Genomic DNA, 259348 nt, shown 5'->3' on the forward strand with positions numbered 1-259348 from the left:
CCGGGTAGCACACTTAGTTTGGAGTCAACGATTTCCATTTCACCTTTCTAAAATATGACTATGCATCTGTTTGGCAAATATGAATATTTCATACACATATGTATTTATTGTTAACCCTCTTTTGTTCATTTATATTACACAAATTCTGTGACGTAGCGAATAAATTCATCAAATAAAAGAGGTTGTGTTTGGTATTGACGATTACTTCCATCAAGCAGATTTATTAACACCTGATTGTTCATATGCTTAGATTGGCCTATAATTGGCATAAATGCACATAATTTTAGAAAGCACTTCTGGAACTTGTTATAAGATTATTTATACAATCCACTCTATACCAAACTTTAATAAATGAGTTTTGCATGAATCTAACAAAGCTAAAAAAAAAGACACATGAACAAATATTTAAAAGCACAAAACATGATGGTTGAGAATTAAACATTTCATCATACTATTACATCATGCTATGTTTATTTTATTACAATATCTAGCAGTGATTTAATATTTTCAAAAGGATGCATATTGTAGCCTGTATAAAATAATCTCGCAGGAAAACACAGGGCATAGTGTCTAGGTGTTTTCGGAATAGCTCCTACTCAGAATATAAGAGCTTCATCACAACAAAGCCACACTGGCAGAATCTGTCTCTGTGTTGTGTTGTCTATTTGCCATTAGAGGTTGTGTGCAGCAGTGTCATTGTTTGTTCAGACTTCGTAAATTCTCCTTCATACCTTTTCTTTGTGTCATGATGTTTTCCATCAAGGTGAAGGAAAAGTGCTCTGGGAGAGACAAACAACATTAATCTCGTCTCTTGTTTTGTAGTACTATACTTTCATGTATTCTAGTCTGATTTGCTTTCAATTTGTCTTCCCCTTCCCACCAACATTACCTCATGAGTAGTCAGTTTTAGTTATATTCATATATTCCGGATACACTATATAGATTCTGCTGTCTATTTGTTCACATTCTCACTCTATCCAAACTCTGACTCTTCTTTACTATCTATAAACTTTGATGTTGTTTGTGAACTTTTAATATTAAAAAAAAAATAAATATTGAATTGCATATAAACACTCATATAAGCCTTCTTCTACTTATTTTCATATCCAGTGTCGACTATTGGCACACTGTATATTACAAGAAAATTCCCCCTACAGGAATTGTGGCAAAAAAAATTGTTTCATAAAACTTTCAAAAGTTTTGTGTTCTTTCTGATTAACAAGATTTGAATCGACATCAGGGCAAGTTAAGCTTTCGCTTAAGATGTAGAGGTTAAGGTAGAGCCAATTTCCAGCTGGAAAAAGGCAATTATCATCCATCCATCCATCCATCCATCCATCCATCCATCCATCCATCCATCCATCCATCCATCCATCCATCCATCCATCCATCCATCCATCCATCCATCCATCCATCCATCTTCCGATTAATCCAGGGTGGCTTCAGAAGGTATTTGAACCAGATGCCCGAATCACCTCAACAGGCTCCTCTCGATGTGGAAAAACAGTGACTCTACTCTCACTCCCTAAACTTTTCATCCTGTCTCTAAGGGAGAGCCTAGACAACCGCCAGAGGTAACTCATTTCGTCTGCTTTTATCCGCGATCTCATTATTTTGGTCACTATCTAAAAGATGGCTGTCCAAAATCTGACAACTCTAACCCAAAATGAGTCCAATTTACTTAAGCTTCTTGCCCAAGGTATAGTACAAGTATAGGGACCTGGTAGCCCTTTTTCTGGTCTGCCATTTGAGTTCTCAAGAGGTGGAAAGGTTCACCACCAACACTATTTATTTTGGGGTTGGTTGACTTCTTCAATTCTACCACCATGTCTTCCAGGGAGGAAGTCTGGGGACTTTGGGTAAGGCTCTCCAATCTCTGGCACTTATGAAGTAAAATATCATTAATTGAAGAATACACTTCATAAGTACTAACTTTTATTTATTTATATTTTTGGGAAATCTTAACCCTCCTGTTATGTTGCGGGTCAAATTGGGCCGTTTTAAAGTTTTTTTTTTTTTTTTTAATAGTTCAATTATAAAAATCACCCATTGGGAAAAAAAATCAAAATGTAATATACAATTTTTTACAAAACATCAATTTCAAGGAAATTATTGTTTTTTGTGTCTTTTTTCAGTGGACATAAAACATATTAATTCCATGTTGTCTGTCCAAATGAGTAAACAAGCTATTTGTCATTGATCCTTTGTGAGAAATAAAAAAAACATCATTGCACAAATATTGATTGAAATGGTTAGTATTGGAGTTAATAATCAGATACAAAAATGTTTTGGTTTCTGATACTATTGGATAATTAAACACTCTGTGGGTCAAATTGACCCACAAACATTATCACTATACCTCAGAAACGGGAGGGTTAAATATTATTTGCAAAAGCAGAATATCTTGTATCCACATCCGAAAACTGTAATTTTATTCTAATTTAAATGTAGAAGTAAAATGAAAACAGGAAAATGTATAGTACATTGGAAAAAGGGTGAAGCAAGCACTAATATTTTAAATAAAAAGTAATCCCTAACATACAAAAATAAAAATTCTTTTTGATTATTTAGAATAATCTAAATTAATTTCTAGTAGGTTTCTTGCAACTGTAGATGAAATTACTGTAAACAATACTATTAAATTGTTACGGTAAGTTTAAGTAGTTTCAGTACGTCTCTACATGGAGTTTTGGTTGCGCTCTTTACATTTCAAACCCACGTTGCACAATTTTTTCTTGTATCAGTGATGTTTTCACTTTAAAATCCTTATAGAGATATACTTAGGAAACTAGTCTGTGTTACTTCATCACAATGCTATGTAAAGCTATCAGTCATATTTCCAACAATTTACCAACGCAGGGACTAAATCATATTCAATAAAAAGAAATAATGTGGCATTTATCTACGTAATATTTTGAAGTTTATACTTATTTTTCTCTCACAGTTTGTCAAAAACATTTAAATGCGAAAAAGTGAAACAATCTCAATAACACATTAAGGTTTAGTGCCCGCTCACACCTGGAAGCATATCTGCATGCTTTCTATTTTGAATTTTGATCCCATTGTAAAATGTGAGAACACTGTAAAAAATGATCCACTTTTTTCAGTGAATGAGAAGTTATTTAATAAAGTAATGACAAAAGGACATGTATTGGAACATTTTGTTTGTAAAAGTTACCTATGAATTTCTTTTTTTTTTTTTTTTGTAGTCGACTGTAAGTATTTTAAGACTTGATGCAGATAATTACGTGATTGATTACACCCATGCTGAGTGGTTATTCAAATTCAGTAGAGACGTGGAGTCGTGGCATTTTATTCTCCCAAATCAGAGAAACTGCTTTTCATTTATCTATTTTATTGTGTACTCAAAATCTTATATTTTTATTTTTTTGTTTTTTGTTTTAACTTTTTTTTTGTTTGCAAAGTGATATCTTTTACAGCTTCTGAATTGAGCCGCTCCTCCATTTCCACCTACCCTTCACCAACTCCTGCCTAATCCCCATCACCATTGGTTTATTTTTCACGTCAGTCAAAGGAGTGTGGGCGGAACTCAAACAATCCACTCGTGCTCCAAGCACTGTGGACCGTGCGCCACGGCAGACCAAGACCAGTGCAGACAGATGTACGGGAACGGGAACGTTTATCCTGCTACCAGTGGAGCATTCTTATCAGCGCGTGCTGTCTAACGCTGATTTAAATATATATAGATTCCAGAGTTCCTCTTACTGAGCGCACTCATCTGTAGTGCATCCCCGACAACATCCACATTAGTGCTTTTTTTTATTTTCTTTTAGAGGAGCGAGAATTTACACCACAAGCCAAACAGCCTAGGGATTGTATACTGGGCTGTGTTAACCCCGTTTCCCAGACACACACAAAAGCCACGCTCCTGCAGGTCCACCTGGATAAGCTGAGGAAGCCGTCCGGTCTCGGTTTGAGGTCCAGGAGGGAGACGGAGTGGAGAAATTAGCGCGGAAGACAGGAACAACAAAGAAGCAGGCAGGATGAACCTCAAGAGTCATTTGATTTTCACTCTCTACACTATTTATGGGATTCTGCTGAAAGGTGAGTCTGGGACGCGTGGTGAGTGCGTGGAGTGTGTGTGCGCATCAGGTTTTCGTGTGTGCGTGTGTATGTTTCGGGCCAACTGTGATAGGAAGATAAGGAGGGGGCAAAACGCGCTGCCACACGCGGGTCCTGGCAGACCGGTGATGAGCTGAGCCTTCTCTCTTTCTCTTACACGCGCGTGCACGGGCGCGTGCACACCAACACACGGTGTTTTCTGCTTTTTCTTTTTCTCATTGAAAACACACACGTGTGTTTGTGCGTGCTGTCTGTAGACGTTAGAGATGCAACACAGCCAGAGGGCAGCTTATGTCCCGTCACGTTTTGAAGTCCGTTCATATTGATGCATATCCGTTCGTTTTGATGCGTGAATAATTGAATAAACAGAAACCCTGGAAACTGACGTGCCGGACAGGGCGTTTTGTGCGCCTACGGTATCCTGTTCTGTGTGTGCAAGCTGGTAATGAAAACAGACACACCTCACAATGAAATCTCCAACCCCGCGGGTGTTTTTGACTTGCTGCTCCGAGATGAGCCCCGGAGTCACTGGAAGCCTTTTTACGCGCTCTTATCTGCTTGGATTCCTGGATTAAGGAAGAAGCAACCTTTGAAATATACTCTTATTCATGAGTGAGATTTATGTCACTTCCTTCTCGGGAAGCTCTGACAGCAAACTAACACACACACTAAACTCCAACAGTTCCATGAGACTGCTCCCTTTTCAATCTATTCAATAGAAATGATAATATAAATATGCCTCAGACTGAGCATCACTTAGCTCTTATTAAACATGCTGTGCTACTGTTTACTGTGTCTGAGACTTAAAGATCGAAAGGGATTTTAAAAGGATTTGCTGATATTGTGAGTGACATTCTGAACTCCTATATCCTGGTTTCAATAAATCTTCCTATAAACAGCTCCCAGCTTTTAGAACAGCAGGTGATCCAACTGTAAACAGGAGGGGTGAGGGAAGGGCTAGGGCATGAAATCAGGGGGGACAAGGTCACTGTTACTGATCCGCACAATTAACTTATTAACTTTGCATAGCTGTTCGTGAAATGGCTCAATGCCTTTTATTGTCACACTGAAGCAGTGATTGATTGAATAGACACAGAAGGACGTGAATGAAAAAGTGTGCATGTTATTGTTAGGTATTAGGTATATATATGTGGTTTCTCTATAAACAGTTGATAGGATAACAAATTACAAGTTTGTGAACACAAACTTACATTTTTGCACTGCTATGCCTTAAAATAGTCAATATTTTATTCTTAAGTTAGTGCTGGGAGGCCTGAAAGTGTTGAAGAGGGAGCAGAGAGTTCCAGAATATGGTGTACCAAACAACAGTGTTAGTTAGAATTTTATTTTTTATTTAAAGGATTCTAGCCACACAAAGGTATCCAAATATGAAGATATAGATGCATAGAGAGGTGTGGTTTCAAATTATCCACCAAACAATTAAAGCTCTTTCCATGAGATGCCAGAGAAACTGCTGGCATAATCAAAGTTTTCTTTAGTCATGTGGAGCATAGAGTAAGACAAGGCTCCTCTTCCCCACAAAATATTATGTGGACTGTTGGTCAGCTGGCTAAAAAAGTCTGATACTGTTTTCTTGTTTACAAGACATCTACATTTTGCTAATGTGAATTATTTCCATTTGCTATAAACAGAGATGGCTCCTTCACTAGTCTTATTAAGGTACCCATGATTTAAAACTGTAGTTGGCACGCAACAAGTAATCGAAACGTAATACTTTTTAGAGCTTTATAGCAGTCTATAGCAAAATGAGCTGGAGAACATGGATGGGGAGAAAGATGTTTGATTTTTGATCTTGGACTTGTTAACTTCACAACTTGACTTCTGACAAGTAGATGGATCCTAGTAGCATGTCAGGTTATAATATCCTAAGTTTATGTCCTGCTTACTCTAAAATCATATCAACATGCTGAGTATTTAAATCATTGTATCATGAATTTAGTAACATGAAAGACTAATTATCATCGTCTTGACTTCAACCACTGTTCTGCAAGGGAGAAATGGGAAGCGCCATATGAGAGTTCATCTGTGCTTGATTCTCTTGATCATTTGTTGTAGCCACTTTGAAGTGTATGTGTGTGTTTGTGTGTAAATGAGACAAAAGATCAGCCCTTTCTTTAGTAACCCGACATGATTGAGGCCATTCTTCATTTAAAGAATTGGTGTGTAATTAGCTATCTTAGGGTGTATCTAACAGCTTCCACTGCAGTATTTATTGATGTTCACAACCCTGTCTTCTCATTTCCACTCTCTTCACACACTTGTTAGAAGTGTGTGGGTGTGTATAATGCATGTACGAATGTATGCGAACATTCCTTCAGATGTGCACTCTGTTTGTATAGCTTATGTTTGAAGAGGCCACGTTGAAGGCATAACACACAAAATCACGCTGGTTTCTCTGCCTCCCTTGTCTTTACCCTGAAGAGGATAATACCAGGCTGCCTGATTTGAACAGTCATCTCTTGGTGCAAGACCTATTATTGCACAGGTTCAACTCAGCAGGTAGGTCAGCCTCTTTCCGAATAAGGTCTATCAAGGAAAAGACATGGCCTATCCTCACACTCTGTAAATGACAGCTGTTTCAGCCTGTTTGGCCTTGAGCCAGCTGGCATTGAGAGATCCAAAGGCAAATCTCTGTCGTAGAGCAGACCTGCACTGCTATATAGCGCCAGTGTGAGCTGTTGTGATGGAGGTCGTTGTTTACCAACAGCTCGAGTTGTTAACATATTATCCAGTGTGTCTCGTGTGCCCATGCCGTAGCCAGAGAAAACAGCCTGTTATGCAAATGGACTTCTTACGTAAGCGCTCAGGGCTGAGCAGCGAGCAAGGGGAAGTGGAGGCAGAGAGACACAAAGAAAGAAGTAGGGAAATGTTCAAGAATGGAGGAGTTGATGGAAACGTAATGTGGGAGCAGAGGTGTGGAGGAGGAATGTACAGTCTTCTCAACTAGAGTGTTTGGTGTGTGTGTGTGAGAGAGAGCAAAGGATGTGCACTGCTTGTTTGCTCTATGGATGCTTGTTTATCACCGCTGCTCTGTCTGTTTTCTGTCGCTTTGCCTGCTTGGCAGTCGGTTGCTCTGAACTCTGATCTTGCTAGCCTAAATACAAACTCCCGCTGAGGGATGTGTTTATTCCTGCAGTGAGACTAAGCTGGTGAAGGCTGACCCTCCATCTCTCTGTACTTCCGTCCATTCCTCCCTTGCTTCATCCTCCCATCCTGGTGTGGAGCTTTGTAGCACAGCAGCGTGGGAAAGCTACTGATAACAAGCAGCCTTGTGTGTGTGTGTGTGTGCATGTTTGCAGAGCTACTGATTACACAGGAGAAACAAGATGTTCCCTTTTTCTTGCTTACTTGCAATTTCCCTCTCCCTTTTTGTCTCTCTCTCTTTGCATCTGTCCATTTTCATAGACACCACATGTGTCCTGCACCTTATACATATACCACAAAGCTTTGCTGTATTGGGAATCATCTGGCTCAGTTTGCATCACACAGACATACACAGGTGAAGTTCCACCGTGGGTTCACTGCAACTCTGCCAAGGGATTTCCCATGATCAAAGCCAGTCTTTTGTTAGTCCAGGTGTTAAAAAAGTTAAAACAGAAAGAAGGCGGAGGAGGGTTGAGGGAAATGTGGTCGGATCCAAAGCTTACATACTTTATGTGTTAAACCAGAATGGCTCTAAAAAGAAAAAAATGATAGCAGCATTTTTGCTTTATGCACAAGGTAGCTGGTCCAGCTGGGCAAATTTGCTACCAAATGCACAGTTATGATAGGTTAAGACTCTTCTTCTGTGTAGACTTTTTGGTTTCGAAGGTAGAATTTCAATAATAAAACAAGGCTGTGGGAATGTTTTAAGCATTTCTGTATCTGAAAAATTGAAATGAAGCATTATGGACTAAAAGTAGTTAGTTTTATGTTAGTCAGAGGTGGTTTCTCATATGGGTAAATGTCCATGGCAGAATCTTATTATAGCTATCCATAATAACCCAATCTGCTTTTATTTAAATAAGAAAAGCACTAATTAATACATTGCTGCTGCTAAAATAATGTGTTAAATTGATTATTAGAATTATAAAAATGTTGTCACACCTGTATTTCATATTTTGATAAGTACTTAACGGTTGTAAATGTCAACAGAATTAACTTTCTGCAAAAAATGGAATTTGAATAGAAAAGAATGATCCCTTTATCTATCCTCAAAGACAAGTAATTACTTTTGATATTAAAATTTTAATTAATCATAGAGTTGACATTTTAAGTCATCCTTAGCATTTCATATTTACTATCAACAATGTTATAGAGGCTTGCATTGCTAAAATATCTGTTGCATTAACCCTGAAATTACCTACAATCCGCAACACAGATTATAGCTTTCAACATTGGCCGAAGGATAGCCAATGTTTATATATAGAGGCTGTAAGGGTTGGACCAATGGAAAACAAATGGGCTCCAGAGGGGATTTTCTATTTTTTACACAATACCTCATTGTAATTTTGTATAAATATTTGATTCAGGCAAATTATTGGTTAAAGGGTGATCCTTAATGCATCTAGATGTATCATAATTTTAACTGATATTCTCAATATTTACAATAAATACCAATATTGGGTTCCAGTTTTTCTAAGTACAGGTTGCTTTATGTTAACCAAAGCAGTGAAATACAAAAAGCTAACAGTGAAACCCATCAAGTACAGATCCAGCCTGAGCAAAATCCATATGGCGTCAGTGACAAGTGTTGCCTGAAATACTCCCTGATAGAATTTAAAAGCAAACAGCAGCCTAAAGCAAGCTCACTGTAAAACGTTCAGTCTTCCTGTCGTTTGCTTAAAGTCGTTTGCAAACTGAATGGAACGGCAAACATTTCGATGGGCCTTGGCATGTAGCTTTTGAGGATTCCATGTTTGAACACAAATGCATCAGCATTAAATAAATTATTCTTTTGAACTGAAAGGAGCACTGCTAACTTTTACTGATCCACAGCCACATGTCTCCTCAAAGAAATACATGGTCAAGAATGAATTATGTTTTTGTTTTTTGTTTTTTTTTTTTCTTGCAGATGTCAAGTGTACAAGTCACTAAAATGACTGTCTTGTCAGGTATAAATTCAAGAAGAGCGTTATTTTATCCGAAACGGCAAACTATTGTGGAATAATACACTGTTAGTGCCTTGAGCTAATGGCTTCCTACTGGTTACGATCACGCAACATGTCAAGCATATGTCTTTTTGCAGAAGATTCAGGTTGAATAAATGTCAATTTTTTTTTTATTATTTTGGCACCAAGTGTTTGTGTTATATTTTTTAAGGCACAGTGTTATTTAGTCAGCCCAGAGCAAGAGGCAGAGATCAAATGGGCCTCCCACAGAGAATGGTGAGAACGTAAGCCCACAGGTGGATTCTACTGCGCCAGCATCATCAACAGACTGCATGTTTACACCCTTAGTAGACACCCAGCAGGTGAAAGAAACGCACAAGCTCAACTAACATAACAGCACTTTTTACATGTACCTATGTGTACAAGGCAAAATGTAGAGCAATGTTCAATATTTTAGGTGATGTGTTCTTCACTGACAAGCATGGAAGTTCATTGCAGTTCATTTGATGTCCATCCATCCAACACGCTATCCTTGCAGGGTGCCTATAGAGAACCCACGCATATACATGCAAAACATTCAAACTTCATGTAGAAAGACCACAGGCCGGGACTTGACCTTGCTGCAAGGCAACCAACTGTGCCATTGTGTAGTAAATAGTTTTATGTGTGGCTAATAATTACTGCCACTTCTTGTAAAACATATTTGTATCCCATAAGGTGTGTTTACACTTCAGGAACCTTTTTATGAATTTAGGTAGTTTTCTTAAGTAGTGTTCCTCCCTCCTAGCAGCTTAACTACAGGAACTGGAGACACATTTCACAAAAACAAAGATCAATTCTGACACAGGTCCTTCTAGGAGGTTACGACTTTTTGATGGAGTCTGAACTAAAAGAAAAGAGGATGCTGAACATTTCTCATTGGTTAAATATTCCCAGCTTGTTATTCCAAGAACAACAGCGACAGATGAGTTTTCCACAAAAACAGACAGCAACAAACCTTTGTGTTGCACCGCTAACCGGTATGTGCACATCTACGCATAAACGCTGTAAATTTCACAGGCACAAATTACACTTTGCTTGGCTGGATGAGGTCAAGTGACGGTTGCCTCATCGCACAAGTTCCATCAGAAAATAATGGAGACGGGAATTTCTAAATTAAATTTTTAAAACAAAATAATTTCCTTTCATCCTTCCTGAATAAAAACCTGGAAAACTGAAGACCTTCACATATGTTTTATCAACTAATTAGCTTCTTTTAGTTAAAACAATATAGACAACTATTAGGCCTACATAATAAAGTATAGTTCACTGCTTGGTATATCTTGACACACGTAACTGGATTGTGCCTAATCCAAATTAGTAGATAAAGCAAAAAGGCCTGTATAAAAGTTATCTGGAAGATTAATTATTGCATGGCATAGTCAAAGATTGACTTAGCAATATTTTATACTTTTTACCTAAAGGTTGTGCAGAACGACTTGCATTCAACTGAGGACGATTCTTGAGACATAATAGTTTGGGATTTCACTGTTTACATCCTGGGATCCTTTTATACTTGCATTCAACCTAGGGTGCCAAAACATTTGGTTATGTCCCTATGTGTGGTGTGAGTGAGCCTGTGTGCACAGATGCATGCATATGTGATGTCTGCATTAGTATTGAATTCCAAAAGGATTAGACTGGCTAATCTTAAACTCCAGTCTTTGACAAGCCATGTGTCACTAATCTCAAACACTCTTTGAGAAAAAGACACAAACACAATCAAGGTTTGGATTAAAGCTCTCTGTAAACACAAGGCTGTATTCCTTTCACATTGAGAGGGAAAATTGTTTGAATTTAAAATAGAGGAGACAAAGAAACTGAAAAAGATATAATTCCATACTTATAGAAACACTGTACTCTATGCTTAGAAATAGTTCATAATCAGAAGTAGGTTGATTTGATGTCCTATTAAGTGGAGCTAATTTATTTTCCAGGTTCCTTGTCTTAACAGCCTCTTGCCCAGACAAAGTTCTTTTTATGGCCTGCGCTTTTTCATCCCAAGGCTTCTTTTCATACAGTTCCCTGAGGCTGGACTTTGGAGACTTGGCCGTACATGTTCAATCATTTTTTTTCCCAGCAGAAATAAAGATATGGACAGCAGTGACTTTACCTGCTCTGGTCCTTAGCCCCGGCTCTGTTATTGTTTGGGGACTTTGCGTCTCTGCTTGATAGAAATGAATTAATTCAAAATTATGTGTATCTGTATAATGTACATCAATGTTCCTGTACACAGAACCATTTTGTGTTTGTTGCTACAGGAAAAAGGAGAAGAAATATACTGACCGTTGAACAAACTAGCCAAAAACCGCAGAGAAAAACAGTTTTGTTTTTGTTGGTGTTTTGTTGATCCAGATCAATTGTATCTTTTTTCAATAGTTCACAGAAAAACATTCTATATATAACACATATAAATTACTGTTTATTAATGCTCAGTTTAGTTTGTTGACTTTAAGCTAAGTAACAAATACCATGCTGCTCAAGAAAAACAACAAAAAAGTTGATTTGCAAATTGATGCATACACAGAGAAAATCTTGTACATACAGAGTAGTCTTCTTTAGTTGTCTTATTTTGTTGTCAGTGTTTGTCACACTTAATTGATAAGTCAAATTCCACGCAAATTAGATTAGGTGTGCCATGAAAGATCTATCTCGATAAATAGAATTTCCAAAAATTAGACTTTTGGTAAATTTGTTATTCGGAAGTCTATTTGTTATTCAATATAAAAGTAAAGCTTATATACATTCATTACACACAACAGTATTATAATTTAAGAGTGTTTTTATTCATTTTGATTAATAATAGGACACTTATAAAATTAATCTTTGATCTCAAGGAGTTTTATCCTGGTTAAATAAATTTTGAAGAAGAAGAAAATTACATTGATCTTATATTTATTAAATCACCAAATTGAGTTTCACAGAAAAAAAACTACTTCATAAATGTCTTATGACCTACACACTCATGCAAAAGACTGGAGACTTGACAGCTGTCCAGCAGTCATCCACACCCTCCACAAAAGGTCATTATAAAAGAAGCTGGCGGTTGACACTGTGCACTGTACAAGCATAATAATGAAAAGTTGAACTGGAAAACTGTGTAAGAAAAACATACACAAGCAACATGGATAAATATAGTTTTAAGAAGAAACAAAACCCATTCAATAATTTGGGCCAGATTCAGAGACTGAAACCCCGTAGAGAATCTATGGAATATGATTAAAAGAAATGTAATAGTCTAATTTAGTCTTAAACAACATCTACAACAATGTAGATAAGGTAAAGGTATCTATTGAAACAGATTGTTTAAGATTTATCTTATTTATTTATTTCACCACTATATTGTAGCTTTAATCTCTTCTTCAAGAGTACATCTGCATGTACTAAGGTTGAATAACATATTTAAGTTTTGCTTCATTGCAGTGTTATAGGTCTTTATATCATCCAAACTATTGATTTGGTTCATAACTGCTTAACTTGCAGTTGTATAGTAACAAATACAGAATTATAGCACTACACTAATTGAAAAATAGGATTTATTGCATTCACAAATGCACAAGTATTCACGTTTTAGCTTTCAAAGGAAAGCTAAAGCTAATTGAAATATAATTCCCCAAAGACACATGCTTGTGTTAATTGGCTGTGTGTGGTTGTATTTGTGTGCACATAAGGGTGTATGTGCGTTTTCTGCTCATATTTGCCTGAAGTCAGTTTCTTGTCCCTTGTCTAATCATCAGCTTGAGGGTACAACCCTCTGCACAACTTAATTTGATCTTTGTAAGCTATTATACTCTTTTGCATGAGCACCATTTCTAAATATGTCTTATTTTGTAAAATTATTTAACTCAAATCCATTGATGTGGACTTGAATTCAAAGTCAAATGGTTTATTTACTTTAGGTATATCAAACTGTTTATTGTTGTATACCTTGAGACTGAGGTATATGCGGGAGTGCAGTAACTCATTAAATGTTTGTGTGGTCCATTAATTTCTGCCTGTGGGAAACTTAAGATATTACATTGTTTCTAGGCACTGAGCCTTAATTCTGGAAAGCCCAGGTGTGAAATTTCATCCATTTGGAACTCTGTAAGCCCATATTAACGCACACAAAACAAGCATTCTTTGTTTTGAAAATTGTAGAAACTGAGTGTCCAGAGGACAAAACAAATTGGCCTTGCTGCTTCACTACCTGCCCCTTCTTTTTAATTGTTGTAAATGCAGACATTCTGTATTTTTTTTTGTTTGTTTGTTTGTTTTCTTTTACTGGGTGAATGTAGTTTTCCTCCTTGCCTTGCCAAACCTTCTTAGGCATATATCTGTTTTCCACCAGCACAATACGGGATATGCTGCTCTATTCTTTTGTGATGTTGGGTAAAGGCAATGTGTGTTTGCTGATACAGACAGATCTTTTGAATAAAACACTTCAGTGTTGCATGACTACTAATAACAACGCTCTGTCACCTGTAAATATTACATTGAGCTTTTCCAATACTTAATTGCAAGTTATTTTTTTTATAATGGTAAAATCAAAAATGTGTCCCCACTAATGTGGTTCAACTGAAGGGGAGATTGTTTAATGGTTACAACAGTACATAAAAAAACTCTAGTAACTTGTGTGCTCTAGAATTTTCTGGAAAACTATAATTAGGATTCCACCCCTGCCCCCAACGTCCAGGTTGTGTGTTACATCCCTGCATTTGGTGTCAAACACTCCTCCTGCCACTCCACAACTCAGATGCGACTTTAGAAAATAACAAGCCCAAAGCCACTTATAATAATCAGACTTGGCGAGCGAAACTCAAAATAGTTCCTGTTTCTCCAGCAACAAAATGCGAATCTCCTCCTTCCCGCCATTGTTTATGTTTGCTGCATAGAAACAACATCGCATAGAAAAAAAAGAAAATTGTAACGCAAGTGATTTTGATAAGTAACTGTAATCTCACTACTGAACTTGAAATAGCAACACGTTAGATTACTCATTACTGAAAAAAGTAGTCCGATGTCAGTAACGCGTTACTGACATCATTGGGATTAAATCTTTGAAAATTAAGTTAGAAAAAACATTGAAATTAAAAAAAACATATTTAAACCAATTTGCATTTTCTTGACAAGCTGTCTGGTGATTGTTTGAGGCTGCAGAAGAGGGCAAGAAAACAGGAAGGCTGAAGAGACTATAGCCAGATTGCTCTGTTTTGTCCTTTTGAGTTTTCAGCCTCTATTTTGTAAAATATAGAGTCTGAAAATGTTAGAAGCCTTTAAGAAGTCTTTGACTTTAGGCAACAATCTGCAGTTTTGGGGAACACACAAGGACATTCTGTGTTAGTAATTCTAGCTGGTGCAGCCTTGCTATCCACTTACATAGATAAAGAAAGTTTAAAATGTCAGCCCTGTAACCATCTTGCCTTTGTCAGTCAGTAATATAAAAGTTCTGTTTCAGAAGGACTACTCTGTCACACATATGGTGTGCAGTCTACTCTGTTCCAAATCTGAATAGTTAATGACCCCCTCAAGGTCTAGAAAAACATATTCCAAATGCTCAATTGGTACCCTTATAATGTTTGCATTTATTCAATAAAGATTGTTATAAAACCAGTTGAATCTTTGGAGCATATCTATTTGGCAGTATCAGTATTTACATGGGCAAAATTCCTTGATCAAATTAGTGTATTGCAATGTAATATATGTAATTGAAAAAAATCTGAGTTCAACCTTTACATGGTACACAATTCAGATGATTAAGACATATGTTTACATTCACCAGGCTTTATTCAGAATAGAAGCACTGACATGTGCAGAGTTGTAAAATTTGTACAGTTGTACTTTTGTCTGTGCTGAACATAAATCTAAACACAATAATGTGTTTGTTCTGTCTTCTGAGCAGCCGGAATGAACCCACAGCAGGTTCTAATAATGGTTGAGATGTTACTGAACTCCCATATTAAGCTACATCCAAACAACACATGCTGTTGGGTCTTCCTGCATTACAGGATGAGAGAGGTGGAGGAAATAAATGTGTTTCCTACAACTACAACACTGCTGCACAATGCGGAGTCTGGTCAGTTTGTGACGATCAAAATGACATGATTAAAACAAGTGCTCAAAAGCACTCAGTTCGAATTAACAATTGGCATGAACTTCCTTTCCTGTTTGGATTACAATTTCATTTGGTGAGAGCATAATCCTAACAGAATATTCCAATTGGGTTGCTTATATGACACTTTCTTTTTTCCCATTCAACCATCTATTGTGATTACTTATGTTTATGTAAATGTGTCTAATGTCCTATGATAATGCCTGGTTTAAGCTTGATAATGTGACTTGACTTATTTGATTTTTGGCAAAAATACATCTGAAAATGTCAAATAAATCCATGATAATTAATAAGATTACAGCTTTTGAACAGCTGTAATCTGTTACTCAGGCATACTGAGTATTTTACCAGTATGCCTTCTCAATTTAGCTGGAGAACCCAAGACTCTATTGATAAGTATGTGACATTTAAAATCAGGCATAGAAATGCATAACAATGGTTTTACTATTGAAATCCCTTAATTTTCTTTTAATTTAATTTATTATATTAGCTTTTTTTATCTTAGCACTCATAGTACAGTATCGCCCTTTATTCCAACCCCCAGATGAGGTCTATTGTAGAAAGAAAAACGGAATTGCTTCGAAGTTTCTAGTCTGGACTTACTGGATGTCGAGATTGCTCCAGGCCTGTTGTAGAAGGAAGGGAAGATGGAGTCAAGTGAGACAATTTATAACAGTTAAAAACTAAATGAACTGAGACCCTTGGCTTGGGTGAATGAGCGGTGGTATACATAATGTGCCTAAAGGATTTCTTCTCTACACAAATTGTTCATAGTGTCTGTGTTGAGGTGTGTGTATGGGTTGTGCATGTACAAACTCTTAGCACACACAAACACATATCTCTCTTCACCATCTGTCTCTGTTTGCCACATTGCAAATCCATTATATGCTACACCACATTATTCCCCCAATCCTAAGTAGAACACACCCCTAAGCTTACTTCCACTATTGCTACTCAGTGGAACGGTGACAATTTGCCACTGCATGCACATCTTTGTTACAAATGCCGTGGCATGTTTCCAGCTGGATTTTAATACATATTTTCATGCTCCATTTAATTTTTTTTTTTTTAGTTGGTGTTTAGCATTGACTCTCTGAAATTTTACAAGCCTGTTTGCTTGTTCCTGGTGTTTTACGAGGAAATTAGTGTGATAAGATATTTTCATCTGGTCCCCACTGAATTGACAATGGGCCTTAATAATCCTGCCTCGTCCAGAATTATTAATTTTTTCCAATCTGGCAGAGAGATTTAACACAAGTAGATGCATACACACACACACGCGCGCTCACACACACACACACACACACACACACACACACACACACACACACACACACACTCACACACACACCTACACAAACACTGTGTGAATCTGGCGAGGGCTTGGCTCACTAGTTTTATAGCTAACTCATCTTCAGTTCTAATCAAAAAGATTCCCCAGTTCCTAATCTCCTGCTGTGGAAACAGAGTTATTATGTTTTTAAATGGTCTCCAATTACTGGTAATTTCAGTTCCTATCTTAAAGCTATTTGCTTTTCTCTAACTTTGCTCTGCATGGGTACAGCGGGCATTGCCTTTTGTAAAAACAACTAGAAGATAAGTTAGAAATAGAGCAGATGCATTTTGGAAATGCATCTGCATTGGTGCTCCATTGGTTAGAGCACTTTTATCCTTTCCCTCCATGCCTCTTATCATTACAAATTTGAAAGTTAATCTTTGGTCGACCTGGAAAGTAAATTCAGTTGGATTAGTTTTGATGAATTGGATTTCAGTTGTAACCTTGGCTGTACGTGCTGGCATTTGGCAGCAGTTATTTATTTTTTTGTGTTTGACATTTCAATGTAGTGTAGGATTTTATACTCTTCAGCTTTTAAAACTTTTATACTTTTTGTTTTACTAAATAATAATTCATCAATATACACTTGGTTCTCCATAATGATTGGTATTTCTTGTGTATAGATAATCATTTGGGGGGAAATAACACTAAAATGTTTGATTTCTACAAGTATTCAGACTCTTTGACGTGACTCTCACAGTTGAGCTGAGGTGCATTGTACTTCCATGAGACGTCCTTGAGATGCCTGAGTCCATAACTAAAGTACACAAAAGGGTAATGAAATTCTTCAGACTTCAAAAAAAGAGAGAAAATCTTAAAGTGGAAAGATGAAAGAAATCTTCTTATGCATTGACAATGCCAATAAGCACAGTAACCTCTATCATTCTCGTGTATAAAAGATTTAGAAATCTCTCCAAGCTGATCTGACTTTATAATTTTAACACAGAGGACACTGGTCATTCATGTGGCTTACTAGCTAATACTTAGAAATTTATTTTAGGTAATTAGAACAACCATGACATTAACATCAAGCCATCGATTGGCCTAGGATAGGGGTCGGCAACCCACAGCTCTAGAGACTCATGCGGCTCTTTAGCGCTGCCTTAGTGGCTCTCTGGAGCTTTTTCAAACATGTTTGAAAATTGAAAAAGATGGGAGTGGGAAATATGTTTTTGTTTTAATATGGTTTCTGTAGGAGGACAAATATTACACAAACATTCTTAACTTTTTCTAATGTTCTAAAAATGTATAGAATAAATATAAAATTTCAGCATTTTCATCAACAAAGATTTACGTCATAGCCTGTGACGCATGTTTCTTTCAGCTGGGCGGGGTGCGAGGCAGGTGGCTGTTGTAAACAAACCCACGGGTGTGTAGTGTTCCATGGACAGCAAAGGGGAAAACAGCAAAATAGCTGAGGAGAGATTCTACAATTCTCAAACCTAATCATTGGCATTCATTGCCGATGCGGAAGGATTACCTGAATGTTTGCTCAGTAGCGAGAAGTTGTCAAATAACAAAAGGCCATACTTTACAGACTCTAGCGCACCTTACTATAAGCAGCACCTATAAATTTTTTAGAAAAAATAAAATAAATAAAAATGGAAAAACTCTTAAAGACACCGCACCGGGCTATAAGCCGCTTCGTTCAAAGCGTGGGGAAAAAAGTAGCGGCTTATAGTCCGAAAAATATTGTAATGTGGAAAGACATTTCCAGGGAAGGCAGGCTAAATTAACTGTCGTGTCAAGATTAAAGTTACATCTTACATGCCTCTATGTTGAGAAGCTGTCCTGTGATGAACGTAAACAGAAATCGCGTTAAATGGATAAGAGGGTAAGAGCACAATCCCATCTTAGGCATATATATTTAGTAAGAGAGTCGTTGTTTTTATAAATTGATTAGTAATTTTTGTCAGTAAATATTTAGAATGACACTTAGCGATATTATTGTGTTTCACATCTTCAGGTCCAAGGATGGCTGTTGGTTGTGTCTCAAAAGAGAAGGATGCTGCGATGTTTTACCCTTGCACTGACTTGCTTGGCATTTGCAAAGAAATCAAACTTAAACTGTATTGATTTCATTTTATAAACATTACCTTTTCAAAAGGCTGCTGTTTTATTTTATAACTGCAGTTTGTGTTTATTGCACTCTGTTTGTTGCCCAGAAAAGGGGCACATTAAGGACATTTTGTTGTTTTTTTCAATCACCCACTTAACATGATTATTTACAAGGAGCGACTGTTGTTATGCAAACTGCATTTGGGAGCAGATTTTTCGAGTTCCAAAAGGAAAAAAAAAATCTTTCCCTGTCGAATCTTCATAATAAAAATGACATCAAAAATTTGATTTCTTCATTGCATTTATTTAATTTTATCAATGCAACAAAATATAATACATTCACATTGTAACGGGAGGTAAACTTAAAGCATCATCATACAACAGCACAGTCACATGGTGTGTCATTCCTTCCTGGACGCACTGCAGGAAAAATAAACATTTAATGGCAAATGCTCAGAATGTAGGTGTAACCCAGGGTAAACTGCCCTTAATCCCGCCTTTGCCGCTCCATTGGTTAGAGTGATAGTCAATCACACAGAGTAGTCAGCCAATCATTGCACCTGGAGTGGGTTTTTTAGGCCTGCTCCAGCTTTTCCCAATCAGGTGTGAGGGGGAGAGCTGGAGACAAAGGAGCTGCAGGTTTGTGCTTTCAAACAATTAGTTAATCTCTTTGTTTGTTATGTACTTTTAAACCTCATAATATAAAAATCATGTAGATCTGGGTATCCAGTGAGCTTGGAGCCAGGAAGTTCTCATACAGTGATCTATAAATGGAATTGGTGAGTAATGAACACAATGTTTTGTTGTTTGACATGTTGGTGGTGGTATCCAATGCTAAAATATATAAATATATCATCTGACTTTTTAAATTCAATACATGTATTTAAGATAATGAAATGAATGCTGATATTCTTATTTTTGTTTTAAAGATTTGATTGTGGATATGATTGTATTTATTTCTGGATATAACTGAAAACAGTCTAGTTAACTAGCAGGATGGTAATTTACTGGACCTGTTTATTTCAATACAGGCCAGGTGACCCTTTTTGGGTTAAGGGATGGTGAGCTTCTGATAACTGGCTGGAGCCAGGAGAACCTGAAATTGACTCCCTACTGGTCTGGTAGGAGGCTGATGGTCCACAATATTTCCCCCTCCATCTCACTACATAGACACACATCTCATTATTCAACTTTTCATCGGACATGTATTGCGCTTGGACATCTCCTTCTTAATTATCTGGACAAACACATCATGGACTTTTAAATGTGTGTCGGTCAGACATTGTGCTGACCAGGCGGGGAAAAGTGAAGGACTCTTTGTGCACAATTACATAGAAGATCTACTGCAGTACTGTGTATATATTGTATTTTTATTTTTTTGTATGTTTTGTCTTGTAATGTTTACTTATTTTTCTCTTTAAAATACATAGTATTGAAAGCAGTTATTCTTTTGTGTTGTTTTATTGATTACTGACAACAGCTCCAGTAGATGAATTTAGTCTTCTGATCTCAGATGCTACCTAGTCTTTTTGCTATATTAAACACTGCTACATAGGCTCTTAGTCGTTTTGATAATAGGCTAAAATAGCTAATATAAATGTCCTCAGGTCCTGTGTTTCCTTCATTATAAGCCTTACATAAGGCTTTTAATTTTTTGTGGCTCCAGACAGATTTATTTTTTGGTCCAGTATGGCTCTTTCATCATTTACTGACTCCTAGCCTTGAAGACCAGACAGATCAGAGGTGACTCTTAAGTCTGAAAATATGAATTGAACAAAATTTTAGGTATACCTAGTGGCTGGTGAACATAGATTGTTTTGTTTTTTTTCATTTGGAAATGTTAGATTTTATATCAAAGGTTACAAGGTTACATTTTAAATCAAAGTAAATGTTTTAGTTGCAGAAACTGAGGACCCCCAGTTAAGACTTAGTTATTACTATGCTTTCTAAATGCAAGGTTTCTCCTTTATTATGTACATTAATAGCTGGATGCCTCCAAAGACCTTGTTTAAGCTTGTATTTAAAATTTAGCCTCTGCCTACATTTCCGCAAAGGCTTTGCCAAAATTCAAATGTGTATGTAGTTGAAATGGGCCAGCTAATGCTAATCTCTGCTAATCCTCTGAGGAGCACCGTCAGAGCTACATTATCTTGGTACTCAGTTGCTAAGATGGAGCGTTCAGGAGAAGGGACAAAAATTATGTCTGCCAACATATGTGCTATAAGTATTGAATAACATGGGAATGACACAAAACTGTCTAACCCCTGATCACTCCCACAGTGTCCACTTCAGATGAACACCAAATCTTCGAAGAACTGCTGGAACAGACGGTGTGAACCAAGGTTCAGTTGTAATGGTACAGGGTACTCCTGTTTTTCAGAAGCAAGCACTGATCCCAAGATTTGCTAATGCAATGATCACCTTAATCTTCACCTTATTATAAAGTGAGTCCAAGAGCAAAGGACCTTTATGAGATGTATGGAGTCTGTTTATGCATCTAATCACAGAATTACATAGGAAATTCTGATCACAGAATTATAGAATTTTACTTGGACTTGCCCTTACATATGAAGGTAGACCGTCACAAGAGAAACAGAATCTGGGTTCATTGCATATTAAGATGCATATGAGTAACTACTAATGACTTATTACTTATCAGTTTCTGAAACATTGTATTATTAGTTTTAAAGCATCTTTGATTTCCTTAATATTGACTTATATCTGACTGAAGTAATGCTGAAGTAATTTTGGGTTTGTAAATGATTGAACTTATTTAAATCTTTTCCCATCATTTTGATCACTCAAAGCACTTTACACTAGAGTCAAATTCAACCATTTTCTCTCACAAACGCACTCCTTTTTATACACCAATATGCTGATCGGAAGGCAGCTGAGGGTTAAGTGCCTTGGCCAGGGGCACGTCGACCTACAAGCCTCCAGTCACAAGATGACTACTCTACCCAAAAATCACAGTTGCCCTGTTTTGATAAGCGAAACATAACCGTGTCTTACTCTTGAAACAAAAAGAGAAGCTTTTTAAAAATCATGTTTTGAATCAAAATATGAAACACTAGTGCTGTGTTAGCTTGAACCAGTTAGAACTGGTTCAAGCCTACAAATTAGGCTTTTTAAAAGCCGATTAGGCTTTTTAAAATGGCATATATTCAAACAGAAGTATTCCTTGGGTTGTGGTGCTTTTATCCCTTTGTACCTTGATTTGCAAAAACTGAGGACATAATCTTTGAAGTAGCAGTTCTTTTGATATCGAGTGGGTACTGTCATTCGGACAAGATTACTTATATTGCAATGATTGTAGAAATGCAAAATGGTAGGAGGAAGTTGTTAACAGTGAAAGAAAGCAGACATGCACCAGGGAAAGGTGATGAGTTCTTTATGAGATGTGCACAAGTGCATGTTATTCCTGTGGCTTACTTAGTATCCAGAATGGCATGTTACTGGCCACCGCTGTGTCACTTCTCTCTTAAAGTCTTGCAGCCATAAGATGAGATGAGTCAGGGATGATGGTAACAGCAAAACAATCTGTAAGTCTGTGTGTCATAAATGGGTTGAAGGTGAGGGAATAAGAGAATTAGATGGATATGGAGGGGGGGTACCAGGATGAATGGCATTTCATTGAAGTGGTCCCCAGTGCAAACAAAGAAAAAAAGAAAACAGACAAAAAAAGAACAGCAGCCATGCATGACATATCCAGGAAATGAGCTTTGACACAGCTTCACTCTGATTCTCAAACACAAACTCACGCACACAATCTAACAATTGCAATTATCCTGAAGCGTGATAAACCATTTAAGTATTTAGGCTATATGGGTGCAATCGCAGAGATAGGAGACAGTGTTTTATAAGGTCTATTCTTGTTTCTTCAAACACATGAACATGGATGCGATAAAATGGTGCATAAATGCTGATAAAGTGTTTTCACTCTTTTTTTTCCCCCAGAATTTTCAGAAAATAGCATGGAATAAAGGGCTGCACAGTGGTGCAATTGGTAGCACTGTTGCCTTGGAGCATGAACGTCCTGGATCCTGGGTCGATTGTACCTGCCCAGGGTGTACCTGCCCAGGTACACCCTGCTACAGAATTCATGTACATCCCACTTTATCTCAAAAGAAAGAGAGCAGAAGCTTCTGTTTTTGTTGTTGTTTGTGTGTGTGTGTGGTGGGGGGGGGGAGTGTGTGTGTGTGTGTGTGTGTGTGTGTGTGTGTGTGTGTGTGTGTGTGTGTGTGTGTGGTGTGTGGTGTGTGTGTGTGTGTGTGTGTGTGTGTGTGTGTGTGTGTGTGTGTGTGCTGCACTTTGTAGCTGGTCCCAGGGCATCTGTTTCACAGCTGAATGCACATGGAGGCCATGATGAAAATCAGGTTGTAGTTTGTTTTCCATTTTCTGTGGTTGAAATAATGCTCTGTTTTAGTTTTACCATTGTGCTGGATGTGATTTGTCTTCTGAAATTCAGATTTGCAGAACAGGTGCAATATGTTTCTTGTTCCAGGGGAGAAGTTGATCTTTTTTGAGTATAATAATGTATCAATGCATGACAAAACGTAAAGCTGTGACACATTACAAGCTTTCTGTCATCTTCAGCTTAGATGGAATAGCTCAGATGAAAATAATCTAAGCTTATCATCAACAATAAGCACAGCACATATTTTTTTTATGTCGACATCAGGTGGAATGAGAGGTGCCTCTCATTCCACCTTCCTGCACTTTTTGAAAGTGCAGGAAGATAAATATTTCTTCAATTTCTCATTGCATTTGACTACCTTTGTCTTTATCATGCCTTTCCAGTCCACTGTTCTCTTTCCCTTCTACTTGGATGCTTCATTTCTTTCTTACCTCCAACACCTCCATCTCCAGTGTCACCCTGAGCTTTCATCTCGCCAGGGTGCTTCCTTCGTTAAAAAAAACAATTGGCAGACAAGCACCCTTGTCAGACACCATTCATTGCACTTGCACAGATATGACAAGTGTTTTAACAAGCACCACTGAGTTTTGCGGTGCAATGGAAACTACATGCCAATGGCAAAACAGATTCGGTGACCACATAAAGAAGCAGTGAAGTTTGGATGCTGTTATGTTGATGTCCTTGTCAGATTTTAAAATACCTTTGCAGCCTTAAGGTACTGAGTAAAACAGTTTTGTTTAGCTTTACTACAGTTTGTCAAGAATGTGACTTCAGAAAGGGGCGATCTTTAGAACGGCAGAGTATGCTGTAAGATTGTACGACTACTACAGGGACAACCACACACGAGGCAAATAACCGTGTAGATGGAGAGTCTTCAATTCAATTAAAAGTCACTGATTAACCTTGCATACATGTGTTTGGCCCCAGGGAAGAAGACAGTACACCTGGAGAAATGCTCATGTGCCTATGTAAACTCAAAATGGAAAACCTTAAATTTTTTATATAGCCTTATATAAAAATATATATATAAGTCTATCCATCCATCCATCCATTATCTGTTCACCCTTGTCCTTATTGGGGTCGGGAGTTGCTGGTGCCTATCTCCAGCTGCGTTCCGGGCGATAGACGGGAACAGGGGAACATAGAAACAAGCAGGACATTACACAAGTTATTTGATAGTTGTGCACCAGTACAGCACACTTAAAAATACCAGCAGCCACAAAAGCTTGGTCAAACATTTAAAAACAACACAACTTCATTTTGTCAGTGTGATTAGGAGTATAACATCCAAAATAACATAAATAATAAAGAATCTGAAACTGACAAAAACAACACGTAGATTACGTTGGTCAAAAAATAAACTGCAACAAGCTTTCTTTCAAATAGTTCAGAGTAATAAAGCATGACATCTCTCAGAGAATTAGACTCAATAGATATGTAACCGATACCCTTGAGTTTTATTTTTATTATTGGGATCGATACAGATATTCATATTGGATTGGTGCATCTCTACTTGAAGCATGTGATGCCTTCATAACAAGTGTTCCACATTCACTGAACAATGATCTAAGCCAAAAAGGATACCGTCTCGGATACTGAAAATATATGAAGGGCATGCTTTATAGACCATGACATATAATTTCCTCTCTTCAGAGAACTACATACTGCCCCTCTATTTCCATCAAAATGCAGCCAGGCTCCAGTGATGAAACTGTTACACTTGCAGGTTTGTTCTTTTTGTTTCATTCCCTATGTCCTTTATATTCTCCTCCCCTGTCTGTGTCACCAAATTAAATGAGACTTCAGCTTCATATCAGTGCAGTTCAGCTGCATAAAGGTTATGTGCATCTAAATGACAGTTAATATGCAACATCTGCCAGAGGGTCTCAGATAATGTCCTAGCTAAGCATTTCTGTATCAGCTTCTGTACATTTTGCATATACTAGAGTGATTATAAATTTCCATAATGGAATCAACAAGCCAATACAGGGGAAAGGAAAGTGGATCTAATGTTTAAATTCAATATCTGTCTGGAATTAACCTGGATTTTGACAGTAAAATGATAAACTATAAACTAGTTTGAAAATAATCTGTCATACATGTAAGACGGGTAGTTTTTTAAGACTGTATGTAGTGCTTCTTGATTAATACCATTAATAAGTGTCTTGAAGCACACTAACATGGCAAATAACAAGGTAAGGCTAGTGTTGGGTTCAGTTGAAATTTAGTAACTAAAACTCAACTCTAATGTTCAATTTAATCCATCCTATTCTTAATTAAAATTAATAATTTACATTAAGAGTTTTTAACATAGCTACAACATATTATATCTGAAGTTCAACTAACTTGGTAAATAACATACAAAGCAATGACATTTTTAAAACAACTTCTCTCTCATACATGCCACAATGTTGCATCTACTCATTGTGTAAATATTTAGTGACTATTTAAGGAAGAAATCTTTAACTTTGATCACCATTAGCAAATGTTGACAAGTTTTGGAAGCATCTCTCCCCCAATACACCTTAGTCAAATATAGGGTTCATTACCAGAAGAACAGTACATGCTGAGAAGTTAATCCAGCCATTGAATTCATGTACGTATGAGCAGTGATGCATCTAAACATTGCAGAAGAGTTGTTTCTTGTCATGAGGACAAGAAATTCAAAATCTTAATATTGTTCTTTTACCTTATTACATCATAATTCCTTAAAATAAATGAATTTATTTCAGCCACACATTTTAAAAGTGCATCTCAATTAGAAATGTGTTTAATGCAAAGCATATTTGAAACGTTTTCTTAAATCTATTTTTTTTTTATCATATCCAAGTAGCTTTAAAACATTTTTGCGAGTATACTTTCATTTGTGAACCTACTGGCTCGGCATGCAGCCACTTAGGCTAATTTAATTTGGGAATGTGGTGTTGCTGAAACTGTCATGATCAAAACACTGATATTGAAAATAAGTTAATGAGCTCAGTGCCTTAACTGGCAGAGGCAAAGTACTTGTCTAACATTGCTGAATCAATATTGTTGAATCATATAAGTAAATTAGCTCTCTGCAGGATTTCTGTGTATGAAAATGTCCTGTTTAATAAAAATATAATTTTAAGAAAAAATACTGTAGTCTTAAATTGAATGAATTCTACTTGAGTAAAATAATAAATGGCTGGGATCCAAAATTAAACACTTCTACTCTGATTAAAATTACAGACATTGTTGGAAATATTTAGTGTTACTCTCTGTATATGAGTGAACAAAGTAGTCTGGGTAGTTTGGTCAGAGAAGTGACATCTATTGACTGCAGACATTGCTTTTACTCTTCTATATATTGTAATAATCTCCTGAGAAACAACCAAGGGGGCACTGCTAAAATCATCAAGTATTGATCTGGCCTTTGAGCTTTCCAAACTCCCAAACCAATCAAGCATGTGCAGGATGCGGCAGAACAAGCACGGTCTATGTCCCAGAGGAACAACAGCCAAAATGCTGATGCCAGATACCACAGGCCCCCTTTAATTTTCTGTGCTCGGGCCTTTAGAGTTCAGAGGTGGCTTGGCACCAAGCAGAGCACACATTCAACATTAGACAGGACATATTTATGTTCTGCATCATGGGAGCAATTGCTGATATTGTTAGACAAACTGATGCTCATATATGCATATATATGAGCTCATCATATTGAAAGCATATGATGCAAAAACTGACATACTGGTACCTTTTTGCTGTGGTTGGAAGAAATGCTGTATTGTGTGGTAACAGTTGAACGTGTAACCCAGTATTAAAAACACAAGTGAAAGTTAATGATGTTAATTTGATGTCTTTTTTTTTTGTTTGACAAGATTGGAAAGTATAAATATATTTTGTGTTTTATTTTACTTAGAAAAATATATCAAAAAGTTCTAAAAATCTTTAAAAAGTTGTGAGGTAGGCCTTTAATGATTGTTTTGCTGATGGATTGGGCAACCAATGGCTGGTGTGGTCTGATATTGCGTCAGCCAATGGGGTTGATTGTCCCGCCCCTTTCACTATTGCGCTGTGATTCTGCTCAGAACGCGTCAGACGCGGTTGAGAACTCACAGCTGACCGTTGTTTTCGTTAAGAGCCTGAAAGAGCTTATAAAATCTGGACAAACGGTAATAAAAACAATATTGGTATAGTTTCTCAAAATATATAATTGAAAATAGTAAATTCATTTTTTTTGTTTTTTTGTTTTTTATCTCTGAAAGTCTCTTTGAGAGCATCTGAGACTGGGGAAAAAAAATCCCCGTTAGCGTCAGACACTGTCAGAGCGTTGGTGAGTGACCGCATGAATTATAACAATTTATTGATACATAGGTTTGATTGATATTGGCATCTTGTATTCTGAGATGTTTTGCTTTGGCCTTGTTCCAGATCAAGTTTTTTTTAAATTTTTTTATTTTATTTTATTTTATTTTTTACTTTACGGTGCACTTTTGGCTTGGAATACCCAGAGACTTCAAGACCCACTTCTGAATTTGGATGGCGAGCCCCAGCCGAGAGAACCCAGTGAGACGGTAGATAGTGACCCAACTGGTCACTATCCTTGAAATACTGAGAGATTGGAAGAGACTGGACAAAAACTGAATCCACTGACACATTGAAACGACTGTTATTTATTTTATTTTCTGTTTTAAAAAAAACGTGCGCTATTTTGTCGCAATTGTATATGTGGATCCACAATTGTTTTTATTATTAAATTTTACTCTTTCTTGTACACTTTGTGCACTCCTGTGTTGTCATTCACATCTAGGCTCCCGAGAATTTAGTCTTTTGATCCGGCCCAACTTCTTTTTAGATATACTTTCATAGCATCGGTGCTAGTCAGAGAAGTAAATTAAATGACCTGCCTTTTTATTAGGTGTATTTAAAGTAACTTTTGGGTTACAAACATCCTCCTTTAGGTCTGCTGACCAGCAGTGCACATCAACAGGTTATGGAGGGGAACAGTCTGGCACTTTCTCTGGCATTTTTTAAAAATTATTCTAAATTGTTGTAGAAATATGACCGAAGTTTTAAAATCTTTATATGACTTGACACAGGATCCTTAGCTTCGGAAGTAACAAGTGACAATGATGAATTAACCTCAAAATAAGTACATTAAATGTACCAAGCTTACAGAGTTTATTGAGCAACCACAAGGATCTCCCTCATTGTCTCACCACACTTTTGTTTCCCTAAGCTCTGTCTTGTAGAGGGGAAACATGACTTGTTTACAGTCTTTGTAGCGACAACTAAATGAAATCACATTTTCCATCAGTCAGTGAGCTAATTGAGGCTAGCTCTTCCATTAGCTGTCTGCTCACATCTGCTTTATTGGGAGCCAGACCGATCAATGCTTACTCAAGGGCTGGGATACTTGCATACACATACACATCCTATCCACACATGCATTTTCTATAAGTTTATAGCTTACAGGTGCAATAATTTATCATCATTTTTAATTTAATTTAAAACTGTTAGCCATTTACAGTGATCTCTATTGCTCTTTTGTTGTTGTGCCAATACTTAACATTCAATTGTAAATTCGATGAACATTACAGGATAACACTTCCACCTGTGTGGACATCAGTATCGGAAAGTAGGAAAGTTGAGTAGCTCTTCTTCTATCCTTTGTGTAGGAAGGGCTCTAACTGTTCCCGCAGTCTTGGCAAATTCTCCCTCCCCAAATCCTTTTTTGAGTAATTCTGTTGTCCTGCCAACGGTGAGTGAAAGCACACAAGTGTATTATGGACTGCTCATGCATGAGTAATGAGGGGCCCCTATGATGTGTGTGTGTGTGTGTTTGGTGAGTTTAAGTTTATTCTTCTACCCACAGAGAAAACTAGTTATTATGCAGTTGCTTAGGTGGCCCTTTGCTCTTGAGCTATAACACATGCTTGCTTACACCTACATCGCATAGGTGCCACAAAAACCCAAACCACAACAACCCCCTCCAAAAAAAAGTCACACCTCAACATTGATTAGTAACTTTCTTCTGCAGTTTACTGTAATGAATACACCCACATCATCCTTCAGCGCTGTGCCTCTCATTCCACCTCCCACTCCCACCACCTAGTGCAATTTCCACACATAATCCATCTGTAGAAGGTTGGGAACAGGTTGCTGTGAGCTTCTCTCTCTGTGTACAAATCAAGCCAAGACAAATGTGACTGTGTTAGTGGAAATCAAAGTGTGACAAGTTTTCACACACCGGCAAGTGATTACTTTGGTGCAGTTTGAGTTTCAGTGTTGTGAGGATTATGGTGATACATTAGTCCAATCTGTGTTGATCTAGCAAAGCGGGAGATGAGCAGCCCGTATGTCAGATTGTCATTTGGATTGGTTTGGGTTTTATATCATGTCTGCTGTCGTCCAGCGTGTCTTGGCAAAAGCGTTTGAAAGCTGTACAATGTTTGATTTTCAATACATTGGTGATGTCAGTGCAGATTACTGACATCAGTAGAAACATTCATCTATATATAGATATAGAAATGTATGCATATGTGAATATAAAGGCATATAGATATACATACATATATATAGGGTATCCACATGTAACCAAGTATGGAATAGAATGCTCTTTCACGCAGCATTAAAGAGCAACACCAAAACTAAATGGAGAGGACTTCCAGCTATCACTAATCTCTACTTGGGAACATTAAGGTTTCCCATGCAGATACACTGAGTGAAGAGCGGTGGACCAAGCCAAAAGTTGATTTATGCATATGCATTTTTTAACAGCAATAAGGTGTGCAGCTCACTCTAAATTTAATTGAATTGCTTACCCAAAACAATGTCAATGTTAATAAAAATACAATTACATTTATTCGATCTGTGAAAGTATATTTATATTTTATAGGTGCAATTGTAAATGAAGTTGCACCACTCAATCAGGGATGGATAAGAAAAGACGGTTCACACTTATCTGTTCTGATCGCTTATAAGAAAGTCAATGATAGGAAACTAGGTATGACACATTTTATGTCTATGAGTTCATCAAAAGGATAATATCATTTTTGATTTGAATATAAATCTACCAAAATTAAAATAGAAAATCAAACCTAGGAAAATCCTCAAAGAAACAGGAATTCAGTATGATAAGCCTCATCAGTACATGCTTGCATTTTAGGCTTTTATATTGGTTAATTAGTTTAAAAAACATGCCAAGTTTTATAACTCTTTCTTTGATAGATGGATTTAATAACTTTCTTTTGGGTTTTATTTATTTTTTTGGAGTTATGTGTTTTACTTTGAAGAAAAGACAGGATGCAAAAAGCCAATGAATTGAATGCCAGCTCCTACATGTTGTCTGGAATGTTGTGTCAGTTCACCCTTAACAAGAACTGGTTCTAAAAATGAATAAATCCATAATTATAGTCCATTGTTTTTTATTTTTTTTTTATTTATTTATTTTTTATTTTAACACACATTAACTACATGATCAATTCCCGCATACACTCTCAGCTTGTGATGTTTTTCTGATCTCCCTCCATATCAGTGACTCAGTATCATCAGGTCAAATTTAATCATGCTCAAAAAACACTGACATGTTCTGACCTTTGTCCAAGGTCACACATAACTCATTTGGCATGCAGAGGCTTGTTTGCTGGTGTTGCATTGCTCTCTGAACTCCCCTCTTATCCCTGTTAATTTGGTTTCTTCTGTGCTGGCTAATACACACGTGTTCACATACATACGTGTGTGTAGCGTGTGTGTGTGTGTGTGTGTGTGTGTGTGTGTGTGTGTGGGTGGGTGGGTGGGGGTGTGTGTGTGTGTGTGTGTGTGTGTGTGTGTGTGTGTGTGTGTGTGTGTGTGTGTGTGTGGTGTGTGTGTGTGTGTGTGTGTGTGTGCATGCATATAGGGTGCTCAAACATGCCATGTTTTTTCATCCTACAGGCTTGGCTGTGGTTTCCAGTCTTAGATTGTTTTGCTTTCCTGAAGTCACAGAACATTACTCCTGAGCTATGGCAGAATATGGTGCAAAGAGGAGAAACGGGTGCACAAGGCTTGTGTTATGTCTTTGTTTACTTTTGTATATGCTCTCTTTTCACCTAATGAAAGACACTGTCAAGATGTCCAAGCTTAATGTGCAGCAAAATCCAAACTCTAATTAAATTGACTAGATGTCACCTTTAAGGGTCGGTAGAGGATCTTATGATATAGTATGTTTAGGTTGGAATCATGTGGAGCTGAAATTAAGTGGTCAAAAAAAGATAGGGAGAGGCTGGGGATTTATTGTTCTTCTCGGATTCTCAGCATGCAGTCAGACTGAATTAAAATGGCTCTACGAGGTCAGTGTTGGCCCCAGGACAGGCTGACGAAGCGAGTGCTGTCTGTCAGTGCCCAGGCCCTATTAAATGATCAGAGACTACCTTCCCCCTGACACCAATTTGGCTGAGATGCCTTAACTGTCTTCTGAAGCCTAGCCCAAAGGTGTCTATGTGTGTGCACATGAAATATGCATTTTTGACCTAATTTTAATCTGCTATGTAAAGTGTTTGTATTACATAAATCTCCTTGTTTTGTTTTTTTTCCTCATATGTCAATAGGTTTACTGATGCAAACCATGGTCTTCTATGCATACTGAGCCTCAGTGCAAGTTAGATGAAAGTGGGTTGAACAAACACACCACAGTGTGTCTGAGCTTTGCCTACAGCATGTTTTCCTGTAACTGGTGCAGAGACCTGGGAGCAGAATATATCCCTACAGAGCCATTTCAAGAAGCCATTGTAGTGTTAAATTGTTTTGATACCCATAGGTCTGAGAGGCCTGAAGATACTCGAATCTACCACTTTCAGTTACTACTCAACTGTTTGGTAAGTTAAGTAATAATTTTCACACATACGAATATGCTGGCGACTATTTTTAGTTTTCCCTCATAGAAAGAGAGACGTGAAGATTTAGGTGATGTCATGTACTTTCTCTGAGATAATTAAGAGCTACAACAACAAAGAAGCTCCACTATTTAGCTTAAATTGTGTGCAGTGTTTCCACCAAGAGCAGACGATCTATACATTAGTTTTTAAAACCAAAGAAATAAATGTGATTGTTTTTGACAAAAATGGGAATGTCCATAATTGGATGCACCACTCAATGTTTGTGAAAATTCCTTTTTGATGGGAGAGGTATTTAGGAAAAAAAGTAAACAATATGGAAGTGTGGATCCATCTTGACTTGCGTCAGAGGTTCAGCCTGGTGGTGGTAGTGTAATAGTATATAATAATTTCTTGCCACATTTTCTGGGGACAGTTGCAGGTTACGAGTTGGAATCAAGGTTAATATATGTAATAAAGTGGCTTTTGAGTATGTTTTGGAATTCAGTCTTTAGCCTTGTGAGAAGCAATTGCCTAAATTAAAGAAACTGTGTTTGAGTAAAGATGAAAATTAGGCATAATTTTTCAACTGTAAAAAACTGGCATAATTTTTTTCATCATACTTTAATCAGCAACATAGCGACTGTCCCCTTTCTTGCAAACAAGCGCATTTTTGAAATTGCATAAAGAGAGACAAACAATCCTGCCAGGAAACAATATAAGAATTTTCCTAGCTCACAAACGGCTAGGGGTTAACGTTTCCTTTCTTTAATGTTTGCAAAACCAACAGTCGTGTCTCTGAAAGTTTTCAACACAGACAAAAATAAATATTCAGCCTGCTACTCTTAGTTACTCTTGCTGAAATAAGACAGAACATGAAAGATTTATTTGATCTTATTGTGGCATAAAGGATGACGTGCAAAAAAACCAAAAGGAGGCTAGACGTCTGGAATTTTCATGTTTTATTTAAAAATCCCTCCCAACTTATATTGGCCGTTCTATTTCTGTCCGTATCTTACATTCACCCACTCTCAATCTTTGTGGTTGGAAAGCATGAGTTACAAATGACAGGGGAGGCGGGTATGGGTTTCATTAAAAAATCATCCACAATAACACTGCAGAAAGCCATTTTCAAGCCAGTTTTAGTTTTGAGTCCTTTGTAAGTTTTTTTTTTTCATCTGTTGAGCTCTTTGTTGATTTTTTTTGTTAGATAATACATTCAAAAAGATGTCTAAAGAATATTGACTTAATAAATTGACTGATACTCTTTATGTAAGATTTTAACATTCCTAATTTTCTCTTTGTGTTAGAAGGTGTAATAACGGTTAAATTATTATCGTTTGCAATAATTAAAAGTTTTCAGTACTTTGTTGTCTGTCTAACTCTGCTTAATTATAGGTATTGGAAAAAGTCTTGAAGCATGCAGTTTGGTTACATTCAGTTGACTGAAATTGTCTAAAAACTGACCCTGAAAAAAGTGAAATCTGTCAGCAAACTTTGAATATATGAAAAACTGGCAGTGTTAAGAAAAACTGGCAGTGCTAGAAGAACTAAAATTCAATTTAAAAACTTTTTCATACATGTGAAATAAATGTAGTGCGTATTTGTGTGCTTAGAGAATCGTTAATCAAATTGAGTATTCTTGTTTTCAGCATCTCGCCCAAGTCTACACATTACCATTTTAATGACATTACTCTCCTATTAATCTGCTTACCACACAGCTAGTGGTGTAACTTATAAAACTCTCAAAGAAGTACTTTGATTAAAAAAATAAAGAGAAGAAAAAAACAAGGCCATAAAAAGAGGGGGAGCAGTAATTAAAAAGCCACACTAATGAAAGAAAACTCATAAACTGGTAATAGCTGTAAAAGAATGGAAAAAGTGCATATGCTGCAGTCTTGAATTAGAAATGTGACATATAAGTGGATGTTCTTTGCAGCCCACATAGTCTGGGTATGTGGCAATACAAAGTCATATTAACTTTTAAAAAACAACAAAAAAACCTCTGCCATTCCCACTTTAATTGTAAAATGTTGCATTCACTCAAGCTTAATCAAATAACTAGATGAAAGATGATTTCAACATCTTAAGTGTGAATTTAGTTGTAAACAGTTCATATTAACCTACATATACATATTGTCATATTCTGTGTTTTTGTCCTCCCTTGTGCTTTGTCTACCATTTCATCCCCTTCCCCAGCTGCTAGTCATTTAACTCATTTACCTCATTAGAATTGTATTTGAAATGTAATATATAACAATGTATTGTTTATTCTATGTTGCATGAGTTTGTTTTTTTGTGTTTATGATGTAAAGCACTTTGAAATGCCTTGCTGCTGAAATGTGCAACACAAATAACATTTGATTGATTGATTTAAGCTTCACGCACTACTAAAGTGGGAATCTTACCTTTAATTTTTAACATACAATAGTTGTTTTAGTTATTTGTTTTCATAATACTCTGAACATTAACCATTTACAAACCAAGCATGCAAAAGCTCATTTCAGCTTGGATATTTGTTCATGGGTTTTCAAATTTAAAAAAGTTTCCTAGTCCAATGAGCCTTGATTTCACCTGCAATATTCAAATATTGGAGTCAAAATTTAGTTTGCACAACATGGAAGGATGTATCAATTCAATTTTAGCCAAGGTTCACACCATGAATGGTGTAATAGCATGAATGATACTTTCTTGGCACATTTTGAGCCATTTAGCACCATTTGAGGATCATTTAAACAGCACAGCCCAGTTATACTGTTCTTGCTAATCCTGCACATCCCCTTTTGACAAAGTGTCCCTGTCTGCTGATAGCTATTTAAATTAGAATAATGCACCATGTCAAATTGCAATCACCTGATCTTGATGCTAAAGAAGAGCCCTTTGGGCAGTGGTGGAACAGGTGTTTTCACCTCATGGATTTGCACTCAACAATTCTTCATTATTCTATCATATCAATAAAGACAAAAATGTCTCAGAAGCATTTTCAACACATTGTTCACTATATTTTTCAAAAAATTAAGCTAGTTTTGAGGGCAAAAAGGGGCAAAAGCCTACATTAAACCCAACATGCATATGCATTATTGACACAGCATCATCATCTGAATAAAACATTCATGTTGTTTTGGCTCCAGAAAGAGATGTTTCATTCATAGACCATCTTGAGAAGATCAGTTTCAAATGAACTTGTGCTAGGTCTCTTCAGGTGCACATTTTGCAGTGTGTTTGGGTGCATGTTCTTGGTTGTATCCTTTGATTGTGCTTCTATCAAAGAGGTACACAACCAAAGAACAAATACTTAATTCAACAACACACATATTTGACCGACACTGTGTTACAGTGATATGATTTTTTTTTATTTCCCTCTAGTAATTTACTATCAAGTATGTATCTAATTTACATCTACTTTTTGGAGAGAACACATGAAAAGTTAAGATGGTAGACAAAGCAATCCTTTTCACGTTGTTTCCCACAATAAATTTCAGTAAGTTTGCACATCGGTTATGTGAAGTGAACTTACTATCCTAGTCAGTTATACATATGCATTTATTTCTACAGCAACTAAGTCCACACTAATTAGCATATATTTCAAGGATTTAGGTTTATTAAACAATACCTCATTTTCTTAAAATCCTTTTTCTATTTTAGGGGAATATTAAAACGGCTCCATAAAGTTTCATATTTTTGTCAGTTGCTTCTTTAAGACCCTAAAAAGAAAGATCTCTCTGTTTCCAATAATTTGCAGACTTTTTTGAATATAAAATGAGCTTAATAACAAGAGATTGACACTGAGACTATATACTCTGACAGATCTTGTTGAAGTGGAACAGCACAGTGTATGCTCTGCTTGACAGGACAAGGCAACGAAAACTTTGTGGAGGAGTGTCAGGCACTTCTTATTGACTCTTGTCAGAATAACCAGTTGTGGAAGTTTGTGTCAAACATTTTGAAAAAGAGTGGACATTTACCTGCCAGTTACATGTGATGAATTTAGATTCAGGCTTAAATACTTTCCATGTAGGAAAAGAAAATTTTAAAAAGATCTATATGTATAATCAGGTCAAGCTCGGTATTGATTGGTGTCAAGCGAGGTCAAACAGGTATTGATATAGACATCATTTTTAATGGATGCACCCCTTTGGCTAGTAATGAAATTTTTTTGTGTGTATTTACATTTCTTGTGAAAATACACCCCAATGCAAACTAGGGTTTAGAGAAAATGTATGTTCAGTCCTCATTTGGGTTAATGCTCCAAATTACCACCCATACTTTTGTTACTGTTCTGGTGTAACAAGTGAATTTCCCCACTGTGGGGTTGGTAGAAGACTTTTCTATTCTAAGTCAGAGTGGAAATGTTAGTAACAATTTAAAGCTTTTCTGCAGATAACACCTGCGAAACACCTACTACTTCTAGAATAGAGTTGTCCAATAGTAAGAAGGCAGTAAGTAGTCCTCGAGAACTACTGCCCTGCAACTTTTAGGGCAGTAGTTCCAAGACTGCTCCAGTACTCATGAATCTACGGATGGCTCATGCAGAATTGTTAATTCTGTCTCTGCAGTTAATAAAACAACTTTTGGAGTTTTGACATCAGAAATATATACTAGAAATGTAGTACAAATTTAAGGAATATAGAAATAAAAGATACCTAACATATGAGTAATCTTAAGTTTTTTAAAAGTTCTGATCTACAGATGATGTGTTCCTATACAATTCTGCTCAAATCTCACCTCTCCTCAGAGTGCTGTCTGGGATTTCATCTATTGACATCAATTTCTCAGTTTGAATTTCAAATGGACTAATCAGCAAACAGAAGGAGTTGTGAATGTGGATGTTGATTTTCTGAACTGTTTTAGAATTGTAATCTGTTTATGGTCATAGTTCGGCAGTGTTGGAAGTAAACGAAGCCATTCAGTCCATGTTGGCCATGCTTCCAAATATTGAATAAACATCAACCGCCATCTCTTGATTAAGCACTTTTCTGGTGGCTGTTTACAGTACCTAAAATTTCCAGTAAGCTTTATAGCGTTGAACATGGTCAAACATTAGCAATTGGATCAAATTTAACATTTCAACAGAGTCCATGCCTCCAATAAGCAATCGTTTCTCAGTAGCTGAGTGTCCAGATCTTCTCTATGAAACAAAGCACAAAACAAGGGACTGTTTTTTTTTTTTTTTTTTTTTTTTTTTTTATTGTTTCACTCTTTCTTAATGAGCTACTTTTTCCTTTTCTCTTTTGACTTTTCCATTCAGGGATTGCCAAAGTGAAACATTTCCAACGTTTCATCTGCATCTTGCAGGCCAACACAGCCTACTCTAAAATATAGCATTTCCTAAGGTACATCTATAAAATACTTTCGTTTTTTTCTGCGCTTTCTTCAACTTCAGTTTTAAACACCACTGTGATACCAAAAACAGCTAACTTGAGTGTTTGTCATACAGTAACAGATTGCACTACAATGAGTGTTGTGGTTACCACAACCTGGTAGCACTTATGTAATGTGCATTCACTGATCAGAAAACATCAGAACATTTTGAGTCAAGGCCAGCCAAGCTGAAAATCATTAAATTACTTTTACCGAGTGGTTTCTCTATGTATTTGTACAAAAATATCAAATTTTTTCAACTTGCGTGGTCACATAATTTGTTCTCATTTGGTGAAATTGGTCAACAAAATTTGATGGTAAACATAATCACATTAAAAGACATACATAATAGGCAAAGAGGCTGGGAGCTGCCAACTCAACTTTGTGACTATATGAATCAACAAAGGACAAACAGGCCATACCTTGTAGTGTTGTTTACTTTCAGAATAAATGCCTCATTCTTGTTTACAAAAAGCTATTTATAACTCTTGTTAGTAATCCAGGTCTGGATTCTGATTGTGAGCACAAGGGAGACCAACCTCTCAGGTAATCCCATCCCCTCAATTGACTTCTACCTTCCTGTCTCTCATCTTGCTTTACCGTCAGTTTTTTTTATCTTCTTTTTGAGCAAGTATTTGGAAGTTTTGCTGTTAACATACTCACCAAAATCTCTGAATAAAAAAGAAATCCTGAGATTCAACTTCTAGCAGCTGAAATTTGCTGTCCAAGAAAAAGTCTTATTGGCTTATCACATGCAGAGAAGAGCCATTCACATAATCCGTAAGCGGCTTGAATCCAACACATCCATCCCTGTCAGCTATTGTTCTGTTCAGGAAAACGGATAGCATTCTTCACATTGTGCTGAAAGCAAGGCACATACATTTAAACAGTGCTGCCTGGTGAGCCATGCTTTCATGTGCCATTGTTTGCTGCATGCTGCTCTGCTCGTTTGTGTTGCAAATTGGTTGACTGTGTGTGTTTGTGTGCTGCTTAGAAAATGAAAATGAGTTTTAACACATGGAAAAATGTCTTTCTTTAGGTTGTCATAAAAATTAAAGAAACTTAAAATAGTTCTCTACCATTCTGTTGTGAAATTGACAAAAAAATTTCACAACAGAATTATTGTTGTCAGTAATCCAACAATTTCTACTATGAAAGTAGAGTGGAGTGGTTATGAGACACTAAAGCAGTCCATTACCAGTGTTAAACTGTGCCTCAAGTAGCACAAGACCATGTATGTGAACTTGTATAGGCAAAAGACAAACTTCACATGGTATATCAGACAAATTAGTGCAGCATGTCAAACTCCAGAATAAAGCAAATGCAGTTGCAGTTCACAGATCTTTTTTTTTTTTTACTTTGTGTCCGTTAGTGGGGTGTGAGGGGTTGTTCCCTAGGCAACCTGAGCAGGGTCAGCATGTTGTGCTCTTTGACTTGCTGAGTGAGTTGCAAATAAGGCTGGTGCATTCAATCATTAGCATTAGAGCGCATTTGCATAATATGCACTTTTGCTTGTAATATAAAGTAGGCCATGAGTGAGGCAGAAAAAATAAAGAGTTTAAGTAGTGTGTTTTCTTTTCCAACAAAACAAAGCTCTTTGACAAACAAATGATTAGATAAAGCCACACTTCTACCAAACAAATAAGGTTCTGTCAGACAGGTCTGTGTGTGCGCTGTTTTAATGAGGTTGATGCCTGGTAACTATGCCCTGGTTGACATAATGTGAAGAAACGATGGAATATGTTTTCAATGTGTGACACAGACTGACTGTTGTATACCTTTCATATGTGCTGTATGTGTATGTCAGTGTTGAAATCATGGATTTGTCTCTAGTTAGTTTCTCTCAATTTATTCTCAACAGATAAACAATGACCACAGCAATTGTGTTCAGGTGTTGACAGTTCTTTTTTTGTGTTTCTATCTGTTGTACCTGACTATCTCGGTTTGTATTAATCCTGGTGTTGGTTTTCTTTTCTTTTTTTTTTTTTTAAAGAAGTCAAAAAATGTCTTTGCTAAATAGTATCCTCATATTTTATATCTATGTATGATGTGAAGAGTATTGTGAGTAATGTTTTTTTTTTTTTTTAGTGAAGTAATTTCACGTTAAATCTAGCTAGATTACAGTTTTGGTCCCAAAAAGAGGACTAATATCGTCATGGGTAATCTATTTTCTTCCTCTTTCATGAAAGCAATGCATGGTTCTGTCTTTTGCACTTGAATGTAACAAATGGCCATTTATACAATTTTCTTCATGTCATTTTGAGATTTTCGACCGTCCATTTCTTAAAAAGACACACACTACTAAGAAACTTGATGCTGCGCCACATGATTGTTTCTCAGGGACATCCAAGGAGGCCGGTTAAGTATAGATGCATGATAATCCCTGGAGTTTGCTTTTAACCTACCAAATGTAGGTTTTCAGTGTGACTATATATCTACATCATCATGATTGGGGTTATCAGTAAATAGTGCACACTTTCACATTGAACCAAGCACACAAGAACTAGATCAATGATACTAGACATAAATATGTTTCTCAAGTACGTCTTGAAAACCTTAACATGCAGTTTTTGTCATTTTTTGTTTTAAATACCTCACTTTGCCTGTGCTTTTTTTTGCCACCTCTTTCCTCTCCTTTTTTACTCATTTATTAGTCATAGCTGTGCAGAGCAGTTGATTGTCCATACATATGCAACAATTTTCATTTTTTAGCTTTTTTGTTTCCTTCTGCTGATAGCTTGTTCCACTGAAAGCTCAAGAAGGAAAAGCATCAAGCAGCTGGTACTTATTCCAATCTGCATTCTTATGATCTAGTCCCTTTCCTCCTTATAGATTTAATTTATTTTGCCATTAGTCCTGTAAGGTGTGAATCTTTTATTCTTTTTTTTATCTCTTTACCAAGAATGCACAGAGTTTATACACATCCAGTAAATCACTTATGAAGATCATAATTTTGTTTCAACGTTGCTCAAGTAGAATGTGTAGCAATTAAGTTTTTGTGTCTTATAGTTCGACAGTTTGTTTACATAAATTTCTGATCTTACTTTTCCACATTATCTTTTATGGCCTTATTCTAAGATATGTTAAATAATTTCTTTTATCAAAGTTCTACATGTAAATACTTTATTATTTGAATGTAGAAAAAGATTTAGACTTTTATCCAAATATCCCCATAGCATTATTCTGCCACCACCATCCTTCACTCTAGGTATGGTATTGATCTGTTGGTGAGCCAGGCCAGGTTTCCTAAGAAACTTTTACTTCACAATTATGTACTACTTTGTTGTGATCAAGCACATGAAGTTCTATTAAAATACATTGAGTATTATGGTTTTAACATGAAATTGTAAAAATGCTTTTACAATACTTTTGCAAGGGTCTACGTGTGTTACAAGGAATCTTTTTAATCCCATATGGCATGCCACATATTGTCCTAGAGTCTAACCCTGCCCATGGCTTTGATTTGGTGAGTGAAAAGATAATTATTTCACCTTTCACTTGAAATTTATTATCAGCACGAGAGAGACAGGTAAATGACAGGTAATTGCTTTTCAGAGTCAACACCATTCTTCCTCCAATACACGAGAGCAAGTGGGGAGAGGTGAGGAATAGAAAAAGAGCCGGTGAGAACAGTGAGGCAGAAACAGAGTGGGATGAATGAGAAGGAAGGGCTAATTTCCATAATGAAAAGGTAATAATTTGTGGTGTTAGTGTTAGTTTCAGCCGAGTGTCTATGGCATGTCAGTTCCTTGCCCGAGGTCATTGTGTGGTACCAGCCATGCATACTAATTTGTTAACAAAACCTGCACGGCCTGCCCCTTCTCAAGAATATCAGTTTCACCTTTCTCCCCTTTTCTCACTTCTTTCCGATTCAATCAACACCCACTCACTTTTCACTCATCATCCAGCTTCATCACTTCCTTTTCTTTCCCCACATTTCCTTATCTTTTCATATGCTCTATGTGGCAATAACAAACAAAGCAATGAATTATATGAGTGTGTGATCTCAAAGGCAAAGGGATATGATTTTATAGTTCCTCTGTCTTGTCCTTTTTTTATTTTTTTTCTGCAACATCGATAAAAGACGCTTCTTTCTTTTTGCACTTAACACACAGCCACACACAATCCCTTCAACTCAGCAACATGAATGATTTAGGACAGTGCACATTGACTATCTGCCACCTGCCTTGGGCTCCGCTCAGGCCCACCTAGCTGCTGGCCCTGCATGTTAATGCCCTATGGATAGGGACTTGCATGTTAACATGCAGCAGGACATGAGGCAGGTTGACAGATTGACGGAGTAGACACTGTACACCTCTACAGCTGGTTCAAAATGAAACATTGTGATGTCAAGGGAGCTCTACCTTCAATTTGCTTCTCTTTTTTTTGCACGTGTTTAGCACAAGTTGCTTCCTATGAATGACTAAAATGCTGTAAAAATTCAAAGGCATTTAATCATGGTTGTTTCAGAATGGTATGGAAATGTCAAATGAAAGCATAACATGAGTATTCTAGTCAAATGGTAAGAGATTTTGTCATTTCTCACAACAGAAACCTGTTTTGACAAATGCTTTTGGAAGGACTGATAATGATTGCTGCTGTTGCTATGTGACTAATGGAAACTGGTTTAAAGTGCACTTCCCCTTTGCAAGCTAGAAGTTTGACTGTTTCTCTGCTTCCGGGACTACGAGCCCTCATGACATGCTAAGCCCTCATTGCTGCAGAAATTGAAGAGCAGCATTGCTCTGCTTATGTTATAAATGGAAAGGAAAAGGTCTTTGTGTTTGGTCACAACACAAACAGACTGAATCATAGAGAAAAAGAACACACAGGGGCTGAAGCGTTTTGACTATAACTGCTGTTGCATATTTACGTAAGGAAATGGCCTTAGTAAAACATTTTACACTGTTGACGATTACACTACGTTTTGCACTGATTTATATTTGACATGGACTAAAAATATAAGTACTGTATTCTATTTCAATTGTATGATTGAAATTGAGTAACTGAAGCATTTATACAAGGTATATGTATATATCTATAAAAAAAATATACATATTTACATGGTATGTTTGTTTTCCCTATAAAACAAACAAAAAGTGATGAATCTGTCAAAGCTATTGCTCATATACCACAATCTCTGTTGTTTAGTAGACTATCAACATTTATAATTATTCATGATCTAACGCAGTCAAATCGCCCACTCCCACCTAAGGTAACAAAAGTAATTTAACATAAGATGTATTAGATTAACATGATGCCCTTGAAACTGAGTGCATTTACGTTGTTTTTTACTGTTGTTTTTTGTTGTTAACTATAAGTTGTGCATGCTTTTATCTTAGGTAAGCATGAAAATTGTGTGGACAATTAGCATTTCATTTAATTAAAACATTCACCATGCCATCACTTTCATACATGTTTTACTTATGTATGTATTGTTTTGCAAGCTGGTGTGTCTAAGGCTAATGTCTTGTCCTAGACAGCAATAGGAGGTAATTCAAATTCATTGTATGTATCTGGTCACTTTTTACCCATTAATTTTTGTTTCCAACTCACTTGCTTTTCTAAATAGGCGAGTTTACATGGAGAATACTAATGTGTAACTTGCAGTCAATTTTATGAGGTTGAGTACATTGCAGGCTTAGAGAAGACTGTTCATGAATTTCAACTGAGATTTTCAATAATCAAGTTGGCATAATTTTAAAAAGTTTGTTCATTTGACTTAGCATATGCATTTGTTTTAAGTGACGAATGCATTTTTGGCAAATTCTATGAGCATAATGTAGCAAAGAAAAAAATTGTTTATTTAAAATAAAACAAATACAGCAGCTAATCGCATTGTTTAGAGAAAATCAAAATATAATATTTGTAGAGAAGGAAATTTTTAACCCAGAGTGGAAATTTAGAAGGTTGGAAGGCATTGTTACTTTTTGGTTTATGTTTGTGTTTGTTCTCTAGATGAGATTGTGTTTTCAGCATAATTGGGTTCTTGAATTCGACAACTTTTTACTCCATGTCTCAGAGGCAATGCAGCACAAGTAATCTCCGTCAGTCCACATTCTTTACCATGTTGGTGTGTCACTACTAGAAAATCAACAAAGACCGACTGTTAAGGGATTTGATTGTTCTTATTTATGGGAGAATTTCGTCAATTGCATGACACTATAATTTCCAACAGATTGCAGTGATATTTCTCACTCCCATTCTCGTAGAGGAAGCTAGCTGAATCATCAAAATGTCACCTACCCCTCACATCAGTTGATCAATGTTTAAATTTCCAGTTAATGTGTGTAAGTTGTCTCAGTCAGTGATGCCATGTCCCCTGTAAGTTGAGGCAGACATGCATGAATTCTAATTTGGACACATCTCATTGAAATGAACACTATGGAGTTTGACAAGACAGTTAGGGTGCAGTGGACAAGGCTGTGACATTGTGTGATAGATTGTACATGCCATTTTAACGAAGAGTCTATAAATGAAAAGATGACTGCAGTAAACTGTAAATAACTATTTCAATAAATAAATAAATAAAAATTTAAATAAAAATAAAAATCCAAACATTTGTGATTAACATTTTGCTTGTGAGCAACATTTTGAACACACGATCAGAATCAGAGAAAATTATATTATTTTGTGGTATTTCTGCAGATAAAAATGTCATTAGGTGTAAAGATTTACAGAATACATCAATTTCTTGGCTACACAATTGTCAATAGATAGTCATAGTCCCAAATAAGCAAATGATTCTTGAAAGTTATTAACAAAAAGAGTTAATAACTTTCAAGTTTTAATACCTTGAAAGATTTAGATTTTCAGTTATTCATTCAACCAGGAGGGCCAAGAAGAATCAAATAAAAATTTGCATTTTTGCATATTTTCATTTAAAAATTGCTGTGTTGAAATGATGCACAATATAACAATATAAGAATTAGTATTGTATGTTAGCTTTTGTGTTGCATAACAAGGGATTCAGTAGGTACAATAGATGGAACATATTATTTTACTCAGATTAATGATATTTTTATTTTTTTATTTTAAGACTACTTTTTAAATAAACTGTTTTGAATATTGTACGCCCTTCATATATGGATCCACAATTCAATTAAAAAAGAATTTAATTTGTAAACCAAAGCTCATTTGTGATAAAAAAATAAAATAAAATATCAGCACAATGTTTGGTTTCTGAGGCTGCAGTGTAGAGTTTCTTAATGAAAAAATAAAGCAAGTCTCTAAAACATTGAGTTGCCACTTATATGTCCATATTCCCTTGTGAAAGCACTGACACAGGAGTTCGTAGGATATTGACTCCCTGATAGAAGTCATGTCGTTACAGCTGTTATGTGTAGCAGCTTATGTTTTCTTAATTAAACTATATGATTGCTTTGGGATGATACATCTAGTCATTTTGGACAGATTTCCCAAATGTCCTAGGATTCAGGGGCAGGAATAAAAATTGTTTACTGTTTTAGATTGGGCAGATGTCTACTTTTTATTTATTTATTTGCATTACATTCTCCCTACTATGCAGACATCAAATGGACTGAGTGCATTAAAGGAAAAAAAAGATCAAAAGAGAGGGAGAAAGTTGAATGTAGAAATACTTCCAGTGTTTTCTTGTTGGTCGCTGAGGCATGGATAAATATTCTCTCAACAATAAGTGGAGGCGACAGAGATTGTCGGAGAGCGTCAATCCTTCTCCGTCCTCTCCACCACTCAGCTCTCCTTTCGTCTTCTCTTGATAAGGGTCAATAGTATTGTTAGAAAACAGTGGGCTCTTTGCTTTAAATAATTTAATAAATTGCACCAATGAAGGAAAGGTGGTAGAAATTATTCATTTGACTCTTTTTTGTTGGTGTCCTTTTAAGGTAAAAGTAAATAGTTAAAATGGTTGACTCTTGACTATAGACTATTCCCCTTTGTTTGTAGATATGGTCATTATAATGTGTGATGTTTCTGTGAGCTCATTAGCCCAGAGCCTTGCCCACACACAACAACCAAACCCACCCTATCCCCATTTGAGAATATTCATTTGGAGCAAATGGGTGGCTCTTTTTTTATTCTTGATTGCACTCGTTGGGAGCCAAGGCATGAACATCGAAAATTCCCTTTTGACAGTTTGAAAGTCAGTGTATATAGCCATGCTGAAGTCACTGTAGCGTGTTAAGCTGTGGTTACAAATTATTAGCTGCAAGCAGTGTGGAAACAGAGCAAGTGGCTCTTGTTAGACATGGGGATTTGAAAACCTGCATCTTGTCGACAGTGTTGAATGTGTTCAAAGCTCAGTGGCTTCAGACCCTACTCCCCAAAGGGATATTTATGAAAAATACATTGAACAGCATACTGATTCCTTCTAGGACGAAAATGTTTCATTGAGCAGGCCGCACAGTGGTAGCACTGTTAACATACAACAAGAAAGACCTGAGTTTAAATCCCTGCCAGCAATTTTTCTGCATGGACTTTGCATGTTGTCTTTATGTATTCTCAGAGTACTCAGATTTCCTACCACAGTTCAAAAATATGAATATTAGATTAATTGATCTCTAAAACTGCACTTAAGTGTGACTGGTGACTGTGTATGGATATTGTGTCTAGTTGTCTGTCCTGTCTCTTTCTGTGTTGCCCTTCGATGGACAAGCAACCTGTCCATAATGTAACTTGCCTCTTGCCTGATTACAAATAGAGATAGGCATCGGCCCTCCTTGTGACCCTGCAAGGATAAGCATGTTTAGATAATGGATGAATGGATATTGCATAGTATGCATAGTGCTTGTTCTGGTAAATCAAACAATGTCATTGAAATGATTACAGGTTGTTATATGGATCCATCATTGCTCTGGGTAATCACTTTTGTCAGTTGGTGGATAGACAGACGGCCATGCGGGCACTCTGAGGGCAGCAGACGTTTCTGCCTCCCCTGGGTCAGTGATGAGGCACAGCCAACACAACAGGAGGCCAGCTGACACCTGGGTCACCCTAAGAGAGTCTGCTGTTCATCTAGCCTCTTTGTCTCGCTTCACTGAGGCCACTATCTCTCTTGCACACACACACACACACACACACCCCCCCACACACACACACACACACACACACACACACACACACACACACACACACACACATATATATATATATATATATATTTTTATATATATATATATATATATAGACTATTCTGTGTATTTGTGGTTTCCCCCAAAACTGGAAGGCAGCAGCAAGCTTGGGAGAGCAAATAATTGCAAATGTCAAAGCAATGGAGTATAAACTGTTAGCTTGCAGTGAGTGTGCATTATTTGTCATATTGGTATCTGAAGCATGCTTGTGCAGAATCTGTAGATGACATTTAATATAGTCAGGATTCGACAACATTAAAAAGAAATGATTAGATAACATTTTCAGAACATAATGGTCTAATCAACTCCATAGGTGATAGTCCTGGGTATTGTTTGTCATATGCCGCAATAAAGGTTGATTACAACTTTCAGTTTGAAAAAAACGCCCACAAACTGGAATTTAGACACTCTTATACTCTTACAAGACCTTATGGCACAATGTACTGAAACACTACAATATTTTTCATCAAAGTATATCTGCCTCCCAAATTGTGTACTACTTACTATCCGTATATGACTTCCACCAGGCACACAAGTCTAATCTATTTCTCACTGTTGTGAGTGTAAATATGGGCAGAAAAGTGAGCAGGTCGCAAGCGAGTAGGAACTGTGGACTCTGATCATTGTATGAGAAACTCTCGGTAATGGAGAACCTAAAGCATGTGGTTCTGATTGACTCGAATAAACCCAGATATCTCATTTTGTCTTATAGAAATTTATTGTTAGCCCAAACCTAATGAAAACAATTCACATCAGCTCATTCTGCTATACATACAAACCACTTGGACCTTGGTAATGCCATCAAAAAAATGGAACATGCAATATTTAGCAAGAACTTTATTAAAAAAAAATTCAAGCAAAGAACAAAATGCACATCATGACAAACTTATGTAGTTCCAATGGCAAAAGCTATAACTCCAACAGAACAGAACACTAACCCATAATAGCAACTTCCAGTTTTTAAAGCATAGTCTTAATGCTGCATGTCATCATTACAATGGGAATTATTTACTTGTATATGATTGAAACCTAAGTAATTCTAAAAAAGAGATTAAAATGGCTAACTTATGCTCGATAGCCATTAGCAATATTATGAGACCTCATTTCACAATTTTTCAATCACAAAAATGCACTCTACTTGTCAAATTGAACTTTTTCGTACAAGGAGTTCTTGTCTTCTTGTAACTTCATCTGGTGAATCCTTATTTTGAATTAGGAAAGGAAGTAGCTCAGGAATTGCACTGTTGTGTAACAAAGTTGGCTGAAATAGAGTACTCAGTGGGTTGGCTGGCAGTGGTTGTGAAAATATTTCTACAGTGACTACAGATTCGTTAAGGCACAATTAGCAAACTGTGAAGCCTTTGCGGTCTCAAATTAAAAAAGGTAGTATAAATGCTTAGTTTTCCATAATTGCTAAGTATGTGTCCTCATTCTCATGGACAGAATATTGTGAATTGTCTTGTCTCATGAACCTTGGAGAAAGGCTCTGTTTATAATAATAGAATTCAGTGAGGAGCCAATTACCAGCAGTTGTCATTATTTTAGGCGTGGTTCCACCTCTTGCTGTTTCTGACTTAGAAGCTGTCTTCAGCAGAGAGGGTAAAAAGAGGTGCAGCCTTGATTGGAGCAGATGTGACATGGTTGTCGGGTGACCTACTTCTGTCCATATTATGAATTAAAATTGTATGACGGAGACTAGGGCAACTAATGAATGTTACATGTGAAGGTGGGGCCAAGTAAGTTTGTGAAGAAGGAAAGCAAAGGTTACAGGGATGTACTAAATGTGTCTTTAGTTCTGTGTGCTTATGCATGGTGCTGTTTGGATGAATGTGTGGATTATGTTTCTACATATCATTAAAAAGATACTGGTATTCTAGAGAATAAGCACATGCAAGAAAGCTGACCTGCATACAGCCCACCAAGCCTGAACTGCTAATGGTCCTTTAATTGGCTGAGTGTTTTCTGGGAGGTAGCTGTAGACAGATGTTATCTGGTCCTTTTCTCTGTAGGAGGTGAGAGTAGAACTCTAATGGTTGGTGCATATGGAACTAAGACCCAAGGTGGAGACATGGCCTGCTGATCTGGCCCCTTTTAGCTGTTGAATTAGTTAGCGTGGGAAGAAGCATGACTGAAACTAGATAAATTTTCACATTTTGTACCACACACAATTTTTGCCTGCATCAGCAAACCTCTTGTCCACTGATGTGGACATAAAGTAACAGTGACGGTTACAGTATTTTGCTCTTCTGGTCAACTCTGGCTTTCAATTGGATGTTGTGTTTGATAAATACACAGTGACTTCACTCATAAAAAGTTGTTTGTCTGTCTTGGCCCATATCCTTGTTTCTCTGTCTTTGTGGCTCCTTCTTCCTAATATTTCCTCTCATTTTTTCCGTGCACTTGCTTCGTCTCTCCTACTCCCTCTGGCTCAGTGAGGCACAACTGCGTGTTGTGAAAGATCATATCCTCTTGACCTTGCTCCAGGAGCGCTGATATATTTCATCTACCATCGATTTTCTATCTTCTGTCATTTTTTTATCACCAACTCCCTCTCTATATTGCCATTTTTCTTCCTCTCCACAAAATCATTTTCATCTCATCCCATACAAACATACTGACGGAATTTGTATTAGTTGAAAAAAATTAAGGTAGGGTTGTAAAGGCAAAGGACAATATGTCATTCTAAATAACTAAATCCTGAGGAATATTTCAGACAGAAAAAGAGACGAAGAGGAAAACCAAATACCACCAAATGGTGCTAAGTTTTAGAGGTAAAGTTCAGATAAATTGAACATTTTTAGAAAAATAGAGTTGTTAGTGGTGGAAGGATAACAGCTAATCCCCCCAATTTAGTTCATTTTAGCAATCAAAACTGTATTTGTAGATAGTCATCTGAACTTTTACAACAGACTGTTAAGTCTTGATTGTATTACAGCTGAATAAATTTGTAATGTAAAAAAGTATATCAGTGGGATACAGTGCTTTCTGAGCAGATATTAACAGTGCCAATTTATGTAAGGGACCATCTTTTAGGTTTTTTGCAGTCTTCTTAACTGAACAACCTCCATGTTACTGTGCTAAAGACTCAACATACTGTTGTATGTCTATTGAGACTTAGGACAATCAACCACGCCGTTGACTGGGTGTTTTGAGCTTCAATTAATGTAGCTTTCTTATAGTAACATGCATGCTCTTTTTCTGAGCAAACTTAACCGTGCTTTGTGAAAAATGTGATTATTGATATCTTTAAATATAACATTGTATCCTTTTCTGTTTCAGTTGTGTTAGAATCGGCTTAACTAGCTGTTAGCCTCCAGGCTTTTGAGGATTCAATTTACCACAAATTCAGTGCATTACCACACTTTTCTGCTATAGTTAAATTAAGTGTTACCATTAGCAATTTTATACAGCCCCCACTTAATTGAAAAAATTAACTATCCTTTAAAGAACCAGCATATGAAGCAACCATTTACTTTAACCTTCTGCAGTGATAGCAGCACTTTGCTTTGAGGTATTTTTAAACTCTTAGATGTCACCACCTGTGAGATTAAAGAAGATACACAAAGTTGGTGAATATTTTTGACCCTGATGCCCCTCATAATGCGTTCTGACTAACACAGTCTGTCCCATTAGCATCCATGCTGTCGGGGGGCAGGAGGTCAGCTTCAGTATTGGTGTAACGGTCAGGGTTCAGGGTTATTGATACGCAGACTGCGTAGGCATCATGTTTACTGTCCATAGAGGTGACTTAGCTTGTGACCCGCTGCCCTCTTGCATCTGGGTTCTTAGTGCAGAATTAATTTTATTTGTTTTTAAATGTTTTTCCTCAGCTGTCACTCAATTTCTTTAATCAGCTCTTATTGATGTGGCTCTGCCTCATTAAGGAGGAGGAGAGGGTATGAACATAGTAGAAAGATGGCCAAACAAGAGCCGTCTCACAAAGGAATACAAAGAGCAGGGTATTTAATGTCTGTTCATTTGATCATTTTCCCTTATTTCTCCATTCTCCAACACACTATAAGAGCTGACATTCCTGCAGTGAATGGCACCCAGAGAGTCATACCTTTCCTTACTCAAAAAAATGACTACTGAAGAAGAAAGCACAAACTAGCGATAGCAATAACAGGCTCCCTATTGATTTGGCGGCTTCATTGAAAACAGAGTTATGCAATTTCTTCCTTCAGCTTTCTCGCCATTAAAAGTAATTATTGTCTTAATTTACCATGATCAAAATTCAGGATGTGTGAGTACACATGCATGTGGTTATGTAATCAGATGAATTCATGCTCTGATAGATATGTCTATTGCTCGGAGATTTTGACTGTTAATTGTATTAGGATTGTTTCCAGCTATAAAAATAGACACTTACATAATTTTGGCTGTAACTTATTTGTCTCTATCTTACCCTTTGTTTTCAATCTTAAGTTAAAAGGTTGAACTGGGTATGAAAAATAGATGCATGAATGGATAGAAGCATCTCATCTTTTTTCTGTTTTGACATTTTGTTAAAATTTGTAATTGTTCTCTTCCTCTCTCTGTGCTTGACTACTCCAGAGACAATCATACAATGTTTGGATGTGACAGGGGAACATGAACACATTCATGAGCAATGGTGACACAGAAATACGTCTAATTGTATGTAAAATGCACATCGTGGTGTAATCTTTAAAGCCTGTTCTAGGAACCAAAGGGGGAACAGAGCCAATGCTAGCTTGCTTCCTCTCAGCGATGAGGCTCTGGTTGATCATTCATATCAGAATATTTTCTTTTTGCAGACCCAAATAACTGTTTGAACAGAATCTACTGTGGGAGCCTATTTTTCTGCTTGATAAACAAAGTTTGTTGCTTTGTAGTTGTAGTTATTAATGAACAATGCTGCAGTCAGGCCTTTATCAAACGGCTGTCTCTCTCAGGGAGCACAGAGCTTCAGCTGAGTGGTTCACAAAATACAAGCAGAGAGATTGCAGCCAACATGACGTGCTTTCTGTTACAGCTCCTTCAGAGTGAGAAGTTCACTTATTGAACATTTTCACTTTTGGAGATTTGTCACAGTAAATGCACATATCAAATGCTATCATATTACATGATTTTTATGTATTGTATTAAACGATTTAAACCACATGCTTTGCACCATTACCGTGGTCTGGATTGATGTGCTGTTTGATCTGAATGCCAACCTGAGTTTGGACTTGATGAAAAGCTGTCATTTACTGTGGTGTGAACAGTGAATTAAAACCCATCAAAGTTTAGCACAGAGGCTTGTTTCACCATGAAGATAGACAGCAGTCCACTCTCCTCTGATGTTTAACTATATTTGGCCAGTGGGAGTCCAAGTCAAGTGTAGACCAACTGCTTTTCATTAAAAATGCAAACCAGTTGATGTATTATATCTTTGAAGAAAATGTTGCTTTCAGAGAGTAGAAAACCTTCACCAAACTATTGTAACTGTGACTCATCACTCAATATGAAATGCTGCAATGTCTTAAACATTTTCTTAACCCACCTCTAAAAAGAAATCGATTTAACTCTGACCAAGAAAGTATCTTTCTTATGACCACATGAATCTTTAATTAACTTTTTTTTTCTTTTTTTAAACATCTGAAGTGCAATAAATATTTTGAGTGGTGATGTAAATTCACTATAGATCCAGCTGTTCTCCAGTGTTTTTGACATTTAGTGACCAAATGGATGTACAATGCTGTGGGTGTCGATAGTGTCGACTTCTTCCACTGATGTTTGATTTTTGACATAGATACTCATCACAACATCAGGATATAGAGTTTGCAACTGTTGGTAGTAACAGGAGGAATGTTTGCTACTAATTTCTGTCAGTCTTACAATGTGCTTGTAAGACTGTGCAATTCGGTAAATGTTGCTCTATGTAGTGTTAAACACTTTTAATGTTCAACATAACTTAAAAAACATGGTTAAAATTTGGTCAAATCACTATTAATTCAGCAGTATGAATATTTTTTTGTATTACAAGTACCTCTAACTTCATAAAAATATTCATAAAAGTGCTGAAAGTGATGAGCTTGAAATATTCAAGTTTTTTGCTTAAATATCTGCTTAGATATGAGAAAATGTTATTAAATTGTTAAAAAGTGATGTTTTTAACAATTGATCTGCACTGAACTAAATGTTTAAATATATATGGTTTTATATTTTTTTTTTTAAATAAAACTATAACAAAGTTTTAGATTGAGACATGAACTGTTTTAAGTTTGTGCTGAAATTTCCTTTTTAAAATTCTCTGAAAATCTCTGTTGAGGATCAAATTCAATGTATCTGGCCCTACCTGACCCTGTCTATTTGATGAGAGTGAGCAGAGGATATGGTGGGAATGTTGACCTCATGTATTTTCATGGTTGACTTAAGCTTACCTGTCCCTGTGGAGGGGGAAAGGATTGTAAATTGCAGGCCATGACATTCTATTCCCTGTGTGTCCATGGTTGGCTATGCTCATGGTTGGCATCTGGTGGACAACTCGTCCCACAGCTAGCGCTGTCCACAACTCACTCAACACTGAGACCAATTAAACCTTGATGTAAGCATTTGCATGTACAAGAACATAAGTCTGACAACAGATTTTAGATGATGTACAAGAATACAAAAAATAAGTTGTACATGTATGTTTTTAAGAAGATTCTACTTCTTGATACATAATAAATAAACCCCCGACATCAGCTGTAACAATATTTGATCTGATCCCGAGAACACGTGTGAGGAAAAGCCATTTTAACTAGAAAATCTTTTTATTTACTCAAATGTTGACCAAATAAGGTATATGACCAGAATGTTAGTTTGATTTAAAAAAACAGTCTTAAACTGAAGTCTCTTACTTGATTGCACACTGAAATGTGCATCCTTAAAACACAAGGTAAAGATTTATACAATGTACTATGCAGGAAAAATATATTCAGAAAATGTAAGGGTTTTTTGTCTGTTCTAACTCTTTTTTAGAATTGTATGTGAAATGCACATTGTGGTGTAATCTTTAAAGCCAAGATACATGTTATATTTAATGTTATTTTACTTCTCATGTTTGTAAAAACAAATATTTGAGTTAATTAAAAAAAAACCCTCAAAATTTGATAAGCCCTCCCTCAAATTTAAGCATCAAATGTTTTTTGGAAGTCTTTGTTTTTAGACCTTTACGTTAACTGTGCTTCTGGTCCCAATTTAGGTCAGTGAGCGTTTAAAAAATATTTAAGTGTCACAGAAACACAAAATATTTCTTAATTGTAAATTCTGAATTTAGAAAAGTAATTAAAATATTCTGATAACATACCAGGAACAAAATGTATGCAAAGGTGATACAAACTTATGCAAAGGCTGTATAAAGGTCCTCTAGCAGACTCACCTTTTGGTGACCAATTGTTTTGGATGCAAAAGGAAAAATAAATTACTTGTAAAAAAAATACTTCATTTAAAGTTGATGGTACAAATAAAAATTAAGTCACAATGCAGACAAAATATGTTTGTTCACCTGGTAAAAACTTATGGTATGAAGGACTTCAAAAGAGAAAGGGAGGTTTCTTTTAATATATATATATATGCACTTATATCTGTATGTAAAATTAATTCCTGATATGAGTTAGGTCCGATTAAGAGCTGGATCTAACTGCAGCCTAGTTGTCTACTGAAGTGCTTTAAAATGACATTGTTTGCTAATAAAAAAATTACAGCTTAATGAACTCCACAAGAGTTGAAGAGAAGTAAATTGAACTGAATTGAATTGAACTGATTTTAACTGTTCTTGGTCAACTGCTTGACCCTAATCCACTTCTCTTTCTCTTCCTCTTTTTCTTGTAGGTGAGTACTGGGAGCCTGGCTGTAGGCACCATGGTCATAAGAAGCACTCACAGTATGCACTCATTCTTTTGTGTCTACTTCCACTTTGGAAATTGATTGTGATATTTGAGGGCATCTACACTTAACTTCCTTGAGTAATGGCTGATTATAGTTGCAGGCGGCACCATAGATAATCATTAGCCATATGCACTGTGTACTGGCATCGCTCAAGATTTAGAGTGCTGTCCACGGTGCTGAAAACAAATCTATTGCTGCCAATACGTTTGCGCTCGGTTGTGTAATAGGTCTATTCTGTGTGCAAGAATCTGTGGGAGCATGTGATGGCGTCTGCCTGTCCATCTTTACAGTGTGCTAGTGTGTGTGAAGCGGTGTGTGTATGCGCATGTAGCTCCATTATCTTTGCGTCTGAGCAGTTTTCCCATCCCATGCATCATCCACCCCCGTCTGTCTCCATGTCAGGCCTGATAACAGCTCCTATTGCCCACAGAGATGACTAATCAATAACACACAACCATGAGAACAACAGCTTGCTGTCCGTGCACACACACTCAGAGCGGAAATATTGGCACACTGTCCGCAAACATTGCATTGACTGCTGTAGGCTAACAAAGAACCTGTTGTTCAAGATACCAAGAAGACTTCCATGACAACCCAGCCCTCCAATCCCCCACCATCACTATCACCGCAACTCCCACGGCTGCTACGTACCTGTACATGAAAAGATGTGGAAATGCATGTGTTCAACAAACGTACCAATCTGCCAACAGGCAGGTTTTATCAGCCTGACAGTATCACTGTGTGGTCCTAAAGATATTTCTGCTTACGAAGAGCCTTTTTCTCCTTGCATCATGCACATGATTTGTTGTGTTACCTCCTTATCTACTCATGTTCGGCACTTTAATTCTTTTCTGCTACGACTCCTGTCAGCTTTCACAGAAGCTAAATCAGAAAAGCTAAATCTACTTGCTGATTTCATTTGATTTGATGTCCCTTACCTTCAATCAGTATCCCTGTCAGCCTCAGCAGAATAGCTAAAGCCAGATGACAATAAATGCATAAAACCCTTGGAGAGAGTGATAACACACTCACTCCTCTTTTTCTCTTCTAGTCTATTTTCTCCCACCTTTCAAGGAGGTGTGATTCCCTTAGACAGACTAGCCTGTAGACAAAGCTTGTCTGGTGCCCTGACTCTCCCTGAGGTGCCATTGTGACCCAATAACTCCTTCGCTCCTTTCTTATGTTTCATTCACTCCCCTTTTCTGTTTCCTTCTTTCCCCTCTCATCCTCCACTCATTCTCTGTCACTCGCTTTCGCTCCCTCCGGTGGCCAGAATGCTGTAATTGAGTTTTTTATTCAAGTCAATTAAAAGTGCAGTCCCAGTCGAAGACAAAACAAGTCAACGGAGCTGCTTTTTTTCTCTTCTTTTTCCTCGGGCTTCCTCATTTTTTATTCAGTCCACTCTTTATATCACTCAGTAGCTAAGAAAGCACTGGGTGTGTACTTTCATTTCATATGTGTCATTAAACTGTTTTGACATTGTTTACAATGTAATTTATCTTTCTGTATGACACCCCCCTCACCCCCCCTCCACCAAAAGAAATCCTATTTAAATGGTAATTCAAACTTCCATTAAGTTGGGGTCTTTGTGAATGCCATACAGAAGTTAGTCTATTCCTCCATTCTGCCTCAGCAAACATCTGAGGCATGATTGTTTACTCCCAAAAAGCCAAATATTCATCAAACAGATAGATCAGCAATGCTGTCTGCAGTCCATTATGCTTTCCTATCCTCATTTACTGTTGTATAGTGTTACTCACTGAAGTGATGAATCATATTCCTGAGTTCACAGGGATCATCTGTGATGCTAAAGCACTTATGGTCAGAAGCTATTTGCCATTGCTAATAGCTTTGTAATCAGCAGAAAGTTTCTCAGACATTTGAAAAGGCTGGTCCATCTCAGACACCAAGTGCGGTTTTGCTTACAAATTCACATGCAGATGTTGACACAAACTAAGCTACACATCATGTCAACTCAAAAGATTTTAATTTGGTTTGTGCAAAATGAAAATATGGCAAAAGTGAAGGTGATGTTTTCATATGCAAATGAGGAATGGAAAGCGAGACTTTCTCTATTAAGCCAGAAGATTTATAGTGACTGCTGGGCTAATTTTCTATAAATACTTTCATCAGCAAACCATTCACAGTATATTTACAAAAATGCAGCTGCTCCTCCACTTGGTCTCAAACATTCATTTTTGTTGCCCAGGTGAACCATGCTGACTTTTGTAGCAACGTTTTAACTGACAAACTGACAATTTTAAATAGGTAGCAGTTTTACTTATTTTTTAAGTCATTTGATCAGGTGGATAGGTCAGTTTAGTTAATGTATGATGATAATTTGCTAATGGAGACATGCCTAATTAAAGACTATGTTTCTTAGTAGTGCCCTGCATTCACTGGAAAATTATGACTGAGATGGCAGCTGCACAGTATGCAGTGTGAGAAGTGGGTCATGTCTGATGCATTTTCGATTAAGTTTCTTGGAATACGTTTACTTTGCTTTATATTAGCAACATTGTTGTAAGTATATGCATGGTCCATTAAAGGACACTGGTAATTTTTTTCTCTTCACCATTTCACAGTTTAGTAGATTTGATGGTTTTGTACCTTGGTTTTCAAGGCCCAAATGAGTTAACTGCTACATTTTTTTATGATTTCCCAATAGTTCAAGAAATAAAAGCAGAGATCAAAGTCACAATGAATACAAATGGGGTGTTTTAAAATAATCAGCTTTAAAAAAGAAACTAAGAATCTTCATAGCAGATGTCCCAAATTTGTGTCTTTTTATTTAAGCCAAAAATACTATATCAGGGTACATACATTTGATTATGTCTTTAAAAGAAAATGTTTATTTATTGGCTCTGATTGGCTCTAATACAAAAAAATCCCCATTATTTTCTATTACTTAAATGAGGCAAAACTATGTGAAAAAGCCAGTTTTAATATGTGGTGAAGTTATTTGTGCATTTAAAATTTAATTATACTTGAAATTTGAAACTTCTTCTCTTTATTTATCACCATGCTTTATCAAAATATTTACAAAGAGAATTAGCCTGATGTGGAATACCTAACTATAGATCTGCAAAAGATTTTACAGGTACAAAATGGAAGTTAATTGTAGTGGTAAAGGGAAGCTTTCTTTTCTCCAGGGCACAATTAGATTTACAGTACAGCTACAATCACAGGCACTTATTATAGGATACCTAAAAATATATAAAATAAATGATAGTTAAAAAAATAGATGACACAGACAGTAGACAGACAGCAAGAGATAACTTATATGTTATATTCTTTCTGCCCATACTACTGGCGCTGGGAAAAAATGTCAGTGTTTGGGTTTGATTTAGGTTCCAATCTGCAAACAGGGAATTGACCCAGAGTCTTGCTTAACCAGGAACATTTGTATTGTAAGATACTGACATGGAATACTCCCCTGGCAAAACAAACACCAATTACTATTTGAATATTCCAGTCCATCAGTGAAACCATTAGTGGACCATTCACAGACACAAAACCGGTTAACCATGAGGTGGGAAGAGTTCATTCTAGTGTTTACCAGCTGGTTCTGTACTTTTGTATCAGTATTTGGTGGCTGCTTCAGTATAACTGTAAATAAAGGTTATTTATCTGAACATTGGCATTTTAAAGACCATTCCAAACCCCGCTGATGTCAAATTAAAGTTTTTTTTAAATGTGTTTTATTCCATAAGCTGTTTATCTTGAATTAGCATGGACATGAAGCACAATCAGTAGTTGACATTTTAAAAGCTGTACTGTATAGCATTCTTTTATAGATTCAAACTCTTATTTTTGACATTTGAGAGTGAATATTTTAAGATCTCTAAAATGTGTTAGTGGTGTTGGATAAAAAGAGTTCTTTGTATAATGTGCTTTCTTATAGTTGATGCAGCTTTAAGTCCATGCATTTGTGCTGAATCATTTTAGGTTTTTTTTCCAGTTCACCCACCTTCATTCTCTTAAATATCAACTGAAGTATAAAAAAAATAAACTATCATCACTGGAAAAACATATTACATCAGTAGAAAAATATTGTGGTTTTACACGACAGGACCAAATGTTGTCTACTTCCAAAGTAATTTACGTTTTAATAAAAATAAAGGAGAAAGTGCAGACATGACTGGAATTGCTTGTAAAAAGTTAACTGTGGGGTGTGGCAGTGGTGCAGGGGTAAAGTGAGTGACCCCTAAGGTCTCACTCCTCCTCGCAGCTGTTACGGATTTGAGTCATTTTGGCACATGTTTCTCTCTCACAACCACTTTTTTTCTTTATTGTGTTATATGGTCATTTATTTTCTAATATATGTACTAACATTTAGATGAAAACATTATCATAAAGGGAGAACATTGAAAGCATTGATACAAAGCATTGATAATTTTACCTAGAAGAGTTTTCTCCTATAAAGGATACATATTAATCTGCTAAAGTAATGAAACCAAAATAAATTGCATAGGTGTATATCACTGTATCAGTAGCATTACCTCTGCATTTATGTAATGCTTATTTGCATTATTTGTATTAAATGGGCCATAAGAGCAGGTTGTGACTGTTGTCTTTTCTCATTGATCTGGAAGAACTGATTGCTTAGTTTTGAAAAAGTGATTTTTTATTTTTTTAGCTATTTGCTTTAGTTCTCTTTCAGACTTTTGATTGGCTGGTCAGTAGGATTTGTTCTTTTTTGTACCTACAAATATTATATATTAATTTAATTTACATAGAAATTGTAATTCATATACTGTTGTTGTCAGCATATGACAACAGCAACAACACAATTATGAATTACTGTGGAATTAAACATTGTGTCCAAGTACTGAAGATTAACTTTAAAAAGAAAATTTTTAAAAGTTAATCTTTTTTTTTAATTTTAAGAACGTTTGTCTTGTTTAACATTTAGTCATGTACACATAATGATGCATTTATTTTTATAAAATAATAAATTTTTGATACTGATAGAAAGTCAAAAGCAACAAACCATGTGGATAAGAGTGGAATGTAAAAGAAGAAAAGATGAATTCAACAAAAGAAAAAAAAATCTGATTTATTTGGAGAAACTCTGAAGAATTACATGGTAGCCCATTTTAGGTTATGTATCTAACCTCTTCCTGGCCAGTCCTCCTATTGGTATAGTTAAGAAAGCAGGGTTTTATGGTGGGTATTCACACAGAACTGGGTTTATGTAATTAATGTTACAGTAATGCTAAGAAAGCAGGGGGTTAAAAAAAGAGCTTCACAATATATAAAATCACATTTATTATTGTAATATCAGTGTTGGCAATTTTAAGGTGGCAAAGCATTTGAATCTGAAATTTAATAGGATACTACATTTAAATGTCATACATTCACACTTTGCATATTGATAACATGTCCTTTAGCAAACCCAGTGGGCTTAATAATTAGCTCAGCCGTGAGGTGGTGTGACTCATGGTCTGTACTACTAACTTACTAACTACTAAATGTCTCAAGAATATCTCTGTTATATCTGTGAATGACACCAACAGTCAATATCATATTGGGTAACTGTAGTACATACCATAAGCCAGGTTTATGTGCAAACTCAAGTAAAACACCAGGAAAAGTAAAGACAAAAAGAATGGTTTCTGAAGTTAATATGATTTTTTTTACACTTATAGAAGAGGCAATGTAAAACACAAAATCCTTTCGCTAGTTTTTATACCAACATGTTTTTTTAATCATCGGCTTTCTAAGTGGTTGAAACAGAATGATTTATTTAGCATGTCTGCTCTTTTTTTAGGGGAAAAAAACCCACTTTCAGACAGAAGTATTTCAAGTTTTTCTCATGAAATTCTAAGAGATACTTAAGACAGATGACACCTCCTCCAACACTCAACGATGCACTAAGATCTATCTTAAAAAAAAACAAAACATTGAATGTTAGCTCCACTTATGCTTTTGTTAATTTTGTACCTTATTATCTCACCACTTTTGGAGCAAGTTAGGTTTCTACGATGAGTTTTCATGATGATACCCATAATAAGGACTGAACCAGTTCTGCTGCACTGAAATTCCAGGGTTAAACTAGCAGCTACATCACTAAGCCAGTAATACCACTTTATATTATATATCCCAGGACACCTTAACTTTTAGCAAAATACTATCTCTCCTTTACACACGTTTGCTGCTGAAGATCCTCAGTAGTCTTTATTCTTCTACTGTGATTGATTTTTCCTTTGATATATATAGATTTTAGTTTGATTCATCAGTTTCCAGCTGAAACCATCTTTCTCCTGACAAGTATTCTGTGACTTGACAAGACTGTGGGGTTGTTTTGGAGGAGCTGTCCTTCAGTCGACCACAAAAACATAATTTGCTTCCCCATAGAGCAACTGCTGACACTCTTGACAATTGTTAGGGGGATAATTCAAGAGAGGCTTAATTTGAAAGCCAGCTGAGGAGCTTTGCCTTTCCTTTCAAAGGTGTCTTGACTTTATATTGTTTTGGTCGATTTAGTGTTTGCAATACCAGTCCAACCACAAGTGTACATATTTATTATATGAGGAGAATTTTAGCTGTCAAATTAATATTCAATATCATCTTAAGCAAACTCTTCTTGTAATTCAAACATAACTTTAGTAGAATGAATATGAATGGCAGTTCTGTAATTTTTAAACCATTAAAGTATGCTTCTCACAAAATTCTAATGAGCACATTTTCTTTCTCAAATCCAAATGCTCTAAGATGGTAGAGTAAGCAGAGGACAGATACACTCAGATACCTTTGTCAGCTCAACTCAGCAGGATGTAATGATATTGATGACAGAAAGTCATCACGGAGGACATGTACCACAGCAGGAAACGTCTTAGTTGAAGCATGCTCATTCTGTACTCATCAATTCTTTAGCAACCTGCAGTCTCCTTCCACCTCCCCTCCTCCACCTGGGTACAGCAACATGCCTTACACCTTTGCTCTTTTTGTGTTTACTTTCCTTGTCTCTGTCGTAGATGCAGACAATAACTCTTGCACCTTGTGAGACTGATTGTACTTAAAATATTTCACTCACAACTGTGAGTGCAGATGAGTCCAAAATATGTAGTTCTATGATATGGAGGCGGAAACAAAAGCAGCATGTTTGTTTTGTTTTTGGTAAATGCAATATTATTTTATGGTGAATTATTCAAACAGTGTCAGCTGTGTGGAAATTGAACTTGGTTAGGTTACAGTATCCATTTCAAGAAGGATAGCAGGGTGACACGAAAGGTTTTTTTGACGTTATATGATCTGCTTTTGAATATTTTACCTCAGCAAGAAACACAAGTCCAAGGCAAAGTATAGATTCTTGTCTTAAATCCGTAAATAGAGTTCACTCTAAATGTTCAACGAATGACTTTACATTAAGTTTCCAATTTCAGATTTTTAGAAACACAAATTACTTGCCAATACAATCTATGGAAGATACAGATTTCTCTTTGAGAGCTATAATTAATATTTAAGTATTAGTTACCTGTTAAATCAAACATTTAACTTGATTCAGGGTTTCCCCCAGAAAATGTGCCAAGCGCGGTGGTAGTGGCCCTAACATCTTTCTTACACAGTAAAAAAATAATCTGACGATCAATGTTTAGACAAGTCAACCTGAAGATTCTTGAATTCCAATCACCATCTGAGCAACTGGTGCCTCCTAAACACGGCTTGGATGGTTTAAGACAAAATGGCCCTTCTTTGTTATATTTTGCCATCTGCTCTATGTCACCACTATCACAGTAAAGTGGACTCTACAGTTTCTTACATGAAATTGCTGAAATGTGCCATCAGATGCATTCTAAGTAAACAGTCCTCTAAAACATGACTGCAGAACAGCCATACCAAACACTTGCATGTTTTACTTACTCTTCACTGGTATGCATATTTCACGTAAAAAGTGACATTGCATCATAAAAAGAGCTGTGCAGTATATGCAAAGAGCATCTGGGTGGAATATTTGCATGCACATTGGATTTTATTGTCAGATGGAATTCTGTCTCACTTGTCACAGGTCTTCACTGAAATATTTCAGGCATTGTAGAAATTTTCCAGTTTTTTTCTAGACTCCTATAATGTATCTTCTTTTTAAAAAGTGGTGAAATTATTCATTATTATCTATTGGATGTGCTTGCCAAGAAAATTTCTCAAATATATTTTTGAAAAATAAAACCAGAGCAGTAGTGATCAGCTTATTCCTTTGGGTTATTTATGTATTAAAATATTAAGGTTGACAAAAAGTTTTTCAGAAACCGACTGTTTAGTTCATTTTTAACCACAATCTTAATGTATTCTGATTAAGGAAAATGTCATCACCAAAAATGTACAAAATGTAAAAATATGAAGCTTGAAAGGAATTGGAAACAAAAAGCCATCCAGTCTATCTTGTAATTGGTGTCTTGGGTGTAAATGAGACAACAATTAAAGAATAAATAAAATAAAAAATAAAAAATCCTACACTAAAGACTTTTTGACCTATGTGACCTATGAAAGGAGTGTTACGACAAATCTATTTTGTCTGATATTTTCCAGTGGACAATTTCATTGATAAAACATGAGTTGTACATTAAGCTACATTTTTAAAACAAAAATAATCTTAGAGGTAACATAAATAAACAGGCACATTTTTTAAAAGATTTTTGTTAGCTTAGAAAAAATATTAAAATGAAACAAAATGTTAACCTTGACTGTGCATTCATTTGATCTTACAGCAGTATATTTGACTCTTTCCTGTCTGACCTAAATGTAGGTATTTGTGTAGTTTTTTTTTTTTTTTACATATTTGCTGAATCTGTTACTATGAGTGACAGTAGGGTATGAGAAAAGATCAATCTCCTCCACCTAATCGTTGTTTGAAGAAACGTACTCCTCCGAAGTTGACCCGAATAAAAACAACCAATCAGAGCTTGGGGGAGAGTCTTAGTACTGTCAATCATTCTCATATACTCGCTGCTAAATGTACTAATGGTGGAGAAACAACTTACCGTTAAACGAAAACTGTTTATTTGTTGTCATTGGTTGAAATGCTAATTAGCTTGAGTAATCATAACAGGTTGTGCTAACTGCAGTGTAGCAGAGGGCTAGGAAGGTAGTGGCTCTGATTGGTTATTTCTAGACAGTACTGCTTTGGGAGAAGGCAGAGGAGTTAGATTTTTTTTTCACAGCTTATCTGTCTCATACCATACAGTCACAATATAGTAACAGTTTCAACAACTATGTAAATGAATTTTTTTTTTTTCATTTGGCCTAATTGTTTTTTTTTTTTTTTATCTCTATTCCAATCTGACAGGTAAAAATTCCATAAATTTCCTCTAACTTTCCCTACTCTCTGTAGGTGTCCATGTCCCCTGCTGAGCAGAAGAGAGTCAAGCTGTTCAACTGAATATACAAGTGAATTAACAACTCTACAGCCTGGCAGGTGTCTCATTAGAAATATATTAGGGCTGTTATCAGTAACCCAGCACTCCCTAAATGTCTATAGCTGTGTACACGCGTGTTTGAGACAGAGCCTTTCAAGAGGGATAGAGAGTGTTTCTGTGTTTGTGTACGCACAACGTTGGTAATTGGAGCTGTGTTAATTCAGTGCAGCAGTGATGCAATCCAGAGACTGAATGTATTCATTTTCAGACCTCGCATTTATTTTTGGCATGGAGTGTCTCTTATGCAGCTGCATCTGAAAAGTGAAACGATTGAAAGTGTCCTAAAACTTTCCTGAGTCGGCAAGTGACACATACTGATTAATGTAGCACCAAATCAAAGGTCTGAGCTGTGACAAATATTTGAGAAAAAGGAACTCAATCTGAAGACCAAATAATACTTCCTCCATGAATAAGCCTATGAGTATCTTATTCCTATGTAAATGTATCCATTAAAATGACAAAAAACAGCTTTAAATTCTTTCTATCATAGAAGCCAAAAATGAGTGCAGAATTTAGTGAAAGTTTGTAATTCATGACATACATTATGCTCAACAGGTACACAAAGTTAACAACAAAACTGTTATGACTGATTGTTACTTTTTGGATTATATAGCTCTTACCATCTGAAAGTAAAATCAGTTAAACTAGACTAAATACAGTGAATGGAACATTGGATTGTATTTGTCAAAACTGTCGCTATATTGTGACAATAAAGTAAGAAACAGTGAATCTGTTAATTAAAAAAAATCAAGTTCCTCTGCCTTCTCCTTTTGTGACTATCAATACAGTTCAACACTAACAAAAACTCTATGGATGTCCAGTGGATAGGTTAAAAATATCCAAATGTTTTATGAGAATAAAATCATTTTAAAACATAGGTACAAATTATTTGACAGGAATGGTTGTAGTGATATATAAGCTGGCATGATAAGAATTTAGAAAAAAGGAATGCTATTTCAGTAATTTTTTTCTCCCCTCATTCATCACTTATACAAGCACTTTTTTCCTCTCCGTCTGTAGCTTTATTCTGTAATCACCTTGGGGACTAGAAGCAGTCACAAGGCTACTTTGAGGTTAACATCCCACAAAAACACTGTGGCTATTTCGGTCTCTTTTTTTTTTTTTTTTTTTTGCCCTGTCTGGACAGTTTCATAAAGTTTTCATGACAACATTAATAGTGCAACATGCTACCATTTAACACAGTTATAAATTAATGGCTTGAGAGGATTAATGTTTTTAATTTGGGCAAACATGAGCAAAATCCATCCTGTGTGAAGTACATGCAGAATAAGGATCACAGACTTAAAAGGTACCAGTCTTACTTTTAACCATAGATGTTTCAGCTGCCTCAGATCAGACTGCATCTCTACACACATGGTTCATGTTGACCTGCTTACACAGATGCATCACATGGAGAGCGTGTGTACCGCTCACATATGCACAGATGCATGGTTGCTTTCACCTTGTCAGCACTTGCTCCAGATGTGTCTTGATTGGGAAAACATCCATTAAACACACTAGAGTGTCTTTGTACATAACGGTGCAGCTGCACGCCACGTGATGTGCTTTTTCAGACACACTCAGATGGAGCTGAGTTGTTGCACAGCGGCGTTGCCAGCAGGGTGAGCTGTGACCAGGGTGTTTGCTCGTGGTTACGTGAAGACAGTCCAGAGAGGGATTAATGTGTTTACTGGGGGGAAGAGTAAGTATTTCCCAATGACCAAAGATTGCTTTGTTCTCTGAGATGAGTTCGAGTGGCTAATGTTAGGTTATGTGTCAATGACCCAAGTTAATGTGAATGCTGCTGTTTGGAACAAAAGTCTAAGCAAGGTTTTGTAGGTTCTTCTTTGTGGCTCATTAACTTTGCAATCATCAGACTGGAGGAGATCAAGAAGCTCCACTTTGCTTTTTTGACTTGAGACCACTGCTCATTACCCACACATTTTAATTCTCTATTCAGTCTGTTCTCATTTCAACACAAATTCACAGCTGCTATTTTACGTAAGCTAAAATAGTCTTCCTAAAAATGTAATTAACATTTTTTTCTTATTTCATTTACACGGTGCATAATCAGTGATCAACAGAGGGTAAATGCTGTCAGAAAACAATGAACTTTTTCTTTCAAAGGAAAAAAGAAAACAACCTTTTTTATATATATAATTTGAAGCTGTTGGCAGCTGACACTGAACCACAATTCATTTCATAAAATGCCAGATTTCCATCCACCCACTTGCGGTAGTTCTTTGAAACTCATCTACACAAAGACACAGATGTGTATCTCATCTTTTAGAATAAACACACTCTTATCCCCCTCCAAAATCTTGATCAGTATAATCAGTATGGAAACACATCATGAAGCTCGACTGGTGTTTCAATCCAGTAATATATTTCTGCTATATGTGAACGAACATATACTGGGCTATATTGTGTACTTCTATGAGACTTAAAGGCATACTTTGGCATATTGAAATTGATGTTCTGCAAAGTTATCTGAGTAAATGAGTCTAATTAATGTCCACATTATGGGGAAAAATCAAGAGGAAGTCATAGACAGAGCCCCTTTTTTTGTTTATTTCAATGTTTTAATAATTATAATGTGTGGGATGCAAGTGTATGTTACTGCATATGAAGAATTTACCCTCTGACAAGAAACCATTCTTAAAGTTGGAAGTTGTTTTTTTGTTTGTTCGTTTGTTTTTTCACTGTAACAACTTCATTATAGTAGTTGATGCATAGGGTTCCATCAATCTGTGTGATCAACCAAGACCCTTACGTCTGTTCCAAGTCAACCAAGAAGAGAGTAAATTTTGCAATATTGAAATATCAAAAACATGGGTTAATGGATGGCTAGTATATTTTTTGTAATCTTATCCTGCCATCTGATTTCATTTATTTATTGGACATTAAGGATCAATCCCTTTATCATGTGGATATTTCAGTGTGACATTAATACCGCATTTTTCAGACTATAAGCCACTTTGAACTATGCAGCTTATAGCCTGTTGAAGCTCTTCTGTGAATTTTTCTTCAGTTGCCACGGGGCTCTTTTGCAGGAAGTGAATCATTGGTGGTCAAAATTGGAAATCAAAGAAAAAAGCACAAATTTTCATTTAGAACAAACACATGCTAGCAGTAGGCATGACGGAGAAATTTCTTCTAACTCATAAAGGGGAAACCACACTAAGAAGTTCAAATGATGCAGCTTTTAAGTTGAGGGCTATCAATCTGGCAGTCCAGGAGGGAAATGGAGCTGCTAAACGAATCCATGGTTTGGCGCTAGAGATGGAGGTTTGTGTCCGTTGCTGTGGAGATGCATCCTTAACAGCAGATTTAGCTCTCGGTTTTTCATAAGGAAGAAGCAGAGGGCTGCGTCCTTGTTCTACGGCTGTGTTTTCAGCGGCTTTTAGCCCAGTGTGGCTTGTATATGTACATTTCCAGCTTTTTTTTCCCAAAAAACTTTGTAGGTGCAGCTTATAGTAAGGTGTGTGCTATAGTTTGGAAAATACAGTACTCTTAAGACAATTAACCATTTGCAAATTTAATCATAAAGGAGATGGTGTCTAAAGTTTTTGTTTGTTAAATTACATCTCTGAGTGAACAGTGTGCAGTAGGAGATGAAGTGATTTTTATTTTTTTAGTCACTGGAACAATATTTTAATTGCAACACAGTAAAATCTTGATGATGATGATGAGAAAGTCCCACCAACATCCCCCTTTTCTCAAAACTTTGTTCCCTCTTTATATCTGAGTTACATAGAAAGGGAACCAGCATTTAGTTCTACCACAATCTCAATGCTCCCTTCAAAGCATCAGAGACATTTCTGGATCCTTCCATTGCAGTTGTAATGTGGTGAAAGCTATAAGCAATTTTGTACTGCACCCTAGACATAAATTAAACCTAATAAGTCTCAAAAATGTTATTTTTTTTCCCATCAGAGAACATGGAGAAAGAGCTTTTACGAGCACAAAAAAGCTGACAACAAATGCTAAACTGACAGTTTAAGTATCAGATTCACAGATTTATGTCACCTGCTGTTTTGTCACGGAAAGTTGGTGTAAATCTTCTTTTTAGATGCCTTCTCAACACGAGTACAGCACGTTCGAATTACCCCATTTTATAGTGAAATAAAAGCCAGCCTCAGTGATGGACAGTCAAAATCCTGTAATAATCCCTTCCTATCTGTCGTATGTAATATGTTAAAGGTGGTTATACATTTTAATATTTACAAATGTTTTATTTATATTTCATCTCTGGAAGTTAATTTTCTGTGACTAGGAAAAAAGTGAATTTTTTTGCAAGTTTTGTTTTACTTTAAAGTTGTTAGTTGGCTGTTACTTGTAGAATTGAGTGACTAACTAACCAGAGAGTGTTTCTTAATAACTAATTAGGATTGAATAGTAACCTTTCACTTGGCTGATAGTTAATAGTTAATTTGTGTTCTCCAGATAATATGCTACCTAATTACTTTATGAGGTAGTGTTAGGGAAGAAAATGAAAAACGAATTCATTGTACAGGTAAGAATAAAACGGAATAAGAACTTAAAAGATTGTAAGTCAGTTTTATGATGTATTGTGCAGATGGCTTTTAACTTTAAGGGAAATAGAAGTGAAACTGATGAGCCTATAATTGTTCAATTTGTTTTGAATGTGCTGTTAATCTCTTATGTTCACAATGTACCTTTTACCTCTGTTGCAGGTGAGTCTGATGTGTGGTGAATCCTCTTCTGTGAAGTACTATGGATTTGTGAGTTGTTTTTACATCAGTTACTTGTGCATTAAACACAGATTCTCACTTAGGCTTGACTACAACCCCCCACAGGCTTCATGTTCCACAGAACCTTTAAGGGTTTTATTTGAAACTAAAATGAAAACCTAAGCACTATTTCATCTCTCATTGCCGACAAAAAACATAAAATCAGCTCTGTTCATTATGGTCAGAATGATTTCGAAGGTCTACCACCATGGGCAGGTCTATTCTGGAGCCTTTGAAACTGGATTCTTACCAAATAATAGGAGAGCCTATTTTGATTCTGTGAACATGGTTTCACAGGCAGAAACCTTTAAATCATATTTTAAAACACAAACTTGACATCACAGCAGCAAATAAACCTGTGTACGTCCTCAGAGACTCTTCTTGCATTTCTCTTACAGCCAATTTTATCATCCCAATAGCAAAAAATAAGCAATACGCTGCTCCATTCATTACTCCAGTGGTTTTTCACCGAACCAATGGCTTTCCCCAGGAGCTACACCTCTGTAGTACAAGCTCTTTCAGGGGACGTTATGGTGTTAATTAAAGTTGGTGCACATGTGAAAATGCCCAAGAGTTTGACCTTAAAATATTTTTCAATTTCAATGTCATGAAAGGTGCTTTTCAAGCATGGAATAGCAATTTACATAAAAAATAAAACCTAACATAATGTACATTTTATGTTAAAAGTGAAGTTTAACCTTTAGAAACTATTGTGCAAAGACAGTAATGTTTGCTCTTTTATGCTTTTTATGCTTTTCTGGACTAGTGATAATAATGTAATGGCTAATTTTAATCAAGTACTGTTGAAGGAATCCAACAGCTTTTTGGTTTATATAGATATAATGGAAATATTCTTTACTGTCTCATATTGGAAATTTAGGAACAGCAAAAATGTCTTGACATTTCACGGAGGAGTATTTCCTTTCAAATGTCTTGCCACATTTCTGATCGCCTTTGACTTCATGTTGCACCTCACTGGTGCTAAAAGCATAAACTTTAAGTTCGTGGAGTATTGTCCTGGAGTTCGTAGTGGTTAAAAATTGAGCATTTATCGGTCAGAAAAAGATTACATTAATAATAAAGGTCATTTTACTTTTTACATGCAAATTTTTAATGCTTTTTCTTTCTATAACACATAGGTTCAAAGTGCAATGTAAAGGAGTAAGAAATCACAACAGTAAATATGGTTAAATTATCAACATGTCAAATGACTGTCAAAATGGCAGTGATTCTGTTTCATGTAAAAAATCAATGAAAACACAAAATCCTGTGTATCCTTCAGTCCTGCATTTTTATTCTTTAACTGGATAACATCTCTGTAAATGGACTTAAATTTTTTTAAAAAATAAATCTTGGCCATCAAAACTTCACATGTTTAGTTTTTCACATTCTTGTGTACTTTGTTTTGTATTTCATTTTAATTTGTATTTGCTGTCTTCGCTTATATTTTTAATGGAATAACATTTTGACTTAGTGATGCTGTCGGCTTAAAAACATCAAACTTCCATCCACTACTATTTTTTTTTCTTATAGAAATGACTGTTTAGACTGTGCAGGGAATATTTCATTTCTTTTCACAACCATGCTATTGCGTGAACACTGTTCCTGCTGTTCCGGTAAAATATAAGGGAACCCAGTGATTTGCTATTACACTACAGATATACACTACAGAAAAAGTAACAAGTGAACCTTCAGCAAGAGTCAAACTTTTATCCTGCCATAAGGTGCTTTTGTTGGATCACAAGACTGGCGGTTCCACTATCCGTAACAAGGTTGGAGTGCACAGAGCCCAAAATGCACCAGTATTCATGCATCTGGTTTGCATTAGCAGAGTGATACTCATCTGGGTTACATGTCTGCTGCTGCAGCGTAGACCACCCTTCTGTTTTCTTCTCTCTCTTTAAGTGGTTTCTGGAGATATTAACTACTGGTTTGGCTCATCATAAAACAGAACAGACAAAAGGCTCAAAAGCTATTAAAAATTACTGCCAAATTGTGAATAAACAAGCTAAAAATAGGGGTTATTTTCAAGATGTTGCCATGCTGGATAGTGGGTTTTTTGTTTTTGGAATGCTTGTGATTCATTTGTTCAATATTTTACTTGTTCAGTAATTTTACTTGTACTCAAACTGTTTCACATTTAGAGTCCACCTTTTACTGCAATTTCAGCTTTTTTTCTCTACCACAATTTATATGTTAAGATTATAATTTCTGCCAGTTGTTATTTCAAAATGATTCACATAGATTGTATGGAGAATGTCTAGAACATCAATATTTAGACTTGGTCATTTAAGCACATGCACACGAATACATTGGTTGTACTTGCTAACCGAGTGACGTCTGATGGGATTTGCACTAAGGTGATGAATAAATATGAATGCCACACTTTTCACATTGTTTTTGTGACAAACATTAAAAAGCATGTATTATTTATCATTAGTTTATTACATTAAATCCTGAAAAAATACAATAAAATTTATGTTTGTAGTGTGATAAGACAATTGTTGGATGCATTCAGTTCTTCCTACTCAGCCCATATTTTGCAGTCTAATAGCAGAGAAACATTTGTCCTAACTTTGGGATTAGGACAGTTTACAAAGACTGGTCGATACAAGGTAAACACTTGCTCTTTAAAAACAAAAACAAAAAAACAAAAAAATGTGGTTAGATTGCATTGCTGTGTGTGGCACTTCCTCTTTTTTTTAATATTGTCGCATTTTGGGGTGTTAACAATCTTTAGGTCAGAACAAGCCTAATTTCTTTTTACAAGAGCTGTCACATCACTTTTGATGCTGGTTCAGATTGGAAGAACACACACTCTTACAGACAAAACCTACAGTTACTGCCCAAACCCACAGAACCCTCAGGGTTTTGCAAAGACCCACGCCCATGGAGCAGTTGGCTCATCTACGCCCCACAATATTAAAAAGGAAAAAAAAAAAGTGAACAGCACATTTCCAAGGCCAAAATAAAGCCAAAATTTAAAGATGCAACTTGCTTAAAAAAATGTTTTGCATAACCTTATCAAAATTTGGCCTGTACTGTTTTAGAGCTGTTGAAAAATAATTTCAGCTTGTACTCAGTCAAGCCAAAAGTGACAAACATACTCAAACTCACTCAGCTTTAATGAAATGGAAATTTTACTTAAGAGTAATCTTGTATGTCAGTGTGCAAATTGAAACAAGCTCATTAAGTGTAGTGGGCCACTCTTCAATCAGTATGTAAATCAAAAGGGGCTGTGATGGTTCCACACATTTCACAAATACACACTTAATGGTCCTATTCTTCTTCTTTTCACACGCTTCTTTTGATTCCCTGAGATTGAATCCTTAGGTTCACAGATGAAGTTACATCAGTTTTAGAAAAGCAAATTACGAGTATAAAGATACCATACTGTATATGTGGTTGAAGAGAAAGCAAGCAGAGAGGTGAAGAAAAGTGTGTTTATTGCTCTTGAATGTGTCTGTCACTGTATGCCTTGGGTTGACCTCAAACTATGAGAAACAACAAGCAATTGTAGATTGCAGAAACCCACATTGCAGTACTTGTTGCTGAAACAGCCAATGCAAACTTGGCCATCATCAGTTTATGTGTGCACTTCTGAATCATGACACATCTCACGATGGTGCAGCAGTTTGAGCTATTATCTTTTAAAAATGCCACAGAAGTGATTCCTTCTCTCCCAACATTGACTCATCCATCCACATACCATAGACAGACTATTCAGCAAGCCATGTATCTTGTAGCTATTTTGGCTTAAGTGCTTTTCCTAAGCCCTATTGTAAGGGGTGACAAGCCAGTAACGCAAATTGACAGGGAGGAATGATTGGTAACCATGTGCTTTTTTATTTTATTGCAAAGTGCATGACTTTAGAGCATTAGGTTGGAATACAGTGCCTTGCTAAAGTGTACTCCTTGATTTGTTTTCTTTTTTCTTTTTCAAGCTTTGTCACATTGCTCTTCAGTTGAATTTATTAAAACTGACCAGCACAGAGTACTTCATATTTTTGAAGTGGAAGAAAATTGAAATATGTTTTTCTTTGAAAGTTTTATTATTTTTTTACACTTAAATCACAGACAATTGGCTTATAAATGTTAACAATCCCCTTGTTTATTCTTAAAGATTGTTGTAATTGCAGTGAAAGTTTGTTTTAAGTTGCAGCTTAGGAATTCACACTTCTGCCCCTGCAACCATACAAGTTTCCATTTTGTAAAGGTGGGTCTGAATAGTCTGACAAATCATTTCAATATGTACATGCAAACATTTAAATTATCGTTATAAATATGAATTAAAATAAAAAGCATTGCTGTAAAAATATATCTATATATATTTTTTAAAAAGCTTACAGTGTCAATCATCATTAATCTTAACCTGAAAACCAAAGGAACTATAGTTGAGTGTTATCAGCTTCATGTTTTATTCTGTCAGTTGGTCATTTTAAAAATGTTTTTCTGGCTTTACTTTTTTGAATATCCTGCCCCTTCGACTGTGTGCCTGTAGATAAAAATGTTGTGTCACGGGAAAACATTGTCCACAGCCTGTTCCCCTTCTCACTTTTCCCAGAATGGTCCCATATGTGTCCCAGATGAATAGCTGGAGATAAAAGTAGGATTTTCTGGTAGATGTGAAAAAAAAGAAAAAAGATGGAGTGGGTGGAAACTGTGGTCTGGGGTCTTCGCTCTGTTGCTGTTAAATATAGGGTTGAGAAACGCCACAAATTCAGCGTCCAACTTCTATATTAGATCATTCTGGAGGCTGACTGGCACGCAGTCACAGAGGCAAGAAACACGGTTATTACTTGCAGAAATAATTCCTTGACATTGTTTTGCGTTATCTGTTTTAAAACGCACATGTTCAGCAGACATTTCAGCACCACTGGAAAGCAGGATAAGATCTCAAATTACACTGAACAAAAGAATTGGATTGCTGCTTTGCAGTATGAGATATATAACATCAACAGGCCCTATATCTGTTTTTGCTTCACTGTATAATGTCTTTATGACATGTTATCCTATGAGCCCCTGGCTTTATGCAAGCCAAATTTTTACTTTTAGTTTGGTCTAATGATTTTTCAGAGACTCTTTAAAGCTGCTAGTATTTTATTTTATTTTTATCAAAATGTTTAGATATTTGTTGACACTGTCATGATGCCCTAACAATATAATACGAAATAAAATAGAAAAAAAATCTATCTCCTCTGCCTCTTCCATATGGGTCTACTGCCTTCTGCAGAAATACTCCGCTCCTGGTCACACACATCCAATTAGTTCTAGTGTCTTAGTGCTGTTAATCATTCTTGTGTATGCACTGCTCACATCTCATGTTGCTCTCTACTATGCTACAGTTTCTTCTCCAGAGCAGAGAAGCCAGTGAACATTGCAACCAATGGTGGCGGATAAACAGTTTTCCTCTAATATTAACTTGTTTTTCTGCCATTAGCACAGTTGCAGCAAACCGGTAATCTTGAGGCTGTGCTGTGTGCATAAAAGCTCAAACATTGATTTTGTTCTTCTGCTGTGTCCTGAATCACTGGGTGAGTCCGAGCGATTCTTGCTGTCCTCTGCCCCACCTGAGTCTAAATTGCCCTACATGAAGAATGTAGAGTTTAGATTGAGGTGAAAAGGTTGATTATATTAGAGATTTCTATCAGGAGTCATTTGAAGTCTCGTTTAGAAACAAAGTGATGGTTTTTGAACTTTGAGGGTGACTCTCACATTGTGACATCCATTCATTGTCTCTCAGTGTGTATTTCATAGTTCTACAAGAAAACAGAGGAAAGAGCAATACTCACACAGAAGTGCTAACTTAAAAATTCCCAAAGGCAAGTTCCATTACCAGATCACAATTTGGGATTTTTTTTCCCAAGACATTATGTTCTTCTAAACAGATTGCAAACATATGTATGAGTTAGTGGAAAAGAGTTGATTCAGAAGTAAACAGCATATTACAAAAGCCTTGCAAAATGTATCTATTGTTTTTTTTTTTATGATGTCATGTTAAAACAAGATGTTTCAATGTGACACTTTAAAAGCATTAAGTCTTTGTTCATGTACAGACTGACATTTTTTCCAATATAAATGCTTCCTCTCAAAAAGCGGTGGCTGTTTCCACAAAGCTTCTTCCTGGATCTGGAGTCTCCAGGTAAATGACCACCTTACAGAGCCCTCCTCCGCTGCACCTTCCCCACTCAGCCAGTCTAGTAAACTTCAAATGGGACTTCTTATGACTTTTCTCAGATATAACTTTCCTCTTGTCACTCTTTTATAAAGCTCATATTTCTGAGAAACTATGACTCACTGCATCTCTTCCAGAGTTCCCATGAGCCTTTGGGTGCCTTTTTGATTATTGTCATCCTTGCCTAGCTTGTCAGTTTTGGTGGACAGTCATGTAATGATAGGTTTGCATTTATTACTATTTTCATTGACATGTGATGGATTGAACACTGTGCTAATATATTCTGTATCAAAAACTCTGAGGCCTTCACAGAATGGTCACAGTTTTTTTCTGAGGTTAAATTACACACAGTTGGACTCTGTTTATTATAGGTAATTGACTACTGAAGGAAATTGGTTTATTGGTCTTTATTTTGGGGTGTTGGACAAAAGGAGGCTGAATATAAATGCTTACCATATTTTTCAAATTCTATTTGTGAAATTAATAGAAAGATAACTGTTGTTACACTTCACAATTATTCACCACTTTTGTAGAACATTTTGCGAGACACTATTAATATTCAAAGTAAATACAAATAGATTGAAGGTGAACTGGGTGTAGACAGAGACTTAAATATGTTGCAAGGGGATAAAATAGAAGAGACAATAAACAAACCAAATAAAAACAATCACATGACAAAAAAAAGGGGGCTCTAAGGCTTTCAAATTTCAAATAAACATGTCTTTTAACCTTTTTAATTTATAACCTTGTGAAAATTAAGACATTTTCAATTAATTATTTTGGATCAGCATGAGCAAGAACAGCATGAGTAGACACAGGTCATAAGAAAATACGACCTTCTGATGTAAGAAGACGGAGTGCTCAAAATAGTTTGTATTTACCACTGATGGGAAACACTGATAGATTGCCTAACACTGATAGAATTAGGCCAACAGAGGTAGACTGTTCTGTTTACATTCAGCCTCTTCTGGTCTCAGTTGTTTGACCCTTTTCAGGGCCTTTGTTACTTGTACAGAGGGACATTACATTATTATGTGATGTTTACAAAAGCAGAAGCCAGAGCCCATCCAATTAAGCCTAACCATTTATTAAGCCTTCATTGCCTCACATAGAAAGGAAATGCTGGCTTTCATTACTGTTCATTTGTCCCTGGTTAGTATTAAGTAGAAATTTCTCTACTGAAGAATCTGAAGAAATATTTTTGTTTTTAGTTAGAATTGTATGAGGAAGTGATATGACTCCCAGAATAGCAGAAACTTGTCTTTGTAGAACTATATATTGCAAACAGGATGCTTAGGAGGGGGAAAATTATATTTGTAGCACAACTTGGCAAAATTTCTACATGTCCTAGTCCTTTAAAGGTCATCTGGGAAAGCTTTGCGACATGTGGTTTGACATTTGGTTGCCAGAGTTTTGAAAAGAGCAAGTATATACCCCTGTTTATTTTGATAAAAAAAAAAAAAAAACATTTTTTGTACTCCAACTCTGTAATGTGTGGGATCTCTGTCTCTCTCTCTCTCTCTTCTCTCTCTTTCTCTCTCTCTCTCTTATCTTAAACATATATAGACTTTTCTCAGCTTCCACAAGACTCCATAGGAAGACTTGGCTCCCCTTCGAAAATCTCTGTTATATCCATTTCATAATGCAAGAATAATTTAAGCTGGTAAATGTGCACTCACTGCATATTTACCAGCTTTTCTGCAGAGTCGTCGCTAAACTACTTAACAATGACCAGACTTCAAATACTTAATGTAGCTTATATTCAGATTTAGTCAAGCCAAATAAATATAAGAGAAATGCTCTTCAGAACAAAGACATTCGGGGAATTTAAGTTTCCTTTTTTTGCATTTCCTTTTTAAGAAATATCTACTGTAATGTAGCCCCTACAGTTTTGTTTACACGAGACCACCGTCTGGGAACTTGTAACGCTTGGGTTGTGTTTAAGAGTAAAGACACTCACAACCACACTGGTACTGGGAATTCCACAGTGTTGTCCTTTAATAAACTCTCTTCACCAACCTTACAAAGCCCGGTTGAACAGCTGCTATGTTATCAAACATGAAAAGGAGCAGGGTTCACACAACCAGTAGCGTCACTAAGAGTTAGGAAGCTAACATGTCTCGCTGCTGTAGCATGTCCTTCCCTCGTTCTCTACAGAGAAACTGAGTCGCATACTTGTGACATCATCAGCAATACTATAGTATCTTAAAGAGACACTACACAATTACGGCTGTTACAAACTGCTAGTATTTTCAGATGTAGATTGGGGAAAAGTTCCACATTTTGTCAGTACTGTTTGGATAAGATGACCAAGACACCTTCATTCCACTGTAATTGTCATGCTAGGGCAGTGTATACTCCTTGCATGACAGAGACATATAATGCATGTCATTGAAATTCAGTGACATACACGTGCTTGAAAACTGTTTGTGTTATATTACAACTGCAGAGTACTTCAAAACTCCTCAGGGTGTGTTCTCAAAATATTCCACTTTGAAACCTCATTATAAAAGTAACAAGCACATTAAAAACTTAATACATATCGTCCACTATCGAATGCAACCTGGCCATACAGACACTGGTTACATTTAAAAACATCAGATGCATAACTGATTTAGGACCACACATCCAAGTAAAAACCCGATCTGTGTTGTTCAGACTGTCATAAAACGATCAGATACATCAAGGCAAAACAATCTGATTTCAGTTACTTCAGGCTGCAATGTGCCACTATCTAAGTGGCTAGATTTCAAAAAAAAATTTGCAATTTCACTAAAACCAGTAAAGGGTACCCAAGTTAAGGCCGAAGAAGTAAGCTATTTATTAAGAACAAAAATACAGAATGAAAGAAATCTGCCTAGTATACTCTAGCTTTAATATTTGATACTGGTTGCCTTATATAGGTTCTGATCAGCAGATCTTAAAAATACAGCTTGTGATTGTTTGTGGCTTACCAACATAAGGAAAAGAGGCTTGATTGAACTATATCTGGACTGTTATGCACAAGGATTTTGTGGAGCTCACGTGCCATGGTCCTTGAGATGGTCTTGCCATTTGCCTTTTGTTAAGAAAAGAGGTTGTGTGTTTGATGTTAAAGAGGACAGCTTTGATCTTGATAAGTTCTGGTTCTGGGGAAAAAAAAAAAAAAACACTTAGATTTGTCTCGAGCATCAAGGACCTCTCCCCCGCTGTTAGATGACACTGTAGAGGTCTATGTGATAGCAGCTGACCTATCTTTTAAAACCATTCAGATAATCTAAAACAAAAGAGCAGTGAGGAGCATATAACATTTTCCATTAAAATCATCCTATTTATTTAGTAATTTACTGTATGAATGCTAGTGATGTATGAAAGAGAAATAATTAAACTACAACCACAAATTTTGGTGCACTTTATAAGGATGTTTATAATATAGATCAACACAAAGCATTACTTTGTTGTACTGTGAAGTGTAATTAAAATGAAATTATGTTTTCAAAATGTTTTACTAACAATTACCTAAAAAATATATTGACCAAATAAACAATATGGACACCTGTTGCTCTTATAGCCCTAAATAAAATTCTGTGCAACCAAATGCCTTCTGAAATCACCTTGTAAAATCCCATCTGTGTTTAATTTAGTTTTAAAATAATTGTTCTGTAATGGTCTTGTATCATCAAGCCTTCCCCAGGGATGCAGGAATTAAAAAGATGTTGGCTTGTATATACAAAAACACTACATTTTTGAGTGAGTGTATATAAATTCAGCTTTTAACTGTCTTTAGATGGCATTTCCATAGCTTGTCCTCACCTTTCTTCTTGTTTAACTCCCCCCTAACTCTCTACTCTCATATCTTCCCCTCTATTTTCTCTTGTATGTTCATGATGGATGGGCTGCTCTATCATATGAGTAATACTAATGCGGGCCTGTCTGCATGCACCGGCTTGAGCCCTTGCAAATTGAATTTGTCAAGGGCCCATTTTCCGCTAGGTCTTTTGTGTTCACTCTCTCACCTTTTCCATCATCCGTGTCAAAGGCTGTACACCTAAACCAGCAAGATTTTGTGTCATTCAGGCATTCAGATTTCATTCTGATGGCAAAATATATTTGTGTTCATTTCTGTACGGCTGTGAACACCTTGCAGGTTTAGTCCCTCCTTCTGGCATTTTTGTTTTATAGCATTTCTATTTGTTCATTGGATCTAGTTGCAAAAATGTGCAGCACATACTCCCACAAAGTGGCAATTTTAAAAATAGCCTCTCTTTCACTACCCTTTTTTCCTTGAATAGGTATGTGTGTGACTTTCATGCTAAATGATTTGCTGTTCACCCAGAGTTGTAAGATGGACAGGGACAAGTTGTACTTGCATTCACTTCTCCCTACCCTTTTTGTCTTGTCTCTTTTTGCTGTTCACACTCTCTTGCTGTCTGAGAATGACATTTAGTAAACAGCCATATTAACTGACCCAATTTATTCATGTGTGCACATGCACAGGATGAGGGTGCAGTCATATATGTACTTTGGCTGGAATGCAGAGTGAGTTTACGCACACAGCTAGTGTATTCAAATAATCAAACTGCTGCTGTGATATAAGCTGAGCACCATAAGCTTATAGTTGTAGGCCATCATACAAAATGCTTTAATATATTTTATTGGAAGTATGGTGACAGAACCACCCAAACAAAAATTCCCAAAATCTATTACACTCCAGTCCTTTGCAAAATAAATATTTATCGTACTGATATTGTAATGATGATATATTTGTAATAAATTGTGCAGCCCTAACAGACATACAGCAAATCACAGTGACACACTGTAACTGAATCAAAAGGCAATTCTACATCCACATCATTATTTTACATCATTTTTTGTGTGTCTATCACAAGATGTCCAAATTGAAATTTGCAGTTGTACTGTCTCATGACAAAATCATATCAAATTTTATTTGTATAGCACATTTGCGAAGCAGACCAGAACCAGAAGACCTGAAAGGTCTGGAAGGTTGATACAACAACAGCAGATCTTTGATGTATTGTGGTGCTAAACTGTTCAGTGATTTGTAAACTAACAACAGTATTTTATAATCTATTCTTTGATAATTGTGTGTGTTATTTTACAACTGCAGAGTCCAGTGGAGGGACTTTAATACTGGTGTTATGTGCTCTATCTTCCTGGTTTTAGTGAGAACGCGAGCAGCAGCGTTCTGGATCAGCTGCAGCTGTTTGATTGATTTGTTGGACAGACCTGTGAAGACGCTGTTACAATAATCAATGCGACTAAAGATAAACACATGGATGAGTTTCTCTAGATCTGGCTGAGACATTAGTCCTTTAATCCTGGAGATGTTCTTCAGGTGATAGAAGGCCAACTTTGTAATCATCTTTATGTGGCTAACAAGGTTGAAGTCCGATTCTATCACTACTCCCAGGTTTCGGGCTGATCGCTAGTTTTTAGTTGTAATAACTGAAGCTGTGCATTGACTCTAGATCGTTCCTCTTTTGGTCCAAAAATAATGACTTCAGTTTTGTTTCTGTTCAGCTGGAGAAAGTTTTGGCATATCCACACATTTATCTGTTCTAAACATTTATTCAGTGATTGGATGGGTTCAGAGTCACCTGGTGACATCGTGATGTAGAGCTGTGTGTCATCCGCATAGTTATGGTAGCTAATATTATTTCCTGTTTTAACCTGAGCTTGTGGGAGAATATAAATATTGAATAAGGGATCCTTGGGGTACCCCACATGTGACCTTTGACCTCTTTGATGAGAAGTTTCCAATTGAAACAAAGACATCCCTGTTCTTTATGTAAGATTCAAACCAGTCGAGCACCGAACCGGAGAGTCCGACCCAACTCTCCAGTCGATTCAGTAATATGTCATGGTCGACAGTGTCAAAAGCTGCACTGAGGTCCAACAGAACCAGCACTGTGGTTCTCCCACAGTCCGTATTTATATGAATATAAATATTAGGAATTTATATGGATATAAATACAGACTGAATACTTTTACGAGGGCAGTCTTCGTGCTTAGGTGAGCACGAAAATCAGATTGGAAAGAGTCAAAGCAATTCGTCATCATGAGGAAACGGTTTAATTGTTTACACACAGTTTTTTAATAACTTTGCAGATGAATGTCAGGTTGGAGATCGGCCTATAATTATGCAATGGTGATTTTTTTACCCTATCAATTTTCATTTGCCAAAAGTACCGGACAAACACATGGTTATCAATGTGTTAAGTGTAACTGGTTACTGTGTCTAAGGATGCACAAAGAGTAGAAGGAAAGAATCAAAAGTGATTCAAAAGTGGTAAGAACCAACATCTTTTTACCTATAGTTCATGGAGCTCCTTTTTTCGCTTACTTTTTTCAAATTGAAGAACATTTAGCTATAAACTTTACATTTAAACAATGCATCAAATGGGAAATATATGTCTCTTATCTAGTTGACCTTAATAATCAACAAAATCAACCTAACATTCGCATGTTGTGATTTTCATATTACAAAGCTACAGAGAGATCTGGGGGAGAGAAAATCTGACTTAAATTGTTTTTTTCATAAGTTGTTATCAAGTATGCCAACACCTGTGGTTCCTTATCTTGTTCCTGTCAAAAATAATTGAAGCCTAAAATGTTAGTAGCTTGTATAGACAAATATTAGGGATTACTACAACTTAACATTAAAGTTGCAGATTTGTTCAAAATATTATCCCATATTAATTTGTGCGATGAAAGATTTGACTAACTTTCTCTTACTCATGTCCCAGTGCAGTTGTTTTCTCTCGCCCCCTTTTCATTAACATCAAGAGACACCACAAAGTAATTAAAAATGTCTTTGCATTTGAGTTCTAGGCATCTTGGAGTGCCTACTTTAATTGGTAGTTTTATAGCAAAAGCTACCAATTACAGCAATATATCTAATTATTATGTGAATGTTATTGTTTTTAGGTGTGGCAAATAAAAAAAAAATGGTTGTGCATACCTAGTAATATAAATATTGATTGGACTGAATTAGACACCAAAAAAAGAGAGAGGGAGAGGAAAATGGATAATCTGACAGTGCAGTTGAAAAGCATTCTTCAAACAAGTAGAAATGGATTTTCAAGAATGACACTCAAAGCCTCTTGTACGTTGCCCAATAATATACCTGTCACGAAAATTTAATAAGTTCCTCATATGAATCTTTTTGGTGATCCTACAGCACACGAGCAATAGTGCAGCTGGGTCGTGTTACCTTAATTCAAACATGTTTTTAATTCATCTCCATTTCAAAACTAGACTAAAATCAAATTCCTAATATTCTACAATCAAAATAAGACATTTGCTTCTTTTTTTTTTTTTTTTACGTGAGTGGCTTGTTTGTTTTAAGTTCCTGCTATTAAGGTTTCCATAGAACAACACTTGTAGATGTAATTTAGGACAAACTCTGTTGAGGTTCAGTATTAAAAGGGGAAACCCCTGTGTGCCGTAACTGTTTGGTCTACATCTGTACCCTGTCTGGTAATAGGCCACTATGAATCAAGATTTGTGTGCAAATGTGCAAGAGATGGAAAGAGGTTGAAAGAGATCTATCAAAATGACACTTAAAGGGTTGTAGATCCATGAGCTGCTTGGCAAGAGTGAAGTGGAAGTCCCCAAGCACACGACCAGCACTCACACATCTGTTTTAATTTTGCTGCTTGGTGTCAGTCTTGCCTGACTAACATGTGATCAATATAGGCAGACATCCATGTAATTATGATAGATTGTATTTCTCTGAGCATGAAGCCAGTGACTTGGGGTGGGGAATTTGTGACATGTTTAGTGGGATGTCAGGTCTATTTTTATTAGACAACAAATTCTGTTTTATAAATATCTGTGATTCCCCATGTTCTCCAATGTTTGGAGTTTTGCTCAGTCTTCGTGGTCAAATTGGTTAGTCGCCAGTAATAATACAAATTAGAGAAAGTGTAAAAGAAGTATTATTGTCAGTCTTCAAGAATTTATAAGAGCCATTCCAAATTAATTTATGTTAATTGATTAATCATTGATTTAACTTAATAAATCAGTAACAGAAAAAATATTTAAGATAAAAAGGAATTTCAATTTCTTAAAGAGACACGTTCTTGGAGAACAATTGAATCAGTACTAAATATTTTAGGTTGATGTGACTTTTTTTTTAAAGAGGGGTTGGGGGCTAGCATAGCAAATGTCTTATAATTTTAATTTCCTAAACAATTTGCAGCTTCTTTTTGATGTACCTTTTCTAATTCTTTGTATTATTCATATATCATGATGAGAGAAAGAGATAAAAATTGTCAAGGCTTTAGCTTACACATAGACCTTTTATACAAGCTCTATCGATTTCTCTTAGAAAATATTGATTTCTCCAGTGGCATCTTTAACAGCAGCTATTTGAATAGGCTACAGCCATCATTTAGATGACTGTCTAATGTCATGCCGTCTAGGTGAGAGGAGATATTGGTACTAATAATTTTCTCCAGATCTTAGGGCAATAATGAACCCAATCAATCATCCACATGCCAAAAGCTCAGAAAATAAGATCCAAGTTGAATATGTATTTGTAACTGAGGCTTTGTCAAATTAAACACAAATGTGCTATTACTCTGAATCCATGTACTTCAATATAAAGCCAGTGAGATGTGGAAGCAATTATTCAACATTTTTCCTGTGGCTGTACACCTTCAGGGAACCATGTTTTTGTTTTTTTCCCCCCGTGATAAACCAGGAACAGAAAGAACATCTTTCAGTGCAAACAAACAATACAGAATAACTCAAGTAAAGCATTTGACAATCAACACTCAGCAGTGCAAGTAAAAACATGCAGATTATTTCTTCTGTTTGAGTGGACTCCAGCAGGGATTTTTGCTGCTGTGTTGGCACAGTGTGCATTAATCCAGTCCATAGCTACAGAGTCACACTTGTTCAATTTGTGAAAATCAAATTTTGTCGGTCACAAGCACCCCCAGAATCCCTCTGAATTCATAACCTTGCACAGGAGAAAACAAGTGAACTATCAACAATTGGATTTTGTAAAAAGAAAAAAAAGGTCTAATTTTTAACAGAACAAATTAGCTGAGCAATAAAACTATTAATGTTTAGGGGCTTTATTTAAAAATAGTCAACTACTGAAGAGTAGGTGTGCTTTGAGTTTAGATTCAATTTATGTTGTTGTTTTTTACAGATTTGTTTCTGACTGAGGTGAAATCATTCATATTTCACTTCACAGCATACTCCAAAAACAGGTTTCTCTTAGTAGCTTGTGTAGACAAAAAAGATTAGGAAAGAAAGCTCAATTTGAAAAAAATGACAGAAATAAATGTATCAGATTCCACAAAAGAGAAATACAGATTTTTTGTTTTGTTTTGTTGTTTAAATTGTGATCAGAACAAGTAAAGTAATGTGACACTATAATGTGTACAGAGCCTGTTCTGTTTTTCAGTCAGACTCAGACATGATTCCCAGTCAGTTTTAGGTATTTTGACCATATCTTCCTTGCACAAATATTTACCTTCTTTAAAATGTTTATTAAGATGACTTATTGTAGTCATCTTAATTCCTTTAAAATTTAAAATTCCTTTTTAAATGTTTTAAGTATAAAAAAGTCCAAAGTTCACAAGGGTAAAATCAAAGGAGAAGAGGTTATTAAGCGTTTAAGAAAGTCATGTAGCCATCCTGCGAGTGGGAGGTTGAAAAGGGTGAAGCTGAGGTGATGCATCAGCCATGCTGTCATGTATGGGTTCACCTCTGCACCCCACTAAGAGGATGCTGGGCTTGGCTAGAAGCGCTTGCTGTTCCCTTCTCTAACTCTGAGAAACTCCCTGTGGGAGTCTGCTGTGTGTCAGCAACGTTAATTACTACACCTCATCTCCTCAAAGATTAATGAAGCCTCTGTTCTCACTGTATTTATCATCCTATCTAGTCATTTGTTTTCTGCTGTTCGTACAGTACATATGGGCAAGTGCAAATATTTGCCCATATGTGTGGCTTTCTTGCCATACTTTTATGCTTCTTCTGTCTGTAACTGTGTCCTTATCCTATTTCAGACAGATTTTAACTTATTTCTTTTTTGTACATTTTCTGTGACTCTAGTGGTCTTTATCCATTAGTAGCGGGACAGGAAGGAGGGCAGGAGAGAAGGGGAAGACATGCAGTAAATGAGCTGGGTATCGAACCACAGACAGCTGCATTGAGGACTGTAACCTCTACCTATGGAGCTCCTGCTCTACCACCAAGCAAAGTATTGCCGCGATAACAACTTACTTCTTAAAGTGCTGTTAAAAGCATTAGAAATGCAGCATGCTGTTAAACTAATTTATTTTCTTAATTGCCTGCCATGCCTAAAGCTACTGTCTGCCTCAGTGTTTAATCCTTTCCTGGTGTGGCTTTGTTTTGGCTTTGTTAGCATAATTTTATGTTTGTCTTATTAATCTTACTGTTTGATTCAGGCTTTTAGGTGTGAATTTGACCCTTGGTAAATTTTGGGGTCTACTAACTGTTAGCAGTATTTGTCAAACTTAACAGACTAAAGCTGTTTAAATTTTTTGAGATGGACTGATATAAAACTTAGAACTGTCATTATTATTCACTGTCTCTCATAAGTCTGGTACTTAGTAAATTGGAATAAGCATTTTGATGAAGCTTGTTTGTCTAATTTAAAGTACCATTAGGGTAATATGTACAAAACATATTTTTCATTTATCCCTGATTCCCTTCATTATTTCTTACTGGAATGATCTGACATTTTAATGAAGAAAACTTTTTAATAATGTTCTAATTTGTTAAAATGCACCTGTAGTTTTGTTCAGAATTTCAAATCTCCTGGGTTGAAGGATTCTCCCCAAATCTGTACTTGTTCATGTCAAGTAAGTTAAAATGTGAAGTGTTCTGCCTTTGGCTACCTGGATAGGTCTGAATGAATGTACAATATGCCAATAAATTCAATCCCACGGATGGCAGTGCATTTAAATGATTAAAAATTAACTATGATTATTATGCAAAACGACAGTTTCATTCTTAAATTCCCTTTTCTTTTCAAACCAGCAAGTGTTCATTTTTCTGAATGACATCCCAAATATAAACAAAATGTGAAAATAGCTGAGGAAGATGCTGCCAGCCAAATCACAGTTATTAATATCAATTTATTCCCATGCCCTTGTCTTTCAAACTATTTCTGCATAATCAAGCTGTCATCAGGCAGAAATATTGAGATATGGGAGACTGGAGTAGAGGTTAGAAAAGTGTAGGGAAAAAGTGAGATAAATGCTGTTTAAGGCTCTTGGAAAAATGCTTTTTTATTCAAATTGGAACACAGCACTGGAGTCTGGAGTATCTGCTGAGTTTGATTGTTTTTGTCAGTCGGAAGGTACTAATTATTATGAGTTGAGTGTGATTTTATAGTGCATTAACAATGATAAACAAATAGTTGTGGGGATAAAACAATATTACTTTAATTGTAATATTAATCATTTTAAAAGTTGGAAATTACCAAGAGGAAATTAAAGTGTTGCTGCGTTCAAATATGACAGTTGTGGATTGTGCTTTTTAATAATCCTTATTATTCCTGATTATCTAAAGCACTAACTGAGAAGGATCAGAGTGTTAATTGATTGAAGAGTCATTAATTTACATACTAATGTCCTGAAAAAAAATCTGCCTGTGACAGATGATGGATGATGATAGGCAACATAATTGCGGAGTAATTAATGAAAGCAACAACATTTTTACTGAGTGCTGTAGTCAGATTTGTATCTGTTCTTTTATGAGTACACTAAAAAATATGCTTTGTGGTTGTTGAACTGTTTTGTAAAGTATTTTAGGCTCTTGATAACAACTGTGATTTCACTGTTGGTAATTTAATAAAAAAATAACTTTGCTTTCATCTCATACTTTTCTATCACACGACATGTCTTATATCAGAAGACTACTACCAAATATTTAATAAGATTTAACTGATGTGTGTTCACCTCCAAGTGATGTAAAAGCATATGGAACATTCTCATATCTTTATCTATTTATACATTATTTGTCAAATCAAACTGATACAACAGAGTAAACAACACAGAAAACAAAAAAAAAAAAAATGTGTACAACAATAGAAATTAGTGAAAGAAAACACTTTGGTTTGCCAAACTAAAACTTCACAGAACATTTACAGTTAGGACAGAATAAATTAGTAGATTTTTACACTACCTTGGTAAGTAGTTCTCGGTGGAACAAAGCAACAGAGCCATTACTGTCTTATTTTCAAGCGAAGGCAGAATTGATAATATAATACTTAAGTTGTCCTGGGAGACAGATTTTGAAGTTGTTGCAGTAATTATGAATGACAAAGCAACTGATGTGGACCAGTTGCAATAGGGTCCAACTAAATATCTTGCGGTATAATCAGAGATCTGTTTTTATCTCTGCTCCCCTTGAGTTTAACACTGACAAGAAAACTGAAGTAATTAGTTTTGACATGGTTGATTTGACTGTGGCTCAGTGGGTGGAATAGTTGTCTTGCAATATGAGGGTAGTGGGTTTGATTCCTGCTTCTCCTGATCTTAATCCCAACTTGCCCACTGATATATGTGATGGTGTATAAACTGCTACACATTTGTGAACGTGAATGTGGTATTAGTGTGTGTTCTTTGAGTGGTCAGTATGACTTATTACTGATTGACCCGCTGAGTCTTATTACTGACAAACGTATCAATTCTACCTTAAACTAATAGAGAAAATAATTAGATCGAAAGAGATTGTAAGATTTAACAACAATAAAAAAAAATACAATCCTTATTTAGCTATTTAAATGCATGTGAAGATTGGCAGTTTAATTTTTGGCAAGAGGGGTGAAGTTCTTCCCGAGGCTGACTACAATCACTTAACCTTTTATGACATTGCAAATCTAGTTTAAAGGTGCTTAAAAATGAAGTCTTGAGCTCATGGATTTTTTTCTTCTTCCACTACTGTGCCATTGTATATGCTGGCTCCAATATTCCTATGGAAACAGACAGTCATTTCTAACTAACCTTGGGCCAACACTATGCTGAGGAAGGAGAGACAGCAGCAAATAGGAGTATTAATCACAAGACAGCCTCATCAACACTTCCCAATCCTATCAACTTCCCCACTCCATACACACACACACACACACACACACACACACACACACACACACACACACACACGAAATGCAAACTGCACACACAATCTAACATGAGTCTGTAGTCACATATGTGGACCTCCCTGCCAGACAGAGCCAATCATTCTCAGGGAGGCAATGAGATCCCTGATGAGCAGTATCAATAGTAATCATAGAATTTGCTATGATGGTGATGGATTTATATGCCATTTTGCCCTCATTACAGGTCAGTGTGATTGCTTGGGTAAACTTGAATTTACCCCACCAAACTTTGGGAATCAGAGTTTCTAAATGTGATATTGATCAGGGTTTTTGCTATGGAATAATTAGTCTCAGTTAAAATAAACTGTCATCAAGTTTTATTCCTGTTATTTATTTTTATGTGCCAAAAGTTTAACTGTTTTGGCACATAAAAACAACAGCCATCAGCTAAGTTTTTTGCAGAGGTTTTCTACCCATTACATTTTGGCACTTTTAAATCACAGATACAAACAAGCACATAATTGCAAAGTGGAAGGAAAAGCATTCGTGGGTTTAAAAATTACTCTACATATATCTTAGTAGTGCAAGCAGTTGCCTTCATAACTCAATAATCGAGGGGTGGGCGAAATGAACTAAAAATTTTATCATGCTGTTTTGTGATATTTATTGTGATAACATAAATCTGGTGTTGAAAAATGTACTTGCAACTTCTTTTCAGTCTTTGTGGCTGTGACAGCATATCACCACTGTCAAAACCTGGCAGTTAGGAAAAAAACATTACATATTGAAATAGGCTTCTTAAGGACAGCGTTGGCATAAAATAGACTCATCATCCAATAAAGTTTAAACCACACAGCAGATCATTTTATCTATCATCAAAATGCCAATAAAATCCACAGAAATTTGTTGGATCATGGCATGTAGAAAAGCGAATGAAATGAATAAACATTTGTAATGTACTATAAGTAAATAATAATCTAAGTATTTTAAGATTTTGCCTTGATTAATTAAACAAAATATGCAGTACCTATGCTTCCTATGCTGTCTGAATTTTCCTTCCAAACTTGGCATTTTACTTCAGTTCCACACAAAAAGTTTAATAAATTTGGACTGAGTGGATTGCTTGCTATCAGCCGACTCGGTCTTCCAGTTTTTTTCTGACGCTCCATTGGTAGGAAAAAAATAAATAAAATCTATACATGCATATATGTCAGTGGCATGTGGTGAGGTTCATAGCTGGTGAGGCACTGACTCAATCATAATCAAAAACTGTTAAAGTACAACTCAAAACCACTTCTTTCACACTCTGTATCAGTGCAGCTACGCGTTGTAAGTTTGTGCAACTGACAACAGCAGCACAAAAAAACCCACTGAAATATTTCTCACACAAAGAGCAGAACATTCAGTCTGTTGCAGTAGTATGGTTTTAGGCTTAGTGCTTATTTTGCGATTATCAATAAGTAATTGCTGTGGTGCGAGGAGAAAACTATAAATATATCACTGCACTTGACTGGCTCATTGTTTCTGTCTCTTACTCTGCAGTTGTGGAGTCACAATGTCTGGGATCATGAGCGTCCCCTGCCATGAGGCGAATCTGGTCTCTGCCGTTTCCGATCGCTCCTCAGCACACAAAACACGTTACACACACAGTTTGTGTCAAAAAACATTGTACATTATATACATAAGCTAAATTATGTAACATCAGTTCATACATTAAATGTTTTAACCGTTTTATTGGCGACAAACAGACAGGAGGAACATGCTCCCATTAAATGGCAGTTAGCGAGAGGTTGCGCAATCCCAAGTGAGGCTCAACTCGCTGCTGCCTCACCGGCTTCACTTCTGAAGAATGGGAAAATGCAAAAATTCAGCGATTTTGAAGAAAAAATAATCAAAATTGGTTAAGCTAAATAGAAAAATAAATACTTTACAGTACAAACCACAAGGTGCATACTCAAATAGCAATATAAATTATTAATTTATATTTTTCCATTATGATAGGTGAGGCTCTGCCTCACTTGCCTCCACTGATCACACATATATAAGTAATATAATCTAATTTCATCATTTCTGCAGTAGCAATCCTGGATTGAAATTTGCAAAAAAAACTTGCCTAAAGGAAAAACTGCTATAATTTTTAAGAGCAGCTTCATTTGCCATTTATAAAGGTTCTGATAAATCAAGCAACCCTATTGGATGAGGGCTCACCAGCTTCTCTGTCATTAGACCAAAATAAACTATTTGGAAGAAATGTCTTATTTATTCTAAATTACAAGACGTAGTTGGTTTTATTTTGTGTATACATAATTTATACTATACTATATTTTCCTTTAAGTTGATTTTTTTAAGCCATCCTTCAAATTAGAGAAAACTGAGAGACCTTAAAATCATGCATGTCTTTATGAATAAATCCATTCATGCATTCAACTTTTTTTTTTCTTGCTTAATCCTGATCAGGGTTGCGGTGGACATGATCCAAATTTTCAAGCTTGTTTTAAAACCTTTTCTGTGTTCTAGTAGAAAATCACAGTTCAGTTAGTCAAGAAACAACCAAAAATGAAACCATGATTTGTTTATTTTTCAGAAGCAAGTCATTGTTTTGTTTCTGAAATATGATTAATTACAAGAACCATAAATGGTAAGTTGCTCCTCCGCCATTTAATAAGTTAGATATAGTAGCTTTAAGAAGAAATAGTTATATGGGGAACTGGCTAAAAAATAACATTTTACAACAAAATTAGTTGATAGCTCACCAAGGCTATTAACTAATTTACACTAACTCTTCAAATTATCTTGTAACCAATACACAATATCATATATGATGATATATGACATCTTACTTACTTGGCAGAAGCATGTTTTGCTTTGAAGCCTGAGGTCAGGGCTACACACTTGGAGTGCCAATTCATATTCAAGATGTGCTCATATTCATGTTATTCTCAGTTCAACGGGGAAAGTAGTTGTACAGAGAACTTATTCATGACTAATGGAGAGATTTCCCATATGTTTTTCTCCCTTCACTCCTGCAAAGTGTCAGCAACATAAAGCTAAAATAAAACATGTTTTGCCCTCTAACTTTTTCTCCAAACTAAATTAATGAAGCAATTATTATTTTTCCTGTAAAAAGTCAGGCAGAGATGACAAGTTTAGCAAGAGACACATTGAAATTGTGACTAATTATTTAATAGACAAAATGTTTAAATAATTTTTAAAAAAGCTTAAGAGGAGCAAAGAGAGAGTTTATTAGGCTAGTTGTTATGGACTGGCTGGCTGTTGTTTCCAAGGGAACAGCTTTGCTGTGTGTGGAGGTTGTTGTAACCTCTGAATTCCCAGGCATTAATTTTGGCTACGGGCTGAAATTGGCAGGGATATAAATGGATAATGTCTTATCTCTTCAATTAGATCCACCAAAGGGCTCCCTGTTGTGTGTGTCCTACGTTTTACCCGGCATCCATTTGTGAGTGGGGGTGTGCATGCATATATGCGTGTGTGTGTATGTGTGCATATACTGTATATGCTGAAGTGTGTTCTAATGCAATGGCCAAAAAGACTGATTTGTCACAGGGATAAGTTGTCTGTCACAGCCATATGTATCATTCACTAATTGCAATGCATTACAGAGCACAATGGCAGCTACAAATTCATTTTACGGGTGGTGGGAAAGGGGCTCTTAACATGAATGGCTCTCTCTGCGTCCAATATGTAAGCTTTTGATGTCCTTCTCTCACACTCTCCAATAGCTATCTAAGTGCATACTCAATATTTTTTCCTTTAGCATATATAATGTATAATTATCTATGCTCAGCACTCCTCAAAGTGCTGCACTTCAACCGATTTTCAGTTTTATTCTCCTGTATCCTCTTTCCCATCTATCCTCAGGGCAGAAAATGTGTTCCTCTCATCTTGCGTAAGGCATAATTCTCTCTTTCTCACTCTGTCTTTCTATCTCCTACTTTCTCTGAACCAAAACACTTTTTTGCAACACCTTCTACTTTTTGCATCAACTCAATGCTTTTATGAAAATTAACCTTCAGTGCAGTGAATGAAATGTTTATATTTATTTTTTTTTTTTTTGCACGCAAATCTCAATATACTTATGCAAATAGGGCTTCATATACTTAAACTCCAAATATGCAACACTAAATTGTCTGAACAAAAAAAATATATATATGTTCAATAAGTGGCTGTGTTTCAATTGATTGTACACGCAGAAGCACAGTTTGCACCTGCTTTTGAAACATGCTGAATACAGGTGCAAGAATAGAATAGAATAGAAATACCCTTTATTGCCCCACAGAGGAAAAAATCAGCTACCGTCATCTGCTTCTGTTTTAATAAATTGTATTGCGGATTATCACATTTGCTTATTCTGTATTGCACTTTCTGATGATCAGCATATGTTTTCCATATTCATAAAAACAGAGAGGCAAAATTTATTGCATCTGGTATTCTCCTAATTTCGTCAATGTAGTCCTATTTGTAGTTCTGCATAAGCTTTTTGTAGACCAGGCTTGCACATCTTCTCAAGGTTTGTACACGCAAACCTTTGCAAGATCATGTTCAAGTAAAGCTTTTTTTGCACTGCAGCGCCTGGCCCTGTTCAACCCAGTCCTGTTGTATTCCAGCTCTGGTGGTGTTTGCATTGAGCAGAGTGTCGCCTCGGATGTGGGCGTCATATCGAACAAATTCCTGTTGAATCTGCTGAGCCTGTCTCCCCAGAGACCACAAAACACTTTTGTTCCTCATTGTCCCATCCAGCTCCTTCTGTGCTTGAATATCAAAGGCCCTGGATGAGGACAAGAATTACCGCAGCTTTATCTTTAAATTAATATTTTATAAACATTTTTTCGTGATCTTATTGAATATTATTGTTTGTTTGATGATTTCAAACATGTTAGTGTGACAAAAGAGGTGTTCAGTAACACTATCGGCTTTGTGTTCTCTTTTTCAGTGTTTTCATCTACAAGCTGATCCAGTACAGCATCTGCTTACATTGCACCTTTTAAATAAAAAAAGAGGTGGAGATAAACCACCTCTATGCCACTATACTCCCAGCAATTGTTCACTGAGCATTAGATACAGCTGAAAGTATTTTTTTGCCCCACACACCATATGCCCATTGACCTTTCCATTTCTATAGAAGCTACATTGTATTATAGTGACCATAACTTTGAAATAGTTTTGCAGTGATGGGGTACAGAAAGTCTTCTGTCTCTAGGTGCAATTTAAATTCCTGTCGTTTTTTGCTGTGTTTCTCAGAAAAAAAAAATCTTTATTATAAAATTATTCAAAGAGATGTGAAATGCAATGATAGATAGGGACATAAGTTTGTGTGTGTACATATATATGTATATATATAGTTGTTTTTATGTACAAGCAGCACCATGTTTCACAGTAACACATACTTGGCATATTAAACTCAACAAATATGTAAACATACTGACTTCCAACACCTATGGCATTTTCCTTGACAGATAAAAGGAATTGTAAAGGACAGATCTCTACAGAGAGGACAAGACATTTGTTCCAACCAATATAGACACAATGGTCCCATTCATCATTTCAATGTGTTGTAAGAAAATGGCTCCTCAGTGACAGTGTGCCATTAAAGCAGCTATATGAAGCATGTTATCAGTGCCGAAACATTCCTGAACAATAGTGTTTGTGATACTCTCAACACATTAGATATTTCTCTCTTTGCTTCTGATCCTGATGAATGCATAATTTTTCAACCAAACTGAGTTAATATGAATAAAAAAGTTTTAGAGGCATGGGTTTCCCTTTCAGAAATGTTTGCCGTCTGTTTTTAAATGGATTTGCTTTACTTTGAAAACACACACACACACCCACAGCAGTTCTGCTTGCTGCTCAGGTCACACATTACTTCTGAATACTATCCACAAATATAGCTGCTTTAGAAAATGTACAAGTGAGTTTGTTGGAATTTAGATTTGTGCTTCAATAAGGTAGTTAAAAAATAAATAGTTGAAATTTGCCAACAAATATCAGGAATGGTTCAAGATGAAGCTTAAAAAAAGTCACACCAAAATAATTAGCAAACTGAAACCCCTGATCAGTAAGACATTTTAAAGACTTAAATGATTAACATTAAAGATGACACACCAGGATGTCAGTATCACCAACTCAAGCATTTTATCTAACAGATTGGCCATTAGTTCCTTGAGGAAGCAAGATCTTCTGTCTGCTCAAAGAGAAAGCTCATCTGCAATTTGATTGAGATGCATTTGCCTCTTTTTTTGCAATTACAGCATTCTGTTATCTGTTTAAAGATAGCCCAAGAAAGAGACATCAGTGTCTTGAACTAATTAAAGTATATGGTGAGGGAAAAGAAAAGGTAAAAAAAAAGAAAGAAACCTGTTATCAACCCAGAACAGGCTTTAGCCTTAAATTTGGAACATTTAAGACCTCTAACATGTTTTCATTATGATTTTTCATGATGCTTACAGTAAAAGAAAACTCCCCAGATTATTTTCCCTGTCTCATTTTCCCCTTTGTGGATTCTCCCCTCTGTTCCTGTAAAGCTGTTCGACCTTTAAGTGCAGGCTAATCTCAGTTTCGTCTGTCAGGCTGCTGGGTCTTAATCCACTGACTCTCTTTATTCATTCTTCACTTTCTTTATTCAACCCTCTAATCTTTAGCCAACGACTGTTACACACCATGTCTGCTTCCACATTCTCTTTTTTCCCTCGTCTCTGTGGAGATTAGGACATATAGCTATGCCGACATTTATCTCAATTTCATTCTTTTCGTTCTTTTTTTCTGAATTAACTTTATTTTCTGCTGGAATCTTTTCATATTTACTTACCAAACAATGACAATCACAGTGTCTCAAAAATATGATAGTATGGTGCAGAAATTTAATAAAAGAAAAAAAAAGTCTGGGCACACAGACACATAACAAAAACAGACACAATGACTGAGTTTGTGTAGCATTTTGCTTTTGTCACTAACCTGCTGGGTGAAGAAATAAACATAAATTGTGTTGTTAAATGATGGCAGCAACATTCAGTCTAGCTTCCTGATCAACACATTGTAACAGGCTGGATTATCACACACTGGCACAGTGGCTAGAAGGTCAGGAAGACTGTTGGATTACTGAGTCTGTTGCACTGTGGAACAAATAGCTGTTCTATGGCTCTTTGTGTGTTGTATATTTTTCCTATCCCAATGTGTCGGTGAGTTGGGAGATCAGGTGCGTGAGCAGTCTTGTGTGAGTGTTGGATTGTGAAACAGCTGTCTGGGAGAATGACTCTGACGAAGATGGATGAGATTGTTGCACAAAGCACCATCCACCAGTCAAGGTATGCTCCGCCTTTGAACAAGAAAATAGCAAACATACACATGCACATGCACGCACTCATGGAGTTATACAGTGCTGTGAAAATGTAATCGTCTGCTTATATCTTTAATATTTTTTTTGTCACACTAAAATATTTTCATGTCAGCAAGATGAACTTGAGTTCAAAAAAGTGACTTTTATATTATGGTTTCATTTATAACAGAAAATAAGGCAACATTTTTTGTCAGGATTATATGAGAGAGAGAGAGAACAGAACTTAAGGTCCTGTCTAATATTGGGAAGTCATTTTGGTCCTACAGTAACATGTAGCATCAAGCTATGACACCGCCACTGTACCGTTTGTTGTTTTTGACATACTCTTGAAATCCTTTAGCTTTCATCATGTTGTATGAAATGTTTCATTTACAAGATAGATTCATTCTAGAGGCCTGGCATTGTTAAGTACGTGCCTATCTTTTTTTCACAATTTCATTTATACTCATTTACCTTTTATCTGATATTCAAATTTATTTAATAATCTAAAATTTGTAGTTGTCGTAAAAGAAAACACAGAAATGCTTTGTAAGACGACAAATACTTTATCACCTCACTATGCGATGACTGTTAATTTTAGTTTCCCTTGTTGTGCACATTCTATAAATGCTTTTTGTCTCAGAAGGTAGCTCCAGAGCGCCGCTTTGCTGCTGTTTTGCTTTAGTGGTAACTAGAAAGAATGAAGTCCTGCTCTGAGATTAGCTAAATCTGAAAATCCTAATGCCATGGTTGTCTGTGCCAGCTGACACAGGACCAGACTCACGTTGACATAAACCCCGTTGTGTGTACACAAACATGCTCACACATACACTGAGCCAGCTTTGTGTGCTATATTCTTGACAGATAACATATTTATTGGATTTATTTTCTTTGTCAGCATGGTGTCACCCAGCAGTCATCCCTCAGACTGCTGCTTACAAACATGCACACATGGACACAACTTAGGCAGATTCCAATGACGTACAAGCTAGTGTCACAAAAGTCCTTTTTTGTATTGCATTTATTTTGAAGGATACAGTTTTTTGAGAGTGAAAGAATGAGGACTTGTGGGCGTTCCAGAAGTGTCTTCACCATTTCAGCTTAAGGGTTTTTTTTTCCTTCTTTTTGGAAAGGAAGTTGAAATCTTGGCAGACAGGTAGACAGATAAAAGGAGTCAGAAACCAAGACAGAGAGAGCAGAAGTGAAAATAAGGCCATGGCTACTCACAAACAGTCTTCTTCACCAGTCAAATGCAGGCAGGAAACCGTCACTTGTTGACACCAGTCACATAGTCACAGAGGCATGGACAGTCACCTTGTACAGAGCACGTCCCTTTATAGACAAAAAGCAAGGACAGAGAGGCACCTCAAGGTTGGGTGGAGGTGGGGAAACAAGAGGGGTAAGAGCAAAAACACAGGGAGTGATTTTAAAAATGTCAAAAATAAACTCTCATACATGAAAGCTTTTGGACTGTGCTTTGAAGAACCCAGGTAAAGAACAGACAGGGCTCCTGAAAGGATGGATCTTTCCTCCTGTTGTACCTTGCAATACTGTTTATTTGTTTACACACTGTTTTTTTTAACAATAATGCACTGTGCCAGCCAGTTATTTAGCATTAGAAAGTATGTGACTTGAATTAAATGATAATGAGATTCACTAAAATAAATCAAATACTGCTTTGAAAGCATATTTGCTTCTATCTGGCACCAAAAAACCTTATACAACTATTTCTACATTGAGTTATTTTCTCTAATTAATTTGGCATCTTTTTGACAAATTTCTGTGCTTGATTGTAGCTAAATTCACACAATCTGGGTTAGTAGTCTTAAACAATAGTACTGTGAAGTTTTTCGTAACAAATTACAAATGATACTGAGAATGCACATCGACAGAAAAACCACATATACTTCCAAATTAGACTGAAATAGAAGAGTTTTAGTGATACTAAATGAGGAGTCATTTAGAAGATAAGCTTAGCCAGATGGGGAGCAGGAAGATATTAAATGGAAGGGAGCTGATCAAAATTTGGGATATGGCATATGCAACATCTCTCTGCTCCGACACAAAGTTATATATTGACACAAGCACAAAAAAAGTGTCCCAGATCTTTAGGTAAAACTCTTACCAGTAAAGTACTCCACCAGAGAGCCCTACTACATGTGAAGGAAAGCAACAGTGGTGTGTGTTTTACATTTTACAATTAAGTCAAGGCATTTACCTTTTGATAGTATCTTTGGCTTTAGCAAAAGTTTGTCAATATCATCCAGTCATTGGACTTTTGAGATATGACTAAAGTGGTATGTTGACACTGTAATTCTATGACCAGAACTGAACTGGTGCCTCAGAGCTAATGGTGTCAGCACTGATATGACTGTTCTAATCGAAAAGACTACATCTGACCTCAGACGTTTGGAGCCTGACAAGTTGGCATACCTCACATTGAGAAAAAGCTTTGTGACTTCTAGACCAAAGCAGGGCCACTTGCTTGCTAGCCATTAGAGCAAGGTTGCTTCAATTTATTATATTCCTCTTGTCTGGTGACGATAACCCCTCAGCTCTCAGGATCATTAGTGTTGGTAATTACAGAGTTCACAGATGCATTTCATGTGATGGGGAGAGTTGGTCCTTCTGTGATTGACACATTATTGTTATTATTGTTCTGCAAACACAGTGTTTATTAAAGGTGCTAACACTAATGGTGTCTTGCTATTGCAAGTTGATGGTTTAGGAAATATCACTTGAGTGTTTGTGTCTTAGTCTCATGGAGGAATCAGGAGAGACAAATCAAAAACCTGAACTCTCTGTAGCAGTAAAGCTATCGTGTCTTCAATGTGCACTTCCCTACAAATGATAAGAGGGAGTTTTGCTGTTTATAAGTTCTATTTGTATGAAGATTGTGTCTTGAAACAAGGTCGCTTTATACATATAAACAGTCTGGCATTGCCCACAAAACATATGCAGAGCAGAAAGTAAAGCATAGTTCTCAGTCCACTCACTCTCTGATGGACTTTTTAATGATTCCTGTGCATTCTCTTCTCATGAAAGCATTTGCAGTTTTACAGTTAGCCATATTGTTTTTGAGTAAATCTCCACTGTCCATGAACCTGTTAGATCTCTTTTATTGTTACCATCCTTCTCTCTTACATTCACCAGCTGCTGTAAGGCAAGGCCACCTCTCTGTGCTTGCTGTCTATTTGCTTTCATTCAGGGGATTCACTTGAGAGGCCACAGCTCAAATAAATTCACTCAACAGCCACTGCTCAGTAGGGACCCCTCACTCGCTTCTCCACTTGCTTGCTCATTCTCTCTCTCCGTTACTCTGCTTCTTGGACTCCCTCCACGTCACTCTTTCTCAAACTCAGTCCTTTGCGATTTTTTTCTGTCTTCTTTCTTTTTTTTTTTTCTTCATTACCAGAATTTTGGTTCCTCCCTACTTAATGTAGGTTGTTAATTCTCTGTGTGACATTTCTACATCAAATTTATGAACAACACTTTTGTCTAAGTTTCTGTAAGTTTAAACAAATTAGAACCATGATGTCAAAATTTAATATGAATAATTCAATCACTTTTCATAATAGAATTTGTATTGGACTACTTGCAATGGGTAGTGAAGATTTGACATTTTGAAAAATATAGAGAATATAGAAAAGCCACATTTTTACTTTCTTTCAATTTTAACAGCTGATCAGGATGAAAACACTGGGATTCATGTCTTGATCTTTTGGCTTTTGAAATGACACTGTTTGAGTTAAAGTTTTGTTTTCTCCTCTTTTGTATTGATTCATTTTCAGATTATTGTATTTTCCTAATTGTCCTTACTGTTTGATTGTTTTTTCTGATTTGCTAGTTTGACTGATCTGGTATTTCACTCTGTATTTATTCCATGTAGCTCAATTATTTACTGCTATATGGAATCTGCACTTCTGGACAGCTGCAGCACATTCATTTGAACAGACTTACCTCTCCTTACCCATCCAGTAATTATTGTCTCATTATTTACATTCTCTTTTCTTCCACTCTTGGCTGAGCTTTCCCCGTCTGTTCCTGTTGGCTTTTCTTGCACTCTAAACTAAAAGGCTACTTGGCCGATTTTAAGGGATATGGCTCGTCTCTGCATCTAACAAACTCTAGATGAGTTAGATTTTGCACATCTACTTGAAAATCTAGCACTAATATTGAGAGTGATCAAGCACATATCTTCTCATTCTAGACTGTTGTTGGATTCTTCACTAGCAATGTTTTATATTTCATATTGCAAATACACAAAGGTGAATCGTTTTTAATCCTTTTTTAATATAAAGTTACATTAAGTACATGTTACAAATGCAACATGTACCAGTCAAATAAGAACTGAAATCTTCTACACCATCTAAATATTCTTCAAAAAACAGTTTGTAATCTGTGAAACCTTGTGAAAAGAAAATTATGTATTCTGTTTTCCAAAAATAGGTAAAATCTCATCTCTCATCATCTTGTGTCGTCTCATGAGATGAATTCATCAGCACACTCCTACAGTTTATTACTCATTACTTTTTAAGGCTGTCTTTTTAGCACTTAAGCCTGCACTGTAGTTCAAGGCACTTCAAATAAACTCACAGGGCACATAAGCTAATGGACAGATGCAAAGACCTCCACAAGACGCAGACAGTTGCCCCTAGTCATGTGTTTCTCCTCATGCAGGAGGAGCATAAATAAAACAGAAGGGCAAGGACTTAGTGTGTGGCAGCAAGAGGCGTGTTACGTTCCGGTGCATCTCGCTCCAGTAGCTGCAGCGTATTTGGGACACAATCTCTTTGTCTAGACATACATGATTTGCCCTCTATTGGACCCTGTCTGCCGTGAGAATTTGGTCTCATGTGCATTTCCTGTCTCTACAAACAAGTTCTCTTACAAATTTGTAAAAAGAAATTGGCTCATAAAATAGAATTAAACCGGTACCTTGTTATACAAATGACAATCAGGTGTTTAGGTCCTTTCTGTCAGTTAGAGGATGTGGAAAATGTGGGAGACTCTTATTCTTAATCTATTCTGTTGTCATTTTTTTTGTCCAACAGTGAAATAATTATATATTATTTTAGGATGGATTCATTGTTTATTTGAAATTCCCTTGATTATAAGCATTTTATATGATTTTTTGCAATGATATACACACACATCCATATATTAAAGCAGTGATGTCCATATTTCCTGTGTTCACATGGCTCAGAAACTCAATTTTGTGCCATAGCTCTATAAAATTATTGACAACAGAATAAGATTCAAAAGCATGCGTGCGCATGAGTGTGTGTATATGTGCTCGTGCTCTTTTAACTTGTTCCTGAATCAATACTTCAAAATCTCCAGGGTTTCTTTGGTCTGCTCATGAAGCAGTTATGAATTCTGAAAACTCAGCTGACTGAACCTGTGACCCTGAAAATGCCCCAATGAAAAGAAGGGAATCAAGCTACTATGTTATTTTAGTCTTTGTAAACAATTGAAAACTAAAATATAAAATAAAATAAAATGAAAATCTTCTCTTTCTGTGCTTTTTGTATTTTACTCCCCTGACTGACCTCAATTCACAGAATGTCTGGATGGGAAAAACAGTCTCAAAATTAAGTGTCCTGTACTTTGAAGAAATAATACAGGCATTTACTCTCAGAACTTTTTTTTTAGTTTTTTAGTATAACAGCAAAAATTGTTTCAGCTCATGACTTTTAAGTGTAGCTGAGGTTGTTTTAAGAGAGATTCTGGAGGCATATTGGTTATACACCGTTAATATTCTACCTGGAGTAAAAAATAATAATAAAAGAAAACTGTTGGCTTTTCTATTTAGCATCCATATTACTTGGCTCCAAAGGCTGAAGACTTAAGGTGAGTCAAAATGTGTTGAAGATCAATGTAGTTTTCTACCATTTTGAAACAAATCTAATCTCAAAAATATCATAGTAGTTTATTTGACCACTATTTAATGAACTTCTAAACTATCATCGCACTGGCATTGGACAGTTATAGAGATTTAATAATAAATTAGGACCTTTGAAATATTTTAGAATATTTTCTGTTATGTATATTTTCAATTTTATTTCAAATATTACAAATATCACTGTCTAATTTATAAATATTAATTAACTTTCTACTAGTTACAGAATGCCTTAGGGAACCATTTAAGATGATTCTGTCCTGGGTTTAGCCAAAGCTGTCCACTTACCTGACCCTGAATCATATCATTACTACCTTATCCTGCATTTTGAACAGTTGGACATAAATTGAAGACTGTAAAAACCTTGCTTTCATTATATTACGCAAATTTATTTCTGAAAAAAAAAACATGACATTTAGTTCTGAATGTGTCTAAGTACTGGTGTGCTCCTCTGTGCGTGTTGTTGGGCAGGCTAGTTTGCCTGAGAAGAAGAGCAGTAGGAATCCTATGAAACCTTAATGTGCAGCTTATTTAAAAGGAAGTGCATTAGGAGTTTTGTGCCCCCATCAGTCCTCTCCCAGACTCCCTCTTCCCACCCGCAGCTCTTTTGAAACTCCTCTTAAAGACCAGCAACCTCAACTCTGTCCACTTCTGTTTTTTGAAGTGGAATTCAGTCACAAACGAATAAGTGCATTTAGATCCCTCAGGAACTAGGTTCAAGTGAGAAAATGCCACAAATGCAGACCTGTACTTTGTGTTGTTAGTGGTGAACAGTGAAACATTTATACAGCTGAAACCAGATATTTATACACACTGTATAAAAGAAAGATAACCTGTCTTTCTTCACTATCTGACATTAAACTGGACTGCATTCTCTATTTTGGATGGGTTTGAATTAAGAAATATTTCTGTTTGCTTAATACAGGAATTTTGAAAGAAGTAATTTTTTTAACTTTTTTAAATTTAGCCATCAATGATGTATAAAATTGATTAACATCCCTTTATGTGATTTAAGAAAGTTCACATAATCACGTGAAGGGGTTTGCAAGAAGATTCTCAGATTGAGTCATAATTTGGATTAACTGGATTAATTTGGATTTTAAAAACTCACGTCAAACATATGACTTGGGTGACATTTTGAAACAAGACCGGACAATATACAAGGTGTGTAGCTGTGGACCTTAAGCCTCGTCCAGCTTTATGGTCCAATCTTTAGATCTCTGAAGATGCCACATTGTTTTCAAAGAATTACAACCCAGTATAAATATCACAAGAATTTCCAGTCATGTTCAGAAACAATATGGTTGCATTTTGCAAAGATGAACCTGTTTCCTCCAAAATATACAAATTTACGTCATAGCAAAAGCAACAGACTTCATGAAAATGCTGGCTGAAATGGGTAAGAATTTCACTAAAAAAAAAAAAAAAAAAAGCAACACAAGTTCTGAACCAACATTGTCTGAAAGCCTACTCAGTAAACATAAAAAGTCAGAATATTCAGTTCACTAATGTACTCAAGGACAAAGCATGTTATTTGTAGAGAGATCCATCCTGTGGTTTGCAGAAACTGAAATTAATGTTTTTGGCCTTAGTGACCATTATTACAAATGCAAGTGCAATCTAATAAACACTACTGCAACTGTAAAGTACAAGGGTGGCAGTATCATCTTATGCTGCAGGAAAGACAAGGAAAAGATGGCACCACGAGGCAAAAATATTTAAAAACCCAAATATCAACTTGAAAGTTAAATTATGAATACAGAGGTTTTTTCCAAATGAGCAATTACCTTAAGCAAGCAGACACATGAGTTACCAAGAGTTATAAAGACAGCAAAGTGGCGGCGTAAGGGATTAGCACAACCAACGTATGGAGGTCTTAGTCCTCGACGCAGCCATCGCGGGGTAGACTCCCTGCCCCTTCTTCTCAGAAGGTGATTTTAATGTGATTCTTTTAGAATGAATCTAAAACTCAATCCTTTTCTTCAGAATTATGGAAAAAAAATTCTGCCTTCTTAAGAGTAATAGCCAGGCTTTGTAGATTTTTTATATTTACCAGAATTTCTTTTGCCAATTTCCTTAAATTCTCTGGGGTTTTGTTGCATTTTGTGCAGTTGGGGAGAACAACAATCAAAGCAATTGTACAGGATAGCAGGAGATCACATGAATAAAGCGAAAGAACAGCAAGACATCTCATGTTATTATGACTTGTGCTTTCAATGTAGACATTTTCCTCTCTGCCACTTTGATTGCAAAATTATGCCTGTCCAAATGCTGGGCAGGTTTAAATGAAGCTTTTCTTCAAGAGACTGTGCGTGATTTTTCTTCTATTTTAAACCTGGACCAGAACTGAATTTTGCTGCTATTGCTTAGCTGGTTTGGAACAATAGTCTTTTGAAGGATGGGTTCAAAACCACAAAGGTTTGTAGCTGAAGTGAAATTTACAAGTTTTCATCCAAGATGTTAATGTGACCTCTAGTTCATTCTATTTAGAAAAAAAACCTTTTGAAATCTCTTGCGAAATGACTGCATCACCTTTGTTTCCATCCCAGTGGGTGCTAACCTGTGCTGTTCATTTTTGTCATGCATAAGTAGATATCGTATAACAAGGTCAGTTAAAAACATCCATATGGCTTTTGACTTTCACAGCTGTGGCAGTTGTTAGGAGCATGACAAGTTTCCAGGAAAATATTTCTGTTTTGTCTGTATCTTTTTTTTTATTTATTTTTCTTTTTTGCAGTGGTGCACTATGTATGGCAGAGGTCAGTTGTACACAGAATGAGAAGTAGCCGGGTATCAAGTTGTGAACCATGTTCTCTGTTGGTTTGCTGTCCATTTGAGCCTTCTTGTTTTGATAAAAACACAGTTAGTGGGGCAGCAGGTCTTTCAAAGCCTTTTCGATTGCACAGATTTCCCTGCCACCAGCAGGCTGACAGGGCCTGCTGGTGCAAGGTCTGCATTTCTCATGGTTTTATCTTCTTTTCTAAGAGAATGGTCTTAGTGTGTCACACCTTTCTTTTCTGTGTGCTATGAAAACAGAAGCATGTCATATTCATGTTGCTCTAGAAAATACAATATCGGTTGGCACTGTTTTTCTTGTAAATCCTTGTCAGTGTGTCACACATACTGACAATGGTTTACAATCAGTAAGGTGCATCTTTATAGAATAGAGTATCAACAGAAATGCATCTGGCTAAATAGATCTAAAAAGGTAAAACACATTTAACTGATAAAATTACATTTTAATGCAAATATATATTAATAATTATGAGGGAAAAAGTTAACTTGACAGTTGAACAGAGACAGTCATTGAAACTCTCCAGAAGCTGTGCAAGCTCAAAATATCATTGTGAAACGAGCAAGAATGGCCACCAATGACGGCAAGGAAACAGTTTTTCTGTAACAATTAATATTTTGTTTGCACTATTAGCAATCGCCATTATACAGCGAACTGGCAATATTGAGCAGCATTACACACTGCTCAAGATTGTTGGTGTTCAAACCTTCCACCTGGGTCGGATTGGTTGTTCTTGATTGGGAGTGGTGTATTTCTTCAGATGGCAGTAGATGACACCAAAGGAGACAGACTAACTGACTTTTCTTGTCAGTCAGAACATGTTGACAGTTTTAACAAGTATGCCAAAAATATAATTTAACAAAAAACCTACTTTAGCTTTAAGAAGCTCACACTCTTTCCAGTTCTCACCTTGATCATGTTATGAACAACATGATCATAACATGGCAAGAATGGCATTTAAAACCATTCTTACGAGCGTTGGACTACGAAGTACTGTAGTTCATCTATAAGGTTTGCTAATTACTGCTGCCACTAGTCTGGTTCAGCTGTGTTGGAGATGTGAAGAGGAGGGGTCCTCTGTGGGGTAGAAGCTCTGCTTGGGACTTCAGCTCCAAAGCAGCACTTTAGGTAAAGAGGCCTCACTTTGAATGAACAAGTGTAAAGGCACCCCCAAACGGCTGCCAAAGATTTCTCGAACATGCATGAAAGAATCAAAGTGTCTCTCGAGGTATGTTTTTGATCAGGGAATAACATCATAACATAATACAAAGCTTGAAAATAGATTTTATATAACACTTCCCTTATAAGTAATTAATATTTGCTTCACATTTCAAAATTTCTATGCAGCGTAGACTCAGACATTATTTTTTAAGCAGCAGTGCACCAAATCACTCTTCCCTCAATGTTTGTTCTTTGTTTTTGTCATGACTACTTTGTTCAATGCATCAGAGACTGAACACAAGTGGGAGAAAACACTAACAAAGGAAAGGCAGTACAGAGAACAACAATGCCGTTTAATTTCTGCAAGACATTCATATACCAGAAAATGTTGGTTGTTTTATCTTTACATTCAATGACACCTTCATTTTGGCTGATTTTTCCTAATCACAATCTAGGTTCTCTTGTGGTCGTGATATGTAAAAGGGGTTCACTCATTTAACTTGTCACACTCATTTAATTTGTCACACTCATTTAACTCTTTTCATCATAAATTGATTGTGAAACTGTTAAAAAATTGTGCTACTTTCTTAGGTGTGAGTAAAAAAAAAAAACAAAGCTATCTTTTTTTCTAATTATTTTAGCTTGTGCTTAACACTATTGTGCCTTCACAGGACTAAAGACGTCTTTGCCAAGTTGCTAAAATAATCTGAACTTCGTTTCGCTCGTTTTCTTCCACATTTAGTATGAGCCTCACACTCATCAGTTCGCTTGTCCTACATCATAGTCTCCCAATTACTCCAAGTCAATGTGGTTCAGTACAGAACAAAGGCTAATTTGAGGCATGTCACTAGCTAATTTGTGACATGTGGCTAGCTCTTTGAAATATCACACGTAGACGGTTGAAACAGCTCTCCGCTTTAATCTCATTAGCAGCCTAGTTGCACGTCGGATCTCGATTCACTGTTTATCTGCTCTGTAAAAGGGGGCATTTATGAGGGAGGCATGCTAAGCAACGAATCACCATCTGATTTTGTATGCTGATTATAACCATGCCCACAGGTGGCTATAAATATGGTCCAACTCCAATGACGAAAAGAAGACAATTATTGAAAGCTACAGTTAAGGCAAATCTTTTTTGCCACAATATTAATCCTTTTATCATGTTTTAGAAGAGTGCAAATTTTCATTTGAGTATTTGACATTACAGCTAATGTTTTTCAGCCCCATTAAGACCAAATCTTAGACTGTGAATGCTAAAACAGCAGTTTGAAATCTATTGTTAATGTTACAATTAAGAGTAGTGCACAAGATCAGGACATAGGTTAAACATATTTATACATGTTGAACACTGCATTTATTTTAAACTGATGTAGCTTATCCAGAATATGTCAGATGAATAAGCATTTACTTCTGAAAGGCTCGCTGTTGGCCCATGATGAACTTTATGAGTAATTGCAAAGCTAAACAGCTGAACCTGCTGGCTTGAAGTTGTCTGTTTTGAGTGTTGGTGGCTCATAAATGACTTCAGCCAGAAAAGGCAGGTTTTGTTCTTCACTTTCGTTCCGCTCAATAGGATCTGTAATTGGCAGACTGTGTCTGGAAAGAGGCCTCAATGCCCAAAGGTGACCATGAAAAACTTTTTTTCTAAACACAAAATGATATCTGTTCTCCTTGTTAGTGAAGCAACCAACCACACAAACACATCTTTGTAGGTTTGAGCCTTGATTGACACACTGAATTATGCAATTTTTTTATTTTTTTTTAAACATCATATTGCAAGGACATATTAAAGTCTTCACCAAAAATATGGAAGATCTGCTATTTGCAAATTATAACATAACTGTGTAGTGAACTATTATGAAGAGAAACTATTTGAAGGGCAACAATATGACCTAAAACTAGATTTGCAATCCACAATGGAGATATTAAATATCAACTTGTTTAGAAAATAAAATCACTTTATTTCCTAAATGCCACAACAATAAGAGGGGGGATCTATCAGAGGATTGTTTATTCATATCTACAAAATCAGAAGTTTTCATACTATTTATTTATGTGAAAAAGTATGAAAGAAAAGTATTTGGACTAATTCTTCTTATGTGTGGATTTTTCACAAATGTAGCCTGACGGAGTCAAAAACATTATGAGGTGCCTGAGAAAAAGGTCATTTGCATTGTAGATAATCCTGTGGAAGAAAGATTCTGTGCTTACTGTTATCTTTCATCCACCTTTTTCTCTTTAATGTAATTTGTTCAGAGCCTGTCTTATCTTTATGAAACTATCTCCACTTCATTTCACTCTTCATTTATGTAGAGATAACAAAATTATTATTTTGCCACTTGTAAAAATTTTGTAGTCCAAACTATGAACAGTTTCTGTCGGTGCTTATTTTTGTTGCCATTGATTGTGTTAACAAAATAAAAAACTTTATTTTCTTTTGTTAACTGCCAATTACTGGAAAATGGCCATGTCTATTTGACCAAAACTGCTTTTGTTAATAAGATAAAACTACGTGACAGTGTTTGTGGTTTCTATTTGCAGATTTTTGCAAAGTATCTAACCTTATCAAAAAATATGTTGAATGTATTCATGAAACTCAAAAAAACACAGTCTTTCCCATTTTTTAAACTTTGGAAATCCCAGCTGTAACCCCACAACCTCAGCTACTGTGTCAAGCCGTGCCTCACTATTCTGAGGGAGTCACTGCAGGTGTCCCGGTCACAGTAAATAAAACATCTTCCCACCAGTGGTGAAATATTGAACAGACGAGGCACTGAGCTGGTTGTCTTGTCTGACAGGGTGGGGTGAAGCCCCAGAGGAACCGTGGATGCAGCAAATAGAGAGGGAACAGCATTAATGTTACGCTGAGAAAGTGAGGATATGGGTGAAAGCACATTACCACAGAGAACTCAGTTGGAAGAATTGGCTCCAAAAGACAAGAAAGATGGGAAGAAAATGGGAACCGATAATGGAGTCCTGCCAGGGCTGTTTCATCTTCCTGCTTCCTTTACCCCTTTACCCAGTTTGTACATGAACTGTGCTCAGAGCTAAAGGGAAAGCGGGTCATGGTAACTTTTCAGCTTGAGATGTGAACTACACTGGTCTCCCCTTTGTTCTTTCATTAGGCTCCAGCTGACTCACCCTGTAGAAGCTGCACACAACTTCATGCTAACTCAGACACACTGTCACATCAACACTGCCACATGCCAGGGAAGCCGTGGTGACAACAGAGAGCAACACAGCTCTTTCTAGGTTTGTTTTTCTCACTTGCAAAGAGAAGAAAGGGTGCTTCTCAAAAACTGAATGTTTCTCAGTTGCTTGAGTATGCAGAAAGATTGTGCTTGACGTTGTCTAACACATAACACTGGATTTTTAATGTTTGCCCATCTCTTTCAATAACAGTATTTTAATATTTCTGTTTGATTAAAAATTATATTGAAATTTATTTCTAAATAAATATTCCTTATTAAAAGTGTGTAATAAAATAAACAGTGTATTTATGGTTTTGCAGTCATTTATAATTTCTTATAAATGCATTAATTATTTTGTATAGTTTTTTTTTATTTTGTATGCCTGCCATTTTGAACATAATTTTAAAGATGCACCTCGAACAAAAATGTCTCATAATTTAATAGTTTCAAGACTACATGGTCTATAAGAACAGATCCCAGAAGTATGTAGACACCAAACTAAAATGTCCAGCTTAATTGAAATTCAGTAAGACTTCTCTTGGCAAAAAAATAAAATAAATCCTAATATACTCACAATTCTCTTAATCTGAGTTTGATATTTTTAAATTACTGCACCGTTTTGTTTCTTATGCTGTACATTAGCTGTTATTGTACTATCTTTGATTTATCTTTCTTGTATATTTTCCACTAAAATTTAACTTCTTTCTTGTACACTTGAATTCCATCTCTGTGGGAAATTCAAGTTAATAATTATATTCTCTTAGAATAGAGGATAACTATATTCTGTTATTTTAGTTAGGCCATGTCACAGGTTTATTTTTTAAACAAACAGCCAAAATATTCAGACATGCGAATCTGCTACAATATCATTGCAAGGCTAAGATGAAAAAGTGACTTGACACTGACACTAATAGTCAAATTTGATTTTTTTAAGAATAGGAAGAAAAGAAAAGAAAAAAAAAACATGATGAGGACTCCTGGCGTGTGTAAACATGCAATTTTACTAACTGAATCCTGTATTCAGAGGCAGCACTACAGATATTAATTGGTACTCTAATGTTTGGAATCACAATGGAAAACTGTGACACCTATAGCAAATAATGGTTATGTGAGGGTTTAGAATAAAAGAGTACAATGATAATTTAGTTACGTTTGGTTTTGTACTTTTAAAATGTTAGTAACCAAATCAAATAAAAACTTAAAGACTTGTGATTATATTTCTGCACACTGCAAGTGCAGTTTTGCTGTCCTGTTCTTCCAGCATGTATGCAACAAGGAATATATGTAGCACTGTTGAGGCACTTGAGGCTAGATGTTATAGGAAACAATTACTGGAGGTGTTGTAAGTAATTAATAAATAGAGCACAGAAAATACTTGGTTGCATTTGAAATTTAAAGTGAACAACACACATAAAAAATACTTAGATTAATCCAGAAAATAAATAAAAATAAATTAAATACTGTTGTTATATTTGAAAAATAATGTGAACAAGGTTTGTTGGAATGCAAGAACAAGATCATTAATTTCTTCAGCGATAAACGGGACCAGTTGGCACAGCTATACCACCGACATATTAAGAGAGGTCCTGATTTTATCTGTCCATAACTGAGAAGAGATAGCACAGTGAGATGGAGGGGGGTGAAGAGCACAGACTGTAACAGCCTTCCAGACTAGTACGGAGGAATTTGCAGGACCTCTTTGCTCCCAGATGGATTCAGTAGCTCCTCATCCTTTTTTCTTTACTTTTTATTTTTAGGCCATATGGTGGAAAACAAACAAAGAAAAAAAAAATAATCTAAAACGGGTACACATCACATTCTTTCAGCATTGTCATTTTTCAGAATGTGTAAAACAATCCCATTTTTTCCAGCAGTTTCTCCCTTTGTACCGTTGTAGGTGGAGGGTGTAGGTCATAAGCTCTATTGCTGTTATTTGTTTGATATGGTGTATCAAGAGACCCACCCTGCGAGTGTCTACTCTGAAACAAATTTTTGTGGTGGCTTTTTTTTTTTGTGGCAAGAATAATTCAAAATAAGTATTTATCAGTTTGGTATAGTCTCCTTGAGAGCACAGCACATTAAATTGATCACCTCTGACCATGTGTGTTTGAGCTGCTTTCTAGATACACATTCTCTCAAGCAGGAAAACTGCAGATTCACAGTTGATCTTCTAGGCCTATGCAAGAAGAAATTATTCGATGTATTTACTGTAAATTAACATGTTCTGCATGCCTGAACTAAAATGGTTATGTAACATAGTTTTCTTTAACTAATTATGAATTTATGATTATGCAAACTCCTGATGGAACTAGATAGCTGCTGTATTACAGCTTCAAATGTTAACATTGATACTATTGAGCAATCTTGGCGATATGCTGCAGTTGATGTTGGCAAACATTAGGGCATGAATCATTGGATTAATTGGCTAATTCAAACAATAAACCATAATAATTACTTAAATAAGGGAAAATTTAAAGATTCAAGCAAGAGGAAAAATAAAGGTGAAGCCTTGTAAAATTTTTCAGTTAGTTTTGTCATCTTTAAGATTTCTAATATTGCCATCTGTGTTTGCCAGTTTGGGAGCCACACAACTGTGTATTGTGCACAGATTGCCTTTGTTGAAAACTGGAATATATACCATTCCATTTCACTTATCAGATTTTAATGCACAACAACAGATCTTCAATTAAATGGATTCTGTGTAGCTGAGCTTAGATACCGGTGCTTCTTAATCAGCGCAATTATGAATAAAGAAAATGTACAGAGCTGCCAGCTGTTCACCAAACTCAAGTCCAAGAGACAGAAAATACTCATGAAATCACTGTCTGTGCTCTTGTCCTGAAGAGATAACAGTCTGGAAAGAAATGCATTGCTCTTCCAGCATTTGACATAAAGTTGAAGGCATCGATAGTCACAGTCACTGTGGGTTCTATACATACAACAGTTCCAGTCATGATGGTTCACCTCCATTTGGACAAAATTTAAATATCCAATGGATATTTTCTTAGTCAAAATATTTTTCATTGTAGATTTTTAATTTCCTTGTCACAAAAAATTCTGGTTGTGATGAGGATATCCAGTTTCTCAATTAACCCAGACCAGCCTGGCTGGCAGGTACAACCATGCAACATTAAAAGTCACTTTACCATGCCATGTTGAGAAGTGTACTGAGTTATTACCATGTGATTGGCTGATTTGCTATTCCCTTTAACATACAATTGAATAGTCATATCTAATTAAGACATCTATATTAACCTACTCAATATTGAGGAAATCTGTCATTTATTACCATTTCAATTTGACCTGTTGGATAAATAAGATATAAGTTTGTAGCTTTTCAAGCGGTTTTTGGTCTGGATTAGGATTTTGATGCATGGGATTAAGTTCGAACAATTAGATGGAAGGAATCTAATCTAGTCAAGTAGACTTGTAGATCAAGTCTAGATCAAGTTCACCTTCGAAGCTGATGATCTTCTTAAATATTTTGTATTTTTGAGCACAGCTGTGGTTTAAGCATTGCTCTTCATTAATGCTTAATCCATTACTGTCACATAAACAAAGTAGGATAGGCAATATATTGGCATTCGGCAAGAGCTTTCTTCCCCTCTTTTAAAAGTCCAGCCAAAGCGATAATTTTCTGAGTCTGGGGCCTGCTTATATGCAGAGATTGGTTTTACCTCAGTCTTACAAGCTAACTAAATCATTTGCGAAAATCAAAGTAACACATGGACAAACAAAAGATAAAAGTTGGATGCAATATGTACATGCACTAAAAAAAAAACCCTCCCCAAAAATTCACGCACATTGACTGAAACATCTGGTGGCTATATTCCATTTTCCTTTTAAGTGACTAACAGCTGTCCCCCGGATGATTTCTAATTAGAAAGCTATTGATTACACTCAAAACTCAACTCCCACTTTCGGCTTGATTAGGAAACGCAACAGATGTTTTAAAACATCATTAAGGAAATTATTATTTAATGAATGGCATATTTCATTTAGTTTTATTGCACCATTCAGAGCATGAGTACAAATGTATTCCAAAGACACTGAACTGTCCGCTTCATCACAACGTGAGACCCGTCTAATTATGAAAACTTTTTCTAATAGATCAAAGCTGGAAAATGTTTAATCTGTCTAAATTCCATAATGTTTTTCATGTTAAAATATATTTGTAACATTTGAACATGTGACCTGACATCATCATGTTTTTGTAAAGTTGAATTGTCATCCAATGGGTCTGTTATCTGCTCTTTATTCTTGAATAAATGCATTTTAGCATTTTAACTTCTTGTTTTTTATAGGATCTATAGAGCAAAAAAAACTGGTGACAAAAGAAGACGGTAAACTTCTACTTAGCTAGAATAAAAGTTTTGCTTATAAGCAGTACTGATTAAATAAGTTCCTTTGCACACCGCTGTGATCAGCAAACTCTGAACTTTTCATTTCAGAATTATTAAGATATTTATTGGTCTGAAAATTTGAGATTGCAGTAATCACTGAAAGTCAGATTTTGTATTGAATTTGAATCTCTGCCTTGATATATATTAATTGTGTCAAGTGACTTAAACTGTTCCACTGTGCCAGTAAACATACCTTGAAGAGGCTGTGAAATAATACTAATCACAACTGTGTCAAATATTTCATAAACTGAAGTGTAAAGTTACAAGAAAACAAGTCAATTCATATTAGCTCATTTTGTTGCTGCTGTTTAAGCCCTTCTCAACAATTACAAAACATAATTGCGTTTTAAGCAAAATGCAAGCTAACTACTAAAGGTTGTACAAGTGTGCAAAAGGCCACTTTTTGATGTTGATGTTGATTTACAAGTTTTGACAGCTATTAAAATGCCTCAGGTTCAAAGTCGTGTTTCAGCAAAGAGTGCTACATTCATAGTTGTCCCCCTGCGGTTCAACCTAGCGAGGGTTCTTAATGAGGGCTGTTTTTCTTTTTTCTGCTTTGGGCAGGCTGTATGTCTTCTCCACCCTGTCTGATGAAACAAGAACAGACATATGACAGCATGAATACACATGAACAGAAAAGGTTCCACGTCAACAATTTTTTAGTTGTTGGTCTTTGTTTTGGTTTGTTTTCTTACAAGTGCAGTCCGTTTCAATTAGTAGAGTTTGGTAGCTAATTCCTCTTCTCCGTGACAGATTTAAGCAGTAACATCCACTGCCTGCACTCAAAAATTATCATGTTTTCTTGTACAAAATGAAGAAAAAAATGCATTTGGAATTATAGATGAACACATATTGGCTCCATTTCCTACTTAGATAATTCTAAAGGTATTTTTATTTAGGATTATTAGAGTAATGGGTACCGAAAACAAAGTCAGATGCTACATAATTTCTTTACTTTGTTTATCTAAACAAAATATGGCGATTCTGAACTTTTCCCCAAATCTTGTCTCATCTCATTTTTGTGACAGTGTCATATATCAACGTCTCTCATAAGCTGGATGTAGTTTTTACAACTCCATTGGTTTCTAGAGCTATTAGAATCAAGAGAGTTGAAAGCAATATGTAATAAAAAAAACATGTTTTTTAACATGACAAAATGCAAAATCAAGTGATGTGGACATATTTGCAGGGCATAGGAAAAAGCAAGTAAAAAGCATTGTAGGAAAAAAAGAAAACAGGGACAAGCTGAGATATACACTTAGGAAGGTGAAACCAGTCCATCTAAAATCTACAAAACATATTGTGCATTTCATTTAATTAAGTCACATTTCAGTACAAAAATAATTTTGCCTAACCCTTAATAGTACTCACTATTACACTTTTTGATGGATGGGCATGGAGGTATATGCGCATGCACATTCTATGTGTATAGGTTTGTGTATATGACATCAGACTCAGCAACCCTCCTCTAAACCCTCTTTATCCTTCCTTTGGGGGCACAGCTTAGTGTAAACAAAGGAAAAGAGTATGAAGAAAGGGAAAAGGCAGAGTGGATTATCACTCGGTCTCTTCTAGAATCCAGAGAAGATCAGTGAGTCATTTACGCAACATAATTCATTTAAGATGTTTTATATTTCATAAACTAATGGACTTAAACACAACAGTTGTTCCCAGTACATGACACTCTAGTCACTGAAAGCAACTCATCAAGACTGGGGTGTCAACACAGTTTGGAGTCCTAACATTGAGCCAACCCCACACACCCCCACTCACCCACACATACTTGGTATCCTAGGGGGATTGTTTTTCTCTTTCCTTTTTTTCTCTCTGGGCTCCATTGAGAATCCCTGAATGTGACCTGAATGAGAAAGTAGAGCTTTATATCATTTACAGCTCTTCGTCATGTCCCTTCAAACCCAGGCCCATCGCTGAGAGCAAACTTAGCTTTATCCATCGTTCCCCTGGTGATAAATTGGCTGCAGGGCCAAGAAACAAAGTGACCATTTTCAGTGAGGCACCGCAGACCTTAAATGTTCTATATTTTACCGTGGGAAGCTTCTGACTGGGTAAAAAAATGATGAATGATATCAAATTGATAACATTTCAAAACAGAGTAGGCAAACAAGTAAAATAGAACTTTTGGTAATGTTACAAGTTCATTTATTTTTATGCCATTCTACATACTTGATTGCATATACATTCCAATACACCCGACAAGAGAAATTAAAAAGCATCATAACTGTTAAGTCAGTAACCCCATGTTGATTAGCTTTTCCTACAATGTAATATTGTATGATTTCTTACCCCCAGATTGTTCAGCACATTAACTCCCTGAAGTGCTCTGAGTTGTTAATGCAATGAATTCACCCAGACAATTTCTGCCTGTTACATGAGTGAAGCCAAGTCATGGTTTACCTATCAAAGGAACAGTTCATAGCACATTTGGAAAGCAAAGATTTTGCATCTTTTTCCTATTTCAACAGGATAAGAAAACAATGATTGAACTAATAGGAATGTTTTTATGACTCAGTGGCCTGCGTGATGTGGTTCGGTTTGGTAAAATATGATGTTAAATTATTTCTGACATTTCTTAAGTTGCTACTTCTCTCACTAAATTCTTCCTTTCTTGTTGTGTCTCTCATTTCCACTCTCTGCTGGACTGTTTCCTGACTGCTGTTGTTTCATCAACAGGTAAGCTCACAATCTCCTGTCAACTAACAGATGTCTGCTAGTTTTTACTACACTGTTTTGCACCCAATTTTTTCACAACTTGAAGAAAGCATGTTCTAACCTCATGTCAGGGACTTTGGTCACAGAGGACATTTGGTTCCTAGGGATCAAAATATGACTTCTTTATATATGTAAGATAAGGAGATATTTAATTAGGAGATTTTTAACAATGCAATAGTTTTTCTTTATTCATGCGGCAAAGGTCGCCGGGACCGGGAGTCGAGCCCGCGGCGTCCGCGGCGAGGTCTGAGGCCTCCAAACGTGGGCGTGCTAAGCCCCTGCGCCACCACAGCACGCCCAGAATCAGATTTTTTAAATTTGTGTCATGTTGTCAGGGCTGATCAAAATCTTCCAGTTTCACTTCCTAATCAATAAAAAAAGAGAGAACCATGAAAATGTCTGCCGGGCTTTGGTCACACAAGGAGCAGCGGGTCCTCACAACCTTGCATGTGTTAGGAAAGATGTCCTCACAACGTATCAAATACAAGGCCACTCACACACATGCACACATATTTTTGAACTTATAATCGAGAATCTTCCTTTTCTCTTCTTTTATACCCAGTAGTCATAAATATAAATAAACACAAATATGGTTGCTTGGTGTACCTTAGCATTTTTTCCTACTTATCCTGTGTGCAAGTGCAAAAAGGTTTGGACCCACGGGCGTTTAAATGAACAAAGAAACAAATTAAAGTCGAAGGCTTCTGATACTGCTGAAAACGAACCCACGAGTGTTCTAAGATGGCAGAGCACAAGCAATTAAAACCACAAACCTAAAAGCAAAATATGTCACCCATTCCGATGCCTCAAAGGAAAAGCAGTAGCTCAGGCAGCAGTTATTGAGTAAAATAGAAGTATGGCACTGAGTTACAGCATTTAGTTAGTTAAGAGTTAGAGGTTAGTAAAAAGCTTTTACATGTCAGCCGATAGATGCTGGTTGTAGTAAATACATGTTATGGCCTATTCCAAACAGAGAGCATATAGCAACCCATTGTAAGCAGAAAGCTCAGTACTACATCATTCTAATAGCATCCCAAATGGACAATGTCTGTCACTGTCTCTAAGCACCCAAGGCAAGAACAACTACCTTCCTTTATCTCTTTCACTACCCAAGGTGTGAAGAAATACTCCTCACGGGTTCTCATAACATCTTCCAACATACCTCAATAACAGTTTGTTCAATGTCAGAAATGTAATTTTAGTCCTGTTGCTGCCAGCTTAAATAACTTGTTTTATTTTTGGATGGGACCAATGTTCCCTCTAATTTTTCATGTGTCTGGGCATACACACAAGCTTCCTGGGCACACTGCGGACCACTGTGAGCATCATCAGTGTACACGGCGTGGCCACACACAAGTATCATAAATCTGGGATCATAGAAAGTTGCATTGCTTATTAAAAAAATCAAATTACATCAGCAATTTTCATTCATTTGCTTTTAATTTAAGTGATTTGCTCAATTAAAATAAAAAAAAAAGAAAAGAAAACATTGCTGTTCATGAGATGCATGCTATAAGTAAGAGTCCTGCTTCAGCCAGGGTGAGAAATGAGACATTACACCTTTCAGACATAAATGTTTGTTCATATTAAAACATTCACATTTTGCACAATGAAATGTTTTCTGTAGCTTGTGATGCAGTATAAATTCTTGTAAAATATTTAATTACAGTTTTTTTCACGTCTGCCCTTCTCGCTTCTCACATCTTCTCGCTTCTCCAGTGGTTGTACACTTAGCCCAGGTTGATGGTCAGTCTGCTTCTTGCTTTATGTACTTGAATTCAGCATATTGACTGTTAATGGCCTCAAATGTCTGCTTATCCATAGTCAAAAGTCTGAACTCAACATTTCAATATCAAATGCAGACCATTCCTTTCATTTGATTTGATTCCATTTGATCTTAGAAGAAGTGCATTTCTTTTCTTTTTATTTTTTACTTTGGCTTGGTGAGTGGATGTCCCACGTAGACATGATAAGGTGATGGCTTTCACGTTTCTTAACTCTACCGCACTATTCTCACCTGCACGGCGCATATGACCAAGGCACGTAACCCACGTACACACAGCATGCGCTGATTGGCTGCGTAGCGAAAATGAACCGTATCGTATCATTGGCTGGATTCCTGTCACTCACTGAGTTCGATCGCAAAGTAGTACGGAAAAAAGTTTTTTATTGGTCAATAGTCAAAACTGATGTCTGAGCTCAATGTCCACTTTACGTTGGACTTTATTTATTACATAGCGCTACATAGATTTTCTTGTGCGCTGAGATGTGCGTTGCGCAGGCGCGCAGCTTAGAGGGAACATTGGATGGGACTAGATTGTAATAAAAGCTAAGCTGTAAACATAGAGCCACTTCTAAAGTGCATTTTTTCCAGCAGTATTGATCTAAATTTTAAAACGTGTAAAAGGGCTTGGACACTTTGCTGCATTTCTATGTATTTCATGCTTATGTAAAAGCCCAAATTTTTCTGAGCATCACCAACAACTTTCCATTGGCCTTAAAAATGACTTTTTTGCTTTTGCAAAATTCATTGACCAAAACTAAAAGCATACATTTACAAAGCTCTTCTGATGAATCCAATGGGTTTCTAATTTTCAGTTATTAACCTTTGTTTTTATATTGCTCAGTTCTCTGTGTTGAGATAATAATGCATTGCTATTGCATGAGTTGATGTTATATATTTAAAAAAAAGTAAGTGAACATTTAAAAACTAATTATAAACAAGCACAAAAGGACAGGTGGTGATGTAAAAAGCCTGGGGAAAATACTGTCACTGCTTTAAAAAAAACAGTCACAAGAAAAACAAATCTATTTTATGTAACAATTACATTTAGGCTTCTTGTCTAAAACAAATTGGTAAATAATGGCACATATTTTCAGATTAGGAAAAAGAGAAGGTTTTTGTTTTATTAAGGTTTTATCAACTCTATTGGCCTTTGAGAGTGGTCAGAAAGGAAAGCAAATGTGGTGCAGTGAAACACATTGAATGAATGAAGCACTGTTAAAACCAAGTCTGTTGAATGTTTGATAGAATAAACTACTGTGACACGTGGCAGATGAAGTAGTTTAATTACCCATATTTAAATATAGCATCATTGTCATCCTGAAAATAGCATATTGAACGTATATAGCATGTTTAGCACACAGTAGATGGTGTTTAATTCAGCGTCTAACTATCGGCTGCCAAAACCGGGTCCCTCATTACCCATCAGCCCATTTGCCAGCTGCCTCATCATTATCACTCTCCCCCGGCAGCCCCTGTCACTCAAAATGCTTGGAAAGAAGCTGGAAAGTCAATTAATGTGTTTCGTATTCCCGTGTGTATGTTCACAGAGAAGTTTTGGGCTTCTCTGCATTTCCTTGTGCGTCAGTGTGCACATACATGTTAATCTGGGAGGGGATTAAATGGCACAAGAGGGAGGTTACTCAATGTAAGGAGTAAATAATGCTTGTCTGAATGGTAGGTAGTCACAATAGTTGTAGGGGTGCACAATATTGGAAAAAATTGACTAACCCTGCGATACATGTTACAATGTGGGAAACTAACAGTAATTTTTAACACATGACTTAAATAGCATTGTAACTAATGCAGGAGTGCAGCATATGACACTCCTGCCATATTGAAATTAATCTGAGTTCTTTTTCTGAATGTTACAGGTATGTTTTTTTCTGTATTTGAGAATTATTCTTGCTAGGGCTGCAAAATATTAGAAAATTTTGCGATGGCAACAATGTTATTAAATATTGTGATAACAGTATTAGCTGCTCTTTATATCCATTTTCTTCATTACTTTCTTACATTTCTATGCTTCCATGACCCTGTGACCCTTAGCATTTTGAGTAATGTCACTAGTGTCCAGTGTGAGCATCTGGTGTCAGATTGTCCACCTGGCTAAATACAACATTAGCATAAAAATGGAAGTACCCACCTGAAATATATTAGCCAACAATTATTGCACTCTAAGCAGTCCTTTCCGATATGAATATTGCACACACTGACATTGTGATAACTATATTTTTGTGATATTCCCTACATATTGTTTCCTTTAAATCATCACTGAATATTAGGATGATGTTTTAATGGTGACTGCAAAGTGCAGGCTCATGTAGGCTGGATATTGTTCAAGTTTGATTTAAGGCAAGAAAAGCCATTGCAACATTGTCCATATTTTCTGCACAAGAATTAAATTTTTTTTGTAGTGTGGCTAGTTTTGGAACTTATAATCAGATGTGACTTATGTTTGGGTTTTTTTCTCCATGATGACATTTTTTGACTTATGCATTAAATGTAATGAGTTTGTTAAACAGTAACTGAACACAATGTGTCACGTGCTCCAGTGTATATATATATATATATATATATATATATATATATATATATATATATATATATATATATATATATATATATATATATATATATTAGAAGTGATATGCCACATGTGTTCTTAGTTTTATATCTAAGTTACTCTGTTCTATAACTTGGTTTATTTATTTCTTTTGTTGTCATTTATTCCCCTTAAATATAGGGGTGGATAAATATAGGTCAGTGATGTATGTGTTAAACAAAAAGTACTTAAAGAAATATAAACCAAATTAGCTGAAAGTTTATTTATTTGGTAGGTGTTTGGTTATATTTGCACAAGATTTTGACAAATGTGCTTTAATCCTAGTGGCATCTGCATCACAGCAATGCCTTTCTTCACGCAAGCCAACTTTCACTTGGCTTCAAAGATGCAGTTCTCTGAAAGCAAAATCCTCCATTCAACAAAAAAACATTTTTTATGTTGCCAAAAATCCTCATGGCTTGCGAAATTATTGATTTGTTGATTGATTCAAGATGTTAAATTAAGTTTTAATCTATTTACCTTAATATTTACATTGGCTGACAATATTTATTGCATGTATTAACCATATTTCTTAAAGAAATGCTGCTTCTTGTTAGGTTTGAAATGTCTCTAACAAATTTATGAATGAAGTCACAGGTAAAAGTTACTTATTAGCTTTTTATTCCTAGTTGAATTTTAAGTATCCCAGTGTACTTATCTCAAGATTAACTTACATTTTCCAGACCTTATTACCGTGGCATAATGTATGTGATTAACCCGGTGATAATATTTTTTTAACCATCAAAATGGATGATAGTAAAGCAAATGAACAGATGATAAGAAATGTCTGGGTGAGAAATGAAGGAAGGGGGAGGGATAAAGAAAGTTTTCTCAGTGCCAGATGGAAGAGCAGTTGGCACCTCTCTCATTACTGTGGGGATGGATTTTTCTCTATCACAGCAGCACGCATACATACAATCAGACAAACACACACACACAGAGCTGCCTCCTGTCATTTTACACCACCTGGCTAGCACCTGGTCATCAAAGCAAGACCAAGGAGGGCTCTCATCTTTAGTGGATGAAGAAGAAACAGTAGCATTAGAGGAGGGGAAGGGCATTAATCCCATATGCTTTCTGATTTGGTTGCTGTGTCCTAGCGTTGATGTCTGATTCTGCTCTCTGTAATGCATCAGTGTACCTGAATCAACTCTCTGTCATCCCATGCCATAAATCTCTCCCTACTTCTTCTCTGTGTGTGTGGGCAGACGTGTGTGTCACATCCTCACCATCCATGCAGGCAAGGCCTGTTGAGCATGTGAGAAATTAAAAGTGACGCAGATGGGTGGAGCAGCATCCTTCTTTGATCCACGCAGTGCAACAGAAGGGGAGCCCCTGACCAACACATGTCAGACAAAACTGTTGGACACCTTCAAAGATAGCTTTATGGTTCTGTTGGGTAGGAGCCAGTAGACAATGTCATAGAGGGTTTTAGATAGTCTAGGTTTTCTGAATGGGACATTGTCATTGAATAAAATGAACAATGAGAGTGTGTTACTCTTTTTAAGCACAAACTAACTGTGAAGACATACCTTTCAATAAAGACTTCTAGATTTTCTGGATCTTAGTGTTTTAAATTTGATTTGAACTCCTGTGTGACATTCACAGAGACATGGTGAATTAAACGAAGCAACGTCCTCCAGTCAAAAAGCATTCAGACTAATAGCCTGGAAGACATCTATGTCAAAGCAAGAAACCAGAACCAGCAGTATACAGTTGATCAGATTTACCTGATGTTCAAAAAATGTGGTACGTCAGTTTTGTTTCAATGGAAATTTGACCAATACCTGTATCAGTATTGAATATCCTGTGGTCATAGTTATTGGTGATTTAGATGACCTGATCATGTATTTTCTTGTACACTTTTGACAAAGTGAAAATGGTGTAAATCTTGATAATATCCATTAATTCAGTATATCTACATTCTGCTTCTTCACAGCAAAAGTCATCTCAAGACACTTTATAAGTCAAACAGTTTCAATACATGTTCAGAAATCTAGTCAGATTCAAATTCAATTGCATACTTTCCAATTTAATCGTAGGTACAATACATTTGAATCAGTTCAATTTAATTTATAAAATCAATGGGTAAAAAAGCATCATGTGAGGAAGCCTACCTAACTGCAATCCTTTGACTTAACAGCAATTCCTCACCAAGCCTGTGACGAGAGTAGGGAGTAGATTTTATCAAGTTATTATCACTACCACGATATCTCCTCCTAATCAAGTAATGTAAAATGACTCCCTCTTAACATAAAGAAATTCCAGCAGAATCAGACTTAATATGTTTATAAGGCAGAACAGTTACAAAGAGTTATTTTTGTTTGTTCATCCTAGATATTTTGTATGTCTTAGTACTGTTTTTTAACATGTTCTTTAGCTTTAATGTGTTATTTAACATTAAAGTTCATGTCCCTGTTTTCACAGGGACATCTCATATTTTACGCTTTGTTCCTCTGGTGATATTTCTGTTCTTCTATGTTTTCATAAATTTTGGTGAGTTTGGGTGGTAATATTTGCTTTCTGCTTCAATTAAATTTACTTTTGTGTGCATAATAAGTAAATGTTGGCTTGAAACCTTTGTCCCTGAAGTACTTTCTATAGGAAGGAAATATTGAGTACAGAGAGGTAATGGCAGCAGTAGGTCATTAACGACTTTGTGTAGAAAATACAGATGCAGCTAAGCACTTTAATATCTGGGCAATAAAAAGGAGAGTACAAATCGCTTTATCAACATTAAACACATAAAGATATATTAAGCTGAATCTTAAATAAAGGAGGACAAAATATTACTGGCAACATTTTGCCAGCTGATGGCACTATCCAGGAATGAGGTGATAACATAAGCATTTAAACACAAAAACCTTCTTCTCGTTTAAAAAAAGGAGAGACATTTCAAAGTTAATGGGAGCAATAATTATAAATGACGTATAAATTTAATGTAGTAGGAAAATTTGTGGAATTAGGAAGTGTGATCATCACGATTCCTCAGCAAAATCTAAGCCAAAATAAGCTTTGTTATGAAGTTTTGGAAGTAGACAGAATGTGTGTCTTATAATGATAACCTACTGAGTCATATGTGATACCAGTCTAATACAACATTCAAGAGGCACCTACAACAACAAACAAACTGAGTTTAGGTTCTATTTTTAGGTTGTTTTTTTTTCATTTCACCTTTATTTAACCAAGGAAGAACTCTCAATGAGATACCATTTATATACACTGTACAAAATGGCAAAGGTCTTCATAGTATTGTGTCTTGAGTCTTCAGAAACCACAAATAAAAGTTTATGAGCAGAAAAACGTCAGGGGGCCCCCAAGCAAAAGGTCTTTGGAGCAGGTGATATTTGACATACAGAACATACAGAAACCTTTATTAATGCCAAGGCTCCCAGTGTGGTACACCTGTGGTTATGTTAATACAGGATATGTATTGCCATTTAAACCTAGACTAATACCTAAGCTAATGTGATAAATTAATTTGCAGTTGAATTTATTAACACCTATTATGTAAACATGATTTCCCAGACAAAGAGAAAGCAGTTTGTTTATGAATTTGGCTAAATCAGTCATTTAGAATAGCTGTTAGAATTGAGGTGTGAATCTAAGAATGTGGTTGGCAACTTCTGTTTTTCATACATTATGTATTGTGAGCTTGATGATAACTGTCAAATATATTACTGCTTCTAAATTTGGTTGAAGAGGAAGATTTTTTTTTTCTTGCCGTGATGCCTTTGAATATTATATTCTATTAGATTCCTGCCATACATTATGGGCAGTACTTAAACCTAGCTGTTTCCAGCTTGCGTAGGCTTGGAAATCTAATGAGGAAAATGACCTTGTATTTCATTTGGATGGGTATAACGTCTGTGGATCTCCACTCCCAACAGCCACAAACAGTTTCCTCTGCCTTGCTTATACAGGCATCTATTTCCAAAGAAATGTTTCTCATCTACATTATATCACTTCATTTTTATTCCCCTGGCCATGTTTAGGAATCTTTTCAACTCCATTTCTATCAGTCTTTGACTCTCTCCCTCTCCTCGTCATGTACTCCACTGGGCTCTGCGCAAGCATCCTAAATACAATTACAGTCTGCAGCTGAATGGAGAGAAAGGGTCCTCGGGGATCGCGAGAAACAGGAAATGGTCAGGAGGGTTGGACAGAGGAGGGAACTGCAAATCCCTAATTCAATTGGCTGAACCTTGGCAACAAGTCCCTGGCGGCTCTTGCTGTGGAATCAGTGGAATCAAACAATGCGGCTTTAACCGCAAGAGAAGTTTTCATGCACACACACACGGACATGCGCTTTTACTGAGATTCATTTAATTTTCTTATCCCTTGCATCAAACTCCTCTCCAGTTTTTGGCTATTGCAATCCATTCTTCTCTAGGTTGCACTTTTTCTTTGCTGTTAAACCCCAATACATTATGATTTGGTCTAAGACCATTTCAAAGTCTCTGTGGTACAGCATGTTGTTCTAAACTTGATGTGATCAATATCTGCACGATGTGTCAGCATTGTTGACTTGCAGCAAGAGGTTTATGGGTTACACTTGATTGCTGTGGAGCTGCACACTGAACACACTCCTATACACACACAAACCATGCAGGCGGGACTGCGTGCAAGGAGAAAATCAATTGGTAACAACACTAAATCTTTTAATTCACACCGTGGGTGTCCATTGGCAACCCAGAGAAAAAAGCCAGTCAGCAAGTATACATGCTCAAAAGCATTAATGACTAATGTCTTGGGGCAGAAAAACAGAGGTGTTGAGTTGTTGTGAGCCATAAATCATTTTAGGATTACTGTTTGAGCTTAAATCTAGAGAGAGTACTGTAACCTCAAAACATCACATTTTAATTAAAAAGTCTGATGCCAAAATTATAAGTACCACCATTCATTAAGGTCATGTAAGGATAGTGGATCAACAAAGAAAAAGATTCTAAAGTCATCAGTGTACTCGGAAAACACTTGGAAATGTTTGAAAGCACATCCCTCTCATAAATAAAATGACTTACTTTGTCATGAACCTAACAAGGCATTGTCACTTAAAATGACAAATTTACCACAATGACAGGGATGCAGAGGGAAAATTTACATGAAATTCACACTATACCCATTACTTGGGCATCAACCAAAGTAATAAATACATACAAAGAAGTCAAAAACAAGTCCTTCAATTACCACATATGTAATGTGGAATAGCAGAAGAAATTAAATAATTGGCACTTTCTGAAATGCATTTCATTAGTTAAAAAATATCTTAGTTTTTAACAAGAATTTTGGAAAATCTTGTATGAAAATCAGCCAAATACATTGCTTATAATTGATATTGAACTGTTTTTCAACATAAATTGTCTTCAAATATTGGTAACTCTTTGGGGGTGAGGGAGAACTAACTTAGAAAGAAACATTGATGTATTAAGTACTTATTTTCACAACTGAATACAGAAAGAGTGAAGTTCACCATAATGACAGGTTATGTAATCCCTTACATACAAATAGTGTTTCTAATGTTTTACAGGACTAGACAAAAATGATGCAATGGGGAATCCACTGTATAGAAGCTATCCAGGGATGTGTCCTCAAACCAACAAAACAAATAAGACACCCTGATATTTTTTTATTGCATCATATTGTGTTTTGCTTTCTCAGAGCTCTTCTTTTTCACTCCTTTCTCCTCTCTGCACCATCTATTTTTCCAACCTTCCATTTTAAGATGAGCTTGCCTGTGTTGCTCTAATGCTTGCGTGAATAGCAGTATTAGGCTCTATAACCTTACTGATAATTGGAACAAAGTGGGGGATCGATGCTGAGGCTTCACACACCCCGCTTCCAAACACATACACACACACGCAATAGCATAAACAGACGCATTTCCACACAAGCACCCTGTGGTGCATTCGAATGAACAGTGGACTGGAACCCTCGAATCAATACAACTCAGAAGCAGGATTTTCCTTAGTAGTTACACTACATGCTGAAGACAAACTGGAATTGAGCATGTTGTTCCACAGATATAAAATGGACTGTTTGTAACAACCCACACTGTTGTTTGATCATTATTTTTTCTTGATTTACAATTGTGTTTCTTAGGGTGTTGTGTCAACCACACTTCTCAAAGACATTCAATCTTCTCCTCAACTATGTCTTGGCCAAAGTACAGGTTAAATGTATAAGCAGAAAACAAACTACGACATTTTTGTTGTATATGCAGTGTCAATAATTGGTAAAGTCCCCACATTAAATGAGATATGCAAATAGCATTTTCATTTTCTGTCCATGATGTTAGACATTTAAATGTTTGGATTCACTAGCAACCAAGAAAAACAACTCAGAAGGATTTTAGGTCGCTTGGGTTGGATGACATTCTGTTCAGTGAACAGGTTTGGCGGCAGTTTTAGCAAAACTCTCCAATCTCACAGTTGGCATATTTTCTCCACCTTTTTTCTTCTTAACCATTAATTTTAATAATGATTTCTTAATTTTAGCCTGGAAGTCATTTTGCTTCTCATATTAGCAGCGAAGACTCACTAGCAGTTACAAAAACCCTTTGATTTTTGTAACATTGCTCAACTCTTACGTTGTGGAGCATTGTAAGAGTTAAAGATAATACATTCTTACACCAAAAACATGAACGCAATCCTAGTAATCATAATAACATATTAAAAATAGGACTACGTAAAGCAAGTTAATTCAATCCAAATTAAGTTTTCTGTTCCAGGGAAATATTAATCTCTTATGCCCAACAGGTGCAGTATTCCCGTTGTTCTTGTCCCTTCCCAGAGATTTGTTCAAATATACCTCCTTCTTAAATTTAGCCAGAACCTAACAGCTTCCTGCTCCGAGTGCCTTCTCGGAGTGCTCAAAGTTGGAATGTTGTTTCTGTGCTCTTGAAACACCGCACAGAGTAAAGAAGTCATCTCAACTCTGACTGGTGTCTGGCATTTAGATCACCCTCTAAAATTATATTAAACACTTTTGTTCAAAAGAATCAATAATGACAACTATCATAATATAATTAATGCTGTATCTGTATTTCACAGTTAACATTTTATTGCAAAAGATTAATCAACACCATTGCTGGCCAACGCACTAACAAAGTATTTGAAAGTCAAACTATTTGAAAGTTTGACTTTGTCCAACATGTCTATTTGTTTCTACTGCTTTGTTCCGAACCAGTAACAATTACAAGTTCTGTAACAGGATTTTCTTGTACAGCTTGTTACATTTAGTACTCTGGATGTTTCAGTCTGTTTCCTAAACCATATTAAATGCAACCCCAAGGTTTATGAGAATGTTTTTATACAAACCAGTATATCCGTATAAGAAAACAGTGACTAATGTTACAAAATGTTTTTATTTTGCATTATTTAAATTGATGGTATTGAATAAAATCCTCACCTGAGTCAGCCTGCTGTTACTCAGACAAAAATAGTTTCGAGAGCCTTTCTCTCTTGATGTCTGTCTGTATTTGTGTGTGTGTTTAGCATGCATGGATACACATGCACGGTTGTATTGCCCCTAAAGGTTTCTCCTGTTTTATGGTGTTTTTCCTTTGGGAGGAAAGAGCAACCAACTGAGACTAACAGGCAGGTCTAAGTGGAAGTGTGCTGATGGATCTAAGTGTAGGTGTGCTGATGTAAGAGGTTACTACTACCTGTTAAAAGAGGAAAAGATATTTGATCATGGCCTCTGGGTGTCCTTCCTTGAGGACAACAGTATAGTAAATGTCAACACAGAGTCTAGATGTTTTTCCTTCAAAGGAAGTAGGCTAGTTGTTCAGTACTGGCAACTTTTTTTTTTTATAAGGGAAGTAACTTTGGCTTGATTTTATTCTTTTGTCTGCATGTATTTTTATTATAGGAGACAAAGATTGTGTTCTCTTTTCTCTTAAACGTAGCCAAGTCTTGTAGCTCATGTATCAAAAGAAGGTCAGGAGCAGGCGCTATGCTATAGCTAGCAATAACAATATGTTGTTTCTCCACCTTTAGCACATTTAGTAGTGAGTGAAAAATGTTGACTGACAGCACTAAGACCCTTCTACTGGTCCTGATTGGTTGTTTTTGGTCAGAATGTTGCATTTCTTTAACTAGTAGTAGTTCATGGAGGAGGTGGAGGAGATTGACCATTTCATAGATTATCTGTTGCATAACAAACTGTCACGACACGGTGACAGCTTTGACAAATATGGAGGAAACATATTTTTTTTAATTAAAGTTATGTACTGCAGCTTGAATAAAATGCAACAACATAGCATTTTTTTGAGAAGTCTGGATTGCTTCATCTATAATTTGCAATTTGAATTTTGTCATGGGGCCCAAGATTCCTGGGGGCACCCCTGGTCAGCAGTAATAACTTCTGGGGTGAAGGAGCACATTAATTGTGTTACACTCAAATAACATTGTTAAAGAAATGTTCGGAAAAAAAAAAAAGAGAGAGAAACTAAAGCTAAATAAAGAAGCTTTGCAACATGTGGCTAAAAGAATTGTCTGTGTCCATGCATCAAGTGGAATAGAAAAATATGTCATGGTGACATTCATTTCATTTTGCAATGAAAGACAAGAGATTGCCTTGAAGGCACTTTTGGGGATGGATGACTTACTCCAACATTCTACAGTGAAAGAAGCTCCTCTATTAAATTGAAGACAAATATAGCTTGAATATCAGTTAGGAACTTGGTGTATTTGAGTCAGGCAATGAAGAAGTGCAATAAGATAGTCATGTTTCAAACAGAGCTCTGTTATGTCCAATAAATGTCAGCCTGACAAGCTATAATCTAATTTTTAACAAATGGTGAACAGTGAGTTGTTGGAAATGTGGGAAAGCTTTTCAGAGATTGAATAACAAAGAAATGTCGTGACAGTGACCACGATAGATACAGTAAAAAAAAAAAAAGTTTCTGAAACTCACGTGATGATTCATAAATTATAAAAGGCAGAGCATACAGCAGTGTGGTAATAATTTCAAAACGGTATTGTCAGGTCGACCTTTCAAAGGAAGACAATCTTCTAGGATTTGTTCATTAAAATACTGGTAATCTTGCTACTGTATTACAGTATCTTATTTACTCCCACTCTGGCCAATTGTCTGAGTGGGAGACTGTTACTTTTGGCAAAATATAAACTACCATGAGATCCTTAAACATATAAAGTCCATTATATGATGAACAATGTAAAGCACTGCTGATTTATGCAGGTCAGTCTTTAACTAAGCAAACATCTTAGATGTCAAGCGGTGGAATAACTAAAGCACAACTATTTCCAGGAATATTCATATTAAATTGTTTACCACAATAACATTTCAAGAACTCTTAGTTATATCAAAAAACAACACAACACAAATTTAGGGGAGCACAGTTAATGAGTGAATTAAATGACCTGTGGAGAGATTATTGAAAGGTGAGCTGCTTTGCACAGAGACATTCTAGTTAATCACCTACTGCTGTTATCAGTCGACTAAATGCCCAACTTTGACTACAACATTTTTCAGGGGTCTTTTGAAGTCTATGGGGATTCCCTTTGTGTGAGTGATCTGTGGCAGGTGGTCAGATACTGCAACATGTTTTGCCAGACTTGTTAAAGTGATCTTTATCCAGTAGATACAGATCGACACAAGTCTCCCTTCTCATTAGTTATACATTTGTTACTTGCTTTTGGTATAGCTCTCTGGTTTTGTCACCTGGTTTGCGGACAAGAAGTTCCTTTGCGATTTATATCTGCTCAATTTAAACAATGTTGAAGAAGAGTATTCCATGATGAAAATGTTTTCCAAAAGCAATCCTAACCCGATGAATGTTATTCTTTAGCAGGTCTTATGTGAGGTTTATTTTTTCATCTCAGTGTACATTATACTATGTTCAGTATATCCACCATTCCATCTCTGGATGATCACCTAATTCAGCCTTGCCTGTCAAATGGTTGCAGATCACTCAATCCCAGTTTTTATGATCATTATGATGCCGATGCTAGCTTTTCTGACTTCTGAGATCTGTACCAGGTCTAAGCATAAATAAATATTATTTACAAGCATGGTTTAAGTGCATGGCATCTGAAACATTATAACCTACAAATTATTGCATCTAAGCAGTCTTTTGGAATTTATATGTTGCACACATTGATTGTTATATAATGTTTGCAGGCCAATGTATTGTACAGCTTAAATTTCTTGTATAATTCTAGCAGGATTTAGTTTACTATTCTATTTTCATGTTCTGTTTCCAAATAAGCCTTTGAGCAATTTTAATTTTGCATTTAACCACACATCTCAGTTTATAGGCCTATTCATTAGTTTTTATATATTTAGAGTTTCAGTTATTATAACCATATCTTACTATAATTTTACATTTTGGTCCAGGTTGTACTTCTTGGTGTATCCGTTATACCCAGACAGTTTATTTGATCCATTACTGGTATGAGTTGTGGATGGCAAAAGGAAGAAAAAGTCCTTCAATTTAAGCAGATCCGACTGATATATTAATCTTTGTCCTTGATGACAACCAAATACTCAGTAATATCTGCTTCTATTTGTGACCACTTGGAAAAAAGGCTTAGGATTTGTACAGTTGAGGCTTTCATATCCTCTCACCTTGACAGCTGTCCTTTTTAAGAATCAGTCAAGGAGCTCAATCTGTCTTGTAGCCACTTTGGATTGCAGTAGTGGGACTTCTTTCTGTAAAAGGGAGTACAAAGAGAGAATGGTTCTCTGTCTAGATGGCCAATCTTCACACGGTGCCAGTAAAATTGAATATATGTCATGATTCAGAAATTGTCTTTAAAACCAGAATATGGTTGAAATCAAATTGCTAATGACTTTCTATGCATCGTTTTAAAAACCAAACATAAATTCCAGATTCACATTTGATAAAGTTGTTTAGAATTAGAATTTGAGTAATGTTTTTCCATGTCTGGATTTGTATGGAACCCCAACTTTCTTTCTTCATTGTACCCTACTTTTTAGGGTTGTATTTGTAATGTCATTTCATAAGTCCAACTTTCTCTGATTTCCCTGCAATGCACCTTTGGAGTTTTGAAAATTCATTTTAAACATTCAGTAGGTTGGCATGAACAATTTTGATGACCTCTGATTTGCCACAGTTGACAGGTGTGATTGTACCAACTGAACACTCGCTTGAGCGGATAAAGAAAAACATATTCATTGAGTCTCAGTGGAGTGCTCCTCCTCCGCTTCATATATGCAGTGGCCTTTTTCTTGAGTTACCAACTGACAATCACCGGCTACCGCCCATCTACGAGAGCATGGGTGTGTGTCAGGTAACTGACATTTCAATGGTCTCTTCACTCACTGTGTGGTGTTGAGATGTCAACACCTTTGTCTGGCCCTGACAGAAAATCGGCTCTGATGGATATGACATTGCGGGTCCTTGGCAGTACTGCTTGCATTAAAAGGTCTGTGGGAGTCCACAGCCACAGGATAAGGAGTGCCTTTGCCTCCCTGTTTCACACATATTCATAAGCAAATGCTCATGCATTCACACACCCACACAAGTGAAGTGACCATAAAAGCACAACGCCAAATAACACATAATCCTTCAATGATCCATCAAGTGGTTGAGCAACAATTGTGTTCTGACCATTAGCCGGCCGAGGAGAGCATCTTTGAGATTGTAATGTTGCTTTGCTCATTTTGAACACGGCCAAGATGAAATGCCAACTGCTAATCAGCTATGTGTGTTGCAGAACAAATGAGGAGGAAAGAGGACACCATTAACACTTTTTAAAAATTTATGCAGGCATTTTGTCTCATTATATGTGTGGATCATAACAAGCTCCAGTCAATTACTCGGTTTTTGTTAGGAATCTCATGGAATGCGCTCATTGTGTTGTATTTATGTATGTATGATTCATCAGGGTTGAGGAGAAAAGATGCAAAAACCACATAAATGGATAACAGGTTGGCATAGACCTGCTTCAAATATCAAGATCCACAATCATTTTGAAATATGCCAGTTTATCATTTTGTCCAGTTTTTCATTTGTATAGTCCATGAGACTTTCAGCGAACACTAACAAGAAAAAGACCTGAAGGGAGCACAGAGTGTTTAAAGCATAGCCTTATAAAGCCCCCAACCCCACCTGTGCAGATTACCAGTTAGCTGAAAGCTAATGGCAAGGACAAATTTGTCAATGACAGTCATGGTGTGGAAAGTAAAGTCACACCACCAATCAGTCTTATTTAGGCAACACAGCTTTAAAGCTACAATTGGCATGCTTCAACCAGCATGACTGCTAAGCAGCTAACTTCACTAATTACTAGCTATTATTAGTTTGTTAGGCTATTAGTACTTTCTAAGAAAAATTCAACATGCAAAAGGGAAAAGCATTCCACATAATATGTACAATCATGTGAAAACTGCTACAAAATTAACGGGCTTGTTTTCTATGATTGTTCCTTTAACCACGTAAATAGATTTTCTATAAAACTTATATTAAAATTAATAACTTAAAGTGCTATGACTAAGACTTCATATAGCCTCATGTTTCTGGTGACTGAACTAGGATGTAATTCATAAATCTTTAAAATATCAAAAAACACATTGAGAACACCCTGTATACAGTACATATCAAAATAACATAAATGTTAAAAAGAACATTACCTGTGATAAATGTATCATTGAGCAGCAGTGTTAATAATTGTTATCTTGTGGTTCTGAATAAAATTGAATAAATGATGCTCACATTTCATTTTACAGTTGTGTGTAAAAACTGATCCCATCAAAACCAAGCATTTTCAGGTTATCGTACAGTAAGAGCCTCATAACAGGAAATAAAAATGACAGTTATGTGTCTAGCTCTGTAGAAAAAAACTGTTAATTTTTAACTGATAAAATTAAAATGCTTTTAAGTTTCAGTAGTGATGTATTTGGTAAACATTGCTTAAGTTTCTATGTAAATAAATACAAACTAAAAGTATTGATAAAGTGTAAAGAACTAAGTCCTCACTCAAAACTGCATGATGGTTCAGTCTGACGTTTGGATGCCTGTGCAATGCACTTGATGTTGGGGGCGGATGTTTACCAGATGGCACTTGCTCCCAGGATAGCAATGTTAAATTATCTGTGTCCAATTTACACCTTTGCAAAAGCTGAGAAAGACAGGAAGGGAGAATGGAGGGAAGAAAGGGTGAAAGCTGAGCTCAACAGGAAGCCTGGTGGGGAGTATAACAGTTAAAGAGAGTGATCTTTTTGAAACATATACAGTTTTTTTGTTTGTTTTTTTTTAGTTGTGATACGAGTGGTCTTTTCTCTTGTCCTCCAGAAAATAAATCACCAGTCTTTGCTCATCACACTCATGCTTACAGAGGCATACAGCGATAATAGGAGCCTGGTGAGGTCAATTTTAGTTTTAATTTGGGGCACAAAAAGCAAACAGCTCACCATTTCTATTTATTTGCTTCACTTGATGGTAACAATTGAATAGGAATTACTTTAATTTCAGTTTTTTCGGAATGAGCCTGATGAGCTCAGATTTGTCTTTGGATTCAACATTGTATTTCTTTTCTTTGACAGAAGAAATATTAAGAACTAATATTAAGAATTATTAATGTCTTACATGATTTTTACCCGACTGATTCACATGAAGAAGGCTACTCACAGATTAGTCCCTAAATAAATAGTAGTTAATTTTGTTAGTGAAACAAAAATGAAAGCTATATAATTGAATATTTTAAAGGTGAATGAAAGATTAAAGAATAAATATTAAATAAAAATATTTTAAAAAGCTCAACAAGTGCGCAGTGACTTTAGAATGCAGAAAAACAAGTTTGCTTATATGCTTAAGCTGGATTTTCAGCTCCAGCAGTCAAGAACTAGTTTTGATTAAATAGGCCATGATGTATAATTCTTTCCTGTCATATATTTGGGTTACCAGCATACTTGTACATCATCTCCTTTGAAATTATTCAACAAAATTTCTCTCCTAAACCCTATGTACACAAAAAAAAGGGGTCAGGAACATCCATATTTTTTTTCTCTAGTAAGAGGAGTTTTACTTTGGAATAGTATCACCCAAGTAAAAGTAAAATTATTTTCTAGTAAAATCAGACTTAAAACATCTTTTCTTTTTTTTTTCTTTTTTTTTTCCAAAAAGTTACTTAATTAATTGCATCTGCTCAGCTAAACTAAATTTCTTTAGAACCACAAAAGAAACATTTGAAGCAAATTGGCTTGTTTTAATAATGAGTATTATTCTCATACTTCAGTGGGTTGATTGGGCCTAAAAACAGATGTCAAATGTAAGATTTTTTTAACAAAGAAATAATTAAACCAAATTTACAGAAATATGGAGGACACTGGGAAAGGGAGAAAAACTAAACACAAACTGGTTGCAGGAAGATATTAGGGTATAACAGGAGAATTCAGTAGCCAGAGAGTGAGTGTAGATTTTAAAACAAAAGAGTTGATTACTGATGAGGAACAGGGGTCTCATGGAGGTGAGGGAAGAGGCAAGGCAAGTAGGCTGAGGGAGGGAGAGAGACAAATATCACACAGGAGTAAGGAGGAGTTGCAAATAAGCAAAACATAATTCTTATGAAATTAAGAATAACTAAGCACAAGGAAGAAAAAAAAAACCCTGAAATTACTAATAGACTCAACTAAAGAAAAACAAAAACAAGGTTGATTTTGTTTGTTCATTTGTTTTCTAGAACACATGAAAACAAATGAACAAAACTACAAACCCCAGAAAAACCAAAGACAACCCAAGACCTTGACAAATAAAGGACATTTGTTGAAATGTTTAAACTAAGGAACAAAAATTTTAATTTTGTTTTTTGGATTAATATATTCACAAAGAAAATGAGAAAAACACACACACAACGTTTGCAATGCATTGAGAATAAATGCTGTTCTTCAGGGGGGACAGGGAAAATGATTTGAGTTTATCAAAGATAGATTGAACGAAATAAAAGTTACATCTGGAAGAGAACCTGCAACAGCCTCCAAAAGAGCTGACTTTAATTGAGATTCTATGGAGAAGCCCTTAATCTAATTTGGCTGAGCTTGAGCTATTATGCAAAGAAGAGTGGGCAAAAATTTTTGTCTCTGGATAGATTACAGATCTATTCAAATATATTCCCCAAAATACATTTTGTTATAGTTGAAGTGAAGGAAGCTTTACAATGTACTGAATCAAAGGAGCTGAATAAAAATGCATGCAACACTTTTTCAGATTTATGAAAATTTATGAAAATTTCAGAAACATATCGCTTTTTTTCAGGTAAAACAATTATTCACTAAAATATCAATAAAATACTCTGCCTGCAGTGGTACTTTGAGGGAAAAAAATCAAATGGTGTAAATATTATTTCAAACATACAAGTTGTGTGTCCTTTGCAAAATGTATTTCACAAACATCATTCCAGGTTTGCTTTGTGCATTTCTACATCAAAGGCAGCATTTACTTTGAGGCAAAGTTCTGTTGTAAACCTGCATGTAACGTTGCCCACAAGCTCTTCTGCACATCCCGGCCTGGCTTTCTTGGCATTACGTTTGTGTACATATGGTGGTTGCATTTTTAATAAATATGAATCCACAACCCCCACACTCAAACACCTACTTGAGTTTTTCTTAAGAAACATGGCATGAATAATGGAAGCTGCTCAACTGTAATGAAGGCTGTTATGCATACAGTACAGAAGTTACACAAACCCTCAAGGTTAACAATTTTCTCCTACTTCTTCCCTGATATTTCTTTACTTTCCTCCTCTACTCTAGCTTGTTCTTATCCTCTCCACTGGCCTACTCACAAAGAAATCAGAACAAGTTTTAGCTGTTCCTAAGGGGATACATCAAATAATTACAATCGAGAATTCTTGATGAACAATGATGCAAGAAATATATGATGTTGGACTTGAATTCCTAAAGAATAATAATAATTGTAAATGCTTTCAAATTCATCATTCGGAAAGAAACCGAATGACGTCTTATTTGCTATTTGAGTCAATCTTTTGTTGAACCATTTTGCTACAAATTGTTGCTCCACATATTTGGAGAATTTCTAAACCATTTCTGCATGTGATTTTGCTCTTTCTTTTTTGCAAAAGCTCTCAAAGCCCAGTCAAACTGGATGAGAACTGATTGAACAGCAACTGTCAAGTTTTGCCAAAGACTTTGGATCAAATTTGGGCTGTAATGACACAGTCAAAATCTAAATAAATAAATATGTGTTGCTTTGAACAGCTGTGTTGTATTTTAACACTGATTATCTTGTTAGAAGGTGAATTTCTTGTCTCAAGTCTTTTACAGCCTGTGCCAGGTTGTCATTAAGGGTTGGTCTGCATTTTGTGCCATCCATATTTTCATCCAATCTGACAAGCTGCTGAACAAAGTCTCCACTGACCATAGTGCTGCCAACACAATGTTTCACTATGAAGGAGATGTCAGCGGGGTTATATGTAGTTTTACTTTTTTACTACATTTTTCACTTCATGTGTTGAGCACAGTTCAGTTTTTGTTTCATCAAACCGCAGCACTTTCTTCCATAGGTGAGCTGCAAGCCCAGTGGATTAACAGAATATCTTCTGTTAATTTAGGAAGCAGAGGTATTGGTACTGAGATTGAATTAAATACTGGTGGATTTCAGTTTCTGTTTGACCTCCAAAGACATTTGATTGCAATACATTTTGTTTTGGAGTTATCAGAAAATGGGGGTGGGTCACAGACTTTCAAGTTTTTATTCATGATTAAATTTGACATACTAACATTCTCCCACTTTACAACTTGTGGTTGCAAAGTGACATTTTCTTGGGGTATTAATATGTTTGAACATACATCCAGTGTCAGTTTGGGGAATAACCCAGCTACACCAGATATTTTCAATTAGTAGTCATCTCTTTATGTGCTTGAAAGCTGCAGCAACATAATGTTCTAAACAGAAAGGGTTACAAAGGTGATGGTTTGAAAGTAACAGGCTAGCCATGACTGAAGCAGCAACAATCACAGGGAGCTTGCACTGTTTGATGCCAAATGGTCCCTTGAGGGAGAGGCTCAGCGGTCAGCTCCCCACAGAGACACAGCGAACACTTTGCCAATTTACCATCATTCTAGCCTTTGTAAGGCAGCCCAGCACAAACACGGCTTTGTTCACTGACCTTTGAATAATTCAGCTCAAGCAAAATGCTATGACACATTTTTGATCAAAGTCTCACTATCAAGGGGAGGAGGCATTTTCTAGATGCTATGTGTTCCTCTTTACCAAGGATAAAAGCGTCCCTTCCTCAACATGCTCTGTAACAGGAAGAATAAACCCCCAAAATGGAAAATCCCCTGGAAATATTGGACAATCCGTATGTTTGAATTTGAGAAAGCACTTGATGCTGAGGGAAGCATTCCACCCACACACCTCTGCTTCTTATGGTGATTTGACCTCTGAAGTGTAAAAAAAAAAAAAAGTAATGTTTGGAATTTTGTCCTGGAAATCTCCTGTCGCCTCTAACTGAAAAAATTGTAGAGAGATTACAGGTTGGTGACAGGACCTGCGTATCCTCTTGAAAATTTGTCTGGGGAAAGGCATTTGTTACCCCCCAGGCATCGATCACACTATAACTTCTACTTCCTAAGTATTCATTTGAAGAAGCGAAGGAAACAAAAAGGCTTGTGCTGAGTTATAGGCTATACCTGGACTGTTTATCATCCAACAGCAGTACCTGCTTGACAGTATGTATTTTGTTTATGTGTGTCTGCTTCAAAGTATGTGTATATGTTCTAGTGTGTCCATCACCCAATAGCAATATTTATTTGAGTTTTCTTGTTGGGAAGATTCATGTTTTAGATACCCTTCTGGTGTTATGTGGAAATTGAAATGTGCTTCTTGTGGCCAGAGGGGATTTCTTTAATGTTTAAAATAGAAGAAGTTTGTGGACTGCCTTTCTGGGTGTACATGCCCCTGCACACACCTAACTTTATTTGTTTTTGCAGTCCAAGTACATTTTTTTTCAGATTACCTTCTCTGTGATCTGTTTTTCATTCTACTTTTTCTGTATTACCTCCCTTTCTGTATTATGATGCATAAAAATAAATCTTCCTATGCTCATCCAATGATGACACCTTAGCAAAATGCAAAAAGACCTTACCTTACTTTTCTGACTGCTCCTTGGCACTGATTTAGCAATGCTTTAGGAGACTTTGTCCTGGGGTTTTGGTATATTTTATCTCAAAAATAGTAAACCTTTGCAATCAGATTATGGAGTCAGAGCATCATAATTCATTTTTCACAGTCACACCACAGATGTATTTTGGTCACTGTGCAGGACATTTGAATCCAAGGAACTCACTGTAATATTTGAGACAACAATCTGAGATGATATGAGGTTTGTGAAATAGTGGATTATATAAGCAGATGGAGCCATTTAAAGATGGGTGAGTAGTGGTTGTAAAGTGGTCAACAAGATCAGCAGTTATTCACTGACAGGATGTGACATTTACATGATGGTTTTGGATTCTAATGCTTGCTGAGATCAGATAGTTTTTCCTGTGTTTTATTATCTGACCCTATTAAGCCCTTACCCTGTACAGCTTTAATGTATTGGGTGATAAAGTTAAACTGATGGCACAATTTATTAACATACAGGGTAGATTTCTTTTCTGCATCCAGCAATACACTGAAGCCTGGTTTTATCTAATTCACAACACTTTTGCCAAAGAATATTTGCTTCTTGAACTGCGGACTAACAAATGGTCTTTTTTCTGCACTGATGAATTACCAGTATTTAAATTAAGTACTTTTAGGGGCATGTAATGCAGAACAAAACAGGACAACCTTTTATGATTACGACAGTATGCCATAATGGACGAAAAAGCACAAATGATTTTTACTCCAAGATAGCTACAACTTAGTACTGTATTAATTTGACAGACTATAAGTGTGTGGATTACTTTGTGTACTCCTCCCAAAGTCCACAAACTTGCATGTTTGCAATCTCTAAATGGCCTCTTTTTGTAAGTGTGTGTGTGCATGTGTCACACAATTCTATGTGTGAATTGATGTCCAGCTAACAGGATTTAAAGACAGACAGTGTGTCAGAGGGTCCTTTGAGTGACGAATGTGGATGTTTATTCCAAATAGTGGAACCGTGTGTATTAGTTGTACATTTACAGAACAATGCTTTCTGTCCATAAAGGTGCATTCACAAAGCAGGCATGGCTCGAATGAAAGATTGCTGCTGTTGCACCGGGACCGTTAACGCACTCCTTCTTTATGTTTTGCTCAGAGCTCCAGGATGATCAGTCTGTGCAATTTAAACACTAATAAATCATCATCAATATTTTCCAGCAAATCAATATAATCTCTGAACAAACGCTCTCTGAATCCTTCCACTGGTGATGTTCTCCATCAGAGCCAAAGCCCTCTACTATTATGTGGCTCACCTTTATGTAGCTAATTATATACGTGTGATTGTCAACACACCTTAATCACCTTAAAATAATCAAACCTGACCTGTTTGGGTTGCATCAACAGATTAACTCCAATATTCTTTGTTTATTGAGAGTGAAATTACCCCATAGTCGCATTCCATGAGTTTCGGCGCACAGACCAATGTGTTTTGTCTTTTTGAGATAAAAACTAAGAAAATGAATTATTTACATTCTTGTGAGGTTTTCACATCCTTTTATTTTATTTATTTTGTGAGGATAAATGCAGTTCAGTTTTATCGTTTATGTTTAAAATATTATGCTTCTTGGTCTAAATAACTGAATGCAGTCAGATTTCAGTGTATTTAGATGAGTTTTGATGCTTTGTAGATATTCACAGAAAATAAATTGTGTGCCTGCCGCACATTTTCAACCAAGGTTTAGCCACCTAATCAACAACATACATTGTTGTATGCCTAGAGGTGAACCCGATCCCATTCCCTCAGCTAAATTCATGCAGAGAATATTAACCCCTGTTATATGTTGCAAACCATAGAATCCTTGGAATTTGGAGTCGTTCTGGAACATTGAAAGTCTTTAGATTGCAGCTGACTCCTGTACATTATTAAAATAATGGAGTGTTTTAATTATTCACAATAAATTGGTACAGTACTTGCTCATCTTTTGGTACAGCTAAAGAGCAATATTGTCTATATTGTGTAAATCCGCTCACATGTTTTAGACCTGTGGTTCCCAAAGATTTTCTGTCCCCCCTATGGGTTACAATAAAATTCCCCACAAAAAGAAAAAAAAATCCATTGGGCACCTGCATCATTCAACCATACATAAACCTACACACATATTTTGTTTCAAACTCCACTGAAGTTCATTTCAATCTGGAGACTCAGACGAAGAGAGAGAAAAACAATTAGAAGAATTTATTGGCATACAAAATTGAAGTCTTTGGCGCTGGGGCCCGGCTGAGGACATCGATTACCACAAAAAATGTTTTGCGATAAGATCAGATGTGCATTCCCGATGCTCATCCGATGCTAGGAACGTCATCCCCCAGGGACCCGGCACTGGTGGTGGACGTTAGTGAAGAATGCGGCCAAATGGCTGGGCGAGTGGAGGTGAAGGGGTGGTGGTAGGTTGAGCTCTGCTGGAAAGTGGAAGATGCCATGAATGAATGTCCTTATCAGCTGGGACTTGGATGGGATTAGACGTGACGTGTCTTGGACCAGCGTTGATCGGATGATGGTGATGAGCAGGATGCACCAGTTGGCTGGGGGCTAGGAAGAGTCTTCCAGTTTGAATTTGCACCTAGGCTTCTTTCACACTTCAGGTTGCAACAAAACACACTACAAACCATCTTCACAGTGAAACACTTTTGGGTAACTGTTTTTTTTTTTTTTTTTTTTTATCCATCTGTACCGCTTTCCCTGCAATTCCACTACGACCCCCAGGGAACGCGCCCCACTCTTTGGGAACCACTGTTTTAGACTGAAGGAATAATAGCATTTGTTTGGCTTTCCAGCCTGAGAAAAAGAGTGTTAAACTCTCCCTGTGGGTACCATTGCCTTGTGTTTGTTTTCTTGTGTCCACATGTTTGCATCTAGCTCAGTATATGGAAGCAGATGATTCTGCTACAGACAGGTTTTTCATGTGTAATCATGTTAAGGAGGTGAAATCAAATATGCTAGATTAAACGACAAAACAAACAGATGTGTGTCTTCCTGTAATGTGAGTAAACAAGGGTGTGTCAGACTGATCCAATAAAGCAGGCAATATGGTGGCAATAAGCCGAGTTAAGTAAGTTTGATTCCATCTATTAACACTGTTTACCACCTCCTTTATTATCCAGAGATTAATTTCAGCCCTTAGCAAAAGCTCGGCTAAACAAAATAAGAATGCATTTGTTGCTAAATCAAATCCAAATTTAATATATTACTTTTTTGATTAAATGACTCCGAGGAGTATATTGTTATTTTTCACGGTCATGATTGTCTGCAAATCGAAGGAGTCACAAATGCATAGATCCCGCTATCAACATGTCATGGGATGTATCTTTTAAATGTCTGTGTGTGAATTGATGTCCAGCTAAGTCAAGGTGACAGGAAGTATGCTGAGGTTTTATAGCAATCTGCTCACTGGTAGCATAGTGGTCTAATTCCAAGGGCCCACAGAACTTCAGACATACGGAAAAAACAGCTGCTGCTGTACTAAAGATAAGCTAAACTCTCCATCATGTCATGTGACAGCTCAGAGAGGCACGCTGCACACATCGATCTCCATAGGCTTTTCTCTGCCTGTCAGACTCTAAATATATCTGCCTCTGCAAGAAAAAGTAGCCTGAGGGCATTGAAAACGCAGAAGGGGAGAGTGAGATTTAGATAAGGAAACAGTTAATAAGGAGGTAGAGCGAATATGAAAAGGGAGGAGAGACAAACTCCTGAGTGAGCACAAGTTGAAGAGAAGGGGAGCAAGAACAGAACAGGGTGAAGAAGGACGAAAACAGGAAGGATGTTCCAATAGAACACATGTTCTCCCACGAGACTTCTACCTTTAGGGAGTGCTGTGATCACGGCTGTGTTTGTGTATCTGCGTGTGTGTGTGCGTGCGTGGGGGCCACAGTAGGTGGCTTCTGTATGAACTATCACACAGTTTATTTATGACGGCTCCCTGCTGATGGTTAGAGATAGGGAAGAACCTGCTTGCAACTCGGTGCTTCTCTGTTTCAGCACCATCTTTTCATCCTCTCAGGTAAAATGCGGCTGTTTACACATAGTTTGGATCAATAGCTCTGAGAAAGATTCCGGCAATTCTTCAAGAAGTGGTTAAGCACAACATTGTCATTGCAAATATTTATCTAACCAAAACATTTAAAATAGTTTAAAAAGGGTTCACATTTGTACTAAGGAAGCAGCAGAACACAAGTTCTTTCTTTCTATGAAACAATGATGAAAGTTAAATAATTGGAAATTCAAAATTAAAACCAGTGGATATCAGATAGCAGTAAAATCTGAATATTTGATAGAACTAGCTTTGAAGCATATTACATCGGTTACATTGGTGGCTAACACTTGGATGCTACCCACCAATGGGAAAATAGACAATGTCTTAACATGTGGCCTTTATTTCACTTCAGTTCGGTTCTTTATTGTAATTGTCTTAAATACATAATATTTCATTCAAGGCACTCATACACTGCAAAGATGTAATATTTTAAATCAGTTTTTCTTGTCTAGTTGAAAACACATGTGACAGTTCAGACTGTTCTATCCTTATAACTTAATTTGTATGAGACTAAACAGCTGGAAACATGTAGAATATACATGGCTAAACAGAAAACGGTGGACCAAGTATGATTTCAGTGTTTTCAGTAGCGTTAGCAACACTGAAGGGCTTACTTGTACCACAATGGCCAGCAACGGCCATTATAGTAATAGTCCTAACAGATGTACATTTCTTGTATTTAGTTCAGATCTAGGCCAGCCTGAATTAATACCAGAAGAATTAATTCATAAGCTGCCCGAGACTACCTTAAAAAGTGGGTCTTAGTCTGACTCGTGCCAGGATTCACTTCAGTCTATGGACACCTGCATAAAAGCTCCAGACCAACAATTTGAGAGCATTTCTCAAGAAAGACCTCACTTTTGACATTTTTATTTTATAGTGTTGCACAATAAACACACATACACCTGACATTTTAAAACTTCTCAGTAAAGACGTACATATCTCAATATCTGTTGGCTGTAGTAGAGAGGCGCTTCTCATCCTATTTGTGTTCTCTTTTGTATCTCCGAAGAACTGCACATTGTGTGATCAATCTGAAATTCTCTGCTTATTGCAATTTAAAATGTGGGAAGAAGAGAACTGAATAAAAAGTGTTTTATGTAATTTCAGCATGACTTTCAGAACTGTTGTGTTAGTTGCCTAGAAACTGTAATACTCCAAGATAGCTCACATGTGCAGACTCTAGAAGATAGGTTGGATACAATGACCAGTATATATTTCACTTTTCATTTCTGTTTGTCTTCTGCCTCCCTTCTTATAGTGTTTTATATATTTAGCTGCTGTTATGAGAAAACAGTGGTGAAAAAGAAAAAATCTATAAGTTTGTTCCATCTTTGTCTCAGTGGTTTAGAGATCATAGAGGCACTGTTGTGCCATGGAGCTCACACCTTGACAACTAGAATGAAAGGCAGCTATAGGCTGAGGTCAGATAGGCTGAGGGAATGTTTCACAAAGCCATCAGTCTTGTGTAGAAAGCATTACTGGCAGAAATGTGACATCCACTGCCCTTTTTCTCTGCTGGGCTCTCTCCTCCTGAACCAGTGACATAACAGCAAGCTGTGAAAATATCAGTGGAAATCTCTAAAGTATATTTGTTTTCTGTATGCGAAAGAAAACCAATACACCTTTCTTTTCCAGATAAATCTGATTGTCTTTGCTGTGATTCTCAATCTTCTGCCCCCCATTATGTATCACCAGAGATGCCATTGACCAACATTCATGCAAATTACATTTAATATTCACTACAAATTGGAAGAAAAAAAAGTCTTCATCTCATTCTCAATCTCATTCAAGAAGTGAAAGAGTACTAACAAAATATAATCATCCCCATCTGGCACTAGAGATTGGCTATTAGGACTTAATCGTACTCACATATAAACAGAGACATATCTACATATCAGGGAGTCAAAGTCGTCAGCCTCTGCTTCTAGCTGTCAACCGCTTGAATCTCTTGTATTTAGTATTAGTTTTTACTTACTTTCCTCATAACAAACTTCATATATTAAATTATTTGTTTACCAGGAGAACCGTTTATAAATTAATAATCAAAAGAAAGGAAGAAAGCAAGAAGTAATCGAAATAATCTGAAACATGTCACCTGCCATGAGATTCTTATTGTTCTTTCAGCTTTTTCTGTTCTTCAGCTGCTGTCTTTTAGAGCTGTACATGTTTTCAGGCTCACTGGAGGATTTCCAATAGATCCATCAATTTGGCAAAGCAGAGCGTGTGAAGCATAAGAGTCATTCTCCAGGGATGTACTTGCAAATGCAGAGGCACACATATGCACACCAGTGGACAATCTATGACTTTTATTTGGTTTACCCTCTCTGGTTTAACTGGCAGGGTGTCTCAGAAGTGATTCTTTTTGGGGGGTTTTAACATGGCCTTGTTGGCTCATATAATTTTTTTCATTAACTTGTTTATAAAATACTCTCACATTATTCTCTGTCTATATTCTTCATACTGATTACAGAGTTTTCTTTTCCACTATAATACCGGGCTGTTTAGATTTACGTGTAAACTATGGTGTCTATTTGTATCCAGACCCATTTATTCGAATACCCTTTATAAAATCTTATGTCACCAATTTCATTCAAAAGCTGTGTTGTCAGGGTTAGGGTTAGGGTTCATAAGTATCTGCAACTCAGTCTTGGTTAACGCTGTTTGGTGAAAACGTCAGATTTCTTTGGACAACACTAGAAAATGAGCAGCATCATGATGATCAAGAATCACATAAGATGGAGTTAAGAAAGCAAGAAGTAATCGAAATAAAGAATGGGTGTGAATGGTAATGGCTTCCATTTGTACTTTGCAGTACAATCTGTCATTCATCCATACAAGCACACATTCACACACTAATGGGGATAACCTACAATGTAGACACGGCTGCTCTGGGGCATACTGACATATGGAGGGCTGCCGTGGGATTTGCGCTGCTGGGCCCTCTCACCAGCAGCAGCAGCCAGGGGTGGTGAACAACTCATGGAGGAGTGGGGGATCAAACTGACAACCCACCTGTTACAAAATAAACTCCTACTTCATGAATTTCTGCCATCACACTCAATGTCCTGACCTTATTCCTGCAACAAATCGGTGGCAAGACTTGAAAAATCTTGTTTACAAATTCAATTATGTATATATACTGTATATACTTGAGACATTTCATAAGAAAGAATGGGTAAAATGTTTCTCTCTTTGAGTGGAATGGCGGTAGAGAAATGTATGTACATCTTAAGACTTCCAGCTGTGATTGGAGTGAGAGTTGGTATATTGCATATTGTCTCATGGGGTTGCACGCAAATACACTTGTTTATTGTTTTATTTCAAAGAAAACATTACAACTATTGTTATCTACTTTCTGTTGTTCTTTGCATATAATCCCCCTGAAAAATACTTTGAAAAAGAGGAATATATCCATCTTTTATCTGTAGCCTGTGATTTGAATAAGAAAAGAAACGCAGCCCTTTCTAATAAGCATGAAGGATTCTATTTGCATGTATCCTTATAGACTTTGAAACTTATCTGAAGGCAACATGGTTCCTTCCCCAATCCACATGATGCGACACCACTAATTAAAAGGTGTCACACTATAAAGTTTCAATTTGCAGATGAGCTAATTCAGGATGTTCTCTTTAAGGGTTGAGTAATCCAATGATTTTCACACTTTTAACTAGCGTTCAAGATCAACATAGAGTTGCTTCTAAATATGTGTAACAGATACCCACACTCTGCTCTCCCTACACTTATCTAATCTGTTGCTCTGTCTTCTGTCTTTTTCTTTTCCTTTTTTCTGACTTATGCCTCTCTTGCTGTTCATCCAACCCCTCGTCTCCTACTTGGGGAATGCAGTGATGGCTTCAAAAGGCAAAGTTCGAGGTGAGTCGTGACTGCTGCTCAAATCCTCTGCTGTTGATTTTTCTTCTTAAGAAAAATAAACTTATATCTTCTAAAGCAACTCTGGCAGAGTTTGGGGGTTTTAATTGTCATTTTGGGACTCACAAAATGATCATTAGTTTTAAGTTCACATTTGTTTTGCCTGGCAGAGGTTGAGTGTAAATTGTTTTTGGTTTTTTTTAACTGAATCTATGTTGAATCAGAATCTGTTTAATTAAAACACTGGTAATCATTTCTCAGAAATCCAACTCCAAGTTTCCCATTAAGCCATTGTTGATTTTCAGATATGTCTTTATAATCTCATGTAACTTCACCCTGAGACTACATGGAAAGACACAAATATCCACAATGTGAATCCTCTTAATCAGTGCTAATAGTGATTGAACTGTCATTGAACTGTTACAACTATATCACCCTTATATCAAATAGATACACTGTGATCTTTTTCCAGCAATGTTACCAGCATGTAGAATTGGCTTTTATTTTAATAAGTATTGTCAGATTTTTTGGTGCAAATATAGCTAAAAATATTTTTGAAGTAAGGTATTCAAACCTAGGAATATGCACTGCTGTAAAAAGATTGATGTTCTTTCAAACTGAAGATAGTGGCTTAACATAAATGTACCTCAGAGAGCAACACAAAAAAAAAAAAAACAAGATACCCAGCATCATATCATTCCCACAGAGTCCTGATCTCAAGATTGTAGAGCCAGACTGTGGTTATATTGTATTCATACATAGAGTGGACTGTCACCAAAGAGCAAAGAATTAAAAAATAAGTTTTGTCATTTTTTATGTAATCCAGTGAGAATAAATGTTGTAGAGTTTGAACCTCAATCAGGTTATATAATTTATTCTACTTTCTTTGATTAGGGACAAAATCCTTACCAGTTTTAATAATCGGCAATCCTTGGTATTATAGATTTAAAACAAAATTGCGCTTTGAGCCATTTTTAGTTTCTACACAAATAAAAAGTCCCCGTTTTTTGACGGCAGCGTCTTACATGCATTGAGAAGGTGGGCACTGTAAAGCAGTGTGAGTGGAGATGAGATGACTCCACATGGTTGTTCAGCAAAGATTGCCAAATGAAATATATTGCTATAGTTTGGCATTTATAACTTCACAAAATTGTTTGTTCACAGAATATTTAAGAAAACAGCACAATTAGCCCAGCAGACAGTGCTAAGAAAGTTAACCTATATGCACATGTTTGTTTTTTTTAATAGTACCAGCCTGTGCACCTTTCTTTTGTTGCAGTGGTGAGTTTCCTTAAACATCAGGCTTTACATCTGAAGCAGATGCCAAAATACTCTTCCTGAAGTGTGTTTACATTTTTATTTTTCATAAATTCAGGATTTTATGAAAAATAAAAATAAAAGTTTTGTCGTTTATGTTATAAGCGATTTATTTTTCCAATTGGTTCTGTATTTCAGGTTGCAATAACAACAATTTCAATTCAAAGTTTTCCTCTCAAAAATTTAGAAGTTGTGGTAAAATTTAGATTATTCATTATTCCCAAATGTAGACGCCTCCTTCCATTACAATTTTTCTTTATCCTACTTTTGTCCTCAAAACATGAACATCATTTAAATCATTTTCCTCTCACCACGTCACTACACCGTTTTCTCACTTTCCTGCTGTGTCTGAATGTTTAATTCATTCAAGCGCTCTCTCAAGCCATCAACATCCAGCTGAATGAGTTGACTGTAATATCTCATTCACTGTTGTGTCCCTTAACTCTTTTAAGGCAACCCTTACCAGATGAGATGACTCCACAGAGATTCTTCTAATCTTTTAATAGAATATCAGAGATTCAAAACAAAGGCCAAATCTGTTGTATCTATTTCTAGTATACAATGATTAAGTGCTCAACAACAGTTAGAACCAGATAACTTTCTGTTTCTAACTACCCCATGTTAGATTTCTTATGATCTTAGGCAGGAAGGGGGAAAAAACTGGCCTGTTAAACAGCTCCAGTAAAGTTGGCAAGGTAAATTAAGGCAAGAGGGGTGGAACAGGCAGAGGAAGAAGGGAGTGCATGATCATAAATGCACACAGGGGCTGATGAATCATGTTTGAAAACAATGGAGAAAATCAGAGGACTAGACAGAGCAGTAAAACCTGGTATGATATGCAGGGTGTGTGACTACCAAAATAAAACTGGGTAGGGTACAATATATGAAATGCAAAGCAGCTTCATTAATTTCATCCACCATTACAAAAGACAGCAAGGCAGCAATATCCTTGTGTATCACAAATAAACCCATATTCAACAGGTTGCTTCAAAATAAATGCTGTCCAGGCTAGTATTTATAATCCTGTTGGGGACTGCTTGTACTCTGTTTTACATATTTTAACATATTTGGATCAACTCCCTTGATATATGTTCCAGCCTGCTAATTCTGTGCATATTTGATTCAATTATTGTGAGGCAGGAAATGTCTAAACCATGCATTACTATTGGTACTATGGAGCAAGTTTGAGCAAAATCGATTCATATTAATGAGCCAATGAGTTCTGAACCTGCAATGATGGAGGAATTGAATTAAATTAGTATAGAGGGAAGTACTTTGAGTGAGCTGGTTTACTCTAAACATGCATTCTTCTTCTGTGAATACATTGAATGAGAGTGTTTGTGGTGCTTTTTCACTATTAGGATGACTTCATTGTTAGATAAACACAAAAAAACTGAATACATTGAAATAACCTTGACTGTATTATTCTACATGGAGTAACAAGTCTTGTGATTGTGAAACAGTACCTCATTTTTTAAAAATAAAACAAATTCACATTCTACTTTTTTTTAAAAAAAATCATATACCAAAATCATATACCGTTTCCTCTTATAAGATGGATTATTGTTATATCCCCACGTCTTACTATTTGTCAGGTTATGGATCTATTAGATACGAAATGTGCAGGGTGAGAACACATAGTCCCAACAAAGAGCCAGAAGAATGTACAAAGTGTCTGATTGATATCTATTTTGATAGTAAATATGTTGTTTTTGTTCACCAATTATTCACATCAACCAAGAAAGTGTAAATAATATATACCTTACATACAAAATTAACTGAACTGATGTTCAGAGTGGAGAGATGCATTTACCAGGATAAATGTTCCTATATCCTAGAATTTTTCTTATGTTGGTATGTTCTAGATATTTACTAGCTGCAACCTTTGATCTGTGGTGGAATAGACACCAGTCACTCACTGTGCACCTTTGTGAGAAATAGAAAATTGCAGCAATCATAAAATCACTGTCTTCTTCCTCTGCTTTTTGTCTGGCTAAGGTTAAGCCACACATGCAGTTTAGCTCATTTAGGAGAACAAGACTTTTTATAAAACAACCTGAAATGTGCAGAGATGGCTTTATTTGAGTTGTGGAATCTATATTATATGTGAAACAGTTTTTAATGGGTTTTTTAGTCCTGCATTGTATTTCTATTTGGAGGTAGATTAGATGTTTGCTGTGCTAGATTCACTAAAACACTGCTGAGAAAGTGCTGGAAGGTTTCTGGGAAGAAAGTAGTCTGATGCGCCTTTTATGAGATATTCTGTGAAAGAGCAAGACGTTTGATACATTGTATTGGTTCTTGCATATAGCAAATATCTCAGTCTTCATATCATAGATACAATGTAAAAATAGAGATTCATCCATCAAGAGAGTGTCCATCTTTGTGCTATCTAAATAAAAACAGATCAAAATACTGTAGATGGATTAGCTGAAGACTGTATCAGAAATGTTCTTGGAAGCTCATGCATTTTGACTTCTGTTTGGACCAAGATTATCTTCTTTTTGACCTGTCGTGATAGACTCTGCAGCATTTTCTTTTTCCTTTTCACCCTCTCACTCTTTTAAAATTTAATTTAATGCTTTATTAATCTGAGCATTAAAATCTGTAACATGCTCTTTGTTCTTTGCTGGATTTATATCCCCTCTTACAGTTTGTACCCTGGACTAGTGTGACAGAAGTTGGCAATGATGGCCTCAAAAGTGTATGAGACATCTGAATATAATTTTTAAGAAGAATAAGAAATATAAAAACTGGAATTAAAAAAAAATAAAGATTCTTCTGGTGTCATTAGTATTTTTTTATTCAGCAAATTGTGTGTAGTTATATTTCATTTAGAGAAATACAATTATTTCTCTAAATTAATTTATTAATTTGGGTAAATATTCTTATTTTTGGCATAAGAATAAAATATAGTACTTATTTAAATTCTAGAGTTTTTGTAGTTTGTCCATATCTTGGTTTTGAGGTGGAGTTTTTTTATTTTTATTTTTTTTACCTTTTCATTTACATATTTATGCACCTGTTGTTGTTGCCTTTATTTATTTATCTTTAGAGTACAAAAAACGTCTCTTTCTTTTGTCCCTCTATTGTCTTGGCATACTCCGTGCTGTCCTTTTTTTCTCCAAGCACTGGAGAAAGTTTTTGTTGCTACTACCTTTTGTGATAACAGACATCGTGCATATTTTGTTCCATACTCTTATATTGAAATCTGATCCATATTGCTAAGTGTCTTCAGGTGGAAGACACTTAGCTTAAACTACACTAGCTCCTTGCTATAAACTACACTAGCTCCATTAGCCTACTTTCTCAGATAACTTATAAATACCAGATGGAAATTTGGCATTTCCTGCCATTCTTTCAATGACGACAGGAAGGATTTTCTGGGCTAATGTGTCTTACAGTTGATCTGAGGACACTCTGTTGTCTTAATGTCATAATAACGTATGTTAACCATTATGTTCCTTATTTTATTAAACATTGTTCTTTGCCCTAATCAGGCTTAGAGGCTCCTGGACAGTGTCCAGTCTATTTTATTAGCATGTTCATCTTTCTTAAGTCTCCATCATCTCTACGTTTTCTTCTATAATGGTTACAATGTTAGGCATATTTCTGTTTTTAATAAAATCTACAACCATTCCATTTGCTTTGTCTACAAAGTGAGATGCCTCACCATGTGGCAAAGACATCCACCGGCTCTTTACACTCTCTTTTCTAACTCTGCTAACCTTGCAACTGCGTAATTATTTAAGTAATTCTGTAAATGAGGTGTGTCAATTGTACTGGTCTTGAAGTAGGAATCTACATAAAGATATCTGTCTATGTCTGAATATGGTTGAGCAATTCTTATGGATTTTTCCAACTATGTAAAACAAATCCTACCTTTCTTTGTTGAGGCCAACTAGGACTGATTTGAAGTTTTTTCTTCATCAAAGTTGAATTATATATGCAAAAATTACTTTAATTTAACATTTATCTCTTTATTAATTTCATTGATCTCCAGAAGATATAGTCTATAATAAAAGTGAGTGTATTTTAAATAACAAAGCACCAAAGTTTAACTACTTTTCATTTTCAAACTTCTGCAACAATCCAATGACTTTATTAACATTTGCAAGTTTATGAAAGCAGAATGGGTTTTTTGGGGTTTTTTTTTTAACAACATCCTCCAGACATATATTCCTGTATAATAAAGGAATATATTTCCATTTCAAATGACAATCTACACTCCTATCTCTTGAAGTCATCACCAAGTTACTTCTCAAATTATTTATTCCGACGTATTCATCTTTTATTAGACTGATCTAAGCTCAGCTTTGAAAGGATATCTACATTGTCAAGCCTTACGTCGTGAACCCTGTCTCTGAATCACCATAGAAAAGAACTGCAGTAAAGTCAGTTTGACATGAGCCAAATGATAAAAGCTGTTTTTAAAACTAGCATTTTCTGCCCACTGAATCTTGCGGCAGATTCACCCCTAGGGCAAAGAGCATTTCCCCAGATCCCTCTCAAATGAACAGTGTCTGTCAACACATCAGGACACATTAAAAAATCACAAAGTATCATGTTGATTAGTCTGATTTCCCTCATGAATGTAACCCTTGCCTGCGATCATCAAGCTCTCATTCCATATGAAAGCTTTAAAAATGAATCCTTTCATGTGACTTTTAAAAATATATCTACTGTACATAGAAATTGAGTCAAACACATTTCCCTCTAGATCAGTGAGAGAAAAATACATACAATAACCATAGATCCCTTTTCAATGATTTTGTGACATTTAATTTGTACTACTTATCAAACCAACAAGTATCTATGAGACATCTATTTATATAATTTTGAATGCATGTTTCAAAATGTTCGAGTTTCATTTTACCTACTCGCAAATGTCCAAAAACTAGAAATGCTTTTTTTTTTTTGTCCTGCTTTGGTTTCATTTCCTCTAAATGTACTTCTATTTTCACCTAACTTGCCTTTTCCTTCAACTTCTGCTCACTTTTTTCTCCAGAAAGGCCTGTATGAAGTATTTATGAAGGCCAGGTTTACCTCTGTAATAAAACTGAGATGTCTGACCTTGGCTTTGAAAAGATAGTGAGATCCCTAGCCATTTTGGACTGAGAAAGCTTGAACTCAGGCTGCAAACATGCAGAGAAGTGATAGAGCTCTGTATCGCTAGCCCTTATATAAATGTGGCTGAATCAAGGACAAGAATACTGGGCAAATTACATCTGTCAGGGAGTGTGACTGGTCACCAATTTGAAATTAGTTTGTGTGCTTTTATGAAACCTGGTATATAGAAATAGGTTAAGGAAAAATTCTTGGGGAAAGTTAGAAAAGGTAGAAAGAATTTAGTTTGTAATGGCAAAGAGAAACTGTTGTGTGGTTCTTGAAGTTGTCATACCTGGATCTCATCAAGTGTTTATTACATTAACACCTTCACAGGTTGCAAAACAAATAATTAAAAAAATATTTAAAAAAACATTGGCAAAATTTAAAAAAAAAAAGCCACTAACACTTCTCAACAAGAAGCCCTATTTTTTTCAAAAAAAAGTGCTAACACCATTGAAACTAGGTGATATTTTTCTTACCTGATTCCAAGGGCTGACTCGGATGTCAGGTTTGTGATGGTGGCACCAACAGCTGCCTGGCCTAATTACCGTATGTAAATGGCAACAGCGCTGCCATAGCCAGCCTCTCAGGTGATGGATAATTATTTTCATATCTCCAGATCAGATGCAACTGTCCTGAGGTGGTTGTTCGCCAACACTTCATACAAATCTGGCTCCGCCCTCAGCAGGGGTTGCATTCAATTTACTCACTGGGGGAATCTTATCACTGTCAAAAGAACAGGTTTGGCTTGAAAATGCATACTTACACACAAACAACTTCTTACACTAATACACAGAGAAATAATATGCAGCTCAAACAGAGGAGAGAGCAAAAAACTAGCAGATTGAATTTCTTCATATTTCTTTATGGTACAGATTAATGTACTATATTGCTGATTGCATGACAATTTTTGTATTATTTTCATTTTAATTTTTGGCACCTCTCCATTCCATATTTATATGTGGAAACCACAAACTTAAGAACTGTTTTTCTCTGCCGTTCTTGATGATGAATAATGACAGAGCAGATAAAAAGAATAACATTGGCACCTTTAAGCTTCAACACATTGCTTGAGACATTGCTCATATTTTTATTGTTCAGTTAAATTAAATTAAAGCAGATATGACTTTTCTGTACTCTATCTTTAGATTTGACATATTATGCTAGTCTGTAAACTAATTATAAAATAATATACTTTCTTGAGAAATTTCTTTTCACTCCATAAGTCAGAAAATAATATCAGAGTAAATGTTTTTACAAAGTTCTCTTAAACAGTTAATTAAAATGTTTTTTAATTTTACTTTTATTGAAATAGATCAGTAAAATAAAGAAACCATAAATGCTCTTTCTGAAGAGTACCTGTAACATGGATACTTAAAAAAAAATTACAGAAGCCTACCAGGAAAAATTATTGATCGCTATTTTCTTCGTTCTTCTGCACACCAGTTATTTTTTTCAGTGTCAGAATCGAACAGCCTCACACACTTCTTCAGTCTCTCTTTCATTGTGAGATCTGTGGTCTGAAGGTAAATTTACTCGTGAGCTTGTTATGTCCTCTTCACTTCCAGCAGTTCAGGTTTTTGGAACCTGTTGGTAAAACTCTTAGTCCAGGGTAACCAGGGAAATATTAGAGCTGCTGTCACAGTGTTCTCTATGTCACCATACTGGACAATATTTCGATAAATACCTAATGCTATTGATGTGAACAAAGGATGCACAGCAATTAAGAAATCATAATATCATTCTTATCAATCCAATATCATGATGCACAGATAACATGTTAAGTGGTGTAAGTGTTTAGTTTTTTGGTTTTTTTTTTTGTTTTGTCAGAAATTTGTCCCAAGTCTCACACACACAATACAAAAAAGTGATATTCATACTTTAAACACATACTGTAATGGTTCCAAACAACTATTCTATCTCGTCGTGTTTGTGCTAATTAAAATATGTTGTTATTGCCAACCCACTTGATAGCATAAGCTGTATGACAATCTAAAAATAAGGGTAACCTTAACTTTAGACTGACTTTTAAAAAGAATTAACTTAAAGTGCTCTTATTTGACTATAAATTAATTAATGGTGAGCTTCACTGCGAAATGAAGTAGATCTCTTCCAAAATGTGAAATGTTAAAATTTCATATCTGACATTACTTTATAATAAAAAAACAGTAAAAAGATTTTTCACACTGATGATTACGTTTTTCTCACTGAAACATGAGATATCATTTCCTAGTTGAAAAAGGTCATAGCAAAAGCAACGCTGTGCACACAACGTGTTCCTGAGAAAAAAAGAGGGCGTTTGTGTGAAAATTGTTACAGTGGGAGGAAGAGACCCAGAGTCACGGCAGGGAAAGATGATGCACTTGCCTGATGTGAACAATGTTTTTGTGTTCACGTGTTGAAAAGGAATAAAAAAAACATTATTGGAAATGACAGGTTTTGTATTTTTAAAAAATACATATTTCTAATTATTTTCAGTATTTGGTTGGTGTTTGTATGCAGAGATCTGTGAGGTCCTGAGGAGGGTTTTTTTTTTTTCAACTCTCAAGGACTAAATGACAGGATACATGCCTGGTTGATGAATTCCTACCAGCTCTTGAGATGATCAAACTCTTGACCTTGTACTGTCTCTCCAATCACGAGGCCAGCCTCGCTGGCTGACATGCTGCAAATCAGTCAGTCTGAGAACCTTGCAGTGCCCCAGCTGGGTAGCCACCTGTGTAACCTTATAGACACTAAGCGTTCATGGGAAAGCTGTCATGTTCTATGTAATTCTATGCATCTCATTCAAGATAAGATGCATTTTTAACAGAGAGCGACTTGAAGTCAGATTCTATATTCTGAGATGCTGCTCTAAGATGGTGCCTTAGGCATGGATTGTTTTGACCCATGACTCTTTTTTCTTCCCAAGTTAATAAAAAAGCAAATGTCTTGCTTTATTAAACCTTTGATCTTATATTAAATTCCATTCTCCACTTGCATCACCTTTTTATTTAATGCAGGAATAAATTTTTTAAATATTAAAAATATCTTAACTTGAAATGGCGCTTCTGCTGAGCTCATTACTTGAATTATTTCTTAGTCCAGTGCGCTGACAAACTTTTGTAAATACTTAACAGAGAAAAGTTGTTGAAAGTGGAGCCTCGGAAAAAGCAGGAACTTCATAAAGAAACACAGGTCCAATTTGAAGGGCTTAAATTATACAGACAAATTTCTTTCCTGTTTTGAATACAATATTTTCATAACTGAAGATGATAGTTATTTGATTGTACTATACACTACCACATGACTGGAACACACAAAATATTTTCCCTTTAAGACTTTGCTATGTATCTTTAAAGGTGCAGTATTAGATATGTTTTCAGGCACATAGTGGTGTTTTACAACCCAATCAAGTAACTGTTGTTAAAAGTTGATTTCACATAATACCCCCTATGTAATACTAGTCAAATTTGTCACAACTTGGGTTATGACACCAATTGGAAATTGAGCTTTGCTTTGCTATGATAAGCCTTAAATTTCAATTTGAAGTTTTGTTAGTCTACAATCATCAGTCATGCTTGGCCATCCTAAAAGGTGACTCAGCTAATCAAATCTTTGGTCTGCTTCTATCCATTCTTTAATCTGGTATTCCCAGCCATACATCACAGCTCTGCAGCTCAGTCGAGCTCCGGTCCTGGTATAAAGGTCACTAGCTGCAGGCTGTCCGTCTGTCTGCGTGCATCGCTCTCTGTTCTCTGCGTCTTGAATGCCTAAATAAGAAAGGTTAGTCGAAGCAGCTGCTCTTGCCTGAAAGGTCATGAGAGGAAGTTGACAAGATATATCCAGGATAAATATTGCATTCATATCACTATTATTTGCTTGGTTGTTTGCTCTGCCAAAATGTAGTTGGTGTCTAAATGTGCACAAATTCGCTCTTTGTATATCTCTACTGAACAACCTGTGGGTTGTGAACGCTTTGCACCTTTTAGAACTTCATTCAACTCAGCTAAATAAAGCAAAGCTAATTTTATGATATCATTCCTTTCTAATGGCATGCAGATGAGAGCGTTGTTGACCCGGCTTACCCTCGGTTTGTCAGTCAAGGTGGAGGGCAATTAAACTGACCCCACTCTTGGCGTGAGATAGAGTTCAATTCAGCAAAATAAAGGAGGTAGGATCAAGATAAACTTGAAAGACAGGGGAGCACCAAGAGAGAGCGAATATGAAAATGAGCGACACAGAAAGTGGAAATGCCACCCTTCAGGGATCAACCAGAGGAGGGAACGAGACAGCAGGAGAACAGAATAAGAGAGAAGGGAACTGACTGGAATGGATATGAACTGGAAAAGTCAAGGCAGAAAACTTAAAGTAGGAGAAAGAGTGGAGTTAAAGTGAGAGAAGAACCTAAATTTAGACATGGAAATCAGGAGAGAACAGCTGCCTTCTTCCCTCAGGAGATACATTTAAATCAGGTCTGGGTGGCCATGGGGGAGCCTGGAAGAACCTATTCTACTGGCCAATTAGGTGCACTGAACACTGTGAAGCTCTAATATAACCATCATTGTGGCCCCTTTGGCCCCTTAAGTCCCTCTGGATGTGTAGACAGAAACAGGCCTAAACTAAGGGATCGCTTTACTTTTTCACTACAGTAAAGGGACAAAAGAAAAAGAGGAAGATCAACCAGCAATAGAACGTGAAAGATTTTTCTGATTCCTGTTAAATCGAGAACTTATCTAATCATTACACTATTCAAATTTTGTGATTGACATTTGTTGTCTAGAGTTTGATATTTTCTGCTGAATGTTTTAAGAACAAATTAAAATTAATTAATAAATAATTTTTGTCCAGAGCCCAACAGGTGGGTAACAGGTAAGTAGAGGGGATTGAAAGATTTAGCAAAGCACTTTGTTCTTGATTCTTACTAATTCATTATGTGTGTAATGTAGTTAAACACTCTCAGGAATCTTTTAGCAGACCAAAAACTTCTCTTTAAATACTGACAGGTATACTGTAGCAACAATTGCTGACTTTACAGGTGAACCAGTGGAAAATGATTACAGAAAAACTAAACTATGTACACTTGAAGAAGATTAAAATATTGGTAGATTACTACCACTCGCATGCTGCTTCTGATTTTGACTCTATAGTTAATATTTTTATTCCAGTTTTCCTGCTAGTATTGGCTATTCTTATTCTTATTTATAATTAAGATGATGTCACAATATGTGTGTTAGAAAGCAGTCAGTGTATTGTGGGTTTTACCGATATATTTTTTTAAAAGATGAAACGATTAGTGTATTAACATTAACACAGTTAATATTAGTACTTGTAAACAATCCCTGTGTATATTTCCTTGTCAAGGAGGAAACTTTCCTTATCTGTGATATTTCCGAAACGTTGCCAGCTTTTTCATATCCAATGTATTCCATAAGCAGCATAAAAAAATACTATAAAATATTACATAGGATTAAAGTATAGTGTAGGATTAAATTTGATTTCAATTCTTAACAATGGTCACCTTAATTGGCTGCAAATTCAAAGTAGTCCATTTGGATAAGGCTGGGTATTAAAGGTTCTTCATTAACATTAAAAGCTAAAAAATGTTAAATTATTTGAATATTTGGACAGAATTTTAAAATATTTTTTAATGCAGCCAAAATAGTCAAAGCCATATAGTTCCAGCTTTGATGACGCTGAAAATTTAGTTTATCTGTACCTTTTAGCGTTGATACATTTCTAACTTCAATACCACTGGCGATGAAACAGCAGGAGGAAAAATGGGAACATTTGCAGCCTAATAGTCATATTGTGAGGGTGAGTTTGCTGGTGTGCTGTGGGGAGAACAAGACGAGTCATTCTTTCATTTCTTGTATTTCTTATATATTTGAAACTAAACATTTTTAGTAGAGAACCATTTATCTGAAATAATGCACTACATTTTTCCGGTGCCAATTGAATCCGTATAGGTTATATGTTAATAAAAAGCAGATCAAATCAGGTCACTGTCCTATGATTTTAGGTGTTTGATTTAAGATGCTTACATGTCCACGGGGCTTCAATGGGTTTTTGCAAGATGGTTTCTTTGCATTCAAAATCTCACTTAATGTAGTTGTCCAATACAGAGGTTAACTACTAACTTCATTCGAGGCCGGCAAAAAGACGCTAAAATGCATCATACCCATCACTATGTTATCCAAGTGCATGACTGATGAATTCTATCAGAATTAGTTAAGTGGAAAAAAAAAAAAAGTTAAGTGATTTAAAGATGAGTTTTGAAGAAAACATGCAGGCAGATGCAGAAGTATTTTAAATCGACAGATAATGCTTCATACAAAACTTCTATGAATAAAACATATTCCTCCTATAGCTGGGATCCATTTTCCCTCCATTTATCTCTTCTTCCCTCTCTATCTCTCTCATGCATGATTAACCTCGGGAGGCCTTAATCAACACTGGAAATGACCCATGCTCCTTGACTTACCTCTCCCTCTCTTTCCTTTCTTTCATCTCTTCATCTCTCCTCCTTGCTCGTCCTCCCCCACAGTGTCTATGATAGGGCTGGACTCACCTGCTAACCCAGAAGGCAAACACGGTTAGTTTATCTCACCTGTGCAATAAATTACCTTCTGTGAAGAAACCAGGAAAAAAATCGCAGATCATACTGATTCATACAGGGACATTCATTATCAGTGTAAAATTGCATTTTTTGGAAGTTTTTTTTTTTTCTTCCCAAAGTAAATTTTTCTGTCCATGTGCATTATTCAGTTTATCTCCCCTGAAAACCTTCATTCTCACATTTTTTAACATTGTACTTCTGTGGATGGCACAAGGGATAGATTTATGATTATTACTGTTCACTTGTTTCCCAGCCTGCCTCACGCTCACAAATGTATACTCGTACCAAAGTACACAGACTCTGACAACTCTGTGAGCTGTCCAGGGTCCTGACAACTAGAAGGTAACCGCTGACAGCCAGTCACAACAGCGCCTCGTCCGTGGTGCTGAAAACGAATTTGGTTCAGCTTTGAGGTCACGGATGAAATGTATAATTTGACTTGCCGGCAGCTTTTCGCTCACTGGATGCACGCATTAACACACATCAGCATCCGCTCAAGTCCACTGAGGACAGCTTTTAATTGGTCCTCTTCACTGTAGCTAAGGTTTCAATACTTCTGGCTAAACACCCCCTGTGTGTTCAACATTTGGGTCCAATTTAGCACACCATAATCACTGACCGGCCTCCCTGAGCGTTTGCTTTGTAATTAGGGTCTTAAGCCCTTAATTATTTATTTTTTTTATTGCCAAAGCCAAATAAGCCAGATGTATGCCAAATTTCCACCTTTTTTAAACTGTTCTAGAGATAAACTATAGTGTTCTTATGCCTTGAACTCTTCTTACATTTTGCGTCATCATCACCATTCCCCTCAAATGATACTCACACATTTTTACATAATTTTTCAAGCGGAAGAAAAGTGATATGCAGTGTCTATATTCAGCATTATTTATTTCTTTAGAGATAAAAAAATCCAGAGCTTTCTGATAAAAACGTAATTGGTAATGAGACTACCTGGTTGTATTTTTACCTCAGTATAAATGCATCTATTCTGCACAGGCTTCACGTATTAGGAAATTAGTGAAAAAAACATCATCACAGATATCAAGGAAAAGGGTAGATTGGTCAGAGACTTGGTGGACAATTTTTTGTTTAAAGCGATCCACTTCTAAACTCTGATTGCATGTAATGCATATTAAATGCTATGTGAAGTGGAAAACTTACCCTGCACATCACCATGATTACTCCAGGATGGTTACAACTGTATCCTGTTGAGATGCCTTTTATTCCTCAGAGACAGGAGAAGTGATCAGTGTAAATGGAAAGGTGGATTTAGCCAACTGCAGGGGGGTTCTCTTCTGGGCTGCAAAACCGTTTAAATTAGAATGAAGGCTCCCCTTTCAGTAGAACATTGACCCTAAATACACTGACAGTGCAACAAAGATTTGGTTCAGATCAAAGCATGTCCATATGTTGGAATGGGTCAGTCAAAGTCAAGACCCAAATCTACTTGATGATCTGGGGCAAGAGTTGATGGCTGATATTTACACGATCTCTATTCATTGTGAGTAAGCATGAGCTATTTTTGCAGGTAATAATGGGCAACAATTGCACTGTCTAATGTGCAAAGCCGGGAGAGACTAGCAGCTGTAATTGCAGCTAAACATGATTTCACAAATGATGAACTCAGGAGGTTGATTGCAATTTTTACATTACATTATTTTTACCGGTATGTAAAAATAATGTAAAAAATATGTATTCTTTCATATTGTACCTCACAATAACACACTATTTAACCTTTCACATAAAATCCTAATAGAGTACTTTGAAATTTCCGATTGTTATGGTGAAAAGTTTAAAAGGTTTTGGAGGAATAATTTCTCCTGCAAGGCACTGTAGATATTTCTAAGCTTTAAGATGCATACGTCATGCACATTTTTGAATTTTTTGACTCATCAGTCCTTAACTTCATTAAATGCATTTTACCAGCAAGGCAGCCCTTGCTGGTACTTCTGAAGCCCTACTTCTGTTTCTCTCTTTCGCAATTCATCTTCATCTCCTCTTTCTTGTTGTGTCATGTTGCAGGTATCAGTGGTCAGTATCCTCTGGTTCAAAATGTCACCGTGACACAGGGCGGAACGGTAAACCTGACCTGCCGCGTGGAGTATAATGACAACACCTCCCTCCAGTGGTCGAACCCAGCACAGCAGACCCTTTTTTTTGGGGACAAGAAAGGTGAGTTGAGGACTCACAACACACATTGACACCCACATGAGAGGCACAGAGTATTCCCTGTTTTAATGTAGGCTTGTGTTGGCAGATAAACTGACAAAATAATCCTTTCTTTTTCATGTGTGCTTGTCACTGGAACAAAGCATGAGATATAATGTTTGTGTTTTCTGGTGCGTTTTCTATTTTCACAACAGGGGTATCGCAGTCCAGACAAAAACACACATGCCTTTAAAAATCTGTAAAGCCTTTCATCTGGTGATGGGTGGTATGAGGCTATTATTATCCATAGCTTATCCTTAAATCTCACATGGAAAGAGAGAATAAAAGGAGAGCGACCAATGGAGATATAGAATGAGAGAGAGAGACATTGAAGCATGCAGAAATACCCAGATGAAGAGAGGTTGAGGGTGAGAACTGATATGACCATCTCTGTTTCGCACAGAGCAGAGAAACCAGTGGGGGGTTAACATGCCACGAGCAATGTAAGGAGTTCAGTGTTTTTTTTTTGTGCATGACCCATTTTATCTCAAAGTAGGAAATGTTTATTGGAGCACATCTGTGAAGATAGCAAGAGCAGCTTTAATGCCTTCCATCATTTTGTGTTTAATCCTTAATCAGTCTGAAGGTAGACTGTGTTTTAAAAGCTGAACTCACAAAACTGTTTTATTTTTATTTGAATAAAAGCATCCTAATCTGAAATTTATAGTGTCATTAGACAATGGATCAACAGGTCATCCCACACCCTAACAGTCATGTATTCTAGCTTAAATAATAAAATCCAAATCAGACAAGCAGTGCATTGAGCAGTTAAATATCTTGCTAAAATTATTAAATTACAGATTTTGTGTTTCACATTTAATTGTTTGGAACTGTTGGTCCTGCTATTTCCAAAATTTTTAATGAAGCTGAATTCCAAATATAAGAGGTAAACGCAACGTAAAAAATAAAATAAAGCAAAGGGACATTTTGTAGACTTCTTCCAAACGTAAAGAATTTTCATTTCTTCTCTGTTTTTTTATTCATCTTTTGGTTCCAAATTAAAGTATTTTTTTCTCATAAACATGCTATAATTTCTAGAAATGTATTCATCCCAAACAAAATCACAAAAAAGGACCAAAACAAATTCTGACCGAAGCATTTCCGACACAAATACTGGCTTAACAATACTTATGTTACCAGGTGTATTTGCAGATATTACACTGTGTATAATAATTGTCAGATAACATCCTAAAAACTCTACAATTCAGTAATAATCTTGCTCCATTACCTGACAAATACCCTTCAAAGTGACACACAAGCAAAGAGCAGATGTGACTGGAAGAAACCAGCAATTTAGTGGCTAATAGGTACAAAGGGTTTATTTTTGACCTTTCACACCATCTTAGTGAAGTCCTCATAAATGGAATTCATGGCACTTATTTTGTCAGGTCATAGCACCTGAAATAATTGTGCCCTCTGCGTCTCTCAGCTGTATTAGTTGAGTGTAATAGAGTATGAATCACACTCTCTTATAAGTGTCTGGATTAAGCACATATGGGATTTACACAGTCTTCTTCCATTATCTTGCAGCCTGCTGGGGTCCTCGTCCAGTTCCGTGTGTGTCCATTTCACATGTTTGTGATTGTGTCCAACTGTTTCATTGCTGGTGTGGATTTTTTGCATATTGGAAGCAAACGCATGCAGCTGGAAAGCATTTTGGTTCACATTTTCACTTACATGCCTCTTTTCTGAAAGAGCGGCACTAAAAAGCTCCATTGAACATCAAATTCAACAGTTGATGTTCTCTGCAGGTTATTCCATATCACACCAGGGGTCGAGCTTGGGGGTCTATTTCATGGCATTTCCAGTGCTGAGCTCTGAGATTGAAAATGAAAAACTTGCCAAGGACTCTTGTATTATCAGAATAGCAAAGGGGATAGTACTGAGATTCCTGAACTGTAATGCTCCTTTTTTTGGGTTGGTGATGTATTTATGTCTTTGTGCGTGCGCGCGTGTGTGTGCGCACGTGTGTGTGCGCACGTGTGTGTGTGTGTAAGTTCTTTGGGAGTTCTCTTTCTGATCATGGTGAGTTCAGATGCACATGGTGATGGGAGCATAGAGATTATGAATGTTTTCAAAAGTGCCACAGGCGATGTGAGAAGAGAACGCAGTCTCAGCTGCAAGCGCCTTTGAGCACATGAGATTTCAGATTAATTTTCTTTGCTGTCTGTTGGGAGGAAGAAGATGGGGGATTAGGCCAAGCTGCTCGAAAATACCATCCAAACTCACCAAGTTTCTGCATATTTTCTTCTGTAGCAAAAAGTTTCTTTGCTTTTGCAGTGTAGCAAACATGAACTATTTTTTGTCATAAAAATGAACATTTGATGTGTTATTGGCAGCTGTTAATAATTTCATGGGTGAAGTAGAAATTGTTGTTGCTGCATAAAAGTTCTACATTGCAATTGACTTTGTCAAAATGTAAGGATTTTTTCGAATAAAAACTGAAAATGCCTTAAAAAGCTGTTTCTGAACATGATACTGCACAAATGGATCCCCTTCAATATGCAGGAGGACAGAGGACACTTGTAAAAATAGACTCGGGTGTCTCACAATGACTTAGGGACTAAGACTAAGAACTAAAGACTTAAGACAAAAACTGTTCCAGCAAGCAATGTGTCATGAAATTAATTTTGAAATTATTGTTTGGGTCTTAGTGCTGAATTGATCTGCCACCCACCATGGAGTAGCATAAGACAGCTCACCTATATTTGATCAGTGCTTATTGAACATCGGTAAATTGAAAGAACTTGCTGTGGTTTTTCCCACATGCTCTCTGTTAAAGACCAAACTCACTCCTGCAAAAATAATAGGTCTTCCCAGGCCCAACCTCACTGTACTTAATAACAATGCCACAAGGCAAGGTCATTTCAATTGAACAGGAACTCCCACACCTACTTAATGAATCTCTAGCCACACTGCCCGCAGGATGTAGGTCCAGGACAATGGCTCATATGGAAGAAACCTGATTCATTACATAATTACATCCCTTGACAACAGACCACTTTAGAATAGGATCACAACTGTTTTATATATAACATTGGATGTATAGTGTCGTTTATTGCTGTTGTATTGTGCCTGTTGTGAATCGTTTATGTCAAGCATGCAGGAATGTGGAAAAAAAAAAAAAGATGTTCTTGGTGACAATTAATTTTAATTTACTGAGTTTACCATAAGATTCAGTCTTCTGTTGACTCTAAAGTACTGGGTGCATGTGTCATATTGTAAACTAAAAAAACATGCAACCCCTGTTAGTGCAGTATAGTGCCCCGTAAAGCATCAGTATAAGTATATTGTTTTTTCAAACACAAACTCACACAACTATCTACATTACAGCTCTTTGAGTGTGCCAGTTTTACGGCTGTTGTTGTTTAATGTCAGGGCTCAGACCCACCTCCAAGTCATTTCGTCGGATGAAAGAGATGCCTCTTGTCTCCCATCCTCTCAAAGGCACTGACTGTGGAGAGTTGTTTGAATTTCAAATAAGTCATTGTCCCAAAAGCAGCCAATTTTGTCCTTTCCATCACTCTCCACTGAGGAACTTAAGCTGGGCTTTGACAGACCGAGGGAGATGAGCACTGGGCAAAAGGGATTCTCTTTTTTATACGATTCAAAAGAGGCTAATATCTCGTTACAAATTGCTCTTTTGGTTTCATGTAATTCAGGACTTGATAATAGCTTTATTTCCTGGATGGAGAAATTTTCCAATGAGGCATAATTAGAATTTCTTTGATATTCTTATACTAGAAAGAGCCTATGTTTAATTACTTTTCAGGCTAAATTTACAGACTCATTTAGCAGACCCATCATGTTTGAGCACCAGCTGAGGTGTGACACTGAAATTACTTATTCAGCTTAGCTACAGTAATTTGCTGTCCATTTATTCACATGATTACTCTTTTAACACTGACATCTGTATTTTCATTTTCAGTCTGTCTTGTTCTTTTTTTCCCAGCCTTGGTTAGCTGTCCACCTCTCTATTCAAGAGACTGGCAGGGTTGTACCATCTTTGCTTGCTGTCTCCAGACACCAACCAAATATTTGTTGGAAATTAGTTCATATGTATTTACCATTTAAAGGGTTACATTTTGAAACAACTTATTTTGCCTTGACAAGTTGCAGATGTATGTACGTATGGATGGATGGATAAATGCACATACTTTCACACACTCGCATGTGTGATACACACAAAATGCTTAAAAAAGTGAAAAATGAAAATATTTCAAACATGCAATAATTATTGTGTGAAATAAAACAGCAGAAAGTGTCATACGAAACATTATTTTGAATAAAAATGACAAAAGTAGCACAAAAATACATTGATTTAAACACGGGCCCAAAAAGACTCACTCATGGAAGACTGTATAGTCAATATGTCATGCATCAGATTGTTAAGAAATATCAGTTACATTTACTATAGCACAATGACATGCTATGATTTATAATCACAAAGTGATTGTTTGTTATGACACAAACATAGCAAAACAGTGGAAAGAATAGTAATAAAAATATACCAGTAATTTGTGAAAATAGTTTATTCACACAATTTTACTTTCACTTTTTTTCTGAACATATTGAACTTTACTATGTGAGATATTGAAAATGAATGCATCCAAACAACTTTTTCAGTTTACTCACTCTGCAATGACAATGCAAGATCTGATCCAAAAGGTTTACTTTACAAAGGTTAATGTTACTTTAGGTTATTTATTTGAATCCTATGAAAATAATAGGTTCTCCTGTATAATAAAATTTATATTAAAAATAGCAATAATATGCTAATGATGTTGAAAGAAAATCTAAAATGCCCTCTGTGCTCCACTTACGGTCATCTCTGCCAGTTTGCAGTGCCATCTGCAGATTGATTGGATCTGTTTAAACATTAAGATTAGTGTTATGGGTGAACAGCTAAGGGCCAATTGCTTGATTTTTGGCCCCCTGAGCTGCTGAATATGAAACCATTCAAGTCCTTAGATGTCAAATATTCAGCTGTCTAAATCAATTTTCTGCCTGTTTATGGTTGTGTGAGCATGCGCATATATGTGTGTAGGTTTGTAAGTGCACATACATGTGTGCACATGGAATGTCAAGCATTCCAGCTTTCCACCATGAGTCCTTGAAAGCTTTGATGCATTCAGTGGATCCATGCCTGAGCAATTTAGAGGAAAGGCTTTAAAAGTTTTCCAAAGTAAATACCAAAATAAGGAAAAACTGGCAGACTTTTTTCTTATGAAGCAGATAACAGAAGTTTCTCCCGAAACATAATCTTAGCAGGGGCAATTTTTTTTACACCGCTGACTTTCTTTTCTCCTTCTTGGAATAGTGCCTTGGTGAAACATCCTTTCCTATCGGTTTGAGGATTGGTATGGGGTTCTCTCTGATAGAAAAACACTTGACTGTAAATCTCCTAAGATCCCCAACAAGACCCTTCTCTCCAAGACAAGGACCATAAAACATGAGTGGTGAAAAAAAAAAGAAAAATGAGACGAAATGTGGGCCTTAGTGGGATAAAGGAGAGGAATTAAAGATGCATTTTATGAGAGAGCTTGCAAAAGCTTTTATGACCTATAGAAGAAACTTTTTTTTGACCTTGAGATTGCTTCTGTGCCACTTCTCTTTGATCATTGTCTTTGGCTGAATGAAACATTCATTTTTTTTATAAAAAAATAAAATAAATTCCATTAGATCTTATTTGCGTTTTCATTTTGCTCATCCAAACAGACATTATAATTACTAAAAGAAAAGGTCTGTGAATGTGTCGCTTGTGTTTTACCTTGTAAATCAGAAAATCTGGTGTCAGAGCAGCTAAGAGTGAGAAAGAGGTTATGTTTTCAAATAAAGCAACAAATCCAGTTAGCACTGCGTGCATTAGTACAGCTACTTATCACTCACAGGAATCTTCCTTAGAGAAAAAGGAATACTTTCCTACTTTTAGACACTGTCTAAATCTGCCTCAATGGGAAGAGAGTACAGAGCTAAAAAGAAGCTTTTTGTGGAAGAATGTCTTCTGGTCAAAAATCAAACTTTTAGGAATATGTGCAAAAGCTTTGTGTGGCACGTCACCCCTTATATACTAACTCAACTGTGAAACATGCTGCTAACCACATCTTGGTGTGGTGTGATTTTTTTTCAGGAAACCTGTCAGATGGTTTGAACTAAATGCAGGGCAATCCTGATGAAAACAATTTTAGAGGCTACCGTCGTCTGTAAAGTGGTGCAGAGGTTTACCTTCCAGTTGAATAGTGATAAATATGCTTAATAGTGATAAATAGTGATAAATTGCAAGGCCCAATTGAAGTCCAGGCCTAAATTCGGTTTGGAATCTGGGCCAATTAGTGGAGATGATGGAAAATGCCCAAAATAATACAGTTGGTAGATGAAGTGGTAAACAGACTTACAGAGATAATTGCAACCCTGCTAATAAATCTAAACTATTTTCATTGGAAAAGATATGTGTAATTTTCCTTCCACTTAACATTTATCAAGCCCGAGCAGCAAAGCGCTGCGAAGGCCTATTGTAATCATTCTGTAAATTATTCTCATGCTTCCATTAAATGAATTGGCTTTTGGGAGGGGTTATCATATTCAAAAACTGACCAAACTTGACGGATGTGTCAAGACTGTGCAAAATGTATGTATTTTAAATTTGTTGCAAAAATTGCACAAGAATCATCTCAACAGCGCCATCTAGCAACTTTCAAAATACCCTCCGCATTGACCTTAGTTTATTGTAGAGACATGAAATTTGGTACACTTGTAGAGCTCCCCAAGACGCACAGTAAATTCAATGGGTGTCCTACAATACCCAATGGTCAAATGATGACGTCAGTTAGGCCACACACCCTGAGAACAGGAAGTGTCATGTTTTACTGTGAACAGTCGCAAACATGAAACTGTGTCCAGAGACAGAAGACAGTTTGGTGTGTTGTGGATTCCAATCCCAATTGGTTTTGATGGAGCTATTTAAGTTTAACACTGTATTGGGGCCAAATATGAGAAGTTAAAGGAGTATGAATTATTTTTGCAAGCCACCCATACCCACCCCCCTCCCAAATTTTCTTTATTTTATAGACATCTGGTCTCCTGCTGCAATCTTGAGCTGAAGAGAAAAAAAAATACTATTGAGTTGATGGGCAAAAGCTGTCACGTCAGTGACCTGCTTCTCACAAGGACTTAATGAAGTGGGGCTGGTGACGGTGTCCCACTGAACTCCACACGGCAGGGAGAGATTGATGAAAGAAAATCACCTCTGTCACAGGAAAAAAAATCTGTGCAAGCCAATTACCATATGGAGAATGGCACATTTTACATATCACACAGCTTGCTTTATCTCAGCAACTTACAACAGGTAATGGAGGTTGAGGAATGACTCAAGCTACAGAATGCATATGAAACTATTCAGTGAGGGTTGTTTCTGTTTGCTTTGGTCTCCTTCTATCTCTCCTACAAACACACACATACATACAGATGCAGACAAATTCAATGCTGAGATGGGTTGTTGACAAGGAAAAGAGAGTGTCTGCATCCAGACAGAGACAGCTGAATGTATATTTTGAAATTTGCACTTTTCTCATTATAAAACTGTGTCACTTGAATGAGCAAACACCTGCCAAGGTTCTGTCCTAATACACGCTGTCCCTAGATAGATGAAGGGACGGGGAGGAGAGACATGGGAGAAAGCTGGAAAGGAAAGGGCAGACGGGAAAAGAAAGAGAGATTATAAAAGAATGAAGGGAAGTGTGCAAATATGTTGGACAGAAAAGGAGTCCTGACTTCTTTTCTGTGGATTGTGGATGAATCCAAATCCACTTGCATTGTTGATGCATGTGTCATTCATGCCTGTACAAGCCAGATGTAGAAATGTAATTAACACCCAACACACACATGCTTAGAATAATTATCTAAATTTTAATTACTATGAAAAAAAAATATTTTGCACAATTGAAACCTATTACATGAAGATATGCTGTAAACTTGCTTCTTTATTTTACAGATCATCAAGAATTTTTAGACATTTTAAACCTGTCATGTTTTGTATTTGTTAAGATGATTTTATTGCTTACAGGCAGAGCAGATTGTAAGTCTCCACATACTACTTTGTGCTGGTGTATGCTCTCTCCATTGACCATGAGATTATTTAAAACAATGTGTGTCTACTTAAGTTGTAAAAAAAAACAATTACATTACAAAGTAATTGTTTTTATACATTTATTTAATTAAATCTCTTTTAAGATAAGAAATAATTCAATTAACAGATAAGCAAGTGCATAACATTTCTTTAAAATATTCTGAATTCCTGGATCTTCCTGAGTCAAAACCAACATTAGGGATATTACATGTACACAGAGAGAACAGACTGTTAATTACTATTCATGCTTTGTTTTAATTAACTTTTCAGCAATGATTGCGTCTTAATATCCTATACAACATGTTTGTATCATTACAGTTATCATCAGTCAGCCTGCCAGTTCACTGAACATGTTCCCTAGGAATAAAAATGTAGCTTCTAATTTAATGGGAACCAGCCATCTCTGACCTTCTCTCTTTGCAGCTTCCTTTAGTCTCAGTTTTTTCCCCTTTCAACATCGTGCCTCTGTTCTCACCCTCAGCAGATTTTTAAAAAGAGATAGCTGACACTTGCCCTCTCTGTTCTGTCCGATTCTGTTTGGGAAAAGAGCATCATGTGGCTTTGGTGTCGCGGTCGTTTACACGCTGCTATCTTGTCAGAGTTGGCTGCGTTCAGGGAAACTTTAACAGAGCCAGCAGTCATCAGCACTTGTAATTAGATGGAAAATCTTTTTGCATCCACAGGCTTTGGAAGAAAAGTGCAACCACTTTGGTAAACTTGTATCTGTCAGGTCTTGAGGTGCTTTGAGTTGGTACAGTTTATGCACTTAAATGTTTAATATCTCTTTCTTGTTCACACATACAAATACCAAGATCTATGTACTTTACAAGCAGCAGAATCTACAAAGGTGTATTGACCATTTTTTGGAGAGACAAATCAGACTTTGATGTTAACAAATGCATCTTTACTTTCTGTCCATCTTTGTAAGAGACAAAAGCTGAAGCTTATTGAGCAGAAAATATGGTTGTACATCCAGTAAATAATCTGTCAAATACAAATGTGCTGTTCTTTGATGTTGACAACAACACTATCCTTCATGAAAACACTGAAGACTGTTAGTGCTAATGGTTTGTAATGGATGGCAGACTGCTGCAGTTGCTGATGAATAGCAACCGATGCAATCTTCCTGGCTGCTCTGTCAATACCCAACCTTTCACTTTGCAGAGTGTGGAGCAGAGGTTATACTGCTAAGGCTCTGTTTGCTTTTACTTACAGTGTTCACATGAAAGCCCAATGTGCTAAAAGCATGTGAGTCTTCAGTTATTATTTTAATGTATATTTAAAGTCTTCAATCTTCACTGGCATATAGAAAACTGTCAACCCGCAAACCTAAGCAAACTATTAAAATAGCCAGCCTATCACCTATTTGTTAGTCTGACCCAATTTGGTTGAAATAACATCAGTTATAACAACAGAGTTTGTTGCCATTTGCCAATCTCTAACAAGGAAAATGGCATAAGGAATGTTTTACTGTGAGATGTTTGAGGGGTTTCTTGCATGTAAAGACTGTTTCAACTCATCCCACAGGATCTCACTTAGATCTGGATGTGGGGCTCGACTTGGCCCAGGCCTTCACATTTCTTATTCCTATTCAGCCAGTCCTTGGTGGATTTAATGGTATCGTTTTTCATTGTTATGATCCAAGGTCCACTTCTGCTCCAGCTTGATTTTTTTTATTACAGGTGGTCTATTTTGTTACTATTTTAATGTTGGACTCCTTAGTCTTTTTAACACTTTCAGTCTCATGGTCTTTGTCTACATTCAATTGGGAATTGAATGTTGTTTCACCCAGAAAGTAAATAATTTCTATTGTCACATCTTTTCTCTCAGAAAGATGTGGTTCTTCTTGAATTATTTCCTCATCCACTGTTGGTATTTTATGAACTTGAATCTTATTAAAAATTAAGTGGAAGAATTTAATGATATAGGAGGAGGAGGCCTTCTTGTCTTAAAGTCTTAGCTCATCATCCATTCATCAAAACAACACTAGAATAAGGCTAAAAGATGGTCAGTGATTATTAGAATGGTTTGATTGCTGTAATGCTAATAGTGTTTCCCACTGATTATTGAAGACATATTCTTCATTTTGTGTTAAATGGCAATGGTCCTCAAGTTCATAAGCCATTGTATTTTGAATTGGTCATGACATTTGGATGCTGGTGATGACTCATATAAGTTTATTGTATTATTCAATCATTACACTACATAGTGCAGTGTCACCCTAGCTTGTCAAGTCACAGAGTTTATGTTTGTATTTTCCAGTTTCAGTACACCAGCAGGACTGAATACTCTGTGTGTTACTCGGTTTCTGGATGTCTCATAAATTGCTTCTCTAAAAGAAGTGTTGAGGAGAGGCAAAGATGAAGGCAGGGTTGCATTGAGACAGCTAGTGAGCCAGTAAATGTATTTTCTGACATTTGGCTGCTCATAGTTCCTTGCCCAAAGCAAATAAGAAAACAGTTGAATTGAGGCATTGTTTAACTTACACAGGTTAGTGAAGCCGCTGGAGAAGACAGAATTAGGTCTTGGGGTGGGAGGAAGCAGAAAAAGTGCTACTCAAGCAGGATAGACAGAGCTTGTGACCAGAGTGAGCTTTAGAAGTCTTGTATTTTTGTACAGTATTTCGCAAGCATACAACATGGAACATATATACCACATATTTTCAAGATGGGCTTCTTCATTAAGAGAACTGACAGTGCATTTGACTAAAACTAACTCTGTGGTCTTGCTTTGATGACCGTGTGTATTCATTCGTGCACAGAAGCAGAAATGGACTGTCACAGGTGTAAAGCCTAAAGATACATCATGTGCTTACAGTATATCAACATGTCACGCCTGTTCAGAGTCGGTGTACGGCGTGTAGAGATAACCAGTGTTGCGAGGAACGAGAAGGGACAGAACAAATGCAGTAATAAATGAGAGTGAGCAGATGTCGTTTAGTCAGACTGATTCCAACTCTTTTGCCATTTACTGTAGGGGATAGGCCTGGATGCAACAAAGCAATTCTTAGCAACCCATGACTGACTGAGATGACATCAGCCTTTTTGCTATTTTTTCTCCATATTTGTTCACTTTGTGAATGCTGTTGTATGCATGTTACAAGAAAAATACCACTATAAAGCCTAATTCTTGCTCTTAACTGGGAGTGAATAAATAGAACAACTCTGTTTATGAGGGGATGGTCCAAGTTAGCTATGCCTCAAAATTAACTGTTCTCATTACAATGTTTTTTGGGGGGTTTTTGCACTTCCATTTGACGGCAGGGCCCCAAATTTAAAATAAAGTGTTCTTTTCTCATCTTTTCATAGTTGGCTTGTTTTGTCAAAAAGAATAACCTTTATGAACTTGTGAGCACAAGCAAATCTCTTTTGAAATAAGAGAGTGATTAGAGGAATATTGTGATGTGGTAAATGTGCAGAGGGCAGCAACAGTTCTCTGAGATTTCCATAATGAGACAGTCTATGTCTTCATCTTCAAGATGCCTTTTGCTTTTTATCCTGCTAATGACACATAAAAGCTTTAATTTAAACAGTAAACGTGCATCTACTTTTCAGAAATTGTCTGCAGATTATTGGTCTTGGACGAAAATTCACCCGCTTGTGCTATTGATGCTACTCAATATGGTATAATGCTGCAAATAAGAATCACTTCTGTTTTAAAACAAACCTTCTGGTTATATTGGGGATTTTATTCTCACACAAAATCAAAGTCAAAGTTTTTATTGCTTTTCTAACCATGCCACGTCTTATTGTGACAGCCATGTGTAATATGAAAATAAGATAAAAAGGGATTTGATAAATGAAATGAAGCAACTATATTCCAAAAAAACCCAAAAAATGATATTGTTATGTTTTCAAAATGGTCTTACGCATTGGTATTAACATTTTTGTGTTTTATCAGTTGGACCTCAGGAAGACTAATAACCAGTTTGGTGGAAACTAATGGAGATCCTAATAAATAAACAAATGTTGACTAATGAGATGTCTACTTAGGAATTTTCACACGTATGCATAGATTTGTTCTCAGCATATACTGTCAGTGTATCAGTCACACGCACGCACACACCTACACACACAGACTGACATGCAAATAAACTTCAAAATCAAACCTTCTGTGGTGCTTAAATTAAATTAATTCTGTGGAAATTCTTTGTTCATGTAAAAGCAATCCATGAATGGATCCTCTCTACAGCAAGGGTCATAGAAACAATGAACAGAAATTGTTCATGCAATTGACAAATTCAAGGGGTCTTTTTTGAATGCACTAACTTGTATTTTTGTGTTTTGGTTTTATAGCTTGGAATGTATCTTTTAGAGGAAAGTGACAAATCCTGCCAATTTTCAAGGTGTCACTACTTTCTGAAATTGTAGTGCCTGTTCCAACTGAATCACTATATACAAATTGAAAGGACAAGCTTGGAGACTGTTGAATGCTGATCAACCAGCAAATCTTTTTCAACTCTCATATCTTATCAAATTCTTGTTGCGCTTTTCTCTCCATTCCTCTTATTGCAGTATTGATTTTCATCACGTTATTTTTCTGTTTGGAAAGATTACATTTTCAAAACGTTACCTGTGGTTTTCAGCAGAGAAACTGGTTCCACCGTAGTTTACTGTGGAGGTTTTGAAATGCTTTTCTTTTCAGATTTAACAGAAAGGTGCTTTTAAGGTCTTATTGTTGTGTAAGAAAAATCATAAACACAATTCGAAATTTCTTTAGAACACATAAAGCACATTGCTCTCTTTCAGAAATCTTGATTTGTTTGATTGACACTTAAATGTTTCAAATAACTCTTTAACAATTAGAACCAATCAGACCAAAATCATCATATTCTCTTGTACATTTCTAGTCTTAAGTTTTAAACAAGTAGGGTTAAAATCAAGAGGTTCATTTGGTTGCAAGAAAACCACTTCACCATAAACAGCTTCTTTGTACAAGTGTGAATTAGTAACAGAGCTGTTAGAATGACAAACTTGCCATATAAGTGATATAAAAACAGGGTTTTTATGTACTCGAATAGCAAGGTTTGTTTTTCATCAAATATTATGAATGTACTAAATTCATAATGTTCTGTCAAGACATGTGTATTTTATGTCTGTCTTCCCAAGTGCATATTCATTCAGCTTCTACTATTTCCTCCCTGTTCGTGTCTATAAATGCAGCTTTAAGAGACAACCGGATTGAGCTTGTGCGCGCCACATCGTCAGAGTTGACCATCAGCATCAGCGACGTCACACTGGGTGACGAGGGCCTTTACACCTGCTCTCTCTTCACCATGCCAGTCAGAACAGCCAAAGCTTACCTCACCGTCTTAGGTAAGAGCATTTTATGCAAATTGCTGCATGATGTCTTTGTCTTTCTTTGTAGAAAATGTTTCCACTAATGCCTTTGTTTTGATTGAATATGATTAAAACTGCATGTTGCTTTTGCCTGCAGCTGGACACAAAAAACAAAACAAAACAAAAAAAAAAACAGACTGTTAATACCACTCCCCTCTTTCAGACATGTTTGTGTTGTGATCATCACTTTACACAAACATTGCTTCATTTCCTGCCTCTGGGCTTATTATCTTTCCAATTAGTTTTTTGCTAATGTTAATAGATGTGCTCATGCACTCCAGGACCATTAGCTAGCTCTCTGTGTTAACAAGCGTTCTCAAAATTAGAGACATTAAAGGCGACCGCTCAATAAGGATGTGGGGGAAATTATTTTTGCAAAGCTGAACAATACTTAATGTAGCACGCCAGGAAACAAAGACGCCGATTTAATAATTATACAAAATGATCTGGGAATGGCCTGGTTTTATCAGCTGCTACTTCAAGATACTCAGTGCTGGCAATGAACACAAGTAAAATGATTTGGAGGAAATACTCAAACGGCTTCATACTCAAATCTGTTGGACTACACATACAAATATGTGTTGTTGTTTTTTTGTTAGAAGAAGGAAACAATTACTTGTGTAACAATGACACAGCTGAGAGCAGTGGAATAATCAACCACTAAAACTGCTGTATCATCAGATTCATACTTAGAGGAAAATTTACATCTCACTCAACATCACAAACATGATTATGTGGTAGTTCATAAAGAAAATCTTGATATTTGAAGTATTTTGGATATATGCACAGAAATCCATTGGAAATAGTTCTTTCTCCACGTTTACAGCTATGTGTAGAATAAACTGTGGTTCACCCATTTTCAGGTTTGAATAATTCCTGTGATGGTTTGATGTAAAAAAAAAAAAAAAAACATCAACAAAAAAACTCCAAAAACATTGCTCCAAAATAATCAGGTACCAGATTGTGAATTACTGGGAAGAAAATGGACAGGAAAGTAGCTGATGCCTACTTCAAAACTTTCAAAGAGAACTATTTATCAAAAATCATGATTAGAAAATTACACTAAAGCCTGGCTCATTCAAAACACATTTATAAAAATGGAACCTGGCTGAAAAAAACAATTCACTTCTGATGTTATGAAAAAGACAAACCAACAGTTAGTTTCATATGACCTTATGATTAAATTGTATTTAATACAGTTGCAGACTTAAATTTTAGTCCGTGAAAACGAAATTTTTAAAAACTAGAGTGCCTTGGAAAAGTGCTTATGAATACATCTTCACATTTGAAGGCATAATGTCCAAATGTCTTATCTTCAATGGCTTTAACTTGTTTTACACAAAATGAACATCAGATGAATATTGTCTCTCATCTGCTCCTATTCAGTGAGAGAGAAAAAAAACTATCAGTCAAGCTACAGTAACGTATCCTCAAAAGTAGGCAACATAACTTACATAGAATACTGAACACTGCAGCTTTTGTTGACATGTATTCAGCTTTTACCCATTTGCAAACAGTAGCCATCAGGTTCATTTAGCTGTGCTAATAAATTAGCACAGTTAAATGTGGAGGTGGTTAGACAAACAAGGCAACAGTCAGTCAATGGCATTGACTGACAGACCTTGCAGTCACTCGGCCCAAGGCAAACCTATTGCTCACTGACAACAGAAGGGCAGACACAAGTCACTTAAAACACTCATTACAGGACAGGCCAGTAATTAGCATTTTCTGTACAAGCCTGTGGCCTCTTACCTGATCATGAGCTTTTGATTATCCACATGTACACACATGCAAACTACAACAAGCTTTTCAACTTAACTTCACATGGTGATAGCATGTCAATTAAAAAGTCTTACTGCTACAGTTAGTGTAAAGGAGTGTAGCTATGTGAATGTTTTCAAAACACTACTTAATTTTTAAAATAATTTATTTAATTGATTCTCTCTATCCAAACTTACTGTTTTTGAGCTATTTTGCAAAGATCAGGAAAACATTTTGATCTCTAAATGTGCAAAGCTCATGCAGACATACCCCGAAAGATATACTGCTGTCGTTTTTGGTTTTGTAAAATAAAAATTAAAATCATTTATAATTTTCCTTTCACTTACCAATTATGTGAAGGTTTGTGTTGGTTAATCACATATAAACTCAAAAAATACACAAATTTTTAGAGTGAAAAAGAGGTGTGTATATTTTTGTAAGTATACTTTTCTTCATTAAGTTAAAGCAGGATTACATCAAACAAAAAAATACAGTAAGCAATAAGCTATACAGAGAGATGTCAGTATTTTTTTGTAAACAAATAATAAGCAAAACCGCTTTACTGTATGCCAAATGTGCCTGATGTGTCCTGGAACTGTTTGGTGAAGCTCTGGAGTGTGCTCCTTAATCTCTCTGCATGTGGGTAAGCTACTGAAAAACATTCCATGCAGCCATAATAGAATTATTGCTGCATAATGACAGACTGTGGTGCCTGAACTATTTCTATTGCTGTGATTTCCATTTCATCATCCAGGTGTGCCAGAAAAGCCAGAGATCAACGGCCTGACAAAGCCAGCCATGGAGGGGGACCACATCACTCTGACCTGCATCACTCAGGGAAGCAAGCCCGCTGCCGACCTCCGCTGGTTCAGGAATGAGAAGGAAGTCAAAGGTACCTCATGTCTGCATTTGTATTTAAATGCATCACGTCTATTGCTGCACAGATGCTGAATGATAACAGCCCAACTGGATAATTGGTTGTATTTCTTCAGCAACAACACTAATAATAAATTAGTGTTTACTCATTTCAATATTTGTAGTATTACCAAGAGTAACCTAACTTTATGTAATTTATTGTTACACAGAGTGAAATACTCCAAGCAATTTCTTCTGATTATTTTGATTAAAATGTCTTACGGCTAGTGAAAAACACAAATGTAATTTCTCCAGAAGTTAAAGCATTATTGAAGACTTCTAAAAACAGAACTGAAATGTTGGTCTATTAAAAAGTATGTACGTCTTTGTGTTTGACCTTGGAGCACTGACTTAACCTTGGAATTCTTCAAAGGACATTGTTTCTCAGTTCTCTAGAGAGTTGCTCTCCGGGTTGCTTTCTTGTCTTTCCTTCCACTCAACCTTCCAAATTAAAATTCTCAGTCACTAGCTTCTTCAGCAACGACCTTCTGTATCTTTTCATTCTTGTGTGTCTTGCTGTATGTACTGGTCTACTGATCAACATTTTATTGGTCCCATAAAATATTGTTTATAGTTGTGCTTCTTGATTGACCTACTTAAATAAATTAGCTTTTCAGTAATATTTAATTTACTGAGATGTTCCAGTACGTTCATATGTAACTTCACAAGGAGAAATTTCTCCTATCAGTTTCTTTTTAATTTTTTCTATGGATTTTATAGTGATATGTGGTTTCACAAATCTGCTTAATATAAATTGTGGATAATTATTTAAAAACTTGCAAATAGCAGGCGTTCAAAAAAGTATTAAAAGTAGTGGGAGCTTGTGCTTGATGGAACATGTTTTGTATTGTATTTTTGGTTTGAATAATGCACACAGCAATAGTCTTTCCCAACCCCCCATCAAATCATTTTCTGAAACAAAATTGATGTACCAGTGGACCAAGAGAAGCAACTTTATTGTCCGTCAAATTTATGGGTTTACCAGGAACAAATAGAACATTGGCATATGAAAACGAAAAATACGATTAATTGTGTTAAAATCTTTTACACATTAAAATGTTTTTAATTAATTAATCAAAGTTAACGCATTAAAGTCCTGGCACCGGTTAAAAGTTATTATATTACTCTCTTAATAAACTCTTAAGTCCTTAGGAAGATTATTAAAATAAGAACCATTACTAGTTTAATTGGAAAGGAGACATGAGCAGCACAGAGAAAATCTTTGCCTACATAATCAGGATGAACTCTAATTCGGAATATATGAATCAAAGAGAATATGTACAAAAGTGAGAATATATGAAACCCCAACAGAATACATAAATTAAATTGCACTCTGACAGAAGAATACCATTCTGCAATAACATTATGCCTCTTTACTGTAGAAAATTCATGAATCTTGCAAACAAATGGAAGTTCACTACCTACTTGCAACAACTTCTGCTCTGGAAGTTTGAATGATGATGTGAGTTTTGCTTTCCACAAAAGGCCTGTTGGGTGCTGCCAAAATTATTCATCTCTGCTGCTCAACTGGAGAGTAGCTCAGCTCTGCACCAAGCTGAGTGCATAGCAGCCATGCAGTCTGGTAGAGTTAAAATTACTTTTATAGCACTATGTGATGACACCATGAAGATACCTTGATGCATCCGATCAGAGGAATCCAGCTCATGCAAACATTTTGTGGACTTGGATTATATGTGCACTCAAGTTCTGACGGTGGTTGTTTTTGTGAGTTTTGATGTCAGTCTCACTAACACGCCAGATAGACATCAGTTTGCTCTTTACTCAGTCAGTGGAAGTAAAAGTAGTCCTCTCATAAGCCTAAACTCTCCAAACTTTAAGAATATTATTAAACTCTACACTCTCAGCTACTACTCAACTCTTTTTCCTCCTCATCCTCTTCTGTGAAAGTTACTGAATTCTCCTCTGACAGATTGACAGTTGCATCCTGCATTCAAATTCTGCAAATGAAAATAAGAACAACTTTTTGGATATCTTTTTCGTCACCCAACAACCAGCACTAAGTTTGGAGATGAATTGTGTCTGTGAAGCTTTGTGAATTACCTTCCCTTTAGAGGCAACATAGACAACTCTATCCATTTATTGACCAGTTGCAAATACAGTGGATGATCTATTCAAGAATATACTTTGTGATTGATAAGCAATGCAGTCATATGTCAAATTACACTTTACATTATAATTTATTACTGCCATTATGTAACAGCTGGAACAGAATTTCTAATCTTGTTTTTCATTCATATTAGTTATTTATCTTGGAGCAGATTCAGCTTTACCTCTGACCTAAGATCACTGCACTAGCTTCATCCTTTGGTTCTCCTGCATTATTTAATGAGTTGATATCATCCTCATTTATATCTAGGAAACCAACAAGTCATGAAATTCTGACATTTATGTTAAACACAATCTGCTTTTCAAACTAAAGTGACATTTTAGGGTCAAGCAATATGTTGTGGGAAAAGTAACTGCAGACAGACTTTGCAACTGTCTTAGTGCTGTTATTATATTGTATTAAAACAATATAGTAACAATGCCTTATAAACATGCCTCTGGTCAAGTTTGTGTAATTATTCAGCACAATCCTGCTTTGGCTACTGCCAACTGTACTTTTGTGTTTGCTTTCTTCATTCTACTTTTTAAAATATTTCTCAACTTAATGTAAGAATGTTAAAATAGCTGTTGTTAGCGTCTATCCAAAATACGCCTGAAAAGAAAAAAAGTTGTTAAGGTAACAATGTGAGCTATGCCTTTTAACATGATCAGTCATTAGTCGTGCAACTTTTTGAATAAAACAGTAGAAAGGTGTCTGTGATATATTTGGTAGATCGGGGCATAAAATGATTAGATTAAGCTTTTCAGAAAAAATTAAACAGATGCTTCACTGAATCAGCTGAAACCTACAGATGGAAGAGACGTACAGATCATCAGCACAATTGCAGAATCTCTATAAATGTTATTTGGTTGTACAAGAAAGTATGTTTCATATTAAATTATAAAATGTAAATCTCTTTTATTTTTTGTAAATCAATACAAATTTGAAAATGTAAATTTAAACAACCCTTTAAATGACTTGATTGCATGAATAGATGTCAAAATCGTTGCTTAACCCACCGGATCACTGCCACTCAGTAATGAGAATAACAAGCAGCCAGGTGCTGCACAGCCTAAATCTCAATTAACTGTTGTACAATCTGCTTTATAAAAAGGATTTCAAATGCAGAGCTCAAACACTTCACAAATATGTTGTTTATTTTTACTTTTCTCATACAAGGGATTATTGAACCAGAAAACCTTCTTTTTCTTTTTCCCAAAGCGTGGATAATTTTCTTTTTGATAAATTAGCATGTTTATTTTTTCTGCTTTCATAGACAGTGTTAACACTTAGATCTGACACAAAATTGCCCCTCTAACCAATTCAATTTTGCTTTTATCTTAGTATTTTTGGAATCTTTCCCTTATTTGCATGACTTTGGCATATTATTTTACCTCGTGAGTGAAAAGAAAATGGGTTGCTAGTGCTTCATATTCTCCTTATCCTGTGCACTTATGTAAAAGACCATTAGATATTCCAGTAATTAAAGAGGACACAACAATATATCACCTAATTAAAGATATGATAAATGTGAGGTGTTTTATCCTTTTTCAGTTGAACTAATTACTATATATTTGCAACATATTGCAAGAGTTCATTCTCTACTTTGTTATACCTCGTGTTTCCCATCTGAAGAACAAGCATATACAAACAATACAAAGTACACTAATTAGCAGCGTGACCACTTTTCTTAACAGGCTTATTTAGTCTCCAAGGGTGAATAATGCTTCTCCCAGTAGCCCACTTCTGAGGAAAGAGCTCTCAGTACAGAAAAATATAAGCTAGTTGGGATTTGACTCATTTTTAAATGAATTAATTTACCATCAGAAGTTTACAATTTGTTCCAGATATTTGTAGTTAAGGTGATCTCTAGAGGATGTGCAATTTTATTGATACATTAGTAGTTACTCCTCAGGTGATTATATTGGAAGTGTTGTGTGTTGTTAGTCACAACAAAGCGGTTCTCCCTTTATTCAGAAAGGACAACATGTATATATACTGCACACTCCATGTTCCTTGTAGTCTCAAGAGTGATTAAAAATCAATTTCTAAGGCAGACTGTTTTTCTATAGAACTGGACATTATAACAAGTGAGCGGTCCCAGCCTGTGTATTTCCACCATTTTGAGGCCAGGAACTCTTCAAGTGGTACCACTAGCTTACCACCTCTTAATTATATTGCTGGGAATGCTTGCTATTTGCAAGTGATCGACTTGCCAGAAATCAGACAGGACAGACATGATGGGCAGCCTTGACCTCCAGGGTCTTAGAAAAGGACTTGTTGATGGAATTGACACAAAGAGATCAGCTCTATGACAGTCACTGAAGTCTCACTGAAGAGAGAGCAGGATGGCTTTTGTCTATGAAGAAATAATCAGCAACTGATTGAGTATCATGTACTTTATTTAAATACGTGGCATGATTGTAGCTGTAGAGTAGATGTTTGGCAATATCTTAACTGGTATTCTTGTCTTAATAATAATAATAATAATATTCACTCTCAATAAGCAACATACCCCTAATAATTAATTATTAGTATCCAAATCTAATTGATAAATAAACAGTTAATCATTTAGCTCAATCACTTGTTCCACACTTCTCTCTCACAAACAGTCTGCTGGTGTTTATGGCAACTAAATATGTCTTAAAAACATCAGAAGGAAAACTCCATATGAAAGTTTTCTAGCTGTTCTCTCTGTGTTAATTTCCATTATAACACTATATTTTGTTTCTCTTTCTACTGCTACAAAATAGTTCTTGAAAGTTGTAACGTGTCCTTTAAAAAATAGGGACTGAACCAGCATAATTTTTTTCACTTGTCATTAAAATAAAATACAATGCTGTCATATTCTAATTAAATAGCTTGTTAAAGAATTCAGTTCTAATAATAGCATACTGTACCCTTAAATTTAGCTGATTAAGTAATGTGAATCGGTTGCGTTAAAAAATTAAATTAGACAAATGTGTAGTTGGAGACTAAGCCATTGTAACATAGATGAAAAATATAAATTTAAATCTTTTCACATGTATAAAATCATGCAGGTTGCGATGTTGTTCTATTTTCAAAGAAGTTCCTGCTGCAGGTGCTTGCAAAACTGACCATTTACAATCTAATCTGAAACAAATGTCAGCGTAAGATGGTTGCTAGATCTGCTGTTGAAGTCATTGCTGTCAGTGTTTGGCCCTTCATTAATTCACTGAAAAGACATCTGCCGGTAGCTCCCATTACACCTTTTGTACTCTGGCCTCAGTCCAGACAGCTCAGTCTAGTATCAGGCATTAAGGGTTTCCCAGGATCCAGATAAGCAAGGAGATTAGATGAAATCGATACTGTTCTTCCACACACTTTTAAGTAGATATCAGTGTTATCGCTCATTTTAATTACATGGTAGATTATAATTGAATCTCTTATCAGTTATTCAGAGTCGTGTAGGGCAACCTATCTCTAAAAGGAAAAACAACATTCTGATTAAAAACAACATACATTTAATCAAGCATCTTACTTCATATTTTCTAAATATGAAGTAAGATGCTTAAATTTAACACAACAAAGACTTCCTTCAAAATCTAAATAATTATTTTGGAGACTAAAGAATTTACTTTTTGAAAAATTTATATTTAACCATTGAGGTTCATCTACCAGATGCTCATTCACTCCATGCTGATTTTTCAGCTCATTGACTCTCAAGATTCAATTTATTAATATTAAAACACTGTTTTCTATATATCAAACTGTGATGTTTGATATTTTTCTGATGAATTAAGCTTCATATATCAGAGTAAATTATGACCTTTGGTTAGACTCAAGTACATTGTCTAAATAGTCCATTTGAAATGAAATTTCTGTTTACAGTTAGTTTTAGAACAGATGGGCATTTTATGTCCCTGGGCCACATCTGGCCTTTTAGATGTCCATTAGTTCATGCATAAAGTGTTAATTCCACACTCAAACCTAAATTGGGTTTTAAAAAATAACCTTTCTTTTAAGGGTGAATGTTTGTGTTTCTCAGTTTGGGATGCTACATTACCATTCTTGAATGTACGCCTCTGCTACCTCAAGTTAAAAAAAGAGTTCTAATCACTAATTTTTCTGACTTACAGAAACATATTGAAGTGAGAATAGCATTTCTTCAAAATAACAAGTAGATGTACAAAGTACGGTGCAGCAAAATTAATCCTAGTTGTACATTGTTTTCAAAAAATCTAATTCAATAAATGTAACCAGTTTAAAAATATACCAGGGTGAATTGCTAATATCACTCAGCCCTACTTTTTAGCATTTATTGATGAAAGTCAAAGGTAAAATGTTTCTGTTTGTGGAGAACAGATTGGTGTTTCAAGGGATAAACATTGTTAGATTAACATAGAAAAAGACAGTTACTGTTTTTTACAGCAACATTAATAGAAAGTTCAGTTGGCAGTAGGGTATATCAGAGTTTATAGTTCAGTTGCAATAACTACTCTTACCAACAACTGATAAAAAAACAATATAAATATATATTTCAAATTTATTGTTGAATATATCTCAGCCAGTGACGCCCTCCAACAACAGCAACTTGCTCAGGCCGGCTTTTGGGAATTGCAATTGCTCACCTGTAGTATTGAGTATTGTTCAGATTACCATTCATCTAAAAATAGCAAAGGACTAAATATGAAAGTTAAACAATAAAAAGCAGTCAGAGCTCAAAGAAAATAATCTGAAAAGCTTGAAGAACTAATAACCAGCATCAGTTTAAAAGACACTTTAAAGCAAAGTATCAGTCTGGAGTAGTTCAAAAATACAGTTCTTGCAAATCTTTGTCATTGTTCTCTATTCATTCACCCCAAAAACTGAAGTGTGTACAAGACAAAAAAAAAAGGCTTTTCATTTCTGTGGTGAAAAATGCATTGATCTCATGAATAATACCATGTCTTTTCAGACAAGTTTTAAATTAGCATCTCATTGTTATGTGTGATACATTTATCAGACATGCTCAGGACCTGTTTACTTCAGCAAAACAAAACAAAAAATCTTTTCTCAGGACTATGATTGACAGACACATTTGCACATAATGTTCATCTTTGTCAAACCAAAATTACCTTCCTGTTACTATCTTACTCCTAGAAATGGGAAGGTGGGGATTATAGTGAGCTTGTTGCAAACCTCATATCACCCTCCTACTAAAAGAACAGAAACAAGTAAACCTGAATTTCTGCACATGTTGCTGTTCAATGTATGTATGCATACATGCTTGTGTGGGAATACATGGGTTGCCCTTGAAGTGTTCATCATCTTGACAGGATCAGTGTGTGTACAATGTGAAAACCCATCTGATTGTGGGGCAACCATGCCGGGAATAAATGACAATTGTGACATATTGGTGTGGGATCTGGGGGAATAGGGAAGATTATATTACCGGCAGAACCACTGAAGCAGTCCATCACCCATTCAGCATGCAGTTAGCAGACATCCTATGCTAAGTGCGTGTGTGTGTGTGTGTGTGCATGTTTGCTTGCCTTTTTCAGTGTCTGCGTGAGCAAAACAGACAGATGGAGCAGACAGCCTGGATGTAAGGACATAAGCTCGCATGTGTGTGTGTGAAACCGAATTCAATATTCCTATTTCTCATTCTCTTTGTCCCTCAGATCCCCTCAGTCCCCACCCAGTAATGATATATTTCTATCTCAGTTACACACCACAACCCAGAGAGACCTCCTCCAATATCACCACATGTAGGAGTTGTTTACACACCACTGAACTGGGGGAGCCACGTGGAGACCAAAAAAGACAGAGATGAAATGAATATTTATTTCAAATAAGGGAGAGGATCTAGCTATCTGACTAGTATTATCATACTCTCTGACCAAAACTGTAGAGGTTATTACTTCATCATGTTGCCCTGTAAATCTATTCCAAAGAGACTTGGAGGGAAAAACATGGATTTGATTCAAATTCACTTGCGGTCACATCTTTACACTGTCAAACTTTTTAGTCAAGGACAGGGAACTATTACCGCTGACATACCTCGCTCTATTTTAGGTCGTTGTCTGCTGGCTTTTCAATCTGCTATCACTCAAGTCTGCCTGAAGAAGTCACACGGTGGCTGAGCAAGCTTTTGAAATAGTGCTGCGTATTTCTTCATTTATGGGTAATTGCCCTGGACAGCTATGGCTAAGAGCAGTATAAAGAGGCCATCATTATTCTAAAACTCACCACAGAACGACCAAATGAGGAAAGTGTAAAGGAGAAAGCTCAAGCTCCTGGAGTGTCTGTAGAAAAAAGTGGTTGATAATATGAGTGACATTGTGAAAACTAAAAATAAGAATCAGGTTTGGGAATTTAAAGAAGTTTTCTAGTTAAAAGTGAAATACAGCCAGTTTGGCAGTATTTGACAACCTTGCTTGAACACTATTTAAAAAAGTCTGCGTTGGGATTACATTTATACTACCCGGCTCCCTGGGTCGTAACAGATCAATGACCATTAAAGATGTAATTTCAAGATGCCTCCTGCAAGTCACAGTGGCATGAATAAAACATACCGTCACAAAAATACATGTTCACCCTTTCTATCCTGTTACATGTGTACCACAAATAACCATGCACAGCTGATCAATATGAGAGTTAGTGAAATTTGTTGGGCCTATTTTGATGTTAAGTGGATTCAGCTGTTTGTGAGAGTATTTTCACCCAAGAAACTTTTTCACATTTTGCATGTTACAACCATAAACTTGGATGTGTGAAGTTTGTTTGCGAGATTACATGAGAGAATAAAGCAAAATAGTGCATTCTGACATAAGAAAGAATAAGATATGTGAGTTTGAAAATATTTCACCAAAAAACACCAGGAGTGTGATAAATTTGCATTCTACAGTGGGATGATTTAGATCAAAAATTCAGTCCTCGAGATTTTCTATTCTGCAACTTTTAGGTGCATCTCTGTTTTCACACATCTGAATCAAACAAATCACTCACTACAAGGCCTCTGCAGAGATTAAAGATTCTGATGAGCCATTTGATTCCACTGTGTTAGAGAAGAGAGCAATCTACAAGTTGTAGAATAGTTGATCTGGAGGACTTGAGCACCCCTGATTTAGATCAAAGCATATTCATGTCTAAGAATGGCCTGGTCAAAGCTAAAAGCCCAATTCAGTTGATATTCTGTGGTAAAACTTGAAAATTGATATTCTAAAACATTTTCCATCTTATCTGTAAAAGCCTGTGCCATTTTGCAAAAATCAATAAGCAAACATTTAATCTCTTGATAAATAAGTCATACAGACATATCCCAAAAGATGTTTCTGTTTGAGAAAAGTCATCCTAGCATTATGCTGCTATCATGATACACAGTGACTAGAGGTTTTATATATGGATTGTGCAAAACTAAGAATACTTCTTAAGGCTCTATTTCAACGGTGGCTTTCTTGACCAAGTTTTGTAGGATGTTGATTGCATTTTTATTTAGGAGTTTTAGACTAAATGGGGCTGAATACAAATGCATAGCACTCTTTTGAGTAAATTATGCAGATTTCTTTCAACTTAGAAGTCCTTAATTACTTTCTGTTCTACTGTTAGATAATATCCCAATTAAATTCTTCAAAGTCATAAAGATTAATGTGAAAAATATATTATAGTCAGATCTAAAAATAATAAACAAGAACATCAAAGGCATCCTAAGTTTTTTTTATTGTGTTAATTGCATGTAACTTTGAGTAAATAGGACCTCTTAAAAGTATTTCTGATTCATCTCTTTTTCTGTCACCATAAAGTGTGAACAGGTTAACTGACATAGCCTTGACTACAGAAGTAGATGGAGGTAAGACTCCAACAGCCCACTGTCTATGCGCATTACGGGAAACATTGTGGAGGTGGGCCACCTGTCTCCATTTTAAATGCCAACGCGCCAAGACCGACCTGCCCTCTCCTTTTGGAGTGGAAAGTCATCCTCATGAATCCACAGCCGATACGTCTTAGCTGTGAATGCTTGGGGAGTGTCATGTCAGCGAGGACATTATGACACAGGGCTGGTAGGCACTGATAAAGACTCTCCTAACATCCAACAGCACTCACTGCTCTTAGTCATCTCTTAGAAAAGCACACTCTCTGAACTGCTATAAAACGGTGATGGATTTACAACAGTATTCATTTACTTTCACTCCGAATAATCTCAAATTACATGCACATCTACCACAAACTCCAGTTTAGCTAAATAGTGCAATAGCACAGTAAAAATCCATGATAGGGCCCTTTCATTAGAAAATGAATGTAATGGTTTCAAAAACAATTATTGTCAAATTAAAAAGAATTATGCTCCATATCTTCTTGACTGCCATGGAGGTGTAATCCCAGCAGTCACAATCTGGACAGATTAATGGTTCATTCCAGTCCAAAACTTCCTTAAACTAGCATAGTCAGTTTATTAAAATCCATGCATACAGTACATACAATGTCTCATTGAAATAAATGTAATTAAAGAAATTTTAACACTTATATAATTCCTACTATTTCCAAGTTAAGTAAGCAATAAAATCCCCCTGAATTTTAGCTAAATTCAAACCTAATCCAGGAATACGATTTGGTGCAGAATTCAGAAACATTTTCAATCCAAATAGACATTTTTGCTCTCACACTAATTATTTGATTCATAATTCTATTAAAGAGAGATTTTTTTTTAAACGGCTGAGCATTTGTTTTTTTTATCAAAACAACCTATTTCTGTTATTCTTATGTTTCCTGCTTTTCAGATGATTCATGACTTGTGAGACATGAGAGTTTAAAGTTTATCTCTGAGAATCTGAATTTATTGTCATCACAATATCAGTATGTCAAATATATTAAAATAGCAAAATAGGAAGAATTGCTTAAACTGCAACATAAATGTTACTTATAAATTATCAATATGGCTTTAAGTTCTGCATATAAATAATACATTTGGATGCTTAGATTCTCTCTACCCTAAATGCCAATTACTTATTTAAGGTTAAATATTTCTTATTTAAACTTTTGAGTCAGCCATGATTATGACTGTTTGCTGCCTTAAAGTGACTTATGAAAAATATGAGGTGGCAAGGAGGGTAAATGTTACTATACTGATGTTATACATGAGTTGGCAAGTAGGTGCAAAGAGGGGTAAGATTTCACTATTAGAATGTAGTCAGATAAATTATGTAATCAAGTGGTTCAATAATTTTAGTTTTATTAACACTTATTACTTTCTCATCTTCACGTATCTTTCTTGCTAAAAGACTTATTTAAGGCAATTGATGGCCCCAAAGGAGTCACAAACAGTTATTAGGTTTAGGGAGAAATTACATTTCCTCTAATAAGTCAAAACATTATTTAAAAGCTGCAATTTTTTTATTGACTTTGGTTATCTTTGACTGACAGTAAAAATGTGTCTAATCTGTAAAAAAAAAAAAAAAAGGTAGGTATTTCTTTGTATTGGTTTTGCTTGAGCTAATGATAGCTGCGATGCAGTAAAGGGTATGTTGAGTCAGCCTTCAGACCCCTGCTGCCAGGATTAGTCAGCACGGTCGTTTGTTGCCAATGATTTTTTCCCCCTCCCTGGGAGACCTCCACGGTCTCTGTTGTTTTGTTGCTCCCCTCCAGACCATTTCCTATTCTTGGATTGTCCTTCTCTCCTGTGAAATGGAATAAAAGGGTCATATTCTCTCATTTTACGCTTGTCATTTCCATTCCTAATCCTCCAAGGTTGCCTTGGCTCATACTAGTGGTGCAGGGGTCCACCCACAGAAGAGCTTGCTGCAGTCCCTGCCAATTATTACCTCTTTTTCTGTCAGCCCACAGGTGAATATTGCAGAACTGTGTACCCCTTTCTATTTTTTTTGTAGAATACTCTAACTTTTTCTTTATTTTTCCAAAATTACTTGTTACTTATTAAATGTGAATATTTTTTTTAAATTCTGTGCAGCTGTTAAAAAGTTATTTATGGATTTTCAAAGTACCTAAAATAATGAAAACTGAATGGTGCTTAAGCTGAAAAATGAGAACAAATGTCCAAAAAATGCTTATTATTTATTTTACTTTAGAATGTAGAATAAGCTGACTTTTTTAGCATATTTAATAGTTTGTCTCAGAGTTTAATTATGTTAAATTTATGTTACAGCTCTGCAGTACTTTTTCTTGGTAAAAATTATTTTTGTACAAAGGGTGGTTTTCATTTCTGTATATGATAAAAACTGTGTTATATAGAAAAGAACCTGCTTTCTTTCTCATTATGCAAGTTATCTAAAGCCTGCATTTAAACTGCAATTTAAAATGTGTTTTTTTAGCTCCAAGGACAAATGGTCCATGATTTCCCCCTGAAAAAAATAAATTCTAATTGGATTCAGTAGATCAAGAGCCAGTTTTCTACCTTACCTTAGAAAATGTTAATTTCCTTGGGCCCTCAGATAATAGCCAGTATTTCAAGAACTTACTTACTGTTCATCTTTTTTTTATTAAAAGATTTGACATGCAGCAATACGCTGTCTTCACTGATAACGTTTAACAAGTGTTTCTGAGCCATTGCTGTACTTTTCACAGTATACAGTCTATTTTTTGTTTTTAAAGCTTGAGAGAGTAAGGTCTACAGAATACTATTATTTTATCAATTATTCATTATTTTTATTGCACTCTTACCAAAGTGACCAAATTGCTTCACTGGTAACATTAGCAATAGAATAATAAAAAGGAAATAAAAACACAATGAAACAAAATGTTTTCAGACCTCAAATAATGCAAAGAAATCAAGTTCATATTCATTTTGAAGCAACAATACTAATGTTTTAACTAAGGAAGAGTTCAGAAATCAATATTCGGTGGAATGACCATGAGGTTTTCAATGTTGTTCAGTGCAGTGGTCTCTTAATTTTTTCCAGAGCTCTGTAAATATATATTTACAGAGTTTACATATATATATATATAAAGTTCAATCAAAAAAATATATTTTTTTGATTGGCATGCCAGAGCCTTACTAGCAGTTGTCAGTCTTGGCTATGTTTAAAATGTGTTAGGATATTGTATTTTTAGACTAATTAAACTAATATTCGCAGACACCTTTGCACACACAGTTTGTGGGAGTTTACATAGGTATATGTACTATAATAATGTCTTACTTATGCTTTTTAAAAATGTATCTAGTCTTTTCAGTTGATGGTTTTAAAAGAAGAATGTTTGTCAGTTTTATACTTCTCCTTTTGAATCATACCACACAGTGACCGTCAATTTGAAACATCACACAGAAAACAAATATAAGAGATTGCTTGCAAGTATGGAGGAACAAAGAGAAACAGAAAAACAACAGGAAAAAAAACAAACCCAATGTGTTGCTTAAAGAGTATATCAATTTGGGCAAGAAAAATAAATTCAAGTCAGTCTGGTAGAAAGATGAAAAGACACAGAAACAGTTTCTACGGAGCAAGTATTACAAATAAAAATGAATGGAAAATGTTTGCGCCTCTGATACCTTCATTGGGTTAAAAAAATAATATGTTTCACTTTAGTCTTTATAAAGAAATCCATCCATATTCACTGTCAATTGTTGATTGGATGGATGCTGCTAACTCTGCAGAGGTGTCAGTCATTCATCTCTTGGGGAGCCATTCTTATAGCCTCAGTTGGTGGAAGTGGCTCAACAGAATAGTTGATTGGCAGAATTTAGAGGTAGAATAGACAGTAAGGAGGGATGCTGGGAAAGTGGAGCAGCTCAGCAGTGTGGGGGTAGGGATGCAGAGAATAAATGGCTTCTTCAGAAGGCACAAACACGTGGTCATTGTAAGAAATGCACAACACATGGAGCAAATATTTATTTTAATTATTGAAAGTTGCAAAAATAAAACTTAGATATTTTAAAATACAATTATTTTTCTGTTTCAGCTTGATGATTTTGGCCCATTTGGTAAAACGTAAGGTCATTGGTCTAAATATTTTCTATTTTTAACTGGACATGACATAATTCAGTCTAAATTCTTTGAAAAGCTGTGAAATAGCTCTTTATAGCCAATGCCAAATTCAGCCTTATTAGTCAACTATGGTAATCTCACTGTGCTTTCAAATTATTGGTCATTGTGTCACTGTTTCTATCTTTCTGCTGAGAACCCAAAAGTCAATTACACAAACGTTTTAAAACTGGCGAAGGCTTTCTTGGTGTTTATGTAGCCTTATTTTGGCAACCCAACGTTTTTTATTGTTCATACCTTTCAACCCCGTGCTGCGTATTGCCATTCAAGCTGAATATTGCCAGTGTGCTGCAGCTGTACTAATGACAAATAAGGAACCTAACGTTACATAAAGACTAACAATTTACTTACTCAGCAGGCTTTCCTGTGGGGCAGGAGCTGCAGATGGACAGTTGTAGTGCAGCAGAGAGCAAAGGCGAGGGACCTGTAGGGTGCACTTGTTCATATTTTCAGATTAAATACAAAGGGAGTTTTGAATTACAGCAGGGAGTAATTCAAAACTCCCTGCTGCATCTTTACATCACTTTACAACCTCTTGGCTGCATATTTCAAGTTCTGATTTAGAAGACATTAATTATTTTTCTTATTATTGTGACATTTAGCAAATGGAGATAATTTAGATTCTAACTTCTCTCAAACAGGAGACGTTTGGCATGATTTAACTTTGGACAGTGAAAAAAACTGATACATGTTTCTTTTTTGTCAACTGTATGTTGACATTGACTAGATAAGGCATTATCGCTTGGCAAATTGAATTAGATCATGTTTCACCCCTACTAAAAGATCTATTTGATCTGAATTGTCTAATTTAATTTAACTTACAGAATATGACATTTTGAATTGCATTTATGTTATGCTTGATCTTTTGAGTTGCTGGACCTTTTGTGTTTTTGTCCTAATATAGTTAGGTATAACTATATAAGTAAAGTATGATTAAATAATTTCACATTCCTTTTCTGAATATATCTGTTTTTCCCTCATACTTATCATTCCGTCACAGTAACTTCAGCAACACTTTGAAAAATATTAAGGATGTACTCTATGCATAATATGCTAAGCACAGTTTTATATGGCTTGTGTTCAAATAATTCAAAATTCCTTTGAATGCTTTTTCTGGCCTAAAATGGATTGAAACCGATGACATAGTATCAAATAGATATGGGGCTGTTTAAGAAGATCTGAACTTAAATTTTCCACAAAGAAAATGAACTAAATTAAATAAATTATTGTGAAGTAAATAAAGCTTGAAGAAAGTTTGATATGTAAACTCAAATCAATAGTCTCAAGGAAATAAATGTCTGAACCCAAACCACATAGAAGGGACTTCAGCATAATCTAGTCAAACTCATTTAACTTTTTAAATAACACATTTATCTGTTCTGTTATATTTTTAGAGTTGCATGAAGCAGAAAGTTGAAATAATTAATTGATAAACAAACAAAACTTGTGGACATTATGCAAATTATTGGAGGAAGCTTTTGATTGCATTCCTAATGAACACAAAAATGTGGGTCAGCAGTTTTTGTACAGAGTTAGAAGCAGGTGTGAGGATTGCTCTGCCAAGGAGTTGATTAGATGAATAGGTGTAATAGGTGATAGTTTGCTGAAACACAAACATTTGAGTTTTTGACTGTGTTAGGCTTGACGGAGTTGTGCAGAAGTAGAAAGTTGAGAAGAAGTATTAAACAGTATGAGATCAAGCTGAGATTGATTCTGTGGGATGCACAAATAGAAGTGGTAAATAGGAGTGTGTATAGTCAAAAAGTGCTATTTATTTTTCCTTTCATCTGTATTTTTGTTGAAGGGTATACAGCCAAAAAAGTGGCCTAACACAACATTAACATTTGAACCCGCATGAGCTCAAAATGCTCGTCTACAAAGAATATCTTCATGTAATGGTTACTGTTGACCTTATTGTCAGTTCCTCACAGGAGTAAGTGTCCATGTTGATGCAGATACATAAACCAAAGCTCAGGAAGACTTTTTTTTTTCTTTTCCCATCTGCTTGAGCTTGATGATACCACAATCTTTAGAAGAACACCGTTATGCTTGAATGTCCTGGAAGTGCAGAAAAGACGTAAACAAGACAAATAATAATTAGCCGCAAAATTTAAATGCATAATTCAACTTTTTTGAATTGCATGTCCATGCTTTTTGGATATTACCCATATTTAATGGATATACAGTTGTTTTTAATGTGAAACATAGCCATTACTTTTATTTAAACAATGCTTTGCCAAAGTGCGGTGTTCTGCTCGGGTGACATTCTGCCATTGTTTTCTCTTCATAGGTGCCAAAGAGGTGAATGCAAGTGGGAAGACTTTTACGGTGCGGAGTTCTCTACAGCTACATGTGGACAGAAATGATGATGGCGTGGCCTACACCTGCAGAGTAGACCATATTGCACTCGCACAGGCACCCCAACAGGCCACCGAAGTACTGGAGGTCCACTGTGAGTATATCTCCAAAACACGTGATCAAGGGCGAACAAAAGAGGATTATCTGGACATTAGTAAAAATTAAAATAGCAATAGAGCATAGCACAAAATTATGCACTAAATTTAGACAGATACATGTAGTTATAGTCTGTGGTAAAAACATTTTATATTGATTATGATTTTTTTTCCCCTAAATTTAGCTGTTTTGAACATCAGCAGCATGTTCAGTAATGACAATTGTACATTGTTGTTGGTGTGACAAATGTAAAGACACACAATCCATCAAAAGGCATAATAAACTTTACATTTGGAGTTCATTGCATGAAAACCTTGGTACTAAATGAGGTGCCATTTCTTTTTAAAAAAAAATTGAATTGTTGCTCTCAGAATTAAAGATATCTAAAAAAAAAAGTCTGTCTTAATGGGAGGATTGTTTGTCCACTTATCCTTATCTGTAGGATAATTATAAGAGAGAATTGTTTTACAAATATTAAAGGCATTTCTCTTACCATTAGTTGAAACTCTTCCTGTTTATCCTAGATGCTCCTCGTGTGGAAATTATTAAATCAACAACTGTCCCTCAGGAGGGCCAAAACTTAAAGCTGGAGTGTTTCTCCAGAGGAAACCCTTCGTAAGTGTTTTCTGCTGTCCATTGTTTTAGTTTCCTATGTTTTATTATAATCTTCATTCTTGAAGTGAGTTTGACCTTTCTCAAAAAAAATCTGAAATTACAGACCGGATCCTGTGATGTGGACGAAGGACGGTGGTGATCTTCCTGACCTTGACAGGATAACTGTCGAGGGGAGGGAGCTCACCTTTTCTTCACTCAACAAGACAGATAACGGGACCTACCGCTGTGAAGCCAGCAACCATCTTGGGACCAGCAGTGCTGAATATGTACTCTATGTGTATGGTGAGTTCAAGGGAAAGGCTGATATGTGAGTGATTGTGTTTGATGCAATGAGAGACAAAAATAAACATATAGAGTTCTCCTTATTATGAAATTACTTAAACCTATTCAAAAAAAATAGGTTAAAATAGTACAACCTACAAAATGACTCCTTGGTTTCCATTTATACTTCACATGAATAGTGGAAAAAGAGTTGCATAAACAGGATTATAATACCTCCTGATCTGCATAGTGTATAACTGCAAAAAGTGATTAGGGGTGCCATCCTTCCCAAGGAAAATATAGGCCTCAGGTGCCACAAACGCCACCAGTGCCTTTCCTTAAATAAACCTTTGTCCCAGATCCTCCACACAGTCTCTCTCCCTCTCTCTCACACACACACCCGCACACTCATACCTAAAGGGAAATGTGTGAGGGAGGCAGAATTTAGTGCTGCGTTGTCAAGAATATCATGATAAGTAATTCCTAGTAACGCCAGAGGAGGTGGAGGATAAAGCGACTCAGTGTCAGGAAAAACAGATAGTTCTTTCTCCCTTCTGTTCCTGCTCTGCCATTTGTCTCCTGGTATTAAATAATAAAAAATATAAAAGAGTATAAGCAGAGCAGTGACAACTGAGACATTTGGAGACATTTGACAGCTTGCAATGACTGGCAAAAAGAAGTGTCTATCAGCAGATCGATAACAGTTTACACGAATGTTGGTATGTTGGTCCAAGAATATTACATTTGCTTTATCTCAAAGACTTATCTGAATAAAAAACAAGAAAAACATAATATATGTCAAGTTATGTTTGTCAAACTTGACATATACTATGTCAACTTCACAAGTTTTCAGCATGTGAAAGGAAGAGCAAAAGGTAGGACTGAGAAGACAGAATGAGTAAGGAGAAAACAATGTTATATTAATTGATTGTGAAAACGATCACAGTTTTGAAATTTCCAGCAACTGGTCACTGGTCAGGGCTGATCAAATCGCATTTTCCCACATAAAGGACATTATAAGAATAACTAAAGTTAGCAAATTTTCTAAAAAAGAAAAAAGAAGGAACAAAAAGCACACTAAAAAGTTTAACAAACAGGAAAAAAATGAGCAGCATTTTACAAGACCTAAATGAATAAACTCATTGAACAAATAACGAAAGTACTAAAGTTAGGGAGACACCAGACATTTTTTTTTTCCAATCTGAAACAGTTTTGCACATATTTTGATAGTGTGGACCAGTCATTGACCCAACTGGAAATGGATGTGGCTAAATTTTGACCATTAGGGTGAAAATGCGTTTGATTTTTGTAGGTTTTAGCAATTGATAATGTAAAACAAAGTCATATTCCCAGTGGTTAAGTTTTAAATAACTGATAAAACATGATTATTTGTTATAATAGAATCCAAACATACAGTATTGTATTTCAAGGTAAGATTATAATTTTGTCAAGTTAAAATTTGTCCAGCAACCCACTAACAATCTTGCATTTATAACAGACCATTGCATACCATTCATTTCAATGAACACCTCCCACTTCAGTATACCTCAGTCCTCTTCCTGCCAGGGCTCCCCCTCCTTCCCTTCGTCCTCTATCTTGCTGTTATGAAACTGTAATAGAGTACCACTCCTTTCTGCAGACAGCCTCATCAGTAAACAACAATGTTGCATTTTCCATCCAGCAAGTTTTAGTAATGTCATTGGCCTGTCATTGGATGTCAGAGTCATGGAGCTTGAAAATCTAGCTTGTCATGGTCAATGCTACTGCAGAAAAAGCTCAATCATATCATACAGGTAATTGGCAATGTTTCTAGCTGTAATTTTAATCCACTGTTAATGTAGCAAATTAATTGCAAATATGGAAATTAGCATTTTTCTTGTAAATGCTATGCAATGTTTTTTACAGATCATTTCAAATGCAATAATGTTAATTACAAGTCTATTGCTGCCATAATTAGCTAAATGGTCTATTTATGCATTGAGAGCTACAAATTAGGATCATGCCTGGCTAATTAGGCATACCATCTAATTTTTTTTCACCTTTTTTTGTATTTAAATCCTTCATGATAAAGCAATATATAGTGCGGCTTTTACAAAAAGATTTCAGATAGATGTAAGAAAGATACATTTGAATGAAACTTATCTCATTAACAAAAATGAACAGATAGATGCAAATTAGGTATGAACATTATCATTTGTTTTACTATTTTTCAAGACTTCATATTACCCATTCATCAACTTCTTCCACATACCATTTTGTTAATTTTTTTGATGAATAGAATAAATGTTGCATCTCCTAATTAATGGGATTTTCACACACCATGGTTATGTGTCTGTGCCTAACAATTCCTTTAAATGCCAGCTGAAGCTAAAAGCTAGAACAACCAATGCTCATAATGACGCAGATGATATTAAACTGACAAATTTGGCTGCACAAAAAAGGCTATTGGGTACAGCAGGGTCAAAGAAGCCTATTCAGATTCATTACTTCTTCGCCTGAAATGGCACCAAGCCTGTTTCTACCCTTCATTAGTGATTAGCACACCTTTTAGCCTTTTACAACTGCCTCCATAATTCTTGAAAAATACCTTTTTAATGGTCCTGCTCCAAGGGGGAGACGTTTTCTCTCCTACCCATTTCCTGCAGACATGCAGTTAGCTGCTCTGTGAGTCACGATCAAATGTCACCAAGACACAGAGGACGGTTGGCCCTGGGAAAGACGACTACAGCCAATTAAAAGCCTCTGGTTCACCATAAAATGCAGAGTGACATAAACATTAAAGCCAAGGTGGTAGTGTAACCTCATTAACTTGGTCACACAATGTTTCAGTCCCTTTTTCTCTTTGTCCTGAGCAGATGACAGCGAGAAACACTTCCTAGCATGAAATCTGAAACAGAGCGCGATAATGATGACCCGATCACCTCTTCTGAAAGCACCCTTGAAAATGTGTAATTGGCACAGATCTTTTGTCAAATTAATGTCTTCATTTGGTGGAATTTAACTTTCTGTCTCCAGAGACATAGACAGCATTAGCAGATTCAATTCAAGGTTATTTCTTTTCCATTGCTATTAAAAAGAGAGACCCACATTTAAGGATACTATTTAAAATCACTGCAAAGACAATTTGCAGTGAACATGCACATGTTTTGTCTTTGTCACTTTAAATAAATGTAGATATTATGGTTACTTCTAACAGAGTTAAAAATGGAGGTAGAAAAGTAAAGGTCATTGGTTTTGACTAATATTAGCCAGATTGTTCACTTGTGATGATTTGATGATCTAAGCAAAGTAACATCACTTCATCTTTTGCTTTAATAATGAGATTTTGCATAAATATTATTAATGTACAGATGACAAGTCAGCACATATGCTCTTCTACAGGCTTGGAGACCCTGTTGAGTTCTTGCAAATAAGGTTCTGACTAAAACCTTTCTCTGTATCTTTGCCAATGACACACACAAAATGGTATATAGTTCAGTGAAATAAACATTCACATAAACAAACTGGAAATATTCTTGGCCAGTAGTAAAATAGTTATTGATTGGAGTTCATTTGTGTTGCTTAGAAAGAAGACCAAAGATGCTTGTAACATGGGTCAGTGTAACACTTCCATTTTCTCCTGTCAGGAACAAGTTACAGATCATGTGACACCATATATGAAGATATATGGAGTACCAATAAAATTTTAAGCAACAACATTTCAGTTTTGATTCTGTTCTTGTCCATTCATTTCTAGATTTATGTTCAGAAATTTACTGGCCTCACATATGCAAGAAAATTATTTAGTGGGTGATCAAACATTTCCAGTCTCACCACCACAAGGTATATTACAAGTTGCACAAATTTGACTTACTCCCATTGAATGTTTTTTTTTTCTTTTTGTTCCTGAAATAACCAACTAAACACATAATAGTAAACATGTGTGACTAGTTTGAATCACATTTTAAATAGTCTATTACGAGCTCTAAGTTAGACAAAGAGGTGTCACGAATGCTGAACTATCTCCGTTCTCCCAAACATCACTTCTCTGTGTGAATTCATTTGTTGTTGTATTATTTTTGTGTATGTCTGTCTGTGCCCTTCACCAGACGCTCCCACCACCTTGCCTCCATCCACCACACCCCCCCTACATCCCATCCCTCCAGATCCTACTGTTCAGTTAAGCACCCACGCCTCAGACCCCACAGTCACTGGCAGCAGAGGTACAGTAACACCCCACCTATCACCACTTCCCCCTGAGCATGCTGCTTTATATTTCACTTTTCTCCTTTACACTTGCATCTTTTATTTTTCTGTTAAAGTCATTGCCTTAATCCTTTGACATGGTTAATCTTCTAGAGTGTAAAGAAGTTGCAAAGTTTTTTTTCAACAGTGATACAAGAACATAAAATCTACCAAGTACATTGATTTTTCATTTGGTATTTTAAACTCTGATGTGCCTCTGGATCCTGAACCATCAAGACAACAAGAGTTTAAGTCAGATTGTGTGGAAATTTATTGTTTCTTTCTGGAAAATGAGGAGGTTCTAAATCCTGCTTTATGCCAGATTCGGACAGTATCCATGACCTTTGTGATCATTTGAGCTGGATTAGGGCAAATCTGAAAAAAATGAATTCCAGTAAAAGTTATGTTGCAATCAAAGTATTTGCCTTCACAGCTGCTTCCCCCGCCATCCTTCCACAATCCTAACATCATTGCCGATATCTTTGATTGTCTCAAAATCTGTTTAATTTCTCTATAAATATAGCTGCTGTGCCTGCATCATAAGTTTAATCCTCTTTGTCGTGGAAACAACACCTTTAAAACTTTAATCATTTTATCAGTACCATCAGTACCATTGGAAGCCAACGAGAGTCTGTGTACAAATCACAGAACAGTACCTTCCTTCACAGTAAATATATATTTTTTTATTTTAATCTTGCATCACATTTTGTGTATGTCTCTGGAAGAACAATTAGCTGGAATCATATGCACACAATCCAAAATTTATGTAGTATTCACTGCTATCTGTAAGCTAATCACACCAAGCATATGGAACCTTTTATTGCAATTATTGTATAATGGTATTATAAACTCTATGACACACTGCTTGCAATTTCTTCTGCTTCTCCAGCTCCTTCCCCCTCATTGCTAAATAAAGTGCCAGGATTCCTTTTGATAATGTGTGAGGTACAGTTTGCATTTGAATTGCAGCCTAAATATCTCCCAGGTTTCTGTGGTTAACCCATTTGTGTCTTTTTGTTTCTGTTCTTGCTCTTGAGAAATGCAAAGACAGTTGTTTTTCTGTGAATATTTACTACACAAGGTAAAGATATTTCCTTTTGTCTTTATAGTTATATATTGTCATATTCAAAATACACTGAGTCTAGGGAAGCTAGACACAATTTGAAATATAATTGATATACATTCAAGGCTTAAAACCAAAGAAAAAAGGCAGTTTAAAATTAGAATATTACATCAGACCAATACAAATTTTAATTGTACATTCTTATTATTTTTAATATGACTGAAGTGTTTTGTCATCCATTTGACATGGTTACTTTTTTAGAACATAACACCATTATTCCTAACATTAGTTTCATTTTTTTAAACAATATTAAAAACAGTTCTAAATTTAAAAGAGCCAAAAGAGTTATTTTGGGTACCAAAGCAAAATTCTTACTGGAAGCCCTCTCATAGGGAATGCATTCTCTATGAGAAGCTGGAAGACAATGCTGGGAATTGGGACGTTTTGGCTTTGCTGCAACCTACATAAACTGTATTAAGCAAAAAACAGGAAAGAAAATTGAAAACCACTGTGAGAATATCTGCCTTTAGCCAAATGCTGTAACCAAGTGTTGACATGAAAAGAAAGTGCAACAGAGGTATAATTACAATAATCTAACTAATTTTATCTTACTTGTGGCTTTTAAGGGTTTTTCAGATGAGTTTCACTGAAAATGTAGACATTTTTACATAGGCTATTTTTATCATGTATATTTAGCTCTTTTTTTTCTCAAGATATTTAATTGAATTTTCCTTTTTCTGTGTTGCTAAACTGAAAGTTTTATTGCAGATGTTTTTTCTCCCACTATTCAGGTCAGTCTACCCTTACTTTTACTGTTCCAGATCCACAATCGCAGAATAATTTTACTCTATCACTCATCCTTTCTGTAAATTACCATCTTGTTAGTCTCACAGGACTCTTGAGTCCCCCTCCACATTTTCCCCTCATTTTCCTTTGTTGCAGCTTTCCCTGTTCTCTCCTCTGCCTACCCTTCATCTCTCTGAAGATCTTGTTTGATAACTGGCTTCCAGCATAATGTTGGATGTTCATCACCGGTGTTCTTTGGTTTCTTCTCTGATGTCTGTTTAGGTAGTGCAGGGACACAAGGAATGTCAAGCTTTTCAGTTGTATCTTATGGGAATCTACATATCAGAATTCTTTACGGCATTCTCAGTCACAGGATACCACTCTATCTGTCTTCATGTGTCTACTTGATTTATTACCACTTATTTTCACAGCCTTGGGATGAAACCAAACATCTGAGGAGCGACACAAACCCCCATGATGTTTCGTCTTTTTAATAAAGTCAACCGCCTGTGTGGAGAAAATACACATTAAGGCTCTAACTCTATTGGCTTTATGTAGAATATTAGCATATTCTGAAAAGTTCTTTTAGGAGTTCCATTTTCTTTTTAAAGCTCTACTTCTGCCAGTCTTGCTCTTTCAACAAAAAGCATATGATGACCCAAATCAAAGGATGAAGCATTTTTGCTTCATAAAATGTGAAGGACATCCATAGCTCCAAAACAAGTGTTCATTATTTTTTTTGCCTTAATCCAATACTCAAACGTTAAGAAAAAAAACTTTTTCTAAAGTACAAAATTGTTGGAAAAATGTCTTCAGTATTTGTAGGTGTCTTTCAGATGTGCTCACCTGCATCTTTATAGTTTTACTGCAGGCTATGATTGAAATATTAGGTGATTTGTGTTTTTATACCAAATATGCACTATTGTAAATAGACATTTGGGAAAAATGCATCTGTTAAGTCTCCTTGAAAGACATCTGTTTAAGTTTTGGGCTATGTATATCAATGAAATCGAACTTAATGAGAGAAAAAGATACCTCAAAAGCTAAAAAACTGAAATTGTAATTCATTAATAGTAAAAAAAAAAAAAAAGACCCAAATGCAGGTTCATAGACAAATGTCTAATGAGATTAACTTTATTTATTAACTAGAACTCAGGAACATAAGACATGAACTGACAGTAAGATTCCAGCTAATTAGCAGACAGAAAGAACGATTTTGGTTATCTCATTCTTAATCATCCTCATTTAACCTTTAGCATAGTTCTGCACCTCTGAAGCATTTTGAGATTGAGAAAAGTGAATTTTGAAATGATCAAGATTAAGGGTAAAACAAACAATTCAAGATATAAACAGTCCAACTTAACTGATTCTATTGAGATCTTTAAAACTGAATGTAATAAATGCAAAAACTGGACGTGAAACTAAAAGTAATCATATCAGTGTAACTTATAAATGAATATGTTCAATTTAATGGAGACCACTTTCTTGTCAAACTACATTATACCTTATTGTACAAATTCTAATTGTTTTGACCCTTAAAGTGGATCTAATGTAAACAGTTTGACAGATACACCTCTTTTCATCTGAACTGTATACTGCAAGGGCTGATGCATAGCTGCAGTATGTGATTAATTTTATTAATGAGGTGCTGGCAGGTATGGCCAAGACTCACACTGCTTCAATAGCCTGGCCAGCCTTAATAGCTACAATAACTCTTGCTCTAAGTATCAGGTCCATGTAGTATAATCAGACCTTCCCTTCTATGAACACACACTTACATACAGACACAGATACACATTCTCTTCCCTACCAGCAGTTCTCTGAAATTTACCAAATGCTTTTTTGTGGCTTGTGAATTAGCTTCAACCTTGAAGCTCAAAGGTTGAGTCATGCACAAGGGTTTCTCTTGCGCTTAAAATATTTACCATTCACTTCCCAGGATCTGCGTTTTCATGGCCAACCTTAGTCCCTGTAGTCTTTTATTGCTGTGGAAAAAGGACCAACTACTGAGAAGGCAGCTATTATTCATGCCCCAATGTCTGGGCCTGTGGAGAAAAAAAATCTAAAATAATATCCATCTAAAGCCTTGCAGAGTAAGTTTTCCTTTCTGAGCCCAGTAGTTGTTCCCCAAGAGGAGCGCAAGCTAAAAATATAGAAATGCAAACGTAGGCTGGCAGAGTTATCTATTCAGCACCATGCCTTTTGCTAAGTGTAATCCAAAACACTAAACATTAGGAGGAGTTCCTCTTCGACTGAAGTTGAAATGAGTGAATACACACTGAAACTAGATTCAGGATAAACCCCAAGAGTTCACTTAGGGTTTAATAGTTAAGATTAGCTCCAGAGCATTTTTCTTTTGCAGGGAATCCTATCCTGAAAGCATCGTTTAAATGGTAACACCTCAAAACATGGCAAGTTTTAAAGTTATGACCTGCCAATCTTAGATGGTGTGCCTCAAAACACTGAGCAAAATGTAAAAAAAGAGCATAAACGTGGGTCTAAAATAATCATAAAAAATGTATTATTATTGTTCTTATTGTTATTTTACTAATTTAGGAATAAATTGAATGATTTTTTGCATAAATATATTTGTTATGAAAAAAAAAGTTCCCCTGAGTATATTTTTATAGCTTTAGCCTCACATTTACCTTAAAGCATTTTAAGATTGAGAACAAACCTTTTGTGAAAACTCAATAAGGAAAGGGACAATTTTCATTCCTTGGAGGGATTTTCTAACAACTTTATTCTATTGCTATTGATCCTGTTTTAAAATGGAGCACAAAGGTTAGATTGTGTGATGAGCAAAGGAAATATTTCCTTGAGGGCAAGCATCTGGGGCAGCTGGTTAGTGGTTGTGTTTAGTGGTGAAATGGTGAAATATTGAACAGTGCTGACCATTCATTCTTCCCTATGCTCTGCACACCTTAGACATAAAAGCAATGAACCACAGGAGAAATTAAAACATAATGCAAAGGTTCTTTCACTTATTGTTTGCCAGCTTATTGATGACCTGTCACTTTAGCTCACTCTGGGGAATAGTTACAACAACACTTGTAGAAAAGTGTTGAACAGAAAAGGCAAAATCATTAGAACTTAAGGCTAGTTTTATGAATTACACACAACCTTTAGTTTAATTAAATTTTAGTTGCAAAGGACACATTTTGGAGGATTCATAAAGACACAACAGCTTATTTTATTTGCATGAACCTCTTTGTCATGCTTCACTTCTATTCTTCCCTGAGAGACTATTGAAGATAAAATATTTCTTCAAAACCAGCTAGTTCAAAACTAGCTGTAGGGTTATTTTATGTGAACCATACAGCTGCTTCAGGTGCAGCATAGTGTTTGATAGAAATATCTGAAGAGCAGCAGCAATAAAGTCAGCCTGAAGTTATTGCAGCTCTGACCCTGTTTCTCCTACCATCATATTATCCCCCCCACCTCCCCTACGGCACCCCTTGCCCTTCCTTGAAGGTTGAAGTTAATTTTATTTTCTCTACAGCACCATGTTACAACAGAAATCATTTTAGTATACCTTTTCTTTATCACAAGTCTGGAGTACACATTGTTATTTTATTAAATAAACTACATTATAAATCTTCTGTAAAGTCATGCATGGCACAGTTGTGTTACGAACTAGGTAAGAACTGGTAACGGTGTATTTGTACCTGTTAAGTGTAGGAGAATTGTTTAAGTCGCAGCTTCAAAACTACAAAAAATGTTCCACTACAAAATGATTGTAGTTTGAAGTATCTTCAATAAGATTCCAGAGACAGGTTTGGAATAAGTGGAGTTTCTGCCGAACGCACAGGGCAGTTGTTTGGCGCTCTCCCTTCCCTTACCTGCTTGTCCACTCTACTAGTGTCCTTCACGGTTCTTTTGTTTACAAGAAAGTCTGCAGTTTGAAAGTAATTGTGTGAAAACATAAGGAGCACTTCTGTTACTGTCATTACTGTCGCTATTTCAGGTAATCCTTTTTCAAAAGTAAAGTTGGTATGCTGAGAGGCGAGAGCCTCAGGTGTGTTGAGCATTAGAATGTAGGCAAGGTAGCACAGCCCATTCTTCAGCAAATTAACCACCTGTTATGAGCCTGTTATATGAAAATCCACAATTACAACATTTACTTAGGATTGCTTCTAATAAGATCAGTTCATTTGAATCCCATATTTTGCTTTGGTCTTTCGCCATTGTGCAATGTGTGCACAAGTCAGCTGAAAAAATGGATTGTTTCAACTAAAAATTACTAAATTTATGTCACAGCACCATTAATTTTGGAACAATGAATAAATCTTAGACATCATAATTACTAGAATAGTTAATATATAATTTTAGCAAAAGTCCCATAATGTTATAAAAATAGGAGTAGCACCATCTTAGACCTGTCATCCTCTGTTATTGTATTTTATATTGTATTTTATTGCTGTTTATTGAGAAATTATGTATTCATAGATACCAAGTTGTTTTAATAGATTCTTTAGATTTAGTAAGTCTATCATTAATTATGTTGCAGGGCTTACCCTGCTTACCACAAATAATTTTTTCTCCAATAAGAAAACAAAGAGGAAGAGGTTAAATATTCAATCCAGTGTCCAAATGTGGGGTTTATTGAATGATTAGCTGAGGTAATTTGTTCTTTGTTCTTTGGATCTAATTAATCCACTCTGACACAGAGAGCAATAATGCACAAGGGCACACACACAAACACTCATATATTTGGATTTGCTGCCTCTTTTACACAGCTCTCTCGTAAACTGAGTCATGTCTTTAAAGCATCTCTTCGTGTTTTACATGTACTTCCTTTCAGGCTTACTCTGTAAATGATAATATAATATTTTAAACTGCTGCAAAATAAGGATAAGCCACCTTTCAGAGCAATCTGTTCTGGTTTTCTCTTTAACTTTAAAATTGTTGAATAAATTATGAGTGTCACATTTAACTGTAAAATACCCATTTAATATTTCTTCTCAAAAATTTTATTTTTATAAGGAGCATATAATTGTGTCTTGATTTCCTGTTAAATTTGTTAAATATTTCTTCACATTTTTGTCTCTAGATACATTGGTAAATGTTGACCTTAAAAAAAAATATCCTACCCATTTTTCCATTTTTGGTGCGATTTCAATGCGAAAAATGTGATACAAACCACTGGACTGCCTTGACTTGCTGGACATTTAGCTAAATAAAGCTAAATGAACTAGTAACATATAAAAACAATATGGAACCTAATGGTGACAGCATGCTTTCAGTAAGAATGTTTGTGGCTACAGTTATACTACAATTTGTAACACTACCAAGGCTTAGCAGTTCACATAAATTGGCAAAATCAGGTGAACGTTATTCAGAGTTACACCCGAGAACCTAAGGTCCCTCCAGAGGAGCTGCAGACATCCTACATTCTTAGCTGCGAGTGTCTGACGATCAAACAACTTACACCTTCTGGTTGAAAAAAATATAGCGTCAATAAAAAAGCCAGTCTGAGACTTAACTGAAGAAGTTAAGGGAAAGAAAATCAATGTTATAACGTTTTCTCTGACTGCTATTGGTTCATAATAGATAGATGGTAAAATATTTATTATTTTACTGTCTCTATTCTCTTCTGTTCTGTTTTGAGTAGCCGTTACCCTGGAAAGCCGTTCAGTCCCACCCTTTCAAAAAGAAAGTGCTCTGATAGCAGACACAGCACCGACTGCTCATAAATACTTCACACAACTTTACATTGAAAAAAACATCCTGGTTTCATTCTGTAATGAATAATAGTAATTTACAGATGTTTTTATAATGTTCCAACACATACTGCACCATTCCTACTGCACCATTAAGCCCACTTAATTTAGAAAAATTGCATTGTTTTTGCTAGAGTTACTGGCATTACACAATAGTCCACCGACTGGGGTATGAAGAAATCCATAATCAGAATAAACGGAAATTAATCATTGATATGTACTAGTCTGGGTATTGACGAGTTTCACTTTTGAACTGAATAACTAAAGAAAACAAAATGCAAAAAACGATTCAGTGATACTTTAGATGCAGATGCTGCTAATGCTACAGATTTATTAGAGCTATTGCAGCTTCCTAAAAAAATAACAACTCATAGCAGAATATATACATATTATTACTTTAGTTGCCAGATCAAGTATTTGTTTGGAAGTTTCAAAGCTACAGTGTTGAACAGCATGCAGATAAATACAAAAACATTTTATTTTTTAACAATTATGAAACATTTTGGGGTTGCCGTAGGTGTTCCACAATTTGACAGTGAGGTTCTGGTTTAATCCTCCTCAGATCTTCTTTCTAAGGATTTCCAGCAATCTCCTTGATCATCTCATAAAAATATTAAGGGTTTCATATTTACAGAAAAAGATTAAGATTTTTGTTTCACATATTCAGAGGAAATTAAATATCACAGCAAATTTATGACATCCTGCTAGAAGACACTTTTAAAGTATGACTGACCATACACACACAAGGACACAAGTGCTGCTTTATTGATGGGAGCAACCGAAAGCCATTCCTTCATAGTGCTACATCTAAAACAGAGAATTTAAAAAAGCATCACCAGAGATAAAGGGTGCCTGCAGGGAAGGAATTGTAATATTAAATAAATGTAAAGCCAATGATTGGAAGAGAGCCGAAGTGACAAAGATGTGATTTGTGTAAAACATACTGATATGATGGATTAATGAGTGCAGTGTCTGATAACTCCCCACTGTTCATATAAAAGATGAACGCAGATGAAAGACAGGGTGGAGGTTGGAGTCATTCAAATCACAGGAGATCTTGTGACTTTACTCGATGGGAAACATCTCCTGTGACATATGGAAAGAAGTGTTTGGTGTTTAAGAGTCTGACGAAGACATGTTTGATTTTGAGTATCCTGGTCATTTAAGAAGGACTCCCTGATGCTTTGGGTGTACAAAGTTAGGCTTCTATCATCTGAAGAACATTTCCAGGATTAAAGGACTAACTCCCCAGCAAGATCTAGAGAAATCCATGCATGCATTTGTCTTTAGTCACATTGATTACTGTGATAGTGTGGTCACAGGACTGCCTGATAAGGCAATCACACAGCTGCAGCTGATCCAGAATAGTGCTCCACTAAAACCTGGGAGATGGAGCACATCACCCCAGCTTTAAAGTCCTTCCACTGGCTCCCTGTAGCTCAGAAAATAGACTTTAAAATACTTCAGTCAGTTTATAAATCATCGAATTGCACAACAGAACTTTGATAAACATGACTTTGAGACCAACAATAGGAAATTGGGCATCTACTGTACTTTTAATTTTAATGTCTTTTTCTTTACTAAAACTTTAACTTTCTACAGTTTGAACTATAATCTGATATAAATATTCATTATTAATAATAGTGATTTATTGTAACCAATGCTACAACGGTCTTAATAATTTGAAGAAAAGAAAATTTCATTTTTGAAAATGTAAACAATTTTCTACCTTGAGGTTTGAACAATTACACACTGCACAGAAAATAAACTAAGCCCCCTCAGATACGGTTCCCCCATTGAGAAAGTCCTATGTGGATAATGTTTCAATCAACATAAATTAAAAAAGAAAAGAAATGGCTGACTACCTGGTGACAAGATTAATTTTTATTGCTTTAAAATGAACAAATAATTATTAATCTCATTGTAAACTCTCAATTGAAGTTCAAGCCATCACTTTTCTTAAAGACACTAAAGCAGTTTAGCATTTTCCTCTGAGAATATGAGGAGTTATTGTAATGATTTAATAGGAACTCCTTTGGTTCCGTTTGACCCAGCAGTGGTTTATAGAAAACTTTAACCCTTTTAATTTATTAAACAATCCAGACTCACACAGCTATGCGACAAGGAGGGTTCTATAAATATTAAAAGAAGAGTTTGCTCTGCCACACTCTCATATTAAATCATACAGAGAAGGATGTATATGGCCTTATTAAATAATAATGTCCTTGTGGGCCTGCAAAATGTATAACTGTGTATGCAAGATCCCTTCTATCCTCCTCCTTCTTGGCTCAAATAAAAAATGTTTTATCCCCTTGTCCATCAGTTCTGGTTTCCGAACTGAATAAAGACACAGTTCCAGAACCAGTGCTTGTTTAGCAGCATTTTTGTGTGTTTCCCCAAATTCAAACCAGTCATAACATTAGCCTGGCAAAAACCAGCTCCTGGTTCTGTTTTGCTTCGTACAGAGAATGTGGACCCATGGTTAATGAGAAACAATTGTTTGCTAGAGCTGTGGATTCTGTTGAAGTTTTAAATGATATCCAGATTCTAATGTTTTACCGTGATCTATATATGCAGTTCAGTGCTATAAAGTTTACCAGAAATTACTTGGGCTGTAAGCAAACACCCAAACCCAACATTAATGTAAAATAATAAAACATAATATTGACAGCATATGCTAAATTGTACATAAAGCAAAGAAGTTAAAAACATGACAATAAAAAATAAATATGGTCAGTTTTATTAAAATTCAGCTGTCAACACTTGAGTCCTTGCAAATTTTAACTTAACACAACTTTTTTAAAAAAAGATTTGTTGAAGTATATCTGAAAAGAGATGATATCCAAAGCACTGATTTAGACTCTCACAAAATATTTATATTTCTTGACATGATTTTAAGTTATGAGTCAGTATTCGCTCTCTCTCCCGGTTTGTTTAGTGTTGCTAGGTCAAATATTTCAAGTGCAGTTTATTCCATATCACAGTTACCATCAGAATTTCAGTTCAACCACAAAGGTAATTTTAAGGGGACTTGCAGTAAATCCTGCGTGCCAATTATGGATTTGGAAAGTTGGATGAAAATGTATCATTGCGGCAAAGCTGAGGTGATGGGGTCATTTCAATGCTGCAAACGAAAGCAGAAGTAAGGAAAATGTGGTTTAATTCTAACTCTAACCATCGTTTTACTACTGATTATGTGGTTTTGATAATCACCATTTTACAATTTTTAAGTTGTAAAAATAAAATTCAATGGCATCTTAAATAGTGGTGAGAGTGGTTCATTGTGCAAGTCAATAATTTCAAGATTATGCAGTGGTGTTTTTCAAGAGGTATTGAAAAACACATAAAATTTCACAATTTTATGGGAAATGAACCTGACGATACATTAGTAGGTCGCATTCTGATTGAGACTGGGCCTCCAAAGGAGAAAACTGTTCAATTGTTTCCTATATTTCATCATCTTTTTTCCCCAAGTTTCTTGCCTTCTGCTAAAGTTGAAACTTATTCAAGTGCTATCCCTTAAAGCGTTTTATCAGACAGAGCGACCTCCTGCGGAGCTGCTGAAGTTTTTACACAACTTATTCACATTTGTGAAGAACTCTTCAAAAAATCTTCAAGAAATTTATGAATGTGGTTCATTTGGCAGAGCTTCAACCCCATGAGAATGCACTATCACTGATTTGTACGCAGATGAGAAAATATGTGGAATAAACCACAAATGTTATATTTCTATATTTTTGAACATAATCAAAGAATCAATTCCATTATATGCAATGATCAGGCAATCTAATGTAAAAAACATAAGCCTTTCACTTCTAAAAGAATATCTGGGGATCTCACAGTCAGCCAGAGGATCAGCAGTCAAGGGAGTGTGTGTTTAATGATTAAAAATACACACATATACAGGGAGAAGCCTGACAGAAAAAGAATAAAAGACAAAACTGGGTGTGTAACTAAACGCCGCTGTCCTTCTCCTGCTGGGTCTTGCCAGGGGAAAATTCCTCTACTCGCTGCTCCACCAACCAAGAAGAACTGCAACACAGTGAAGCTATGCTGCTCACGTCCGTGTCTATGAGCGTGTGTGTCGGTCTGTATGACTTTGTGTTTGTCCACTCGGAGGCGGCGAAGTGTGACGGCCTGGTCACTCAGACCGTGGAGACTTATGAAGCGAGAGCAAGCCAGCTGTTCAATTTGGCCTCATGGGCAGACAGAATGAAAAGTGGAATACTGAAGAGAAATAGTCAACATACGACGTGTGCTGTATGTTGACTATGGATAAGTCCCCTCTGTGTATCTGCTATTTTCTGGTCAGGCAATGCCATGTTTTAGCTGTCATAAAGTATCATGTACTTTCAGGAACACATGCGAAATCTTTGGGGTATTTAAAGGATGCCATCACTCCTGCAAAGAACAGCTTAGTGAATGTCACTGTAATCTTTTAGGTGCTATGGATCAAAACAAATAATACAGTCTCATCGCAGAACAGCTGTCCCTGTCACATTTTTTTCCCAAAACGTTTAGAAAGAAGAGATCTTTTTCTAAAGTTGTTAGTGTCAAATTTCATACCTTAAAAAACTAGTTGTTTTTTTTCAAATGTGACAGAAGAGTGTGTCTCATCCCCCAATGGATCAGGTTTTCTTCCTGGAAAAACATGCTCTTGGATGTTAGACCATAACCCCAGCAGACTGTCAAATTTCACATGCAGGAGGAGCATTGTGGTTTTTGTCCTGACCATTCCAGTCATGTCTGTGTACCTACAGTTCTCGTTTTTTTTTGTAAGTGCGACATGGCCAGGGATGAGAGACTTCTCATTTAAATCCGGTATTGATACTAAAGTGCTCTTTCAGGATCATGGGAGAGTACAAGTATTTTCCTGCCGTGCTCCTGGATGATTTTAGGATGTCTCGGGAGATTTATAGACAAGTTGGGCCTTCTTCTGTAGTAATCCAAAGACTGCTTCAGTCTGTCATGGAGAAGAAAGACCTCAGATAAGCTGAAAGGAAAACTTTCAATTTAGCGGAACGTCAACATTTATATATTCATCTCTGATCGTTTGGCTTGGATCATGACTGAAAAACAAAATCCTGAGTTTAGAGGCTGAAAGCTCTGAGTTGTGTCTTCTTCTCCACATCAACAGTGGGTGCTCTCCCAGATCCAGGCTTATAACGTGAAGGAAGAAACTAGATTTCGTGTGAAAGCTTTCAGACTTGTACTGTCCCATGATCCTGAATTTGAGTAACCTTGTTAAGAAACAGGGAAAAAAATATATATATATATATTTATGGGTTTTTGCACTGGGCATCGCAGGAAGATTATTTCTTATTTCATAACTTTTGTTTTTTTCTATCATTCTGCTTTCCAGCAGCTGGGGACCTGTAGCAACTCTCTGACATCTAATTCTTTTCCCTAACATTAATTCCCTCTCTCCAAGAACTGAAGAAAAGATCAGTCTTCCCTACTTTTTTTCTGTAATGATTTATTTACTGTATATCATTTTTTTTCTCTGCTGTTGGCCCTGATTTGCATGCTGAGTAACCCTGCAACTCAGTAGGGGAGGTGCTAAATAATTTACATCTTTAAACCAAGTCCCTTATACATTCTCTTTTTTTATTCATTTTGCCAGTTGACTGTCACCGCAGTCCTATTCTTCTTGTGTCAATGTGATGTCCATCTCTCGTCTTCTCCGTTTTAATATTCTCAGAGAGTTTTCACAGGCTCTCTGCTCTGAATACATGAAGTGTAAGAGGGAAGGAATGACAGCAGCTGAGAACAACTGTTAAAGCAGGAACAAACTGGAAATAATCTTCTTTCTTCTCTTTCCTCTCTGGTTTGTGCTGTCTGTCTTTTGTTGTTCCCCTGTGCGCACTCCTTCACCTCACTCACCAACACTTTGATTGTCTCTATTTGTTTCTTTCTCCCCTGTCTCCTCAGATCCCAATGCGCTGGGGCAACATGGCACCGACCATGCCTTGATTGGAGGAGTGGTGGCTGTAGTGGTCTTTGTCACCTTGTGTTTAATCATTGTTCTGGGAAGATACCTGGCCAGGCATAAAGGTAAAACCACAATGGGCCAGACCTCAAGGCCCATCGAATCAGTGGAGCATCCTCTGCTTGTCAAATATTAGTCTGCAGCTCTTCTTTCTTTTCAAAGTTGCCGCTGGGTTAGGATAGGATTCGTTTTGCACATTTGGGAAATGTTATGTAAATGACTTTAATTTGAGCTGAATGTTTTTACATTTAGTCACCTTGTAAATGAATGCCCAAAGTTTTATATTTAATTGTGAATTTATGTAAGTGGTTGAAGTGTCTTGTCAACAGTCACAATGACTGAAACAGACAAATTGGGGGCTGAACTGGGAACCTTCCAGTTATAAGACAGATTCCTACTGCAGTTGCCTCCACTGATCCAGATAAATGGATCAACCAGCATTCTTCAGAGATTACCAAATTAGTAAATAGTCAACATTAGTACATTTACTAGACAGTGTAAGTCAACATTTTTTGTGTGTGTCAATGAATAACAATAAGCTTAAACTGGAGTAATAATGTAGATGTTCTACATGTTATTACTAAATAGTATTAATTAATCCCAAATTATGATCCTCCAAAATTGAGCCAACAATTAAACGTAATAATGCATAACAAAGAAATCAATTATGAAAGCTTTAAATTGCATTAATTAATTTTATTGTAATAGTTTTAAGAGTAGCGTGGATTTTTTTTTCAGTGAAGTCAATTTTTTATTGCAACAAAGCAAATAATTACATATTTTTGCAACGTCCTCTAAAAAGAATTTTATTTGGAGCACATGCACAAACTCGGTTTAAGGAAATCACATAGAGAATACATATCTAAAATTTAAAGGTGATGGTCAGAATTCAGCAGCAATGCTAAAACATTTGGCCCTGAGCACAGCATCGTTGTGTTTTAAGTCTTGTCAGTCTGAAAATGGCCTGCGTGTTTGTTGATGCTTTTGGGTTGTGTCTGCAGAGGGCTTTACTCACATTTACCACACTATCCCAGGTTCTCATCATTCTGTCTATGAATAATGTAGCATCACTGATGTTGTCTTCAGATGTGCTGTCTGCCCCAAGCAGCCAATGCCATGCAGGGCTGCTCAGTATTTGTTTTCCTTGAGATGGGTTTGTTGTTTTTTCCCCTGTCTTCTGCAGGAACATACTTGACGAACGAAGCCAAAGGAGCGGACGACGCACCCGATGCCGACACAGCCATCATCAACGCTGAAGGCAACCACGCACACGCAGAGGAAAAGAAGGAATACTTCATTTAGACTGCATAGGGAGCTGTGCTGCTCTCTACATTTTCTTTCAGTCCCTCTATTTCTTATAGTCTCTCTCTCTCTGTCCCCACTTTCGTCTTCACCTGTGGCCACTGCCCCCTTTGAGTCAACACAGCCCGCAGGCAGAGATGTTCCCCTAGCTTTTTATTATTATTATGTCCTCTGGTTCAGCATTTTCCCATATTACATTTTTACAATTTTTTTTTTCCTTTTTGAGAGATTTTTTTTAAATCTTCCACATGCAGTTTGATGCTGCTCCTGAAGCTCTACTTATTCTCACATTTTTGCTCTTCTAGTGACACAAACTCCTGGAAATCTATATCTCTGCCATGGCTGCTTCTTACGTGACCTCTTGTTCACCCTTTTTCCTGTTTCCCACCAAGCAGACACGCTGCCACACGTTGTATCTCATGCCCCCCTCACATATCTCACGTCAACACGGTGCCTAAAAATACAGACGCCATCGAACTTCTTTCAATGCCTTCATGTGTCGCCTGTCAGTAGCAATGTAAATGCTATATGTAGATCATTTCATTGCTTAGTTCACAGCTTTTAATTATACATTGCGTCCTTTTTTATTTGAATGATCTGTGCTGTTTACGCCTTATACGTGTCTATCACACTGAATATGGTACTTTTAGATGAACCACTGCGCCCGACTTCCCCATCCCCTCTGAATAAACTTGTAATTAAGCAGTGGACCCTTGTAAGATAAGACGAAGGTTTTGTGTAACACTGTAGCAAGGTCCGTCAGATAAGTGTATAATATGATTTTCACTATTAGGGTAGGAGTAATATGGGTTAGTGCAGTGTTGTTTAGAGCAAAGACCCACCAAAAATATTTGAAATAGTAGATGAGGCTACTTGCTAAATCTGCTGTCCCTGTGTACTTTACTCTGTACATCCCTGCACCATGCAAACAGCAGTTTAGTGAAACATTTTAAACCCTATCTGGACAGCTTACAATAGTCTGTGTTTTACATTAATGGTTCAGATGTACAGAAAGAAATCTCCACATCTCAAAATCTGTAAAAATTGTATTGAAATTCTTTTAACTTTTCACATTTTAGTAATTTACTTTCTGTTCATATCATATTAGAGTCATTTTGCAGCTTAAAGGCCTCATGAAATGTACAGTGAACAATTTAAGGTTTCTGTAATAGCAAAATAAAACTGTAGCAGTGTGTCTTGGTGTCATCCTTTTTGGACAGCCAAAAAAAATAAAACCCTACATCTATTGATCTATTGATCAATAGAATCTATTAATAGATCAATAGATTCAAATCTATTGATGCCCCAATAGTTTGAGGTACAGACAGAAAAGATAATATATTTTGACTATGTGGGATACGCTAATGGACGTCTGTCCATTGGTTTTCATCGTAAACAGCTGTAACACCCTGTAAATTAGTTATAATGTCCACCTTTAATCTTTAGGTTTCAATTCAAATATTCACATCATCAGTGTAGAGGTTTTGGTGATCCAACACTTTGTCTTTTGGTTAAAAGATGGCTATTAGTTTGCTAGTTCATCCCATTGGATTCAAATATTGTACTATAAAGTTGATCAAAAACAAAAAGACATCGGCTTTTCACTTGTAAATTATAAATCCTGTAATATAGGAGACAATGAGTTGCAGGAAAAAGCAGTAATGCCTCCATCTTCATGCACGCCCACTACTTGTTTCCTCACTCTGTCAGTGAGGTCAGCTGACCTTGTAGCTTATCCTCTAAAACAGGATAAACTACAAGGCGTTGTAGATGCCAGCGTGCGAGAGCAGCAGCTCGTCTGCTGTTTATGCAAACAGAGGAAGCCTCAGGCCTTCCTCTGATGCAGATTATATCGATGGGTTGGTCCAAATGGTTTTCCACTTGGATCCGCTTCCTTTGAGGATGTCTCCAGCCGGCACTCACTGAGAGCGTCTGTAATCAGAACTGTGACTATAATAATAATAATAATAATAATAATAATAACAATAATAATGGAGGAAGGGGTTGCGGTCTCCGAAAGAAATTGAAGTGATGTCCTGTAACTTTTAGATGTGCCTCTGCTGCACCAAACCTGATTAGAATAATTAGGTCATTAGCAAGGCTCTGGAGAACTTATCTACACAAGGAGGAGGTAATTAAGCCATTTCATTTAAGTGTTTTGTACCTGTGGCACATCTAAAAACTGCAGGACACGGCTCTTGAGGACTGGAGTTTTAAACCTGAGCTCTAAAACAATCATTCTTTTACCTTGCTCATATTCTTGAAATGTATCCTTGTTGAAAACTGAAGAAAGTTATCAGTTCTTAGTAGGTAACTGATAATGATGTTTGGACTGCCACTGTACATGTTATGTTTCACTAGTTTTTGAAGAGAAAACTGAAACTGCATTAGTGAGTCTTTTTATTTTCCATTTAGTCAGTCACAGTTCCATTTCATGAGGTCTTAAAGCAAAAAAATGAAATTGGAGAGAAATGTTGAGAGTGCTGGCTAATATATCTGCTTGGGTCCTATTTCCAAAATGTAAAAACTGGAGGCAAACAGATAAGCACAAAATTTGACAGAATGAGTTACTGTGTTCCTTTGCCAACAACTAAATTGCCTTGGGAACGGTTCTTTTAATCTAAAAGGTAATGGAAAGATGAAAGTGAATTTTTTTGGAAATGTAAGCTAAGTAATTTTTTATATTAAAAAAAAATCTAATATTGTTGGTTTAAAATGTATCCCACTCCCTGTTATATATTGTGTCTGCTAAAATGTGGTTGACTGTAAAAAAAAATGCTGTTAAATTCTGGACTCCTTTATTCCTTCAAATGTATATTTGTCACTATTACTTTCATTTTTAAGAAGACTTAAAAAATTATGTTTTGTTTTTGTGCAAAGCATGTACATAATGTGTAAGAACAACACTTTGGTACTACACATTAGCATGATTTTTGTTCTTTTTTAAAACTTTTAATTTATTTAAACTAAAGTTGTTGACCAGAAAATCACAACAGAAGTACATTAAGCTTCACTTGTTTTGGTACTGCAGGTCTGAAGAATAAAATATTATAATAACAGTCAAGTTTAATGATAAGTCATCTAAATATTGGCACAAATTGGTGTTAAAATGGCTATTTATATGTAATAATAAAAGAAAATATATAATTGCTTATATACCCATTGCCCAAAATGAAAACTACAACATATTGACCACTTTATTAGATATACTTGTTTATTTAGTTAACACAAATACAGCATATTCACATATATCACATGGCAAAACTTCTAAACACTTGGATATCTTTATGTTGTGAAGATGTCTTTTTGAGGTGCAAACCTAGCATCAGAATGAGAAAGAAAATATTTATTAGTTTGAACGAGGGATGGCTGCTGGTGTCAGATAGGCTGATTATTACAAATTGTTGATCTACAGAGATTATCATACTCAACTTGCTGAAAATTTTGAAAATGATTAGCAAATAGTATCATTTGTGTGAAAAAAGATCAAGTTGATATGAATGCCTGGAAATAAATGGACACACTAATGTGATATAGTAGAAAGGCAAAAGTTGCCCAAATAACCACCCATTACAATAAAGGAATGCAGAATAATATCTCTGAACACTCAACATGTTGAGCTTCAAACTTTGAACAGATGAGCCACAGTAGTAGAATCCCATTCTGGGTGCCACTCCTGTCTGCTAAGAGCTCAAAACAGGCAAGAAATCACAACTTCACCAAAATTAGATGATGGGAGGTTGAATTGCCTGGTCCAGGGAATCCTAATTTCAATTGCAATATTGAGATGGTAGGATCAGAATTGCATCAAACAACATGAAAACGATAGACTTGTTCTGCCTTGAATAAACAGTTCCAACTGCTGCTGGTCTAATGTCATGGGGATACTTTTTCTTTGCATCTGTCAATTCTGTTTTTGTATTGTTTTAAAGGAATTTGGCTGACTTAGTCTCCTGTAAAAGTGTGATAAAAACCAACAGTAGTAATCTATTTGGATGAAACTAATTATTACCAATGGCAATAAAAATGTTGGCCCTGCTATCTCCAGTTTTATGGCCAGTTAACAACTTTATGCAAACATGGTTGAATGGCAAACTGTCTTGCTCTGTATGGCAATGTTGGACTTCATAACTGGAGAGAATCGCATGTTAGAAATCCTTAGATCAATATCAGCATATTTTCTTGTCACAGTGTATGTAGGGATAAATATTTTTTTAGGTATTGTTAATTACATTTTTGTTGTTTTACACGTTTGTGCACTTCAACTTTCACCATGCTGTTAACAGATTTGACTTTGTTTTAAAAAGCTCTTGCAGTTTCTGCCAATTTTTTGCAGAAGAAATCATCTATATATAATACTCATATTTTCTGTTACGTTTCATCTGTGTACCCATCTTAGAAATGAGAAAAGTTAAGACAAGATATTTAACAAATGGTCTGCAGTGATGAGTTGGTGTTGGCATTGGAAAAGAAAAGGTGCCATTTACTGAATTATGCACTCTGGCCGTTACAATTTGATGGATATTTCTTAGTAAATGTTAAAATGTGTGTGTGGGGGTTTTTTTTTTCTTTAGAAACCAACTGTAAATATTTGGTTTGAAATGAAAGTATTGAGTTGATTTATTGCAATGGCTTTTTATAATCAATAGACCAAACTTAAATTTTGTTCAATTCTGTTTTGATGTTTTTTGTTTTTTCCAACAGCTTAGCTCATGCCACCATTCGCCCCTTTATTATACAGATCCAATTGTAGCTGTTCCTTTTTTAATTTCTTCTTCTTTTTTATGTTTCATGTTAGTTGAAGAAACTAAGCTTTAAAAACAAACTAATTACCCATTTTGTGTTGGTTTGGTAAGCAAGATTATGGGCTTAAAACTCCATTATTAAGATCACAAACTTGTACAATTGCAATGTCATGTTCTTTAAGTGGCAGGCTATTTTTTTTTTTTTTTTTTTTTTTGGTTCTCTAATTTCCTTGTTTATAGCAACCCCGTTTTCTTCTGCTGAAGGTGTGCTTGGTGCGGGTGAGGTTGTGCATTTATGCAGATTAAGCAGCACAATCCTGGCTGCAATTTTGGCAGGAAATTGCTCGCAATTTTATGACCAATTTTCATGTTGGCAGGGACATCTACACACCAGTGGAAATTTACAAAAAACACCCTTTTTTCCTCTTTTGTTACAGGTCATGTTGTTCATGGCCTGTACAGATTTACAGCCAGGTAAAAAAAAGCTGTTTACCTGAAGTTAAAGAATTAGATGAGTTACCCCAGTATTATTTTATCTACCAGTTGAGAATTGTCTGCCAAATAATCAAACCTGGAGCAGAATAATGTTTGTCCGTTTCTGTGTGGGTTTGTAAAATACACCAGAAAAGAACAAGTTACTCTCTATTAGAGAGCAGATGCTGAATCGTGTTTTGTAAAGAAAACTCAGCCTGAAAAACTGGACATTATGATAAATGAGCTAGCTCTTTATGATTTATCTGTATCCACTTCCTGCCTACCTGCTTCTTTTATACTTTGGATTGAAGCTAATGTGTTTTTAAAGGGTAATTTGGCTTTTTTGAAGAGATGTTTATGAATGTTGCTATCAGTAATAGCTCCCATAACTGTACCAGATAGAGTTTGTTGGTAGTTTTAATGGAAGCAAACAAGTTTTCAGAGCAATGGAAGGACAACGTGAAGTCACACAATATGTTATTGATTTAAGATCACCCAAAATATTTTTTATACAGTCCTTTATCAGCCAAACAGCTTTCCTGTTATGACTCTGACGTTATATCAGTGTAATCATTCCTAATTGCTAAAATAATGGTGTGTCCGACAAACAAGAGCATGTTCAGTGTGAGGTCTTATAAATTGGTCTAATCAGTTAAAATTTAAAGTTTTAATTGCAGCTTAACTTTTAGCAGAACAACTCAAGACAGACATCTGTCTACTGCAGTTAGGGGAACTAGCACTAATAATAATGTCACAGAATGACACATAAGAAAATCTGAATTATCCTTTTAAAAATATTGCATTGTAACTGGACCAAATCCAATGACATTCTCTTTCTCAAAGTCCCCAACACTGTAGATTTGACTCATAACAGCATATTGAATGTTCATATAAATGAAAAATTTTTATCAAGTCACTAAAGGTTGATGTGAAAATGATATCTGTTCTGAATCTGCTTATTTGACTCTGGTTTTAAATAATTCAGGATTTTGTTTTGACACAGTTTCCATGCCCTGTCTGGCTCTTCATATGCCTTTGCTGTACAGTTTACCTTCAATCCAGCTCTTTGTACCTCCTGAAATATCAATGCAGACATCAATAAGCCCAGTTTCTATATTGCCGCATTGATCACGTGTGACATAATCGCATGTAGTGATGTGCAGTTATTATTTGTATCAGTTTTGTTTCTTTTGCATCTCAGGAATATATTTCATTTAGGATTTCTTTTCTTTTTTTTTTTTTTTTTGGTGGTTTCCTGTTTTAAAATGGGGACATGTGAGCACTTATCACTCTACTCGCCCCTGTATGCTGACACCATGTATTTGTTTAAGATTACCACGATGTTAATAAAATTATTCAGTGATTCTTCAGTAATTCTGTCACCTTGCTGTCATTGAAAACATTTTCATTAGTCTTTTTGATAACGTTTGTTAAAGTCGCAATTTACCACTTAAAGTTCTTGTAGCTTTTATTGATAAGGCAAGGAAGCTCTGATGATGCACTGCAACTATTTATACTTTGGATACATTTGAACTGTCGTCATGAGGAGTCCTGGGTGCATGCACACACAGACACACACTATCCCCAGGAATACTCCAACAAAAACACCAACATATGCACAGAAGCATGCTCATATTTTTTATTCAGAGGAATAATTCATGTTGTGTTTCAACTGCATGTCTGGGCTCTGTGGCCCCGATGTGTTGGCGTTCAGTTTATCATGTGCAGTCTTTAGACGACTTGGGAGTGTCTTGCTATATTTGTTGACTGTCTACACAATAATACTCCTGTGACAACAGCTTTACCTGAAACAAGCAGAATATAAAAGTGCTTAAACGGTCTCAGGAAATTAAACGTGTACAGGAAAAAAAAGAAAGTCAGCGAGGCTGAAAACATTCATTATGGGCTCTGTTGGATTAATAGTAAAAATAAGCATACAGTTGTTTTCATTTACAATTATATACAAACCAAACTGTATAAAATTAGGTCGCACCATTGCCTTGTAACAAGAAGGTCCCGGGTTCGAATCCCCGAGGGTTTCTCCCAGTTCATGTTTTCTCCGGCTTCCTCCCAAACTGTCAGGTTAATTGGTCCCTCGAGGTGTGAAAGTCTGAGAACCATTAATAGATGTCTATCAATAAATTAGACTATAACTGAAGTTTAATTGAGTTTAATTGATTTTCATAGTCCAATTGAAAAATAGAACAAATTCACAGATTCTTTAATTCAGAACATTTCTATTCAATGCTTGATATAACAGAGAACAATTAAAATTGCATGTTGTCATTATTCCTAACTTTATAGTTAGATATTTGAAAATGTTTAATTCCAGATTAATATGTTGCAACACTTTAAATCCATTACTCTTGATCAAATTCACTATGTTGATTTGAAGTGAAGGGACATACCCTTTGCATCCTCACACTCACGGGCATGAAGAGAGTGAAGAATGCGCATACATTTTGGGAAGGATGAAGCACATAAAAATAGGTATAAGCATATGAAGATGGAGAGAGTGAGAACGTCATGATGCACCCAAGCTTGAAAGACAGAAGGAAGAGCCATCCGGCATTTTCAGGAAGTCAAAAGATGATGACTGAAGGGGAGAATTAGGTAATAGCAATAAGATGTCATGTTAGATTGAAGAAAGCAGCTGCAATCAGCCCATCTGTCAGGAATAAATGTAGCCTGGAGAGGGTTGCAGTTTTGCAGCTGAAGTATGATTCCGCCGCTGATGGAAAGGGAGGGGGTCAGTGAAAAACTCAATTACCTCTCAATCAATTGAGCTGGTTTCTTGAACTGGCACAGGCAGCTCAAGAAAGACTGCAGAAAAAGAAATGGTTTTCATGGAAAAGCTAGTTTGCATAAATGATTTTAACCCACCCGTTTAAGCAACTGCTGGCTGCGTAACCTCCCTGAACAAATTTTTCCAGAGGAAAACTTGCTTTAAGGTACTGAAGATTTCATGTTATGAACTAATTCTTACATAGTTTGAGCAATGACTAAACTAAATCAATCTCACAAATGACTTTTATCAGAAACACCAGCCAAAATAATTTGATAAATTATTACATTAAATTGCGCTCCTGATTAAATATGGTTAAGAATTTGTCCACCTTAAGTCTCATGGCAACAAAATTTCAAGAAGTAGTAGCTCTAAACAAACATTTTTGATTCACCGTTATTTAAATTTTAAATTCTATTCTATCAATAAATGTACAAAACAAACAAGGAGGTCTTTCTGAAAGTTCAGAAGAGAAACCAACATTTATTTAAATGTGAATAATAACTTTCTCGAAGTTAAATAGTGTTAAAAATGACAAGATGGTGAAAGTTGACTGAGTGATCACCTTTTAAATTCTGTCAGCATGCACAATAATTATAGGTATATAATTATTGTTTTGTTGTGGCCACATTAGTGGCATTAGGGATTAAAACAGCCCAGAAAAAAAACACTGATTGTTGCAACTATTTACCACAGCCAACAAAAGACTGTGGCCAACAACAAACTTGGAACCAAAATTAATGACTGACATTTGTTTCATAATAAGGAGCAGAAAGAAATTAATTGTGATTTTTTTTTATTCAACATCCCCATCCCAAAAACATGAACTTTGATGTTCACATATGCTCTTTATCCAATCTATTTGAGCTTGAACTGTTTTGTGAAGAAGTATGGGGAAGGTCTTTTGTCTGTAGGTGTGGAGAGCTGTTAGTGACATAGCCCAACTTTTTTTTTTTTTCAAAACCATGTCTTCTTATGCTTCACAGCTATAACAACTATAACACTTTTGTGTTGTTCTCTTAATTTTAATCAAATACATTGAAGTTTGTGGTTGTACATTGACAATATTTGAAAAGTTTCAGTGAGTATGAGTATACTGTATTTTCCAGAAGACTTTAAATTACTGTAGAGTTAAAGTCACTGTTGTTGACTGTACACCCACTACAGCATCTTTCGTTCCCTTCCATTTAATTTTATGAGACTAAAAGAAGAATTTCATTAGAATGGGGCAAAGACACAAGTATGCAGATGGTTCTTCATGAGAAATAACATACATCTGATAGTTTATCTCTGCTTTTTAGGGCTGTCGAACATAGATGATTGGTGGCAATGCACACAACTCTAACTCACTGTCTCTTTCTGATCATCCCAAAGCCTCCTTCCTCACACCTGTTCAGTGAGAGCCAGCTCACTGGTGAAGGGAGCAGCCGCTCCATATGCAAATCCATATGTGAAGATGATCTACTTTTCCTATTCTCAGCTTTTTCTGTCAGAGCCACTTTTCTGTTCTTGCATAAATTTAGTCAAACTATTATTTTAATGCTTCCTTTGCTGTGTTAGGTGGATTTAACTCAAGTTGGAGGTTTTTTCTTCCTTTTTGTCCTCTACTCTCCTTCTACTACAGAATCCAGTATAACAAAATCCCATTTACCTTGTGGTGCATTCCCTTTGTAGGCTGACAGAAGGGATACATACTGACTTTGATGTCTGGTAAATTTGCTGACCATGTGTGTCCGCATTCAAAACCATATATGGCTTTAGAATGCCATACACATTAACTGTTTGATCTCCAAGATGCCATCAGCTAGAGAAAAAAAAACACCTTGATGTATATTAGCTTTATTCTGAGAGAACCTTTCTCTTTTTCTTTTTTTTTTATTTAAAAAAACAATGTCTAAACCAACTCCTTTTATGGTATGTTTTTATTTTTTGAGTAGTGTGCCATTAGTCCTTCCACTGCCATTTTATGCAGTTCTGCTCAATTTTCATCAGGCAAGCCTTTGTGCAGGCAAGCCTTTCATAAAAAAAATTTTAAACAAGGAAATTGCATTTTAGAAAAATTGGTTTATCCTCCTGCATTTTCTTTTAAAATAACCTGAAATTCTCCATTCATTATTTATCCTTTTTTTGTCATTCATGAGATTCATCTGAGTCGATTATTCTGATATCTTCATTTTTACAGTTTCCTGTAGAGCAGCACCAATAAATCCAGACAGAAACAATAGCTTGTACATATTAAATGAGTTATATCTTCAAAGAAATAGACTAAAAACCTACTAGTTTATATATTTCTATATGCCTTATCTACTCTACTGCTACCCAGAACAAAAGAAGAATAATCCTAATTTAATTCACCTGTGATTAGCCATATTCTTCTTCTTTTACACAACCGAGAGCTCAACTCTCATCAGTGGTGTTGATATCAGAAAAACTATGAATAGTTTAATTATGAGGTATGACAAATTATTTTGTTCTGGTCTATTTTAAATTATACACCAATCAGGTATAACATACATCTACCTGAATCATAGTGTGTTGGTCAAATTTATGCTGGTGTAGCAGCCCTGAATCTCTGAGCCCTGGTGTCAACCAGTGGGAAGGTGAGCTGTGGTATCTGCCACCAAGCGGCAGATCCCTTCAGTGCAAGAAGGGCCTCCGTGGATTGGATTTGTTTGAAGAGCACATCCAGCAGATGCTGTATTGGATTGAAATCTGGATGTTGTAGAGGCCAAGTCAACACCTTCCTTTGGATACTAAGCACTGCAGACAGGAAACAGCCCACAGAAGCTGCAGCTTGGAAATGTCTGACTCAGTTGATTAGTCATCATTTGGCCCTTATCAAATGTGTAAAAAAAATCCTTTTGTTTGACAAATTTTTATTGCTTCTAACATAATTTTTACTTGCTGTTTAATATATTTCACAGACCATATTAAAGAGACTTTAATATGGCAATGCACACAACTCTAACTCACTGTCTCTTTCTGATCATCCCAATTTACCTCTTCAATTTACCTCCTCAAATTGAAGAGGTAATGTGGAATTTCACCTTACCTAATTCCACACCTGATTGGTACATCCCAAGAATTCAAATTCCAAACAAAATTTCTAAATATAAAGACATAAATTGGTGGTACTACTAATATAGTAATGATAATCATCATCATCAGTAATTTGTGTTTTAGATGTTGTCAGGAAACATCCTGAACTTGTCCCTCCTTCAGTTTCACAGAATTGTACATCATGATGTTTGGAACATCAACAAAGAACTGAAAAGTATGTTGCATGATGCTCCTCTTTCGGGTAGAGGAGGCGTGCCGATTTCTCAGTCCTAGAACACCATCTGTGTTTTTGTCTGCATTGTAGAGGTCCCCAGCAGCGGTGCCATGGCTTATCAGCTCAAAGAAGACAGAACACTGGGTTCAAAAACCCAGCTGCATCCTCCAACATGGGGATTTGATGTTTTTGACATAATACAAATTTCCCAGAAAGACTTTATATTTATACATGCCAAACTAACTAAGTTGGACAAAAAAATATGATTGGGTGTCTTTAATGCAAAAATTTTATGAAAATGTTGCTATATTCCAAAAATACATAATAAATACAAAGCATACAAATATAAAAATACATTTCCCCAATCCTCATTGACAAAAGGGATAAATAATAAACACCCTCTAAAATAAAAACATCTCTCATTTTATTCTCATAAATTGCAGTGTTTTACAATAATGTATGTCTAAAGCTATTGTCATTGTATCTTAGTAATGGCCTTTGACTTTATAACATTCTGTTTAATACTCATATTTCTAGCCTTTAATGTTTTGTAGCACTTGCTGCATATTCAGCACTTTATTTGTGCAATTGAGTTATTTCAAACATCAAACAAAATGGCTTTTTTTTTCAAGCTTCTTGGTTCAATTAAAAATCCTAAGAAAATCCATCAGAAACACAAAAAATGTGTTTCCATTAACCATAGAATTGTGCAAATTGAAATTATGAAAACATATTTGATTTCATAATCAAATATGTTTGATTATGAAATAAAATTTTTTTCTAAAAAAAACAATTTTTTTTTAGAAAAAAACATTATGTTCTTCAATTTAAAAAAAATTGTATTGTGGAGTGATTTTTCAGTTGTATTAAAATAGATTTATTTTGCAAAACTGCAATGGAATCACTTTTTTCACATGAATCACACCCTGGATGTCACTACTGGCAGAAACAACAAAGATGACAACAGAAAGTTGTAGAAGGCTAATGGTTTGTTTTGAGTGTTTTCTAGACAATGCAGCTGGCTCCACCAGAGCTCTCACAGTCTCTCACAGTTCATGAAGTTCTGTGTCATTAGAAAGTCTAATGAGAGAGACCTAGTATAAGTCTAATGACACAGAATTTGTATAATTCCCAGCTACAATTTCCCCTAAAACGCTGCATATATAGTCCTAAGTATAAGGGGCTTGATGCTCCAATACCTGAATGAGATGCTGACATCTCTAATGGCTGAATTATGATTATATGTCATGTAACTGTTTACATTCATCACTTCCATCATTTTTCATGACTTATCGTCTGATTAAGCTTATTCACATATGATATTAATTCAATTTATTATTTAATGGAAACATTTCAACTGCAAAATTAGATTTTTTTGACATTAGCAGAATAGTGACAAAGATTTGTAGATATTTGAAACACACCACAAAAATTATACATAAATTATTCTAAATTATACATCAAAATATTACTTAGGTTGCAGCTGGAAAAAGTAGACATAGAAATTACATTGGGAGCTGATTCCACAGGAGAAGGGCCTGATACTTAAAAGATCTGTCTCCCATTCTACTTTTAGAAAGTGTGAGAACCACCAATAAACCCGATTGCTTAGAATGATCCTATACAATATAGACTCAGAGTCTATATTGTATAGGCCATAGACTCAGGAATGAGGGATCTTTATCTTGCAGATAATCTTGCAGATAAAGATCCCTCATTTGTTCTGTAAAAATCTAAATCTCCTGTTCTCTAGTTTAATTTTTTTTAAGTGTACCAGAACTGCAATTTGGATTTTTAATGTAGATTTACAATAACTAGTACTGACAGTAACTTCTCATAAGTGAATAAATGCACTCACACATTAGAGCCAGGTTGCAGTAATATTCTTCAGAACATTCTGATAAATAAAGAGTGCTTTGTAATTCAGTCAACTGATTGTCAGCGATATAGGAATGTAACCAGGGGATTACTTCTCCTTCCAGCTTCTGCAGCAGCCCAACTTACACCTTGTGTTTTATCCATCCATCTGTGGAGTTAACTTGAGCTGGGTTCTGCACACCCAGCTTGTGTAACTGGGTGTAATCTTACATCTAGCATTTCATCATTCCTCATCAAAAACCATGATGGATATTTCTTCAGCTTTCTTTCCACATTCATTAGAAACAGCACATACAACAACAGTAAGTTTAAAGAACGGAAACATTTGGGATTCCAACTAGTTAAACAACAATCGGCTGGTTAAACTGAATAAGACAACTCTGAAAAGTTAACAAACAGTGGCAGAAGTTTTCCATTGCTCATTTTATGTGGCAGAACATATCCATTAAAGCTAAAACAGCACAGCTGCGTTTCATGTCCGACTCAGAACTCAACTAATAGCACAGCTAAAGTCATAACAGCACCATAACAGTGCCATGCCATCTCTGCGCGGCTGTCCAAAGCAGATTGTTTTATTTGAGACATCAGTGTTTCAGTCTATCGTGCTGGAATGTGAGCTTTATGGAGGACTGCAAAGCATAAGTCTGCCTTTGGCAGCACGCTGCCATGGTTGCCGTGATTCTGCTAATTTATATGTGCAGCACAGCTAATGGGGGATATAAAAGGCCTCGAGTCTGTCCATTCTAGCCCGCATTTTAGGGCACAGCTCCAAATGATGAGAAAGCACAGTGGTGGTGAATTGTGTGTGTTTCATATGTTTGTGTGTGTGTGTCCAGGAATGTGGCGGTGTGGAAGTGGCAAAGAGGTTGAAAATGGTGCTGCCTCATTAAGTTGTTGCGACAGTATTACAGTCCATCAGAGGAGATTGCATTTTCTTTGCATTCTGTTTGTTTTTCATGGCCATATCTGAAGACAGGGCAGTTAAAAAGAGACACAGACACACACTGCTCAGCATCAACTCTGAAAGCTTGTGCTACAAACATCTAATTACAATCATTATGGTTTGCTGTACAAACTATAAATTGACATATATTGGTGTGAACATGGACGACTTCTGCTCAGTTTTATCAACAGCAAAAACTACTATTTTTTTTTTTTACAAAGATACAAACATGTATCAGAATGGATCCCGTATAGTTGAGACGTTAGTTCAATTCAAAATCAGGGGCAAGTTTGAAAAACTTTTTTCATAAACACCATCCATTCTGAATAATTTTGCGCTTTTACGAAAAGTAGAATGGATAAATATTTTATTTTCTATATTTTCATAACCCCAAAAGTCTTGCAGATGTCATTTAACCAAAATGTGGCTCCACAAATTATTGACTGAGTGGGCTAAATACTAACGTTTCAACCTTCTCATTTATGAACTAGTAAAAAAAACTAATAAAATTGTAAGTTATGTACTGTTTTTCTTCCTCTCCGTTGGTGCCTTTCATTTTCAGAATATGATGCATTGAGGATTGCAGTTGTAAAATGACAACATGTTAAAATATACAGTAAACACTTTTGGAAAGCATGTTTTCTTCTAACTTTGACTAGACAGTCACTTTTTGATCAACTCTCTTACCTGTAAAATCACGAGAACAGGCCAGGGTTACAAACAGTATGAATATTCTTCATTTAGTTAGTTAAAGTTTTATTTCCCCCAAACTAAAAGTAATTTGCTGTGATATGAGTTATGTGCCAGTGCTTTATGAGCAATCAGCTGTAATTACTTGCTTCCTTTTATGATTAGGACAGCTTTAAATGGTGGATCATGTAAGCATTAGGCCACATTCTTATCTGCTGATTACTCACTGAATATTCAGAATAAGCAGGCTGCTGTGACACATTTTCTTTGGTGGGTGGATTTAATGTGCTGTATGCTTGTACTCAACAAGCAGTTATTTTGTGTTTGAAATTTATATTCTCAGCAAAATACTTGCTCTGATTCAATAGTACCTCTTTGAAACATCAGTGTTTTCCACTCAGGCAATCTGTCTCTATGTTTGCAAAGCTGTAAATGGTCATCTGTTTTCTTTGAGTGAAACACTGTGATGTTGTTATTTTATCATTCTAAAACCAAAACCCTACACATTTGGCTTGCTTTACATAATATGGTTTTTATATGCAGAACATTTTTTTTCCATCTTCATTTATTTCTGGTCATTTCCTCATCCACACTGAAACTGGGTTTCTTCAAAAAATATGTTGAATCCATCTCAAGTCTAGTACTTGTTATTTTCAACTAATCCATGAATTAATAGCATATAAATAAAATTTGCCTGAGCTTTTATATCTTGTGCTCTACTGAGCAACTTACTTTTTTTGTAACGAGGATGTTTATTTTTTTCTACCCCAAACTTAACTGATTGGGAGTTAAAGTTTTATAAGAAAATTTTTATCTGTGTTATTATTCTATATGGTGCCAAAAACGTACATTGTAACAGCAGGTGAACCTATTGACATACAAGACATCCTACAGCTGTAAGAATAAAATGGCAAAAAAAGTTTTTCTGAGGTTACAAAAAGAGGTCGGAATGAAGCTGTTGTTTTGAGCAGAGCTCTGACTCCTCGTGTGTCAGTGTTCGCTCACGTTACCCCCTCTGGTTTGGCCAGAGGTAATGATCTATGTCGAGAGCAAGGTACAAGTTTACACCAAGGTGCTACACAGGGGTCAGGGTCACCTTTAAACAGATGTCATGGCACAAGTTTCTGCCAGTACCTCAGGACATAGGTCAATAAAAGCCAGATGTTGCAGATCTGAAGGGATTCATAAGTGGCATCATCTCTCGCAGCTGACTAAATACTGCTGTCTCTGTAAAGAACCCCCCTGCTTGTGAGTGAAAAAGCAGGAGTCCACTTTTTGTGCTGCTGCCATGGTGTTGCTAAGAAACTACTGTTAAATGTTGTGTTAAAAATGGTGAGACTCTTTTGTTGAATCCAGACTTTCTGTTTTTTTTTTTTGTCATTCTGACAATGCTGAACTTCAATTCATGCAATTCAAAGAACACATTGATCTTGCTATGCTTATTTACAGTAAAACTTACTCACCTTGCCTTATAGAGTGAAGGTTACACACACAAACACTTGCGCACTTCTGTTGTGGATTAGCAGTTACGTCTTACTTCAAATATTTCTACATCTTCCAGACTAAGGAATAACATGAAATGAAGGGGTTCAAGGACTACATATTTTTTCTCAGACAGAACTTCACAATAATCACATTATGATGTATATTATGGTGAGTGACCTGTTATTGTACAGTGCTTTATCTAATGTAGACAAAAGGCTTTACGTCCATTTACGCACAACCTGAATGGATGGAGGTGAGCTTCCTTGTCAAAAAAAATGGGAAAAAAACCCAGACAATGTGCATTTAATGTTCAACAACAACTTGAACATTAACATTTCTTCAGGTGTTTTTCTCACTTGAAGAAAACAAGAAAGATGATTGAGGTAAAATTATCACGCTGTCATTTAAAAAAAATATTAATTAATGGTCACATTTTCCCCCCATACTTCACCATGAAATACATTCTGAAAGAACAGAAGAAATTATGCTTTGTTAGGGAAAGTTTTTAAAACTAAACACCTTAATTACCCTTTTGTGGATCTTGATTGGTCACTACAACCAAAGTACTTAAGACTGTGAGGTTTTGGCATTTATCCTGTCTGAAACAAATTGTAGAGGCATATATCAGAAGGTCTCCATCAATATTAAGTTTTAAATATACAGTTTAATAAACAAAAGTCTTCTTCTCCTTTAACAGATGTAAAATCTGAATTACAGTGACTTGACTTGCTAACGTAGACAGTATTCTCCATGAGTGCTGAAAGAGAGAACTTTTAGTCAAAAATTAACATCACTATCTGAACTGAAAAAAAATATTTGCATCAAACAAAATTTTATTGTAATAGAATTACACTTTTTTATGCATTTCAGTTATTTTTTTCTTTTAAAATATATAATTTGGAATATTTCATTTCACTTTTGTTCTAAGTTGATAAAGTTAAAACATTTATTTCATAAAATGAAGTCACCATATATCAAAAAATCCTTTGATAAAAACCTATCAATAGCTTTGACTTATTGAGACAATGACTCACTTGTGAAATGTCTTCATTTCACTTTGCATACCAAAAACATGAATTCTTTTGTTCCCATATGCCTTTGTGCATTGGGTTCATGCACTGAAAGACACACTACATAAACAGTTACTGTGATATTACTTGGCTCAGCAGTGTGCTGTTTATTAAAAGATGGGCTTACCACTGTGCTCAACACCACCCCACTGTTTCTGAATAATAAGTATTAACTCTAAGCTATTTTCTTACCACACACATCAAAAGCCACAATACTGTAAGACTCATTTTTTGGATGTGTGTCAGTCTGTGTGTGTATGTTTAATTTGTGCACAGAACATGCACAACTTCTTTAAAAAATGCAGCTGAGTTATGACCTTATTTAGATTAATCGGAAAGTTTTGTTGTACAGCAAGACCTTTATTAATTCATGAAACACGCATGCTGTCACTCTTCCCCCTGAAATGATTAATACGTCAGTGACAGAAGCGAATCCCCTTTGGGAAAATACGCACTCGGAATCCTCTTTATCATTCATCTATGCTGTGTATTTGTATAGCATAATAAATCAATTTCTGCTAAATTTCAACTAGCGTTAGTTGCTACCACCACAGACAGTCTGTAAATTAAATGGAAACAGGGCATGTCAAAACTTAGACATTTTGTAGCAATTTATAACTACTTTACATACGGTGCCTTGAGACAGCATTCATACCCTTTAAACCTTTCCACATTTTATGACAGACTAACCCAAATGGTACATAGATAAAGTTTAACTAAACCCAAATTAAACTATTGTTATGATGATCTTTTAAAGAGATAAAGGCTAATTTCAAGCCTTTGGACATAGCCATGATGTGAAGTCAAATTTTTTTGATGTGCACTTCACTAAAGTTAGCATGCTTCTTTGATTGTGTTATAGTGGCACTATATCTCGAAAATCCACACACACACAACTTCTGCTACTATACATTGGTGTCAATAGTTCACCAAAACTTAGTGGTGCCCTTTTGGTTAAAACATTACATCTTGGTCCATGTCTATGTCACAGTCATTCGGGTTTAACAACATCTCACTCAGACACCAAATACAGACCATTAGTCTGTATTTTACAGAGAATCTCTTATTTGCTGGAAAAGACTTAAGACTGGTGGAGCATCACCTTAGTAATCTTGACCCTAAGCATTTAAAGGGTAAGTGGCCAGAATTTGTATAGGACTTCATCAAATTCAGAGGGCCTCAAAGCGCTTTACACCACACTCAGTCATTCATCCATTCACGCACAAATCCACACAACCTTTGTTGTCTGCTCAAAAATTGTACACTCACGACAGAAAAGTGTTATCGACCAAACATTTTTCATGGAAAAGCAGCAAAGGAAAGATGCATTTTGTGTTGTTTATCGAAATGCTTTCTGTTATTCTCTATCTTCCATCTTCCTGATTCTTTGTTGTAGAGCAGTGTGACACATATTGCTGAAGTCTGTTGAGTCTCAGCTTTTGATTTATGACAATGTTGTCTGCTCAGCGTAAAGTGTCGTAGCAGCAGAGGCAGAGATGTGTCGAGTAGGTTGAGGTAATTTATGAAGTATTATATTTAATTATTCATCTAGTTAGTATGCAAGTTTGTGTTCAGGGAGTTTAAAAATGACTGGAAGGTCATATTGTCTAGCTGCTGAATTCAATGTGCAACATATTGTTTAACGATTAATGCATTGTTTCACACAATGTTTGCCAAGTGCTTCTGAAAGTCTCTGAATTAGTGGATTCTTAGATTTAAAGAGTTAATTATACAGGTGAAGAGCTTTTTCAAATCAATGGTCCAGTCAAAGTTTAGATGTATAAATCAGATTGAGAATCTTTGACAAACCCTTAAAATCCCTCTTCACTGTTGTACTTAATACAGTTTGACTGAGCTTGAAATACTTTGGCAAGAAGGAGCAAAATTAAAAGTTATACTTGAATCAATCTGAAGTATTGGATTATGACAAGGTAAATCCATTCACAAATAAATTAAGCATTTTTTAAACGTTGAATAACATAACATATTCATTTGTTATCTATGCTTTAGATATTTATACATTTGAAAAAAGTAACTAGCCTTTTCACTGTCTATTGCACCTGCAGTTGCTGCTTTAAAGAAATATGGATTGAATCAATAAGTCCTTTAACAGATGCATCATTTGAAAGCAGTCACTTCCAATTAAAAGTTATCACCAATAACATTTAGATCTTACTTTCAGTACAGCAGTTAGTTTGTGCAGAAAGACCAGCCTTAAAGTGAAATCTGACAAATAACTTACCGCGCTCCAAGAAATTCAAAAGTCTGTTCTCCTCTCTGAAGTTTGTTTTCAACAGCTGATAGCAACAATCGTCTTCAGTAATATTAAAATAAAAATAATTTGGCAGGCAAAAATTCTGACAGGAATCAAATCAAGCCATGGTTTAGCAAGCTGTGATGTGAAAAAGGCTTTGTTTTTACTGTCCCTTCTTAGCACTGCTTTTGAATAATTTTCATCTCATTGAACTTGTTGACAGTGAAAAATGTCTAATCACAAAATATTTTAAGAATGAATGTGTCATTTCCTGTCGAAAAGACACCTACTAATACTCTGCTTTCTTGCTGTGTATGCCCTCACAGTCAGATGAAATTTGGCTCAGGCATGAATTGAGTCCAGACTGGTTGTATGAGCAAAATTAATTGTCCTTAAACACTGTGTCATTAGTCAACTTTCTCTCACAGATGTCTGCATAATTAAATCAACTCCATCAACATTTTCTTAAGTTTTTTTCTGTTAAATGTGTGCCTAAATATCTATTCACCCATCCATTTTTCAACACCTACTTATTACTAGAATTGCTGGAAGGCAGGTATCAATTTCTAACTGTTGGTGGGTAAGAGCTCAAGTGAATCCAGAATAGATATGAGACAAACACATCCACACAGTGAGAAATGTATAATCTCAATTACAATAATCTAATTCTCAAAGATTCTCCACAAACTCACTTTCAATGTAACTTGACAAGTCAGTGACAACCCAAACGTGAGCGGAAAGTAGTCGTGAGACAAATCCCACTTTTGGATATATTTTTATTTGAATAAATTGAATGAAAAATAATTTCAAAGTGGATGACTTTGTAAATAAGCAAATTTACTTGAATAAAAACCCGTCTCAATGTCTTTGCCTTGTGGCAGTCGGCTCCAATATATTAGCATATGTCTTATCCAGATCTATGCTGCAGAAATGCGAAGCCGACTGTCAGACAGATTGGGTCACATGTGCCTCTATCTGTGTCTATAAAAAGCATTACGGTACCTTTTCTTTTGGTTGAGACAGCGATTCTTTCTCCCCATTGGTTGGTTTTGAACAGAACAGCGTAATATGCTTTAGCACAATGAACACACATGACTACCCTTTACTAATGATTTGCTAATCTTTTTGCCTCATAGTTTTCTTTGTTGTGATTTTTTTCCCCCATCATTCAATTAATAAAATATTGTTTCCTTTAACCTAAATACTTTTTTCTATGGTCATCAAGCCGTGTAATCTTGTAAATCTAAATATCAGTTATTGTTTCAGATTAATTTGATCAGTGATAGTTACATGTTATTTCAAGTTTTTATTTAGTTTTTATCAAAAAGAAGGGATAATAAGCAACCATTTTAAATACTAATAAACTGTTAATATAGAACCAATGACATAAAGTCCAAAATTCAGACATAAATGTGCACATGTACATTTATTCAATGAATAAAAGATTTAAACTGTTCCATTTCAACCTGTTTGCTCACTGAGTTCTCATTGAGGGAGAGAGCTCACACAATGTCGTAGCTAAAAAGTACTACTACAGAATACTAAGTATGTATGGAACTACATCAAGAAAAATAATAGGAAAAATCTATAAAAAAATAATCTTTTATTAATCTGACATTGTGTCTTTTCAAACATCATGCCACATTTATTTTTGTTGTTTTTAGTCACATATGTTTACATCATGAGCAATTAATATTGGGTAAATGTTAAATACTTTATCATTAAAATCTACCTATAACTTTGAATGCAACTAAATTCCTGCATAAACATAAATATTTTGTAACAAGCAACAATCTTACGTTTGTAAGCATCTGTGAATATGGTAAAAAATTATGTTGCCTGTTTTCAGTGCTTAGTTGTAAGCTGACTGAAGCATTTTGTAGCTTCAAAAGAGGCAGTCATCATGTCTCTTTTTCTACAAATGCTGGGCCTTCTTGTTCAGATGAAGTGATTAATCAAACTCTTTTTGTTGTTGTTTATTTCAAGGAAAACCAACTTGTTCCTCACAGCTTCAGAGTGAGGTCAAAGTAACAGTACATGACCACTTTTTCCACAACAAACTGATGTTGCATTTAAAAAAGTACTAAAATGAACTGAATGGGTTGATGTCCTCGATTATTGTTCAGTCTATGTTTACGTTTTACCTTTGCCTCTTAAATGATGGGGTGAAAAAAAACTTGGACAGAAGGAGACAGCTTTTAGCAAGCTGGAGAAGATAGGTATATGGACAAAAATATAGAGCAGCTTCTGGTTTCATTTGCATAAACAAAATGTAAACAAAGCAGCTCATTCAAAAGAATGGATGGATGAACATCATAGCTCATTGAATTTTGTTTTTCTATTTTTCAAGAAAGAGAGATAAAGGAAAAGGAGAACAAAATTGCAAAAAAGAGGGCTGGATAGTTTGTAAGGGAAAACCAAGCAAGATTTTTTTGTGGAGGAACAAAAATGTTCATGACTATACATAATATGTGGAAAGTTTTCTTTGATTGAAAAAATATATAATTTATCTTCAGTTACATCAGCATGTACTTAACTGCTGTCAAAAGAGGCCATAACACTTATTGCACTGATAATTTCAGTAGGATTATAAAAGGAAAAACAGGTTTGGAGAAATAAGGTCCCAGTGCTCTGACACAGCTTTATGTCTACTAAATCCCCTGCCAATAATACCTGATTTTGTAGTGTTTTCTGTGAAGACATTCAAGCAAATTGCTAATTTTCTGCTTTAAAAACAAGCTCAGTTTCAAAGAGGACCAAATGCCCTCTTTCGAAAACTGTTAAAAACAGCAACAACTTCAAAGCACCATTACAGAACTGAGTGACCTTAAAACTTTATGCTTCTGTCTAATGTTGATTACACACTGACATTGATAATGTGTATTCCAGTGCCAGAAAACACCCTGGAGCACCTGTGAAATCGCACTTTATGTTACAGCCATCAATTATAGCAACAGTTCAGCCAAATCAAATTTTGCTTTATGTTGCTTCGCCAGCGTGCAGAAGACAAGATACTTTCAAGTTGTGCTTTTTATTCCTGTTAAGCCCTACAAAAGGTTAATGTGGAAAAAGTCAACAGTTCACTATGAAGGAAACATGCCATGGTGGAAGCAATAAATTGAAGAAAATGTACCAAGAAAAAGCTTAAAAATCAAACGACATGATAAAAAAAAAAAAGCTGTTTCTTAAGTTGAATGTAAGAAAGAAAAAAATAATTATAAAGGAGCTGAGATCACAGCTGAAAGTTGCCAAAGAGTGATGATGTTACATTAAATCCAGCATCATTAATGGCCAAACAAACACAACGAAAGCTTTATCCAATGAGAGCAAAAAGTCAGGTGAAATGTTTGTTTTTTTTAGTTGAATGAAAACAATTAAAGATTTAAAGTTTGCTAAATCTTTGGAGATTTAGCAAACTGGCACCATCCAAAGTGCCTTAAAAGTGCTTTGTCGGAAGCCTAATCCACCACATTTGCTATAGATCAGCGCTCTTTCAAAACATCTAAAATATTTTATTACACTGTTTGCACCAATAGAAGTCTTTTTAATTTAATAATGAAATGATCCACTTTACAGTTCACTCTGTTATGAAAGTCAAAACTGAAAACATATATAATATTCTGCAATATGAGCAACTGAAAACTACCTCTAAATTCACAAGGTGATTATGTCAGAACAATAGATAAATAGACAGCAGTACACAGTTGTACTTTACATTAAGGTAGCAATAGCAGAAATGAGTGTAACTCTGTTTTAAAGAAACATATTTAGATTAAATGAGTAAGTTAAAGAACAAGGAGAAAAATCATAAGTCAAATAAAATACATAAAAAAATTATTTTCTTTCATTTGCAGAGAAAAAAATTAAAATCACACAACAGAAACAAAATATAAAATCTTTAGTTATGCAAAAACATACAAGGTTTTTTTTTCCCTCCTCTTGTGTTCGGTAGAAGAAAAAATCATTTTCTTTACTGTGTTCTCTCCCATTTTACTTCCCAACACAATGATCTTCCACACAGAATGTAAAAATAACCCTGATTTTGAGAACCTATTCAACATAATGGAAGCAACGGTGTGAAAGAAGAACTGATGAGGAGACATAGATAGAGAAGCATGAACAAGAAGACATTTTTTTGCTGATGAGGTGTCAAAATCACTTTTCACTAATGACTCTCTTAACCCTGTATTAGTCACCTTGCAGACTTAGACACATACTCACACTTTCGCTTACACATTTATAAGTACTAAATCATTCTCCAGTATATGTCTGGAAGGAGCTTTTAAAGGCAATCCAGATAATAAACCTTAGTGGCACTGTCAGCATTTAAAGAAAGACAGGGAGGAGCAAGATGAACATAGATACCAAAGCAATTCAGAAAAGTAAAAAAAAAAAACTCCTTAGATAAAAGATTAATCATAAAAATGGTCGATTCTTTAAAATGACAAAAAAAAAACATAACGTGTTCTATTATGTTTCATGTGATTATTTTTTATTTATGTTAATAGACTGATTAGAATATGTGAAAAAAAAATTTATAGTTGTGGGGCGCTTGTCAATAATATGACCTTCTAGCTCAAAGTTTTAAGTATGTGTAGTGGTGCAAGCAAATCTGGGTATAATATTTAATCAATTAATCAATCATATTTTAACAGGAGCCGGTGGATTAGTTCTTCATGGCAGCAGAACATGTTTACAAATGAATATGAATTTTCAAAAGAGATGCAGCAAACATTCATCAGCGACTTTTAAAAACACCAGTGATTAGTTACGCATAATGTCATAGCTGAATTACATCAATTACCAATTACTTTTAATGGAAACATTTAAACCAGGGCTTTTCATACATGTTCACCCTGTGGGTGCCATAGCTGGATAGTAAGGCGGATGGGGGGAATAAAAAAACTGTTAAAAATCTGCTAACATTTAGTCAACTTCACCAAGCCCATGCCAAAGTCTAGATAGCTACGATGAGTGAGGATACAGAATCTGGGCCAAGCAGCATAAATAATAATAAAAAAGAATAAAAACTTGGAGCTTTAGGGAGTTCATCTGTAGATGCTCCACTGCCACAGGGTTGCCTACAAAGCCCTGGGAGTTTTTCTTTCCTTTTTTTTCTTTACAGGAGGCTAAATCAATTTTAGTCGCAGCAAAGATTAGTTCAGACTTTTAGCACTGTAAATGAACATATGGCATTACTCATAGCTGAAGCAGGTAAATGTCACAGCATTAGTGAAACATCATTTGTAGCAACATAAAAAATAAAAAATACAAAAAAATCACCAATGCAGTAGGGATGGTGGTGCAAGTATTTGCTTTCTGAGAAAGTTGTAATTAGCAGAAAATAAAGCTTTTAAACAGTCTCTGTGTAATTGACAGCCCTCTGTGGGGGCTTTGGCTTCAGTTTGTGAACTGATTTTTTTAATTGGATCAACTATTCAAAAATATTCTAATATATTGAGTCGAATCTGTAATAAACTACACATCTTGTTTGTAGTGTTTTTCACCAACACAACTGTGTGCATGTCTGGTTCTCCTGCATAAACTGGCATAGTTATTTTTGACAGCTGTGTTGATGAGTGACTGAGTGTTTTTTACAAAGTGAATGCTTCACTCATTATCTGTGTCTAGCATGTATGCCTCTCCTTATGAGGCCACAGTTTGATGCTAAATAGACAAAATAGTCAACTTGAGTTTTCCCATCTCACTTCCTAAGTTTTTCCACATCAGTGTTCTCACTATACCAAATATGTAGTTCACACTTAGTGGCATTACGTTCACTTTTAGACTTGAAGATTTTATGTTTTAGAGAATATATGGTTCTCACACACCACACTTATGACTAATAACTAATAATATGTTTCTCATACAGCCTAACAAAGATAAAATGACCATTTTTTTGTTAACTGCAATAGTTTACATCTGGCTTAGGATTTTTTTTTTTTTTTAGAAAGGAAACAGGAAATGGGAAGATTATTTAGGTTGTGGTCTTTATGGAGTTGTATGATTAAATAAGTTCAACATCTTCATACCCCTTTTGAACGTAGTGTGCGCGCTGCTCAATGTGCTAATGACAGAGAAACAACTTATTGTTCCAGGAAAACAGTTTTTCTGCCATCATCATTAGTGGCCATGATAGCTATTCATGGCAGCCTCTGAGCATGGAGAGAATCTGTAGCATTGCAGAGAGCTACAGCACTTACATGAGGATGATTGACACCTCCTGACTTTGATTGGTTGTTTCTGACGAGCTGAATAATTCTGCAGTTAGCACTGGAAGCACTGGAAGAAGGCAAAGGAGCTCAATTTTTCAAATGATCTGTCTCATACTATTCAGTTATATATATATATATATATATATATATATATATATATATATATATATATATATATATATATATATATATATATATATATATATATATATATATATATATATATATATATATATATATATATATATATATGCTGTGCACTGGAAGTCAGGAAACTGAAAAGGCAGCTGCTTGCACATTTATGTTGCCATAAGAAACAAAATAGGTGCAGCTATTACTTATAAAATAAGTGCAGCTATTACGGAAACAGGTTATTATGGCAACAAAGCTAAGAAAGCTCCTAACCATAAAAACTATAGTAAGCAAACCTTCAACTGTAAACTGGCGACCAGAACAGAAAGACAGGCTGATTCATTTCAATTTGGTTTCCTTGTGTTACTCTGAAAAGACCAATAAGCACTTGTGAACTTTTTAACACAATTTGGTGAGTGGTCCTAAGAAAAACATTACCGTAACAGTCGCAACCAAACTAATATTTTAGCAACAATTATTGTTTTTTTGTTTTAAATAGCAGCAGTTAGAGTAAGTTATATTTATGTTATATGTGTTGACACAAATGTGTATGCACTTTCTTGCAGCAAAAGGCTGCTGGGTTCATATCCAATCCAGGGTCTCTGCACAGAGTTTGGTGCATGTGTGGATTCTCTGTGGGTGCTTTGGCTTCCTCTCAGAGCCTCAAAATTTACCTGTTATGTTAATTGACCTTTGTAATTTGTCCTTGGATGTGACTGTGTGTGTGTGCCGTTTGTTGTTCATCCAATCCACCTCTGCGTTTCAATGTGATGAACCTGCAACCTGTTCAGGATGTTGCCAGTGACTCACTCAATGGCTGCCAGGGATAGGAACCAATGCTGAAATGTTCATTTTAAGAGCCCTGCAAGCAGAAACAGACTAATAAGCAGAAATGACAGAGAAATGAAATTTGTTTTGAATTTAGAGTAGACAATTACTATTTGGTTATTTACCCAAGTGCACACAAAGACACACACACGAGTAAGTAGCACGAGGCCATTCAAAACATGTAAAGTTTCCTTTCACTGGTTGTTGATAATCCTCCTCCCTGCTTGTCACTCAAGACTTAGACTGATTCCTTCTTAGCCCATAAGCCAAATTTAGTCACTACAAGAATGTATCAAACAGTGATATTATCTCTGAGTAACCCCGTTTTCACATTATCTGATTTCCCTTCTGTCTCTTTTGTATTCTCTACCTTTGTGCTTTTCTGCTGCTCCTGATTCTGCTGAAACTTTTCATACATTCTGCCCTCAGCCTTTCATCTGCTGCTCTATTGCTGGGAAACCTTCCTAAAATAATTAAGTGTGAGAAGAACCCGACTTTGCATATAGATCATATGCACATCTGACAAGAAAAATGTCCACATCCCTCCCTTATGAAGGCCTACCGTAATGTGATGGATGACTTGCATTTAACTTCCCCAAACTTCAGAGTCGTTTCTCTGATATGATTTGATTAATGGCTAGGCAGAGATGTCCACTACATGAGAGAAACTATCAATGAGGGAAATACCCCTCAGACGATCTCTGATAAAGTACTTAACTGCTGTTTCTGTCAGTCAGCTTCTCTCACAGATTACTAGGAGCTTTTACGTGTGATCCTCCACATTGAACACATTTCTTGGAAGAAATCAAAAGATGTCTTTGAGTAAAAGACGAAGATAAGTGGCATACCTTGAGCTGTAGATAAACATGAACTAGTTTGATGCCTATGCATTAATACCACTCTGGTAAAGGGTACTAGAAATAAAGAAAATAAATAAATAAGAAAAATGGCACTACTTAAAGGAAAGCCCTCAGGGAATCAGGAGACTCTTCCCTTAAACAAGCATGCATCACCTGTCAGTATTAAACTGCAGGCAGAATATTAAACTCCTCAATTATGAAAATTAGGTGTTATTTAAGCCTGCATGTTGTGGAGCAAAGGGCTTAATTAATCCATCTCTGATGGTCCAATGTCTTCTTTGCATCGGGGGAGATCATATCCCCAGGGATTTGTGACCTCGGAGCAAATCTTCTAATATGAAGCAGATGTTGAACATAATCAGAGCTGCATCTTAATTTTAATGAACCCTGCAGGGTCATAATAAGTGCTATTCAACACCATGCATCACCATAAAGTCTCTGAAACCAAAGCTGCTTCAAACAGCGCGACATTATGGACTGAACTCAAGGGAAATCAGAAAATTAGAAGCACATTAGGGGATATTTTCTATTAAGCCATCCCTTTTCATGTTTTTCAGGTCATATCATAGGCTCCTCAAAAATTTATCTGGAATGCTAAAATCTATGTTTTGCTCCTAAAAATCTGAAAGGCATCTTGTGTGTAAATGTATTCAACCCCCTTTTAATCTGGTGCACCAAAATAAAAGTCAGTGGAACAGACTGCATTCAGAAGTCACTCGGTTCAGTATTTCCAGTTTTACGGGTATTTTTTTCCTTAACCCTCCATTTGAGGAAATACAAGATGAACATTAAATTAATCCATTTCTGTAAAATGAAATGCTCAACAGGAACATTATATCTACATTAACTAGTTTTACTTACCTTTAGTCCAAGTACAGTAAGTGCAGAGACAACACTTGTGCAATGACTTCAATATAAAGGAAACAGAACAGCACTTTCCCCTTTAATAGGAGCAGAGTGTTCTGAATCTTGGCTGCTGATGGAAGGTAAACGCACGGGTAAAACTCTGAATCATGCACATCATTAAAGGTACACTCCGCTCCGCTCTGCACATTTAGTGTCTAGCTGAAGGTGTGGTTTGACATTGGGTTTGCTGTGTTAGTGCAGAATGTGATCTTATATTTGGCAAAGCTGCTGCGTCAACATTTTTCCCGTTTGCAGATGAAGGTGTCCCACGTTGAATTGCCAACAGTGTTTAACAGACACTGTACCTAAAAGCACATTGAAAGCATAAATACGCTTAAAAACCATCCATCCCTCCATTATCTGTTCACCCTTATCCCTAGTGGGGTCGGGAGGTGCTGGTGCCAATCTCCAGCTGCGTTACACCCTGGACAAGTCACCAGTCTGTCACAGAGCAACACAGAAACAAACAAGACAACCAACCATGCACACACACACACTCACACCTAGGGAGAATTTGGAAAGACCAATTAACCTAACAGTCATGTTATGAGACTGTGGGAGGAAGCAGAACACCCGGAGAGAACCCACGCATGCATAGGGAGAAAATGCAAACTCCGTGCAGAAAGACCCCGATCCGGGAATCGAACCCTACTTGCTGCAAGGCAGCAGTGCTACCAACTGCGCCACTGTGCAGCCCATGCTTAAAAACACTGAATATATTTGCATATTTAGTATTAGTGGTCAGAAAGCAACGTATGCATAGTTATCAATTTAAAAGCTTGTAATTTAGCTTCAAAAAATCTTCAAACATTGAATGGAATTTCACCTTGAAAGCAGTCAAAATTAAAAATGGTAAAAACCTCACTGGTTGATTGTATCATCTGCTGTTACATTTATGTAGCTTTCTTTTGCTGTATTGTTATACATAATTTATTGAACATAAGTTATTTACTTGTATATTTAATCTGTATTACGTGTTTGAATGACAAACATCTTAGGATGTAAACATAACTAGATGCTACAGCAGAAACTGGACAAGACAAAGTATTTAGAAAATATAAGACAAGGCAAAGGCGATAGACAGACAGACAGGTCCATCCGTCCATCCACTGGATATTTTCCCGTACCTTCATTAAGATGTGACTATCCTTGAATTACCCTTAGCAGTGCTGCGTGTTGGTTGCTTGGCACTACTAACACGTACACTTTGAAAGACATGTCCGTCAAACGTGTCCTTGTAAAAATCATCTGTTGGTTTGCAATCACCAAACAAATGGCTGCCTTACCTCCATTCTATCACCTCATTTCCTAACTCTACACAGATCTCTATCTCCTTGGGAACAAAATCCACCTTAGCATGTCATGTTTTTTTAATATCCCCTAGTGCCCTCTATAAATATTTATTAAAGATGTGCCATCACTGTGGGACAGAGCAGGGCCTTCTGCTAAACTCAAAGCAAACATCTAATGTTTAAATTCTGTTGTACATTTCCAATGCTGAAAGCAAAGCAGACATGCTCCAGCATCATGTGAGGACATTTGTAGCTCCACAACTCCAAGCCTCCTCATGGCTGCGAGGAAGCTTGCATTTCGAAACTCCAAAGCTGGTGAAAATGTGAAGCAAACTTAGATTTAGCATTAGGAGATTCAATTACAACTGAAACCAGGGATTTACATAGACTGTATAAACAATTGCAGCTTTTTTTTTCCTCTTCAATGAATCAGGGAACCCTATTCTTCTTTTATATCAGTCTATTTTTCATAAGTCAAAAAATTGATTTTTAATAAGCAGAATAAGCAGAAAGATATTTGTATATGTTTACTTTTCACAAATTCAGAAGTTTGCACACATTATATTTAACAAGCCGTCAAACAATTAGGGAAGGCCTACATAAATATGCACTTGTTTTGTAATTTCACATTTGAGTAAACTGGACGCATACCTTAGAACTTGTTTTAACAACAAATGTAACATTTCACGTTAAACATACATACACAGATGTAGATATGTGTGTATTTACATATTTATATGTATTTTTTCTGTCATTTAGCAAATGGGAAAAATTTCTTATTATGCAGTGTACATAAATACGGGATTTCAGTTTTATATATTTGTATTCATATGGAAACCAATGTCATTGATACAAAATGTTTGCATTTCGAAATGGATTCAGCAATTATGCATTATCAACAAATTTCAGATGCAAAAATTAGAAGATCATGACTAAGCTATTAGTTTCTAGAACGTGACATTTGCTAAAAAAAATAAATAAAACTTCTAATGTGCGTTTGTTTATTAGCTAAAGGGGCTCCATAAAGTTCATCTTCTTTTTCCACCCTGTGAGGTCTCTTTCTTCCATCGCTCTCTTTTTTCTATTACACACAACTACCCATTGACATCACCCCTCAGGTCCCTCCACATTTACGATCTGCTGTCGCACCATCTTTCCTGCTTCACTCCACCTACAAGGCCTTGCCTGGCCCAGATCTAAGCAGCTGCCAATGGGGTAAGCCTTCCTTTTGTGTTTGTGCGCATGTGGATTGCGTGTGTCCATTATGCAGTTATCAGCTATGGTGTTCAGTTCTGCCCTGATTGTTTTGCACAGATTTCTGCAGACTTTAATTTCCTCCTCAGAGAACGTGAGTTGAAACAGAAAAGCAGCAGCACCGATACTAACAGCAAGGTTTCATTTTTTTGTGAAAAATTCAGACGTGCAATTAGAATGTCAAAGTATCTGATGATTCTTGAGGAATCATCACATCGTTGCATCTGATCACACAGACAGCAGGGGAGTTTCAAAACTTCCCTCAAACTTTACTCAAAAATTAAAATGTGCATTCGTTAGGATGCATGGAGATAAGGAAGGCACAGCTTTAGATTTCACACCAAGCAGACCTGCAGCATATCCTGCCTCTCCCACAGCTTGAGCTCATCTTACAGTGGGAATGTGATGTTTGAGTTTTGAACTGCCATATGGTAAAATAAGCATGAAATTTGGCAATTTCCTTCTTCCGCAAAGCTGGCATTACAAAAGATAAAATGGCTAAAATTCATCAGAAAGACCTTGATTTACTGTGTAATTTCGTAATTACCCAATCAACACATCATTCTGTCTGATTTGTAAAAAAAAAAAAAGAAACATCATATTTAGAAGAGAGAATCAACTCAGTTTGTACTAAATCCAATTTACACAAATAGTCAGTGAGCGAGAAATAAAAATATTTCATTCAGTTTTTTCTTTTACTATCAGTAGACAAGCTAAAGAAAATGAGACTCAATACAGTTTCTTATAAAAGTATTTATTCGCTCTGAAGGTTTCCACTTTTCATCACATTAGAACCAACTCCACTGAGACTTTTTCAATTAATTAGAATAAAGCTGAAAAGTTAATATATTTAGTAACTCAATTCCAAAATGTTAAACATATTATGTTGAATATTACACACAGACTGATACAGCAAGATGCCAAAGAAAGTTGCTGAAGTATTTGATCTAACTAGAAACACTATTTGCTATGTGTGGAAAAATAGCTCTGCATATCATCGTGCAAAGACCGTTCCCCCCCCATAAAACGTGTGGCAGTTTTATGCTGAGGGGATGTTTGTCTTCAGCCAGTGCAAGGAAGCTCGTCAAAGTTGATAGAAAGGTGGATGAACATTGGGTATTCCTTGAAAAAATAAACTTGTACATCCAGCTGGTGATCTAATGGATTGGTTTAGATCAAAGCGTATTTACATATGAATGGTTTAGTCAAAGTATTGACCAAATTTAACCTGACAGTCTCAAGCAACACTTAAAATTGACATCCATGCACAGGTGCCCCTCAATAAACAAGAATATTATTGAAAAGTTCATTTATTTCAGTAACTCAGTTCACTAAGTGAAAAACATTAAATAGATTACAACACACTGATGTTTTCAATCCTTTATTTCTGTGTAATTATGAGGATTTTCCACTTACAGCTAATATGAACACAAAATATAAGATTTATTACATCAGCCAATAAAAAAATATTTCTAATACAGAAATATGACCTTCATGAAAAGCATGTTTAAAAACCTGGTTAAAGGTTAAATTCAAGAGGTATTTTTAATCTTACAAGATTTCTTGGAAATCATATTTACTGAGTTGCATCTCTTGCACAAGTAAATAAGAGAGAAAAATGCTTATTTTCACCTGAAAATGTAACATCTCTGAACTGTACAACAAGGTGCAATTGTTTTTTCTTGCTCTTAAGTTTAGAATCTGCTGATATGTCCAGAAGTAATTTCCTCAAAGAACATAGTTATGACTTTAAAATTTAGGAAGCTGTTTTTTTAAAAATGAAAAACTATCAATGTTTTTCACTAACATTAACTGAAGCAGCTGCAGTGTAAAAATGAAGATTTTATTAATACAAAAACTAATGGTTGTCTGAATGAAAAGTAGTTGATGTCCATTTAAGGTGGCATCTTGAAAACAATGTTATTTGAAGGCATTGCTAAATGTTCGAAACATCACCTATAAGGGTAAAAACAATATGTATTTTATAGTAAGTGATGCTGCAGTTAGAGCATCAGCCATTTAGGATCAAATTCGCTGTTTCTTTCCCAAAAACATTCATGACCTGATACCAGGTACGTGTGCAGCAGCTGGAAGTGTCCATAGCGGCCCTCTAAATCAAAAGGTGTTCCAAAGTACCTTCCTCCAGGCACAAAATAAAAGAAAAGTCGAGGGGTAATTTTATTGTCCAGAACAAACTCCTTTCAATCTTTCAGCGAGATGAATACTAATGTCAAGACCGCAGGCAAGCCTTGGATGTGTTTTATTACCCTCCCGATGCCTGCAAAAATAGTTTGAGCGGAGAAAAATGATCACCAGATTTTCTTTCGGTCGGAGGGACATGCAAATTGGAGAGAGGTCAGAGGAGAATTTAAAGAATGTGGTCAAAATATTCTGCAAATGAAGGAAACTGTGCAAATTCATACTTGTGTAAACCTCTACAGACATCTGTTTAAATCAGGAATTAAATTTAACAAGAGCCTCTTTTAATGTGATGTTTAACCTGATGAGAAACACTATTTATTTTTAAGGTTATACTCTAATCATTTTTTACTTCCCGTCAGTCCATTTTAAATTTTGCACTGTTTGACCTTTTAGGCAATTTGAAAGATTGTGTTAAAATGCACATTTAATGGCTAATTTTACAGCATAAATTGCATTTGACATTAAAAACAAGAAGAGTGCATATTAATGAGCTTATTTCTCATTTTTCCCATGTTTCAACTGTATACTCCAGTAAATGATGGCAGAAAATCAGTAATTTAGGTCTTAATTTCTAAAATCAGCCATTCATTTATTGCCTACAGTGGATGTGTTCGGGACCATGGTGGTGACATTGGTAGTGCTTTGTCCTGCAGTCAGCTCCTGCTCGAGACACTTCACCCACCTTGTCTGTTATTGGTGGTCAGAGGTCAAGGGGAAACAATCCTTAAAATATATTAGAATATTAATTTTCACATCACAAATAGTAAAATACATATAATGAATCAACCTCTTGTTTGGAGGATATTAATTGAGCAAAGATTTTATTTAGATGTAAGAATTCAAATAGCACTTAGAGCAACATCCAACCCGTCTCGTGGCACCAAAACAGCAGGATGACCTGACAATAAAATCATTGAGGTTCATGGTCACTAGACTGTGTTCAGTCTCCTGTGTACTGGTCAATGGATGGTAGTTTCCACCACCTTCATTACTGATTCCAGTTCCACGTTTGCTATTCATCCTAGCTTCAGCATACAGATCTCACTGGAGACCCAAAGAATGCAGCTGAATTCAAAAATGTTTCTGTGGAGATGGTGTGAAACAAAGAGCTAGCAGTGTTTTACTTCGAGATAAACATTCTGTATGTCTTTTTGCAGCTATGAAAATCCATCCTGTTATTCAGGGAACAAACAGGCAGAACCAGAAGTATGGTTAGCTAATGGTTCTGCTGCCCACGGTATTTATCCAACATTACATTCCGTGCATTTTCACTTAACTCTGTTAGAAATTTCACAATTTCATCTGGCAGCTACTAGTTCATAACAAGTAGTCTGCTACTTTCCTTATATTTTGTTATTTAAAGCAAACTATGTTACTTAAAGCTTCTGAGGTGTCAATACACCTCACATATACATTTGAACAACTTTATTGTTTAATTGGTTTTAATGCGTTCAACTATCTGCTGGTTTCATAAGCACACCTAGTATTAGTAAATACTACTTTTGATTCTGTAAAATACTTACAAAATCAAATGTTTGATGAACATCTTGTTTATACAAAACTGGAATTAAGAATGAAACAAAAGCTCAGATCATTTTTATAAATGTTTCCCATATTTTAATTGTAGAACAATCTGTTTACATCCATATTTTACCACATTTTTCAAAAAGGTAAAAAAAAAAGTCTTAAAGGTTTACTTTAAATCAGTTCTGCAGCTTATTAGTACACACCAAGGCAGTGCATCAGCAGCAGAATGCTTCCATTTTTACAGTTTATTCTACTGTAATCTTTAAACCACTGTGAGAGTGGAATCTCATAAATTATTCAGTGTCAGACGGATTATACCAACATGCCAAAACTAAAATAAAAAAAATAAAAAATTAACCATGGGTAAGTGCACTTCCAATTTAACAAACCAAAAAAAAAAAAAAAACTTGTCACGTTTTTTGTCTTTTCTTTTTACTTTATATTTAAATGTCCTTCACCAAAATAATAAAATTGGAATTTAGAATTAACACTCGACAGGAGTTAAATCAAACTGTGCTAAAGTGTCACTGAGTAGCATTGTCTTTTTGAGCATTGACCTTTAAAATCCTCCAGTGACCACAAGTGACCTTTCAGGAACAAAGAAAGCCAGAAAGTAACTGCAAATGACACACTTACTCTTTCCTTCCAGTGATTAGAGAGCTCTCGAGCTTAGCATGCAACATCATTAAATGAAATTAAAAGGTCTGACGGGCTTTCAATATTACTAGTGTTGATGAATATACTTTACTTTTATGCAATCAAGTAAAATTGAAGTAAAATGTTTTGTGTTTGGTTTAGCTTTTACTTTTATATATAAAATCAGTAACACTTCCTTTAAATGGAGACTAAACCTTTCACATGAGGAGGGATGTGATGAGAATTTCCACCCGTTCATTTATGACCCAAGTTAGATTACACTTTTATTACCTTTCCTCTTCCTTGCTGATGTTTAACTGGATAGGTAGAAAATGTGATATATAATGTGAGATAACAAGGAATATCTCTATTCAATCTATGGTTTTACATTTTATATTTACTTTTAGGTAAAAATATGAATAGGATTCCCCTCTATATTTAAGGGTAGTGTTTTTACAGTGAGCCTTTTTGGATAAAGATGACTTGAGTAAACAGAGTAAATGCAAAATCCAATTTTTAAATAATGATGTAATTTATTAAGACACAAAGCCACATTGGCCATTAAGGGCTTTATTACAGTCAGCTATTTCAACATGTCAAACACACATTAAAACTGGTTGACTACAGAAAGGAGGCTAAAATTAAACTTCTGCAATGGGGTTCCCAATGCACAAACTTCAACTGTATTTAAAAAAACACTTTGCTGCATACAAAAATTGTACAAGAATCTTGTACATAAATACATAAAACATGTATGTATACAAAGTAACATTTAGCATTAATTGAAGGTGGAGCAACCTTGTTTTTAAAATGTGTTGGGTTTTTATCCACAAAATGAGTGGTCAGAATAAAGAAAGTAAAACCTGTAATTAATAATTTTATATCCATAAGAAATGTATTGCCTTAGTAGAGGCAGAACGAAAAGAGAAGAAGCAGCTTTCAGCATCTATGCACCAAAAATTTGGAAGAAAATTCCAGAAAACTGTAAAACACCGGAAACCCTGACTTCCTTTAAATCTCAACTAAAAACGCACCTGTTTAGAATTGTATTTGAAACGTAATATCGAACAATGTATTGTTTATTCTATGTTGCATGACTTTGTGTTTTTGTGTTTATGATGTAAAGCATTTTGAAATGCCTTGCTGCTGAAATGTGCTATACAAATAAAATTTGATTTGACTTGTTGATTTAATGAAAGCAAACTGTCCAAGGTACCACAGGTGGGTCAGTTTGGAAAGAAATACTTTTAAATAATCCAAATGGAACTGAAATATTTTCACTCTCATTGACAGAGAGTTTGGTTCATCTTCAGGTGTACAGAAGCATTTCAAACAAGCAGTGAAAGAATATTGTTGAGTGTCTGGATGTTGTGGATGTTTTTAAGTGTGAAATTTGTGTGCATGTGTGTGTGTGAGAAAGACAGAGACAAAGAGAAAGAGATCCTTCAGCAGGCAGCATTCATGCATTCATTCATGCGTGCGTGCAGAGTCTGTCTGTGCATGTTTACACACAAATTTGATTATGTTAGTCCTTGCGTCTTCTGCATGGAAATCAACAATAACATTATGACCCAGGGGAGCCTATTAAGCAGAGGCCTCTCCACTGTGGTTGGGTGTGTGTTTAAAAATAGGAGCCATGTGTTTGAGTGATGGGTGAACTTCTCCAGTTTACTCAGAGGGACTCAATTAAAACGAGACCGATTTTCCACCCTTACTTCCCTCACCTGCAGCATAATTACTCAGGTGCAGACCTGAAAGATGGTCCACTTATAAGGCTCTTGTTGTTAAGACTTACTTCCAATTATTCACCCAAAATGTGGTGGTTTAAATTCCTCAAGCTCCTGTAACATAAATCATTTATAGCAATAAAAAGACTTTTTTTCAGAACTTGATGTGAAGTTGAGTTCAGCTGAAAATAGTGCAAAGATTTCATAACCAGTAGTTAGCAGGAGAGAGGATAAGTGTTCAGGAAATTCATTTCAGTCCATAAATGCACTCTGGACTGACAGACGCTGGAGAGTACGTGTTAAAAAAATCATTAACCAAGGCCTGAAAACTCCATCTTAATGATTGCTCAAAAAATATGGACAAGTCCATTTTACTGTATATAGTTTATTTCCGTGATTCAGTTCAAAAAGTAAAACTCGCATAATGTGTAAAGAAATTATGTTTCTTAATTTGATGATTGTGGCTTGAAGCTAAACCAGCTAGGAGAGTTGTTAAGGAGACAGTCATTGACGACCTCCACAAGACAATGCAAGCCACCAAATATCATTGCAGAAGAATATGGATGTTCACAGACTGGTGTATCCGAGCCTTTTAATGGAAAGTTGAGTAGAAGGAAAATATTATGGTAGAAAAATGTGCACAAGCAACAGGAATAAGCACAGCCTTGAGAAGATGGAGAAGCAAAGCCCAATTAAGAGTTTGGGGAGGTTCAGACTATGACTGGTCTCAGAGCTTCAAGAAACAAGAGATTGCGTCTGTGTTAATGGGAGAAAAGAATCTGGTGACAGCCCACAACAGAACAAGGGATATCAGAAGTGTCCTTTCAGGTCCAAGCAGAAAACGAGCTGGACTGTTGCTTCGATGTCCAACGTTCTCTTTTTAAATTAAAATAACTGCATTCTGAGGTCCCGGACACTGCATAAGACCAAATTTGTTTGAGGTCCAATGTGAAGTACCCACACTCGGTGGTGATATAAAGAGTCATGCTGGTGTCAGCGCCTCTGCTGAAAAACTTTACAGAGCTTCATGATCTCATTTTCCATTAGGATGAGGTACCTGGCCACATAACCAAAGTTCTAATATATATTTTAATGATCATACTGTCATTGTCTTTGATCTGAACTAAACCCTGTAGAGAATTTATCAAGCAGTGCCAAAAGGAGGATAAGAGGCCACAGGAATCCTGACCAAGTATTGAGTGCCTTTACTGTGCAGAAAATAGGCAGACTTTCCAATAGATCAATGCATTTTCATTGATCCTATGTAATCTGATTTTCTTAGAAATTTAAATTCAGATTATTGAATGTAAGTTGTAATTATCAACATAACAGAAACTAAATTGAAATGCACCACTTTTTTGTGAAATGTATACAAGAGTTTCATGAAGTACTGGAATAAATAAATCCACTTTTCTATATTCTAATCTGAGATGGACTTGCACTGCATATCAAACAAGTATCCCTCACATTAAAGCAAATCTTTACATGTTTTAATCCATCTTTTTAACTTACATTACTGCTAGCCTTATTATATTTAAGGAAATTTAAAAAGTTGCAAGAAATACCCGGATATCACAAAGTCCAGAAAACAGAGCATCCTGTTTACCTTCATCGGGTTGTACGTGTTTCAGTGCCTGTGCTGTGATGCTTAAATGGGGTGCAGTGTGCTATCACAGCAGGACAGCTGCAGAAGCATGTCGCTGGAGTGTACCACCAAGAAGACTTCATGCTAATTGGACTGTCAGCATGTTCATTACAAGACCAGAGAAAGCCGGACAGAAGGACTGAGATGGGTAAAAACGCACCCCGTGATGTTTTGGTGGAGCGTGGAACTGTGCTCAAAAACACAGAACATAACAGGGATGACAGGCTTTCTTATCTTCAACATTGCACAGAGAAACAGCACGACATTACTGGCAGCCAAATAGAGGAGGATAAATCTGAATGACTTCAAGTCGATTCCTCAAGTTGCCATTTGTGTGCATGTGTGCGTGCGTGTGCGGTGTGTGTGTGTGTGTGCATGTGCTTTGAATATCTCAAACTCAATTTTCTCTTCTTCTCTTGGCAATGTGAAGCCAAACATAATGCCAAACATAATGCATACAAGTCTTTGTGCATTAGCATGAGTAAATACAATGTGTCAATCAAATGTCAGCAGATTTTCTCACAAGAATACAGACATGCACAGATCCCTTTGAGCAACAAAGTAAGGTTGATGTTATCTGCTCCCAGTCTAAGCTATGTATTACAGAAAGTAATGGCCCAAATGTAATCTCATACACAATGTGTCTCTTTCTCTAATTTTGAAAAAAACTCTCCGGAATTTGAATAGATTTGTTGCAAAACGTTTGAATTGGTGAAACTACAATAAAATTAAAGAAATGCTTCAAATGAATTGATCTAGGTTTACATAAAATGTAACATGACTAAAAAACAGCAATAACTATGCTATGGATGGTTTCAAAGGTTAGCCTCATGAAAGGATAATAATGAAATTTTAGCAAAACTTAAAAATTAATGTTTACAGATGTTATAAAATTGCATCATTTACAAAGTCTCTTTGAAATATAGTCATTGAACATAACAAGTAATGGATGATTTAATTTTGTTTATGTTCCAAATAAACTAGAACTTATGATGTAGTGTGTCTCCCTCTGTAATCTAGCTAAGAGGTGTACTTTGTGTTTTAAAGGGATCTTTCTATCCTCTATCCATCCACTTATTTCTGTGCAGTCTTGATTTGGGGTACAACTTGAGTAGGTAGGGAAATTTAGAATTTCCAAATGGCCAAACATTCCTGTCAAAAGGCTTTGGGTAATAATTAGATTAGCTGGAGAAAACACTGCATTTCTGTGGCCCGTGATGCCATTCCCTGATGAATATCTTTATTGTGAGATAAATATTCAATTGAAAATGTTATCTTAAATGCATAATTGGCTTTTTATCAAAATGTGGTTAACATTTTACATTTTATTTATTTATTGTTTCTAGAATTTGAGATTACTGGTTGTCTATTTCCCGCAAGCTATTATTGATCAGCAGGAGCTTCGCACACCCTGCCAATGGAAAGGTAACAATGTCTCCACTGACGTACTGAAAGTGGAATCTGTTCCAGGGCAAAGGGCCTCCTTACTCATGAAGCTTATACAGAAGGACACGCGACAGTTAATTTGGAGATAGAAGCTTACAGCAACCAGGGGGAATCCACTTTCTAGCTCCCACACTTGAGACTCAAATGGCACTACTAACACTGTAATCTAATCACAGGCCAGTGTGGTAATGGTGTCCTCAGCTCAAGCTCAAGCAGGAAACTCCTGGGCATACAAGCAATTAATTAAGTTAATTGCCTGGTTCACTTAATTGATTACCTTGTTATTTTTGCTAGCCTTGATAAGGCTCTCTTCCACAGTGAGATAATGTAGACATAATGTGAGCATTAGCCTATAGGCAGCGCTGGCTTCAGGTAGCATATCTTTTCTGCTCCTCTCCTGATTCCGGACTCATTTAGTGAAATACCAAAGTGTGCTGGGTATGCAGTACAAGGTAATTGATGCCAAATTACCTTTTCATTGTCATAATGCATAATTAGCTTTATTTATAAGCCATTAACCCAATGCGTCCAGTTCAAAGGAAAATTGATTAAAATGTATGAGGGTCCTGTCACCAAGCAACGCCAAAGTCACAAAGATGAAGGTTGGTTAAAGAATATGGCATGCAGCTGAGGTACATCGTGCTATTGAAAATAACAAAAATAACAATAAGGAATGTGGGTAGATACTTTAATCTACAGTGTTGGACAGAAGTTTACATAAAGTTTACATGATCATCTTCATAAATATAATTGATTTTGGCATCATAAATTCATACATACAGTCAGAAATGTATGTATCACAATTACAAATTTATTTAACTACTGTATCTCTTGCAAGTTGTATAGAAACTGCATGCCTTTTGTCATAAATATGGTTTAAATCTGGCTGGACATTTAAAAACTCTTCTCATCAGCAGTGGTACAGCTCACTTGATCTGCTTGGTGTTCTAACTTTTAAGTATGGATTGAACTATCTGAGCACTATTACAATTAGGTGAATTGATGCTCCAAAGTCATGGAACAAGTACCAAATTCTTATTTTAACATATCCTTGAAATTGGATCTTATATTTTCATTATCGTCTAAAGCACAAATTGTCAGAACCTAAGAAAAACAAAAGTCCCAAATTATCATGACATCACTAACAAGAGTGATTATAAACTTTTATTTGGCACTGCAGATTAGTAAAGTCATACGTATTTCTCAGCATCAGATTTGCCCTCAGACAGCTGCCACTTTAACTTGACTTTAGGGTAGGGCAGCCAGTTTTTCTCTCTGCTCCCGTTGCCCTCTCTCCCTTCACCTCCTCTTTCTTTGTTCCCTGTCTGAAACGACCCAATCACGCCCTTCTCCACTCTTGCTCTCTCTTATGCATTCTTTTCTCCATCTCACACTGTTCCTCCTTCCTCTCCTTCTGCCATATTTTTCAGTGCTTATGAAAGATTACTATTCCTCCTTGCCTCAGTGTGTTACCTTCCTGGCCTCAATCTTTCCTGACTACTATGACCTTGTTAGAACTTGATAATAAATGATAAGAAATGAATATAAACGTCTGCAAGAGGAGCTGTATGTGTTCTTTTACTACCTTTGGCTTTTCCCTTAAAGACAGCTTTACCCTTGAAGATGAATGCACATAGGCACTTCATCACCAGTTAAAGATTATTAAGAATTGAACTGCTGGTGGTAAAATATCCGTCATTCTGTTTGATTTTTACTAAAACGGAGATTTATTCTGAAAATTCCTGAGTAGAAAACTTCTTCCTAAAGTTCCAAAAAGGCTTGCAGAAAAATAAGCATCACCCACTTTGCAGGCACACCTTGATTTTTTTTTACACATCTTATAAAAGCCAATTACCATTCTCTATCATGCTCCATGGCACCATTAAATGAGCTCATTAAAAACCTTTAGGATTACAAATCAAAGTAATTGCCAATTAGGATTTACCTAATTGTTAAAATCTTCCAGGATCTGATGCTTTCTCGCTACGTTTGTGGCGCTGTGTGGAGCCATAGTTCTCCGTATACTTGTTTATCGGTGGCACCATTGTGATGATTGATGTGCACAAGCGGAACCAGCCGGGACCGCATTTTGATTTACTCCACACAGTAAATACTACCACTGAGGCAGAAAGGAAAAGGGAGTGCAGTAACTGAAAGAGCTAAACTCGTGTCTTTATCTCTAAATTGTGCAGACATGGTATTTCCCCTCAGTTTCTTACTTGAGCCTTGTGACTTTCTATAAAAGTGATAAAAAATAATATTTATGGGTTGAGAGAATAATTAGGCTGCTTTACAATGACTCGTTAAATCTGGATGGGGTTAGTAATGTAAATTGCAAAACCAGCTACCTTCCTTACAATATGGCAGTGCTTAAAAATTTATTTACCATGTTCACCATCTTATTTTTCCAGGAGTAAGGAGGCTGTCTTCAGATCCTATTTTTCCTTTGTGAACTAAATTAAATTCATGAGAATAAAAATATTTTCTCTAGACAACAAGTCTGTGTATTTTTCTTGTGTACATCAAAATTATGTTCCTCTTCTATCATTTATACTAATATTACCAATCAAATACTGCCAGCTGTATTTCTGAAAGGACTGGATTTTATTTAGGGGTGTCAGAGTTGAGAGTTTGATACACCATGCCTTTGCAAATATTATTTTTGCTAAACAGTTTGAAAAAATGTGTGATTTTCCCATTTCTCTTTATTTCCTCTCTTATACAGTCCAAAAAAAATTTTTTTTTTAAATTACTTGGCTCAACCTTGTGAAGCAGTTCACCCTCTCACTGGTCTTAGTAGATGACATGCAATAATTATTCAAGCCCTCACCTCTATTTATTATTCTGTATTCATATCAATGCTTGTTCAAAGCACGGTTTGATCTCACTGTCAACCTCCATTATAGAAATGTTGACCCCTGCCCCTCCACCTCCTTATAATCCGGTGTTGAGCCTTAGATGTGCAGTTGAAGTCATGTAGGCTGCTCTAAAGTCAATGCTTAAATCAAGAGGTTGACTTGCTCTTTCCACAAATCCCCCTCAGTGAAGACATAAAAAAGAATCAGAAAGCTCTTCTTAATGTTTTCCTTAAATCCATTGGGAGGCTCTAATTATCTGAACAAAAGCTTATAAACCAGAGCAGCTGTCAATTGAGCATAGCTGTGGCTCAGCTGACCAACACAGCTCCCATATGATCTGAAAAAGTTTGGGTTTTATTTCAGACTTTGATCAAAAGGAATTTTTGTACACCTTGTGCATTGTACATCAAAAAGCTCGTTAATTTGCTGCATGATACATCTAAGTGCCCCTGGGGTTAGCTATGTAAACAAAGGCCTCAGTGAAACTCTGACCATTTAAATAGCCCTGTAAATCAAATTTGGCCACCGGGGGTCAGGAGCCAATTTTCTTAGCATCTATCACAGTTTATGGAGCTTTGGAACAATATATGGACATGCCGATGGGTTTCTCTAAATTAACTGAAAGGGGCATGATGGAGAACTGCCCTCAGTGGAACATTGTGGGTTAATTTCTTCCTTCCCACTGAGTTGTAAAGGATGAATTTATCAAGAACCGACAGCAAAGGTTTCCCAGTGTGAACTGCCTGTCTGGCTCACGTGGACGAATTATCTCATACAGTCTGAAATATTCATTAGGTTTTTCTCATGCATTTGTCCGTGTTGCATCTGAAATTGTCTTTTCCTACTCAGATCTCCTTCACACTTCCTTTCATACTGTCATTTCCACTTCCAAGTTCCGAAGTTGTGCTCAATAGAGCTATGTGCAGAAGGTTTTCTGGTAGGAAAAAAATAAATGAATTAAAACACAGGCAGTTTTATTTGTTGGCAGGCTTGTGCTTATGGTGCTTGAATGTGAACTGTGGGCACTGCCTCTAAATGCTTGAGAATCCTCTTGTGAAGAAATTGGTTCCTTTTGGCTGAAAATGAGCCTTTGAAATGCTTAGCCAAATTGCAGGCATTTTGACTGATAAAACATATTTATAAAAATAGACTTTTTAAATAAATTTTAAAAGAAACAGAATATTCAGAAAAGCATAGTGAGAGCGCTCCTAAATCAAACAGAATAAAATTTGTCTTTTGTTATGATTTCCTCACATGCTGTATTAAGACGAATTTATTATTAATGTATTTACATCACCTTTTCAAATTGTGTTAAGCTACTATAAACTTTGATGTATTTTATTGGAATTTTATGTCCTAGAAGAACTCTAAGTACAAGACTTGGAGTCAGAAGAAAAATAATATCTGGTTTCCAAACCAGTATTAGGTGAACTGGTTAGATGAGCTAAACTATTTGTTCTAATTGAGACCTGGTGTGTGTGCTGCAAAATTTAATATTGCACCTAAAGACATTGTGCACATGGTAGTGATGGTATAATGCGTAACTTTAGCACCAACAGGAAATTGGTCAGAGTTGATTGGAAGACAGATGGCAGACTGCTTATGTTAACCACATTTTGGATTACACGTTAAACTACCTGACTATATATACACATATTCATTCAGTCTATAAATACTTGAGAAATATTAAAGCAAATTATTAACAGGTATATAATTCTGCCCATTACTCATTTCCGTACTTTAACTACTGCTTTGAAAACAGAGTTTATATTTTAAACTCTGTTTAAGAGGTACAAAAATATAAATGTGAAAACCAAAATAAAACAATATGAAAATTTTTGCAATGCACTGTAAAACAGAGAAAAAAACTGATTTCTTTTCTCTTTTTCAGTTCAGTTGCTTTCTGAAAACTGTTCATTGTATTCTGAATACCAGCCAGTCTTTGGAAAACAGCACACTCAGTCACCTGATCTTTGGTGTCCTCCACTGCAGCTGCAACATGGCAGCAGTAATAGAAAACTATAAAAGGCTTGTACGTGATGACAGACTAATATCAACTGATTTAAACTGTGGCAGACCTAGCAGACATATCCCTTCATAATGGCTGAGACAAATGCAGGTGTGGGAGCCAATAGCCTGAGGTCAATAATCTTTGTTTATTGCCTTCATTATGGGAAAACTGCAAATGTTAATAAAATCGATCCCTTTCCATGAGTAAAATAGCCCAGAATGTAAAGCTCCCTGCTTTGTTTTAGGATTAAATTCTCTTGATAAATTTGCAGGATAACAATCAAATTCAGATATTGACTATGTGCTGTGTGGGATTTCAAACATTATTTTATTTTTTATTTTTGCTGCATGATGGAGAACATGAGAGGGAGGCACAGAGTAGGAGACCAGCTGCAAAGAGGGAAGCAGAATGACTGTCTGGGATTCAATTCAACGGAACTAATATTAGCAGTTATACTGTTGGGCAAATGTGCTTGTATGGCTCAAAATACACACACACCCGCACACACACACACACACACACACACACACAGTAATTCGAATCCCCTTTCCAGAGATGAGTGGCAGCATGAAATGTTGGGGAGAGGCATGACCAGGACGTGACTATCTTTCTGCCCTTGCTTTGAATGCTGAAAGGCTCACAAATGGGTTTGGAGGAGTTAAATTAGAACGAACCTGGTCTGGATAGTTATCAGGTGAACTTAGTTATCAG

The 259348-nt window shown here is 36.0% G+C and overlaps 1 protein-coding gene across 3 annotated transcripts; it reads left to right on the forward strand.

The window, feature by feature from the left end:
- The first annotated feature begins 3600 nt into the window (after positions 1 to 3600).
- Positions 3601 to 220093, forward strand: cadm2a (cell adhesion molecule 2a). Of its 3 annotated transcripts, XM_055043528.1 has the most exons (11): positions 3601 to 4065; positions 145645 to 145671; positions 160715 to 160864; positions 174188 to 174340; positions 176880 to 177017; positions 193374 to 193535; positions 194062 to 194152; positions 194256 to 194434; positions 198502 to 198615; positions 212141 to 212263; positions 213382 to 220093. In XM_055043528.1, exons 1-11 carry the CDS (start codon positions 4005 to 4007, stop codon positions 213498 to 213500), a joined length of 1317 nt encoding a protein of 438 aa, XP_054899503.1. In that variant the 5' UTR covers positions 3601 to 4004; the 3' UTR covers positions 213501 to 220093. The 3 variants fall into 3 exon arrangements, with proteins under 3 accessions (XP_054899503.1, XP_054899505.1, XP_054899504.1); XM_055043530.1 differs by lacking the exon at positions 198502 to 198615; XM_055043529.1 differs by lacking the exon at positions 145645 to 145671.
- Positions 220094 to 259348: the final 39255 nt, after the last annotated feature.

The sequence above is a fragment of the Poeciliopsis prolifica genome, unplaced genomic scaffold (assembly GCF_027474105.1).
Source record: "Poeciliopsis prolifica strain line A6 unplaced genomic scaffold, Auburn_PproV2 SCAFFOLD019, whole genome shotgun sequence".
Lineage (NCBI taxonomy): Eukaryota > Metazoa > Chordata > Actinopteri > Cyprinodontiformes > Poeciliidae > Poeciliopsis > Poeciliopsis prolifica.

What these genes read in the sequence shown, in the direction of transcription:
- cadm2a (XM_055043528.1), top strand. Translation starts at nt 4,005, where the DNA reads ATGAACCTCAAGAGTCATTTGATTTTCACTCTCTACACTATTTATGGG. An exon ending in TTCTCCAGAGGAAACCCTTC is followed by an intron (nt 194,153 to 194,255) that starts GTAAGTGTTTTC and finishes CTGAAATTACAG; the next exon opens with ACCGGATCCTGTGATGTGGA. An exon ending in CACAGTCACTGGCAGCAGAG is followed by an intron (nt 198,616 to 212,140) that starts GTACAGTAACAC and finishes CTGTCTCCTCAG; the next exon opens with ATCCCAATGCGCTGGGGCAA.